Source organism: Anarhichas minor, unplaced genomic scaffold (genome assembly GCF_050575085.1).
Source record: "Anarhichas minor isolate MPS153535 unplaced genomic scaffold, ASM5057508v1 ptg000071l, whole genome shotgun sequence".
NCBI classification, from domain to species: Eukaryota; Metazoa; Chordata; class Actinopteri; order Perciformes; family Anarhichadidae; genus Anarhichas; species Anarhichas minor.
Window position 1 is genome coordinate 2082951 of NW_027466517.1, and position 269058 is coordinate 2352008.

The 269058-nt window shown below is 42.9% G+C and overlaps 2 protein-coding genes across 3 annotated transcripts; one reads left to right on the forward strand and one right to left on the reverse strand.

Moving 5' to 3' along the window:
- Nucleotides 1–875: 875 nt before the first annotated feature.
- On the forward strand, nt 876–9550 carry tm2d1 (TM2 domain containing 1). The gene is made up of 7 exons (XM_076079233.1): nt 876–1037; nt 1915–1988; nt 2693–2801; nt 3064–3155; nt 5044–5117; nt 7624–7749; nt 9167–9550. Exons 1-6 carry the CDS (start codon nt 904–906, stop codon nt 7732–7734), a joined length of 594 nt encoding a protein of 197 aa, XP_075935348.1. The 5' UTR covers nt 876–903; the 3' UTR covers nt 7735–7749; nt 9167–9550.
- A 28619-nt stretch (nt 9551–38169) lies between these two features.
- nfia (nuclear factor I/A) lies at nt 38170–193653 on the reverse strand. 2 transcript variants are annotated; one of them, XM_076079310.1, is made up of 11 exons: nt 193333–193653; nt 134506–135034; nt 133223–133225; nt 65360–65425; nt 63989–64063; nt 53144–53261; nt 51111–51238; nt 46995–47171; nt 41526–41704; nt 39539–39701; nt 38170–38285 (listed from the first exon to the last, which is right to left on the reverse strand). In XM_076079310.1, the coding sequence occupies exons 1-11, from the start codon at nt 193426–193428 to the stop codon at nt 38170–38172; spliced, it is 1650 nt and encodes a 549-aa protein (XP_075935425.1). In that variant the 5' UTR covers nt 193429–193653. The 2 variants fall into 2 exon arrangements, with proteins under 2 accessions (XP_075935425.1, XP_075935424.1); XM_076079309.1 differs by lacking the exon at nt 193333–193653 and adding an exon at nt 144497–145239.
- Between the last annotated feature and the right edge of the window lie 75405 nt (nt 193654–269058).

Here is a 269058-nt window from a genome sequence, read left to right on the forward strand (position 1 = left end):
GCTTATCTTTTATGATGCGGTACTATGCTAATCCATAGTATAATATATAAAGTAACTAAAATCGTTCCACATTGATGAACTATAACATTAAAATACTCTGAAATGCTTTATTTAGCAATAAAACAGAATCATATAATATAATAATAAAGGAACCACTCACCATTTACTTTCGATAGGCTACATTAAAACATTGTACTGATAATACTAATGTACTTTTATTTAAATGTTTTTGATTCAAGATGTTTCCTTGTAATAGAGTATTTTTAGACTAGTATTCCTACCTTAACTTAAGTAGAAGATATTAGTTGTTTTGCATATTTTGTTACAATTCATGTATTATATTTTCTATATTGTTTTTGCATTATGTTGCCACTCTACAGCTGTTGTAAACGCAGCATTTTTGTTTAAATTCACGTTTTTCATAGTTCAATGAAGTTGCTTGAAAAAATAAATGTACCCACTCGTGTGGCGCATTCATGTCCTCTGTAATTTAACAAATCAAATCAAATCACCGTTATTTGTCAGGTACACACTCAAACACAGTATAATGTGTCGTGACATTATTTTGTGCCTTGTTCCAGAGAGCAACTAACAATAGACCATATGTATGATAGAATACTGTAGAATAAAAAACATCTATATAAACATTGTATATATATATATATCCTAAGTAAATTAATAAATTAAGTAATAAATGCACGGAAATGGCAATAGCAATGTCTTGTTAGACATGGAAAATAAAAAATAGTCAATAACATGCTCATATAAATAACAGTCGTAAAAAGATGATCTTAAAATGTTCTTCGTCGTTAGAACCTTATTTGACACTGAGCATCGCAGACATCTGTACTACCATTTCCACCATAGTCTTGAACGCACCACAGTGTCACGTGACAGTTAAACATGGCGTCCTCCCGGAGACGGCTGGTTTGTTTACGCTCCGGGATTTGGAGCTTGTTATTTTACTGTGTTTACTCTCATTTAAAGCTCGTTCTGGCGGAGGAGGTGGACAGCTGCGACAACCTAAGACTCGGACAATATCCTTTAATGACTGTGTGGTTACGTAACTCTGATTTAACGGAAGATTAATCGCCGTATAGCGGTCGCTAACGTTAGCCGCAGCTGGCTTAGCCTTGTTGACAACACCTAGGTTAGCTAATTCAGCAGATAAAACGTTACCACATGAATATTAGTACCGCTGTATAAAATATTGTTGCTGTTTTGTATTATTCACTTTTTCATTGTCGGATAGTAACTTACTATAACGAAAGTAAGCTGTATGTAGTCAGTTATAATATATTCAGTTTAAGATGTACTAACTACGTACAGCTTCTTTACACATAAAACAAATTGCCCCTCATCCAGCTGCAAGTAAGAAAAAACTAATTAAAACGCTCAAGGAAAAGAAATGATAAAGTAATGTAATATATAATAGAGCTCATATTGAAACGGGCTTTATAAAGTGCTTTGCAATTCAGAATGGAATCAAAAGATATTTAACAGCTAAACAATGGCTAAATGTCAATTAAAAATAAAATACATCCCCCAAATCGTTTAAAACTAAGTTCATAAATGCACATTTGAATGACATTTAGCACAAAGCTGTGTGGACTTCAACATATTAAGAAACAGTGCAAAGCAACCTAAACACTCAATGTTTACTCTCAACTTATATTCAACCATTTCCCCTGCAGATGTTTCTGGTAAACTGTGTGTAGGCCTGGTCTGAAGTCTAGCAGCTGCTCATACCGTACGGTGTATCACACATGGTTCTGTTTCTACATCTGGCCCCTGCTGTTGATGTTCTCCACCATGATTGCATGTCACACGCTGCACCTCCTGTTGGTTTCATTCTGTTGTGTCGATGACGTTGAGTCAGTCAGCAGCTGTTTGGGTCTCCTTCACTCTCCTCATGTATCTCTGCAACGACCCGAAGATCGACGAAGCCACTCAGGAGCCGGAGAACTGCAGGGACATGACGGCCTGGGGTGAGTGAGTCACATGACCTGACAGACTCCGTTGTCCGCTGATGTCACATCCATCAAAGTCTTTTCAGTCCCACGGGATAAAGTGGATAAGTCCACGAGTAGTGACACTCTTCTGTGTCAGATGTGTTTTGTGTTTCCAACACCCTGTCCGTAGCATCTCGTGACCTTTGACCTCCATGGTTTGAAATCCCACTGGAACTTTTAGAGGAGGCAAAGCAAGTTTAACAACAGTTGACCCTTCGCTTAGCGAAAAAGTACATATAATATATATATCTATATATTTTTTTTTATTCTCATTACTGTTTACTGTTCATTCACTTTATCTGACACACCAAATTTAATTTTATCCCTATATTTTAACTTCTGCAGATTCTCATTTTTACTTGCATGTTTTTTCTGTTTTTGTACATATTTACTGAGCTTTGTCGGACGGAGTCTTATGTTCATTATCCAGTGACTGCTTGTCTGTAATTGTTGTGCATATGACAATAAACAACTGGAAAGTTGATGCAAAATAAGACATAACAAAGTCATTAAGACCAGATATACACAAGGCATTATGAGAAGACGAGAGTAAAATAGAATACAAGATGAACATAAACCAAACTAGGATACCGTCTAAACGGGAATAAACTCATGACAGGGAATATTGATGGAAATCTGACATATTCAATAGTTCACAATATGTGTGTGTGTGTTTACAGTGGAGTGCCTTCCAGCTCCGAACATCAGCTGTCGGCTCTCCAACGGGACGGAGTTCAGGTTCAGTGGTGAGGAGGTGGGCTTCAACAAAACCACCCCCTGCAGGAACGTGTGAGTGCACACACACACAAACACACACACACACACACAAACACACCAGCAGATTCCTGTGGAGAGGATAAACTGTTGGCTGCAGGGTTGAATTAACCAGTTTTATTTTTTTTGTAACTTCATTGTGGAGCATTTTTAAGTGTTTTGACAAATGCAACAACACGCAAAAATCATGCTCACTATGATCATTTTGACTGTCTATTATAATCGTAATAGTCATTATCGATCACTCTGAAAATAATAATTGTGTCTTTTCTCCCAGGAGCGGTTATTCCTACAAAGTAGCTGTGGCTTTGTCTCTGTTCCTGGGCTGGCTGGGGGCAGATCGCTTCTACCTGGGATACCCTGCTCTAGGTACACACACACACACACACACACACACACACACACACACACACACAGAGTCGCGCAACGCCTCGATGTTAAACGTAATTTTTCAAAGCTGAGAGCAGCAAAAACTAAACTCCATTCAGCTTCATTTTATCAGAATGCAGTTTATTGCCAAGTAGGTTTTTACACACAAAGAATTTGCCTCAATATTTTAGTTTTATGACAATAAACATGGTAAGAAAAGGAACAAAGGATAGAAATTTACAATCAAAAATATGTAAATAATGGTGCAGGCAGAATCTGAGAGGGAGAAAACTCTAAACCTGGACAGACAGTCCCGACAGAGGGAGGAGAGGAACTATGGTTTTATGTAATGCGAGTGAACAGACAAACGTAGTCATGTTCAAACTCTCCACTTAAAGTCTAATTGGAGGACGTAAAATTATCTGCTGAGAGCTAAAACTGGAGGCTTCGTAACAAGAAGTTTGGGGTTTTCACGGTCATTTCAGTACGGTCAGAGTTTTCTAGGAGCCATCTAGTGGACGTTAGAGGACCTGCAGCTGAATACACTCCAGCTTCAGGAAGTCTAAATGTGCTGATAAAAAGATCTGGTTGGGGTTCCTCTTTAACAGTTTTCACATTTGTGTGTGTTTTTTAATTTTCTCCAGCCTGAATTCAAAATTGAATTCAATGAGTCTTTGTTTGTCACTGATCTACACACTATAGACCATAATAACCCGGAGAATAACAAGGACGAGTTATTATCAGCAGACTGAGTCCTTCTTTTAATGAGACACCTGCAGTAAGATAAAGGGCTGAAAGGCTGTGTGTGTGTGTGTGTGTGTGTGTGTGTGTGTGTGTGTGTGTGTGTGTGTGTGTGTGTGTGTGTGTGTGTGTGTGTGTGTGTGTGTGTGTGTGTGTGTGTGTGTGTGTGTGTGTGTGTGTGTGTGTGTGTGTGTGTGGGGGTGTGTGGGTGGGCTGTCAGGTGTTGGATGGAGGACAGCTGCACCGACGAACACCTGCCATGATTTGGCACAGGTCGGCCCTGGCAGAGCCGAGCCGAGCAGAGCCAAGTCAGATTGATATTTCTATAAATACGAATAATTTCTCAGGCGGGTTTTGTTAAAGAGCTCCACAGAGCAGACTGATATACCTGGAGAATACGATTCAACAGTGCACTGTTGTGATGGCGCCCTCCTACAGGCTGCAGAGTTCATTACAGCCACTATATAAACGAGCTAAAGTTTGTAATCATGTGTTCATTGAAATCTAGAAGGGTTCATCCTCTGAGGAGCAGGACCTTTTTATGTTAAGTGGAACTTTTGTCTCGAACCTAAAATCTCCGCTAACATTTGAGATTTATTAATTCAAGAGCACAAATTGTTTATTAGTTATTGATCACACCTGCCAGGCTCCAAACATTCTGAATTTTACATCATTTTTACATTTTACTTATATTAGATAGAATACACTGTAAGTAAACACAACATGTCGGGCTGAAACTAATGATTATTTTCACTGTTGATGAATTGGCGATTGTTTCGTGGGTGAATCAGTGAATTGTCTGTCTTGTTTTGGTCAGACCACCAGTCCAAAACCCAAAGATAGTCAATTTACTGTGATTATAAAAACAGACAAAAGCAGAAAATCATTTATGATAATAAAAAAAAAAAAAAATTGCTTTAAAACAATCAGTTAATTATCAGAATAAATTCTCTGTTAATAGACGGATTGCTTCAGCCCCAATGACCTGCAACGAGGTCCTCAGCATTGAACCCGGGACATTGCAGATGTACGGTAGCATCTTTACCACTCGGCTCATTCTAAATGAGCCATGAAACCTGTTAAACTCACAGAGCCGTCGTTTCCTTTATTCATACAAGCTGACTCACTCACTCGTCGTCTCTCTCAGGACTCTTGAAGTTCTGCACTGTCGGCTTCTGTGGAATCGGTACGCTGATCGATTTCATACTGATCGCCATGCAGGTGAGTCACAACCCAGTCGGGTACTGGTGGACACCCAGACTACAGACACACACAATGGTCATGTCATCAAATGTCCCATTTCTCTGGTTTCTTGCTAAAGAAATGTTTCCACCAATAGCTGAGGAGCTTTGAATTTATATTATCTCTTGATTATTTTAGCAGTTAACTTATTCATTATATGGTCTACAAATATTTTATAAACATTGTAGAAACTAACACCCTAGTTACAATAACCCTTAAAGGAAAGAGGCAGAATAATAACAGAATTATGCATTATGATTTTATTTTTTTTCAAAGTACTTTCAAGTCCGAGTTTTTTCGGACAAAAGAGTATTTTGTTAAAGTACTAAAATAAACTTTCACGTTCAAGATTTATCCATCGTCAACATTTGTAAATTATTTTCTTTCACAAAATAATGAATAAACAATTGCTTTTTGTCTATTTAAAAACCAACATATATATATATATACACAGTATACAGTTGTGTGAAAAAGTGTTTGCCCCCTTCCTGATTTCTTATTTACACTTAAATGTTTCAGATCATCAAACAAATTTAAATATTAGACAAAGATAACACAAGTAAACACAAAATGCAGTTTTTAAATGAAGGTTTTTATTATTAAGGGGGGGAAAAAATCCAAACCTACATGGCCCTGTGTGAAAAAGTGATTGCCCCCCCTTGTTAAAACATAAATTGACTGTGGTTTATCACATCTTTGGAAAGCTGAGTTCAATTTCTCTAGCCACACCCAGGCCTGATTACTGCCACACCTGTTCTCACTCAAGAAATCACTTAAATAGGACCTGCCTGACAAAGTGAGGTAGACCAAAAGATCCTCAAAAGCTAGACAAGCTCACTATCTGTGCTCAGTGTGTGACTGTATGTGAAACGTTCCACTGCTGTGCAACAGGAATAAAATGTTTCAGCACGTTTCAGCAAAAATGTCTGACATGCTTTGACTGTCTTCATGACAGTCAGAGCATGTGAATGCAGCTCTACTGTTCATCAATATAATGCTGTAACTCTGAGGTGATGATGGTTACCCAGCGATCAAAGAATAAAGACACTTTACGCACAATTTAGGTGTATTTTCCCTTTAACTCACAAGATGCAGCATGTTTTATACTTAATGTGAATATAATTCATACTTTGTTGGCATCTTATTCTGAAAACCGGATGTTCGTCTGAAGAAACCGGATGTTGTCTCACGTTAACTTTCCGCTAACTTTCTAACTCCTTCGCTCGCTCCTGATCTGTGCCGTTTGAATGCGTTTACGGTGAATTTCAGCATATAGGTGCACTAAAGTGTAAGTGTCTGCTGAGTTGACCACGGAGATCTGAGTGTCTGCTGACTTTACCGCAGCGATGTCCAGTAGTCTCCATTTCTCCACCGCTGCCAGTGAGCAACGGACTTTCAAAATAAATAAAAAATAAAAAAATGCGTTAACGCGCTATAAAATAATTGTCGCCGTTAATTAATGAATGCGTTAACGCGATAATAATATATAATGTATATAATGTATATATATATATATACGTATGTGTATATATATATACACACGTATGTGTATATATATATACGTATGTATATATATATACGTATGTGTGTATATATATATATACGTATGTGTGTATATATATGTATATACGTATATACGTATGCATATATATATACGTATGTATGTATGTATATATATATATACATATATGACTTGAGCTGCGTGTCTCATCCTCACACACACACCGACACACTCGGCTTCTTGTCTCATGTCCACTTTAAAGAGCGACACCCGTGATGAAGAGTTCTTAGTTTCTCGGAGGATCCATTTCAGCGGACGAGCCTCATATTTTTAGCGGCCAACCGCCTGGTGGGAAGGCTGATGAATAAACAGGAGTCGGGGGCCGCCTCGTTATTATTTACGTCCATCCTTCCTGCAGCGCCACGTCCCTCTGTGGGCCGCAGGATGAATGATGCTTCTAGAAGTTCCCTAATGGACTCTGAGAGGACGGAGACAGACGGATGAAGAGGGGGGGAAACGGGAGGTGAAGGGACCAATCACTCCTTCCTGTTCAAACGTTTTAGATAATAGAGGCCGGAGATCCATCACGAGGAGGTGCGACGGGGGTCCAACAATGGATGGATGGACGGATTAAACACCATGCGAGGGGTCAGCCGTGTTCCACGGATCAGGGATTTTAAACTTAAGTGAAATGGTGATTAATTTAGTCCGAAACACACATGTCCTTAAAATATATCATTTATTTCATCTTTTGGGGAACAAATCACGTAATTTATCGAACAGGAGAAACGTTTGGGGACTTCTAATTTACAAAAACAAAATAGACATTATTTACAACATTAACAAAAGGCAGATTTGTACACACACACACACACACACACACACACACATGGCTGTAGGTTCTTCCACTCTGCATGCTGATATTATTTCCCACCTGCATCTGAAACATCACCCGTCTCTTGTGTTTCGTGTGTCCTCCTGCAGATCGTGGGTCCCGCTGACGGATCGAACTACATCGTGGATTATTACGGCGCCCGGCTGACCCGCCTGTCCATCACCAACCAGACCTACAGGAAGCCACACCTGTCCCTGTGAACACACACCGATGCTGTGAGTTGACGGAAGAACCGAGAGTTCAGCCTTGAATAGAATGGAACTTCTGCTTCTCTCATGAGTCCGTTGTCCACACACAAACTTCGAGTCGCTTCTGCCAGCTCGTCTTTCTCCATTTAGTTTGCCTTTCAGACTGTTTCATTTCATTATAAATGCCATTTCTATTTATTTTAGACAGAAAAGGGTTGAGCAGGTTTCTAACTATCCACAAAGAACGGCCAGTGGTCTATTAATGAATGGAGCAAGTCACTGCATTTTCCACAACACCGTCCTGCAAATATTTCAGAATAACAGCCTTGCGTTAACAATGAAGGGATTCTGTCCACAGAAAGACCCTAGAGGGCTTTTATTTTGAAACAGATTATTTATTTAACGGTTTGTGTTACTGTGTTAACAGTAAAACATTCAGGTGACTTCACAATACAGATACACCGTTATTGTAAGGTGTGAATTAACACTCACGTTGACAAGCGCTTTACCACAAACCTACTGTTTATTTCAGAAACCTAAATAAAAATAGCTTAAAAAAAAATATAAAATGCAGTACAGGTAGAAAAACTGTCGGCTCCCAGAGCCTCAAATGCATCAAGAGCAAAATGTAGAGAAACACGTCATTTTACAACCAACGCTTGATTCCGAAAGAAGAAGCTGAACTTCACAGTTCAAGGTCACGCACACACACACACACACACACACACACACACACAGCCCTCTCATAGGGCCGAGTGGTTAAATATCAGTTTAAAGTCAACATGAGGAAGGTTTCTCAGGGAATAAAGAAGTGACACAGGATGGAACAGAATCCACTTCGTCTAATTTGGATCCACAAGTTTGTCAGAATGTGTGCAGCCAGAGTACAGTGGTGGAAAGTAACAGTAACTAGTACATTTACTTGAGTATTTCCATTTAAACTGCTCCACTACATCACAGAGTGACGTATGTATCTGAGAGCTGTAGTCACTTCACAGATAACAGTTTTACACAGAAAACACTAAAATGGTATATTGTGGAGAATTGAACTACAAAACATATATAAACTTTTACTTTTAACGGAGTATTTTTTACAGCGTAATATTGCTACTTTCACTTTAGTAAAAGACATTAATACTTCTTCCATCAGTGTCTTGTACAGGATGTTAGATATGTGCACAAATAAGATGTCTGATGAACTACTTTGAACACTATTAATTCGGTTATAGTCTGTTCATCTGTGCGCATTAATTCTGAATACAATATTAAAATGAATTACGAGTATACACTTTAAACATTTTTTATATCCCATGAAACCTGCCGGGTCATTAGTCTAAATAGTTTGATACTGACATTGCCTTTTTATGATAAAAAAAAAAAACAAGAATATAGATTTCTCTGTTAGTATGATGAAGATATGACTTTGTGTCTTTTTTCTCTTCAGGTACGTCATGTAAATACACGACAGAGGATCTACTCATCTTTATCGACGCGCTGACCCTGACATTGAAAAATGAACAGTTTAAGGATCAAAGTTCTTCAAACCAGCATCAACCGACTGACCAGAAGGCATTTACTCTGCTGTGTCAGCATGTTTTTTAGCTCGTTAACTCATAAACTGTAAACCTTCACATCTCGTCACTTTAGGTCACATCTTCGCATCTGTCCAGCTGGTCAGTTTTCTGTTTTATTCAATAGGATTTTGTCGTAGCATATTGTATTATTATTATTATTATTATTGTGACGTTTCGCTGCTGTTTCATCTTTAAGTTATGATGCTTTTCCACGACAACAGACTTTGTAAATAAAAAGTTTCTTTTTGTGTTAATCTACGTTTGACTGTTTTTATTAAACATCGCCACCGTGTTTGGATTTGATGTTTGCTTTGTTTAACAGGGTTTTTTGTTATTCTATATTTTAGTCATGTGACTGGACCTCTGCTTTGTTCTATTGTTGTATTTGGTTGTTTCTTATTTGTCTTTATAAATGTTTGTATGAGGAGGATACAAACTGGAAACTCTCAAAACCATAGATATAATTCCTCTGGTAACTTCAAGTGACGCAGCTCTGAAGTGAAAGACCACTATAAACGATGCTTAAAAAGGAAAACATTTTGCACAAACAGCACCATAAACAATAAAGTTTGTGATAATAAATCTCTCATAACTTCTGCCTCATGTTATGACACAAATCATGAAATGAAAAATGCTGCTTTTTCCTTTGTTCTTGATAGATAGCTTATTTTGGAATTTTTTTTTAACATTGTTATTAATTAACCGTTCAAATACAGCCCACGTTTGCAGTGTATTTACATACTTCCATATTCTGTTATTTAATACTGCTATAATCTACTTGTTTTTACTCCCCTACATTTAGTTGATAACTACTTTGATCAACTAATAAGTATTAATCTATAAATGAGACTTTATTGAACCCTGGACGGGGATTCAGAAACCACCCATCACCCACCAATTCTTCGTAGCATAGATTCAACAAGGTGTTGGAAACATTCCTCACAGATTTTGGTCCATATTGACACGATGGCATCACGCAGAAGCTGCAGATGTGTTGGCTGCACATCCATGATGCTAATCTCCCGTTCCACCACATCCCAAAGGTGCTCTATTGGATTGAGATGTGGTGACTGTGGAGGCCATTGGAGTACAGTGAACTCATTGTCATGTTCAAGAAACCAGTTTGAGATGATTTGAGCTTTGTGACATGCTGCATCATCCTGCTGGAAGTAGCCATCAGAAGTTGGTTACACTGGTCATAAAGTGATGGACATGCTCAGCAACAATACTCAGGTGGGCCGTGGCGTTTAAACGATGCTCGATTGGTACTAAGGGGCCCAAAGTGTGCCAAGAAAATATCCCCCACACCATTACACCACCACCAGCAGCCTGAACACACAAGGCAGGATGGATCCATGCTTTCATGTTGTTTACGTCAAATTCTGACCCTACCATCTGAATGTCGCAGCTGAAATCGAGACTCATCAGACCAGGCAACATTTTTCCAATCTTCTATTGTCACATTTTGGTGAGCCTGTGTGAATTGTAGCCTCAGTTCCCTGTTCTTAGCTGACAGGAGTGGCACCCGGTGTGGTCTTCTGCTGCTGTAGCCCATCTGCTTCAAGGTTCCACGTGTTGTGCGTTCAGAGATGGTATTCTGCATACCTTGGTTGTAACGAGTGGTTATTTGAGTTACTGTTGCCTTTCTATCATCTCCAACCACTCTGCCCATTCTCCTCTGACCTCTGACATCAACAAGGCATTTTCGTCCACACAACTGCCGCTCACTGGATATTTTCTCTTTTTCGGACGATTCTCTGTAAACCCTAGAGATGGCTGTGCGTGAAAATCACAGATCAGCAGTTTTTGAAATACTCAGACCAGCCCCCACCAACAACCATGCCACGTTCAAAGTCACTTAAGTCCCCTTTCTTCCCCATTCTGATGCTCGCTTTGAACTTCAGCAAGTCGTCTTCACCACGTCTAGATGCCTAAATGCATTGAGTTGCTGCCATGTGATTGGCTGATTAGCTATTTGTGTTAACAAGCAATTGAACAGGTGTGCCTAATAAAGTGGCTGGTGAGTGAATATCAAGTAATAAGAATGAGCTCCAGCTGTAACATTAAAGTATTAATGCATCAATGATTATTCTGAAATGGGCCATTCTGCATAGTGATACTTTTACTTTTGGTACTCAATTGATGCTATTACTTGTGTACTTAAAGATTTTTTATATGATATTCAGAGCATTAATGTAGCAACAAACAACTATTGTCAACAAACAACGGTGTCAGCACTGTTGCCGTTGTTTGCACTGTTAGCGCCGTTAGCTTCTAGCTGCTAGCCGCCGACTCAGCCATTGCCACGTCGAGAGGAAAAACGATATGCTCTGAATATCGAATTTAGCACCTTTATGTGAGACTTCAGCACAAGAATTTGACTTGTAAAAGTATTTCTACACTGCGGTATTACTACTTTAACTTGAGTATATTATCTGAGTATTTCACACCACTGCCAGTTTATGCCTCCTTCGTTTTTCATGCGATTACAGACTAGAGAAAACACATTAATATTATATTCCATTTCTGCCAATAGATCTTTCTGAATGCTACACACTCTTCCTTTGATGTGTGCATAATACGTGAGGCAAACTGGCTTTAGGTCACACCACTGCTGCTGAACCAGAGCCATGTTACACCAGCACATTAATCAGTGCTTACTTCCTCAGTCTGACGTTAACGAGACAGAAAAACTGTTTCAACTTCAGCAGCAACACTTTCTTTTGTTTAATCATCATTCAGAAACACACACAAGCCAGATACTTTGTGCATGTGTAGGTGTGTGTGTATGTGTATGTGTGTGTGTGTGTGTGTGTGTTGGCAGCCATGTGGCTTTCATCAAAATTCAATTATCATACTGTACCACGCTTCAGAGGACGCACACACACACACACCTACACACACAGGTCCAGCAGAATGCAGAAACAGGGAGTGTCTTAATAGTTTCAGTATGGTTCTTCTCACTGCCATCCGTTGTGTGTGTGAGTGTGTGTGTGTTACAGCTTGTTATGATGTATATCGTCCGAGGTCAAAGGTGGAATACAACACACCCAACACACACACACACACACACGGTTGTCTCTCAAGTTGTTTTCTTTTTTAAATTGATCGACATCCTCCTCTATCCGTTCATTTATTACTTTCAGTCTTTTTTCCATCAAACATCCTTGAAAGTTCATGTTTGTGTTTTCTGTACCAAAGAAGATCAGGCACATCAGACCCGAGTGGTGTGCAGTACTGCGATGCAGGATTAGTGGGTAACCGAGGTGTGTTAAGCCTAAAAGTGAGCTCAGCAGTATGTGGTATTGCTGCTAAAAGTTCAGTTTCAAAACGTGCACTAATCAAAAGAAGTGAAAAGATGTCTTCAGAGTCCAACCTGTTATCTAAAAACTGTTCTGACTTTGTGTTTAAACCAGGCGACAACCTCCGGTTCTGCAGAGTGAAGCCAATACTGAAGTGTCTTAAAACATGCATTCTCTCTACTGACCAGCAGGGGGCGACTCCTCTGGTTGTATAGAAGTCTATGAGGAAATGACTCTACTTCTCTCTTGATTTATTACCTCAGTAAACATTGTAAACATGAGTTTATGGTCTCGATCTCTAGTTTCAAGTCTTCGTCAATACAGCATGATGTTCATTTAGTAAATGATGGTCCATTTAGAGTCAAACAGACCATAAAGCAGGGTATGCTTTAGGGCGGGTCGCTACCAGAGACATATACAGCGTCTCTATGTCACTCCTCCACATTCCAAATATGATAACTTCCGTTCATTGGTTGCAAAAAAAACAACACGACGGCGGCCGTAATCCAAGATGCCGACGGCAAAATCGTCAAACTCAAGGCTTCAAAACATCAGTCCACAAACCAATAGGTGACGTCACGATGAACAAGTCCACTTCTTATATACAGTCTATGGTTTGTACAGCGAAGTTGTGGTTTTTACTCAGCAGCAGCCTAGTGGACATTAGAGGAATCGCAGCTCAACACACTCCAGCTGAGGAGGTTGGTTGGCCGATTGGTTCAAATACCATCAGACTTTCGTGATTAATATTTGTGTTTTTGTTTTTTCTTAAATGTCCTTGTGTTTTTTCATGTCCCTGCATGTGTGAGACAAAACATTTGAATAATAATCAACCCGGTTTATATTCTGGGTGGTTGATAGGGGGCTAAACACACACACACACACACACACACACGGTGTCGGCATGGGAAACACAGAAGGCATGAAATTACAGTTGCGTCGGTCGGAACGGAGCGCAGGAGGAAAGTTTACAGATAAGGCGGAGGCTTCACGCAAACCCTCATCACACTGTGTGTCTGTGTGTGTGTACAGAGCATGTTTGTGTGTGTGTTAGAGGGGGTCTACTAAATAAAGAAATCCCAGAGCGCTGGTCTTTCCCTCACTCTATAATCCCTGTGTGCTCTGTGTGTGTATATGTGTGTGTGTGTGTGTGTGTGTGTCTGTGTGTGTTAATTTGGACAGTCAGGCCTGGTGTGTCACCAGATAAGTCAGTTCAATATTCACACTCGGTCTGTCACTGGGTGGCACTCACAGCTCAGCTGCACAGTGTGTGTGTGTGTGTGTGCGTGTGTTTTCACACATTATTTAAATAAATACTTGAAAATAAAATTGTTTTCTCGACTCAAAAAGTGAAAAGAAGCAAATGTCAACACGGCTCCTCGTCTCAAGAATCAATGTGGTGATATTATATTTTATTAAAATGAAATGTGTACTGTGACTGAAGTTACAATGCAGGTTTGTGTATTTGATTTTAATTACATTTTTACATGTGTGACCTCAGTTTGATTTTGTGATTAACGCCAACGAGACAGAAGGAAAGACACAAAAGAAAAAAAGAATAAAAAAAGAAAGACACAAAAGAAAGAAACAGGAAGAAATAACGACAAAAGAAAGATTGGAGTATCTATTAGGACACCCTGAAACAAAATACTGAAGCATTTGTCTGAGAAATAAAATATAGAACTCAAGGAGGAAATACAAGCTCAGATATACCGCAAGACAAACGGCACGCCTCCTTATTCCCTATGCGGTTTCACTAAAATGCTACCAGTAGTGCGAGACGTCACACGACCCAAAGTGACCGGAGGGACGTAAAGAAGACCCTCTCGCACACTTACAGGAAGTTGGAGAGTAGTCCTGTAAATCATGGTGAGTATCGGAGGAGAGGCGCAGAAGAGAGATTAAAGGATGTGGAGGGGAGAGAGAGTCGAGAGGACATGAGATAATAAGAGAGGAGGGGATGAGAGGAAGAGGAGGAGGAGGGTAAGTTTCCTCCCCAGGGGAGACGTCGACCTGTCAGAGTAAATGTCTCCTCTGCAGGGAGATAAAATCATATTCAAAAGATCCCGACCAGCTCTTCTGTTTGAAGAACCTTGAAGGAGACGAAGGAGGAGGGTTATAGCTCTTCATCAGTAAACTCCTCCTGGCAGATTCTCATCTCTGAACATGCTGTAATCAGAGTACTGAGAGGTATTTCTATACTTAAGTACCAGAATACAACTCAAGTATTATAAGCACAAAGTACAGAGTATAGAGAGTACACAAAGTATACGCTAAATCGTTATTTGGATGTTTTTGAATTCTGCAAGTTTATTTAGAATTTTCCAACATTTGTTTTCAGGATTAAAGTAGTTTTGGGGGAAAGAAAATCATGGCCGAACTAAGTTGTTCCATTGTATACATGATTCTGTTAGTTTTGGTTTCACATTGCAATGAGGCGAGCGCACTAAAGAGCTCTACATGACATACCTACGTTCTGTTGTCGTCAACTACGTGAGCTACGTCTGTCTATACTTGACAATGATCGGTTTAAAGTGTCGGAATGTTGTCCAACCAGGCGGCAACTTCTGTTTCTGCTGAGTGAAGCCGATGCGGAAGTGTATTAAAACGTGCATTCTCTATACTGACCAGCAGGGGGCGACTCCTCTGGTGGCAAAAAGAAGTCTGGTTGTATAGAAGTCTATGAGAAAATGACTCTACTTCTCTCATGATTTATTACCTCATTGTACAATTGTACATTGTAAACATGAGTTTTATGGTCTCAATCTCTAGTTTCAAGTCTTCTTCGTTTAGTAAATGATGGTTCATTTAGAGTCAAACAGACCATAAAGCAGGGTATGCTTTAGGGCGGGGCTTACTGTGATTGACAGGTCACTGCCACTACCAGAGACTTATACTGCGTCTCTACGTCAACATGGCAACGGCCGTAATCCATGATGGCGACAGCAAAATCGAGGCTTTAAAACGGCAGTCCACAAACCAATGGTTGCCACAATGATTATATGCAGTCTATGGTTTCCACAGGCAGCACCTCAGACACACCACACCACATTTAAAAAAAGATTTTAAAATGTTCCAGTAAGTCTCAGACAGCAATCAGTCTGAAACAGGTTTTCAGGTTTTCTGATGCTTCACACCAATCCCTCTAGCTGAATTAATATAGAATATTCCAGAATAACAGTTTCACCATGAAAAACAGGACAGACCAGCAGAGAGTTTTAGACCAACGCTTCCACATGGTTTTATAAGTCTGACAAAAAGAGTGCACATGAATGTGACTGCTGCTCTGCTATCAAGTTTTAGTTTTGAACCAACAGAGTTTGGACCCTCGCATTTATTCCGTTTTGTATGTCAAGCAATGTTTCCTGTGTGTCTTGTCTGGGTTTTTTAATGGCGGCTGCAAACACAAGTTCACGCATTGATCAACCACCAACACACACACACACACTTACACACCTGCTGGAAGCCTGCCCCCATTGGCTGAGCCCGGAGGTGGGTGTGGTATTGATCATAAACACCAGCGGCAATTATATGACTTCACACTGAGCCTGGAGCTCATCACTATTCACTGTGGAGAACACACACACAGACACACACACACACACACACACACGCACCGCAGTCACTCTTTGATTAATGCTAATTTGTGTGTGTGGACGTGGAGCGCCTTAATCCTCCTCTCTAATTGGTCTTTCATTATGGCTGAGGGAAAATCAGGAGGGCGTGTCCGTGGCCCTTCGTTAAGGTGGTGTCACCGCTGTTACCGCGGCTCAATGTGAATGGATGAGGCGACCGGAAGGACGCAGCAACCGTTGAGACAAACGGACGAAACTTTAATTCATTAAAAGCTGGATGTTAAAGTCCAAAGAACACCAAGCTGGAAGTTTTTGGCCACAGGTGGGGAGCAGAAACAAGTTGTGAACAAAACACTGACATATCATCACCTTTTAGTTCAACATGATCATTCATTAGAGGTAATGTTTGTGTCCACCTGATGAATGTATGTCCAATATTCTCTCTCTTTTAGCTCTGGTTTTGGTCTCCACCAATGCTAAATGCTCCACTATGTTCCCCAGCTAGTCTCTAACTGAGCATGGTGTCTTTTCACTTGCCTGGGAACCAGGCGAAGAGCAAATGTTTTATTTGTGTCTGGTCCCCATTCACTTTGGCCTGCGACATGTATCCATCCTTCACATTATTGTTTACTTTATCCGTTGGTGAAAATGTATTTTCAATGACTTTTTATTAAGTTTGATGGACTTTACAAATCAAATTCTTTTGTCTTGATATCACACGGCAAAAAAAAGCGACCTAATTTCTTTTCGATTTTTCTGAGCTTTCACACTGTGAATAAAGACGTCTGAACCAAGACAGCAAACCCTTCGACGTAGACAAAGGCAGCATAGGCCAGATCTTCTGAACTTACCTTTCACAATAAAAGCCCTAGATATATAATATTTGCAGGCGACTATTTCCCATTTTGTCTTGATTCTGAAAGAAGCTGCTGTTGATGAAACACTGACAAAGTTTTGAAATAACCTGATATAAATGGCTGCCTGAAGTTATAAAACAGTATTAGTTTTACATTAGATTTTTTAGTTTTAACCAGTTAAAGTCAGTTAAACAAAAGCTGATGATGCTGTACATTCTCCTTGAAGCTCAGTTACGCTCTGCCTGTATATTCCTGCCTGCTGTGTGCGTCTTTCCTCTAAACCTCCCTCCTCTATCATTTCCACGGCTCACAGCACCGCCTGCAGCCATGTGTCCGTCAGGCGAGTCCTCACCTGGGGCCAGTGGTTTCCCAGCAGCACCAGCTCCCTCATTAACCCTGCCCACACTATCCCGTCTGCTCATTATTCACTGGCTGCTGGTGATGCTGGTGTTTACAGTGCAGACGCCTCCACTCGGTGCTTTAAACGGTCCTGTGCAGAATCAGTGACATCTTTTATATAACCTCTCGAAATGAAACAGGTTTTGATTCATGAAAACACACCATTTTATTACCAACATGTCTTTTCTGTTTATTGTTGTTTCTTTGTCACTTTTTGGAATTTCATTTCTATTTTATTTTTGTATTTTGTAATTGTCTTATCTTATTTCATTGCAGTCCTTTAAATGATTCATAGCAACAAGCTGCTACTTGTGTTCTACCAAACGCATGCTAACTATTTTAGATATAAATCACATTAACAAGAACTAATAAAGCTGTGGAGAAATTCCTTAGCCCACTCTGAGAGCTCCAACCCTCTACCCCATTTCCTGTACTGAAGACTACCTTGACTTATATTTATTAAGTTGCATTTAATATTTCAATACACTCTGATTTCATCAGTATTAATAAATACAATTTTACTGCCATTGCCAACATCTTTACTTGTTATTCTCATAAAGAAGTGGATAGTAGCTGTGACGTCACCCACTGGTTTGTTGAGTGTTGTTTTAGTGCCTTGAGTTTGGCATTTTGGTCGTAGCCATCTTGGTTTTTGGATGTCGTCATCTTAGTTTTTTGCAACCAGAAGTGACAGGAGAGGGTGGAGCCAAGTACAACCCAACGCTGAATAAAAATTTTCAACAAGCAAAATGTTACAAAGAACTATCATGAACTGAAAACACACTGCGAAAGGGTTAAAGTTGTATAGACAAAAACAGAAACAACTCTTAGACCAGACAACGCCGTGGAAGTCGCCTGTCAATCACGGAAGTAACCATATCCTGACAGTAACACACACTTAGTTGACCCAGTTGACCCAGAACTATATCTCATTTTTCCAGAGTAAACCCCTTTCTCAGCATCTGTACTGCAGGAACCTGATTCCAGTTTTGGTTTCTGATGCTGGACTTTCTAAAATGTGGCTCAGAAATTTATTTACAAACTAAATAAATTGAGTTTGCAGTTCTGAACATCACAGATTAGACAAACAAAAGTCCCATCAATGCTACAACCTGCAACTTCCACTCAGACTGTAAGCAAGAGCTGGTTGATAATACAAGTGTAACAGAGTTAAAAATGTACTTTATTGTTTCTTATTTCCAATTTGTAATATTTGAATTTTGTTTGTCAATTTACGATCCTGTTGAGTATGTGTGAATACTCAACATTTTTATTTAGCGTTGTTTTATTTTGTTAATGTTTCCTGCGGAAGCGGCGTCTCACCTCTTCTGGACACTAACCTCCCGTAGTCCCGTCTTCCCCTCACAATGGTGTTTCGTATGGTTGAGGGAGCGCATGTACAGAGAGAGAGTGAGACCAGGAAGCAACTTATGTGTGTTATGTTATCTTCTGCAGCTGATAAATGCTAGAAAAGCATCCTCTTGAGTCGTCTCCTTCAATGCCCTATCAAAGTCTGTTACACAAGCATGTTTATTATATTGAATTTGAACGATTGTGGAAGCATGTAGACGTAAAATAAAAGGTAAACAGAGAGGACGGCACAGGTGTGTCATTCAATATACACAGAACCATTATGGATTAAAGATGGAACAAAAAACCACATGAAATCAGAGGATATTTATTTATTCATCAAATATTTAATTGTGTCATTGAAGCTGTTTTGACAAAAACGAGTTAATAGATTATTTGAAATGATCTCTCATCTTGTGAGGAAAGAGCCTGGCCGTTCAAATCAGGGACTAAAAAGCATAAAATAAATACCCACAATTGCACATCTTATCTTTTGACGTTGTCATGGTAACGTGATATGTTGCAGCAAAGTGCTGTCCCATTCGTATTTACACCATTTCAAGCCCTCACAGTCTCTAACACTCAACCATTTAATTAACAGGTGACGTCAGTAAATCCCTGAGGGTTAGGGTTTGAGGCTTTAGGGGGGACATTAGGACTGGGCCCTCCTCTTCAGACTTTTCTCTGCTCTCCACTTCCTGTCGTCCCTACATCCACCCAACAAGGAAGTGAGCTCAGGTGTGGCTTGTTGTGACAAAAGGGCGGGGCTAAAACACATCATCCACCTGCCTGATTCTTCATCAAAGATCCTAAATTATCCCACATTACTGCTAAATAATTCAAAGGAGTTTTGATGGTGTTGAGTGACTGTTGAGGCAGAGCTCATCTGTTTAAACTCAGCAGCATGAATCCATTTATTAATAGTTGTGTTGCCCCATGCAGTTGCTCTTGTGGCCCATTGCTGTAAACGTCATCTCCATTTCCTCTCATCTGTTCCATCTTCTTTCCTCCATCATTGCATTCATTTGCTCGGTCGATGGACCTGAATAAGGAAGCAGCTGCTGAGGAAAGCCTCATTATAAACGGGATCGGTCATGCATACATGAAGCCTGGTTTTTGGTATGGGCACAGGTTTGTGTTTTTTTGTGTGCGCGCTGGAGATTTAACAAGTTACCCAGTCACCATAGTTGATAACTCGTCCACAACAGAGGACACAAATGGCTTAAAGTCGTATTTTAAAGGAGAAATCCACTGAAAACACTTTGAGTATCAAGGAAGAGTTTTTATGGATACTCTATGCTTTTCCTTTAATAATTCCATTACCATTATTATCATCATTATTTGAGTTTTAGTGCTTTTACTATAATTCTGCAACTGCCACGTCACAGCCTTGCAGTTCAACTTTTTTGAGTTCATACACTTCAATTTGAACTGACATTTTGACTGCTCTCTGTGCTTACACTTCAACTGCTTTAGCTTAGATATCAACTGATATTTCAGCCTCCTTTAGAATGGTCCATTTAGCACTTAAAGGTATATTGACATCATACCTGCAAGATCACCACGGTTTCGATGTCCATACAATATAGCACAGACATGAAAAAAGTGATTATTTATTATCACTCAAAACTTCCTGTTTCAGTTTTAATATAAAACTGCTTTAAAAATGCCAAATCATGCTACAATTTTACAACTTTTAAATTGTCACTTTTCAAAAGCAGATTTCAATGTGAGAAAACCAGCAGTAATTTGCCATTTTTTGTTTTTTTGAATCATCATTAATATTATCATTATTATTATTACATCCTGCCTGCAGAGTTACAGGGTGTGGTTTTGTCTCAAGTTCAGGTTCACAGTCTGACCTGCTGACCTTTAGCAGTTTGCTGTGGGGGGCATATCAGGTCACGCTGTGTGTTAATGTATGTGTGTGTGTGTTGTGGAAAGGCGATGCCTGGTGTTGGCGGCTGGCTGAATTATTCACGCTCCTCTGCGGTCGTCTCCCTCCCTGAAACCTGAGAGGAGAAGGTGAGGCGGGCTCCCACCCTCCACCGAGCACACGGGGGAGAATCTGAGCTCAGCCGACAAACAACACAACACACGCCGGCTGTGGGGGAGGAGGGTGGAAGACAGAGAGATGTGGAAACTCACCGGGAGAGACGAGAAGATGTCTGTGGTTTTGCTTCTTTAAACACTTTGACGGTCACACACAGAGTTACACTGATATATCGGTCTATCAATACAGGCTGCCTTCAGTCAGCCGTATGTCCATCATGGAAGAACAATGTAGATCTGTCTGTGAGTTAATGAATCCTTCAGTCAGGCTGTAAACACACAGCTGCAGAAGCTTGTCCTGTCTGTGGACTCATCCAGTGAACAAATTGTTTCCTGATGTAGATTATTGTCATGCAGTGTTTACTGTCACGTAAAATAGTGAACTGCTGTATGGCAGCACTTAAGTGAAATTAAAGAGCTGTTCCAGCATTTTGTTAACATCATAATATAGTCCTCCGAGAGACATAAAAGGCGGAAAAACATCAATTTGAGGAGGGTCTAAACAACCAAACTAAGAGTCTCCAGTCATGCTAGCAGCTCTGTGAAGCTGCACTTGCTTTGAGCTAAATGCTAACATCAGCATGCTAACATGCTCACAATGACAAAGCTAACATGCTAATGTTTTGCAGGTATAATGTTCACCTAGTTCACCATCTTAGTTTTGCGTGTTAGAGTGCTAACAATTTGTAGTTAGCAGTAAACACAAAGTACAGCTGAGGCTGATGCGAATGTCAACAGTTCTGCAGGTATATTCGGTCATAAATCAAAGTATTGGACACATTACAGTGTTGACGTGATCAAAATGTCAACCTCCTGGTGGAGCTAGAGGAAAAGTCGGTTGGTCACCAACGTCATAAGGATTCATTGTCTGGGCTACATGGGTATCTGTATCGAATTCGGTACCAACCCAACTAATGGTTGCTGAGATATTTCAGTCTGGACCAAAGAGGTGGACCAACCGACCAACATTGTCATCCCTGGAGCCACGATGCTGGCGTGGCCAAAAGCATGAGTTCCTCTGATGAAGAGGACAAAAATATTGTTGAACGGGTTGATGAATTGATATGTTTTCAGTCTGGTTAACCAGGATTAATGGCCGCATTTACGGCGACAACCAGCACCAGATCATCTCTGTCCAAAGAGCAGAGACAGCCCATCAAATGCAGCTCAGATCATTTAGCAGGTTTAGGCTAGTTTTTGGCAAGCTGGAGGCTGACCCTGGTCCAGAATGAGATATCTACAAACACTATTGCAGTAGTAAATTATTAACCTTTCTAGAAATACACAACAAATATCAAAATGTAATTGGGAAATTATGATGTAAATTGTTTTTCCAGAAACGTATCTCTGAACATTGAAAACGAACTAACTCGTTTATCCCTGGTTTTCTCTCCTTCAGCCACAAGAGACATCCCAGAAATCCTTGAGCTGTGAAACAGTGTTACTGGTATTCAATACCACACACGCACACACACACATTTTCTGTGTGCATGAGGATGGCTGACATCAGCAGATCTGGCCGGATTAGAGCGAGAGTGTTTCTGTTACGACGCAGATCAAACACAGATTGAACACTGGAAACAGCCAGGGACAGAGGTCTAACTCTGCCTGGATTTTGGGGAACATCACACACCAACAGTCTTGGAGCTCCACGGAGAGGTGGGTGGGATTAAATCAGCCAAGGTATCAAGGTGCAACAATCCTGGGAAAGCATCGCTCGAAACGTATTGTGGTTAAATTAATTTCCCTGGGTATCTGCAGTGTAACTTCAATATCTTTTAACGTTTACTTGCACATTTCATGCACTTGTACTCAGTATATTCAAATGAATCTTATACCTGATGAATGAACTAGAACATTGGAATTACTCCATCCCATGATTAAGGACTGTGTCTTTAAATACAAACTTAGAATTCATTGACGTAGAATCTAAACAAAAGCTACCACATAAGATCAAAACCTATCAGGGTAATCTGTGGAAACAAGACTCAACTCAAGCATGACAGCTTTTTTTCCAAACTATAGATAATCTCAAAGTAAAATTCTGCCACAACAGGCCTCTCTTCTTCGTTCTTGAAATGTTAAATTCTGGACATAACGGCGCTGGACGACACATATAAATACACACATGAACACAAGGGAAAGACAGCCAGAGAGACGGTCGATAGAGCATTAGCATCTTTATTTTTTTTGTCGTTGTTGCATAGGAAATGCACATCTTGCTTCCAGTAAATTGAGTCTGCGTGGACATGGAGTCACTAATGGGGCCGAGAGTGATGGGCCAACACTTCACCAGGTCAACAGAAAACAACAGTCGGAAAGGGAAGAACAAAAAACAGAACAACAAAGTGACAGAAGAACTGACAGTCGGAGAAGTCAGTGCAAACCCACAGCTTCAGAACACACAGAGGAAAAACAACAATGGCATCGGACACAACTAATGGAAACTAGTTAACATTGAACAAAAGTGTAACACCAGATCGTGGACCGGTGCGACGTCGGCGTCGGCGGCAGCAGAAAACACCGCCCTGTCCCATAAAAGAGTTGTAGAGGCACAAGGTTTAAGTCCGTTGTGGGTGAGGATGAGGGTGAGCTCGATGGTCAGGTCGATGGAGATGGAGGAACCGATCCGGTTGTGGTCAGGATGATGTGTGTCGTCGGGTTCTGTGGTGATTTGGGCAGTGAGAAGGGGGGGATGATGGAATGCGTCGTGAATGTGTGACTCAGACTGTAGCGGGACGGGATGCGCCTCGGTGCCCCCCTCGGGGGGTAAAGATAAAGATAAAGCTCTCCTTCCTTCGAGATTGTCGTGGGTTAGCTACAGTTAGCATCGCCTCCAGAGGCCTGGACGAAAAGCAACGAGAAAATGCTAATCGACCCGATTGATTATCCGTATTTGCGATCGGCTTGAATATTCAGAACATCGACAGGCTGGAAATGTGAATGTGGGCAGTTCTGGGCCTTCGGTACAAAAAACGAATCCCTGGTTAGTTTTCAGCTGGATATTTGAACACAGCGACGGAAATGATGCTAAGAATTCTACTCTATCCTGAAGGACCAAAGTTTTTGCGTGTTTTAGTCCGTCTACTACAGATCATGTTTACTGCCAACAGTTTTCAAAGCATGCTGCTTTGTTTTATACTTTTAGATACAGTTTATTCAGTCAAATCATTTTCAATTATTTTCTTGGAATATATACATATCTTGGAATTTCTGTACTGACATTGTTTCTTTGAGCTATTGGCTAATGATCTGAGCTAATACTTATTGGCCTGCGTGATTTTTCAGCTGGGCTATTTGAGGACTTTGAAGAAACAACTCTCAGTTAAAGGGGTGTGAAGAAACTTAGATGTCCTATCAGAATTAGTGGAGAAAACACGGCGCCTATAAAAGAAAGATTTGGACAATGCAGAACACTACAGCATGCTCTGGAAAATCTTCAGCAGTAATGTAAAGCAGAACCACTTGCAACATCAGTGGCATTGTCCTTTAGCAAAACAATCTGGTCATCAACAAAGTTTGTCATCCCAAAAGTTTTCTGCCCTAAAAGAGATGCACAAGTCGAAGAAACTGTTTAGTTTCAAAGAGCCGAGCCGCATCGACAGGCTGCGAGTCGAACACAGAGAGAGGAGCCACTGGAGGTGAGCTAGACAAGCTGATCGACCCCAGCTGGCCTGGGACTGGGAAGAGGAAAGGGGGGGCAGAGAGTGAGAGAGAGAGGGGGGAGTCTCCCAGGTGCCGGCTACCTCTTTCTCTTTCTGGACCTTTCTCATCCTGGAGGAGCGAGCGGCTCGTTTGAAGTCCAGCCGAGGGAGACGCAGCGGAGGCTCGATGAGGAGGGAGGGGGATTCTGTCCCGGATAGTGCTGAGCGCTGCAAAAAAAAGGCAGAGGCCATCGATTCGGTCTCCTGCAGGAAACTGCCTGGGGAGGAGGAGAAGAAGGAGGAGGACTCACCCAGAGCCCTTGCAGAGATTTCTCAGCCTGCTGGTCAATGGACGCGAGGGGTAAGGGAGGAGGGGTTGAAGGAGGCCAGACCAGCCGGGTGTTTGCTGATGTTGAAAGTTAGCTGGAGATTGTCGGATTTCAAAAACAAAAACCCCGCGAGGCAGCGGCAGTCCGCCGATCGCCCCGGGGCAGTCATCATGGTGGCACACCCATCAGATCGATGGCAATAAACCGACACACGGTAGAAAACCGCGGAGGTGTTTGGTGGTGGTTTCATGTCGGGGATGAAAGAGTCCCATGTGTGAGGATGGACAGATGAAGGAGGTGAGCAGAAAAAGGTTTGAGGCATACAGGGAGAGGCAAGAAAAAAAAATAAAGAGAGAGGAACCAAGAACAGTAACATAACAATCTGGTTTTTGTAACTTTTTTTTTTGTCATCGTAACAGTTTACTAGGCGATTATGGAAGAGCATGCAGTTATATCTTATGATTATTGTACATTAGCTATAATCAGAGGGGCCTGACAGACAGCAAAGGCTACTGGTGGTCAGAAATTTCAACAGTTACAAACAATTATCGTATTCAGTATTCAGAAGAGCATTATAATACAGGTTTTCACAGGCACTACATTTGCTCTTTTTCAATATATCATGTAATATGCTGGTTTGCTTTTATTTTTCATTTATTTTTCCGATTTTGTCGTCTGACTCGTTCGGTCCGTGGAAGCTGGGATCTGGAAAACGGAAGGACGGATCGTAAAAGAAGGCAGAGGCCGAAGTGTTTCACAAAGTTAGATACCAAAGTCCTCGTGAGCGGGCGCGCAAGAGCGCACGTGAGCCACGTGCATGTGTGGATGTCTTGTTTCGAAGTCAGTTCTCATGCAGATTAGACTGCTATGCTTTGATACGTTGTCGGGGAAGCATGATGGTGGTAAGTTTTCCCAGCTCGCCTCCTCGTCACTGGCTTGATTCAACACTTAGCACCGTGTGATGGTTTTGCAATAGGATAAATAAATATCTTTGCAAAGGAGCAGCGACACCGTAATTCATTACAGTTGAGCGCTGGAGAGCAGCTTCAGTGTTACCTGCCTCCCCGTCCAATGACTTTCCTTCATCTCTCTAAAGTGGTGCCATTTATACTCATCTCCACGGCTCGTCGTGCTGAAGGATGTCTTCCTTCTGCCCCGCCGTTGCCGAAGACAACAACAGGTTTCGACTTGGGTTTCGAGTGAATAAAAAGCAGCTGGAGGGCGGATTTCAGGTGTCACTGAAGCTCTCCCCTGGTTTCTTGAACGAGTATAGGCTACTGTACGTTCAGCATTGCCATAATTCACATCCTCGGGTCTCTAAAGTGATTCAAAGTACATGGGCGGATGAAAACTACTCTGGTCTAAAGCCTGAAGAATTCTGCCCCTCTTCACGTTCAAGCCGTTCAAATTCGATTACTTCCCGACCCCATTCCAAAAAACGGCAGACTCGCACAGCGGACCGGTCTGATGGATCTGTCTCTCCGGTGGTGGTGCAGGGGGGGGGGGGGGGGGGGGTAATCTCAGCCCCGGGAGAATTTGGACAAACGTGAAGAACAACAAAGGCGTTAGCATTAAAAAGCTGCGCCTTCGTTCAACCCTGTTTCCTGGTGGAGCGGCAGAATTCCTCAAAGGCAAAATCCCCAAAAAATCAACTCTTGGCGGGAAGGGGGGTGGCGGAGGGGAGGGGAATGCAAGTGCTCTTCTCCTGGAGTTTTTTTTTAAGACAGCCTTTGACTTTCCAGCTCTCGCTCATATTGCTGGTTGGGCAAGCTTTGGAGTTCGCTATAGATTCAGGGTGAGCGGAGCAAGTTGCCGCATTCATCGGGCCGTTATGAGAGTGTCTGACCCCGCTGGTGAGTTAGCAATATGCCGCATGTTGGTGGAGCTGGTTGTCGGGCACTCTCTAAGCCTTGGCTTTGAATTGTGTGCCTGCCGTTAGTTTGGTGGAGGAGGTGAGCACGGTGTATAGTCGGCTTCACATTCAGCCTCCACCTTACCACCACCACCACCCAGTGAGCTGGAAGTTGTTGCTCATTTTGCATTCTTCCACTATTCATATCTATCTACACACTACACACCTGAAACTCATCTCACCTCCAGTCACAAAACCAAAACAAACACGTGTCCACTTAAATGTCCCCTTCCTGAAAAAAAAGAAAGCCTTCTGCTTGTTCCAAACATTCAAACCCAGGATGCATTTTATGGTTTCACCATTTCATCAAATGCCAACATTTTAGAATCATTGAACAATATTTTATACACATTTCCCCAAAATTCCATACAGTTTTTGGTATCCTTGGACTTGCCGCCAGATTTTTGTGGGTTTGAAAAAAAGTTTTGAAAACTCATGTTGGCCAGACAACATGAGTTTGAAAGGATGGAGACAGCTTGTCTACACTGGACGTGTCTCAGTCGTTCAGTCTCCAGGCTGGAACACGTTTCTCAGGGCAACATGCACGAGGGTAGTTCACAGACGTTTGTTTCGCTGTTTCTTTTATACTTGTATGATTTTTCTTTTCTGTTTAGAACCCATAGACCCACAAGATGTTCTCGAGTATCTTTAGAGAACCTTAATCTACGTCAGATATGCTTCAGTTTTACTCAATACAGCTGTTTACCCCCTGCGTAGCGCCTCACGTTTCTGGAACTGCAATCTTAGGAACTGCAAGTCTTAATTTCCCCCAACTTGCCTGTGCAGCTACACTGATTGCATATTGGGTTGTGTGAAAAAAAAACAGTTGATTAATCAATACGTTGCTCTACAGAACTATTTTGATAATGGTTTTAAGTGATTTATTTAAAGCAAAAAAATATTCTGGTCTTTTTCTAGGATAGTAGAGTGAACATCTTTGGATGTCTTGCTTTGGCACCATCTGGGAGCTTACGATCAGTATTTTCTGCTATTAAAGACGTTCTAAAGACCAAATGATTGAACGATAATGGAGAATGATCAATCGACAAGGAAACAATTATTGGTCGCGGCCCTGGTTGTGAAGATGGACAGTAGAACACATCCAGTGTAGACCTTGATGGGCGCCTAAAGGAACTGCTGCTACGCCAGTTTAGACGAGGTACGAGCGTCACCTCAAGATATGTATTGAGGTAAGAGTCAATATATCTTGTTGTGATAAAAGCTGTAAAACTGGAGGGGAATGCAGGAAATGAGCAGAAACTCTGTTCGCACCGTAAGTCCTGGTCGTCCCGGTGACTTACCATTCCTCGGCCGATTATCTGCTGCATGAATATGATGCAGTGATGGAGCAGCAGTGGATGTGCGGATGGACGGAGATCAGAGTGGACCTCCAGGCTGAGGGAGGGCTGGAGGAGGAGAAGGAGGAGGTGGAGGAGGAAGAGGAGGAGGAGGTGATCTTGTGGGCCAGTGAAGAAAGAAACAGATGGAAAAGAAAAAGAATCATGTTGCATAATCAAGCTGTTTATTTTCCTGCATGGAATGGTGAACACAAAAAAAGATGCCTAGATGCATTTATAGTAGGGGCATCCTTTGGCTGGCTATGTCATTGTCTCCTGCCTAAAACTAAATTTTTAAAAAATGCATAAAAAAACGCTTGCTTTTCTTTACCAATTTTCCTCAGAATTACCTAGATGTAGCTTCATCAACACTGATGCAACAAATAACCTTCAAAACATACAGCATACTGTAACATCCATTTACAATGGTCTTATCACCACAGCGCCCTGTACTTCTTAAGTACAGGGATATGCTATATACCATCAACAGAGGAAATGTTCTTAAATACATACAAAAAGGAAAGCAAAAATGAAGAAAAAAATAAAGAAAAATAAGGAAACAGGAAAGTTTTCAACTTAAATCCAGTTCCCGGAAAACAAACCAAACCAGTTCTAGTAATGTGGCCTCGATACAAACAATCAGAAAATTCACAACACTAGTTTTTCCTCATTTTATCAATGTTACAAAAGTCCTGCATTATAAAATAGGGCAGCTTTAAAATCAGTGTAATTAATAAAACTATACAACATACAAACACGTCTCCCAGTCGGGCCGAGTGGCCCTGCTGCTCTGCCCTCCCGTCCGTTAAGAGCTAACTCTTCACTGCGTCTCTTCGCTGCTGTACCAGAACTAAATTACACACACAACACAAGAACAAAAAAAACACACTGCCCAAACTATTGCTTTTATATTCTTTTTCATTTTTTCTTTCTTTAAAAAGGGTGCAATTTTGTCGTTATCTTACACACAACACAGCCAAAAGTCGCTGATTAGATGCTAGGCTGTTTCACAAGGTTTTTGTGACACTTAAAAAAAAAATGTCCGTGCAATTTTTTTTTAAATTCCCTTTGCTCTTTTTAAGCCCTGGAAGCTGTATATATTTTTTTTCTTAATACTTTTTCACTATTGTCATTTATTTCATATTTAGTGCAGATAATTAAGGAAGTAATGCCCAACTCATGGCTAAAGGGTAGGCAAGAACACAGACGAAACAAACATGTCACACTAGGAGGAAACACAACCCACACAAGTGGAACTACTAAACCATCACAGCCGACGGCATCACGGCGCTGTCCGTTACATTTGATAGACGGACTGAACACAGAACAGGTAAACGATTTATTCACTAAAACCTCTGCTGAACAGGGCGGGGCGTGGTTAAAATGTTGGACGTCATCGAAAATGTTTATTTTAATAAACTGTTTTCTGCGCGATGGAGAAGAAGTTGGACTTGTTTTAAGGCTTGCTTGTGACCAAAGAAATAATAATAATAAAAAAAAACATTTCGGAAAGAGAGACCCAAATGTAATATTGCGGCCGTCTGGAAGATTATCAAAACAGGAAGGAAGGAAGTGGAATTCCCCGAGCGATGGCGGCTCAGCTTTGCTGGAGCGTTGGTGCGGGGCTGGCTTCACAATTTTTAGGGACCGACCACGGAGCTTGATGCCAGTCGCGTGCACGCTAACTTTGGTTGAAAGTAAAGAGAAAGAAAAAACTAAACTAAATAAACAATGTCCAAAAAAAAGGAAGTCTAAGTGAGTGCAAGCAGGTATTGCATATTTTATGTCCTCATTGTTCATTTCTGGGAACAAAAAGTAGAAGAACCAACCAACCAAAAATTAAAAAAGGAAGACGTGAAAATGAAAATTGTTGCTGTTCGGAGAAAAGAAAAATCATCCCATCAGACAAAGGATAGGATGAAAGGGATGGGTGGGGGTTAACTTGTTTAACTGAACAAATCAAAGCAGTTACAAGCTCCGTCTGGTCTATCAAGATACTGGCATCACAACATTTTGTGAAATGAGTACAATGTCTTCAACTGCCAACAACAGGAAACATGAGAAAATATGTTTTCATATCAATCCATATCCTGTTTTTTGTGTCATCACTGCACATTTATAATTTAAATTAAAGTTAAAAAGTTTGCAGACAACAAACTCTTTGTATTTGCTTAAAACTCTTTAAAACTGTTAGAGACCAGGTAATAAACTAAACCATTAGCTAACCCGAAACAAACTGTTTAAGCTGCTAAACTCAACAGTTAGCTAACTTAAATAAATGATTTTACCTGCTAAACTAAACCATTATCTAACTGGGAGCAAACTTGTTAGGGACTAGAGACGATTCAATCTTATTTTTGTCCCCAAAATTTAACTAAAACTGAGTTTCACAGCATTTTGCAAAGTCTGCAGGAAAGAATACTACAATTGCTATTACTCGTGTTCGTTTTTTACACTGAATGTAACGTACATGAGGCCACTACCACCGTGGCCATGTGACCACGCCCACTCCCAACTCCCCTGTCCCAAATGTCACCCCCTCTCATCTGGTCACCCTTCTCCCACCTCAAACCCGTTTTAGCTGCTAGACTATTAGCATTAGCAGCTAAGTATTAGCTAACCTGAATGGAATCTTTTCAGCTGCTACACCTGACCATTAGCTAACACTAGTGTTTTTGCAGCTAACTATTAGCTAACCTGAAAGACAACTTTTCAGCTGCTACACCTGACCATTAGCTAACAGCTGAAAAAGTCATGGTAACCTCACGTTGTTTTTGCATGAGACAAATATCATCTTCACATTAGTCCTGTTAACATTACATAACCTTTGACTTGGTGCTCATTTCACAAAATGTCTCTGTGTTGCCGTCCGTTAGCTAGTACCTGAACATGATTGACCTGATTGTAGCTGGTGAGCTGGTGTAGTTTTCACCTGTGAGGTCTCCGCTCAGCGCTGCAGGTAGAGGGGGCAGAAAGCAGTGCAGCAAAGGCCTGAGACCTCTTAAAACTGAGAGATTACCAGCCAGTAATTATGCTAATCAAAGCGTTCCTCTTCGGCTTTAACGTCAATTGCTCCAACTACCAACAAAACCGCAGGTGTGAAGGGTGAATTAAGAAGGAAAAAACCCGACAAAACAATACTCTCCACATTGGATCTTGTGCAACCTCTCAGGACTGGACCGTAGCTCAAGGCACATTGATGAGGAACAATTGTTTTCGTGCAATTTGATAACATACGGATGAAAGAGAGAACGTCTTGGAACTGAAAAGCAGAATTGATCTGTTGCTGAAGGAAAAATTAAGGAAGAAGGGAGGGGAGGAAGTAGAAAAAAAAGAATGGAAAGATGCCGATAAGCGAAGAGAGCTGGTTGTTTGTGAAGGAGAGCGATAGAAAAGGCCTCGACGGGGCCAAACTAATAGACGGCTGCTGGCAAGTGCCTGATGTTGGATTTACAATATAGTGTCTTTATCTCACTAACTACATCATCTATGGAAAAATTCGTCACTAACACTAGAACATGCAGATTTTTTTGTTCTTTTTTTAAACTTTTTTCACTTAAATTCACTTTTGTTCGACGCTGGATGGTCGTAAGAGTGTGTGCGTGTGTGTGTGTGTGTATATATATTTATATATATAGTATAGGAAAGGAAAAAAAACTGAAGTTCAATAAAATGGTAAGTTGCATGTGAAGCGCTCGGCTGTCTATTTGTGGACGAAAGCTTCCAGAGAGTTACCCTCTGCTCCGCCTCTTTATCGCTAAACCACACCCCCTGATTACACACTCATGGCCTATTGGCCAACTGCAGGAATAAGTGCTTTTGATTGGACGGGACCTCTAGGAGACCCAGCCAATCAGCGGGTAACACCCGTTAACGATTATCTCGCAGAAACCGGAGAAAACGTGATTACGTTTCAGCTTAAATTCACTCGTTATATCTTCTCCTGATTTCGCCTCATGAGAAATTAAAATATATTTTTTTTGTTTGTTTTTTAAAAAGTAAAACGATGTGCTCATTAAAATAAGTTAATCGCTTAGCGTTTTTTTCTTTCAAACAAAATGAAAAGCAGACTTAAGCTGCAAGAAATGCTTTAAAAAAGTGATTGCTTAAAATTATATTTCTTTAAAGGGATTCTTGTTCTACCATGCTAACAGCTTTACAAGATGAACAAACAACAAATAATAAACAATAATGTGAATACAGCTCCCCTTATTTCTCACAAGGCTATGGTTTCTAGTACAATGCTGTGTTGTTGTCTTTTGTACCCCAATATTTTAGAGTCCCAGAGGTGTGAGCGGACTAGGAAGAAAAATATAGTTTATATATACTTTTCATCAACTGTTTTCAACGAGCTATCTTACAAAGATATTTAACTATCCAACAGCTAGTCAACAAAATTGCACTTTCCTCATGATCAATATTCCACTGGTAAAGTTTTAGTCACTCGTCTTTCTCTCTCCTGTCTGCCTGCTGCGTATTGGACACCAGAGCCTTCTGCCCACCCTTTGCATGCTTCACCCAGACTGGTGGATGGATAGAGGAGGAAGAGGAGGGGACCAGCTGAAATGACGGCCTAGGAGAGAAATATCAATGAGCCATGAAGCCAAAGCCTCCCAGATAAACCAGCTCGGATCCACCAGCGTCTGGTCGCAACACTTCACATGAACAAAACCCCCGCTTCCCCGCACGTTTACCAACCCACCTCCACCCGAACGCCCCCCATTATAACCCCCAGCCCCTTCTATGTGTAGTTCATGTTATTACTGTGAAACAGGCAGGGCGTTGGTTTGTGCCCGCACCACCTCCCCATCAGGCCGGCTCTTTCCATTAAGCACTGGTCCATGTCCTTGGAAAGAGCCTCGTCGACTTCCGCCCTCCCTGACGTGCCACCAACCAGGGGGCATGGTCAAGTGGGGGGAGGGCGGAGTCCAACCCAGGAGGTGTGTGAGGGCTTAGGCAGCGGGGAGGGGGGTTGGGGGTATTAACTGGTGGTATCTGAACCAGGTAACACTTCCCCTCTCCCCCAACCACGGCAAAGCCCGTCCTGGGCACCACCCAGGGAACCACCAAGATAGAGGTTCGGATGAGGGGTGGACAGCATTGCACCGTCGTAAGTCCACTGGATGCACACTCTGCTGAGGATGACGGGAGGGTGGGTATGATGTAGTTTCTCCAGAGGGGAAGCTCGGTAAAACAGCCTTGCGGCGTTCCCAAAAACTGGTCTGGCTTGGGGGTTTTGGGTGGGGGGGCGGGGTCTGGCACTAGAAATGGACATGGGCATACGAACCATACGTCTACAGGGAAGTCTGTGGCGTACGGTTTACAGAGCGGGCGTTTTAACACCGGGGTTGGGGAGCTTTTGATCCGTTGTAGCCATGCTGATGCTGCCGAGTATGGCGCTGGTGGGGGTGGAGTCAGGCGCAGTCAGGAGGAGGGCTGTAGGGGCGGGGCAAGAAAGGACTCTCTGTCTCGGCTGGCATCAAAGGTCAAGGGTCAAGGAGGAGGCTGCAGCGATCTGTCATACAGGTGGGTGGAGGGGGAGGGGGGCCTCTGGAGTCCTTATCCCAGGTACCACTGTGGAGGGAGACAGAAAAACATGTTTACACAGAGTCTCATGGAGTCAGAACCACAGCGATCAGGATCACCCCACATTCACAGGAGGGGGAGCAATTAAATAACTCCATGCATTGTTTTTGCCAACTGACATCCAAACCATTAAATTGCTGCACTGGGAACTGGCATCATTTAGCTAACAATCAAATGTGGACAGGAAAAAAGAAAAGACAAAGATATTGATATGTTAATATTGGGCTTCTTCTTGTTTCCAGAATGAGATAACAACGAACTATTGTCATAGAGTTTGCTCCGAATATTCATATTCCCTGGAGGATGAATCCTTAAGTCTTCAAACTGAACACATTTTATGTTTATTGGCAGTGTGATTGAAAACAAAGCCAATCAAGGCTGTGCAAATTCAAGTGAAGACATGTCCGAGCAAGTTATAAATTCACTTTATTCTTTTTGAGTGAAATATCCTCTTCTACAATTAAAAAATGTAAGTCGATCCAGACTTGCAGACATTTGGGGATCGCAAAATAAAAGTCAACGCATCAAACTGCTACTTTGACTTGAGTGTCTGTTGCTACTTGTGACTGGAAAAGAGAAAAGTGTACTCCTTTATTCTTTTGCAAAAAAGTATTTCATCTTCAAATGTCTGCACATGGTTCGAATTTAGTTTTTTAGATTTTACATGTGGAAGTTCAGGACGGGACGATTTCCAGAAAATGTCCCGGTTCCACTCCTGCTCTCCAGAGGATGAGCCTATTGGATTTTAAGGACCAAATTACTTTTCCTCTAGCGCCACCCTCAGGACAAACGTTACGTGGATAGCTCAACAACTGAAAGAATCTGTTGTTTGTCCTCCCTCTAAAGGACATTAACAGGACACGTTTTCTCGTGATGAATCTCAGGTTAGGGTCGGTCACAGATTCTGTTTTTTTGTTCGGGACCTCAAACACAACACTGGTTCTCCTGCCGGCAGTTGGGAGTTTATGACACTTTTTATCTCCACAGTATCACCAAACTGTGTGTGTGTGTGTGTGTGTGTGTGTGTGTGTGTGTAATCCATCTCTGATAGGCCAGTATCGATCGCCAAAGGTGCATCGTTCATGTTTCATGAATCTCCCCCTCCTCCTCTTCCTCACTGCCCCCGCCGAGTTCAAGTTCATCCCCGCCTTACATCATGTCTGGTTGCCAGGGACAACCAGACGGCCCGGGACGTGACTACAATCGCCAAGGCAACCGCATCGCCCTCCACCCCCCTACTCCTCCTACCCACCTCCTCTCCCACTCTCCTCCCTCCTCTTACTCCTCCCTTTTCTTCCCTCGCATTCATCCTCTCTCGATCGCATTCTCCTCCCCGTCCCGCTCTGCACTTCTTCCCAGACACACACACACATACACACCTCTTCACACTCTTTAAAAAATGATGCACAATTTATAAAATGTGTTTTTGAATTTTAACGTAAGAGGAAAGTTTAAATAAAACACATAAAGGGAAGTAGTTATTGTGTGTGTGCTGCAGGGTTTCTCTGCACTCCCGACTCGTAATTCTATTGCCGTGTGTGTGTGTGTGCAGTAGTGATAGAGGAGAAGACTGGAAGGTTAGTTTTTAATCAATACAACTTGCTGACGCTGGGACTTTTCTACCTCGCTGGCTCGCGCCCCCCCCACCACACAGTGTCTCCCAGTGTCTCTCGCCCTCTCGCTCGCTCCCTGCACTGCAGCTCCTCCCTCCCTCTGTCCTGAGAAGACTCAGAGAAGATGAAACTCTCACAGGCCAGACAGTGTGTGTGTGTGTATGTGTGTGGAGTAATGTTACCACACAGCGGGCTGATGCTGACAGCTGTGATTCAGACTGTAGATACTCATCACAAGAGGAGAGAGAGAGAGAGATAGAGAGAGAAGAGTTAGAGGTAAGAGAAAGACGGAGAACAAAAGTAGAGAGGATCAGTCCGTTGTTTTTCCATGTTTTTCTCATTGTCAACAAATCAAACTAACAACGCGTCGGCCCATCTCTCAAAACTTTCTGACTTCCTGTCTCATGCTCCACGCCGCATGGTTCCCCACTGAAGCTGGTCGCTGTTGCTTTTTTATCAAACAAACAGGTAGAATTAGTGCATTTGTTGGGGAATATTTTGAGCGGCGGATTCATCCACATTTGGTGCTGTAGTGAGTAGGTAAGGCAGCAGGACGGTGTGTGCAGGATTGAGTGAAAGTAAACTACAGTGTGTGAGTTCTGGTGATGCTCATTGATATGTTTTTAATGGAGCTCTATGACTCAGAGGAAGAAGATACATCATATTCTGATACACACACAAAACTTTTTAGTCGGAACATTTACTGATTTTGGTAGATAATTATCAAAATCTGTCCCCCCCCCCCCAAAAAACCCCCCACAAACATTTGTTTTTGGTCAGAATCTCCTGAGAATAGAAGCCATCTTTATACTCCATGAACCTCTCCCTATCTCTATCTCTGATAGTATTCCTATGTCTCTCGCCCAGTCCTGTCTCGTCCTGAGTCAGCACTTCACACACACTCTAACACACACACACACAGACACACGCACACACACAAACACACTGTGTGGGTGAGTCATGAGGTGGGTGTGGTGCTTTTACTGCATGTATCTGTGTGTGTGTGAGCTTCACCTTGAAGACTGTGTGCAAATAGGACACGGAGACAGATGATGACTACACGCACACACACACACACACACACACACACACACCACACAGATGGGAAAGCACCCTCACTGCAAACGTCTGCTGCTCCGATGTAACATAACCGCACTCACACACACACTTATTGATCAGGTCATGGCTAGCTGTTGTAGAGTAGTGTGTAAAATGCGTGTGTGTGTGAGGTGCGTGTTGGTTGGCACGACGAAGGTGCCAACTCCCTCCCTCCGTCTCCGTGGGTGACCGCCACCATCTCCCGCGGCAACCACCACGCTGACCCGTGTGGGCACGATGCCTACTCTCACACAATGCCAGTGCCATCTGCCCCCCGCTCCCCCCAAAATAACCTATACACACACACACACACACACACACACAGGAATGCACAGACTGTCCAGTTGGTCACCATGGCGATAAGAGGAGGGAGTGTTTACGGTACTATCCCATGGCTCTCTCTCTCTAACAGAGGCCTAATGTCGACCGCCCAGGGTGACTTTTGTTCCTGCTTCTATGTGTGTGTGTGTCATTATGTTGATTTTATGTGTGAGTGTATGTACGTGTGTGTGTGTGTGTCCTGCTCTGAGGTCACACTCTTTAATGCAGCAGGGCTCCCCCTGTCAATCTACTTACTGCCTTTTATACCCATGAACCAAAGCACACACATTTGCAGTTCTATACTTGTGAGGACCTTTATTAACATAATACTTCCCTTATAGTCATAAAACCTCAAACAACCCTTTGTAGAAGTGACGACCAGACAAATTGTCCTCACTTTCCCAAAAGGTCCTTAATTCCCCAAAATTGTCCTCACTTTTTGAAAATGTCCTAAATTTCAATAGAATAAAACGTCACGTTTTCTAGAATGTAGTCAATTTCTCACTTTCTCAACATATCCTTCTCTATCCAACCATTGCTCTCTAACAATGTCAACATTTGACGTTCATCATTGACCTACAATTCATGTATATTCTTAAAAAGAAAAAAACATTTTCTGTAAATACAGGATCTGAGAAAAGCCTTGATTAGTGGAGGACCCAGAGACGACAGATGACAGCGACGTCTCAGAGAGACAGAAGAAGAATAAATAACAGGAGTCTGTTTCCAGCAGCAGTGACAAACACCTGGCTCATGTCTACAGGAGTGTGTGTATGTGCGTGTGTGCGTTGGCCTGTGACAGAGTCAATAAATCGACAGCCTCGTTCACTGCGGGCCACCACACACGCACACACACACACACACACACACACACACACACACACACACACACACACACACACACACACACACACACACACACACACACACACACACACTAAAGCAATCAAACATGTCCCGATTGTCAACAGAGGACTCCCAACTCACTGTCCTCTCACTATACTGTGTGTGTGTGTGTGTGTGTGTGTGTGTGTGTGTGTGTGTGTGTGTGTGTGTGTGTGTGTGTGTGAGAGATGAGTTAAGTCAAGGCTACCCAATCGTTACACTCTTCATAAATCAGCTGGCCAACACACCCTGACGTCCTGCACACACACACACACACACACACACACACACACACACACACACACACTCACATAGCATTGTATTAAATGTGGATGTTGCGTTCACTGACCACCTGCTCCGTAGTAAACGTTACAGGCCTAACGCAAAGTGCTGTTTTCTTTTCCCAATCTTTACTTTACAAGCACTCATACCCGAGGCAACGCAAAAAACCCTGCTCTCTGATTGGCTGTTGCCGTGTTAAAGTCACATATACGTGCACACCTCAAATGTAGTTTAACTGCTGTTTTAAAATCAGAGCCCAAGGGGAGTGTTTAACTGCGGGTAACCATAGCAACATATGTTTATCCACATACTTTTGGCCATTTAGGGTTAGTTAGCCCCAATAAAATGTGCGTGTTACCTGTGGTTGCTGAGGGATGTTAAAGCCGGGATCTCTGGGTCCGACGCTGATGAACCGCTGGGCCGGAGATGAAGTGGGGGTGGAGTAGGCTGCACGACACACACACACACACACACACACACACACACACACACACAGTTCAGTTTATTAAGCTCAAGCTGGGTGTTGCGTTTAGGTGTGGACTCGGGTCTCACGATTCTGATTACGTCAGACTTGACAAGATCTAAAAGGTCTTGATTATCTCACTAAGATGTACAGACTGTGTCGACTCAGAAGTAAACAAGTGATTGTAACTGTGTTGAAGGAATAACACTTAGTTTGAAAGTAATAGAAACACATTACATTTGGCAAAGGGTACAAAATGACTTGCTTAGGACTTGAAACACAAAGTCCGGGACTTCATAGCCAAGACTAACTTTAAATTTGTCCTTTTTTATTTTTTGGAATTAAAGCAGCAGTCAGAAGCTCCTCTTGTTCTCTGTCTTCTGCAGACTCAGATGTTTCAGATGGATATTAATGTAATCACAAATTAATGTAATTCACAAAGACACACTTTGAATGTGACAGACTTTGACTGACTGACTATTAGCAATTTACCTAATTTGCTATGAATTCTGGGTAAATGTAGGCTTTTTTCAAACTGAAAAAAAACACGGCTGACCAAGCCACCGCTGCTCATGAAAAACATGTGTCGTTACCATGGAAACATAGCTCTTAGTCCTTAACCTGGCTAACTTTTTTAGGATTCAAATAAATCAGTCATTGTACTTCTGAAACCGTCCACCTTTCAATAGACTAGGCAGGAACTAAATGAACACCTCTTTGTGGATCCGGCCCCAGGCCATGTTTAGCCTAGCTTAGCACAAAGACTTCCAACAACTCTGATAAACAAAACTGTCGTAGGTAGTTGACGGATTAATAAACTTTTGAAAGCCTTTTGGGGAATTATTAAGCAGATGTAGGTCAGAGTGATGACAAAGATTTATTTCCCGTTATAATTTAAGCACATTTGGACTCCGCTCACACAACCCAAAACAAAAGCAATAAATATATATATGTGTTGATGAGCGTGAGGAGGATTAAACAGCTTTGGCACAAGCCGAGTGTGTTTTTGCCAAACGACAGTAAATCGACACTAAACCCTGAAGTGAAATATAATCCAAGCACAAAACGAGTCACCTCTTGCAGAATATGAATCATTTCTTTTGATTTTGAAGTCAATATTAGATTAATAATTAAAATATTGGGATGTTTATTCTATATTTTCTCGTCTTTGTTGCAGAGGCGGACAGTTTGTAGAATTGTTTGTACAAAGTTGTGCTAAAACATAATTTGCACTCACTGGGCGAGGTGGGCGAGTTGCCCCCGCCCTCAGAGGAGGTGGAGGGCGGCTTGGCGTCGACGGGCAGCGGGACGGGACGGGCCATCGGGGGAGGCGGAGGGGGAGGCAGCATGGGCGTCGGCAGGAAAGGGTTGTGGACCTTTCCTTGGGAGCTACCGTTAGGCTGAAGGAGGCGGGGTTAAAAAAAACAAGAAGAAAAAAACATTCAATACAAGTAGATGCACGATGTTCTGTGCAGTTAACAACATCAACAGGTCGGTCACACGGCTAACCTGTAACAGCTCAAACTCCCTGCTGCCCTCTGAGCGGGTGTGTGAGTGTGTGTGTGTCAGCAGTTTTCCTGGCTGGTCATAAAGAATTCTGCTGCCGCTCGCATTTTATCCTGCTAATCTATAAGCATAATACCACAGTACCTCGCTTCACCTCTCTGCCTCCTTCTGTCTCTCTATATCTCTCTCTCTCTATATATATATATATATATATATATATATATATATATATATATATATATATATATATATATATATGTATATGCTGTGTCTTTATCTACACACATGCTTCTAGGTCTGTGAGTGTGTTCACATTGACATTACCATCCTACATGTGTGCACTTGTGTTCTTAAAGAAACCTGGACCCTCGTCGATAGAAACCAGGATACTGCGGCATAGAAAGGCCTGACCTTTGTCCAGGGGTCGAAGTCCATTGACCCAAGTATTGTTTCTTTCCGTGAAAATTTGAGGTACTTTTTGTATTTTCCTTTTTACAACACTTTCTATGTCTACTCAACTACATTTATCAGACAGCTTTAGTTACTTAACAAAATTAAAACGATAGGATGTTTTGTTATGAATTTAACTACGCAGCAGTATCGAGATGTATAGCTGAAACGATTGATTAATCAATTAGACTATTGACATAAAATAATTAATTGGCAACTATTTTGAGGGTTTAAGTCATTTTTTATTTAGATGTATTGGTTCCAGCTTCACATATGTGAAAATGTGCAGCTTTTCCTTTTAATGATGTTAACAATAGTAATATATTAGTAATAATGGTAACAATAGTAATATATTAGTAATAATGGTAACAATAGTAATATATTAGTAATAATGGTAACAATAGTAATATATTAGTAATAATGGTGAGATGTGGACTGTTGGTTGGGCTAAACAAACATTGTGAAGGTGTCACTTTGGGCTCTGGGTAACTGTGAAACAAACCAAACAATCAATCGATTAACGGAGGAAATAATCAGCAGATTGATCCATACTGAAAATAATCAATATGTAATAATCAAAATGAGCTCCACCTTAAACATCTACAGTAAAATCCTGCTTTTACATGAAGGCATGAGTAATAATAATCTTATTATATAATACATAATAGTGTAACGGTCATAGGGGACAGTTTTCTACTTTTGATATTTAATTACATTTTCCTAATTATACTAAAATACTTTCACTGAAGTAACATTTTCAATGCAGGACTTTTACTTGTAACAGAGTACTTTTTACAGTGCGGCATTAGTACCTTTACTGAAGAAAAGGATCTGAATACTTCAAAAGATTGGATGATTTAAAAAAAACAACTAAGGGTGTGTTAAACGTCAGATCAAGAATGTTTTATACCATGTTTTTTACAACTTTCACTTTTGTGATACACGTTTTTACTACATCTGCAAGAAGAAGAAAACAGATATGTGTGTGTGTGTGTGTGTGTGTGTGTGGTAGGGGGGGTGGAGGGTGTATTGATTCGGTGTCTAGACACAGATATATCAACTATCTCACTGCAGACACAAGGCCACACACACACACACACACACACCACACACACACACTGCAGTGTTTTCTGCTCCAGCCCTGCAAACACTGATCCCACCTTTGCAGAGGCTGGAAAACCCAGCTCAGATGTTTCCTTGTGTTGTATTTCTGTGAGTGTGTGTGTGAGTGTGTGTGTGTGTGCGTGTGTGTGTGGGTGTGTGCTTACGTTGAGGAAGCCCACCTGTCCGGCCTGCTGGGAGGAGTCAGGACAGACCAGCTGGACGAACTCCTTGAGTGTCTCCTGCGGGTGATACCTGATGGCCGGGTGGGAGAAGTAGGAGCCGGGCTGCTGCAGGATGGGGGAGGAGGAGAAGTGGAGGCTGGAGGGGGGAGCGTGGGGGCTCGCTGTGGGGCGAGGGGAGGCAGGGGAAGGAGGAGAGAGAGAGAGAGAGGAAATTATCAGGAGAGTTGGGGGAGCGCGGTAGAGAGTTGTTTGAGGGACGGTGGGGAGAGAGAGAGAGAGAGAAGGGGGAGTAAAAAGAGGGACATTTAAAGTTGATTAAAGGGGGCGTGGCTTCACATGCAAATACTTGATGACGGACACACACAGCAGAGCAGAAGAAACAAAGACAACAGACCATAATACACCTCTCACACCCAGCTGTCACTCAAAAGGAGTGTGTGTGTGTGTATATGTGTGTGTGGAGGTCAATGAACATTATTTATGTCTCTTCTCCTCTTTTGATTCCTTCTCCTTATTTTTCTTCTTCCACTCATCTCCTCTGTTGTTTTCTCCTCTTCCCATCTCCTGTCCTCTCCACTTCTCTTCTTTTCTCACTATCCTCTCCCTTCCTCTCTTGTTTCCTCTCCTCATCTCCTTCTTTCTTTCTTCTCTTCCATCCCTTCCCTTTTCATTTCCTCTTTCTCTCCTTTCCCCTCATTTCATCTTCTCTTCCCCTCACTTCACCCTCTGCTGTACGGTTGCCTACTCTTCCCTTTCCTCCTTCTTCCACTCCTCTAGCCTCCTCGTCCTCATCTGCTCCTCCTCTCCTTTCCAATCCTGTTTCCTCTCCTCTATTCCTCCCTCTTTTCTCCTCTCCTTTCCTTCTTTCCGCCTTTCCCTCTTCTTTTCTCAACTACTCTTTTTTCACCTCCTCTTCTTTCCTTTGCTCTTTCCACCTTTTCTCCTCCTTTCGTCTTTCCTCCTTCCTCCTCTTATCTCATCTCCTCCCTTGTCTAGTCCTCTCTTCTTTCCTCCTCTTTTTCTTTCTTCCATTCCTCCGTCTCCTCTTCATTTTTGTAAATTGCTTCCTTATTCTTTAATTTCCTCATTTCCTCCATCTTCTTCTCCTCTAGTCACCTCTTCTCTCCTTTCTTTCCTCCTTTCCACCTTTTTGTTCTCCTCTCCACTCCTGATCTTTTCTATGCCCTTTCCCTTTTTTCTCCTCTCTTCTCTTGTGTTTTCCTTTCCTCCTTCCTCCTCTTATCTCATTTAATCTCTTTTTATCCTCTTCTCTTTTGTTTCCTCCTGTTATCTTTCCTAATCTCTTTTCATTTCGTAATTTCCTCCATCCTTTCTCTCTCTCTTATCCCCTCACCTCCTCTTCCTCTCCCTTTTATATCTTGTTTTCTACCCTTCTTTCCTTTCCTCCTTTCCTCCCTTCTCCCCCTCTCTCCTCTCCTCTCTAATCTAATTAGGGCTCTAATTGGTCTAATATTCTCTGATTGCTCGTTAGTGGACGATGCCTCGTTAAGGACTGTGATGTATAGAGAGGAGGAAAAGAGAGAGAGAGAGACAGAGATTGAGAGACTTTAAAAATCATAAAGAAAGAGAGAGAAAGAGAGAGAGACTTTAGAAATAAAAGAGGCAGAGGAAGAGAGAGAGCGAGGGATGGAGGAAAGGAGAGTTAAAGCTGCTGCACTAATTCACTTAAAGTCTGCTGTGATTTATCACTCTGACAATACACACTGACCGAGTGTGTGTGTGTGTGTGTCTGAGAGTGCGTGTGTGCGTACGATGCGGCCAATGTATTTACAGTAATCATTGGATGGATGGCTTTCTCAGCCCTCTCTCTCTCTCTCTTGTACACACAAACATACACACACACACACACACACACACACACACACACACACACACACACACACACACACACACACACACACACGAGAAAGGGACAATCTGTGTGTACATCAATAGGAGTGATCTCACTCAGTGTGCAGGTATGTACATCCACCTGTGTGTGTGTGTGTGTGTGTGTGTGTGTGTGTGTGTGTGTGTGTGTCTGTCTGTCTGTCTGTCTGTCTGTCTGTTCAGGAATGGTCTAGTGACATTTCACTCATTTCAGGTGAGGGAGTGAGGAAATCTGCACAGGAAGGAAATAACATCATCACAGACACAGACACAGACACACACACACACACACACACACACACATACACACACACACACACACACACACATTTTATTCTTCATTAAATACTATTTCACATTTCGGGAAACAACAGCACTTCTCTGCAGCATCTCTGATGATTGCCTGGCAACCTCACGGCGACAACGTGACCCAAAGGAAGAGACCCAGTTGTCCGTCAAATAGTTCCAGCGCATACACTACGAACTGTTTGTGATGCAACATCTTGAGGTGTTGGTAGATGTGTTTTTGAACTCGGCGAGAGCCACGCTAGCTGTTTTCTCCCTGCTTCCAGTCTTTATGCTAAGCTAGGCTCTATTTAATGCACATACAGTAGTGTCTTGGGTCTGCAAAAAAAAAAAGACTTCTTCTGTTTTGTAACGATATTGAATTATACAGTTTCCGCCTGGTTTGAGGCATACTGAGGCCTTACATTCTGTAATCAACCGAGTGAAGGTCCCATAGCGCCCTCTAGAGATGCTATTCTCAACCACGGGAACAGTTCCCTCTGGTGGGCTTCAGAGGGCCATCTAGTTGGCCGTGGGGGTCCTGCCAAATGGTAAGATTACATTTTATAAAATAGTTTCTGTTTTGGTAATTTACAGAGCTAGTTATTGTTACATTTTGATGTGCTCACTAGTTCACATATATACTAAAATAAATCTAATTAAAATGCATAATTTCAACGACCAGTTATGTTGGAATTTCACCATGCCAACCACGACACATCACCAGGTAGTGACAAACTACTAACTACGTTAGCTAACCAACAGTGACATCAAATAAAATAAAATGTTTTTTTCTCATTTATTTGGATCTTTTTAAACAATCAGAAGTGGGCCTTGAGGTACAAAGGTGGAGAAGGCCCACTCTAGAGGGAACAGTGTCTGTTACATCCACAATGTGAGAGCGCTGGGCTGATCACCAGTGGTGGAGCTAAATATGTAGAGTTCTCTCTACACAGTTCTCTCTTGCACAGAGGCAAAATTGATTTTGATCGTCTCATCTATCAAAGACTGCAAACAAGAGGATTTTCCAAAATGTATGAGTCTTCCTTTAACAAGGCAACAACGGTGTGTGTGTGTGTGTGTGTGTGTGTGTGTGTGTGTGTGTGTGTGTGTGTGTGTGTGTGGTATTGAAGACCGGAGGCCCCGCTTGTCGAACACAGAAGAAAGGGCCGGGATTAGTTCCACTTTGCAAATTGCCTCGCTTCACTGCCTCAGACACCCTCCTCCTCCTCCTCCTCCTCCTCCTCCTCCTCCTCCACACCACCCTCTGTCTCCTCCTCTGCCAACTTTTCCTTGAAGAAGATATTTGCCATCAAGAGGTGGACTGATAAATGATAAGAGGGAATCCTTCAATTGCACGGCAGGCGAGGAAGAGGAGGAGGATGAAGGATTGAGGAAAAGAGGATGGTTAGATCTTAAGAGAGAGGAGGAGGAAGAAATGGGGAGGGAAAGATCTGACCACAGACTGGGAGGGGGAGGAAGAGGACAGAGGTGAGGGGGGAAGGTTGAGAAGAAGGAAGAGGTAGACAGTCAGCTGAGGTAGGATAAAGAGGAACAAGAGGGGGAAGATGGGAGCCGGAGGGATGAGGAGGAAGGATGAAGGGATAAGGAGGGTAAGGTTTGGTCAAAGAAGGAAAAGGAGGAGGAGAGAGGTAAGGAGGAAGGGGGGAAGTTATGCCGAACCAAGGAGCCGAGATGTAGATGAAGAAGGATGAGGACCGGAGGAAGAGGAGGAGGAGGAGGAGATAACTCATCACTGGCAGGAGAGAAAAAGAAGAAAGGAGAAGAGAAAATAAGGAGGAGAGACCTTAAGAAGAAAGAGGAGGAGGAGGAGGATCCCTGGAAGAGCGTGCAGAAGAGGTATCAGGAGGATGGACTGAATCCAGATCTAGAACTCGCAGCGTCACAGATGAGGATTAATTACGGCTGTTTTTTTTACAGAAACAGGAAGTTGACAGAAGTGTGCAGCCCTGCGGGAGTTCAGCTGCTCCCATCAGCTCACTAATCACTTCCAATCCTCTAATCTGCCTCAACATGAGCAGGATCTTCCTCCCACAGAACCGCTGGAAAACATTCAGAAAAAAAGAAAGAAAAAAGGCCAAACTGACACGAACCATCAGAATGTGTTGGAATTACATCTGGTCCCTTTTGACCATGAGAACTTTTACAAGAACTTTAACGGGATCTCAACAAGAGGAACCAGGTACACATTTTCCCCATCAGGTCTTGTAGAGTCCCCCTTGTATTGCTGCAGGTCTCAGGTCTGTTTGTTGTGTGTTTAATACACAAGTGGGTCCAAGGTGAAGAGAAAAAGGTGCTCCTGATCAGGTTTTAACTGGATCGGGCCCACTTTTCTTGAAAATGAATATGTGCATGTGCAAGTTGTAAGTACAGATAGGTTAGTTCTGGACCTGTCAAGACCTGTAGTTATTCACTGTCCCCTAGTCCAGTCGACGACAAGTTTTACATGGTCACATGATAGGTCATGATGTATTAAATAGAATGAAACCAGGAAACAGCCTCAGACACCCTGATGGATGCGAGATAACGGAAAACATTTTGGTAAATGAGATGTAATGCGAGTTGTTTTAATTCAGATCATTTTGTTCATTTTTCATCTGAATCTCAACTTTCATGTCCGCTGAATATTCTCTACACTACCTTGTGTGTCGTATGTTGATGTTTGACCTCTGAATAGAAAAAGGAAACTGCACTTGGTTAGTTGCTGATCAATCTGTACGTTTCGATATTATTTACTGAGAAAATGATTTAAAATCTCATCTCAGTTTACATGCTGTAAGAAGGACATTCATTCAGTGAGTGTCCACTTATGAAGCATGAAAAACTGATGACTGGATTTAATATTTAAACAGGAGTAATCTGCAGATTACAAACACACACACACAGATTTGCAGACAGGAAGTGTGTTTCTGTGTCGTGGGATACTTTCATCAATCGGAGGAGAGGAAATCAGCGTTAAGAAGAGGAAAAAGGGGAGTAGAGGAGTGGGCGGGGCTTGATGGTAGGTTGGGTTAGGTGACTTGTAACAAACACAAACACACACACACACACACACACAAAACCCTGCCTGAAGCCTACAGGTGGTAAAAAACATCTCTGCTGTACCTCTTCCTGACAAAACCCAGAGCTACTGACAGGAGAGGAAGGGAGGGAGGGAGGGAGGGGTGAGGAGTTGAGTGTGTGGGAGGGGGAGGTGAGGGGGAGGAGGAGGTGCTGCTGGTGGTTGGTTGGGGTTTGACTGGTTGAGGACCTCACCTCGAGGCCCGGTAATGACAGGCCGGTGGTGGTGGTGGTGGTGGTGTGTGAAAGCCGTTCGGGGGGAAGAGGAGGAAGAAGAAGAGGAGGAGGTGGAGGCGCCGCTCGGGGGATGCACGGCGCTGCAGAAACCAGACTTCTCTGACTTCTTCAGAGCGCCAGCAGGCGACGGCATCCCTGCCAAGAACCATGATGAGGAGGATGAGGAGCGGGTCAGAGGCACCGTGTTCTGTCTTTATTTTAACATTTTAGTTTCTTTTTTAATGCACCTCCAATGGTGGAGAGGAGATGGGGGGGAGGTGTGTGTGTGTGTGTGTGTGTGGGGGGGGGGGGGGGGGGGGGTAGATCGAGGCACGGGGCTACAGGGTGTCACAAGGAGTAACAGGTGCACTGACTTTGATTTGTTTTTTTCATTATCGCTGTACACTAAACTTATTTATTTAGATTTGTTGTCAAAAACTATACCAGAAGATGCAATAACATAAAAAAGTAATAATAAATGCAGGATTACGAATCAGAAAAAGCCAGAATATAATATAATAAAACTAACAAAATTACAGTTCAAGAAAGTAAAAAATTTAAAACACAAACATAATATTTTTGTCTGAAAACTGCCCCAATAAAAATATAGCTATTGAAATAAAATAAGAATACAAAATAAAATATAATGGCATAATAAAATGAATCATCAATAATATCTTTCATGATACAAATAAAATAGATCATAGTTGACCTTCAGCAAAAATCTATCACCAAATATTAATAATCAATTAATTGACAAATTTAAGACTTAAAATATGATAATAAGTCAAAATACTTTTTTAAAAACCTGAGAATGTTTAGGGAAACTGTTGCCATGTTAAGTTACAAAAAAATCATTCAACCATTCATCCAAGAAGAAATAGTTCCATCAGTAACTGTCTCCACTGTGTGACGGGGAAACAGACGCTGGACGACCTGCATGCATCGTTGTTTGTGGTGCACCTGAAGGGGGGCGGGGCTTATAGTGATGGACGAAGGTGCAGCAGGAGGAGGAAGAGGAGAGTGGGGAAGGCTGTGTGTGTGTGTGTGTGTGTGTGTGTGTGTGTTGTGTGAGCGATGAACAGTTGAAGAGGTTTTGTCAGGTGGAAACGAGGCAGTCTGCTCAGCACTTTCTCCTTCCTCACCCTGTTTACACCTCTATCTATCTGTCTGTCTGTCTATCTATCTATCAATCTTTTTCCTCCTCTCATCTTTCCTCCTCTTCCTGTAAGCTCTCTCACCCGTCCCTCCTCTTCCTCGTCTCTTCTCTGCTGTATCAAATAAGATATGACTTGTAACACACACACACACATTCACACACATTTGCGGGTGCACATGGAGAGGGAATTGTGTTTCGCCAAATGTTCCACTAACTGTGAATTACACACACATACATATACCTTTATACACATACACACACACACACACACACACACACACACACACACACACACACACGCACAGTGTTAAAGTCCATCCAGAAGATTTGTATTCCTTCACAGACATCAACCAATAATAAATAAACAGCCATGATGATGTCATCAGCATGCTGCCAGGTGGGCGGGGTCAGGGTGAGCCTCAAGACCGAAAACAAGGAATGGAGGTGAGGAGTCAAGAAAGGAAAGAATAAAAGGAAATGGGAGGTGGACACAGGACAAGTAAGTAGAGGAGTTGGGAGGAAAGAGGATAAGAGGAGGATGGAGTGGAGGAGAATAGAGAGGATATGAGAGGGGACGAGATGAGACTAAAAGGAGGAAAGGAAGAGAGGAAGGAAGGAAGCAAGGTGGGAGAACAGGAGAGGACGGGGGGACAAGATGAGAAGAGAAGGGAGGGAAGGATGAAAGAAAAAACAGGAGGAGGAGACTAGAGAGGATAAAGAAGAGAGGAGGAGACGAGAGAGGCAAGGAGAGAAAAATAACAAGAGAAGAGGAGACAAGATAGGAGAGGAGAAAGAGATGAGGAAAGGAAGAGCGAAGGAGAGAAAGAGAAGAGATGATGTAAGGAAGAGGAGAGGAGAAGAGAGGAGGAAACGAGAGAGGTGGAAACAGGATGAGGATGAGAGGGTAAGGAAGGAGAAAGAATAGGAAAGGGAGGAAGGTCCTTGGAAGGAGAGGATGAGGAGAAACAGGGGGAGGAAGAAGAAAAGAGAGTCTGGAAACAATGGGTGAAGGAGGAGGAGGAGGAGGAGCAGTGGAGTCCACCAGACGAAACCAGACACGTCACGACACCAAACGACAAACCAAGAAACCACCAAGGTATCTAGCCATCAAGAGGAGGTGGAGAGGAGGAGGTGGAGGAAGGGTAGGTGACGGTTTCACAGACACGAACAGAGAAAAGTAAAAGGCGTGTTCACAGTCTTTACCTTGTCGGGAGATGAATGAGCTAGCTAGAGAGCCGCGCAGCTTATATCCAGCTTTCCAACGCAAGACGGAGGAAAGAAAGAAAAGGAAGCAACAGAGGAAAGAAAAAAGAAAAGCAGCATGAATATACTGAGAGAGAGGGGGGGGAGAGAGAGAGAGAGGTGGAGGTAGCACCTCAACAATTTAGTATTTATATAAGTGTGTGTCCCAGGTCATAGTACATACTCATACACACACACACACACACATCCCAGTGCTGTATCGTGTTTAGATACCTTTAGCCTGTTAACTGCTAAAACCATTATAGTGTGTGTGTGTGTGTGTGTGTGTGTGTGTGTGTGTGTGTGTGTGTGTGTGTGTGTGTGTGTGTGTGTGTGCTGTTAATGAATGTACAGTAGGACTCCATCACATTGTGATCAGATCAGTCAGACCGCATCTGTGCAGTTCGGACAAAGCCTAACTCTCCCGCTTCCCGTCTGTGTTCGTTAGACCGTCCGGAATGCCCTGTATTCACTGTAGCTAGCCACGCGTCAGCTAGCCACGTAGCTAGCCACACGTTGGCTAGTTTACTACAGCGGGATGAGCCCCAAATAAACAAATATTGCTGTGGTTTTACTTGCACTAAAATTCTAAAAGGGATGCCGAAATAACAAAAACATGATGTAATGTTGTAAGATATCTGAATTCATGCTTTGACAGGTCCGTCCGCAAGGCAAAAAGCAAACAACTTTTAAAATGCTTGTTTTCTGAATGGAGTTTGGATCGATCGGAGCTAGGCTATGCTAACATCGTAGCTGCCATGTCAACACTCAAAATAACATCATGTAGGCATAAATACGGCAGCGAAGTTTATTGTTGTTTGCCATAGACAGTCTATGGTTTATACACAAACATGTATCCACATTGTCTCTGTACACATATGAGATACTGTTGTAGAGCTGTGCGGACAGACTGTGGTCTCAATCTCTAGTTTCAAGTCTTCTTCAATACAGCATGATGTTCATTTAGTAGTCAAATAGACCATAAAGCAGGGTACGCTTTAGGGCAAGCTTACTGTGATTCGGCATCTCTACTTCACTCCTCCGCATTCCAAATATGGTAACTTTTGGCTGCGAATCAAACACCATGGCGAATGGTGGCCGTATTCCGAAATTGCCTAACTCGAGGCTTCAAAACGGCGGTCCACAAACCAATGGGTGACGTCACGTTGACTAGGTCTACTTCTTATATACTGTCTGTAACAGGGTCCCCCTGGCCAGCTGGCCTGATTTACACACTGAGATCTGATCACAATCCAGATAACAAGAACAAATATTAAAGAGTCAACTCATAGGACCAGATGTCATTATTCCCGTGACCTGCGTGGAGGAGATGGGGTCTTTATAAGTCTTTATGAGTGTCTGTAGTCAGGTATAAAGACACAATTACCAGCACACATACTCTATGTACACACACGCACCTCTGAGTCCTTAACATGAACATACACACACACTCTCAGAAACATACAATACTTGCATGTCCCCTACATCCTCTCTCTCTCTCTCTCTCTTTCACACTGTTACATGAAAGTGCCGATTCCAAAGCTGCTTTGGAATCGGCAGGTTAAAGTTGGGATGTGTATGAGGTACATGTGTATGGTGGAGGTGAAAGGGCTGGGGGGGGGGGGGGGGGGGGGTGTAAAGAGGCTTAGGGTTATTCGAGGATGTGGTTGCTCTGGCGACGGGGGGTATCCTACCTGGCTCCACATCGTGCCAGCTGCTGGCCTGGCTGCCGCTGCCCGGAGATCGACCCTGACTGGGGTAGTAGGACTCCTCGCCTGGACTGTCCACGTCCTCCTCCATACACTTTATCCTCTTGGCAGAGCTGGACACACACACACACAGAGGACAGACAGAGCAGCATTGTTAACCCCTGTATTGTTGGTCTGATAATTCTTCCTTTGGTCAGTGGACATGGTATTAGGGACAATAACAACCTTGTCCACAAGAAGAAGGCCTTGCGGTGAGAAAGAGAAATGTTGAAACTCTCGTCTCTGCTGCTGCTTCTCATTGAGCTCAAACAGTTTATGGACAAATTAGATTTTATGGACAGGAAACTCTCAGCAAAGTCAGACCTTTAATTGACTTTAACTTGCATAATGTCTTGCTTCCAGCTCAGATGTAGCTTAAGGAAATTAGGTCAGCTGCTTTAAAATCTTCTTTTAATCAATAAATCATGTAGAAACGTCTTTCAACATCTTTCAATCATCCTATAAATAATCATATCTATAGTTTATCTACCTACCTACGATCTACCTAACTCCCTACCTACTTAACTCCCTACTTACCAACCTACCTATCTACATAACTTCTTACCGGCCTACATACCTTCCTACCTACCTACCTTCCTACGTTTCCTCCATACCTAACCACCCTACCTACCTACCTACTTACCTACCAAAACTACCTTCCTACCTATCTACCAACCTAACTTCCTACCTACCTTACTTCCTACCTACCTACCTACCTACTTACTTACCTACCTAACTTCCTATCTACCTACCTACCCCGGTGTTTGAAGGTGTTTGAACACAGCGAGCAGCAGAAGCTGTGTGTGACTCCGTGCTCTGCATCATTACTGTATGAATGATTGTAAACAGCATCTTAATAAGGTTAAAACACCCCAGAGTGAACACGTCCTTTAATGAGTCCTGCTGCACGCTTCAGTTACCTTCACTGTGTTGTTGTTTTTTCAGGTTTTTACGTGTCGGAGTGGAGTGGACTTACATCAGCTACACGGCCGCTCATTAACACACACACATGCCAAAGGCCTCTCTTTCACCAGATGGGACTGTTTAACAGGAGTGTTAAGACATTTAAGTGTGTGTGTGTGTGTGTGTGTGTGTGACCTGTATGTACACAGTGAGATGTATGAATGAAGAGCCTTTGACATTAGTGTAGACTTAAATATTACCATATGGAGTGGCTCCACTGCCTCGCAGCGCTGTGTGTGTGTGTGTGTGGGAGGTCTCTGGAGAGATGTGTGGAGTCAAAGAGGAAAGAGAGAAAGAGGGAGTGTAAAAAGACAGGAGGACACACACTATAATCTGAGTCAGTGGTTCGTTGTTATACGTGTGTGTGTGTGTGTGTGTGTGTGTGCGTGCTGCAGGGCAGGTATCTCAGCAGACAGACAGACGACTCTTGCGACCGCATCGATTTAAAAGAAGAGGTCAGGGCAAACCCTGCAAGCATATGTGTGTGTGTGTGTGTGTGTAGTTAAGCTTTGTGAAGGCTAAACATGAAACTGTATTTCTGAGGACACAAAGCTCTTCAACACATGCGTGTGTGTGTGTGTTGTACACATGTACTGTATGTACATTAATATGTATGATTGAATGTTTGTTTGTTGGGATTCATAATAATGTGTTTCTTAAATTCCCCATGAAGATGTACCACAGAGTAAAAATACTCCACTACAAGTAAAAGTCCTGCATTCAAAATATAAAAGTTACAATGTACTCAAAGTACCTAAATCAAAAGTATTCATAGTGCATTCAAAGTACAATGTTTATCTCTGAAGTGGATCAAAGTTTAAAGTAACATAAACGGTGTGTAAAAGATGTATTCAGATACATTCCACCACTGCCTTTACATCAGTAAGGTGTTGTGTCTCAGTATGTTCCTGTTTTACTTTCTTCTCATAGATGTCTGTCAGAGGTGTAAAAGAAGTCTTAAGATACAGTAAATAAGAACGGTGAACTTGAGATCTAGGGCGCGTTTGCGTTTGTACCTGGAGGAGGAGGTGCTCGGCAGCGGTCTCCTCATGGCTCCTGGACTCATGTTGTAGTAAGACGAGCTGTCCAGGTCGGCCAGTGAGAAATTTGGACCGGTACCGGCTGCGATAGGTGCTGGAAGAGAGAACAAGAGAGAGAGAGAGAGAGAGAGCATTACTACATTTTGAGGTATTTCACATCTAATGTATGATCCCTCTAGTTGTTCTGGGTCTGCTTGGGGGGCCCACCCAGCTCCCCAGAAAGCCTCTAAAGGGAGGTGTCCCGATCCTGAACAACCTTCTCCTGTCTCTAAAAACACAGAGACACCCGACCAGACCGCTCATGACCACAGGTGAAGGTTGCGTCATAGATAAACAGGTAAACTCCCCTTTTCACCATGACAGTATAGTTACCACTACATGATCTCATGTTCCATCCACCACACATAAACCTCATGGACAAGACCCTGAACTACATCTTCACTTCCCAAAATCAAAGGAAGGAATCCATGATTGTTTGACGACTTTTGGAGTTTAAGCAACCTCGGGGGAGTTTACATTCCACAGTTGAAAATCTTCCCTCAATGGCTGTTATTTTGACTGATTTGACTCATTTTAGACTTCAAACTGGACTAGCTTTGGGGCCAAATGAATGAATAAATAAACAAACAAATAAACCAGAACGGTATTCGTGGGGATGCGGGGAAGGCTCGGAAGCAGCAGTTAAGACCTTTCGTGACGAATAAACAAAAATACACTGCTGTGAATATTTTGCATCAAAACTAGCCATACCAGCAATATGGAAACAGTTTTCAATGAAAGGTCCGAATGGATTCGTGCAGACAGAAGACCAACAACCAGGATCCTATTGTCTGAGGTCAACTGTTGTATAGCCTGAAGCTACTGTAAGATATTTTAGATTTTCCTTTTAGTGAAATGCTCCGAGTGAATTTGAGTTCCTTCTGGTAAACAGTTACACAGAGTGTATGTCTAGGGCTTTTATTGTGAAAGGTAAGAACAAAAGGATTGGATCTGGTCTGCGCTGCGCTTCCTTTGCCAAAGTTGATAGGAGTAAAAAAGTTTGCCATCTTGGCTCAGACTACGGAGCCTCCATGTGATGTTGTACACTACAGTGTACGTATTGAATATGTATGTTAAGCACAACCTGATTGGTTGATTTTGTGATGCAAAATCTTAGAAAAATCGCTCCGGAAAAATCCTTTATTAAAATCAAAAAAATATATTGATGTCAAATTCGAGCCAAAGTAAGTTGGGGAACCGCCGGGCCCCGTGATGAGTTCATGGGTCTGTCATTTTATAAAACACAAAGAGAGTGTGATTTGAGGCGGTATAGTCTCAGACAAAAGTCATTTTAGTCTACAAGCTGTAGAAAGAAAGTTGAAAGAACTTTGAAATAAAACTAAATACTATGTTTGAAAGAAAATAGAACTGAACAGCTATCGCGATGAATAAAACACGAATCAGTAATCAAACTTCTTGGGTGAAAACATGTCGACATCATCATTCCCACCGAACAAACAACACGATGAGAAACCAATAGCCTCCTGTCTTTTATTTGCTGCATCGCCTCCCTGTGCTGTGTGTTAATACCACACTTAATATGACCAATATTAGCACGGGGCTCTAATGGTGGCATCATGTAATCGTTGTATATGAGAGCAGTTCGCGCAGGACATTAGCATCCATAAACAAAAACAAACCGCGCTTCTCTTCCTCTCGTCTTTCCTTTCCCTCTCTGATCTGTCCATCTTCTGCCGTTTACCCTCCTCCGCATATCTCTCTCTCTCTCTCTCTCTTCCTCTGCTTCTCTCCGGGGAGGGCAGCCTTTGCACAAAGGCCTGTGAGGGCTTTCACTATTAAAGGAGTGAGGGAGCGAGGGGCGAGAGAGAGTGGGAGAGTGAGGGAGGGAGAGAGAGAGAGAGAGAGTCGGCTCTTTGTTGTCAAACGCTTCAATTTGAAAATCCTGCTGAACAAAGGCAGCAATCAGCTTCAAACCCGGACATCCGTCTAGCCCCTCGCCTCCAGCCCCCCCCCCCCCTCTTCCATCCCTCCTCTTCATCGCTTTATTGACGGAGAGCATGATGGCGTGATGGGATGAAAGGAAGAGGAGGAGGAGGAGGACTGACAGGACCTGGTGGGTAGTTTTATGCTGAGCTCAGCAACGTGAGCTCGCTCTATCTATCTATCACTCTCTATCACTCTCTCTCTCTGCCCTGCAGAGATAGAACTGGCCTGAGAGAGCTGCACGCGTGCACGCACACACACGCACACACACACGCACACACGCGCACACGCACTTGGCCATACACTTTCCTCAAGGTCTAGCATGGAGTACTTCATGTGCAACTCAGTACAACCAATGTAAAACTATGCAAATTAAGTAACAAGTGCTGTGTGTTTCAGCATATATTGTAGATCAGTATGTTTACCACTGCTCAGGAGAATTTGCTATTAGCAGCTCCATGGATGTACATGTAATGCCATATAAGTCAATTATAAATAAACAACAAAAAAAAACGCCCCAAAAATATGGCAATAAACTGATAAATAAATTGAAATATAAATATATAATTAGTCCTATATAGTTCAATGAATTTTTATTAAAAAAAGCTAGTCCCCTAGCGGTGGGGGACTGAGGCGGCGGGGTAAATTAGCTAGCCAGTTCTCGTCTCGTTATGGTCTGATGAACAGTAAATTCATCAAATTCAAATCCACATTTAGCTATTGTTTTCCAAGCCAAATCACTCTATGATGCACAGGTTGGCAGGAAAGAGTCACATTCTGGAGCCATTTGCCTCCAGGAGGAGAACTCTGAGACTGCAATTCTGTTGCTTTACCTATTCCTGTACCTGTACTTGTATCTTTTACCTGTACCTGTACCTTTAACTGTACTTGTATCTTTACTTGTACCCGTCCCTTTACCCGTAACTGTACTTGTACCTGCACCTGTACACTTAACTGTACCTGTACCTGTACTTGTACTTGTACCTACACAAACGCAGACCCTTGCATTTAATTGCTTTCAATTTTCTTTTCATATCATTTCTGTAATGATCACTGCAGCCTGTATGGGGCACTACCACGACTTTAAACTGTTAGTCTTGGCTGATTAATAACTTTACTCATTAATACAGCTCCTCTGCTTGTTTAGTTTTCTGTCGTTTGATGCTCAAACCTGGCTGTTTGCCAGCTGAAGCTTGATTTCAACTTTAATGTGTTAATAATGTTTTTAGGTAATTTACTGTATCATCTCGTTATTACCTCATGTCAGCCAACACTTTTACATTATAATCTTATAATTAGTAAATTATTCACTGATTTTATAACTTTCTTATGGTGCTGTGTTTTTTATTCTAATGTTTTATTGTCCATGTATAGCCAGTTGTAACAGTTTTATTGGTAGTATTATTAGCATTATTATTGTGATTGTGCCATTTGTGCCGGAGTGCCCATATGGCGTTGGCACACCACCAGGTTTTGTGGGTGTGTTTGTGTGTGTGTGTGTGTTGCCAGGGGCGACGGAGGGCAGGAGGAAGGAGGGATGGATGAGTTTCAACCGTGCAGGCCTCCAGCTTTATTCATCTTTTCATCCCTGCATCGCAGTGTGTGTGTGTGTGTGTGTGTTGGGTGGGAATGCCTCCAGATGAAGGTACTGGAAGGTGCCAAGTGGGTCATCTGCCTTCTTATCTCTTTGTGTGTGTATGTGTGTGTGTGTGTGTGTGTGTTCTCTGTAGATGTGTGTGTGTTCGGTGTGTGAGCAGCAGGAGTGTTATGCCATCATATCAACTTAATCCCCAAATCCTTACGTCTAATATCAGCTCTCCTGACACACTTGGAGGAAAGTGTGTGTGTGTGTGTGTGTGTGTGTGAAATTTGTGTCGGTGCCAAGGTGCACCCTGGCACTCTAGACATGCATCTGTGTGTGAGTGTGTGTGTGTGTGTGTTTGTGAAGCCGATTGAGCTTGTTACTATAGTGTCTATAAACATCCAAGTGGTTCAGAGACACACAGAGAGAGACCTGCAGCTCTCAGTTAGAATTAAGAAGTATAGCTGATGTATATGTATGTACAGAAGGCTATGTATATATTCTGTAGACAGAATATATTTGCAAACCTGATATTGTTCATTGGTTTTAACCTGACAAAACATTCACCTGTATGTCCATTGCTCGTGTTTTTCTCTTAATGAATTGTGTTTGACACACAGGGTTATCGCAGTCCTGCTGTAACCACCTGCTGCATACCTTCAGTTTTACAGTTCAGTGGATTAATCACTTGGTCTGTAATACATCACAAAACAATAAAAAATAAACTGTCCATCACAGCCTCTTGGAGCCCAGGGGGACGTCATTAAATGTCTATTTTTGTTCAATCAACAGTCCGAAAATCTTAAATAATCTTAAAACAGAGAAGAGCTCCGAAATTGTCACTTTTGAGACCCCCAGGGGGCTCAAAAGTCCCAGGTTCACTGATTGTCAGTGTGTTTTGATAGTTTGATCTGGAGCGTAAAGTACATTCCCCTTGATTGGTCATCGGAAAATGTAAAGGGAGACTGGAAATGTGGCAGAGAAAGAGAGGTACGACAAGCAGTAAAAGACCCCCAAAGCTGGAACCGAAACAGGGACAACGCGATTACGTGGCGTTCGCTGTATCCACGCGGCCAACAAGGCACTCCACCAAAGTTTTAAAGTACAATATCAACAAGGGCAAAGACCCGCATTGGTGCCTACAGTCGTGGCTTTATGTGAAAAAAAAATAAACCTTTATTCATTTCGTTTATAATAGCTCACATGGTACACGTTGGTCTTCTGGTGAATAATGAGGCTGCCACGTGCTGTGTGCTCTGTATTTGAACATCACACAAAGTGATGGAAAAATATCCACCCCCCCCCCCCCCCCGGGTCTCCAAACTTTGGACGAATCAAACAAAATTTTCCAACAGGAAGTGTCAACATGAGTTTCATTAAACAATTTTCCCCTCAACCTCAACCACGAGGTAATTCTTGTAAAATAAATCACTTAAACTGTGAGTGTCGCTCTGGACGGCATAAAGTCACTCGCGGCAGAGAGGAGAGGAAGTGGTTGGATATAGTTTGAGAGTGACAGAGGAGGTTTTGGGGGAACACCAGTAAAAGCAGAGGGTAAATGACAGAAAGAGACAGAGTGAGAGAGAGGGGGGGGGGGGGGGGGGGGGGGGGGGGGGTTGAGGAGAAGTCAGAATCCAGTCTGCAGAAATATACTGAACCGCTACGCTAACCTATACTCTCTCTCTCTCTCTCTCTCTCTCTCTCTCTCTCTCTCTCTCTCTCTCATCCTCTCCCACCCCCCTCTTTGTGTGCTGCTTTAATAGGATATTGATCGACAGAGAGAGATTCGATTGGCCTGCCAGTGAATTGTGTAATGGCTGCACAACGCCAAGGTCACCCGCCGTGTGTGTGTGTGTGTGTTTGTGTGGGTGTGCTGTGTTCAATACCCCCTCCTCCACCCTCCCCTCCACCCCCCCGGCCGACCACATCTCATCTTCTGGTAAGCTATAGGCCTCAGTCACCCCTGCAGACCCCAGTGTGTATGTGTGTGTGTGTGTATGTGTGTGTTCATTCCCTCTATAGAACAGCCAACATGTGTAGCACAAGTGTAGCCGGTACAGTAGGCGTTACACCAGACACACACATATTCATTCAGTGTTTGCATGTCGATGCCGATGAGTTGGAGCACTGTATGTGTTACTGGTTGAATTAGACACATGTAGGACAGAAGCGCTAATGAACAGCTTGTATACTGGTGACGCACGGGGCAGCCATCTTTGATTTTGGGTTTCGGGTTGGTGGGGTTCGTCCGACTATTCGGGGAATTCTGACTTCAGGCAACGCTCCAGTTGAACTTTCCGAATGGTAAACTCAAATATTGCGAGTTCCCACTTCAAATGTAAAGGCACCATCAGGTCCTTTATCAGAGTATCAGAACAAATACCAAGTATTGTATGAGTAATGTTCGACAAAATGTTGCTCAAGTAAAAGCAACAATATGCAGAATGGCTCTGTTGTAGTTCGTCAATGAGTAGCCAATTTCAGATACTTTGTCTAGAGCTGGGTTTATTAGTAGAATAGAGTATATAGAGTAGGCCTAGAAGTAGAATAGAGTAGAAGTAAAGTAGCATGAGATGGAACTACTTAAGGAAAGAACAGGTGTGTACTTCTGTACTTCCTGTAAATATACTTAATAATGTTCCACCGCTGCAGTTAGTACTATGTTACCTCGCACGGCAGCTGGATTCTCAGGTTGTCACGAGATCACGCAAGAACCACGGGATCACAAATCACGACAAAAATAGGCTTCAAGTGATGCGTTTGTGGTAAGCCAGAACGCGGACCAATCAGGGTCCTGAGAGGAGCTACTGGCAGCTGTGGGCGGGGCTTAGGTGTGTTTCACCTTAGGTGTGAGAGGCGACTATTGGTTCAAGACAACGACGGCGGTTAGCATAGATACTACGAACCATCTGGGTCAGGTTATGAAATGTACAGTTGAAAGTATGATGACTTTCTGGTTTCTGAAGTATTTTGCGCCACTGTAAAATCCCATATGTTTACTTTATGGCCATAAATTTGGATTATTTTAACTCTGTTATCAGGTTTTTGGCAATGCCAGTCTGTCTGTCCGCCACTTTGTTCAAGACTGAAATATCTCAACAACTATGGGATGGATGGTGATGAAGTGTGAGTCAGACGTTCATGCTCCTGAACTGATCTACAATCTGCTATAAAACCTATTTAATTCAACTTTAGCTTGTTTGTGTTTTTCTTTAGCTTTATGCTGAAGCTCATGTGTCATGGGATTTAAACAGGTTTACAGTTGAAGTGTTGCTGAATAAATGATCAGGTCTTTCTGTTGGCTGTGTGAGTGTCTGAGTGTGTTTCCAGACACATTTTTCATCGTCTATATTTATCATTAATTGTTATAAATGAATAGTGAAGAGTTAATGTTGTTGACTCACATATATGAACACACACACACACACTATGCAGGTACATTAGCTGGTCACACACACACACACACACACACACACACACACACACACACACACACACACACACACACACACACACACACACACACACACAGGACTCTCCTGCACTCTAATCTATAAGTGATTCTTCCAGAGCCGCATCGCTGCAAATCTGCTGACCAACACAATACACACACACGCACACTAGAGAAAGGGTGTGTGCATCTGTGAATACATTTGTGTCCGCCTGAATGCATCTATGTGTGTGTGTGAGTATACGAATATAACCATAAAGTGTGTGTGTGCATGTTGCACCAACATGAAACCAGCTCAGCTCTGCAGCCACAGAGAGATTTCCTACTTTTTATTTTGCTTGCATTATATTGAATAGGAAACTCATTTTACATTTAAAGTACAATGACTAAGTTTTTGGTCGCTGTTAGTATTCCCTCTGTTCATACTGGCTGTAAAAAGACAACATTTACTCCACAGCTATAAAAATATGACAGCAGGGGCGTAAATATAGGCAGTGTATTGCATTGGGGCCCGTGGGGTGGGGGACTCTAACAACGTGATGGACAGAGAACGGCCTCTTGCTAGTGATTTAGATTACCTCCTCAGAAATATGCCTGTGGTAAAAAAAAAGAAGTATATATATTATGAAAAGTTCCCCGAAAAGGCAGCCTTATCTCATGTTTATTTTATTTTTGGGGTAAAATATTTAGCCCCACTCTACATGAACTATACAAGTATAAATAAACTATAAAAACAGCTATTCAATCAAATTTAAAAAAATCTTATTTTCTTTATTATTATTATTATGAGTTATTCTGTCATACACAGATATGCAATGATGGTTGCTGAGTAATACATGTTGTTTGATGTTGTCCAATGTCAAGTCTTTATTTGATCATGCTAGTTTAGGCGCAAAAACCTGTCAAGACTGACAAGCATCTACGAGCCGAGCGAGCAGTCATACCTTTCAAACTAAAAGCAGAAGTAAGTAACTGGCACCAGTGATTAGCCTGCACCGGGGCGCGTCCTGACTATTTCACACCACTGTATCATAGCGTGTGACACTGAAAGAGTAAAAAGAAACATAACTGTTCAGGAGAGTCACTATAAATCTACTGCTCAGTAATAATACTGAGTGGGTCCTACAGGAGGACCATGAAGTACAGACAGGTACTGTAGAGGTATTTCATTCCAAAACTGCAGCTCCGCACCTCAGTCTAAGACTCATGTGACTGTTCTTTGGTGAAATGTTTGAGGTGTTTCAATGTTATTGCTCAGTACAGACACTCATCTGTTTTGATTGTAGACAGAAAATCCTCTCGGGAACAGATTGAGGACTGAAAGCAAGCAGAAGTTAATGTGACTTCCAGGTTTGGTTCCAGAAGTGAGGAAACCTTATTCCAAATCCCAACTTTAACAACTAAACATGCAGCCTTGGAACTCAACAGTTTGTTGTGTGGCTCACTTAATATCTTTAGATAAGGAGATCTAAGATCGGCTATCTCCGTTTATTTAATATTTCTGTTTTTAGCAGCCTTTAACACAAAACATTTCCCATAAGTCCCCGGACCAGTCCACAGTCTGTGATAGTGGCAGGAGAGAGAGTACTAAATGATGTTCATTTTTTTAGACAGCAGAGATTACAACTAAAAAAGTAAAAATGAAACCAAGTTAAAATGGCCTAAGAAACCGCTGGTAAGTTTTCATGGGAGTTGTAGTTTTTTCTGTGCTCACAAACGAATCGTTGTTTAACTTGATTAAAAACACAAAGGTTCAAATTGATAAAGTCCAGAGCTCTAGTGGAGCTGATTTATCTGAGAATAACATGTAACTGTAATATAACAGCAGGATTTTAGGTGGAGCTCGTTTTTTATATGGAGGAGTAGAAGTAGAAAGTGGCCTGAAAAAGAAAATACACGAGCAAAGTACAAGCAAAGAGTATCAATAAATGTTCTCCGGTACCTTAAGTTTGGACGCCACAGCAGACCTAGACAGGGCACCAGGAACGCACACACACACACACACACACCTATGGCAGGATGTGTGTGTGTGATTAAGTGACTATGTGAGATTTTGCATGCGCAGTGGCGTGCATCTGATCAGGCTGGGATCAGTGTGTGTGTGTGTGTGTGTGTGTGATCGATGGCTCTTTGATCAGGGGTCTCTGTGTGTGCTGACAGGCACTTTACATCGGCCTATTGTTAGCGGTGGGCGATCGACAGTCTCATATAGATCCCACTGCGCTCTCTGTCACTCTCTCTCTCTCGATCTCTCTCTCCTGCATGTCGGCACTTTTAAAGGTCACGTTCGTCCCTCATTCTCTCTCTCTCCTGTCCTTTCTGTCTGTCGCACGTCCATCTAACCCCCACTGTCTCTGTCTCCTTCACTCTGCAGTCTCTTGATCGCCCCTCCCATATTTCCTCTTCATTAAATTACTTCAGAGAGAGAGAAAGCTCACAGCTGAGTGATGACACAAACAATCATAATGTGTTGAATATTATCCCCCGAAAAGTTTGGAATTAGGTGATAAAGATGCAAAAGATCCCCCTGAATGCAACAAACGGTGATCCACACCTGCTTTACAGGAAAATGTCTATCTACGTCCTCTAGACGTTTAGCAGTGTAATCATCAAAGGAGCCTGTGGTTGGGATAGCAGAGTCACCTGCAGGCTGCCTACACCTGAACAACCTTTACAAGCATCATTATCTACAGAAAGAAAGCCATCTCTAAGCACTTGTACCGTAGCACAGAACATCCTCTCAGTTGTTTTCTCCCAGTTGTGGATGGTATCGAGCTCTCGCTCCAACGCGGTTTCAATGCAGAAATCAATGTAATGTAGGCTACTGTAACCGTATTTCACTTCCTACAGTTATTTCATCAGTCGGATGATAAATGTCATGCTGAAAAACTCAAAAAAAGAAATAAACTTGACTACCCTTTTTTATCAACTTTTTTGTGTGGCTACCAGAGTCCAGGTAGGATTGGAGAGTAGAGTTACATAACGGTGGGAATTCATGACTCATTCATAATTTATTGAAGATACTTTTCTGAAAAAGTGAAAATATTTTTTCGTCACAACCGCCCTCTCCTGCCTGTATCACATTCCCATGGGATGTAGGTTTTTGGACATTTAATTTAATTCAACTTTGGCCACAAAACCTGGCAGAAAATCAGGGTAATGTGCAACCAATACAGAATGAGCATATTATTCTATATGAAGTTATCTTATTTTACTTTGTTTTGTTTTATTTTAGTTTGTAGTCATTTTAATCCAAGGCTGGGAGCGTTTCTGCTGTGGGAGTTAGCGGGTAACAACTCTACCAAACACAGTTGCTATGGTGATCTGCCAGTAAATATAACTTGGACCGCTAATTTATAAACACGTTTAAACTGCTGACCTGTTAACAGAACACCAGCCAGCCAATCAGAACCCAGAATCGTGCGTGGCCAATAAATACACTTAACTACAAGTGGAGTTTGTTCTGTGTGAGAGCAGATCATTTTACAGCGTTCCCGCATGACTGATAAACATTTTATTGTTTTTGCATTCCTACTTCTTCAGTGACGTGTTCACTTTACAGCGGAAAAATCAAACATTTCTGTGCTGTACTCTTTTCCAGAGTATTCTTCACGACTGTGTGTGTGCATGTGTGTTTTTTTATTGTGTGTGTTCATTTAGCTGAGCAGCGTCTGGTTCAGTCTGGAGGAATTACATTAGATCCACTATCGATGACAGATCTGCAATCCAATCACTGCTCTGCCTCGCTCCATCAGAGAGAGAGAGAGAGAGAGAGAGAGAGAGAGAGAGAGAGAGAGAAACTTACTCTGAGAGACTCGTACAAGTTCGGCCACCGTGAAGACGCCGGGCGTCACGAAGCTGTCCTGAAAACCCAGATGACCTGAGAGAGAGAGAGAGAGAGAGAGGAGGGAGAGAGAGAGAGAGCGAGAGAGAGAGAGAGCATTCAATATTACATATTCAATTATTATATTGATTATTATATTCATGACTATTGGTATATTAGTATTAGCATTAGTAGCAGGAGTTAGTAGTATTAGTATTAGTATTAGTAGCAGGAGTAGTAGTAGTAATGGTAGCAGAGGTAGTACCATTAGTAAGTTGAGGTTGTGGCAGTAGCAGTAGCAGTAGTACCAGTAATTGTTGTAGAATCAATAGCACCAGTAGCACTAGTAGCCTATGAGTAGCATTAATAGTAGTAGTGCAGTAATAAAAGTTGTAGTAGTAACTTCAGCAATAGCAATAATAGTACAGTAATAGTAGTTGTAGTACTAACAGCAGCATGAATAGTTGTAGTAGCAGTAATAATACTTGAAGCAGTAGCATTAATAGTAGTACTACTGCAATAACAGTTGTAGTATTAACAGTAGCAGTAGCATTAATAGTTGTAGTAGCAGTTGTAACAGTAGTATCCTATCATTCAAATGAGTGGTAATAATAAATGCAGTTATAGTAGTAGTGTTAGTATTAGTAGTAGCCTATGAGTAGCATTACTGGTAGTAGTAGCCTCATGTAATAGTCCTAGTAGTAGCAGTAGAAGTAATAGTTGTAGAATCAGTGGTAACAGTAGTACTATCCTATCATTAGAATGAGTAGTAATAATACAAGTTGTTATAGTAGTCCTATCAGTAGTAGTAGCAGCCTGTGAGTAGCATTAATAGTGGTAGTAGCAGTAGCAATAGCTGTAGCTGTAAGAGTAGCAGGCGTAACACTGGTGGTAGTAGTGTCAGTAATAACAGTAGTAGTGGAACCTTCTGTTTTCCAACAAGGATAATCACTACCAGCTGCAAGTATTTCCGTGTGTGTGTGTGTGTACTGGCAAGTAGCTGAACCTCTGGGTCAAGGTCTAACACACACACACACACACACACACACACACACACACACACACACAGACAGACAAACCAGAGAGGATATCCTCTACACACACACACACACACACACACACACACACACACACACATACAGTACGCTGACATCCAGCTACACACACGCACAAAAACTTGACACACTTGATTCAGTGTGTGCGTGTGTGTGTGACAGACAGATAAAACCACAGCCTCACTTTGTCTGACCACAAGGGTCAAACACGGGTCACCCTGACTGTGTGTGAGAAAGTATATACAGTACAACATGTATAAGAGCTTAGGTGTGTGTGTGTGTGTGAACGAGGTCTCACCGTTCTCTGGCTGCTCCTTGATATCTGAATCACTGGCCTGGTTGGGGCTTTCTGATTGGCCGGTTTCTGGAGGGAAAAAACAGATGAGGACTGATGAGGACAAGTCCAACTACAAAATGTTAAGTACACACACAAATACACACACACAAGCTCACAACGGTGCTGTCTCCTGATTGGATGGTTAGTTCGCTGAACCATCCAATGTTTTCCTATGGTGACCTGAACATCTCATGATCCGTTGGATGAATCTTAAACTTTTTAGAGATGTCTGTGATTGTTTCTGCTGTGAGTCTCATCTCTCCTTGATCGCGAGATTACTTGATTGAATAAAGGTTGTACTTAAACCACTGAGGTGTGTGTGTGGGTATTGATCTCGATACCACAACACTTGGGTTTCACCTCACACACACACACCAGACCGACTGGCAGACTCTACCTGCTGCAGCAGACAGGTGACTGTTCATTCACATTATTTACTGAAGTACAATAACAGCACCACAGAGTCAGCAAGAGCCCTGAATTCAAAATGAACTTCGGTGAAAGTATAAAGCAGTGAAATAAGTACTGTAAATAAGTAGCAGAAGTAAAAGTACTCCTTATATTACCTTTTCTTCAAGTAAAAAATATTTAAGTATAATCAGGAAAATGTACTTGAAGTAGAAATAACATGCGGAAAAATGTTGCTTGTATATATATATATAATTATGTAATTTTTGATTATATGAATATTAATTATACATTCTATTGTAAAATCATTTAAAATCTTGAGGTTTGGACCGGAAGACTGCGGTAAAGTGCCATGAATTTGTACTTAAGAAAGGTGCTTGAGTAAATGTATTCAGTGTAAGACAACGAGACAAACGGGGGGACAGAAAGACAGATGGGACCGAAAGCGAAGCGTCACTCTGCAGAGGATTATGGAACGTGTTCAACATCCTCCAACAGAGAAACTGTTTGCTGCTTTCTGAACGCAGCCCGTCTCTCTCCTCTTCTCTGTATCTGCCTCTGTTTTTATTTATTTTTTCCCAGCATGCTCTCTGCTCCGATGCAGCTCCGCTCCTGCAAATGATTTAGCGACTTCAGGAGCATCGATCGGCCGCGCTGCAGATAAAATAGTCGGGGGGGAGAAATATTACCCATCACCCCTACCCCCCCCTCCCGGAGCCGCCCGCCGCAGGGGCTATGACTCAGGACCGGACTGAGACAGATGGAGTCGAGTCAGGTTCGGTTTTATTACAACGCCCAGTGCGGTGAAACTTTTTAATTATGATGGAGTGGAATCACCGAACAGCAAATGTGATTCAACTCCAAGAACTTGATCTCACATCAACACAAACGGTCAGAATTTTGGGAACAATCTGTCTTGAAAATTAAGTATTTCACTTTAAACTTGATATAAGTTCCACACAGAGCTGAAACATCACCATAAACCATACATATTAATATATTATGTTTACCATACAATAAGATATTGAGCTAGGTTAATCGGTGTTAATGCATCTTTGTGTTTGTTTGAAAAACAAGCAAACAGAAAAAGGCAGCAAAAAGCAGAAAAGGCCTCGACGCTGAAAAACATGATGTGGTCTTCCTGGATGTTATGCTTGGTTGGACTGCCAGCTCATTAGTTACAATGACGGAAGCAGCCATATAAAATATCCATATGAAGATAATTCATATTTAAGACTTTGATCACATTTAAACTTCACGCTAGGTTCCTAAATTCTACTTTCACTAAAACGTCATCAACGCATGGTTTTATTGCTCAATTCAATTTCTAAAAACTTTTTGCAGTGAGGCAGCCCTCCTCTACATACAGACACACACACACAGAGACAAAGTGCAGCATTTATCAGCCTTGTTTTGCATGCTGTTCACTGTGTCTGTTTGCTTCAGCAGCCTAAAACAAAGAGCATCAGGGCTGAAACCACGGCAACCAAGGGGGAGGAGGGGGCCCGAGGGGTGCTGCCGATGGGTGTGTGTTGGAGGGCACTTTCACACACTGCTCCCCTAGCCCGTCAACCCCCGCCCCCCCCCCCCATTCAGCCGCCCCGCCGCCCCCCATCCAGGTTAATTAAATATGCTAATGAGGCGTGGGAGCAGACCGGACCGTCTGCATCCACCCCCCCCCCCCCCACCCCCCCACACACACACACACTGAGGGGAGGGGGTCCAAAAGCAGACAGCAAAGTAAAAGCCCTCTGTACACACGGAGAGACACGCCGCTGAGATGATGGAGAAGCAGCCCAGTGAGCCCAGTGAGACCATGTGAGACCAGTGAGCCCAGTGAGACCAGTGAGCCCAGTGAGACCAGTGAGCCCAGTGAGACCATGTGAGACCAGTGAGACCAGTGAGCCCAGTGAGACCAGTGAGCCCAGTGAGCCCAGTGAGACCAGTGAGCCCAGTGAGCCCAGTGAGACCAGACTGGGAATGGACTCGGTCTCTCTCTGTCTCGGTCAGAGGCTCCAGATTAAAAGTTAAAGAAGTTGCTGCGGCCTTCTGCTTTCATTTTAAAGGGTTGTCTACTCCTCTCCTCTCTGTTCAGTTATTTATCGTATTTTTCAGAAAACCCGCTTTCTCCAACACAGGCATCAAAATAAAAGCCCCTGCTTGAAGAAGCTGTTGTCATCAATGCTTGTATTTTAAAAAGGTGTCACTGGCTGGGCACCTTTTCCATCCGTCTCCTCTTCTCTATTTCCTCTTCTCTTTCCTTTTATCTCCATCACACACTTAAAGATAAAAGTCTCGGTTTAGAAACACAAAAGTTGTTGATATCCATGCTATTATTTTGAAAAGTGCTTAAAACCAAGCTGTATTTTTGCGCATTTGGTTCCTTTCATATTTTCTTTCTTTTATTTATGTTTCCCTTTCTCACTATTTCTCACAGCTTCAAAATAAAAGCTTATATCTTAGTCAACCATGCTTTTCCTGCCTCTCTCTTTCTCGCCATAAAAACATGCCCATGCTTTTACTTTCAAAAATGTTTTTGTACTCTCTCTCTCTCTTTCTCTCAGTCTCCAGGCTCCAAAGTAAAAGCCTCCATTTAGGAACAAAAGCCGCTGGCATGCGCGCTTTTATTTTCAACAAGTGGTGTTGACTGAGTTGTTCCCCTCTGACTCTCTTCTCCTCTTTTCTCCTCTTCCTCTCCAGGGCTTCAGCTATAGACTGAGTGTAGTGGACCGTGGAAATAAACAAAACAACACAACACAATACAGACACACACACACACACACTTTCTCTAAAATCTGAACTAAACACTTTTGTCCCTGCATTTGTTCGGCCCTCGTTCCACCTTCTGCTGTCATCTCCCATGTGATCTGTACAGCACACACACACACGCACACATTATAGAGCACGTAGAAGAAAACAATGAACCAAGAAAAGAGAGAGAGAGAGAGAGAGAGGGCAGAGGTCTTTCCCTCTCTCTCTGTGGGAAAGTCAAACTCTGTGGCCCTGGAGGTCGCTCGCCCGGCCCTTCTCTCTCTCTCTCTGACATGAAATGCCTCTTTCCAAGGAAAGGCGGGGGGGGGGGGGGGGGGGGGGGGGGGGGCTACTGGAAGATTCCCAGAAAGGCAGAAAAGAGAGATAACGCTGTTTGAACCTGAATTACAGAAATGACACATTTAAACTAATGTTTACATTTTTTGGGTTCCTTCTAAAGTAAAACATTGAGTAAAAAGTAAAATATTTGCCTGGAAATGGAAGTACTCAAGGAATATATAAGTACATGAAAACTGCAAAATAACTTCACACTTTAAATACAATAAATGCACCATAAGTGACATTCAACCACTGAACTACAGCAAAGAAAGATGGTGAATATGTTCTTAAACCTGCACACGCTTACTCTCACCATAAAGAACACAGTATTACTGGTGGAATAAAGTCATCATGAACTACATTTAAAAAGTTTGGAGCCGCTTTTGAAGAAACCACCGCATCCATTTCCTGCAACTCCGACCCAACATGGCCGCCAGAATGAGCCAGAAAATCTCACGGATACTTGATTATTTTTTCTTCTTCTATTAAATCTCAAGCATTTATTTTAAAACCTCTCTCTCTCTCTCTCTCTCTCTCTCTGGGCGAGTCAGACTGCGGTTGCATTGTCGTCTCTTGGCAGAGCGACGTGCAGCAAAGACAGAGGAGAGAAAGAAAAAAAAACAAGACAACAAAAAAAGAAACAGTGATCTGTTTTTGCCGGCCAAGATGGTTTTCCTTTTCTTTCTTTTTTTTCTCTGAGTGTGTGTTTGGCTGAGAGAGAGGCTGACCGTTGACTCGGGCGAGAGACATGCCAAAGATACAGAGAGAGAGAGAGAGAGAGAGAGAGAGAGAGAGAGAGAGAGAGAGACTATGAGCTGCTACAAGCACATGTCAAACTTCCTGTAAGGACATGAGATGTAGATGTTTTTTTTTTTTTTACTGGAAGTCTTTCGCAGGAGCCGTTTGATCAGAAGTGACAACTCGGGCGAGAGAGTTTCCCGCCCGCCTGGGTGAAAAAAAGAAGAAGAAAAAGACCCTGGTCCTCTGTATCGATCCGAGCCCTGATTTAGCTTTTAATGAAATGAGATGTATGAATTCATTTTTTTATAAAGGCCACAAATCAGCTGCCTCCTCTTTAGTCTCACACACAGAATAAGTTAATGTAGATTGAAGCCCCGCCCACCACAGAAAGCATCCGCAGGATTGGAGGATGATGTCTTTGATTGACAGGTCTTTAAAACAACATCAGCATTTCCTGATGCTGTTTAAGATATGTCTACAGGAAGAGACAGACCTTTATTTTGTGAATGACTTTATTACTGAATGGCCCTTTAAATACTGTTATTATGACGAGGCGCTGACAAATTACACCATAAAGGTACCCGAGCAAGTAAATATATTAAAATAATATTGTAATTTCAATTTGAAAAATCAGTTTTTTAGCATGCGTAGAAGAAAGCATGCTTGGTTGAAGCACCTGGGCAGCACTGAGGGATCAACTCCTGTTAGATTTACAGAACACTGCTTCAAAAGCCAACCTTATTGTTGAGATATGACGTCTTTCAATCATCTAAATAGCATTAATTATTTTCATTTATTCGAGTCTGTGTGTGAAGTCATTGTTGGAAACGATGAGTTGAAATAAAACCCACAGGACATGAATCTCATCCCTTCAAGTTGAATTATTTATTACAGCCTTAATGATCCGCTCACTTTTGTTCTTATTTGTGTCTCGACACATTTCACGCTTACTGCTCATGTACAGCGAGCAGTGTTTTTCATGCTTTACATTATGTAATAATGTATATAACTTTCCTTTTTTCTGCTGTGTCGCTAAAATCTCACTGCGTGGTATGAAATTAAAAAGTCATACACCCGTGCATTCATCTAACGAGCACAGATTTGTTGATTAAATATGCTGTTTTAAATTAAAACCATGATAAATTAAACAGCATTTCAAAGTTTATATTATTAATAATTTCTCTCTTGGTCCGAAGAATGGATTTGTTGGGTCAGTAGGAGCCCCTTTATTTTACACACACACAAACACACATAAGCACACACACATGCATTCAAAACATTTGAATAGCAGAAAATAAAATATGAAATGTGAAAAATAAAGCCGATGATGTTTCTCTAAGACAGAGGCAGCAGCAGAAGGGGGTGCGTTTCTTTCATGTTTCTAGGCAGCGCCGGGGGATCGAGACCCCGGCTTGGAATCACGAACTCTGGCACGTCTGCATGGCCGGGTCCAGAGCCAACCACACACACACACACACACACACACACACACACACACACACACACACACACTTTCTTTTCACCCCTGATGCGCCTCGCCAAAATAAACGCCACGTTTTCCTTATTGCCGAATTACAACAGACGCACAAAAAAAAATCTCTTTTTCTTCATGTTGAAAAGTTTTTCTTTTTCAATATTTTGGAAAATTGAAAACTGGTCACCCTTGGCCTCCATTTTGACGCTGCCCACCAGCCGCCATTTTGTAGAATTCCCTTAATATTCGCCACGTGACCTTAACAACACACTCAAAAACACAACTAAAATCAACACATACGCCGTCATGGACGCATCGAACGCCGCCGCCAGCCGCCTCAAAACACTCGATATGCGTTGGTGTGTTTCATTGTTTTATTTGTGTCCCGTTAATTATATAATAAAAGTGCACAAACAGACGCGGCAGACAAGGCTTTGTGTCGGCCAGACGCCGCGGCCAAGACGCCGCTGCCAATAAGACGCTGCCATTTCAAGAAGACGGCCAATCTCTCTCTCTCTCTCCCTCTCTTCTTCTCTATTTGTAGTTTATGTCTCTCTCTCCGACGGTGTTTAAAAAAGGAGAGAAAGAAAGAGAGAGAATCCCGTTAGCCGTCTCCATTGTTGGACGCCCAACCAGCCGCCGCTGCCAAGGAGCCGCTGCCAACTGCAACATACACTCACACAAGAACACACACGGGCACGTATACACACACACACACACATACAGACACAAACACACACTGATTTCTTCACAATTTTGATCACAAACACACACTTTTCAGTCGGCACTCGCCTCATGCCCGGGCTTGTGTGTGTGTGTGTGTGTGGTAGCCGTCTCTCTCTCTTTCCAGCCTGGCAGCCATCTTAAAGCGTTGGCAACCATTTTGCAGCTTCTGTCTATTTTCTTTGAGCGGCTGCCATTCGCCACCTTCTGCCAGAACAAAAGAGGGCCGCTGCCATTACCAGCCATCCGCCACACACACACACACGCACACACACACAAACTGAAACACACGCAGAGACACAACAAGCACTCCAAAACCCCTCCAAAAACCTCCCAGGAACCTTCCAAAACCGGTTTAGAATCCGCAGCTAATCAGTTGGGGTCTGTGAACTCTGCGGGGTTCTCCAGTGATTCCAACTGGAAAGCAGCCAGTCAACTGGTATAAAAATATAAATGTGTTTTGACCTCTGACCTCTGGCTGCTGATTATCATCTAAACGGGATGAAACGGCAGCGCACACTTTCAAAGGAGCCATTGATTTGTCTTTTTACTTCTCTCCTCAAAGAGCCCAAATGTTGTGCTCCACTCTGTTCCTGCTGGTGAAAATAAAAAAACTGAGATAAGATAATTCTGGAGGAAGAGACGGATGATATTTCTGTCATCATAATATTTATAAAAATATAGATAATTTAAAAGGCTCCGAACTGAGTCTCTACCGGCCACCGTCATACCAACAGTGTTCATGTAAAGTGGGATTCCTTTCATTTGTTTGCTGTAAAATACACCCGTCACTCTGCAGGACTCTTGTTTTTTTGCCTTTGGCAGGAAGACAAAAGAAGAAGAAGAAAATGTCCCCTGATTGAAAACTAACTCACTAAAAAAGAAAGAAAGAAAGGAAATGAAAAAAACACTAAAACTGCAAAGAATAATTAATGAATCCCAAAACTAAAATCATATATAGGAAAAGAAGTAAAAATGTCATTTTAAAGAGAAGTGCTGAGCCCAAACAGATACACAAACACACAAAGAAGACGTCAGTGTGATGTGGCTGAACACGAGCAATAAAACAGGCGACACATAAAATACAGCCTTTACAATGTGGCAAAAACAAAAGTTGACTATCACAGAAAACATTAAGATAAACTATAACACGACCAAACACACCGGAGTGTTCAAACTCAAGTCCTGCTGCTTATTCATTTCCTCATGAAAAGAAACGATTAGATTATCATTCTAAAAACAAACATTTTCATATCTCTTGACTGTTGCAATACTTATCTTATATTTTTTACTGTTAAAAAAGGGCAATAAAGCTGATTCTAGTTCTGTCGACCCCAAACAAAGATCATCACAAAAGGAACTAAGAAGAGCGTGCAGCTGCATCTTCTTCAAGCAACATACCCATTAAAAAAGAATCATATTTCATTCATGTTGAATCTGAATAACTTTTTCACTCAGAGATGCTCGCTGCTCCGAGAGCTGTCACTCGCTAATTAGTCAGGACTCAGTTCATAGTTAGATAACAATCTCATTAATATAAAATTAATAGATAGATATTTCGTTTGTACTGAAACGTTAAATGCCCCAAACTAAATTCACATTCAAGTGATATATTAAAGACCCCCGCTGGACCAGGGGGAAATGCTTTGTATTAATAGACTCAGACTCTCACAATGCCTTGGAGCTACATCGGTGTTTTGGCAGCTGCTGAGGTTACACCTGTTCAGATATTACTGTTTTAATACTGCAGTGAAATCTGTGTTTGCGGGGGTTTATTGATCTGCAGAAGAAAAAATAAACTTATAATAAAATATTTAAATATTTACATTTTTGCAGACGTTTGTGTGTGTGTGTGTGTGTGTGTGTGTGTGTGTGTGCGTGTGTGTGTGTGTGTGGTCTGTGGTTACATCTGGACTTTGGGCAAATTGAAATAGCGTGTGCCTTTTTGGTGGGCGGGGTCGGATTGATGAATTGCTGTATTGATCGGAGCGCTGCCTCACTTACCATAATTATAGCTCTCTAATGGATGATGGTACACACACACACACACACACACACATACATACACGTACACACACACACACACAGTTGATATCACACACTGAAGAAGATAAGTGTCCTTGTTATCATAATTCTTATTTTGGGTTCCTGTTCCTCCTTCTTCCTCACTTCCTCTGCACCTTCTCTCTTGTTCCCTTTCTTTGTTTCTTCCGTCCTCCCTCTCTTCCCTCCTCCCTTACATCCTCTCCCTCACTTCCTTTGATCCTACTTTCCTCCCTTCACTTCTCCATCCCACCCTTTGTCCCTTCTGCCCCTCACATCCTCCCTCCTCTGTATCTTCCTCCCATCCTCTACCCTTGCTTCCTCTACTCCCTCATTCATCCCTTTCTCTTGCTCCCTATTTAGATGAGTCCTTCTGTCCTACAGCACATTCTTCCAGCCCTTCCTACCATCATTCCTCCCTTACAGCATCCATCGCTTCCTTCTTTCCTCCTTTCCCCCGTTCCTCTCGTACTTCTTTACTTTCACCGTTGTTCCCTTCATCCCTAATCTCTAATATTTTCACTCCACCCTTCCATCTTCCCTCCTTTGTCTCCTCCTTTTCCTCCTGTCTCCTTTTTATCCTCACTTTTCCATCTCTTCATCCCATTTCCTTATCCTCACTTTTGTCCTTCATCACTTTCTTTCTTCCTTCTTTCATCCTTTAGTGCATTTCTCCCTATTTTGATCCTTCCTCCTTTCCTACTTCTGTTCTTCTTTCCATCCCTCCCTCCCATCCTTCCTCCCTCACAGCTTCCCTCCTCCATCTCTTCCTTCCTTCCCCTCTTCCTCACTTCTTTCTTTCCTCCCTTCCTCTGTCCCTCATTCCCTTTCTTTGTTCCTTACTCCCTCCCTACACTACATCCTCCCTCTTCCACTCTTCCTTCTGTCATATCTTCTCCTCTTTCTTCCTTTGTGTTTACCTTTCGTCTTTCCTCTCTCAAACCCTTTTTCTCTCTCTCTTTCTTTCTTAAATCCCCCCTCCTTTATTTCCACCGTCCATCTCCCTTTCTCACTTCCTTTGTTTCTTCTTCCATTCTTCCTCTCTCCCTCTAACCCTTTTCTTCCTTCCTCCCTTACATCATCTCTTCCCCATCTCTACCTTCCTTTTTTTGTCCATCCTCCCTTCCTCTGTTCTTTCTTTCCTCACTTCCTTCCCCCCTCTTTTGTGCCTCTATTGCCCCACCCGTCCTCTGTCTCTTCCTCTTTTTCGTTGCTTTCCTTCCCTCCTCCGTCTCCTCCTTCCTACCTCTATTACATCCTCCCTCCCTCTTCTCTTACTTCCTCATCTGCAGGTTGATCAATACTGATAAATTATTGATAATTCAGAAGCTGCTGAGACCGATGACTTTCCAATCTCATGTTCCAAAAAACCCCCCACATCCAATCAAAACCCACTCTCAACCGACTACCATCCAATCAGAGTCCAGTCCTGCCTGACCAACGTCCAATCAGATTTCAGTCCTAACAAACCACACATTTCATTACTTTTTATCTGTATGGAGGGACGAGAGAGGGAGGAGAGAAAGAGAAGATTGGAGGAGGATGTGAGGAGGGACAGAGGATGAGGAGAGGAGAAGATGAAGAGGATGGAGCAATGGACGAAGGAGTCTCTCTCTCTGATTGGCTGGTTTTAGTGTTTTTGGAAACTTTATCATCATTTTCTCTCACTCTCTCCCCCATGTTTTCCTCCCCTTTTTTCTTTCCTCTCCCCCCTTTTTCTCTCTCAGGAACGGATGTCTGGCTAAGATAACGCACACACACACAAACACTCTCACTCACACATCACACACACACACACACACACACACACACACACACACACACACACACACACACACACACACACTGCAGTGCTTTATCTGTAGTGATTTCACCATAATCTGCTATAGACTCTACTGCCATTAATCACATTGTGTGTGTGTGTGTGTGTGTGTGTGTGTGTGTGTACAGTTTGTCCATCCTTCAACTGTATGGATTACCCAGAGTGCAGCAAAAAGAGAGAGAGCAGAAAGTACAGAGGAAGAAGACCAGTATTTCTTTCACACATACGCACACACACACGCACACACACACACACACACACACACACAGGGCAGGAGGGGCGTCGTGCCAGCCTCGATGCCAGGCTCAGGGTTGCCGTGGTGACGGTAGGGGCCATAGTGGGTGGGGTGGGGGAGGTCACAGCACCCCAAAAAAATCTCAGAACAAGAACTGAAGCTGTGACTGAATTCACTCGTTCATTATTCATTATTATATATAAAGACGTTAACTCTTAAATGAATTTTCTATCAAATAAGCCGTAATCTACCATAAACAACTCTTCTGCAGGCAATGAGGACGTATTGCGACTCCTCTCGTGTGTTGAACTCGCCAAAGCCAATTGATTGTGTGAGTTTGCAAAATGTTGAACCTTGTTTGTTTACATCCACCGTTTTATTTGTGGAAAGAAAAATGTAATAATTAAATGAAGTAATTAAATACGTTGTCATTGAAAATAGCGAAGCTGAGATAAAATAGTTTTCTAATCCACTTTGACACACGTGTGCTTCAAACATTCAGACAGTGGAGGTGTCTGCTTCCCTGCAGCTTTCCAAGCTATACCTACGAAAGTGAATGAGCTGTTATAGGTAGATATCCCACAATCATGAATCAGGAAGTAAAATGACAGGAAAAAAACACACAGGCCGAACAAAGGGGAGGGGCATGGGTCAGACAAGAAACGTTCTTTCACCCAGGAGGCCGTGGTTCGTGTCCCGGGTGAAACGAGACGTCAACGATGATATATTTGCCACGTGACGTCCGAAGTTAAGTAAAGCCACATCCCTAGTTATTCCAACCCAGAGCACAATCTTTAAAGCTAACCAAGTATTTGTGTTGCTTAAACCTAACCGAGTAGTTTCCTGTGAAGACGGAAGTTTATTGTGAAAAGACTGTATGCGTGTAACGAGTGGAAATTGACAGGTGTTGCCGGACTTTGTTAGGAAAGTGCACGAAAAATGAAGAGTAACGATTTAGTATCGCCATAGAAACTGATGAAAAACATTGCGTTTTACAAAAGAGATCATTTCAGTGTCAATAGGGAAATAGGGAGGGATTACAAATGTCACCTGAGTGTCTTATTCAATCAACATCACTAAAGGGTTGAGCCACTCAAATCTCACTCGTATGGTTTTTCTTCCCTCAGGTGGAAACGGTGTAGTCTGGTAGTTTTGGTTGGTCTCGTCCCCCTTTAGTCTGTGCTGCTCAAAACAGTATTTGCAGACACACTGCGCCACTGACGTTCCTCTGGATGATCAACAGAACCTCATCTCCAGAATCAGTGAAAAAAGGTTATCAGGAGCAACTAAAGAGGTTTTTCTTTAAAAGGAAAAACAAAAGTTTCCTTGACGAAAAATGAGATATTTGTTTGTGTGTGAGTTTCTGGTCAAATGGTCTCTTTAATGCTCTGCAAGTCACATACTGCGTATTGTTTTAATGTGATGTTACTGGAGGAGTAGATGTTGCCAAGACAACAACACATTTGGGATCCAAGTAAAACAATAAATCTGAGCATAAACCTTTTCCTACCGAAGAGCGCTGAACATTCTGATAGTTCAATAAACAACCGATTTCACTAAATTATGACTTTTTACAGTGTGCAGGGCCAGTCAACACACATACACTCACACACACACACACACACACACACACACACACACACACACACACACACACACACACACACACACACACACACACACACACACACACACACACACACACACACATCAAACAAAGATATTGGCAAGCAGACACACACACACACACACTCTGATCCAGGCGGTGTGACCAGGTGGCTTGTGGGTAAAGGCTCTGGCATGTCGCCACACACACACACAGATGGTTACCAACCCTCACTGCCGTCTACCTTGCTCCCCCCCCCCTCTCTACAATATGCTCGTGCACGAGTCCACGTGCACGCTGCCAAACAGCATATGCCCTGCCGAATGGGTCATTGGGCACACACACACACACACACACACACACAGTGTGGCCGGTGTTTTTGTTTATGATTGTGTCTGGGTGTGAAATGACTCGTTGATAGATTGAGCGGTAATATGAATATTAATCAAAGACCAATCAATCATTTAAGTCATGAAATCCGCCATGTTTGTTAGGCGTTATTATTGCATTGAGATATTTGAATCTATGATTTAATGATCAGCTGATTTGTTACGTATCATTAATTGAACCCTTGATGACTTTTTGGATGTCGGTCCGAGTGGACGAGCAGTTGAAAGAATCACTTTAAACATCTTAAGTAAAAGATAGAAATCTAAACTGGAATAAAAAAAATAAAAAAGGAGACCTCTTAATATGGATCCAATAATAATAATAATAATCGCTTCATTGTTTTATTTGGTTTTATTTGACCGAACTCTAAGGTGACGTCTTCAAATGTCCTGTTTTGTCCAAGCAACGTTCCAAAAAAAAGATATTCAGTATATGATCATGGAAAACGAGAAAGAAGAAGAGAAGCTGGAGAGAGAGAGAACCGACTCATCACTTAATCAAGTCATTATTACAGAGCTAAGAAGCAGCTGAACTTCATTTTCATGACTTGTTTGAGCAGCAAAACAGGCCACACGACAGAACTACGCCACGAGTACCAAGTTCGACACAAAGTTGACCTACCAAGTACAGCTTCTTACCAGACACCATGATAAGTGTTATAAATAAACGTTTTACTGGTTTTTTATGACATAATGGAAACATTATAAAATGTCCCACAAGGTGTCTGTTTCTAATTGACGTGATGTATATAAAATACATACAATGGTCAGATCATAATCTACAGATTAATCAATAACAACAATAATCATAAAAGGGAGAAACCCCGCCACTGTTCCTGTATCAGTAGAACATTTCAACACACAGGAAACTACTGTGCAGTCCTCCGTCACTGCGTGTCTGTGTGTGTCTGAACATATGGAGGATCGAGGCTTCGCTACACAGCTGTCTAACCCCCTACACATACACACACACACACACACACACACAAATGTATGAGCTAGTGGGTAATAAACGTAGCTGCTACATGACAACAAACCACAGAACATGAGGCACACACACACACACTATGCTCCGCAGTGTCATACGATGGTTTCAAACAGTGAAAATGAATCAAGAATCAGATGATTCTGCAGGCTTCTACGGAACATCAGAGGTGGAGCCTTAAAATTGATGTTGGATGTCTTCTAACCAACTATCCCAAAAACTGAAGTGAAACCTCGCCCAGTAAGACAAGCAGCCAAACCTTGGTCCCACCAAAAGAGGTGGTCTCTGTCCGGATCAGAACCGAACCAAGGGTTTGGTTTGTTTCTAGTGTGGGAACATGTTTTTGATGGTTTTGATAATTTAAGTTTTTTTCTTAAAATACTTTGAATTTAAATTACTGTGAGGAACTTTTAACTGCATGAAACCAGCATTATTAAAGGCGCTAAATACGATATTCAAAGCATTAATATAGCAGCAAACAACTATTATCTATGTAAAGATATAGTGGAGTACTGCCTGAGCAGATAATGAAGTCGATCTCGCTCTGTGTGTGTGTTGTAATCTTTGCTTCTCTATGCTTTGTTTACACTGTTAGCCGCAAGCCACCGGCTCAGCCGCCGATCTCGTATATTGCACCTTTAATACTGATGCCTCTATCTGACCTACCTACAAACCAGACCAGGACTGGCGGTAAACGATACCGCCCCCTCCCAACGAACCCAAAATTTTGTGACAATGTTCCTTTACTACATAATTATGATCATCTTTTTGCTCTGACATGTTGCGGAGAAAGACGCTTTCTTATGGAGATTTAAAGTGGCTGGAGGTGAGTGTGTGTGTCGGGGGGGGGGAATCCCTGAAAACATTTCCTCCTGTTACAAAACCCAGAGAAGCCCTTCGCCGGCCCACAATGCATCACTACGCACCGCAGAAACAACAGCACTGCTGGGGGAGAGAGAGACAGAGGGGAGTAGGGGGGTCCAGACAGAGAGAGGCAGAGGTCAAGCTGTCTGTGAGGAGGTGGGAGAGGGGGAAGGAGGGGGGAGGAGGAGGTGACCCGGGGCTCTTCACAGCCTGAATAGAAGCTCCCGCGGGGCTCTCAGTGTTTGGACGTTCGCTTTTGTCCAAAATACTTGTTCCTCTTTTCTGCTTCTATGGACGTAATCTGCTCCACACTTCTCCTCCGGACAGCAGCAGGAGGAGGAGGAGGACATAGATTTGAAGAGGAGGAAGGAGAGGTATGGCAGGATCAGGGGAGGAAGAGGTAAAGCGAGAGAGCGAGTAAGGGCAGAGCAGAAAAGGGAGGAGGGAGGGTGAAAGAGGAGGAGGAGAGGGTGATGTGAAAAAAAGGAAAAGCGGAAAGAACAGGTTAGAGGAGTCAAAAAAAAGGATTATAAACAGGAAACAGAAGAGAAGAAGATTAAGAGAGAGTAGAGGGGAGAATCCTGGGTGGGTTTGAAGATGAAGAGGAAAAGAGGAGGAAAGGAAGATGAAGCGCAAAAGGAGGAAGACGTGTGTCAGCAGGGGAGGAAAAAGAGGAGGGAAATGAGGAGAAGGAAGTAGGAGGTGCAGGAGATGTAGGAGATTAGAGAAGGAAGACTTGAGCGAGAACTAACAGGGAAGAAGAAGTGTGGAAGGGGTAAGACGAAGAGGAGGAGGAGGAGTGAGCAAGAAAGACAAAGCAGAAAGAGGAAGAGTGAGGAAGGGAAGAAGAGACAGGAAGAACAGGAGGAGATGGAGGGTGAATGAAGAGAAAGAGGAGAAGAGGAAACATATATTGTGGTTTGTGGGGATTCATAAAGGTTTTGTTTTAAAACAAATATTGACTTTTATATTACACACACACACGTACTCACTAGAGCATCAAATGTGGATTCATCCGCCGTAGAAAAAAGGTCCCCAAATAATGCACTTTCGGGAAGTTACTGAGCCTTTTAAAAAAAAAATATGAAACTGTATATTTGAGTTTTTATAGATTTGACATCTTCAGTAGGAAGCTGGAGAGCCACAGATACGAGCCGACAGACTTTTATCATATGAAAGATAAAAATAACTAACAATACTTGGAATAAACAAACGTTTCGTTAGAGCACACGAGATGGTGATGGACTTCTGGCCTTTTTACAGAATCTACTGGCGTATTCGCTTTAAACCTCCGCATCAGAACTCCCAGAATGCTCCGCTGCAACAGCAGACGGGGGGGGGGGGGATCATTGACGAACACATTTCCTGCTTTTTATTCTTTCCTCTGGAAACAGGAAGCGAGCAGTAAATGCCCTGTGATACCTGACTAAAGTTTCTCTCTCTCTCTCTCTCTCTCTCTCTCACCAGGAAAAAAAACAACCTCCAATTAAGACAAATCTGTCCTCCCTGACACTTCCTCCCCCACCACCACCACCCTCACCCTCACCCTCTCCCATCATGCCTTTTCTGTTTCTGTTAAATCCTCAGCAGCTCCCGCCTCTCTCCAGTCTGCAGCCTCGGGGCCGGCCGGGCCTTTCGACAAAATAAATAAATAAACACACACAAAGAAAGAAATAAACAGAGAGAGCAGCGGTGAAAACCAGCAGCGGTGAAAACCAGCAGCGTCTCTGCGGTTTTAATTTGGCATTGTCTTCCTCTGAGGCAACGAGATGAAGAAAATGCGAGAAAATAACCTAAAAACACACACAAACACACACACACACACACACACACACACACACACACACACACATCAGCAGACCTCCCCCATCTTCGCTCCCACCTCCTCCTCCTCCTGCGCTGCAAACAAACAAGAGGAGCAATCGCATTCGGGCGCAAACGAGTGGAACCACATCAAACACAGATGCTAATCCTTTCTGGATCCGCAGCGCGTCCTCCTTACTATTAATAGTGCTGGAAGGAGGAAAGAACATTACGCCTCTAATTCACTTTATTGTGTCGACGCATCAGCGAGACGTCGGCGGCGAGGCCCCTCTCGCTACATCAGAAACGATGTCAAACCCTGCCTGGTTTACTGATCTCCTGTTTGTGAAGCGGATCGGAGCGTGGCTTCTTCAACCCCTCCAGCCCCCTCCCGGAGGTTTGAATCAGAAATAGTCAGCTGTCAATAGTCGGATAAACTGCAGTTACCATGATGCATCGGTCTGGTTCAGCACAGCAACTGCCAAGGCAGGGTTGGCTCAAGGACTTGTGCCCCCCCGACTACTCGCACACGGACACTTAAGGTCAAGTACATGAAGCGTGCTTGAACATCAGATCGCAGTTAAATCCACAGGGCCTGAGCGTATAAAGGAGGAGGTCGTTGTGGCGACGGAGGAGCGCGGGCGAACGAGTGTCAGCAGCGGGTCGGCAGGGTGGATGCTGGGAAAGAGTCGGCTTCTATGATTGGATGTTGAGGAGCGAGCCGGTGGTGGTGAGGCGCGAATGAAACGCTTTGCTTCATTAAAATCAAAAGGAATCAACAACGTGAACAGCTGTTTGTTTATTTCTTCTTTTTCTCGGGGACACAGACTGTGCATCAACACTGACCAGATCAGCTGTACACACACACACACACACACACACACACACACACACACACACACACACACACACACACACACACACACACACACACACACACACACACACACACACACACACACACACACACACACACACCTCAGAAGCAGCCTCACAAAGCGTCCTGGTGGTGTTTAAGGTACCGACCTGCAACAGTTCCCTCCCTAGTTTGAGTCCTACCAGGGAACTTAGCCGCGTTCCAAATCACACACTTTTTCTTTTTACTTTTACTACGTACTGCAGATGCCCTTACAAAGTACGTACTGTTGCATGCAGTATGCATTCAAATGGGACGTACTACTTCCTCATAGCACCTTGAACTTTTGAACTTTCTGACTTGTAAAACATCCACGTCTTAATCACAACTAGGAAACTCTGATATATGTAAACTGCACTTACGTTACAGACAGGGAAATGATGCTAATCATGATCATAACACAGATTATTTTGCATCGACTGGCTACAGTACAATACGTTCATCTTAAAGTGGAATTGTTCAATCCATTGTGATATTGTAATCAAGCTGAAGTGGTCTCAGGATGTTATAATATATGTATATATACATATATATATATATACAGTATATAGAAAATGTAACCTGACTCTACATGTGTTTCTGGTTTAGTCGGAGAATCTGAGTTCTTAATGGTGCTTTACGGAGCTCTCATTACTGAGGCATGCTGGGAATGAAAGAACAGCAAGAGGAGGAGGAGGAGGAGGAGGAGGAGAGGAAAAAGATGCCTCGAAGTCTTTGCCGGCCTCGAGAGCTCTCTGTGATACTGTGTTAAGGCTGCACGCACACACACACACACACGCACACGCACACAAACACACATACACGTGCACACGCACTGCTGCTGGGAGGAGAGGTCAAAGGTCAAACTGGGTGGGTGGAGTAGAATGGATACTATTTGAAATTGAAAGGAATAATGATTGCTGTGTGTGTATGATTCACTACATCCCCTTTTCTTTTTCTTCCTACAAATCTGAATGAAGCCGTCAACGTGTTCAGCAAAGAGCTTCTAATAATATAATGGTAAATGATAATTCAGAGATACAGCGGGTCCTGGCGTTAAACGGTATCCATAGGAACAAACAGCATCAGGTCGGGTACCGCAGCGCTCTCCAGATGATCTGGGAGCCAAGAGGTGAAACGTCAAGAGGTCACGGCAGCTCCGCGAGGGATCTCGATAAAGGATGATGAAGAGGAGGAGGAAGGAAAGAGTAAGAATGATTACAAGAAGAGAAAGGAGGAGAAGAAAAAGGCCAATGGATGAAAAACGAGGGGATTGAAGATGAAGAAAAGAAACGGAATGATAAACTGGGGTTTTTGTCGACTAATTAAATCAAGACTTTTGTGATATGTAAAGTGTTATTGAGAAATAAAAGTGAAATGTTTACGATTTTCTTTAAACCAATTTGTTGTCAATTACAAATAGACTAAAATACAACTTTTCAAGATGAAGAAGACTAAATATGACCTAAACTGGCGTGGACTTTGATCTCAAGATCAACTCTAAAAAAAACACAAGAACGAAAAAAGATGAAGAGGAGAGTGACGAGGATGAGGAGGAGGAGGACATCTCAATTCCACTCACGTTTCCCCCGTTTGACAAGTTAAATAAAGTTGCATACAGATCACTGCAAAAAGGAGGAGGAGGAAGAACAAAGAGCGGGAAGAGGAAGAGGCAGATGATGAGGAGGATGAAGATGCGGGGTCCTACAGTGTGACTTCAATCCCATTTTGCAGCGGATGAAGAAAAAGAAAATCAATCGTAATGGCTTTGCGGCGGGCGAACCTTCAGTTGGAATTAGAGGCAGCAAACAGAAAATCAGAGACGACCCCCAACCCCCCCCCCCCCTTACCGCAATGCATTGTTTTCCTCCCTCCATCCTTGCTAACCATCAGCTGATCTGTGATATCGTTTTTATACTTTGAGCTTGTTTTGTGAGTGTTTTTTACTTTATTATTTTAAAATAAAGGCAAGGAAATGAGGTAAGGATGGAGGAGAGGAGGTATGCAAAGGAGGGAGGAGATGAGGGAAAGAAGCAGAGAAGAAGAAGAAAAGAAAGGTAAAGAGAACGTAAAGGAGGTCGAGAGGAGAGGAGGTCAGGAGGTCAGGAAACAAGGTAAGGAAAATGGGTAAGGAGGGAGGAAGGTAGAGGACAGGGGAGGAGAAGAGTTAAGGAGGGAGGAGAGGAGGTAAGGAAAGAAGAAGAGAGGAGAAGAAAGGTAAAGGAGGTCGAGAGGAGAGGAAACAAAGAAAGAAGGTAAGGAAAGGAGAGGAGGAAGGAAAGGAGGCAAGGTGAAATGGATACAAGAGAGAAGAGGAGGATAAAGAAGAAGAGCAGAGTTTAAGAGAAAGGGGGAGATGAGAAAATGTACTAAGAGGAATAGAAAGGAGAGGACAGGTGGAGAAAGAGAAGGAGATTGAGGAGAGGATGTTTTGAGTAGAAACAGATGAGGGAGCCGGTGGGGGGAGTTTGAATTAGAGCCAGGAAAGAACATTAACCCCACACACACACACACACACACACACACACACACACACACACACACACATGCATCGAACATGAATACAATAAATATTTCCTGCAGGCGGAAGTTTTTGCTGCATTCAGATTCACTTTTACAATAAAAGTCACGTCTAAATTATAATATATTATAATATAAAACCAGCAGGATCTTGTGGATGTTTAATTGAGAGACTGCAGATGAAGATGAGCTTTAATCTCACATCAAACGGTAACATTTATGTTTAATACTGCACATGATCCCGCACAAATAAAACATATCAAAATAAATGATCAAGAAACGAACAACTTTCATTATTTAACCTTATTTCTTGCACAGCATTAAAAAAAATAAACATGCTAAAATATGATTTTTTTATAGAGTAGAATGAATCATTTATTGTCAGTGGATAAAAACAACAACTGGAATATTTATGACAGTGTCACTGTTACTACGAGCGGACTGCACAACGCTACACACAGCGTTACCACGGCAACACACACACGTATCATCTGTTGCACACATTCCCTGCAACAAGATCCCCCCTGTGTGTGTGTGTGTGTGTGTGATGAGATCATGGCTGACATGGCTTAACCCCTTCTGAGGTGGAGAGAACTCGACGACCTGAGAGAGACGAGAGAGTCCTTAATGTCTTTAAGTCGTCCGTCAGGTGTAATGAGGCTGACTTTGTTAGGTGTGTGTGTGTGTGTGTGTGTGTGTGTGTGTGTGTGTGTGTTGCACGCGTTAAGGCTAACGAGTGTGTTCGTTAAAAAGACCCTCTAGCAGGGTGGAGCCGGAGGGTGGAGCTTATGTCTCAGGTCACATTCGGGCTTACCTGGACATGGGACCATGTAAGTGTTGAGACATGTGGACATCTTGTAAATACCATGAGAGAGACTCAGAGGTTTGACGTTATTGAGTTATAAGGGCGCCACTAACGGTCCCGTGGTGGCCATCACGTTGAATAGCTTTCAGCGTCCATAAATCCGGTGTTTCGGCTCAACCAGTGACCAAGTTTACTGGTGACTCTCACGCCCAATTCATCCGCGGCTGCCTGTAGTTGCTCGTAGCGACTATATTAACTGAAACACCTGTTGCTCTGAAACGGTCGAGGTCCTGTCTGAATTGTGTAGAGCTCGAGTCCGCTGGTGGAGTGTTGATTGTGACGAGCCGACATGAAACAACGCGACATTTAGATAACGCTAAATGTTTAGATGGTAACTCATGTGATTCAGCTACTTTTGACCCCTTGTCACAGGTTTGTCCACATCTCATTCTTTCATTCAGAGATTCTAAGAGGCCTATTATTATTATTTCTTATAAACTTTTAAAAAATAAATGTAAAACTCACTTTTATCTCATGTCTTTTTCTTAACTGATTATTGATATATCTATTTTAATAATTTTATCTTGCTTATTTCTTGATATGAATTACTTTTATCATGTTTGTTTTCTAGCTGAAAATATTATATTTATATTATCATATCTTTTTTAATAGGCCGGAGCGACTGTTTTAAATCATCGATTGGAGCTTTTTAACGCAGGAGCGCAAACATGTACGACAGGGAGGGGAAAAGTCCTGTCTGTTGGGGTGGACGGGGTGAGGCGGGGGGGGGGGGGGGGGGGGAGGCTAAATGCTGTGAGGGTTTTGGGGCCTCTCCTCTGGGAACAGAACATTCCTGCCTTATCCTCTTTTACCTCCTGATTCACTGGAACAGAGAAGCCAGTAGACATGATGAGATTAACTCCCCCCCCACCTCACCCTCCTCTCTCTCTCTCGCTCTCTCTCTCCCTGTCACTGTATTCTGGACAGTCTCTCGCTCCTCTCCTCTGTGCATTCGTAACGAAACAAGACAATTCGCTGTAAGCTGCACGGCTGAAAACACACACAATCAGAGGTGAAAACCATTTGTACTTACAGCGTACACATCTATATTACGCTACATACCATATTTATATTAGTTCAGAAACAGTCATGCCACTCACCACTTTCTCTTCTCCAACAGAAATAACCGTTTCCACTCACTAACTATGTTCAATCGCTTCGACTTTGCCGTTTTTCCGATCGCCATTAAGCCACAAAAATCAACACTTCCTGCACAGATGTTTCACATTAAAAGCCTTCCAGTAAATGAAAGGGCAAATATCTCCTTTTAACTGTTAGCTTTTAATGTGAAATACTGTGAAATGTGAAATAAGTGTTGAATTTAACACATTAATTTAATAGTAAAACTAACTATTTGTCTTAAATTAAAGAACTGTAACTACTTCCGTTTCATACTGTACATTTCTACTCCAATGTGATAGTGAGCGAAACCAGGTCCGTCTCTTTAAAGGTCAAAGGTCGCTGGTTGGGAGGTTCCTCCCTGCTGACTGAGGAGATTGCCTCAAAGTCGAGAGTTTCAACAGTGGAGCACAGTTTCATCATCAGGTCAGAGGTCAGGAATAAAACAGAAAGCGATTTCCAATAATAATATGATAATTACAAGTTGATTTCATGACGGACAGTTTAGTGTAGCTGTGATTACTCACATGCCCTCACCTTAATACTGTTTCATCTTTCAAGTAAAGTACCTCAAGTAAAGAGGAGGTAAAGTTTTATTCTTCTTCAGAAGTGTGAGAACAATATTTGTGGCAAAGTTTCATTAGATCAGATTCAACTTTTGCAACCATTGCAAAAAAATGCAATACTAATACATTTTTAAAATGTAATACTGAAACCAAAGAGTACATTGAGTATTCATGTGAGAGAAAGTGGGGGTTTGCCCTGCATTTTGCGATTTTTAGTCAGTAAAGAGAAACGGAGATTCTCAAACACCCCCGCATGGCTCCCGTTGGACTATCCCACATCTAAAATGGTCTCACACTTGTAAATCGGCCGATCACAGGCCTTACCAGTGTCACATAGACACACATTATGAGCCAGTTATTGTTATGAATGACAGATATGACACATCATAACTGCTCAAAATTATTCAAAATGGTATCAAACTGATTTATTAGGATTATTGAACACTCAGTGATAAGAAAAGTGAATATATAGTTAATATTTCGTTATATAGTATATACAATTAGAATACGGCAATGCAACTGCTGCTTCCAAAAATGAGAATTTTGCATGCCTTTGCTTGGTTTATGCTGGCCTGCTTTACTAAATCAAAGTCAAATCAGTTTAGAGACTGTAAAACCTGTTGTGCTATGACTTTGGCTATGCCATTAACATTTTTAGGCCTTATTTCAAGTAATATTTTAGACACAAGTGCTTTTTTTCAGGCGAAACTGCAACTTTTTCAATTTGAGCTGTGCCATATGTGAAAATATGTTATTAACCAGTAACATATACACAATATTTACACATATCAGCACATCTTCCAAGTGTTACCTGTATTATACAATCAAAAAATTATTAAAATAGACCTTGTAGTTGCAGAAATACACTCTCTTTAGTATGGGTATGCAATTTTCGACCAGAGGCCTAAAAATAGGGCCAGTCTTAAAGAGTGTCCTCCATCTTTAGTGGTTATCAATACATTTAAATAAATCCCAGCGGCTGTGCTTTCTTACGATGACTTGGTTTTACTACATTTAAACAGTGGCGGGCCGTCAGGGCCTGCAAGGCCTTCTCTGCTGGCCTAAACAGAATCACAAAGCTATATCTATTTTATAATTTAATAATTTTTCTTAAATACACTACATGTATTATAATTTATAAAAATATTTTTCCCATTATCTTATTTTCTCATTGCACAGCTACTGTCTTCCTACTGAAACACATCACGTGGTGCATCTCAGCCAATCAAATATGGGCATTCTGACTGAGTGAGATGCACCATGACACAGGGGGCTGAGACGAGGAAAGAGACTGCAGAGCAGTACGTACAATGCTCAAGTTGTGGAAGTAAAAATCATAAGACGATCTCTTTGGGCTGACTTGTCATTAAGGAGTGATGGTGGGTCCCACAGCCAGACCAGCTGAGAACCACTGTTCTCCATGAGCGCAGAAAACATTATATTTTCCTGAATATAAGCTTCTGCATTTTCCAGCTGCTCTAGTACTATTCAAACGTATTGCAAGTCTCGTACCGAACGTTACGTACATTTAATACGTACATAGTTACAGCCTTAGAAACTGATAATATCTGTGGTGCCATCATGTGGTTATAAGGTGGATTTCAGCTGCAGGACAGCAGTGAAGGCCTAGGTGTAAAATGCACAGCCCGCCACTGCATTTAAATGAGGAGACTATAGTCTGGCTGTATTCACTGACTGAACTTCCTCCTCCTCCTCCTCATCTTTCCACATTTGAACGGGCGACAACATGAGCGGCGGTGAAAAGGTGAAGTAAGGTAAAGGCCTCTACAGCGAGGTCTCTCATTGGCCGAGCCTCTCTGGACCCACTGGAGGACATCGGGGTCATCTCTGCATTCCCGATAGAAGATCTCGTCTCCTTCTGTTATTTAAATTTTTTTCTGTGTGTGCTTTCAGACTCCCTCCCTCCTGTCCTCTCCTCCCCCCGTCCTCTGATTCTTGTCAGATGATCTGTTAGCCTCCCCTGTTGCTCCTGTTGTTCCTGCTGCCGTCTTCGTCCTCGGTGCTAATACGCCGCGGCGCGCCACTAATGACCCGCAAAAACACAATAACAAACGCCTGCTTCTCATATGCATATTTAATGCAGACAGCTGAACAAATTACATATTTATGGATTATAAGATCAGGAGAGGGAAGGAGAAGGGGGGGCCCCGATGCTATTAGCGATGCAGACAGGTACGAGGGTCCCATCTGCAATGGCATCTGTACAGCAGGAGGGGCCCCGGGGCCCGGCGGGGCGGGGAGGCGCCTGTTACCACCAGTACTGGAGTACTTCATTGTTAACAGGACGAACTACACAACAAGTACAAAAGCTGACTTCCTTGAGCGTTCAGAATGGAGCTACAGGCCTGCGCTGCTCACCACAGCGCCACACCATATCCTTTGTTTCTGCACCATTTCACTGAGAGCAACAAGTTTCTAATTGCAAATGTCTACCAATGAAAGGTTTGGTACGTTTGAAACACAGTAAGGCCTGTGTTATGCCTGGACGTTGGGGTGAAACCAAACTGGGTTACAACACCAGCCGCAAAGAGTCTGACCTTACAGACTTCTGGACTCAAAGGATGCATTCCTGGGAAGTCTGGAAGCATGCAGGACTGTGGAAATCCACAACTCGTCAAGGCCACAAGGGGCCTCGTGCGCTACTTCCTGTGGACCTCTGGAGAGTCCCCTCGAGGGCGCTAAATTCGCCTGAATGATTGGTAGTAATATAGATATAGATCAAGTCAAGGAAAGGAACAAACATGTGTTCACCTCCAATTCGAGGATTCTCAGTTGGATATATAGGAAGCACAGCCTCCACAAAAAATAAAAACACTCTCGGAAACAGGAACTTGTGCTCACATCGCACGTCATTCTTTGGTGGACCAGCGCCCTCACAGACTTGAAATGAGGACGGGAAAGATGGAGTCCATGGGTGTGTGTGTGTCGTTGGAAGTCAACATCTCCAACGACGTGTAAAGTTTTAGCAGCTGTTGAGAAGCTCCACTCTGGTGGGATGAATCTCATTTGCAAAATCACTGTGAGGCTAACTCACCCCATAACATCCCCAACTACCCACCTCAGTAACCAAACCCATAACAACCCAAGATGTTCTTAACTACACAGTGAAACAGGCGTGTTCCTCAGACAGAGAGACGGGGTGTTCAGTATTCAGAGTGGATTACTGCCTGCGTCTCCCTGAGCTGCCGGCCCAATAAAACATTCACACATCCCCCCCCCCCCCCCTCCCTCGTTTTTTATATTAATTAAGATTTCAATTAAAGAGCCGGGGCCCCGAGACTTAACCCTTGTAAATTAGCGGGTAAAAGCCGACGTCATGGGGGATCATTAAAGTGCTGTGAATCAGTCAGGACCTCTGGTTGGCCCAGACGGACCCGCTCCTCCCAGATGGATGGGAACTGTGCGCTTTGTCATTTTGATGTGATTTTCTGAGTTTGAGTTCAGATCACTCCCACGCCTGGAAGAGGCAGTTATGCGTCTCCTGTAACTCAATTTATTTCAGTCTGTCTTTGCCTCCCGACTGCTCTAAATACCTTCCTCAAAGTTTCTGTATCTGCTTTACAAGCAAATATGTCTGTGGTCACACTACGAGTGACAAAAGCAGCAGAAAGGCCCAGCGTGGCCGGCTACATTGTCAGTGTTGCTCAAAACCTCGTTCACGTAGTTATGTGTTGCTCCCAGTGTGAACACAGCAGAAGTAAACTTACTCAAGTAGTACACTTACAATTGAGTATTTCCATTTGATGCTACTATGCTCTTGCAGGAAAATATTGTACTTTTTACAAGTTACTTTTCAGATTAAACGTATATAAAATACAACATACTTTTGTCAATCTAAATACTAAATAAGATATTAAGCAGTAAATTAGACCCCCCACCCTCCTCCACCAGCCTACATATAAAAGGATCACTGTTAACATTTCACATACAAATATAAACTCTGAGAGGAGCCATGTGTCATAATTAAAACTATTACTATGCGATACTTTATGGTGACGATTACTTTTACTCAAGTGACATTTTTGAATGCCACTGCATGTTTCTAGCATCAGTTTCTCAAGTGAAACCACAAACCTGTGTAATTATGTAATTGGGGCGTACCCCGATCAACTTACGTCGTCAAATAAAACTCAAACAAAGACGTTTCTACTGTACACTTAATCTTTAGTAAAGGATCTGAATGCTTCTTGGTGCATTACTCCCTACGGCATTAATGCAGCAATCCTTCGTGGTCTGAGTCCTTCACCTCTATCGGATGCGATGGAGGTGACCCAGTGGTCCCCCGTCCTGTCTGACCTCTGTGTTCTCCCTGTTAATAACCGAGGTTATCGCCACCGTCATCTTGTCAATTTTCAAGAGTAAACGAGCAGAAAAAAAGAGACTTTCAACGCTTTGTGAACAGGAACATCTGCTCTGCCTTGTAAAGTACTCAGGGCAGCGCGGAGGGAGGGGCAGCGGGTGGTGGTGGAGAGGGAGAGGGAAGGGGAGGGCAGTGGACGGAGAGTGACTCGTTTTGGAGCGCTAACAACCTTAGCAGGGATAAGGTGGCTGATCCTCCAATGCTAGGCTCTTTATTGTTGGAGGGGATTTGGAGCTGCTTTTTCCTGTCTGGTTGTGGAGGGGGTGGGGGTGGGGGGTGAATAGGAGGGGGGAGGGTTTTGGAGGGTTGGGGGTCTGAGAATGTTTCCGTCTTACAACAAAGTTTCTCAAACTGAAGCCAGGGTTAGAAGCTGGCACAGAGCGAGTCACTTAGAGTATTTGATTTTACTCAATATAAACTAAGAAAAACTATGAGAACAAAAAGTAAATTCCAGGAGGTTCCCATAAACCCAACTCAAGGTCCACTTACGAGCTGTTTTGGTTGTTTTGAAATGAGATGTAACAGTTCTGGTGGGAATACATGCACATTTGTGGAAATTATTTTACAATATTTAATTTTTTATTTGATGTCTAAATGTCCTCGTGGTAGACCTCTGTCATTATTAATAAAAAATAAAATGTGTTAAATTATTATTATTATTATTTATCTTTGTGTATACTCTATGGTAGATAGTAGTCATGGCTCAGTTTTATTGTGAAATACAAACTACTATAAGTTCTTGATTTGTTCATTCTTATCTTTCGAGTATCTCTAATAAGTACAACAAATGCCACATCATTTGTATATTTTTCCCACGTTTTGATGGAAATCCCAGTCTGTTAAATACTTGTATATCAGGGAACATGTTTGATCACAGGCATTTGTCTGTGACTTTAATTATGCGTCGTTGTTTGAATGTTAGCAGTTTCTAAACGTTAGACAGCTGGAGTGAAGCACAGAAGCATCTGCTGCAGCGAGATCTTCGGCCATAAAGTGAGCGCTACACTTTTTAAAATATCAGCACAAAATGCAGCCGACAGAAGCGAGATTTGACGACACAGCCTAACTCAAAAAAATGGGCAAAGAGGTGTATCGTCGGTGAAACGGCTACACCCTTCATTATGCATAACTTTAAGCCTTAATGTAATTTAAACAGGAGTCATGAACGGGCTATAGAGACTAAAACATTTGTTGTTGTTGCAGGCTGTACATGTTTATTTCTGCTGTAACGTTGGGCATTTTAACACCGGGGTCTATGGGGACTGACTCGCTTTTGGAGCCATTAGAGGAACTGCAGTTTTTGGCACTTAAGCATTGGCTTCATTTGCAGCACCAGAGGTTGCCGCTTGGTTTGGAGGCAACAGGTGGACAAAGCACAGGCCTGAAAGCTTCACCAGCAGGAAGAAGAGAAAGTGGGAAGAGGAGGAAACCACAGCTGATGTTTCGACACGTGGCGACTGCATGTTGTGTGTCTCTTTCCCAAACACAGAAGTCTGTGACGGTTTTGGTGGGTGGTGGGTCTCTAACTCAAACCATACCAGCCTCCGCCGCAATCCCTCAGTATGATGTGGAGTCAGAACATCTGAGACGCTGAACATGCTGCTTCTGGTTTGTGTTGTGTTTGTACTGGAGGTCTTCACAGGTCCAAAAATATGGGACGTGGCCCCATAAAAAACCAAACCAAAACCCATCTTGAATAGATCACTTCTTCTTTTTTTTTAAGTAGTGGGAGACCTGATCCAAAAGAGAACCGGGGACAGTTGATCTTTGAGTCTAAAACAGACCTGATGATAATTAGACCTGGTCCAAAATGTGGTGAGGTCCGCCACAAAACCACAGCTGCTCCTGTGATCAGATCCGCTGTGGTATCAGGACTGTTATTTCCATTATTGATTAATCTTTGGTTAAATTTTGAGGCAATTGATTCATCTTTTAGTCCATAAAACATCATGAAATAGTGACAATAATGAATTTTCTCATACTTGTGCTCTCAAAAGCCCAAGGAGACATCTTCTAATTACTTGTTATGTCCAACCAACAGTCCAAAACCCCAAAAATATTCAGTTTACTGTTAATACAAGAAAAACAAGAAAAGACAAGAAAACACTCCTCAGATTGGACACTAGAACTAGAGAATATTTGGTGTTTTTCTCTGCTAAATGACATGAAATGATTATCAGAATTAATAATGTAAAATGATTTCACAATTAAGTGAGTAATTGATTGAGCTCAGCATTACAGCAACAGAACAGTACCCGACCTGATTTTTGTACTGGACCCATCGAGGTCGAGCTTGTGCTGTTCACAGAACAGACGAAAGAAGAGTGGAGCGTTGTGGTATCGGCCACAGGGTCAACGTAAAAAAAAATGTAGTGAAGCGTTCAGCACGAGAAGGCGTGGAGGAGGAGGAGGAGGAGGAGGAGGAGGAGGAGGAGGTGATGTAGCTGAGTATATGTGCAGGACACGTACAGCCTCGGCACAGTAAAATTCATGATCATAAAGTGCAGGCCCCTTGAATAAGTCAATGGAATAATCTGCTGCATCATGAGATAAGAGGCTGGATGAAAGAGACGGGGGGAGAGAGAGGGGGAGAGGGAGAGAGAGATACAGTGAGAGAGAGAGAGAGAGAGAGAGAGAGAGAGAGTCGGGGTGGGTCCGGGCTCATTAAGATTCTTGCGGTGCAGTGACTCAGCCCATTTTGGTAATGGAGAGCCCCGGCCACCTAAAGATGGAAATGGCCATTTCTCAACCCCTCCCCCCTCCCCTTACACACACACATTTTATATATAAATTATCCCAAGCACTTATAAGTGGGGAAGGCGGGCGGAGGAACACCGCAAGGTCATTCTCAAATCTTTTGGACGGGCCGGGACCGGGAGAGGAGTTTTAATGTGAGTGCAGCGCGAGGACAGCGAGCAAACTTCTCTCCCCCTCTCCCCAGACGGCACTCCCACATTTTTTATCTACGCAGCAGTACAGACGCACCACGGACAGTCAGTGGTTGGATTTGTGCTCGGAGACATGTTTAAAACCCCCCAAAAAAACTTTTACTGTCTTTAATTTTACTAAGTTTCAGATGTAGCATACAACAATCCCTTTTAATAAATCCAGAAATCCACGTTTTCCTCCGTGAATTGACGACAGCTCGATTAAAAATGGAGACTGATAAACAGAAATCTTCCACGTCGGTTAAAACGTTTTTGACGACAAAAAAACAGGAATAATATCCAAGAAGGTGAAGACAAAATTGTGATCACTTCTATGTTGCAAAGCAACGTTACGCTTTTGTATACCGATACTTTACATGACAGAATATAAGATAAATGATCTGAAACCGCATGTGAAACTGGACTACCTGATGAAATCAAACTCATTTTATATCTTCAAAAAAATAATATTACAATATATAAAAAATTGTTGTGAAGGGTGTCTGATTTCATGTCTTCTTTATTTCACACTATTAATACAGCATACATCTACATATAGAGAGCTGATAAACCGCATGTCGTCTTCCAGTTTTACCACTCTCACCACTACAACACAATTTGGAATACCATTCAGACGGTTTGCCCCCGTGTGTGTGTGTGTGTGTGTGTGTGTGTGTGTGTCATGTGAGGACAGTACTGTGAGTACATGAACAGGTTGACCGGGGAACAGATCAGAGACTCTGAGCAGGATCAGCTCAAGTCCAATTCCAAGCTCTGAGACGGGATTTGAACCTACACTTCACCAGCTGGAGGATCCTCAGGTACCCTCCCACCACCACCACCAAAGTATGAGAAAATATGTGGGGATGGGAAGCTGCTTCTTAGTGCAATAAAACACTCAATGTATTCTGGGTAGCATAGGAAATCCAGAAATAGAAGAAAAAGCTGAATTTTAAAGTATCTAAGGTGAAGCAGGATCCACTCCAGAAACTCACCTGTGAGGGGGTTTCACCATCACATGACACCGCGGTTAAAGGGTTGCGTGGAGGACGCGGCGGGGCTCAGGTGAGATCAGCTGACTGGGCATAAAAACAACCGGGCGGTAATGAATGACAGACGGAAACCTCGCGGCAGATTGTCGGCCAAAGAGGATTTTGTAAACTTGCGTCTTCTGATTAGAACCCAGAGTTGAGGACGTGACCCCCCCCACCCCCGCCCGAGGCCAACGCTCCCGACCTCATGTGACATCGGCTGACTGAATCCCAACACCGACAGGTAAAAAGAGAGAGAGGAAGGAAGTGATGTCACACACCTGTCTCTTATCCCCGTTAAGCTGTTTTCACTGGTAGGTTTTAAGGACGCAGCTTGTCATTTCTTTTTATAGTCGAGGTCAGTGAGCAGCAGACAGCAGACCTCTTATTAAAGCATCTTCAGATACATTTTTGATATTAATATCTAAAGCGGTACAATCTGACTTTAAGATTGGAGTTCGGGACATGGAGTCGCAAAATTATTAAAGATATATATTTTTTGGCAAATTCATGCTTTTGTTCTTGAGAAGCACCGGAGAGTTTTACCTCTTTGACAGTATAAAAACTGCAAAAAGGCCAAAAGCTTTGGAAGTATTGATCTAAAGAGTTTACCAAAGCTGTAAATTATGTTTTGACTGATCTGAAAGCAGAATAAAACAATCAAAATGGGACGTACGAGAGTTTAAAGTCGACATTACATTACAGGAGCATTTTAAACGTGTCTTTCAACTTTGTCTCTAGTATAAGATTTGAGTTCTTCAGCTTCTTTAAGTCCTGCTTTTTTACAACCCAACTCAATCGGCAGAAGCGGCCGTGCAGCTGGAACCGTTTCCTCTCTCTCTCTCCGTTCGAGGAAACTCCCTGAGCACCTCCTGCAGGAGGAGGTGCAGCGAGCAGAGCGGCATCCCCTCCGTGTTTCCACTGCTGCAGGACGCTCAGGTTAACGGCTCTAAATCAGACGGGATTGCTGGATTACTCGTGGATTTCCTTCCTAATCGCGTCGGAGTGATCCCCCTCGGGCCCTGCCGCGTTTCCTCTCCAAACAGAAACACGAGGAGGGAGAGAACACGGCGGACTCCTGCAGCCTCTGGGTCACACCAGTAAAACAACGAGGAACAAAGAGAGCTGTGGCAGCCTTTTTTCTGTTCCTACAGCTGCTTGTTTGCTCCGTCACCGTGACTTCAGATGTGCCAGCTGAACCGCACAGGGGAGCTTTTCCTCCCTGTCTTTGTGGAAGGCAATGAGAGCAAAGACGCATTGTCACTGCCACAAGTAACACGTTGACTTCTAGATAACTAGACTGGATAACAAAAGACGTAGCTTATCTTTGTTTAATGAAAGTTGTGGTTAAAAGAAACTAGTGTTACCGGCAAAACCAAAGGGTACCAAACCATCCACACTGACCTCCTAAAGTAAGGGGGTTTTGTCGTTTTCACGCTACTTCTGCTTTCACTTTTCAGTAATGACGTTCAGTAAAAACAGTGCACGGCCACAAGTATTTAACCACATCTGTAATTTTTATGACCCTGGCTGAATTTTTGTTTCAAAAAGGCGTCCCAGTTTGTCAAATACAAAGGAAATGCAAAGGATGACCTGGTAGCAAAACCACACAAGTTCTTAAAAGTTTAACTTCAGGGAAAGTCAAAGGTCACGAGGGAGCAGAAGAGACATCCCCGACATATTATCGTCATCCAACAGTCACAGAGCAACAAGATCGTTCTGTTTGTGTCCACCTGATGAATGTACTCTCTCTCTTTTAGCTCTGTTTTTGGTCTCCACCAGCTCCAATGGGCAATATCTGTCTCTTTAACTGCTAAATGCTCCACTGTGTTCACCATCAAAAACTAAGAGATAGAAGAGGCTTAAAAAAAAGCTCACTTCTATGAGGGTCATGAAATCATTGGATCCATGATGGGTCTTATGTTGGTATTTTTCTTTGTGGTAGCAGTGTAAAGACTAATTCAGTCAGCAGGTTAATCCCTGACCAGGTTTCCTCACTAAGACCGGTTCCCCACATGAACACGTTCCTTTCAAGGATCAGACGAGCAGGGGGACTCCCACTTGGCACCGACCGCCAACATCCGACTTTCCGAGAAAAACGTCCAGGCGACAAACAAACATCCCGAGACGAGTGGAGTGGCAGACGGACTAACGTAATCGATTTACTGTTTGATGGCAGGTTTAGTTCTGGTGGGACCGACCGGGCTGTGATTGGTCGTCTGTAGAAAGTCCAATTAAAAATCTGTTATGTCATGTCTTTTTGTAACATAGTGCCGATGAGTTAAATGCACTTTCTTCCTCATAAAACAAGAGCTACCTTCACTTTACTTTCAGTACTTTAAATTGTGCCGTATCATTACGTTTACATGGTACGTTCAGGCTTTTATTCTGCTCCATGTCAGCATTTTAACTTTTCATTTCTCCTTTACTGTTTAATTATGAGTTAATTATCATTTAGCATTATCAATATCTGTTACTTAAATGTGATGCATGTGAGGATACAGGCAAACAAACGTGCTCAGATGCTAGCAAGGCTATCTTGCGAGCCTGAATTTATTATAGTTTCCCTATAATAATTGTTTGTGATCGATCAAAATGAAATCTATTTTTGCTGGGCTTCTGAAGGGAAACAGTTTAAGAACTGTTTTTTGTTCTTTATTAAGTTAAAATTTCATATAAATTCCATAAAATAAATGTGATTTTATCTCATTTTCACAGTTCATCTTTTTTGTGATCACTGTATTCAGAAAAAACGTAAAAATATTTAGCAGCATCTTTTCTTCTTCTGCTGTTATTTGTTGTTATTTAGAGAAGAAACCAGATCGTGCAGCCGAGCGACAGGCGGGTCGCCGCTGTCCGTCACCTCAGCTGACCTCGTTCATTCGGGGGAGGCGGGTTACAGATCACTGTCACAACACACTCTCTCTCTCTCCCCCTCTAGGCTGCTCTTTCACGTGCTCTCTCGCCCGCTCTCTGGTTCATGTGACCCAATAACTAGTATATGTGTGTGTGCGTGTGTATGTGTGTGTGTTTAGCAGAGCCACGACTATGTGGGACACTAGCAGTCGCAATCCAGATAGCGAGCGAGATAACAAACAACTCTTTCCCAAACATATCGATCCGCAAACAGAGGGAGAACCTGGTGGCAGCATCAACACACACACAACCCCCCCCCCCCCCCATCTCCCCCTCCCTTTATCTCTTCTTCTTTTTTTCTTTTCTTTACTTCCTGTCCGTGAACGCTGCAGAGCGCCTCGCGGGCTCACAAGGATGTTATCGATCGGTTCGAAAAGCTTGGCCTCACTCGCTGCACGACAGGCGGCCTGGGACATGTTGCATCCCACTTTGAGCTCGGCCAATCCTCTATCCTCGCCCCCATCACACACACACACACACACACACACACACACACACACACAGGGCCGTTAGCTCCATTTGCCATGCATCCTGGCAGAGCCTCGTCGGCGCTTTAATATCTATCTTAAGAGTTGACAATCTTTCGGGGCAATTAAAGCAATCGATACGGTCCTGAGAGAGAGGAGAGAGCAGCCTCTTATCCCCAGTAATAGCTCTCACTAAATAATGAATACAGCCCAGACCACCAGCACACGCACACACACACACACACACACACACACAGACCTTGGTATCAGACACTGCAGGTTTTCAGACAAATGCTGACACCTCGCCCTCCGTTTAAAGAGACGAAGACAAACTGGAACGCCGCCACTCCGTTTCTAATGATTCGTGTTTTAAATACAGCGCATTGGAAGAGGAAGAGCTAACTTCAAACTAAATCAGTGAGATAGGAAGGAGAATTAATTCATAGTGGAGTAAGTTGTGATTGTCTGTGTTCGACGTTCCTGAAGTGAAAGTCGAACCATCAAAGCAAAAGATGAACTGCGTCAGGAAATATCTGGGTCTTTGAGAAGGAAACACAAATGACAAGCCTGTGGACTAAACTAAAGGAGAGAACTACAAGTCCCAGGGTGCATTTCACTGACAAACATCCATTCAGAGAGCTTCAAATTTCGTTCTGTGAAACTAACAACGAGCCGAAGCCAAAGATCAATGTGAAACGTGTTTCAAATCATTGTCTGATTCTGGATCAGTTTGGGCTTAAGTTCAGTAACCATGGCCCAGCAAACAACGGCAGCTGAGGCTCATGGGTATGGTTGTTCTTTACCAAACTGAGACACCAAAACAACGGCTGAAACATAAACCTGTAAAATCCAACAACTTATTTTTAATAACTTTATTTTTAGCAGCCGTTAACACACACAGGTCCGATCCTCGCAGCCATCTGACCAAGTGGCCTTTGTGTGTGTGTGTGTGTGTGTGTGTGAGGTGTCACAGACCCCTAGTGGGAGGGAGGGATCGTCACAGAGGTCTCTGGCTAAGGACAATCAGTCAATAGTGTCTCATTAACCTGCTTTGCCCTCTGCCTGGTAATAAGGCTGCTGGTGTGCACGCTGCAATCAAATCAAAAAGTGTGTGTGTGTGTGTGTGTGTGTGTGTGTTGGCCCCGCTTGCATGTGATTGGATGATGACAGCAAACAGCGGTTGGCTTCCAGCAGCGGAAACGACGATTGGCTGGAAGTCAGGAAGTCGAGACGGAAGGAAACACACACCGCTCAACTAACACACACACACACACACACACACACACACACACACACGCTTTAAAATGAAAGCCTGAAAATGAGTTGTAACCGACTTAAACATGCACATGTTTAAGCATTTATATACTTCCTATAATGTCTCATCACGTTTGTGCTTCTACCCTGGAGTGGAATAACAGTATAAAATTCTGCTAAAATGTAAAAGTGCCAAACGTATGTGGACATTACATAACAGATATAATTGAGCATATAAATTCATTCTCGACCTTAGAAATAGCAGTTTGACAAAACAATCTTGATCGATAAGTTCACTTACAAGCCTTAGCCTGGAGACTTCAACTGCCTCTCATGGAGTTTACAGACGCACAAACAACATGTGTCCACATACTTTTTTCTCTCTCTCTCTCTCTCTCTCTCTCTCTCTCTCTCTCTCTCTCTCTCTCTCTCTCTCTCTCTCTCTCTCTCTCTCGTCTGCTCCTATGCCGGCTGAGATGGCCGCCGGCCCGAGGCCTCCCCGTCCCCCTCCAGTCGAGCCAACTGGAGCCCGACTGGAGCAGCGGCGATCTTTTCCAGCACTCGCCTTTGTTGTCGTTCTCCGGGCCAAGGCTGCCCGCTGGAGCGAGCGAGCGAGGCTATGAGCAACAGACTTAGCCCTCGCTCTGGCCTCACACACACACACACACACACACACACACACACGCACACACACGCACACACACACACACACACACACACACACACACACGCACACACACGCACGCACACTGAGCCCTCCTCGTACGAAAATGAAAATTGAAAAATAAAAAATAACCAAAGCGCTGCAGGGTTTTTTGTCCTTCCTGGTTTAAATCCCTGTTTAACCCTGAGACGTCATGTGACACATGTTTTGACCCTCAACACACCCTCAACGCAGCGGATTTACTCCCCACCCCCTCTGCCAGTTGATCCTGACCCTGAGTTTGACCTGTCTGACCTTTGACCTCTGTGTGTTTAAGTGGAACTAAAGCACTAAAGTGAAAATGACTTTCTTCCTGCGAGGCCGTTTTCCTCCCCAGCAGCCAGCAGATGTCAGCCCACAGGTAATGATGATTTTTTGTTTTACTTTTTTGAGCCACCTTTTCTGATAAATAAAGCCCATGTGGTTATGAGATATTTATATCATAACTATATACATACTACTGTATGTGTGTATGTTTGAAATATTATAATTGTTTGTAATTCACAAAGTATCTGGTTAATTCATTTAGATGTTTTTATCTGTATTTTCTTCAGCTGCCCATCTCAAATTGTTTTAATAAATTCTACATTTAAAGACTTTAAATTGTTAATGTTAATGTTTTTCACGTCCTGCTGCCTCAAATACTCACTAGAGCACCAAACGTGGATTAAGCTGCCGCTGAAAATAGTCCCCAACAAATGCACTATTTCCTCTTGTTTGTTTGATGAATGACCAGCTGATTTATGAAGTTTGGTTGGAGGGTCCAAGGTTTAGACTGTAATCAGTGGAGGTTGGTTGTGGAGGGTGTGTGTGTGTGTGTGTGTGTGTGTGTGTGTGTGTGTGTGTGTGTGTGTGTGTGTGTGTGTGTGTGTGTTAGTGCTGATTGGGGGGTTTGGACAGATTGGGGTCGGGGGTGTTACCCTGCTGCAGAGCATTATGGGACTGAATTCTATGCTGGACGGCAGAGAGCTTATCAACAGGCTGCTGCTATTTTTAACTTCACAAACCAGAAGCATTACACTGCGCACGGGCACACACACACACACACACACACACACACACACACACACACACACACACACATCCATACACCACAGGGCCGGTTAGCGGCTTCAGCTCCAGTTTAACAGCAGATCCTTAAAATTCTCACAGAATGAATGAATAGAGGTTATCTGCAAAACACCCCCCCCCCCCCAAAAAAAAGTAAGCCAGATTCATAGAGGCTAAAGGTCATATGGAGCGCTCTACATGCAGACTATGGTGGTGGCTGGAGGGGTCGACTGGTCAGACTGGGATTAATCTGGACACTAAACAGACACAGGCTCGCAAATTCCTCCCAGTCTGCTGTTTAATCTCGGAGATAAAACGTTACTGCATGCATCTCTCCATCTCCTCCTCCTCTCTCCTGGGTTCCCTGAAGATTATTCAGTTATCTGTTTTCGGTCTGAACCAGAGTGGAAAACTTGACTTTGTTTGGCTCATTCGGGTTCACGCTGACCAGAGACAAGAACATCAGCCCTTGTAAATCAGTCACATGACTCCCGCATGTCTGGTTGCAAACTGAGGGCCTTTTCATACCAATATGTATAGTCTTTAGGTCATAATCAGAGTTCTAAAATATTCATCAAAAACTGCACCATCGCTGCTGAATTGTTCCAGAACTGATCAAAGTCCAACCTCCACCTTCACTGCACAGCACCAGACTCTGGATCTCTCGCTCTAAAAGGACTTTTTCTTTCAAGCAATGCTCTGTGGGACTGTCCTGAAGCTTGTTTCTGGACACAGCCTTTGGACTTTGCACCAGAGTTGTTGTCAAATATGTTTGGGGAAAGTCAAGTCACCAGTCAGTCAAAACAAGTGCCATTCTTCTCAAAGCAAGTCTTGAAGCAAGTGTCAAGGTCTTGACTAAGTCGAGCCTTCATAAGGGGAACTTAAAGTTACCAGTTGAACATATTCCTTTCAAATCTGTTGTTGTTCTTCTACAAATGTAAGACCTTTCAATGCACTGACTAGCTAAGATAAGATAAGGTAGAACTTTATCTATCCAGAGGGAAATTGTTGTGCAGCAGTTCCGGTACAAAGTAGGAAAGAGTCAAAGTCAATTCAGGTCCTCGTCAATCCTCACATCCGTATTTTTGTGTCAAGTCTACAGCTGTGGTTTGTACTGATAATTCAACCAGAAGTCTTTCATCTGGCCTGATCTGACCAGAATGGGGGCACTACTGCAGAAACCCTAGACAACACACCGACGGCTCGTAAAGTATCTCTACAAAGATGATTGGAACTCTATCTAAGACGAATAAGGAAAAGTCTGAATCTGAGCACCAGTCCAGGCCCTTTTGTTTACACCCACATTGTGTTTTTGGGTTGTTACCTGTAGGCAGTTGTGCTCTTGATAAACTGCAGCCCAGAGTCCACTGGAGTCCACTGCAGAGTTCAGACAAAGAGTTCAGACAAAGAGTTCAGAACGTGTCTGTGAAAATCGGGGAAGGTTTGGAGTTTTTTTTTGAATGTCCAGGAGGAACGTACGGTACTGATCTGAAGTGTAAGTACAGTATCTGTGTTTCTTTTTCCACCAGTTCTTTTTCTTTCCAGACGAAGCAGACAGGCCTCACAGAGGGGAGAGGGGGGGAGGTCTTGGTGGGGTGGGGGCGCTGTGGGCGATGGGATTGGGGGGTGGGGGGTGTTGTAATGTTGAAGCAGCGGTGGGCTGATCTCCTGTGATCTCCTTCCTGTGTGGCTGTCAGGCCTGTGGCGGAGGCTTACATCTTCCCCCGGCTTTGCCCTCCTGCTCCCCAAAACTACCCTCGGTCCCCCCCCCCCCCCCCCCCCAACCCCCGCACAGGACTTCATGTTCCTCCCCTTTGACCCCCCCCCCCTGCACCCCTCCAATCCCACCCCGCCTTGCCTCGTTATGCCCCAGAGGACCGCTGCTGCTTCGTTTAGGCTGGAGGAATGAAGAAAAAGAGGAGGGAAAAAAGGCAGAAAGGGGAGAGAACAGAAGCCCGGCGGCTACAAAGACAGTCAGTCAAGACAGACAGAAAGTCAGACAGACGGGCAGAAAGTCAAGCAGTCAGTCTGTCAACCAGACAGACAGATATAGCACAGTTGCAGAAATGATCCAGCTGTACAGACGCTGCACAATGGGACGATCATTTTCCACATCACCCCAACAAAGACGGTATTATGTTGCTCTGATACTTTCTACTCCCTCTCTCCCTCGTCCCCCCTCCTCCTCCTCTCTCTGCTCTCTTCCTACAAGTATGTGAGATAAGCAGTGGGGGGGGGGGGGGGGGAGATTAAGCCCCAAACGCCACAGACATGCTTATTTGGCCGCTGGAATCGAGTATGACGAATTCAGATTGCTGCGATAATGACGATGAGTGACGATGAGTGACGATGAGTGACGATGAGTGACGGGGGCATCGCTGCGGATCAGGTCAGTTCTGATCAGAGTTTCAGTTAAAGGAAGGAGGACGGGAAGCAAGGAGCGGTAAGACTGAGAAGGAGAGAAAGACGGAGGGAGGGAAATTGGGGAGAAGGGAGGAGTGGAAAGTAGAAGCGATGGCGTCATGTCCCCATGGACGTTGATAAGGACGGCCACATAATGATCAGCAAGTTGTAAAAGACTCAAACACAAAGATGGTACATGGCGGTAACACTCCATTGTTTGGGACAATCCACAACTTTAGCTTGACCAAATACATCAAAACTAGTCCTTGATGGGACAGTGTGTCCCCACAGGCACATAAAAAGTACCCAAAGAATGGAAACAATTCCCTAAAAAAATAAAATGAGGGTCAGATGTTAAAGATTCCTAACATTCTTAAAGGGGTCATGGAAATTACTCCTTGATTGGACAGAAAAGAGTCACCGATGGGGCAGACATTTTTACTTAATGGAAGAGAAATCAGTACCCAGTTAAACCAACCAGCTGTCCATAAAGAGCCAGAGAAACCTCCATGGGACGCAACAAATCTGCAAGTTGATGGAAACAAGTACCCAGAGGAACAGCACAGAATCCCTTAACAGGACAGATCAGAGACCCCACTGGGACGGAAACAAGTTACTGATAGGACGGGGATCACTTCTAAATGGGGCTGAAACACACCTCCAAAGAGTGGAAATAAAAGTTCCAGAGATTGAAAGGATTGAGTTTTCGAATGAAAACGTGTTCCCAATGGAGACGGACATAGTCCCTGACAGGAACCGATACAAGTTATTACTGATGGTTTGAGAGGGATGCAAAGAGTTCAGTTCTAAAAGGGACAAGAAATCGGTTCCTAACAGAATGGAAATGAGTCTCATAAGGAGACAAAGAAAGAGCCCACAACAAGTGACGAGACAGAAGAAGAAGTAAAACAAAGAATGAAACGTTTAAAGACTAAATTGTTGAGGAAGTAGAAGCTGTAGGAGGTGAGGGGTCAGTTTAGGTGAGAGGTGTGATGGGGCGGTGTGGTATGTAGGTCGCTCAGTCAGGCCCTGCTGGCACACTGACCTCCATCTTCAACTCCCAGCATGCCTCGTTTCTATCGATACCAACATTTCCCCCTCAGGGCTTGTGTCCATGAGAGTGTGTGTGTGTGTGTGTGTGTGTGTGTGTGTGTGTGTGTGTGTGTGTGTGTGTATATGGTGGGTTACAGGGTTGATCCACAAACTCACAAACTCACACACACACACAACAAAACAAACAATGTCGGTGAACTGCAAACACGCAAAGCTCAGCATCACTGTTGATACTGTCAACCACAATCTAAAGATCACTGGCTCTTCAGGAGCTACTTTTCAAAGGGAATTATCAGTCTGAGATGTTTGAAGTATGAAATCTATAATTCATTACACTGGACATCTGTTTCCTTGATGGCAATATTAGAACTCAGGAAATTAAATTTACAGTAATATTTGGTTTTTGAAAACTGTGAAAGTTTAACTGAACGATAGTCTTATGGATGTATTACTTGAGATTTGCAGTACCTTTTACTAACTGAAAGCCAAATACATACATAGAGCTGGTAGGGCTGCCCCCTCTTAGTGGGTTAGTTGACCAATTAGTCGTTTTGGTCTCAGTCGACTAATATTTCTCTCGTCGATAAGGCTTTTTATGCTTTTTTAAATGCTGAATTACTTATTTCCAAGAAATGAAGGAATACATCTCTGGTATACATACGATTTTAAGTGTTGCTTTTTGGTTTCATGATTCTTTGTGGAGATAATCAGAGCAGATCGAATGAGGGTTGAGTATGAATCTCTTTGGTTGAGGACAGCCCCAATAGCTAGTTTAAGACAGAAGCTGAAATGTTTCATCTTCGTCTGATGACCAATAATCTCTGCTGTTTTATTCAGGTGTTTAGCGTACTGATCAAAAGTTAGCAGCTAAAACTTCTTCTTGTTTCTATTCTGCATTCACGACATCATCATTCACTAATTTGCATATATTTGTACCCTACCGAACCCCACCATAACACAAACCCAGAAACTAAAAGTTTGTTCTTGAATGAAAATAGATATTTTCACAAACCACGCCGACATTTTACAGGCCAGACGTCGACAGACCTTGAGACTCACCTATTTATTGGTTCTCACGCTGCGGCCGTCACGCTGATTTATTTTGAATTTATTTTGTCATCAAGCCGTCGGCCTGGGTTCACATCACCACCTGTCCCACCTTACCAACACCATTAACTTATTCACTTCTCTCCGAGAATGAATGGAGGCAAACTGTTCTCCAAATTAATTACAGAGCCGGGGTGAGACGGGGGAGGGGGGGGGGGGGACTGGGACAGGACTGAGAAAATACCACAGAAAAAGAAAGTGGTGGTGGGTAGGGGGGGTTCTTCGTTATTTGGCCCGCTGACTCGGGGCTCAATTGTGCTGCTGGGAAACGAAGGCACAAAAGAAACAGGGGGAGTCCACTTAATCCTGGCGGGGGGGCGGTCACTCTGGAGCAGGGAAACACCGGCGCACTCATTTATCTGTTGCGGTGTTTCATTAGGACGCCACTAACTGCCGCTGGGCCTTTTGTCTTACTAATCCTTGCAATCAAACATGCGTGCAGGGGGACGAAGCAGGGAACGGGACGGGGTGTGTGTGTGTGTGTGTGTGTGTGTGTGTGGGGGGGGGGGGGGTTATTACTTTGAACTGCAGGTTTTTATGGAGAAATCAAATGCCCGGCCACCTAGTGCAACCTTTTATCACACCGCAATACAGAGGACAAAGGAGCTGAAACGCTTCGAGGGGAAGGAGGGGGTGAATATTTGCTCAAGAGACACTTAAACAAGCAGCTGGAGAAGAAAAAACAGGGACTTTCCAGAATTAATCTTTTTTTAAAGATAAGTTAAATAGAGACAGGAGGCGAGCCCCGCGAGAACGACACGGACGGACAGAAAGACGGACGCAAAGACAAACAAAACAAAGCGAGAGACGATCTGCCCGAGTTCTCATCTGATTTAAGAGGAAAAGAAAAAGAATGAAGTGGAGGCAGCAGCGGGCCTCTCTGGCTTGCTGGAAGCTTAGCGGTTGTTATCCCAGCGACTGGAGATAAAAAAAATAAAAAAAGCTGCCTCCCAGAGTCGGTGGGAGAGTGAGGGCCGCGGCTTCAGAGAGAGAGAGGGGGGGGGGGGGGGGGGGAGAGAGAGAGAGAGAGAGAGAGAGAGAGAGAGAGAGAGAGAGAGAGAGAGAGAGAATGAACAGATCCCCAAAGCATTTCCTGGTGCAGAGCAGAGGTTCGCTAGCCGCCGTGGCTGGCGGCTCCGCTCACATAAAGCACAGAGGCTCCTTAATGCATCAGTTGTGGGGGAGAATCGGACCGCGGCATTGCATGGAGGTCGCAGGAGGGCACGCCTCTCGAGGACGGACGTTTTTCTTTTTTTCCTCCTCCTCTTACTCGTCTCTCTAAACATTTCAGCAGCTTATTTGTTTATCCTCCATCTTTCTTACTGCCACCCTTTCTCCCCTTCTTTCTTATTTGTTCCTGCAGAGATGGAGGATGGTGAGTTCCTCTGGTTGTCATAAAGTCGTAGAGTAAAGAAATCACACAGGGATTAATTGGTGCTGAGGAAGAAGCTTCTGGTGTGTGTAGCAGTGATGGACCTGGAACCCCCTAAAAATATCACTCCTCCTCCCTCAGGACTCTCTTTCTCACTGGTCTGTTTCTCCCCCCAGCAGTGATTTGTAGCAGAATCTTAAAAAAACGTGCAAGATTACATTTCTGCACAGTGGAAGGATTATGTTGCAGGAGTTTGACTTTGAGTTTGTGAACTCTGGGATTTCTGCTAGAATTTGTAATTCAAGTTTTGTGGGTTAAACAAGACAAGGTTGTAATGATGTTCTGGGATTGGACTTGATTAGACCACTGGTCAGCTGGTTTCTTTATTACAGACTGGTTTATTAACAATTTGAAACTTTTTTTTGATCGTTTTTATAGAATACATTTGGATGGTTTTTGAGGTAGTAGTCAACTAGGTAGCTGGTTGAGTCAGGCTGATCGAGGCACACTCTGTCCTGGCTCCAATGATATGTCTGTCAGAGTTGCCTTTGTTTGAGGAGAGCAGACTTGAGTTATAATTTTGCTCAGTTTAACACAGATCCAAAATGTTGTTCCTAAATCCAAAAGGACAAGTAAGAAAAAAAATTGGCGCAAAACTGACATGCATAAATACATTTTCACGAATAACGGCCCCGATCCTAAAGGGACTTGAGAACAGTCAGAACCATGGACTGTATGTAAGAAGTAGACGTATAGACGTCACCCTTTGGTTTGTGAACTGCCGTTTTGAAGCCTCGGGTTTGGCGTTTTGGCCGTCACCATCTTGGATTTTGGTTTCACAATCTTGGTCTTTTGGAGCAAGTGAACAGAAGTTACCATATTTGGACAGCGGAGGAGGGATGTAGAGACGCCGTATACGGCTTTGGTAGCAACATGTCAATCAAGAGGTAGCCCCGCCCTAAAGCATACCCTGCTTTATGGTCTATTTGACTCTAAATGGACCATCATTTACTAAATTAACATCATGCTGTATTGAAGAAGACTTGACACTAGAGATTGAGACCATAAACTCATGTTTACAATGTTTACTGAGGTAATAAATCAAGTGAGAAGTAATTTTCTCATAGACTTCTGATGCTCAACCGACTGACGATAATGTAGGTTCAGAAACATCAGAGACAACTGTTGCAAACACAAATCATGTCCGCTTGGATCCACTTGGTTATTCGATGTGTTTACAGTACAAAAGAATATTATTTGGACCCAGCTCGAGTCTTGGTTACGTGGACCTCCAGTTAGCATCCAGACCTGTGCACCAGAATCAGCCCTACACTCGTACAGTACTTGTGGTGCACGATTCGTCACACTTCTGGTAACGAGTCCTGCAGCCAGGTGACCGGGCCGCTGTTGGGCCGGGTAAGGCAGCACCGTGCTGCAGGAGAACAGGATAGCAGTCGGTCACGTCTCAGCAGCTCTCTCAGCCCCGCTGCTCCCTCGGGTCGGGCCTGTGTACATTCTGCCGAGTCACCGCTCCTCTGGGGAGCAGTGGGGGAAAGCTGGGCTCAGCTTTAGCCGCTCATCCATCTAACCAGCCGGCCAGTGTTCTGCAGGGGGGTGGTTATGGGTAGATTTCTCCCCGTCCCCCGCTGCTGGCTCGGCATGGCTCTGCGGAGGCTCCGGCTACTCTCCGGAAGAATCCGCTTCGGCCTGTCCAGCTGTTGATTAAGACTGCAGGGCTGGCCACGTGGCCGCTGCCCCAAACACAGAGGGAGAGACGCAGGGTGCAGGGCCCCGCTCCACGCCTCCTTAATAATGGAAGCCGTGTATTAGCCCTGACAGTATCATTTATGGGCGAGCTGCACGCGGCGGCGGGCCAGCCGTGGGATGCTATCGTTTAAAAGCAATATGGAGTGGAATTATTTATGAGGGCACTGTGTGCACACATACACACACACACATGGACACCTCCCTTCCTCTCTGCAATGCAATGCACCATGAAGGGCAGCGATGGACCAGAGTTCGGCGTTACGAGTGTGTGTGCGCACTAATTCAGATGCTTCATACTGTATCGTGCGAGCGCCTCTGGAATGTCAACAAGCGCTACAGCGTGAGCCTACGGTCTCTCTCTCTCTCTCTCTCTGCACTCAGACCTGGTCAGCAGGGACTGCAGCACCAAAACACCGAAACACACCATGGGCGAGACGAACCCGGGCCAATGAGAGAACACCATTACGTCAACCTCGTTTGTTTCGTGTCATCTCACGACGAGATGCCGAGGGAAGGACTGGAAAAGCGGAAGCTCTCCGTTCGCTGCAGAGTGAAACATTGAACAGCAATAAAAACTGTAACATAATAACGATTTTCTCTGACAATGCAAGTTCTGTTTTGCGACTTCCAGTTTGCATGTTTTGCATTGAAAAGCCTTCCATCTCAAAGCGGCACAATCCCTCCTTTTCCCTGGTAGGGTTTTGTATTTGAAACATCTGCAGGAAATTTGGAGTTTAACTGTAACAAAAAAAATAAAATAAAATATAATAAAATAAAACTGAAAAGCGCATGGAATTAAAACAGTATCAGTGTCAAACAAAGACAGTGTTTTGAGCAGAGAGGTGACATGACTCTTTTTTTGTTCATGTTATTTAAGAATTCACAGTAAGTGTGGTTCATCGCTGCTTGTCTGAATTTCTCTGACTTACTTCCGATCAGTTCATGGTGCGATCGCAGCAATAAAAGCGTTGGTTTCACAGCAGAGTCTTGTCTGTGGGCCACTGAGGGTCATCGTGGGTAATGTAGTATTTAGAGCCAGTTTATGCACCGAACTACACATAATACATCAAAATGCTACAGTGAGTTCAGGGACACGTAAGGACTACATGTAGAGTCAGGAGATAACGGCTTGTGTTGTTGTCTTTGCGCGTCCTCTGGGTGGGCTGATGTGGTGTGGACACCCAGCGGAGGCCAGATAATTAAAGAGCAGATGTGAAGACACTGAGCCGCTGCTTTCACCTGAACACAGCCAGGTCGACCTCTTCGCCGGCATCAGCCACACCTGGCTCTCACACACACACACACACACACACACACACACACACACACACACACACACACACACACACACACAAGAGATGGAAGATGAAGAACAGGAGAAAGACAGACAAGGACAACGAGAGGGGAAGAGGAAGAAGACAACAGATAGGGGAATGAAGAGGAAAGGAAAAGGGGAAGAAGTAAAGGAGGAGCAGGAGGAAGAGGACAATCGCAAGTAAACGAGAGGTGCAAGATGTAAGAAGAGGAGAAAGGGGAGAGAAAGGAAGAGGTGGAGGACAGGAGAAAAGAGGAAGAGAGGGAGCAGAGGAAGAAAAAGATGAGGAAAGAGAGGAGGAAGAGTAGACACACACCCAGTAACAGTAAAAGTAATGTCAGAGGTTACTGAGTGCATGTGTAACCACGTATATGTGCACTTGGAAACATGTGCTCAGCGTGTGTGTGTGTGTGTGTGTGTGTGTTTTGTCACGTATGCCTCTAAAGTTTCACAGCCCAGCAGGAGAGGCTGCAGCCGGAGGGTCTCACTTCATACGGCGCCAGCACTATCAGACACACACATGCGCGCACACACACACACACACACACACGTATGCACATTTACAGATAATAGGATACTGACATCAGCGTGTGTGTGATTAGACCTGATGAATGAAGCATGGCTATCTTAACATTTCACAAAGACCTGGCATCGCCTCATAATGAAGCCGTCTGTGTGTGTGTGTGTGTGTGTGTGTGTGTTAGGTCTGTAACTGCATGGTTCAACTCTTCATAATGACTGAACGCAGACGGCCTGAAAGAAACACACAACAACACAAACACACGCGGTACTCGTGTTATTTCCACAGAAACGCCGACTGGTTCTCCACCAATCACAGCCCGTTCTGTGGAAACAAACTAAGAACCACTGTTGCTGTAAGCTGAAGAGACTCCACCTGGACAAACCAAACTTCATTTTGCCCCCAGAGTAAGCTTCTCAGGCTGACTCTGAACCTGTAATGTCTGCTCATGTCAGAGTAGAAGTGTGTGTGCGTTGCTTTAAATACGGACTGCTGAGGACCGCAATAATGAAGCTGAAGAAGACTGCGGGGACAATTAAAGCCAGGTTACACACACAGATGTCCAATGCTAAACACACACACAATGATTAGCGGCTCTCAGACAAACGTGTTTTTTTTGCCGTTTTTTAAATTGAAAGCCCGAAGTGCTTATGGAGTCGCAATCACTTTGGTTCCTTTTCCTCAATCAATAGTGACAAAAACTGAAAAAAACGTAATCAGCTCAGAGCTGCCCATCACCACTGGACCTCCGTGTGTGTGTGACGACGAGGATGACAGCCGTTAACACATCAGACTAATTACAGGTGAGAACGAGTGGAGAGGCAGACAGAGAGGGAGGGAGGGAGGGAGGTGAGGTACATCCAGTCCTCTTCGATCTGAGCTGGAAGAAAAACACTAAACCTGGTATCTGTAAAACGCTAACTTCATACAAAATGGAAACTTTGTTTGTGTATTTATCTTTGTCTTTGCAAGGACTAGAAACAGTGTTCTTTAGGAGCTGAAGTGGCCCGACAGTTATTTTACTATAATATAAGTGTGGACAAGTTTCTCTCAGTCAAACATGGAATCAAGTATTTCAGATTTATCTTTGGAAATTCAGACTCAGCCAATCTCTGATTTGTCCTATGCTTGGTCACGGAGTAACGATAAAGTTGGGTGTCATCTGCATCATTTTGACGGTTGGTTTTATTGTTGTGAACATTTTGGGCTAAGGGAGGCTGTGAAAAATACGCCTTCTCCCTTTCCACAAGGCCTTGTTCCCTAACATAAACAGTGTTTTGCATCTGTTATTAATATCAGTTCAATGTTTCAGTTTTTTTATGCATTATCAGTTAAGGTGTATAAATGGCACAATCTTCTTCCGTTTTATTTATGGGTTCGTAGGATTTTTGTTGTTCTGCCTCAGATGTTTCGGTAGATCAGCTGCTCAACAGCTCAATCAAGGGGAGGGGTTTACCCGAAATATGTTGTCTCATCAGGGAGGGGCTGGGTACCATTTGGTAGATAGGTATGCTTGTTCTGCAGTAAATTACATTCTGTACTGTGCTCGTATATGTCCATAGATGAATTGTAATCAGCAGTAACTTACAGATCTTGTATTAATTGTATGTTAATTATTCTGTGTGACTTTGGATGTTTGGTCGCTTTAGTTCATCCTTTACTTGCTTACTTTGATTTAGTATTGCTGAATTTCCCGGGTGTGTATTTTACCCTTTGTTTCAGTAAACTTTTTGTTCATAAACGTAACTTTTTTTGCACTACTCTTGCTTATCAACCTGGTTCTTCAACATCCCTTTTTAAAGTTTTCCAGTGCCAAATCACTTCATCTGCCCTGTATATGGGGTGTCGGCACAACAGACGCATGTAAAAGTTCAATAAAAGAGGCCCAAGGATGGAGCCTTGGGGAACTCCACATAACATGTTGATTCACTTGGATCCATAGCTGTCGACTGAAAGACAATACTTCCTGTCCTGGAGATAGGACTTGAGACTAGGACTGCAACAAACAATTATTTCTATTATCGGTTATTAGTTTGGTCTGTAAAATGTTTTTGTGTAAATCGTCTATGTCAGTTTCCCGGAGCTCAAGGAAACATCTCCAAATGTCCTGTTTTGTTTGATCAACAGTTCAAAGCCCAAAGATATTCAATTTACAAAGAAAAGCAGCAGATGGAGCTTAAACCTACACATTCTTGGCAATCGTGCTTGAAAAGTAAATGAGACGATTCATTTTCCCATCAATCGACAACTCGATTAAGCTCGCTTGAAACACTTGAGGATTATGTGTGAAAGTCAAACCCAGTTTTGCACTCTGTTCAGAAGTATTATAAGGTCTACTGTGTGGAAGGCAGCACCAATACCTTGATACTTCGAGTTTTAATTGGAATGCAGACCTTTTACAAGTATTTTAAGTTGTGGTATAAATGTTTTTTGCATTTTTTAAAGTCTTTATATCAGTCATTGCTTACAGTTCATTCCTATACAAATCTGCCTACATATACTGAGAGATAATCTTTTAGTAAATTGTAAAATGTTCCTCTCAGTCGGCTCTCAGAGGATTTCTGACAGTCCATTTATTTCGTGGCGACGTCCTGCAGCTGCACCCACCAGGCCTGCTGAGGACGGAGGGAGTGAACGCATCACATGCCGCGCTGCTTACTCTCCCCAGTACAAACAACACACACACACACACACACACACACACACACACACACACACACACACACACAACAACAACAGACAACAATGCATGCAGAAAGAAAAAGACTGTGTCCGCTCTCCAGATGGGCCCTGAGCCCTAACAGGCCCTGCCAGCAACAGCTTGCACCGTGTGTGTTGAAAACAAAGATGACGGATTAAATATCATGTGGCGAGGTGGAGCGAGGGAGGGACGCAGTGGGAGAGAGAGAGAGAGAGAGTGGGGGAGATGATTGGCCATTATTAGGGATAATGGAGAACTTGGAGGAAGATCCGCTCTGTTGTTGTCAGGCTGTTAGCGATGAAGAATGGCTCCACTCCCTCCTCATCCTCCCCTCTTACACCACAATCAGCAATTTACCTTCTTTGTAATGTATTATGGCATGAATTATACAGCGTGCATTAGCATATTATATAATGTTGTGAGTGCAATGATTATCACGGTCTGCTAACTCGCAGTGTACAACACCAGAGTGTGACCAACAGTTAGCTCCATCTGCATCGATCTACATGCTGTTTGAGCCACAACGTGCTGCAAGACTCACCCAGCCAAACGAGCCACCAGCCAAACTCTGTGCATTATTTACAGTATTTAAAATTTAAAAAACTGTTTCTTACTTCTATATTTAACTGGCCATATTTTCTGTCATCTAATTTATTTAGCTTTTTAGCATAAAAGCAGTCAAATATGGTGTAAAAAATACAAGAAATCAGCCATTAAAAATAATGTAACGTGTGCGTTTTTCTGACATTCACATCATTATAAACCCCCCAAAGTTCCCCCAAATATTAGAGGACATGATCTCAACTGGAGTTAGGATAAAATTCTGATGCGAGATGCAATAATCCAGAATGACCCTTTCTGTAAAAAACACCCTCAGGTCACGACCCCCGTGCACCTGGTCTACCTCCGTGCCTCTCGCTCCTCTCCTCTCTCTGACTGAGCGAGCATTCCTCCACACTCGGTGCGCTCAGCTCTCATGATGCTTATTGGGCCAAATTAACTTATTTACAACAAGGCAATCTGTAACGAAAAAACTGCATTGCATCCCCGGCGAGCGGAACGATGGAGACGGAGGGACAAAAATCAATCAGGTTTCAGAAGCGGGGGGGGGGGGGCCTTCGAAGGGTTTTACAAAGATGACAACACTCACACACATTCAACCTGGCCTGCTCCTCTAAAGGTGGCGTGCATCACTGATGAGCTGAAGGCAGGTCGAGTCAGAACGTCACCGTGAGGCTGACGCAATGTTTTGTCTGATTATTGAGAGGCGAACAACATACAGGGGTCAAAGGTCAGTGATGCAAGATTTCTTCCATCCTCACAGGAAAAATATCAACCTTGACACTAGTTTGAAAAACTGAGGTATTGATTCTCAACTAAATAAGTTGAATCAACGCTTTTCCTCCCAAAATGTCATTTCCTGCCCTGTCTGTGGTTAAGACAATAAAAGCACTTTGTGAAGTTAAACGTCGTCTCAAATCACTTTTTTCTGTATCAAACCAGCCGTGACCTTACCTGAGATTTAGTTCTATACATTTCCAGGATTTTACAGAAAAATTAAGAGTTAAAAGTTAAGATAAGAATTATTGCAACAATATTGATACTGCAATATCAATTTGACGTAAAACACTGTGAAACAAATCCTCATTGTTTGACTCATGTCTCATGTCCAGTTCATCTCTCCATACATCTCCCCAGGGATGTGTGTGTGAGTGTGTGTACGAGTGTGTACACAGATCAATGCTGTGACTGTTCTGATAACTGAACACATGAATTCATATTGCGCGTCTGTTCTCATTGATCGGCTGCCGGTGACGACGCTGCTGCAGTATGAATGAACACACACACACACACACACACACACACACACACACACACACACACACACACACAAAACCAGAACACCTTTGTTAAATGTAGTAATCAATATGGAATCAATCAGTGAGTCGAACTAAATGTCGTCCCCGTCTCGTCTCGTCGTCCCTCTTCTGTTGGATCAGAGAGGAAACTGCGGACGGAGGAGGGGGGAGTCGTACCACCTTAAGACGACTGAGTGTGATTTAAGTGCAGGGTGAGAAGGGGGGGGGGGGCTTTAATAGAGCCTGAAGCTAATTGCTCCGGTGGCATCTTAAAGCTCGTCTCCCCCAAAAGCCCTTGGAGCCTGGAAACTGCTGCTAACAGAAGAGCTGCTGACACAGGAGGAGAGAGAGGGGAGAAGAGGGGAGGAAGGGGGAGAGAAGGGGAGAGGAGGAGAGGTGAGGAGAGTAGAGAGGAGAGTAGGGAGGGGAGGAGGAGAGGAGAGGACATGAAGATGAGAGAGGGAAAGAGAGGGGATAGGGAATGAAGGGAGGGGAAGACATATTGGAAGAGTGAATAGGAGAGAAGAGGAAAAAGAGAAGGAAGGAAAGATGAGAGGAAATGAGAATAGAAGAGAAAAGGAGGTGCAGGATATTAACAGTAGAAGAAGGGGAGCTGGAGTTTCTCTTCGCGCACCAGAAAACAAACTGAGGCCGCCGCTGTGAGTTATTCCTCAGGTCAGGAGTGAGCAGCCACACAAATTACCCCCCCCCCCACTCCTCCTCCTCCTCCTCTTCCTCCATCCCTCCTTCTGCAGTGAGAGGTGAGGAGGAGGAGGCTACAGGGGTAATAATACACCCCTAAGCCTGTCACTTCGGCTCAGCCCGGCGCAGGACCAACCCACAAAATAACGAAATATCAATTTCTCTCCCTTGGACTCCCTCCTCCTCCTCATCCTCCTCCTCCTCATCCTCCTCCCACTCCTCCAGGAGGAGGGAGGGAGGGAGTTAGAAAGTTGAGAAGGGAAAAGAACAGAGTTGAGAATATGAGAGAATCAACCCGTCCTCCTCTTAACATTAAATCAAGCACCCCAAAAAAGTTTTGATCTGAGCGCGTGCGGAGGCATCTTATCCGTCATGGACAAAGCAGCGGCAGAGAGAGCGGAGGCCACCGCCCTGCCTCTGCGGAGGAAGCCTCGGCGAGGCTCGGCGGCGTCTGAGGCGGGGAACGTTATACATATACATAAAACATAAAGAGAGCTGCAGTCCGGAGGATCCTGAACGCCTCATTACTCAAATGGAGAGCAACAAGGAAAAGTGTACAAGGTTAAAGTCATACGTTTGTTTTTGTTTTGTTCGTGCATTTTGAGCCGCAAGCGTCATGTGGACGCTCGTGGATGCAGAAACTAGAAATTGTGTCCAACCTGATACTCAATATTTCCATTTTTGTGCAGGAGGAGACTACACTCCAATCTCGCGACAATGGATACCTGGTCTAGTTTTTGCTCGCACCTCCAAAAATGTCTTCTGGCTGCTGATCCAGAATCTGTTGTAATCTCGGTATTCTAGCTGTTGTTTTTGTGACCACGGTGAAAGTATCCTCATTCGACCGGTTCGTACGATGTCTTACGAAAAAGTTGCTCCTCATTTTTTGTGCATTTTTCCCACGAAAGTCCAGCCACACGCTCGTTACACGCAGACAGTTTTTTTTAAAAGAAACTTCTGTCTTCGCAGGAAACAAATCAGTTTCGGCAACAAAGCTACTCGGTTAGATTTAGATTTAGGAAAAGATCGTCGTTTGGGTTAAAATAACAGTGTGTGATTTAGCGGTCTTTCCATGTCCTCATTCATGATTCTGAGGATAACATAAGAAAAAAATGTCATGGGATATCTACGAAATTACGGCTCACTAATTTCCCAAGTTTAATGACTAAGAAATTACATTTCTTTCAGCCTTCATCTGTCAAGATTTCTTTCACGTGAGCAGGTTTCCAGACTCCCTGTCTGCAGCATTTATTAAAAGGCGTGCATCAGACAGCTGTGAACTGTACATGAGCTTTTCAAACATCAGTGTGTGTGTGTGTGGGCAGAGGGAGCCATGGCGATGACCTTGAGGCCGGTCGGGAGCTGCGGTCACGGCTCGTGTGTGTGTGTCTATCTGTGTCATGTCGAGGCAGGGGTTGTGACAGCTCGCCAACCCAAAACCCCGGCGCTCCGACATCTGGCTCACATCTCCAGGAGCTCTTGCAACCTGGAAACCCTCTCCCAGCCCCCCAGCACCCACCCCTGCCACCTCCACCGACCCTCCGCTCACCTTCCAGCAGAACCGGCGCGTTTGTTTGTTTGTTTTTGATCCTAAATCCGCTGTGAAACCTCAACGGGAGGATTAAATCGAAAAGGGAAACAAAATGCCTTATTTGTTTTTTTTTGTTTTTTTGGGGGGGGGGGGTTTGCCACGTATATTCACACACCATCCACATCCTCACAGATCCTCACCCGCAGGATGTTTCCGCAAATCACTCAGCGCTGCAGGTAAACAGCTTCACCGAGAAAACAAACATCGTTCACACGCTGCCGCCGAGACGAGTTTTAATTGGTGAGGAGAAAGGCGAGTGGTTCGACAGCACAGATCGCTTTTATCTGCACCACGGAGGCTTTCTGGATTAAGTCTCTCTTCGGTCTGGTGGCCATTGTTTCAGAGAGGGGAAGAGGAGGGGGGGGGGGCAGCAACAAGTTATGCAGATGAGATGTTAATTAGGCGGAAAGTGAATGAAGTCTGGACCAGAACAAACCAGCCTGGAGGAAGACAGAGTGTGGGAATGAGGAGGCAGCTGCACTCCTCTTCTTCTCTTTATCTCCTTTATTCCCTCCTTCTCTCCTTTCCTAATTCCTTCCTGTCTTTCTCACCTCCCTCCTTCAGACTTCCTCTCACTTTTCTCCTTCCTCGCCTCCATCCCACGTTCCTAACACCGTCCCTTCATCCGTTCACTAGGCTTTACTTTCTTACTAGCTTGTTCCCTACTTCTCCCGCTGCTGTAATGAAGACGAGGAAGAAGAGAGATGACCCCCCCCCCCCCCCCCCCTCGCTCGGCGATGGAGGGAGCAGAAGGAGAGCGGAGAGGCTGAGCAGCGATTGACATGCTAATGAGGCAAAGACGAGGAGGCGACGGGATGTTGTTGTTGTTTTTTCTAATTTCTTGTTTGTTCCGAGTCGGAGGGGTGAGAGGTGAGGGAGGGGGTTTAAGAGCGTATCTTTAAGGATGGGGGGGAGATGAAGGAGCTCTCCTTGTTCTGGGCCACACAATAGAGGAGGCCCGAGGATGAAGGAGGGAAGAGGATGAGGCGGCTTGGGAACCTCCCAGGGGCTGCTGGGAAAAGCAAACAGCCGACCAATAGCTGATGGGCTGATGTCACACACACACACTCGGATTATCTCTAGCCAGATTATCATAAAAAAAAATAGATCACGATAAAGAAAACCTCCTGAAACACAAGATCGTATTGCGCTACCCATAAGCCTCAGTGGCCGCTGCGATGGTGAGGGCACTGAATGCCACCACATGGCTTGCTGAATTGCTCCAAAATTGATCAAAATGAGTTGATTCAAATGTCTAAAAACTGAATCTGGAGCTCTCTGATTGGATGTTTCGTTGTGGATTTCTTGGCAGCAGCCATAGATAAGAGAAAATTGGTAAACATGACTTTTCTTCAAACACTTAAGAGCCGATCTGCTCCTATGTTCTTCTCGCACAATGTTAGCGATGACTCAACCGAGAGAGTCCATCATGGACAGTCACCTGACTTCACCTAGAGGTCAAACAAACACTGGACGATGATTTTGTAAGCGTTCAGAGTTTCTAGATGAGAATAGAAATCTGCTCCGTCGCATGACGGAGGTATCCTAAGCGTCCAGTCAGCAGCTCCCCCCCCTCTATCTGTCCTCCTGTCTGTCCGTCCTGCGGCGCTCGCGTAAATTCTTCATTGTTTATTAGCTGTCACTTCCTAAATAGTACTTGCTGCGTCTTGCATACAGGCCCCCGAACGCCCCCCCCCCCCCCCCCCCCCCCCGGGAGGGAGGTGTGACGTTACAGAAAACAGGAGGGACGGGAGGCAACACAGAGCCGCGGATTCACCTACGGGATGACATTCAAAATCCTTCAAAATGCGTATTTTATTCCACATTAATCCACTTTATGGTGTACAATTTGTGATGCGTGAATTAAAGTATTACGAACAACACTGCAACTTAGTCCTGCGTGCTTTAGTGGATCTGTGTATTTGTCTTATTGAGATTAAGGTGAAACTGAATCTGATAATTTATACACCCATAACAAAGTCAATGTTATTTACAAGTGAATACACATTTGTGTATTTTAGGGGATTTTATGTGCAAGTTACGGTACATTGTAAGCATTAAACTGAGAACTTTAAGGTAGACTTCATTTAAATTTGCTGAGATTAAAGGACAAGTCAAATATATATACAACATTTCCCCATAAAAGAAGTTTATGGGTCAGTTCTGCATTAAATACTGTGAATCATACGACTGCATGATATCAGTCGGGTATATCGGTGTAGGATGTTAGCTGCAGCTAATTAAGCGCTTCATAAACCAAAAACAAACTCATTGAGCTTCTCCTCCACAGTGTTTACAGCTCGGAGACGCTCTGATGTTTCTATCAGCTACAGTCTGAACGCTCATGTGCAGCTCACAGCTGCCTGTGGTTTGGTTCCAAGACAGATTTTTGTTCCTGGTCCGTGTTAGTGCTGTGTTTCCAGCGACAGTCTGACTGACTGTCCCACTGCTGGATTCTCTGAGTGTTTCCTGCTGCAGTGCCCTTGAGCATGGAGCTGACAGCTTTTTTAGAGTTCAGCTGTGACGGCAAAACGAACGCTGGTTGGATGTGTTCTGATTTTTTTCAGATGTATAGTGACCCAGTGTTTGTAAAAAGGATTTCTTTTTTAGATCACATGTTTTCGAAATCACTCCTGAGTCGCTAGACACTTTGACAGAGTCGTTTGTGTCGCTAGTCACCTGAGTTGCTAATCACGTGAGTCATTTGTGTCGCTAGTCACCTGAGTTGCTAGTCACCTGAGTTGCTAATCACGTGAGTCATTTGTGTCGCTAGTCACCTGAGTTGCTAGTCACATGATCCGTTAGTCAGTCGTTTGTCAGTCAAGTTAACATCAAAAAAGCTCTTTTCCTTAACCTAACTACATAGGTTTGTTGAACTCCCTATGAAGACAGATGTTCACTCTGAAAAGACACTATGCATGTAACAAGCGAATATCAACACGCCGTCTCCGCCCCGTCTAAAACTGACACTAGAGAGGTACGTAGAGCTCAATAACTTTGACACTAATCAGCACTGACCCGTCTGCGGTATTTGACGCACTGTGGTGAGAATGTGCCGTCTAACCACAGATTCATGCCAGTCGCTCCAAAAGGCGAAGGGCAAATCACGGAGGACTTGTTGAGGCTGAAACAGTATTACATAGACACTGATATCAAATATTTTCAAGAGACACCCAACATATATCCGACCGGTGAGAGAGACGGGAGAGCAAGTTGAGTCCTGCAGCTGAAAGAGAGCGAGAGAGCCCACAGTAAAAGAGCATGTCAGTACATTTTAGAGGACACAGCCTTGCCGAGTGTCCGTTTTAGAACTAAAGCGTTTTGACGGTATTAGCTTATAACCCCCCCCCTCTCTCTCTCTCTCTCCCTGCACCCTTGAAAGCCTGCGGTGACCCAGGGATGTGTAAAACGGGGCGGCCAAATGAATTGCTCAGGCACTCGAGCTCTCCGAGCCATTACAGCGAGGAGCGGCCCTACCTGTGTTGAGTCAGCAGTCCCGCTCACTCTATCCGTCTAATGGACAGCGCAGGAATTTAATTAGCAAGAAGCCGCAGAGCGGGTTATGGAGAGGGGAGGGAGGGAGAGAATATATGTGCAGAGAGAGAGAGAGAGTGTGTCCTGTGTGTGTGTGTGTGTGGGGCCATCGAGCGGTCGACCCCTGCTGTCATCCTTTGGAAACCCCGTCCGTCAGCGGGGACAATCTATGCTCTTATCATCAGAGTCCTGTTTGTTTGTCCTACAGGGAAAGAGGGGGAGAGAGAGAAAGAGCGAGAGAGAGAGAGAAGGGGGGAGAGAGGACTGCCTTGCTCCAAGGCACTGTGGTGCAGGAGTGAGAGGTCAGCAGGGTCAAACAGCTGATGAGGTGTGTGATTGATTCAGTTTTCTCTCTGCGATGACACCAGCAACAGGCGGGGGGGGGGCGACCTCCGAGCAAGGCACTAAAGCTGCGTTTTCAAACCGACAACCTCGGTGCAGACTCCTTCATTAAAGTGAAACCAACTGTCTTTGCCAATAACAGGACAAATTCACTTTCAATAAGTGCAGAACTAAAGTCCTTTAGCAGGTTTTCGATGTTCATGCTGCTCTTGTAGTGTTACACAATAGCGTCATTAGCCAAGTATCAATCATATTATAATTCGAATTGCAGAGTCAAACTTCGCAAGCTGAACAGAACAGAATCTGCGGCTGAGTTTAAAGCAAAAAAAAACGTATGACTCCTCATCCCATCCTCTCCTCTCCTCTCCTCTCCTCCTCCCCTGTCACCATTCAGAGCTGCGTCTCCTCACACAGCGGCTCTACTGTAATTAAGATTGTGCTGCGATTCAAGGGAAGAGGAGCGAAAATGGTGAGCGAGTAAAGAAAGAAAAAACAATAAAGGAGTTGTCTGGGTTTCTTTTTTTTTTTTAAAGTGCGGGAGACCCCGGGGGTGGGGTGAGGAGGGTGAGGGAGGGGGTAGGTTTTTACCAATTAGCTCGGTCACCGGGGCCCACGTTCCCAGACACTTTCGCAGCTTAATCAAGTGGAGCTTTTGTCTCGTCTCTGAAAACACTTTTCTGCTTTAAGTGCGTGAATGAGACGGAGGGCCCCCGCCAGGGGCTGCCTGCGGAGGAGTCGGACGCACCGATCACACACCGCTAACGAGCTGGCGACCTGGACGAGCTCACACACACACACACACACACACACACACACACACACACACACACACACACACACACACACACACATAGAGGCAACAGCGGCTCACAAAAAGTGTGGAATCCATTACTGAGGAACAGGACACAACATCACACTGTCTGCATTGTAACAGCACGTCACAGCACAGATGAGCTCTCTACTTTAGACTCTGATAAAAGACAGTTGCCCAGTTGCATTGTGGGAAACGTAGGATCCAGTATTTTGGGGAATTTGACCATGTGATGTCCGTTTTGTTTTTGACTCTAAAAAAGGTGAAACTTAAAGCATCTCGACTTTTGGCGCTATAACAGCAGTTTGACTAAATAAACTGACTGGTTTTGAGTTGGAATCGGAGGAATTCTTTCAATGTACAGCAGCTTAAAGAGTGCACAGAGCTCAGTTAGATAAATAGATCTGGTTAACTGCAACACACACACACACACACACACACACACACGCGTCACGGATCAGCTCTGAATTATGATTTTTAGAAGTGTTTCCTTCCCGACCGCAGCAGCAGCGTCCGCGGCGGCTCCGTTGGGATAAACAGCGAGGGCTGCCAGCGCCTTGTGGCTTGGCACGGCGAGCCGACACAGCCTCATTATCCCCGCTCTCGCTTTTATTCACCACCGCCGCCACCAACCAACCCCAACCCCATCGGCTCGCAGACGCAGCGACCGAGGGCAGCGCTGGAGAGAAACAGTTCAATAATTCAGTTATCAGCTCCCCAACCTCCACCTCCACTAATCCTTCACTTGTCAATAATTCAAAATGAACATCTGACGGTGTCGACTGCGCGCACACACACACACACACTCACAGAAAACAACAAAAACAAAAGAAAAGGCGTCCTGATTCCACAGAATGAGCTCTTTGTGTGCTTCACCTCCTGGACTCGGGCCAAAGAGTTGGACAGTTTTTCCTCAAATATGCAAAGAGCTCTCTCTCCCTCTTTCTCTCTCTCTCTCTCTCTCTCTCTCTCTCTCTCTCTCTCTCTCTCTCTCTCTCTCTCTCTCTCTCTCTCGGACATAGCTGTCCTCTTCTCCTTCACCCTCCCGTCGTGTCCCTTCACCTACATCTACTTTCTGCTCAATTCTAATCCCCGAAAACAAAGATATTTTGTTAACGTTTCTTTGTGTTTGGGTGTGCGAGGCTATCTGGTTGTTCAGGTCTCACGCAGAGCGCCTCCTCCTCCTCTCCTGCCAAGTCGTTCCCCTCAAAAAGAAAAAACCCGCTGAATATTCACAGTGTAATTAATCAAGTGATCATTCTCATCAGATTCTAACTAATGAGCCACTTTTGTTAAAGACAAAAGGACACATCTTCTCCTTATCACGGATCCGTCACATCTCCTCCATAAGCCAGATGTCACACTCGTTTTAAAATACATTAAGGAACATTTAGGCATTCATAATGGGGGGGGGGGGGGGGGGGGGGTTCTTTTCATTGGGGGGGGGGGGGGGGGGGGGGTCTTTTAATGCTAAAAAGTTATGTAAACAAAACATAAGTGATTATTACTTTAAATCAGGGAATTGTCTCATGATTCATAGTTAGTTGACCAAGCTCAGCTCACCTGTGAATTATGGGATGTCCGTTCATTAAGTAACAAAAACATCAAAATATCAAAATATATTACTTTTTTTTGTTCTGTTTAAAAACCGTTGACCTTTACGTCTGATACTCCGGCCATCAGGGGGCGCCATCACTTCAGGGAAGACTTCTTTGACTTTTGTTTTGATGCTAACAGACCGCCGATGAATCAACACAGCGTTCGGAACGATCTCGCCAAACTAGAAAAAAAGCAGAACAACAGCAACATGGCGTCATCGCTCCGACCTTATTTCTTCTCTTCTTCTTCTTCTTCTTCTTCTTCTTCTATTTTTCAGCAGCCATACGGCACTCTGGAGCGTCTCTCCTTCCACCATCTGTGGAGACTTTCCCTGCAGACACTCGCAGCTGTCCTGGTTCATGTCGGCGTTCTCTTCACACAGCAGCGTCCCGACGGCTTCACACACAATGGGAGTGTGTGTATGTGTGTGTGTGAGAGAGAGACAGGGTTTGTGGTTTTTTTTTGGCACAGAACTCTCTCACTAAGCCTTTCAAGATGGACGAACGGACAGATACACGCACGGATTCAGTAAGAAGGAATCAGATGTGTCTCCTGTACAAAGGTCAGAAGAGTTCAAGAGGTCAAAAGTAGTTTTCTGCTGTATGAGAGTATAAAACAAATACTACTAACACTCGTCAGTACTTATAAAGAGCAACTTAATTGATTTGCTGCTGAGATCAAAAACAGAATCTGTGCAGCAGACGTGCAGATGTCCTGACTTCTAGTCCCAAAACACTGGATCCTACATTTCCCATAATGCAACTGGATATTAACACAGACACACGCTTTCCGTTGGTGGCCTCCAAGTCCATCGACAACCCTGATGACATCATTATGACATCATCAGGGTGTACGTGAACTAACCACTAACAGCCTTATTGATGTGTAAACCTGGTGTAACGGCCCTTTAACTGCCCTGTTAATTATTACAACTTTTACTGCTGAAACCTAGTTGCCTCTTCATTTAATTACAAAATAGATCGCATCTTTGTCCAGTTTTTTCTGCCTTCAGGCGACACAGAAATGAAAAATCACAGCTTGTTGTTTTTTTCAGTTTTGTCTCTGAAGCTTCAGCGCGAACAAAAAAGCACCGAGCAGGAGCCAGACACCATTTTGTTGGCACGGCTGGCACACAGTCTGGCCTGCTGTGGGGGCTCTGGTGAGGGTCTGTGTAGCTAAGGATCCCCCCGCCATCATCAGGGTGGTGAGGGGGGGGGGGGGGGGGGGGGGGTCCTTAGCTTCACAGAGCCAGCACATTTCACCGCTACCTACATCCCTACAGGACGACCTCCGCAAAAAAAGACCTTAAGATCACTGTGTGTGCGTCGGAGGAGGAGAAGAAGAAGAAGAAGAAGGAGAAAGAATGAAAAAAAGATGCAAAGGAAGGGAAAGGACAAATACAAGAAGAGAAGAAGAAAATGAGAAACAATGATGAAGAGAAAAGAAGAAATCAAATCAGAAAATACAGGACTGAAGAAGAAATATTAGAAATGTGGGAACATTGTGGAGAAAGGAGAGCAAAGAGAAGATAAATAGAGGTGTAAAAAAAGCTCATAGTTTGTTCTCCTCCACTCTTCTTCCTCCCTTCTGCTTCTCCTCTTTCACTTGACTCCTTTAATTTTACCTCCCATTAACGGGCAATGATGCAGAATTAATGGTCTTCGCCAATCCACTGCTAAGATCTGACCTTCAGGTCTGATCAGGTCCGGTAGGGTCCAGTTGTAATGCAGCAGTGATCATGGCTCATCATCATCATCATCATCACCATCATCATCATCACAAGAGAATAAATCAATATGTTGATGACATCTCTACTGCTGTTCTTTTCCACTGTGGCAGCTGGTATATTTGTGGAGCATCCACATGCTGCTGTCGTGTTACTGTTCGCTCTGATCTGATCCAACTGTCCTCCAGTCTCTTATTTTGAAAAATGTATTTATACAGGATGGGTCCTGGCAGGTTTTTACTTGGATGTAATATCTACAGTCTTCATCACACAGTCGAGGAGAGTTAAACGTACCCCCCCCTCCCCGAGACGAAAAAAAAAAAACCCGGTGTTTATTTCTATGAAAGTCCAAGATCAAGTTCAGACGCCATTACTCAACACAGAGGTACAGTGTGTGTGTGTGTGCTATGTTTGTTTGTGTTGTGTTCGGGATCAGTCGGCTCTGGCAGCCTCTTCAGCGAGAGCAGAAATATGTTCCAAGCTGGAATATTTGCAGTGGGGAAATCCGCCGAAAGCTCGGCGTTGACAATACACTCTAAACCGGATTACCTGACTTCACCGCGCCGCACGTCGAGGGATCAGCTGATATCTGCCTCACTGAGGGGGGGAGGGGGGAGGAGGAGGACACCAACCTGAACGCTCTGAACTGCTCCTTCATTTCACCCAAAACCGTTTTATTTCTTCTGCTCAAGCTTTAAATTGAAGTGATTTTTTTTTTTTTATATCAGTAAGTCCACATGTCTTCAACACACAATCTATTTATATTTTATTATAATTACATTTGAATATGATCGGATAGAGGAGACATGTTGGTGGGATTTAGCTCTGTCAGAAAACGTATTGATCGTGTAAAATATGTTTTTGGTCCTGAGTTTTGGAGGAGGATTTAACAGTTCCACTGAGCTTTTTTGAACCAAAACCAGCTCGTTGTCGTTGCTTCTCGTAACTTAATTTGTTTTATTTGTTTCCCCACGCTGTAGAAAAACAGGTTTGTTTCTTCTTCTGCGTTCCGTCTGTGGTCGACCTGCTGACAGAGTGCCGACCATGTGTTCCTCTTTATGAATGAGCCCCAAAGCTCATTGACCATGAATGGTACAATGTGTGTGTGTGTGTGTGTGTGTGTGGTGGGTCGGGGGTGTTTCCGTGGTCACAGTGTGTACCACAACACAAGTATGTGGGGTTGTTTTTACGCCTTAAATGGCTCCACATGATGACAACTGGAGCAGCGGCAGGAGAAGAAGAAGAAGAAGAAGAAGAAGAAGAAGAATAGGAATAGAAGGAAACGTACGAGAACCACACACGCGCACGCAAGTCGCCATCTTTGACTTTTCTCTGGTAGCGACAGGAATCTTCATCAGACCTGCTGAGAGCTGATTTTGTCTTTAAACGTCACATTTAAAGGGACAGTTTGCGTTTTCTGCTCTCTGTTACAGTTTGATCTGGATATCAGCTGCACAAAAACAAAGACACAAAAAACTGTCCAGTGAACAGTTATTAATTCTGCCCCACAATGTTTGCACTGAATAACACAAACCAAAAGATGATATTCACGTTACATCACTCTGATACATCATTGTCGCGCTCGCGCTGGAGGATACGGGCGGAGCGGTGGATCAAACCCCCCGAGCTGCACCGACAGTTTTGAAGAGGTTTTGCTTCACAACATTTCACTGATTTATGGAGCTCCAAATTAAAAGCTGCCGTTTTCATATTCAGTCATTCTGCCTCCCTGTTTCGTTTTTTTGCTGGTTCAACTTTCCTTTCTTTGACTTTTAGATTTCCACGCGCACTACATCATTCTGCACATGACGATCAAGATGCACAGTTTCCACTTAAAATCTTTTGAGTCTTAAATCCCGACATATTTTTTATCTAGCGAGCTCCTGAACGCAGCACGCCTCCAGCTTGGGGAAACAACAGAGAAGTAAAAGCAGTGAGTCCTGCTGCATTTTGTCCTACAATACTAAACATTAAACAGATACATAAAGGACACAACAGACCTTGTTGTGAGCAGATTCATTGAGGAACTATTTTCTTTCCGCCATAGTTCCTTCATGAAACTGCTCATTTGGTATCGCGAGAATGTGAAATAAAGCTCTGAGAGTCTTAACGTGTTTTGAATTGACGGAAACGTCAAAGATGGAGGAGCAGAGGTTTGTGTGTTGCATGTGCATGAGTGACTGTGTTCAGGTGAGTGTGTGCGGGAAGTCGTGTGTGTAGTTTAGGGGTCGGCTGGTCAGAGCTCCGGCAATTAGTTCAGAGACGAAGCTCCAAATCTCTTTAAGAGCTTAGGAGGACGGAGGGAAGTGGGTCAGACGTCTTTACACAAACACACACACACACACACGTGACGCACGCTTGCTGTTTGCGTGGTATCAACCCTGCAGGTCGTGTAAGGTGAACTGGAAACCTTCACATTCTGTAGGTTGGACCCTGGTTATGTCACCTGACACATGATATCCTCCAATTGTGCTGCCGGAGAAGCTTTCTGAAGGACCACGTGAGGCGAGATGAAGTCACACAAACACTTCTACGTCCTACATCTAGTACGCACCAGTAGATGGACACCAAAAGTAATAATGGGTTAGGTTATTAAATCCTAATATACAGTATCAAGGCAGTTTAGCTGTACAACAGAAGTGACGGTGTTGAAACGTAGCCACGGACTCTACTTCAGTTTTAAAGTGCTTCTCTAGACTTTTCTTTTCATTTGGTTCTACTTCTCAATATCATGCTCAATATTACTTTTCTGTTATACTTTCCATTCGGCACTGGTGTTAGTATCACTTTCTATACACTTTGTATTTTTTTCTCTTGTATTTAATCTTTGTTGTTGCATTTCATTTTTTCTATTTTAGTTGAATTGATTTATTAACCGTCATAAACTACTAAATAGAAGCCGTATAGAGACATGTAGAATATCAGCAGATTAATACTACGGTACAAGTGAAGGACCTGAATGCGGCTGCACCTCTAAAAAACAAAGCGGCTGGACGAAAGAAAGAGAGAGAGAAAGGTATAGAAGACACTGAGGAGTATCTTGAAGAGAAGATTGTTGGCTACACCTCCTCTCCCCAAAAGTCTTCCCCCTCTCAAGCTGAATGCTAAATCATCTTAAAGTAATCTTTAAAGTAAAAATGAATGATTCTGCGTCTGAAGGAAGACGTCAGCGGACTGAAACCACCTCTGTGAAGTGATCCACCGCGGAGCCACTGACTTTAATGCAAAACTCATTCTATCAAACTTTTATGATTCCATCTCTCTAATTATCTTTAATTGACTTTACTGCGCACATAAATATTATCTCGTTAGTAATAAACGTTAACGTCTTTATTTCAGGCTGTGATGGTTCTTAATCACAAGGCGCAGAGCGGACGAAGTGCTGCCGTCGACCTTTTCCCACCTTTTGTTCGAGAGCGGGGCTGCACACCACCAACTAGCCAGCCCCCCCCCCCGTGTGTGTTGTTAATGGGGGGGGGGGGGGGTATCCTAGAGGTTAAACGGCTTGATGATAGGGGTCATCAGACCCCTATCACGGCCTCCACGGTTTGACCTCCGACCTTTCGGCACGTGTTGAGCGTTCCTGCAGTGGCAACACCCGCTGCTGCTGCCGCCGAGGGTGAGCTCGTAAATCAGTGACGGGAGCGGGAGGAGGGTGACTTTTGACCCCCAACTTGTTCCTGAGACCGGATCAATCGCTGTCAGATCTGGTCTTTAACATACAACTGATCCACTTTCACACCTAGATCAAAGCTGCACCCCTCGTCATTGTCATTTATGATTCATTCATTCATCATTTAGGAAGCTCAAACCACAGAATGATTTGTTACTTAATGGCTTAAAGTGTCAACTGAGTAAAAGAACTTTCACTTTTCAACCAAATGACCTTTTGTCCCCAAATGACCAAATCCGGCGGAGGACTTGGACCCCAGAGACCAGGGTTCACATCCTGCCTAGATTTACACAATAAAAGCATCTGGTTAAGGATCAGGAAAGATGACTTTTGGTTGAATATGGTTAAAAACACATCCTTTCTGTGCAACATTTAACCAGGACGTCATCTTTCCCTCAACTTTTAATGAGAGCTGCGAGAGTCTAACCACGACCATAAAAATGTCATTCATGCAGAAAGAAATTAAATAAAATATGCAAATATGTTGCAGATACACTCAGTATTCAGTAATTTTGCGACTTAAATATGTTCTTTTAAAAAAAAGTTCCCTTGGTAAATGAACCAATCTGATTTTTTCAGTTCAGATCAAACACCAATACTTTGGGTATCGGCTAATACAGAATATCAATCCAATAGCAGTGTTTCTTTAATGAGCTGTGTGGAAGTGACTGGGATCATTATTTTATGTGTCAGATTTGTTTTCCTAACTTTGTACAATGAAATGTAACAAATAAATACATAGATATAAATGCACTGAATTGTTAAGGTATCCGATAGCAGATCGGCCCGTTGTTGCTGATACCTGATTCGACTATTTGAGTCAGTATCTGTCCGATATCCGATATCAGTATCAGTGCATCTCTAGTTGAAAACTGTAGCCACTCCGGTCTGAAACGAGAGCAACAGGAGAACTATAAGGAAAACCAACACCTACTGTACGAGTACGACAAGAAGAAAAAAATACAATTGGAGAATAAAAAGTGTGATAGGCAGGACAAGTCAGAGTCAAAACGGCAAGATAATAGAAAAGAAATGTCCTAAAACGGGACTTCAGCCAACAGAATCTCTTCAAGTGAAAACAGAAACACTGACAAACTGCGAACACCAACCAGCTCAACTACCAAGCTGAAACCAACTTCAGCCCTTACGTCTTTTGAGGTTTGTTAACCGTCCCGCTGCTGAACACTCACAGGATTAAATAATAAATGGTTGGTGGTGCGCTGCGGTTTCCGCTGGCAACACCGTTGGTCCTCAGCCCCCCTCCATCCCGAGCGATGCGGGCATGAATTTAATTACCGACTCTTTGACGTCCTGACAGGCCACGCCTCCGGTCCTGCCAGCCCTCTGAGGTCAGTCCGAGCTTCACGTGGCTTTTAATCAACGCCGCCGCTCCAGAGGAGCTCCGCTGCCTTAAATAAGAGGCAGGAAGAAACCCGATCCTTCTTCGCCCAGACTAGGGGGGGAGGAAGAGGTGTGGGTGGGCATCCAGTTTTGCTCGTCTCCCTCTCAAGAGACTAAGTCCTGAACACTCAAAAAGGCTTCAACATTCTGGAATCAAATATAAAACCTAAATTTAGCAAAAGACAAAACCAAAACCAACATATTCTCAAGACTTGCCACCACAAATGCCCTGTGACAAGCAGCCAAACCCCAGTTTATTCAACCTCACTGAGGGTTTCTCACTCTGTGCCAAGATCCAGAGCTTTTCCGACCGAGCGTCCACCCTCGAAATAAAACCGCGAACACGGCGACTGCAGCAGCAGCAGCAACGTTTTCCTCTTGGACTGAAGGGAGCTCAGTGTGAACCTGCACACAGCTGATCGCTGCGACCGCACAGTGATAACACACACGGGGGGGGGCATAAGTCTGTGAGAGGGAAATGATTGGAGTTATGGTTCAGAGATCTTTCCAGAACGCAAACGAGTGTTTGTGACTGCCGACGGGTCCCGGATGAAACTTCACTGCTTTTTCTGACATTAAAAATGTTCCCATGAATGTCCTCTTAAAAAAACTAATCTTTTAGATTTTCTTTTTCCAGTTGGGTCTGCATTTGAACCCCACCAAAAAGATTTCCTCAGCAGAAAGAAATCAACTTGTTTCCGGCAGAAATTGACAAACAAAAAAAGGAACATTGGGGCATTTTGAGGCAGTTCTGCAGCTTTCAGTCATATCGCATGATCTTCCTCAGCGGCTGGAGTTTATTAATTTAATCATCACACTTCAAATTTCCTGAGCACTTTAAAGACTTCTAGTCCACTTTTGCTTAAACGTCTGCTCCTGCTGATGACCATGGGATGTGATCGAAAGGTCCAGAAGCAGCTGCTAAATGGACCTTGAGGGGATTTGATTCCAACGTCAAGAATTAACTTTGAAATTCAATAAAAACGCAATTGACTTCAGAAAATACTTGAAACCTTTATTGGAACTAGGTTGAAATATTTGATATTAATATTAATGAATGAATTAATAAATAATTAATTATTGAATACGATTTTTTCTCAGAAAATAAAACTTTGGGGACTTGATTACAGACGGAAAATGCTAAGTAGAACATATTGAATTATCAGTTTTCCCAGTGAAGGAATCTGATAGTGGATCTTGTGGATTATTTTACACCGACGCCGTCCTCCTTTTCTCAAGAAAACTCCAAATCCCCAAACAAACTCAGGAGCTCGGTGCCAAGCACTTATACAGTCTGCCAAACGCCTCCTCTGCATGCTCGCTGCTGCACGCACAAATACTCCAACCAGCCAAATCATTTTCCCGTGGAATCAGTGGCAAATCGGGGGAAAACGTGCTGAGCAATCACTCCAAAGATAATTGTTTTTTAAACATGGAAGGTGTGCCAGCTTCACCCAGAAAACACAGCGACCTGCTACCGCTCTCAGGGGGCCCGCCGGGGTGACGGGGTTCTGGCACAGACCTTTTCTTGTTTCCTCAGACTTCTGCTTTACTGACCGCTGATGAAATTACGCCTGTCTGCAGCTGATAACACGCTCGCTGGGAGAGGGAGCTGGATTCTTCATCCTCAAACTACCAGATAAACAAGTGTCATCGACACACTGATGAGTGTGTATCTGAACCCTAAAAAAGAATAGATCTGGAGAATTTCTGGAGAAAACTTGTTTTTCAGCAGAAACTTTTTCAGCTACTTTTCAAAAAATATCTTGAAACAAGCATTTAGAAGAAGTTCTGAAGCTTTCAATCAACTCACATGTTCTTCCTCAGCAGATGGGAGTTTTTTTCTGAGCACTTTAAAAGACTTCTAGTCCACCTTCGCTTAAAAGTCCAGTCATTCATTGTCTGCACCCACTGATGACCATGTGAGACGACTGAAAGGTCCAGAAACAGCTACTAAATGGACCTCAAGGTGAGATTGTTTGCCAAAAGATTCCGACGTCAAGAAGGAACTTTGATGTTCAAGACAAAAAAAATATGATTTTAGAAAACACGCATCTGTAGCCATATAACCGCAACATCTTTGGTTGAATTCCGGCCTCATGACCTTTGTTACACGCCATACCCTTTATCTCTATCTGTTTCCTGTCTGCCTCCACGCTATTGTCCATCTACAAAAGGCTCCCCAAAAAAATTATCTGAAAAAGACAATAATACCCGATGAGTTTAAATCTGACATTTAAATCCCTCCAAGAAAACAGTCCAACGTTCTTTGGAATGATTAAGCTGCTTGACCTATTGTCCAAAGTTAGAGTACATCTGCTTGGACCGGTAGCTAACGTAACCCGTCGATGGAAGTAGATAATGTGGCAGATTTGTAGACGGATTACAAGCCACAATCAAACTGGAAACTAGAAACAGTAAGTGTAAAACAGGAAAGCATGTAGCTAACATTGACTACTGCTTTCAGTCAGGGATCTGTCTAACGCTCTGAATGTTCCGTCAACGAATATCACAACTAAATGCTCGATTTTTGGCCGAGGATTCCTGTCACCAGTCGATAAGTTCCAGAGTATCGGTGCTATTTGTTTGAAGTAATGTGACACTTTTCAGCCACGCATCACAGAATGCCACAACAAACAGGACTGTGGAGCGTCAGATGTTGCGAAAGACCAAACAAAGAGCTGCAGCTTCAGCAGCTCGGCGACACAACACACACACACACACACACACACAAAGAAGAAGAAGAGAACTTACCTGCGTGCACGAAGTAGGCCAGGTAGAGATCCAGCTCCTTGACGGAAACTCCAATGTGATGCGGCTGCACGCACAGGATGTGGTTCGAACACTGCGGAGACTTTACCAGCCTCTCCCCGTCAGTGCTTTCGAGGGGAATCCCTTTGAATAAAATCACCATGACCAGGTCCAGCCTCCACACTTTGTCCGCCTGGCGCAGGCAGTCGATCCGCCTCATCTTGCCCTTCTGGTCGGGGTTGGACAGCACGCAGCACGGCGGCTTCTTCCCCGTCACCGTCAGCACAAAGTCCTCCCGGAACTCAGGCCGGATGTCCTTGCGCAGCTTGGCCAGGAGGCGCGACGCCCACTTCTGCTTAACCTCGGGTTTCTCGCCGAGCAGCTCGTCCTTCACGGCGCGCTCCTCCTCCTTGGACATGCGCTTCTCGTGCTTCTTGAAGTACTTCCTCTTGCGGGCCTGCAGGTTGAACCATGTGTAGGCGAAGGCCCGGACGTGGGGCAGCAGGGCTTCGATGAAAGGATGGAATTCATCCTGAGGGACAGAGAGGAGAGTTGTGGTGAGACGGGGAGGGAGCAACAAGTTAATGCAAAAGTAGATTTAAGAATGGAAAAATGATAACAGTATCATATGTATATATATATACATATATATATATATGTATGTACTGTGTATCATGTTGCTCCATCTCTTCATTGAAGCTGTTAAACAGACTGATTCAGCTAAACCACAGACTGTATATAAGAAGTGGACGCAATCGTGACGTCACCCATCGGTTTGTGGACTGACGTTTTGATGGTTTAAGTTCGTCAATTTCGCCGTCGCCATCTTGGATTACAGCCGTCGCAATGTTGTTTTTTTCTGCAACCGATAAACAGAAGTGACCATATTTGGAATGCGGAGGAGTGACATAGAGACGACGTATACGGTTCAGGTAGCGGCAGCGACCTGTCAATCACAGTAAGCCCCGCCCTAAAGCATACCCTGCTTTATGGTCTGTTTGACTCTAAATGGACCGTAATTTACTAAATGAACATCATGCTGTATTGAAGAAGACTTGAAACTGGAGATTGAGACCATAAACTCATGTTTACAATGTTTACTGAGGGAATAAATCAAGAGAGAAGTAGAGTCATTTTCTCATAGACTTCTATACAATCAGAGGAGTCGCCCCCTGCTGGACTTTAGAGAGGATGCATGTTTTAAGACACTTCCACTTTGGCTTCACTCGGCAGAACTGGAGGTTGCCATCTGAGCCGAACGTATCCGGTATCTTTGGATCTCCACTAGATCTGGAAATAGGTTTCTGAGTTTGAACAAAGTTTGGCTGCACAGTACAGTTTGTAATGATTAAAAAACTAGTAGTGAAAAGTAAATTGTAAAAACTGGACACTTAGTAATTACTAACTTGTTTTTAAAGATGCCAGTGTAGCTAGATCAGGATTTGTTTTTCCTAACATGGGGTTTTGTATCATGAACAGAGAAAAGAACACATTTCTACACTACAGAGAAACGCCCGGAGAACTCCCCAAAGGGATACTATTTTAAAACTTTTACAGCTTCTAGATCAGCGGGAGAAGAACAGAAAGGAGAAAAGAAGGTAAGAGGGAAAGAAAGATAAAAAAGGAAGGAAGGAAAGATGGAAATAGGAAAGAAAGTAGAAAGTATAAAAGGAAGGAAGAGAAAAGGGAAGCGGGGAAAGACGGAACATAGAAGACAAGATGGAACACAGAAAGGCAGGATGGAATAGGTGGAAAAAGAGAAGAGTAGAAAGCACAGAGGCAATAAGAGAGAAGAGGAAACCAAAGGAAGGAAGGAAGGAAACTAGAAGCAGTGAAGAAAAGAAAGAGAAAATAAAGAAGGAAAAGAATGGACATCGAAAGGAGGGTAGAGAAGAAGTAGAAAGCACAGAGGAAGGACACAAAGAAGGAAAGTAGGAAAGGAAGGAAGGCAATAAGAAGCGATGAAGGAAGGAAAGGGGGAACAAAGGAGAAGAAGTAGAAAACGCAGATGACACATAGAAGGAAACTAGGAAAGGAAGGAAAAAAGAACAGAAACAAAAGAGGAGAGTCAGTAAGTGAGTAAAGACGAAGGACAGAATGAAAAGCATGGTGAATAGAAGGAGTTCAGAAAGGAAGAGAGGAAACAATGACGGAGAGAAGGAAAACAGCAGATACAAAAGGAGAGAAGATACGAAAAAAAGAAAGAGATAAAGTGTTTTCTGGAGTTGTTTTATTTCAGGCTGCAGCAGAGAGTCTCTCCGAGACTCTTCGCTGTCAGTTCAGCCTCTTTCTTGGCTCCCAGGCAGGAATGTGGGTCTTTGGGGGTCTGTGTGGGGTTCTGTGTGGGGGTCTGCCAGCCCCCGAATAAACACAGCGACCGACCAGAATCACACAAACCAAACAGCCGAGCAACAGGCCAGCGGCAGCCGAGCGGGAGGGAAGCTGCCGCAGAACGCAAACACTGGCGCTCTGGGTCGCACCGCGCGGAGGATTATAGCGGCATTAAAGGTGCATTATGTGGCTTTTGGGCTGATGAGGGCTGTGTAGTTATTACCAGGTGGGAATGTGGTTAGACGGCATGTCGTGGATTAGACCCAATTTGGGGTTGGTTACACCTGCCCCCCTCCCACAACCACCACAAAACCAGGCTTATCCCGAGCAGGAAATGAACACATTAGGCTGAAAGAGAAAAGTGTCACAACACGGAGACGGGAGGCTGAATGAAGCGTAGACGGGAGGCACAGAAACAAACACATCCACAGATCTTAAAAAGGCTAAAGGAGGAGGAGTTAGAGGCGGAGAGAGGAGAAGAGCTTCCTGTTAAAATGTTATTACAGCTTGTTGAGGCGATTTTTATAAAAAGCACAAGGTCTCCGTAAACTCGGAGGCCGGCGAGGTGAGCAGCTGCGCTGTGAAAACCTCAAATATTTAACGTATTAATGTGCCACATCACAACACAATTAGCCTCAAATCTAGTCTGAGAAGCAGGTTTTTACTAAAACGAGGAAACCTTCAGACGGTGTTTTGTTCTTGAAAGGCGTCACGGCACTACGATTAGGAAAAACCTAGAAACGTGGTGAAGTGGGGAACGAGCCACACTATCTCTGGATCTGAGTATTACTAGTGAAGACAACATACCCCATACCTATATGACACTTTTTCAGATTCCTCATTTTGAGAAATTTTTACATTTTCCAACGAAAAACCAAAGCAGCTTTACAATTGTGTCTCAATGAAATATAGTTTAAAGGTAAAGTTTTTTAGGGTAAAACTATGACTTTAAGGAGGAATACATGATAAAAGAATGAATCAACAAGCCTATGTGTTTTAGCATGATGACTTTTGACAGTCAGAAAAGTATGGAGGTTCAAAACATCTGTCCACAATCTTGTTTGAAGACAAATGGCACTGCAGATCATGTGACCATTGGTCCCTCAATGAATGGGCTCCACCAGCGAATAATAAAAACATTAGAAGTTGAGCAAGTCTCAAGTCTCTGAAACTGATTTTCATAGCATATTAAAATAAGTGGGAATGAATGGCTGCCAAATCTAGATGAATGTTTCTGTAATTCTTTGGCTCTGCAGGTAAAATGAGTCCATGAGATTTGGAGTGGCCCTATAAATATTCTTTTGTTTTGTCCTCAGGGTTTTTTAACGGCAACAAAGAAGAAGAGGAGAAGCTGAACACAGACGGACAGAAAACATCTTCACGGAACATTTCTTATTTGGATAAAAAACCCTCAGAGGGTTACTGAGCAGGACCGGGTGGAGGGGGGAGGAGGCAGGGAGGCTGGAGACCCCCCCCCCCCCCCTACTGAGCCACGTATTGAAAAAAAAAACACTTTGACTATTCATAGATCAAAGACGCTCACACACATCTTGATACGTGCAAATGCCTCCGACTGGGGTGGCATGTGGATACTACATTATGAACTGAGCACACACACACACACACACACACACACTGCTTATTCACTTATTACTCACTTAAAGTTGAAAATGGAAAGATACAGACAAAAAAACCTCTTGAAACAAGTTGATTTTTGTTTGGAAGCAGGTTGAAATATATTGTTTCCCTTCTCTCAATGATACACATTTTTTAGGAGGATTTTATAAGAATTTTTTTGTAACTACTTTCAAGGAATGGGTGTCTGCTCAACAATCAAGAACAATGAGAGTTAATGGTGAGCTGCTTTGCTTTAGCAACAACTTGAAATATTCCAACTGAACAGGCAGATTTTCTTTGTTCCTCATTTTGTGAAGAGCATTTCGATGTCTTTTCAACATAAATCAAATTGTTTCAAGACTTTTCTACAACTGAACGTCATTCTTCTTGATTCTAGAGCAACAGTTCGTCTTATTCAACATACCAATGAACAAATCTGAAAAATTCTTGGAACGAGTTGATTTGTGTGGGAATTGTTCCACCACACAGGCAGATTTGTTTTGGTCCCTTGATGTAAGAAAACCAAGACGTTAAGGACTCAATAGAGATGGAAGTGACTTGATAAGAAGGAGGTGTGTTCTCAATTCAACGACGGGCGAGTTAAAGGTGCGGATAAGTTTGGAGCTAACGGATAGAGTCAAAATAAACTCCAGTGTGTGTGTGTTCCTGGTGATGAAGGAACACCGATGGCTCACTGGTGTGTTTTTAATGGAGGTCAATGGCACAGAGGAAGAAGCTACATCAGGCTGTGATACAGTCTGAATATGAGATTTGTTGGGATCCCTCACACATTTTGATGATCGTTTAAAAACAGCCTCTCATATTTATTTCGAGGTTGTGGTTTAGATCTTTTTTTCAATATAAGAAAAAGGGGGGGGGGGTGTATCTACAGGCTGTGCATTAGAGCACCAGCTGCATCGGTTCTCTTTTATATATATATAACATTGTTCAACCCCCCACACCTTGTCAAGGGGTCTGAATACAGCACATTGTTTCTTCTTGGAGACTGTCCAGGCGAACGGGTTTTGTCTCCAAAAGCGCCTCCAGCCGCTCTGCAGCCAGACCTGCCAGCCCTCTTTCTGAGCTCTGAGATTCTCACTCCAGGACGGGTTGGGAACGCCGCCTTTTTTTGTTATTTGCGGTTTTCCTGAGACGTGTTTCTGTTTGTGCGCATCCTCTGGCAGTTATTAGGACGACGAGCGGCTGCCGGACAGATGATGTGTTCAACCTCCACACACACACACACACACACACACACATTCCACAGTGGATCTGCAGCTCGGCGGCTCTGGATGTTCGCTGCAGCCACATACCAACATTCCTCGCAGCCCAGTGCAGCGTTTCAGCTTCCTGAGCCACTCACACACCGGGGCCTCCGCCGCCGCCGCTTCACACTCTCAAACCAAATCCCACTTAACGAGTCACTTGGTCTCATATTCAGCCTTAAAAAACGTGCTTTTCTGCCGGCGGGGTGAGATAATCCCTCTTGTTGTCAGCCTCCCCTCCACTCAGGAATCTTTTCTGAAATGTGTCTCGAAACAGAATAATCCTGTTTCTGCATCTGTATCAAGAAGAATACTGATACAAGCTGATTTATATGGAAACATGAGATGGTGTAAAGCTAGTGGCTGGTTTTTTTAGGGCCTGTTTAATAAAAAATATAAATGTTATAGCGGTTCCGGTTTTCGCTTTTTTTGTACCTTTCCTAATTTCCGATTTAGAAAACAAAAGAAAATTTGACCTTTTTTAGTCAGTTAATGAATCTCGTTCTCTGTGCAGCTTCTGTTCTTACAGGAATAAGGAAAAACAAAACAAAGCAGAATCAAAAGAGTTATTAATAAAAGACAATTTGTATTGGAAATGTGAGATTATCTCAATCCAAGGACTGTGCTTATTTTAGGACAATAAAACATTTTAGGACGAGGATTTTGGGAGAATTTGTGCACCGCAAACAATATCCATCGTCACACGCCTCATATTTGAGCTTAAAAAACCTGCTTCTGACTCTTAAAATGAGTAAATATTCAACCTTTCTGGTCTAATAATCAGAAGCTGGTGCTCTAGTCTTCAATTGAAGACAGAACAAAGCAGATCTCTGCAGTAAAAATCAAGGAAATGACCCTTTAAAGGAAAGAAATATTGATTGATTTGCGTTGGAAACAAAGTTTTGTTAACCCACGGGCGTTTTTTCGGCTTGTTTAAAGATTTTCCAGCTTCTGTAACTGCTGTTTTTCACTGTGTTTCCACTTGAGCTCCGCATTTCTTCATGAACAAGTCATTTCTTTTCACATACTGCCTCCAAAAAAAAAAAAACGTTCTGTTTCTGTTTTTCCAAACAAGCTCAAACTCTGTCAGTTGGTGTGAGATAATCTCTCTCGTGCACTTTTTCTCTCGTTTCTGGAATTTATTTTCTCTCTGTAAATTTGTCAGCAGTACAACGTTTAATTGGAGCCGGTATTCTTAAAAAAAACTAGTCTCATCTCATCTGATAGTTCTTCTGTAGGAGCATCGCTGATTGAAAAGGCTGCTTCTAGACGTGGCGAGGAGGGATTAGAAGCAGACGCGCGACGCGGCTCCCCGGGGTTCTTTCTGCGCCTCCTTCAGGGGTCTCCTTCTTTCTTTCCCCTCGGAGGAAATCTCCGTTTGTAAACCCGCGAGGGGGAGAGTCTGGGAGCTGGTGGCCGAGGTTTATATGCTGCCCCCCCCCCACACACCTCTGCACCTTGGTGCAGATGTAATGGGCTCCGAAACAACAGGCCTGTGACAACAACCCCCCTGAATGAATCATTTAAGGGGGGGAGCAATAATGGTAATCCTCCCTGCCTCCCCCGTCTATTGACACCCACACCGGCACACTGGGGGAATTATCGGCGTGTCGCTCGGGCTCAGCGGCTTTGCCGGCGAGGCCTCGCCACTAACGGCCGGCAGCAGCCTCGACCGCACAAACGTCTACGCACAGACGCCAGACAAGTCCCCTGACATCTGGGAGCCAATCAGAGCCTAAAGAATATGTCAAAGAAGTGAAGGACTGGAAGATCCATTTTTGGACTTTAACGGAGGTCATGGTCATGTTTGCAGGAAATGCAGCATGGAACCATGAAACCTTCCTACATCCTACACGATACCTTTCTTGGTTTTACTGCTGGTGGACCGTTTGTTTCAGTGACTCCTCTGACTCCTGGTTTATGTTTTTTTATACATATATACTGTATATATATATATATCCCAACATGTTTTTTTGTAGTATTCTAACTCCTGCTTCTGTGACCACAAAAATAATATAAAGAGAACAATTAAAATGCCAAAAAATGAAGCCAACTAAAAAGCTAGCTTGAGAAAACGTATTCGAAGTCTGCTAGAAATCAAACATCCAGATTTCGTCAGCGCCGCAAAATTCTGAAGCGCCATGCGCAAAAAATGTGTCATAACGGCACAAAAATCACCAAAAGTACCACGGGCCAGGATTAATAGGAGCATCTTTAAAGTGTTAATTTACAATTAAAAGGGCTTCGTTTGAGGGCGCCCCCCGCTGGTTGGCTGAGGGCCAAAATGCAGACGCTTACATCACTGGCATTTAATGCATCTGATTTTATTTAGTGTTCTTTGAATCCGGCAGCTCAGCAGGAAATCCTCCAACGTTTACATCCCAAACTGTTTTTTTTGTTTTTTATCAATCAGGAAACACCAGTTCAAGTTTACCTGAAAGTGTTTTTCAAATAAATCAGCAGTTTTAACCAACATTAACTTAAATATACATATATTTACATTAAATTTGAAATGTGAAATTAAAATAGGGTGTTTGGTCCAGGCTGGTTGGATTGTATCAGGATGGACAAAAGGCGTCAGTGAGCAGCTCGTTACGCACACAACCACACAAGCTGCTGTTCAATGTCGGAAAATAATCAAAAATATCTGATGAATTAAAACAAAAATTAACTAAATGCAACCATTAAACAAAAAGAAAAAACATCTGCTCGATAAGACTTTTTCAAAAGACCAAACCAGTAAAAAAAAACATCTGTTTAAACCTCTGAAACACTTTTTTTTCCAAACCCTCCACTGAGCAGGATTTATAAAAGCGACTCTGTCTGCTGATTATTGGTTTTACTGCCCGATAATCTGATTAAACCTTAAAGCTCCTAAATGTTTCCTGCAGTTTCAGATCGTCTTCGAACGCGTCTCAACACAGACCGAACCTCCAACCAGAAAATCAAGATGACAAATCTGTTCATTTTTTTTTTTGTGCCAAATTTTGGATTCAACAAAGCTGCAGCAAAAAAATCAGAAGAGTCAGGAAAAAAAGATGACGAACCGAGACGTTTAAAACAGCCAACACCAACTAAATGTTCCACAGCGGATGAAACTGCATGATCTCCTTCCACTGTGTCCCTGGATCGATAAATCCACTCATTTAGAAATTGTTAAGAGTTAAATATCAATGAATGATCTTCTTTCTGGATCATAAAGAAGGAATAACGGTTTGGTTATAAATAATTAAAATATGACATCTAATTTAATTTCCAAGCCAATCCTGGCAATGAAATGCATTTTAAATAATTGGTGGATTCATTTAAAAGAAATGTGTGTGTCAGATGCTGAAATAAAAAATATATATATTTAAATATAAATCAGTGTGATTCAATGTGTTTTACGATTTAAATCTATTTGTGTCGATGCGCTGGGGTTAATTCAGGAGATTAAGACGATAATTCCTACAAGAGGAAGCCAAAATCTGCAGCCAGAATCTCCATGAGGTCACACCCAAAAAAAGCTCTTAAATCCCCTTTTTCTAACCTCTGACCCCAAACACAACACTGCGGCAGAGCAAAAAACATTTTTTTAAAGAGATAAAATTAGGTCAAATTTAAGTTACTAACGGATAAATATGCAAAGAGGTTTTATTTAAATTCAGGGATTTTGGGTCTGTAAATAAATCCCAAATCATTTAGTCACCAGTTCCGTCATCTGTGTAGGTGTGGAATGACATTTTCTGCTTGCTGCAGGTCTGCTGCTGTGTCACCTCAGGTCACCTCTGACACAAACATTTTGGGTGTTTGTTTTTTCTGCAGAGACACATATCTGAGTCAGGCCTGCAGGTTCCTGCGTGAGGCCTGGACAGCAGCACAAAGGAAGCAAACTATAATTAAATCCACTTAGATTTTTTTAACAGAACAGGATCAAACCTTCAGGGTTCAATACCAGCAGCCGAAGATAAGAAGAAGAAAATGGGGGGGGGGGGGGGGGACTGAAACTCCTGCAAAGCCTTCATGCTCCCTATCTGTACATTGATCCTGCTCACATTCTGCAAATATGAAACCTCCTTCAACAGAAACATGTCATGTAAACTACCACAGCCGTAAAAAAAGAGAAAAAATTATTCAAAAATGTTCCATCATGTCTCACTTAAACTGAACTGAAGTCAGTGTGTCTAAAAGTGTCTCTGTGGAGCCACAGTTGGAAAGTTTTGGGGCAGAAGAGAACAGAAATAACCTGCGAGTTCACCCGTCCACATTATTGTGCGCAAGTATATAGCATTCAAACTTTACGGTAAAAAAAAGGAGGAAAAACGTCCTGCACAAACAACCGACATCCACGTGAAACTCTACGCCGGAGCTCCGGTCAGGGCTGAGCCGGGAAAGCGGGAGCCAAAGAGCTGGGGGGGGGGGCTTTTAAGTCAGTCGAGCAGCCGGGGACAAAGTGTCTGCTTAGCCCGCAGAAAACCGAAACAACCAGCGTCTCGAACAACCACAGAAACAACTGCGCGGTGTGTGTTATATATTTATATATATATATAACTCATGTTAACGAAAGGAACTTTCGTTAACATGAGTCCGCCATGTGCTGCGGCGCGGAGGAAGACGAGCGCGAGAGGCGAAAGAGAGCGAGCGAGTTGCAGCGCGTCCGCGGACTCTATAGAACCGTCTATAGAGTCCATACGGTCCTCGGTGTACAGTAAGCGGGCTATAAGAGAGCTCGCGGAAAGCTCGAGCTGCAAAAGAAACACCGTTAAGATAATTTAAAAAAAAAGTTTGAAGAGCACACTCACCTGTGTTAAACATAGCGGAGAATACATATCTGTCGGATCTAATCTTAGATCTGGAAGAGGTGTGTGTGTTTGTTTGTGTGTGTGGGGGTGGGGGGTGTTACTGTAACTCCAGCCTGTGTGTATGTGTGTGTGTTTGCGCGTGAGTGTGCGCAGTGATGTGTAACGTGAAAAAAGGAAAGAACAGAAAAAAAAGGAGTGAGAGTGTGTGTGTGTGAGAGAGAGAGAGAGAGGGGGAAATAGAGCCCTCCTTTTGCCCCCTTCGCTTTCACATTTCCAACCAGAGCTGAACTTTGACCTCCGCCTCGGGTTACATGTACTGTCCGGACCTGTTAGAGGCCCTCCGCCGGGGAGCGCACAACTTTCAGCCCAGACACGAAGAACATCTCCGGCAACAAGATGAAAAAGTCCCGTTAGAAAAGCCGAAAATTTCCACACAAATAAGAAAAAAAAAGAAAAGTCACAGGGAAGCCCTGTGTGGTGTCGGAGCCGGGGGGTTGCGAGGCAAGAGCGGCCGGTAGTGGTGGTGGTGGTGGACGATGTAAATCTCCAAAACGTCCCGAAACTGCATTTCAAACCGCGGGAGATCCGCGGCGACCGGCGGACCTCGGCAACATGTCTATCCGTCCTGCAGCGCGCTGTGGCCGGCGTGCGGCGGTGCGGCTCCTCGGTGCTCGGGACTGGAGGGGCGCGGTGCAGCAGCAGCAGCAGCGGAGTCCCGGGAAAAGAGAACTGACCAGGAAGAAAGAAAGAGGCAAAACGGGATCCCTGAGCTGCCAGACGGCCGCCTCGCCTCTAAAACAACCGACAGCTGCTTTCCGTTAATTTATCTCCAACAGGAGGAGACGGTAAAGAATAGAGAGAGAGAGAGAGAGAGAGAGAGAGAGAGAGAGAGAGAGAGAGAGAGAGAGAGAGAGCGAGAGAGAGAGAGAGAGAGAGAGAGAGAGTCGGTGTGTTGTCCCGGACGGAGAGCGGAGCGCCACCTCCTCGCCGCTCCTCATGCCTTTTCTGCTGCTCCGAGCTCCGGGACCTTTACTCGCTGCTCCGCCGCCCGGACTGCGTCGGTGTGTGTTTTTGCGTGCGTGCGTGCGTGCGGCCGCGGGACAGTGCGCACGGACCCCTGCAGAGCTTCAAGTGATCACACACTGCTTATCGATCAGAAAGAAACGCCATCGATCCCGCTCACGCAGTTTCACAAACAGGATCCGGTGGTTATGCTGCCGCTGCTGCGCGCGCGTGTGTGTGTGTGTGTGTGTGTGTGTGTGTGTGTGTGTGTGCTCCGGGATCCCGCCGCTCTGGAGAACGTTGAGATGAAACTGATCAGTTTGATCGGTATTGATTAGAAAACACGAGGTGGAAATTTCTCTGCAGCTCTGACGGAATGTTCGCCGTGTTTCTAAATAAACAACTTAACGGGGTCCAGTGGGCAGCGGAAGCAACAACACACGAAGTTCATATGTTAAGGAGGGATAAATGGAATTAATCACAGCGGAGAGCCCGTCTTGCGGCTCCGCCAAAGTCCCGCGTGCTTCCGCGCAACTTTGGATCGTAACTCCCCGGTTGACCGCCTCTCCTCCCCCTGCGCTTAATCAAGTCCAAGTCCAGCCTGCGGCTCTGCGGCTCCGCTCCCTCTCAGCCTCCACTCTCACTCACTCCACAGGCTTCCTTTTTTTTTTCTTCCTGTCCCGATGTGCGCGCGAGACATAAAACAAGCTCTAATATTTCGTGCGCAAAAGGCAACTTTTAAACCACCGGAAACCACCGAACGTCTCTCCGCATGAGTTACAACAGCCGCTTCAGAGCGAAGTCAATGTGAAGCCGACAGTCGGAGGAGGAGATCCGTGAGATCTATAGAGATCCGACAGGATCCACTCAGTGCGGGGAGACTCTTTCAATTACATGACTTTGACTCGATTTAAAGCCTCCAACAGATACAGCTATTATTGTTTATTAATATTATTATTAATTATTTTCAGAAATCACATTTACATAACACACTTATATAATTGTAAGACACGTGAGATTTAGTTACAACGGCGACCGTGGCTTACTGGGTAGAGAGGGTTGTCCGTCACCGGTTCGATCCTCGGCTGCACCGTGTCGTGTCCCTGAGCAAGACACTGAACCCCTAACTGCGATGGGTTAAACGCAGAGAATAATTTCCCCACTGTGGGACTAATAAAGGAATGTTTCTTCTTCTTCTTATATAACTCCACCGCACGTGACCCCCTGACCTCTGATGGATATTCAATTGTATTATTTTTTCTATTTATGCTTTATTACATTACATTTTATTGCTACTATATATATATATAGTATATAATCTGCTGTTTTATTTGGACATACTGGTTTTGATGCTGATTTTTTTCTCGTTTTGCAATCTTTTCTATGTTCGGTGTGAAGTTTTTGTCATTTTCAACCATGCTTTTTTTTTTTTAATATCGTCTTGAATGACAATAAAATTGAAGTTGAGTCCTGCACAAAAAGCCAAAATTAAAACAAAAGAAAAAAGTATTTCCATCTGTTGACTGGAGCAAAAGCTGTTAAAATACACAAGTAGAAAGGTGGAAGTTCTGCACTTTGGATGTCAATAAAGACTGAAATATCAGGGCGTACTGAAGCGTGAAAAGTACTCATTCAGCAGTTTGAGGCCCCGCTCAGAGATGAAACCAAACAGTATTACAATGAGATGTAGGTGTACTTCAGTAGCTGCCAGATACATGGAGAAGTATAAATACGGTGTATTTGTGTGATCACAGTGAGGCTCCTCTGGTCTCTACAGGTGTTGAAACTCCCGATGAACCGAGCTGGTGGAGCCAGTTTAACAGCGCCCCCTACACACAACATCCACACAGCTTGTACAGTAAAACATGCAGAAAGAAGTACTTCAACCGAAACACATCAATGAATGAACATTTGGAGCTTTCACAAGATAGTGATAAAATGTTGAAAAATCCCAAATTACATGTTGCTGGATTGAGCATGGGAGCTTTTAAATGACACAAAAAGCCACCTTTAAAGGATCCTAAAGTCTCACCTGATGCATGTAAAAGCCTTTACGGGGACATAAGAGGAACGTTGGTCCGTAGACAAGTTACCATCAAAACCCGACGAGGCCTCACACACTCTGCGGGTCCCTATAGGACCGTTAAAAGACGATACAAGAGGAGCTCAAACTCCACAAACAGAAGCATAAATCACCTCCGAGAACCGCAGATAAGCTGTGAAACTCCAGACGGAGATATTGTCTCAGTATTTCAGACTAGAGACACCGCAAGAGGTAAAAACACCACAATGAAGTTCCGGTTACGCTCACGCACGTCCCGTCACACAGAAGGACCGCAACAATATGGGACATAAAGTACCACAATCATTAGAAACTCACCACAGCATATGGAAGAATATCAGAAGAGATTCAACTACCATTACTGACACACTTTGAGTACTTTACTCAAATACTCAAATGTCATATTGATATTTTGGGAGATAAAAATGTAATAAAGTCAAATAAACTGACTAATAGGTGCAGTTGACACCTTGTAAATCCCTGAAATGGAACATGAGTTGAATAAGGTCACTGTAAACAGACAGAACCGACATGCAACCCTACAGAGAATATTAGGAATATTGGAAGAGGTAAGAACATGGACTACTCAGACACACAGGGATATTATGAGTTTATTATTTCGAAATTATAGGTGATAAAAGTGCAATAAAGGGACTAATAAGTAAAGTGGTGCCTTTAAAAATCCCTACAGGATTATTGTAAGTAACTTAAAGTTGTAATTTAAGAGAGAAGAAGGGAAATAACAGACATGATCAATAATTGGACCACAAAAAATATATTAATAATAATGTCGAAAGAAAGACAACAAACTCCTTAATTAACTAGCACCAAATACACTGTAGGAATATTACAGTATCACATTTTATTGAATTATAAGTGTTATTAAAGTGTTGTTAAGTATTATATGGATATCATTGTGATATAAAGCACAATTAAATCTACCTGTGTGTTTATCAAAGCCATCACATAAGAGATAAGATATCATATAACACAATAAAGTCACCATAAACTTAATGACACGCGCACATTTCTAGGACCGCACAGACTCGCTGTATAGCGTCACTTTAGGGCACGTGAACCTCTGCGCCGCCTCCAACTGCGGCAGAGCCAATCAGGAGCGGCGACGCCAGAGCTACCGCCGCTTACCGCTCCACGATTGGACAGAACCGAGGGATTTGAACGCCAGAGTCGCGTCTGATTGGACGGTGAATTAAGGTAAAACAGGGAAAAAAGAGGAATACGTGCACACGAGAACACGCTTGTTCACTGCATTCCATTTACGGCCACAACATCTGGTACTACCAACAATAATTACAATAATAGTAATAATAATATTACAATTAATAATAATGATAATAGAGGAAGAGACAGACATGGTGTTATGGAGGTATTGTAGAGTTATACTCTAGTTATAATACCGTTATAAAGACTATACTTGCGTACCATTGCAAATATAAGAGGTGCAGGTGAGAAACCTTCACTCGGGATGCTTCATGTCCGGCAGCAGAGTCAGTCTCTGAGGAGCTCTATTGGAAAAATAATCCATAGAGAAAATAGTGTGACTGCAGTCTTGGCACGGCACGGCCCACCGGCTTCTCTCTGTCTGTTTGTTTGGTTTGGTTCGGCTCGGCTCGAGTCGCAGCAGACTTTACAAAAGTTGCATTACTTCAGTCGTTTTTAAAACGTGTTTGTTTGTTTTTCTCCGCAGTTGCTCCTCCCCCCCCTCTCTCCTCCTCCTCCTCTCCTCCCTGTCCCGCTGGATCCACATAACCCGGTTCAGCTCGGTGTGACCCCGGTGCAGCATGCAGCGCTCGTAGATCAGCCCGGCTCCGTGCAGCGGGGAGCCGCTACAGCCCCCGCGGCGCTGCGTGCATCCCGCTGCGGGCGGCGGGGAGCGCTCCCTCCCGGCCGAGACGCGGAGTCGGTGCGCTGGCCGCGGCTGCTGCTGCTGCTGATTTAGAAGGGCCGCTGCACAAGGCTCCGTTCCTCGCATGAAGTGTTGATGAGAGCCGCGCTGTGATGACCGTGCCTGCGGGTGTGAAGGGGGGAGGAAACCAAACTGCTGTCGGTGCAGATATTCGGGGGAAGCGGAGGCTCTGCAGCGGACCCGACCGGCGGAGGTTTCACGTGCAGATCAGCAGCTGCAGCAGCGCGAGCACCTGAACTCTGCTGCTGTTACCTGCTGACAGCTGAGAGTTTCACTGAACAGAGCATTCATTCCAAGATTCCACATGATTTCTTTCATTTCCAATATATAGCTTAATGTTAACAAACTCTTAATGTGAAAAAGAAAATTCGAAATGAACGTGACAGCTTCGAATGCAGCAGTTAAACCTCACCACGAAGGCCATTTAGTAGCTGGAGCATTCGACTTCCTCAGCAGATGGAGTTTCTGCTATTTACACTTTGTTAAGGACTTGTCATCCATGAAACTCCTCTACTGATGAAGTCCGTGAGATACGTCCCGCATCCAGTCTACGTGGAGGTGTGCAGTTTGGAAGCAATGGCTGTTTTTACCATACACTAATGGTGCGTTCACACCAAGCGCGGCGCGAATTATTCGCGCGAGTAGATTACACACAGTCTATGCACAGACTGGAGTGATGCGAATTTGCGATGGCGAGGCGCGATTGACGCGAATTCGCCAAATCGCCCAAAACGCGTGAGTTGAAATTTTTCAACTTCGGCGAAAAAATGGCGTGACACTGTGGCGCGATAGCCTATCAGCGTTGAGATGTTTCTCCTGTCATCACTGACGTCTTGCAGTTGTTGAATCAGGAAATACTGTAGCCGTCTGTGTTCACCCAGAGCTCTACTCATATCAATAGAGACCGGACCAAACTATGTGTATAAATGTGTGTGTGTAAACCATATGGTACAAACAATGAATAGACGCTGCCGTATTTACGTCTAGGTGACGTTATTGTAAGTGTTGATGGAGCTGCTACAATGTTAGCATAGCCTAGCACCGATCGATCCGAACTCCATTGAGAAGACAAGTACAAATCGGCATCATTACGTAGTTATCTCGGAGTCACTTTTTGTCGGTTTATTGCCGTTAAATCACAGCCAAATCAGTTTATTTTGTGTTCATACAGCTCGATAAAATCCACGGAGCTCCTCATGGACAATGTTATGAACCCAGACATGACGGCGTTTAGTTTCCCGGGATATCTGTGACTTCCACAACACGTACCAAGCAGAAATATAGGTTATTTTTTCCATGGTTAATGGCGGGCAGTTGAACGGCTTTCAGGGCGATAAGCCCCGCCCCCTCTCCGGCGTGTCCAGCGCGATTCACGCGAATGAACACAAATAGTCCCTGGCGAGACCGGCGGCGCGAATGACGTGAATACGTTTGGTGTGAACACGGCATAAGGCTCTAATTAAAGGCAATATCCTGTTGCATTATGGGAAATGTAGGTTTTTGGAGTTTGACCCACAACGAAGGACTTAAAAGTCAAAATATGGACCCCAGATTTGATGGAGAGGCATCGATAAATCCCCAAAGTAGCTCTTTCATAATATTTGGTGCAGAGAAGTTCATGAGCCAGGTAGCAGACCTCTATTTCCTTCAGTTGGAGAAACAACCAAGCCAATCAGAGGCCGGAATAAGAAAAGGGGGGCGTTGTGTTCCTGTGCAGAAAAAATGGCCACGACAAACAGCAACATGGGGACGAGAAGGACGTATAGAAAATAGAACCTTCTATTAAATTTGGTCTCAGTCTAAATAGATATTTTGGTCAGCAAAACTTTCTGGCCTTAGAAGTGTCTCCACATAAAACCCTTTAATTATTCTTCATTTCAAATCCTCATTAAAGTGAATTTACGAGACGGGGCCCTTGGCGTCCCCAAAGCCGGAGTTTGTCTTGTGAAGCACCTGTTTGTTAGCGGCTCTTTCTAAATAAATCTGTGTCGACCTCAGCTGACCTCTCTCTCTCTCTCTCTCTCTCTCTCTCTCTCTCTCTCTCTCTCTCTCTCTCTCTCTCTCTCTCTCTCTCTGCTGCAGGTCTCTCAGTCCTCCAGGCGCTGAGCCGCGAGTCGTCCGAGGTTAATGAACAGAAGCTTTTATGTTAATAGAAGGACGGCCGGCGTGATTTAACAAGACAATCCGCAGATTTACTTTTTCGCTCAAACACATCCGAGGCCCGTGGGCTCCCCGGTTATTAGCCGGCTAAACAACGGCTCGCAGACGAAGGTCAAGACAAAGAGAAGGTAATTAGATTACGGCAATTAAATTGGGTTTTCAATATGATCAATAATCTTAATGTGTGATCATGGATTACTCTCTCTGTGGGGGGAGGCTAATTCGCACTGAGAATAATTGTTTTCTGGCTTTCTGTTTTTTTTAGCTCTAGTGAAAACAAGGTTCATCATATCACATGACGGCTGCGTTCACACTCAAAATTGAAAATGTGATTTTATCGCTCAGATCTATATTTTTAGTGACATGTGAACAGAACAAACAATCTGCTGGAATCTGACCTTTATTAATTCAGATTTGTATTACTTTTGTGCGTGCTTCTGAATCTGAATAAGTAGAATTTTTGTCTGTGTGTCCAGATTTCTGCAGATATTTTCCTCTACTTTAATTACATCTGACTTTTCAGTATAATGTGTTTGTTTGATTAAATAAAAAACCCAAAGTGGCAGTAAAGAAGCCTGAGGCGCCATCTAGAGCCGACAGACGGACACTACAACACAGGAACATATTCTGCACCATGATAAAGAGTCCAGCTGATCATCAACATGTCAATATATGAAGGGGACTGTATGTAAAAAACTAAATTGTTATTTAAATAAATAGAAAAAAATAAAATAAATGTATTACATATTTTGAGAGAGGTGCATGATTAACGTGAATGCTGTGTTTATTACTTCATATCACAGTCAAATTGCTTACTGTGATCAATTCATATTTTTTCTTACATCTGGAAATGAGAAATAACTGCAAGATAAACTTAAGAAAAATGTAATAAAATTGATTATTCTCAATGAGCAGAAGGAGAAAAAATAATAACAATAAAAAACTCTAATTAAAACAACAATGTTTGTTGAATAAAAGGCGTGTGGATGTGCAGATGCATTTAGGTGAGTCTAAATTTGTTCTTAGTATTCACTTTTTTTCTGCAATTATTTATAAATATCAATATTATTTATTGGTATGAAGACAAATAAAATGTTTGAAACAAATCAAATGTAATCCAAAAATATTTCGACACAACCTGGAATGGATGCAGTTTTACTGATTATGTTTATACATTTCATTTTACTATAGTAATAATAATAATAATATAAATGACAATAATAATAATACGAGAATATTACTATCAATGAAATATCTAAAAAGAAGAATGAATCATTTAGAATTTAAATAAATATTTGAACACATGTTGAATTCCATCAGAGGCAGAAGTGAAGGGATTATTTTGGAGAAAATGACCCACAGCAGCATGTCATCTATAATCCACCCTGTCAATCACTCGTTCATTCATAGCTTCACACTCATTGACTGAGACGACGTGCTCCCTCGCCCCCCAAAAAACGGGGCAAGACAACAAAGAGCTTCCAGAGAGTCAAACCGCCCGGCGACAGAGATTTTTGTTCCTCGCTTCTTTAAAGGCTTGTTTGAGGGTTTAGACTTAGTTTAATATCAAGTTAAAGGTAGAATTATGTTTATGGGCACACACACACACACACACACACACACACGGTCCTCTTCCCCCAGGTGCAGCCTCTTCACACACACCCGGCTGAGTTCACACTGCAGCTCAAACTCTCCTTCAGCTTCATTAAGATCAGCAGAAGCTTAACAAAGTCAGACCCTCGCCATCAGCATCACACCACGTCAGCCGTCACCATGACAACGGATCATCGCAGATCGTCACAATGGAAAAGTAAGAAGTAAAAATAAACCTTGAAGTCTTGATGGACGCTACTGAGTCAAGTTTAAACACAGTACAGTATGTTCTTTTCTTCTTCTTCTTTACAAACTAAGCTTTGATCAAACCCACTGAACTTTACTCTACAATCTACTGGAAATCACAAAGTTTCTATAGGTGACGTACAATCAGTCGGAATTCTGGGGGAATGTGTCTAAAATGATGCGTCAGTGCTGGGTTTGAAAGAATATAATATAACATTTTGGGGAGAAATCCTCCTTCACTGGCTGGTTGAAAGCAGGTCTTTCACTTTAGCCAAATGCAGGAACCAATGCAGACAGGTAAGAGAGTTCATTTGAATGTAGATGTACAACAAACAAACAAACACATCTCTGGTTATTGTGGATAATCCCCTGAACACACCGGGGCAGCTTTCATTGGGACTATTTATTTGGTAGCTCCAGTGATCATCCAGCATAGCCAGAGCTCATTTTTGAAAGGAATGAGGTGTCAGAAGGCACAGAGTCTCCAAACCTTGCCAAATAAAACCAAAACAACCTTCAAAATAAAATATGTTCAATTTAAATGAACTCACACTTTTAAATCTGCATCTGCAAATCATACTATTATCACAAGCACATCAGATAGATAGATGGTATAACTATGTTTATAGAGGTAGTGTCATCAGAGCAAGGTTAGAGAAGAAGAAGAAGGAAGAGGAAAGGATAGGAAAGGAAGAAGAAGAAGAAAGAAAGGAGGATGGATCGAAAGAAGGAGAAAAAGAAGAAGAGGAAAAAGAAGAGCTGAGATTGGAGTGGAGTCAGAACATCAGAGCGAGTTCAGGTTATTATGGGAGATATGAGTTACATCCCACAACACTTACAAGCAGCCGACCAATCAGACGTGAGCAGAAACTCAAAAACTCGACATGGACGTCACCATGGAGACGGGTTGATGTCGGCGGCGGCTTGGGCTAAAAAATACTGCAGGACCACAAAGTGTGTGTGTGTGTGATGGGGGGATGGGGGCTCCACCTGCTCCCACTGAGCTGATGCCAGGCTGGAGATCAGCCAACAGCACCAGGCCTGAAACCAAGCCTCCGCCAAGCTCGCACAACAAGAGAGAGAGGGGGGAGTGGGGAAAAAAGGGAAAGACAGGAAAACGGAGTGATGAGGAGGTCAGAGAACCAGGAGAGAAAAGGGGAGGAATAAGACTGTAAAACCAGGAAGAGAAAGAAGTGATGAGGGAACATTTAACAGGAAGAGGAGTAAAGTCTGAAAACCAGGAGGACTGAGAGGAAGAAGGAAAAGTAGAGCCATGTGGATACAGAATAAGACTGTAAAACAAAAACAAAAAGAGAAGAAAGATAGAACAAGAGACAGGGAAAGGATTAATAAGATAAAGGTAAAGAAAGGGAGGAATATGTCTGGAAATTAAGGGAGTGAAGAAGAGAGGAACATGGTGGCAGAATGATGCCAAAAACAGGAGAACAGAGAGAAAAGATGAAGGAATTCACGTAAGAAAACAGAGCAGCCTAGAGAAAGAATAAAGGCATGAAAAACAGATCGGAACTGAGATAAAAGAAGAATAAAAAAGATAGAAAAAAGAGGTATGAGGGGTGCAATCATTTCAGAAAACCAAGTAAAAGAAAGGAGTTGCTGACAGATCTATAGCTTTGTTTCTGTGGCACATTATCTGTCTGATAAACCAGTTAGAAACTGAACAAAGTGGAACATCTAGCAGCTCGACTGACTCTAAAAAAGTTTGATATGATTTTTTCTTAACAGATACTCCTCCCTGTCAACGCGAGAATAAAAATGTATTTATTTATAATATAGATTTAAAACCGCACCCCGGTGCTACTAATTAGCAGTACGACATGTTAGCGGTTAGCTTCTGCACGCTAGGCTCTGAACTAATTCGCTTTGAGCGCAGATTTCTGTGAGCCGTCTGTTGCAGGAAGCTGCTGGTCTGACTATTTACAAGTGTCATTATTGAAGAGATATCTCCATCCTTTCAGGTAGCTACTAACGGCCAGTAATAAAGCAGGAATACAGCTTATTATTTGGGGGTGGGGGGTCAGAATTTGGCAGCAGCAGTCGGGTCCGGGGTGAGTGTTAAAGACACAGGTGCATGCTGGGTTTTCACGTCACACCGACACACACACACACACACTAGAGTGTTCTCCTCTCAGCTCAGCTCTCTCGCTGTTTTTTGGCAGTTTTTTTGGGAGGCACCAATAACATCATCACTCGGACGATGAACTCGCCTCGCTCGGATGATGTGAAACTCGTCTTCAATACTCTTGACGGTGCTCAGTTTATGTGTGTGTGTGTGTGTGATGGGTTCATGTGGCTACAACAGAAGAAGAGGAGGATGAAACAGGAAGGCAGTTGTGTGGTGAGAGGGAGGCAGGAGGAACAGATGGCCTGGCAGAGCAATGGGGAGAGGCCGGAACCCCCCCACGCCCCCCTCTGACCGACTTTCATTGATGAGCCAGTGTGTGTGTGTGCGTGTTTGCAGCACGTGTTACAGACACATATGCCATCGCACGCTACCATCGAGAACGGCACCACCCCGACTATCTCAAGTTTACGCACAAAGATTCAGAAAAATCAAGGCCGCTGCCACCACCCAGTATCCGAGCACACGAACCTGTGCTCCCACCGGCACATTGGACGCGCTCATACAAAAACAAACAAACAGCGGCAAGACAAGTGGAACGTTTTTTTTTTGCTGATTCTCTAACTCTCCTCCAGCTGGTCGGATGTGTTCTGATAGTGTCATTTGTTTCTTTTGTCATGATCACTTTGATTTATTTTTTTCCTGAGAGTCTGTGTGTAAAGTATGCATCTGGAGTCATGACGTGGTTAGCCTAGCTTAGCTTAGTGTACTACATTCCTGTTTTGTCTTTCATTACAGTTTCGTCTTTCTGCAATTTCTAAACCCCTGATTATCTTAATATATATTTATCGCCGCCTTTCAGTCCGATTTGTTAGTCTGTTGTTGATATATAAATATGGTAACTTCTGTTCATTGGTTGCAAAAAAAACAACATGGCGATGGCCGTAATCCAAGATGGCGACATCGCAGAACTCGAGACTTCATAACGGCAGTCCACAAACCAGTGGGTCACGATGACTACGTCCACTTCTTATACACAGTCTATGATTTTATCCCCTTTATTTAACTTATGCTAAGCTAGGCTAAGCACATCCGAAACACACCGGTAGCAGATGCCAGTGTTTCGGGGGGATACATTTTGGACGAGTGAGATGTGCATAGCACGTTTGCACACCGATTTTTTTTTACTTCATTAATTAATAGTATGTGATGGACTAATCGTTTTGAATCATAGTAGTTAGCAGATAAATCAAGAACAGTGACATTACAGTTGCAGTCCTAAAGGTTGGTCAGCAAAGACTCTTCAGGCCTCTCGGTGCCGAATATTAACACCCTCGTTCTTACCCGGACAAACGGATAAAACCGAAAGTATTTAACGCAGCAGTTTTTTTTTTAAAGGAACCGATCCGAAGGTGCAGCCAGTGAACGCAGCATCGTCTCCGTCCTGACCGAGAGGAGGGTCAAGGTAAGAGAGACTGCTGGGAGGGACGCAGGAACGAGTCGAGTCAGCGGTTCATCAGCGTATGGATGGCCCGTCTCCTCCTCTCACCTCCGGCCTCCCTCAGAGAGAGAGAGAGAGAGACTGGTGTGTGTGCGTGTGTGTGTGTGTGTGGTATCAAAATTCTCCGTGTGCTCAGTTTATGGATCCGGCCGAGGAGAAAAGTTTCACATCATACAAGCTAACGAAAATATCTGTTAAGCGCTGAAGGGAAAGCAGCCCGGGGTCAGAGGTCGACCCTGACGAGAGACAAGCTCCTCACATTTTTCTTCTTCTTCTTCGTCCTCTTCTTGTTCTCTGTCTTACAAATCTAAACCAGGCTCACACACACATATATATTAATGCCTTCGCTCTTCCCTCGGCAGCAGATTGCCCACGCACACCAGGTTTCACCAGGACCCAAACCTGACTGGAGGCCCCCCCCCCCCCAAAATAAAATAAAAAATACTCTGCCTTCTTTGAGAGGAAGAAGCAGGAAGCCTGCGGGCGAAGATGGTGGGGAACGTAGGCAAGCTGTCAGCAGGGCCGGGCATATGCTGGACCCCCCCCTACAAACTCCTCCACCCAAAACCCCCCCTACACCTCCTTCTGTCTCGTCTATGCCAGGAAACCAGTCTGCAGACCAGTAAACCAGTCCACCTACAGTAGTTTGGAGGGTGTAATATATGTTTGTAATTGTACTTATTCACGTATTTTTGAACCCCAGTACTACATGTGAGACCGTTGAGTGCTTGAGAGGATTTTGTACTATATTACTGTATTCATACTGTTAATCAGTTGGCATTAAATGTCTGGTCATCTTGTTTACTTGTGTATTTCATCAGGTTTTTTTTTTTTTTTTTCGCCAAAATTCTTTTCAACTTATACAAAGAGGACACAACAGAGGATTGAGACAAAAAAACGTTTAGTTAAAGACAGGAGGACAATATATATCTTTAAGATTTTTTCTGATTTAAAATCTTTTTTTTCCTTGTACATACATTTAACATTTAAGAACTTCTTTTGTTGCGTAGAGAAGATTCTTTTGTAGAAAAACGTGTTAATATTTCTCAAAGTAAGATATTTACAAAGAACTGTTCTAGTGTAAGACTTTGAATGTATCTTATGGGCACCAGGATTTAAGCTACTACTTATTCTACTTTTCATCTTTTAGCTTCTTAATGTACGAAATGTTTGCATTCTGAAGCTGTTGTGTGTTCAGTGGTATATTGTATTTGCCCCTGTCCTCCAGAACTTGAACAGAACAATGTGCCGCTGTGGGAGAGTTTAACGTTTTCCTCTTCGGATAAACACGCAGTGTTTGTTTCTGCTGAAAATAGGATGTAGAAGTTATTTAATACTTCTTTTTAATCATGTTTTCTGATTTTTTGTTGTCGCTGCTGGTCTGTTGTATCCACCTGGACATGTATTCGTGTTGCTCCACTGTGGTTTATTATGGTCTGTCTTTGCTCATTTGAACTGTATGTTTTACTCTGCCACATCAGGGTAAAATAAAGATCAAATAATATATTTTTAAGAACAAATTTAAAAGCCTCAGCTTTGTCTCGATAACGTCACGCTCTGTACTTTGACATCAGATCGGCCACTACTTACAGGTTACATAAGGCTTTTATTATTTTACTGTAAAGAACAAAAATAAAAAATAAATATCACAAGCTGAACTGCATGACTTTTATTTGATCTACAATTGAGTAAAGCTTTCCTCCAAATTGAAGAAAAATGTAAAAACCTTTATGTGATAAAATATGTAAATATTGTGAGCATAAATGTGTTCACAGAGCAGAAACAAGTACAGAAGAAATATAATGTAATATCACATCTAATATGAAACACAATGTTGTTTAATGTGATGCGGTCTGATGGAAGGAGCGTGCTCAACAGACTGACAGACGGCTGCTTTAATCGCCTCGTTGTGTTTGTAATGGAGTGAATTCACCTGAACACAACAGTGGAAGGTAACAAGGCAGGCACCATACACACACACACACACACACACACACACACACACACACACATACACACACACACACACACACACAAACAGATGTGCAGTCTCCCCCCCAAACACAATATGAAAACAACAGAGGAGACCTGCCAGCTGTTCACATAAAAACAGGGAGTCCGCACACCCAGCTGGAGACACACACACACACATACACACAGGAACTGGCAGGTGCGATGGCAGGATGGGAACCAATGGGATCGCTGCATTAATTACAGCCAGGGGATGATTGATCAGGAGCTCGTCAGACTCTTCGTTAAGAGACGTCACAGAGCTGCACCCCGATTGGACAGCCGATGAGCCAATCAGGATGATGCACACAAAAATAAAATGTTTCTCAAAACATTTTATACCAAAATAATAAGAAAAAGATTCGTCAAATAGTTTATGATTTTATCTGAAACAGGTTAAAAGCCTCTCTGTCTAAATCTGAATTGTCCTTAAAGTCCCACAATGCCAAGCTGTGGTCCCGGGACCTCTTGGGGTCCTCAAGGAGATTACAGGGGTCCAACAGCCGAATCAAAGAAAGATTCATTTTTCTTTTAAGTCAGGAAAATAAATATATTTAAACAACAGCTACAAACTCAGATCCTACAAACAAACTGATGAAAGATTGTGGTCTGATGTGGTCCGATGTGGTCTGGTGTGTACATGCTGTCGGACACCATGGTGTATCTATGAGATTAAATCTGATCAGCTGTGTGTTCTGTTCTTGTTGTGCTTTGAATCTGAACCTACAGGAAATTCATCACTCTAGAATCACTAATCCCTCAAAATATGATTCATATTTTGTACTATTTTAAGCATGAATTAACCTTATTTGGGTGTGGCCTATAATTCATGCCTTATTTAATAATTTAATATAAATTTGCTATAACTTGAAATAGTTTATATGTTTTCAGATTTTTGTAGTTCTTCATTTAGTTTTGTCTGTTCGAGTTAAACTTTTACCTCATTTCTTTTGACCAGGTTACTGTAAAAACAAAGAGACTATATAGACAAACTGATGTGCTATTTGACAACATAGAGCGATGGCGATGTGGTTGGCGTCCGTTGGTTTGAGGCCGCGGCTGCAGCCAGCTTCACGTCCGCTGTGCCCCCCCCCCCCCCCCCCCCCCCCCCGCTCTAATGCCTTTTTAATTGAACGCTGCCACCGACCTGTCGTCTCATCTCACGCTGTATTTCTGTATCCAGAGATGTGAGGGGGAGGAGCTCCGGCAGTGGGCCTTTTGTGGCCCTCGGCGGCGGTCGGGGGCCCCCCCCGTCTCCCGCCGTGTGACTAACGCGGGGCGACAGCGCCAAGGCGGCGGCGGCCGATTGCCAGGGAGCCTCGCACCGGATCTGCTCGGCTCCGGGCCGCCTTTGTGCGCCCGCCCGCCCCGCTATCTTCCCACAACATGCGCTGCTGTCGGGGGGCCCGAGCGGAGCCAAATCTGCTTCTTTTTTTTTTCAAGGAGAGAGAAAGCTCCCCACAAATCCTCTTGATGCGCTCCCGCTGTCCCCTTTAATGTCTTCATTTACCATAGCCAGTGGGCCTTGTAGTGGTTTGAAGTGGGAGGGGTGGGGTTGGGGTGGGAGGGGTGGGGTTGGGGTGGGGGGGTGGGGTGGGAACCGATGACTAATTCATACGGGCATTGTGTTTGAACTTGCACGGCTGAGAAATTCATGGGTATTCGCGTGCTGTGGTTCCGCGGAGGCCAATGCGAAGCCTGTCGGCTGCTGACTGGAGATATTCACGCGCGCTGTTAAAGCGGTTTTGTGGAATTAACAAGCAGCTGACATGAAATACACAACTCACATTCCTTCTCATCAGGCATGGATAAAAACGATGAACGTCTCCGTGTCAAGGATTGCTTTTACTCAAATGGTTTGAATTAAAAAAACAAAACACTGAGAAAACACTGAGAATGCAGAGGAACACATGTTAGAGATGAGACATTTTCAAGGATCAAATCACAAATGAGCAAACGGGACGGGACAAAGGCTCGCAGTGCATCTGTGCACAGTGTAATGTCTCCCTCTGCTGGCGGATGGATGGTAACACATTCATCTGACTTCAATACGAAACAGAGTGACATCTGAGAGCCAGAGAGGTTCAAACAGAAGTCATCCAGCCTCTCCTACTCCTTCACAAGGTTAAAGGAGGATGAGGATGCTGCCACTCTTCCTTCAGTCCTAACCCAAATAAAATGCCACATATAGATGATGATGATGATGATTTAACCGGGGGAAAGTCTCCAGTTCATCCAAGACTAACTCTTGTTAGTCTACGACAACATGAACCAGGGTTTTTTTTTTTACTGCAGGAACTCTGGGCACCAAAATAACTCCTGCCTACCTTCAACTTCCTCTTACAAAACCACCTCCTCATACCTCATTGACCGCCTCCTACACTACTTCAGACCAACTTAACCACCTTATCCTACAAGGCAGAACATTTCCAGGAAGTGAAAAGACATGAGAATGATGTCTAAAGACAAGGCGGGGTTATTAGCTTAAGTTGAAGCACTGAGAGGGTTGGAAGCGTCTGAATTATAATTGTGACATACTTGTATTTTACCTGACAATTTCTGTCTTTTCAGGAGTATTTTGAGACTGTTACTTCTACTTCTACTTAAGTAAAGAAGTACTTGTTCCACCACTGAGCGTAATTATAATAAATAATAGAGCGTAGATGATAAAAGTAATTGAAGTCTCAATTGTTCAGTTATCCTGAAGAGGTTCAACAAATAAATGCCATCTTTTAAAAAGCAGCCTTCATTGAAAACATTCAGTGTGTTCAGGCTGTGTGTGTGTGTGTGTGCGTGTGATGAGTGTACTCAGAGGTGTGTGACCTGAGTGTGGAGGAGAGTGATGAACGCGGCGGCGGGGAGGGGGGGGAGGACAGCGAGGACGATGAAGGATGCTGCGGGAGGAAGTGGGACGCAGGGACGCCATCACTCACCGACCCCGGGCAACCCCCTCACCCCCCCCCCCCCCCCCCCCCCACCCCCTCTCCTCCATATGTGGACCGGAGTGAAGATATGGATCTGGGTTTGTGGATGATGCATGTACTGGGGGAAACACCCGGGCACACATCCAAACGTGTTTGTCATGAAATCTGGATCAGTCCATTCACCTGTCACTCGTGGACTTCAGCAGCTTCTCATTCATTTATGAACACAGTTTTAACCTCCAAAGTCCACCTGAACAACTTCCTACAACTCCTCCTACCACCTTAAAAGCCCCTCTACAACACAGCGTATCAAATGTACCATGTCTTAGCTTCCCAATGATGACTTTAGTGACCGATTCCCCACTTCCTCAGACCACCTTAACTCCCTCCTAAACCATCTTGACCACCTAATTAATCCATAACAGTCCCCCTTAACAACTTTGGATACTTCCTCCCACACTTACATTTCCAATGACAACCCTAACAACCTCCCCAGTCTTCCTTAATTACCGCCCACATTTCTTCCGTATACCTTAACTCCCCTCTAAATCTTCTCGGATCATTGGAACCACCACAGACCACCTTAATCTTGTTATGCATCTTCTTACAACACCTTGACTTTTACTCACTCCACTCTAGTCCACCGTAACTTCCTGCAACTCTACGATACCAGCACACACGAAAACAATGTCTAAGGACAAAGCTGGATTACCAGATCCCCCCCAACAGCTCCAAAGTTACTGTGTGTCTACCGGTTTACTTTAAATTTACATATACACAAAGTTTACTACACCTCCAACGATACCTCCTACACTTCCTCAGACCACCTTAACTCTGTCTAACACCTCCTCAGCTACATCTTACAACAAAGAAGACTTGAAACTAGAGATTGAGACCAATGTTTACTGAGGTAATGAATCAAGAGAGAAGTAGAGTCATTTTCTCATAGACTTCTATACAACCAGAGGAGTCGCCCCCTGCTGGTCAGTAGAGAGAATGCAGCTTTAAGGTGCTCTTGTTTTATGTAAACATATATATTCTTTGAAGTGTATTTGGAAAAAACAACACAGGGCACCATTGACTCCCTCTTATCTTGTCGGACCTCCTACACCGCGATAGGATGCTAGAGACCACCTTAGTCATGTTGTGCACCATCATTGACAGCCTTCTACTCCACCTTAAACCATTCATAAACCATAACAGTTCAACCTATGCTTCCTTGCCTACCTCCTACATAGCATTAGGTCACCCACAGTCCACCTTAACTCCTTGAGACGACACAACAAACCACCATCTTAACGTCATCTTAAACCTCCTCTTACCACCGTCACATCAATGTAACCCCTTCCGAATAACACTTAGTCCACCTTAACAACCTTCTACTCCACCATAGTTAAATGATACCTAAACATCTTATACTTCCGACCACTTCAACTCTATCCAAACACCACAAACCACTCCAATACCACCTTAACGTCCCCTGACACCCTCCAGACCTCCTTAATTAACACACCTCAGCTGCACTTCCAGCTCAGCTTCTTGTCCTGGTTGTCCCAGTCTCTTCTTCTCCTCTTTCTCCTCAGTCCATCCTCTCTTCCCCCCCTCCCTCCCTCCCCTCCTCCCTCCCCTGGACTGTGTCCGGCTGTGATTGTCGGCTGTGCAGCAGTAAATGGATGTGCCCTCTTGAGCGAACGGGTCAGCACTTATTTCCGCAGAGCTTAATGAGAAGCACATGGCTGTCCTTTCCCTCTTTGGGCAGCGCCTCCTCCTCCTCTTCCTCCTTGCGCTCCCCTCAGGTCCATCCAGTCAGCCGAGACCGTAGGGGAGGCTTAATCCCTGGGAGGGAAATAAAGGAGTGGATTGACTCCCAAAGGAGGGTGAAGACTCACTCAAAAATAAGAAAGAACAGGATAATGTCATAAGATATAACAGAAGAAACCAGAATAGTCCACCATAAACACCTCCTTTACCTCCTTGTATCATTTCAGTTCCCTTATATACAGCTGCGCAACCTCCTTATACCACCTTCAGATATCTCACTGGAACACCTTACCTCTCAACTACACCTGTTATTCCACCATAACCACTTCCTAAACCACTTAAATACCGGCTATTCCCTTTATACCATTTCTTTCTTCAAGTATACAACACAAATCACCCCCCCATGCAACCCTACTGTTCTCCAGTGCACCATCTTAACCCCATCATATATCTCTTCATACTACCTTAATTCCCTCTCATACTTCAACTGAATGCGTTTTCTCTCAACCAAACCTCTTCATTCTACCTTAACCTCAACCAAACCTCTTCATTCTACCTTAACCGCTACCTAAACATAATAGCCCCGCTTTAAAAACCCTTCTTTGCTGTCAGAGTTTTCCCCACATACTACCTTAACTCCCTGCCCTCTCTCTTCATACAACCATAACCCTTTTTCACGTTATCTATGGAAATATCACCTCCAGCACATTCTTATACCCCTAATTCCACCTTAACCACTTCCTAAAGTACCATTGTTCACTTTAAAAACCTGTTACACCTCCTCGTCCCAACTACGCCTCTGTAAATCCCCATAACCACTATTTTTCTTTTTACAAATCAGAGGCACTTGTGTTTCACTTTTTATGCCATTTTCTACTTGTGCTCCGCTTCCTCTCAGTCGATTTATCATGTAAAAACATTTGGTGGTTCCAGTTCAGAAAAACTACAAAATCAAGATCCAAGTTTATATAAACGGACATTGAACTGGTCATTTGATTCGTACAAAAGACAATTAGTTGTTAAGGTGACCACACGTCAGTGGGGCCGTAAAGTGTTGCCACAACTCCCCGAGTAGAGAGCGGACGCAGCTCTGGAGACCAATGGCTGGCTAGTTCATGTACAAAGGGGAAAACACAGAGAAACTGTGAGGGCAATAACAGAAAGTAGCAAAAGTCCCGATGAGTTCTGGATCCGCAAGGGGAACATTTGTTTCCGTGTCCACCTTTTGTCAGTCAGTCATTCTCACGGAAGTGAGATGACCAAGACTGAACTGTACGAGTGTTTATCTCAGAGTCTGACTGAGATGTTGAAGATGTTTGGTGCCATGTTAACATGACAGAAGAAGAAGTTTGTCTGTCTGTGTGTGTGTGTGTGTGTGTGTGTGTGTGCGTCCAGCTGCAGACGGACCGAGGCCCTGGGAATAGGTGCACCATGAATATTCATATCGGAGCCTCTGGATGGAACAGCTGCCAGAGAGAGAAACAGGCTGCTGGGAGACGATCGATCGCAACACACACACACACACACACACACACACACACACACACACACACACACACACACACACACACACACACACACACACACACACACTGCTGGTGGAGGTGGAATCTGTCTGTTTGTCCGCTTCAGGTTACCGCTGGAGACACACAACAACAAGGCGCCGCCGTCGCCGACATGTGGCGTCGACGCGGTGGGGTCAACCCGCCGTCAACTCGTTTTTACTACAGGAGTGAGATTGACACCTGCAGACATAGCTGCTGTGTTGTGTATGCTGGACAAAGATGAGGTTTACGTGTGTTCAGCTGCAGTCCCCCCCCCAAACTTCCACTGCTGTGATAAACCTCGGTATTGAAGTGAATGGGAAAAACATGAATTTCGTCACTCCGGTTTTTGCTTTTACACATTGCCTGAAACACCACTTTACTTTTCACGCTTTATATTAATTCTTATAATGTATTTTTGTTCCTGTTTAAGAGGTTTTTCCTCTTCTTTTTGAAATCGATAGATTGTCTGTTTGACCCTTAGACAATCTATCCCTTCTTTCATGTCATGGAAGAAGTATTCAGATCCTTATATGTAGTAATACCACAGTGTACAAATAAATGCTGTGCATTCAGAATCTTACTTTAAGTACAAAAGTATTATGATCAAAATATAAAGTACCAAAAGTGAAAGAACTCATTGTGCAGAATGATCCATTACAAAATAATAAATGTAATAATATTGGATTATAGTTATTGAAATTACTTTTATCAGTGGGGTATAGGCTCAATCACCATTGTCTTACCACGCACGGCGATAGTGACTTAACAGTTATTTATTTAAATGAAAGTCTTTGAGATTGCCCCTTAATACCCTCGAGTAACTCGGACCAGAAGAGATTCAATGGGACAGTCAGGTTCAGGCCAGTTAGGTTCCTCATGGACAACATCACATACGTGAGCGAGAACAAGTTCCCCGAGGTTCTGCTCCTTCAAGATTAAGTTGGGGCAGATTTAGAGAACATTAGCGAGAACATGTTATTGTGTCTTTCTTACATATATCTCACATAAAAAAGCTGCTTGCTGGTTGATTATTTTGATTGACGACCACTTTTAATAAGTTTAAGGTTTGTGTGTGTGATGTTGGCTAAATGATATGTCTGTATCTTCACGTTCTTCACAATCAAATATTGTCTTGCTGCTCAAATAATCAATCGATCATGTGATTAGTGGATCTTTTATGAATGTTCTTGGGCAGCCACTCGGACAGAACAAGAAATTTGAACTTGTTTTCTCTGTTTTTCCAGATTAGTTAAAAATAAAAATAATTGCTTGTTCCAGAATCACCAGCCTGAATGAAACAGACCTCTAGTAAATAGTTATGCAATTTAACAATACATTTGTACTTTGTTAGAGTGATCTCTGCTCGGTATCTTGTCATTAATAGATTACACAAAATGCATTAAAAGTCCAGCTTATACAATATTTTTTCCCAGGGTTCCCTGGCTGATGTGATGTTCCCTCTTGTCTCTGTCGGAACTTAAAAGGAGAATCAGATGTCATTTCCTGTTTGGTTCGAGCTCTTCTTTCCTGTTGGGGGAATATTCTCCAGCAGGCCCCGGAGGCAGTTTCCAAAACTCTGTTCTTCAGGGTTAAATCAAGTTCCCTCCAAACTTTTCCCCCTAAATATTACGATTATACCACTGTACTCGTCCGCTACAGCGCGGGAAGGGGAGGGCGTCCAGATGTTTCGGCAACAAGCAACAAGCTGTGTGCTCCTCAGGAGAGCCGACCCTCACGTGTCACTCAGCTGTTTCTGATTCACGCACCTACGACGAAACCTGCATCTCCGATCTGTGCACGATTCACTAGGTGTACTTCTAATCATGTGAAGTTACATTCATGTGGTGATGCAGTTAAGACTGATTTGTACAGTTGATTTTTACAATATTACCCAAAAAACGTGTATTTATGAAATCTTTTGCATTTTTGGGGAAACAAGAAAAATTGTTTTTTAATACATATATATATATATTTTTTTCACTACAAACAGGAAGTAGGGCTGACATGTTTGAAATCTAGAGCTAACACGATACCAGAATTTCGGTTTGCGATACCAAAGCGATATGATATAAATAATACATTTGACGATAAATCCCAACTCACAGTTCACAGACAAAGTTGTCTAAATAAAATCTAGAATATAGTAGTGTCCTACACATGGGTGCATATTATTTTTTTTAATTCTTGTTCATATGATAACGTCAACAAACCCAATTTTCACGGAGTCACAAAGTCATTATTTCATAATCAGAAGTAAACTGTGTTTCATTATTTTGTGATGACCTGAATATTTCCTCGTGAAGACAGAAGAATTATCATTTATAAAGTACATATTGTCTCATTATTTCATCATCTCTACATAATTACAAGCTGTCAAAAATGATCTGATGACAAGAAAATAAATCAATATGTTTTAAATATTATTACCGTTTGTCTGAATATTCAGGACGGAACGTCTGAGTGAAAAGTTATGCAAATTATATCTAATTATTTTGTGATCTCAACAAATATAACTGTGTTCTTGTGATTGGGTTGTGATTATATCGTGATCGGAAGAAAACTTCAGCCTTCAGTTTGATCGAGATATGAGTGCAGATTTTTGAGTGCAATTTGATTTCTGTCTCATTCGGAGCGACAAAGGGTCATCTGTGTGCTGCCACCGATCCAACTTCCTTGACCTCTGAGCTTTAACGTTCCCGCATCTCCTCCTGCTGCCTCCCAGAGTGCGAAAAAGGAAAAAGATTAAGCTCTGTGTCAGATCTGTTTATTTCATTTTTCCGTGGTACGCCTCCGTTTTCTTCACAGTGTCCCAGTTATCGGTGCGACATGAGCCAAATGTGTTTGGGGAAACTCATGTGTGTCGTGGAAGTGAAGCAGAGAGGGGAACAGATGGGCTAAATTAATTAGCCCATGTATGTTTAAGTAGAAAGGTATTTATTTGCGTGAGTGGCCGAGGGCCTGGAATTAAACAGGGGAGGAAAAGGGGGAAAACAGGGACAGGGGAGTACTTCCTTTTTAGCGAATCTCCAGGAAAAGCGACGTTTTCACAAGCTTGCAGCGATCGGATTGCAACGGAGAGTGGTTTCAGGGAATTATAAATAAATCAGAGTCAAACAGGCGATCTGGTCTGAGGAGGAGAGCTCTTTGTTTACAGCCGACTCTGGAGACCTGAAACGGACCCTCCAAATAAATAAATACCACCGCTACAGGAAGTTCAGCCGCTTCCCCTCAGGCCCAGTTTAGTTTTATTAGCTACAGTCCTGCAGAGATACCAAACAATGAGACCTGCTCCCCAACCTCCTCCTCTTCCTCTTTAAGCATGTATGCTGCTCTCTCACTTCAGCTGCATTTGTACAGGAAGCACAGGAACTAAAAATCATACAAGGAACTTCTTTAAAAAGATGAATTCTTATATATAATCTATGAGCAAAATGACCACACTTTCAAATTGAGAGACGTTCATTTGTGACCCAATATACGCAATTATCCATAAAAGATTACAGACTGATTCATCTACAAGTAAACTGGCGCAAGTTTTATTGCTATGTTTTGTGACGGCCACGTTAGCCAGGTCTCCTGTCTCCCTGACTTTGTTGACCCGTTGCTGCGTTTCTTTGCACGTTACTCACTGTTGACTGTTGATCAGCGTAATACCATGAAACCAAAGAGCAGGATGTAAATTGCATCCTTGTGCACGATATACAAACAGAACAAGGATCCAGGACATTCCTCAGGAGAGCCACAACGTACCTTTGAATCAGCCTCAAATAGAGAGGAAGTTGCCAAAAACAAACCATTCTGCACAAAATAATGGGATACTAAAAAGCTTGGCTGGAACTTTGTAAGGACGGACTTCATTTTCAACACGGCCCTACCAGCTCATCCCATGAGTGTGCCACAGGGAAGTGTAAATGGGCCATTGTTGTTCTGTGTGTATATACTGTATATAAATTTATAGTGCAAAATCTGTTTGTTTGCAGATGATACCGTTTTTTACGCTTCAGTTAAAACCAGACGGCAACCTCTGGTTCTGCCAAGTGAAGCCGATGCGGAAGTGTCTTTAAACTTGCATTCTCTCTACTGACCATCAGGGGGCGACTCCTCTGGTTGTATAGAAGTCTATGAGAAAATGACTCTACTTCTCTCTTAAACTCTGACGGCCCGCCCACGGGCTTTTGGCGTGTTAAGTGTACACTTGTGTTATGTATACAACTGCTATGTATAGGTAGGTACTGATGCGACATATCTTTGGAAAGCTAAGATTCTTGTGATTCGATTTATGCAAACCCTTTCAAGATACAATCACAACAGCAGGTACAATCAACGCCTCAGTCAGACCACCAACCAACAAACAAACAATATGAAGCATCATAGTATTCCACCCCTCGATAATATTCCGACAAAAACGGTCTTGTTACATTGGTAAAGGTCCAGACGATCCAATCCAGTAAAATATTTAGTCCAAAACACATTATTAAGTCCATAAATACCCGCGGACTGCTGTTGCATCATTTCAAATTAGCCGGCAGATATGCCAAATTATTTATGTATTTTCCAACGTAACTCCAGTTCGCATGTAAACATTGCCGGTATCTGGGTCTCAAAATGACGGCTGCACTCTGACCTTTCGAATGACACGTCATTTAACCTATTAGGAGCTTCCATGTCCTGTCTACAGCCTACAATAGCCAACGAGAATCTGCGTTGAAGGAAAGTGCCTGCCCCTCTTCTTTCGTGTAAAGCTAGAGCCAATTGCAACCGATCATTCGGATGACTGACGCTTCGTATAGCCAATGAAATTTCGAAAATAACGATATACAGCTTCAGGGGGTAGATTTAGAGGCAGAACGCGGAAGTCACCTGCGTACCCCTGCTTAAAATGCAAAGTGTGGTTTTTGAGAGTTTTGGAGACTTTAGGAAAGTGAATAATAGCGAAATAACTTATAGATTACTGTATTTCGACATAAATAAGCTTTAGATTGAATTATGAATACACATTTTTACACAGCCTAGGTATGTAACCATGGGTCTCCAAATGGTTTTTTTTGGAAAGCTCCTAGACATACCCTTAGAAAAACGTGTAAAATATTTATTTTCTGTGGTATTGTTATCAAATTTGAACTTGGACTAGGTAAGGCTTCATGCTGTGGTCCCATTGTGTTTTCCAGCTAATAAGTCCCATCTGCAGGCATCTGTTTGCAAAAAAATATCCAGGTGGAAATAAAAACCTTCTACTTCAGTGTGTTCAAACTTCTATTACGTAATGCCAGTAGCACTTACATTGATTCTGACTGTTGGGGAAAAACTTCAGAGTGTTACCTTTGAAAAGAGACCAAAACCATGCAAGTACAGGGTTGCAGGGTGTGTTTTAGGGCGGGCTTACTGTGATTGACAGGTCGCTGCAGCTACCAGAGCCGTATACAGAGTCTCCACGTCACTCCTCCACAATCCAAATATGGTAACTTCTGTTCATTGGTTGCGAAACAACAACATGGCAACGGTCGTAATTCAAGATGCCGACGGCAAAATCACCAAACTCAAGGCTTCATAATGGCGTGACGTCCACTCCTTATATACAGTCTATGGTTAAAACATTGTAAGGAATGTTAGCGGGCTCTAACAGAGAGCTATTTAAACAACCATAAACCCTCAAAAAATTTAATCTATGCTATTTGATGTCTCGGAAACTACGTTTGCCGGACACTCCGTTTAAAAATTAGCAACAGGATAAATATCTACCAGCAGGGTTTTCCCACTTACAGACGGAGAGGAGACACTGGATTCTCGTCTACGGTGGATATCAAGATTAAAACGGAATTATAAGATGTTTTAGGGTACAATAGAAAGAGCAGAGACAGGAAAGCGCTCATGACGTTCAATGCCTTTCCGGTAACTCACTTTGATCCCAACACTACAGCATTGCGACAGATTAAGTACATGAATGATCGACACAGACCGATAGCAAACACACACATAAAATAAAAGAATAGATTTTAGTTCCTTCAAAATTAGATATCTCTTTAAATATATTTTTCTGTGCAAGCAAGCGTTGAACTCGCATGCATGCATTCTTTAGGCTTCGTTAATAATTGAGGCGACAGGCCAGAGGCGGGTTTTGCAGTGTGGAGGTGGTGGAGGGGGCAGTTGGACAGGTGTGTTCAGGGTGAGGAAGGGGCAAGGGGAGAAGGAGGAGGGGGGCCTGGAGAACAACAGCTTGCTCTCAGCAGGGGTCCCAGGGAAGGAGCAGGTGAGGAAGGTATCCATTGCAATGCTCTTACACCGTCTACCCGACACCGGTTCAGAGAGGGGAGGGTAGAGGAGGACAGGGGGGACGAAAAAAAAAAAAGCCTGTAGCTGATATCAGAATAAATATCTGCTCATATTTAACAAGAAAAGGAAGTCAGTCATAACTGCAAAAAACTTCTCACAGTGACATTTGGTTCTACTTTTTGGGGGAAGGAACACGGCAATCCAAAGCTACGTCAACTCAGGCCACCTGCAGTACAGATCCAAGATCAGTGTGCTCCTTTTTCTCAGATTTTAAATCTTCATCTTAACCTCACTGCATAGAACTCGTTGGAATACCTTTAATAATAAGAAAACATGAGGTCAGGCATGCTGTAGCCAGCAGGTGAGAAGTAACTACAGTACACTTGTCTTCTCAATGGGACTTTTGTCTTTAGATCATGATGATTAACCGTCAAGACTGTACACTCCAGATTGGCTCTTGCTCGCTTTGGGATGCCATCAGCCAGACCACATGTCGAGGTGGCCTGGCTCGCATTGAGTTCAGATCTTCGAGAGATGCCAACAGCATGTGGGCACAATCTGAACAATTCATCAAAACGTATCAAAACGTCTCCATCATCTTCCCCTCCACATGGGAGTTCCTCTTGCAGAGGAGAGCAAAGGAAAGAGAGGAAAAACCGAGTCCTGTTAAGTTACTGCTAAAGTCCTGATATTCAAAATAAAACCTACAAAATAACTAAGGACTTTCATTCTTAAGAATTTATAAGAAAACGTGTTTGTCACCGAATTAGCAGAGCTTTGTCTGCGGCTATTCTTCAATAAAACAAATCGACTTATATTGCAGCCAAAATAACTTTTTGCTGCTTACTTTTATGGACTTTTATTGTGTAGAATGAGATGCGTTAGAGAGAGAGGGCTGAGGTGTAGGGAAGGTTAACCCCAATGATGTCAGCTGCACAGATGAGGTAAACCCCCTCAGTAAGGCTGACACTGAGCCAGAGGTTAAAGGTCAAGGGATCCGGATCCGCCCGGTCTGTTTGGAGAGAGTCCCTCAGCAGCCGTCGTCACCCATCACTCACGGATCAATACGCCTGACGGGATTTATTTAATCAAGTTGTGTATGTTTTTCTCTGTGGCAGAGATAATAATCATGAAGCTCAAATGTCCGACCGAACGAACATCCACAAAGTCACACTGTTATAAACTCTCAAAGGACTATTTTCTGCACATACTGTACATCATCCTCCGGCAAATAACAAATCAAGAATGAATTGAATAAAACTCCTTTCATGATAATCCATAAAAATATTCAAACTACTATTTCCAATGTCAACAATGAACCTTAAGTCTTCTAATGTCTTTCTCTTCTTATGATGCATAATTTTGTTCAGTAGAGCTGGGTATCTAATCTCAATACTTTTAGATCTTTAAATACTAAAAGTAACAAAAGTTGGCATCAAATGTCGTGTCAGATGTTGACGTATAGTTTCATCAGATAGTTCCACTATAAATTAAAAAAGAAAAATGTGCCAGTTTTAGATCATTTTATCAAGACAAACTTCTCGTAATGCTGCTTATTTACAATATTTAAGAACTTTTTAAACAGGGGGTATTGTAGAAACACAAGTTGATATTTTTGAATTACACTATTCTCACTTTACCTGATTATTTTGATTCCATGTACTCTAGTGTAGTTGACATTTGTTTTATTCTATTCTTATTTAAATTGTATATACCGGTTGTAATTCATTTATTTATCTGTATTCCATAACGGATTATCTTAGACAAGAAGATATTTACCATTTAAACATTTCTTTTTTTTTTTTTAAATGTAACATGGCTACTCCATGATTGCCCTACAGAGAGGTCAAAGGTCACAGTGGACCGGCACTCTTCCTGTGGCAGAATGATATAAAAAGTAAGGACATTGTTTGGACCCTCTGAAACCGAAGCCCCAGCTGACCTGCTGGTTCTGGTGCCAGGACTGAGCTGTGTTTGTGATCTCCAGCTGGGTTTCTGCCTCGTCTGATTCCTCCTCATTTCACTGGATTAATTAAATCCGCTGCTCGCTGATCCCATTTCATTGTCCTCCGGCCTCTCTAACAGACCTCTCCATTCACCCCCAAAATGGGTCTTTAATAGGGCGGGCTCGAGTCGAAAAACAAACTCCGGGGCTGAGAGTGTGTGCGGGAGCTGAAACGTGTCCGGGGTCAGAGGGGGCGAAGGACAGTTTGGTGGATCTATACCGCTGAAACCCACGTTGTATAATGTCAGTTTGTTATTCTATGTTCACCAGAACGCTGCTTTCTTAGCTTCAACTAATCCTTCAAATCTGAAGTCATAATTTTAAATATATTTTAGCTTAAGGATAAACCCATTGAGATGAACCATCTCATTTTGAAGAGGGTCCTTGGTGGTTTGTAGGTTTTCATTATTGTTTTGTTTTTGCAAAAACAGCAGAGCATTTTGGGAATTTGCATCATAAGGAATGTAAACAGCAGCATTGAAACAATCCTCTGGGCAGATAATGTGGTCAACATTCCACTTCAAAGAAACACTTTCCATCAACTTGAACTATGTTTGAGAAGCTCGCATCATTGACGTGAACAGGGTGCGCTCCTCTAGCCTGAAGGGAGTCTTGCGCTCTGTCCTGCGGTCCGCCATTGAAGCGCAGCTTGATCCGGGATGCCGAGATGGACCCAGGTCTTTGTAAAGACGTGGGCACAACAGTCATCGACCTGCCGCCGCTGGGTTCTGGTTAGCTTAGCTTCCTTCTCGGCTCTCCTCCCTCTCCTCCCGGGGCGGCGGACTCAGCCTTCAGTGGGCTTTGGTTCGGCAGATCTGGCTGGATGGTTGACGGTGATCGCCTCAAGGTCCGCTCCGCATAAATTGATCCAATCCCCACGCTTCCTTCTCTGATGTTGAGGAGTGTATTCTGTCATATGCCATAAGTGCTCCAGTAATAAAAAAAAAAAATACAACTAATTAAGACAAAAATGTAGCAGATTCATTGGAGCTACCGGCCGCAGCATCTACATGCACCACATGTATTGGAAGTCAGTAGACCGGATGACCACCAGAGATGGTTTCGAAAACCTGGGTTTTCAGCGTCAAAACTCTCTAAACAAGACTCGTAAAACACTCTTCAGAGCACCTTAAAAGGTTCTCAGTGGAAACATGTTTGTGTTGTGGTTTCATTCGAGCCTGAAGAATCCCGAGCGGGGTTCCCGTTGAGGAACGTTGTTGTTCAGAGTGTGGAGGGCGAGGCCTCTGCAGGCCTGCAGGGGCCACGCTGGGATACCTAATCTGCTTCATTAATGCTCCCAGTCGACCATCAGCACCGAGCTCCCACAGTCCTCTCTGGTTTCAGTGCGTCCTGTCCGAGGCTCACCTGCAGCTGTACCTGCTCGATCGCTGAACTGCATCGGCAACGGGGTCACACTGGAAAACACTGCAGAGACGAGAGCCTCAGCTTCTCCCCGTTTCACTGATACAGGCTTTTAAAAGCACTGGACAGCTCTCAGATATTTTTCACATTTATACATATTTTATTGTAAATGTATATTTACAATAAAATATATATGTATGTATATGATTATTTGCAGTACTTATTTATTTTCTCTAAATAATATTATTATAATAATAATATAATATATAAAGTGAAAACCTAATTCAGGTGCATTTCCTTTATATATTTTTGCTGATATTCGGGAGATACATTTTAAAATGTACTCCTTAATAATTGTGACGGTTTCACTCTAAATAAACGTTACATTTGTTTTTCTTAATGTCTGAGTGGAAATATTTCAAGTTGACTTCGACCACTATAAAATTACAACAGTAAGAACTCATTGCTGTCCAATGAACAGCTCAAAATGTTAACTTTTCGGGTTTTTTAAGATGAGAAAATGCATTCTTTAATAAGCCCAGTTGGTTTTGAAAAGGATTTATTCACAAATCTCCTAAACTATAACGCTTTACAATAATCATTCAACTTGGAAATACGTGGTCTTCACAGGACAGCGAGGAGACACGAAATACAACCAGAGTAATTAAGTAATCAAAGTCGAGCGAACAATGTGATTTATCAATGCGAATGTATCAAAAACGCACAGTCCGTAGCCGAAATGTAATACCCTTGAGTTGATCCGTTAATGGCTGCAGGTTCTGTTAGCGGATCGTTTCACGTCCACAGAGCAAAGCCTCTCCCCGCTGCTCCGCCGAAACCCAGAATCGGCCCGTGAAAGCCCCTCAGCACGGAGAGTCAGGAAGGGAAGATGGAAACGATTAGGAACGTGCAGATGTACGGCTGATTAGCAGAGAGGACGGATCCAGTTCGGGAAAGCAGATCTGCGGCTTCAACTTCTGCGGGGCCACACTGGAGCTGGACGGAAGCCCGAGTGTGTGTTAGTGTGTGTGTGATCAGTTCAATTCTTCTGACTTTCTGACATTGATGGAGGAAGTTTCAAGTCAACTACTTGAGCACAAATACTAATACCACTGTTTAAACTGTTCCACTGTGCTCTGAGGCATCTCCGTGGTCTAAAAATGCAGCCGCGCATGCACGAAAAAGAAGAAACTTGTTTTTTGTTGCAATCCAGAGTTGCTAACAATCCCTTCATCTATGGTCTTCATGCTATCAGGCGAGTTTCCACCCAATTGTCTGTGTGTCCATTTTGAGGCTAAATCTAACTTTTAGTAAAGTACGCTCCATTTGTACCACCAGTACATTCTTTTAAGTAACACTGTACTTCTGCTTGATTCAGTATTTCAGTTTTTCCCCCACAAACACACAGAAACTGTATGTACTGTAGAAAACATGTAACGGGCCATGTGGCATCCCCCCCCCCCCTGTGGCGGATTAAGCAGGGAGCCAGCTGCAATGCTGGGGGGTGGGTGGGGAGGGGGGGGGGGGGGGGGGGGGGGGGCGGACATGCTGCCATCGGCCTCTCCAAGGTGACCCCTGGCAAAAGCTGGCATCACATCTGTAGCCGAGGCCCGGCCCGTTCTGACCGCCATCAGGGCAGCACCAGGCTCCTCTGTGCCCCGGCTGCCCTCCACGCCGTCCCGGCTGGCAGGCGGGAGAGAGAGGGGGCCTCCCGCTGCACGGAGAGGCAGGGAGGGAGAGTCGGGTGGGCAGCAACCCCATCACCGGATATTAGACGACTCTGCAAAACCTACGACGATGATCAATGCCAATGTTTTTAAAAGGATTTCTTTCTGCAATATGCTGCGGTAAATAAACTACGGTTAGGCAACTAAAAAACCTTAGGGTTCAGGTGTGGTATTTGAAACTATGGGGCCCTTTCACACCTACTTTCTTTTGGTCCAAAATTTCAGACTTTTCAGTTTGAACTAAAACCACAATTACAGGAAACCTCCCACGGACCAACAGCCTGACTACATTAAATGGTCTCTGTCAAACTAAACCATTGTTTCAGTTCGGTTCTAGTGTGACAACATAATCTTTGATGGTTTGGACTTTTCAAACCAGTTACAGGAAGTTCCGGCAGACAGGGAAAAAAACGAAACAAAAGAAAATGAGCCGCTGGTAGAGAGAAGGAGATGCAGCTCATGTAGGTGATGAAGAGGGGGACATAGGTGTGACATGTAGAGTTCTTTAGTCCACTCGCATCATTGCAATATGAAACTGAAACAGGATCAAATGTATACAACCTTCCAACCTTGGTTCGGACCGTCGAAGAAGGCCTTAAAAACACCTGGTTAAGGTTCAGGAAGTTGCTGTAATTTAAGTTCATATCGATGTTGGTATGGCTGTTGATTATGCAAAAAATTGAATTAAGGTAATTAACTTTCTAATTGTCTGGAAAATCTCGTCTTTAACTCCTGGTTGCAGTGAGGGTGGGTGCTCCTGGTAAATAAAGTTACATCACATTTCCATATTGACCAAATGATTAGAACAGCTCACTGAAAAGGTGTTTTCAGTGAGGAAAACTATTTCTGTTGGTAAAGAAGTGTACAGATACTGAACATCGCTGTTTATCAGGTACAACATGAACCCCCCCCGGAACCCTCTCAAGGACCGCTGGAGGTCCTGGGACCCCGTGTTGCGCCCCACAAGAATAAAAGGAACGGAGAGGACATACTCCCCTGTGAGTGGGTGTTTCCTGTGTGTGGACGAGGTCTCCCTTGATGCCCCTACCAGCTGTTTGTACTTGGCTCCCCCGGGGGGAGGCGGGGGCAGGGGCTGTGGGGCACAACACGGCGACAGGCTCGGTGGGGTCGGCGGGCGCCCCGGACCGGACAGCCGTAAGTAATGGGGACCGGCACGCACACAGGCACCGCTCTGAATCAACTTAATTAGATGAGGAAGGGGGGGACCGGGTGTGTGTGTGTGTGTGTGGGGGGGGGGGGGGGGTCTGGCCACGGGACAAACCTGAGTGTTTGTACACACACTGATAAAGAGGTGATCACTCCACATTACTGCTAATGAATGAGTCCTTGGAGGTAGATGCTGACAAACACTCCATCACATCCTTTTTCTTTTCTTGGACGCTGTTAAACGGCTCTCTGATGTCCAAACATATGGTGCCACCGTGCCACCGTTTCAGCAGCTTACTCCTCTAAAAATACTTTCATGCTAATTAATCTGTCTTCGCATTGGAGATTAAATGCGTAGCTGGGGGATCTTCAATTAATAACTGCACGGATCACTACTTTCCTGCACTTCCGAAACTTTACACTCCGTGTGCCAGTGAGCTTGCGAGGAAGACGAGCGGTGAGATGATGCTGCTGATGAGGAGATAAAGATCTTTTTTCTAGAATGTTTTCAATAGTGGTGGAGCTTAAAAATCCTGGTCTGACTTTCCCGCCTCTCTTTATGCAGATATTAATAAAGTGAGGGAAGAAAAGAGTTTGCTTTTACAACTGTCAGTCTGTGCGCGGGAAAACCTCGGTAAACACAAATGTATTATATTAATCTGGAACATAACTCACTCCTGTTGAAATGTTTATATGTAAACGTCTAAAAACAGTCAACTTTAAATCGGTGTAAATTACTCTATTGGTTTAGTTTGTGTTTTGGGATCTTTCTTTGAGACAAAGTTGCTCTTAACAGGTAAAAAAATTTTTTTACAGTGTGGTATTACTACTTTTACTTGTAACACAGTATTCTTACAGTGTGGTATCAGTAACAGAGTATTGATGTTCCTGGTCTGCATGCTGGTGGACTCTTCTGAGTCACATGACCCCACAGTGAGTCCATGTCCCCGCCGGACACCGCGAGGTGCCACACCGACCGCTGCTCTCTAATCACACTGATGCTGATGTGCAAACATCTGGCAGCGTCACATAATCCCTCCAGCCTCTAATCAGGATTAACTAAGTAGCACTCTTGATTTTATCTCCATTTGTCTAATTGTTTAATCACGCAGATTGTTATTAAAGCATTAATAGGTTATCACTGCTCACAGAGGCATCATGGTTCAGCTTCTGTGGAAAGTTGGGGGGGGGGGGGGGGGGGGAATTGATGTGATTAAAGGGACATTTCACAGCGTCCCACAGCTGGCGCGATGTCGCTGTGATAGGAAATAATTAATTAGGACGAAGCCGTATCTGTATGTATGTAATGTTCACATGTTCTCTCTCTTCCACCCCCCCCCCCCCCCCCCCCACACACACACACACACACACCCGAAACAAAAAGAGGGCCTGAATGCATTTCATCACACATAAAGTTCAGACTAAGGCGTGTCATATCTGATGTCTGTGTTTCTGACGTGTTCTGCAAAATATCTTGAGTATTTTTGGGATATTTTGCCTGCATCAGGACACAGCATGAGGTTGGTTAGTTCCACCTGTTGACAGTCCTGCTGGCCACAGGTTCTTTCTTTGTTTCTGATTTGGTGACTCCCTTAACAGCTTCGTTTTAGTTACTCCCTCATATTTTTGATCAGCTGACAGATTGCCGCGACATGACCTGACCGTAGACTGTATATAAGAAGTGGCTGTAGTCATCGTGATATCACCCATAGGTTTGGGAACGTTTTGAAGCCTCGAGTTGGGCGATTTGGCCATCGCCATCTTGGATTATGGCCATGTTTGCAGCCAATGAACAGAAGTTACCATCATTTGACTGTGGAGAAGTGACTTAGAGATGCTGTATACAGCTCTGGTATCGGCCTGTCAATCACAAGGTAGCCCCGCCCTAAAGCATACCCTGCTTTATGGTCTATCTGACTCTAAATGGACCATAATTTACTAAATGAACATCATGCTGCATTGAAGAAGACTTGAAACTAGAGATTGAGACCATAAACTCATATTTACTGAGGTAATAAATAAAGAGAGAAGTAGTCATTTTCTCATAGACTTCTATACAACCAGAGGAGTCGCCCCCTGCTGGTCAGTAGAGAGAATGCAAGTGGAATGCGGAGGTTGCCGCCTGGTCCTGACTAGGGTTGCAAAATTCAAGTATTCAAGGGTGGAAACTTTCCATGGGAGTTAATGGGAATAAAAGGATATAACAGGGTTAATCGATCAGGCTGTATTTGCTGATAAAAAAATATTTTACCATCATTAGGAGGACGTACTTGTTAACCTTTCTAATAGTTTAAAAATCAAGAATTTATTTAAATAGGGTTGTATTAAATGAAAAGGACTGGGGCTGCTCGAGGGTTAACATTAGCTTTTAGGGTTACGGTTAGGTTCAGGGGCTCGGAAATGCATCCTAAACGACGGTCCTCACAAATATCGAAGTACTAACAATATGTGTGTGTGTAGGGGGGGAAAGGGCAAGTCATCTGACTGCATGTCTGCAGAAACTCCTCGGTGGTTTCCACACCAGAGCACCGATGGCTGTGTGACAGAACAGGTGATATTCACGCAGAAACACACGCACACACAAAAAAAAAATGGCAAAAATCCACTTCTGCCAATCGAGTAAACAGCAAACACCCGGAGCTGCTGCCTCCCTTTAAATGAAGACTGACACCTTCGCTGGCAGCCAAACACCAAATGGCTGCAGACCAAGAACTGTGTGGCACACAGGATAAGATGCACAACACACAGCTCCCAAATACCAGATGGCGTTTCTGGATTCTGTTTCCATTTTATTTATTTCTGTAAAACCACAGACCCAGCAATCAACGACACTCACACTGCAACTGCAGACGCCGTCTCTTATATAAAATATTGAGTTTTTGCCTCTTATACAGACAAACATCTGATCAGACACGTTTAAGATAGATGTGGTGTGTATTCAAAGTTATTAGGGTTCCAGGATTAAAACCTCTGCCGGACTCACAGCTGGACTCGGCTCTGATTGGCTCCCAGTGGTGGAGGAAGTACTCTGATCTTTTACTGAAGTAAAAGTAGTAAAACCACCGTGTAAAAATACTCGGTTACAAGCAAAAGACCTGGATTCAAAATCGTACTTAAGTCAAAGTACAAGTAACAACCATCCAAATATTCCTAAAGTAACAAAAGTAAAAGTATTCTTTATGCAGATTTATGGATGCATTAATGTGTATATTCATTTAATGTTGCAGCTGGAGCTCATTTGAATTACTTTGTATACTGCTGGGTAGTTTAATCTATAAGGATATTTTAGAATCTATTAGTTGATTTATATCTTTTATGTTAATGATTTGAATATGAAAAGTAAGCAAAGCTGTCAGATAATTGTAGTACAAAGTAGAATATTTGTCCTGGAGATGTAGTGGACCTCAACTCTGTGTACTTGAGTACTTAGTCACATTCCACCTGTGTTGGCTGTTTTCTCTGACAGACGCCTGATATTCATTCCATCAGGCCAGTTTGCAGCAGCTGAACTGGAAAGCTTCCACAAGGCAGGTGGAGCTCCTTTTGAATTAGAGAAGCTGCTTCAGTACCGGAGCCTGGTGCCCAAGCCGAGAATGCCAAACGTCTGATAAACCGCACAGCTCGGGATTCTTTAGAGAACATGAAGGAAAATTCAGTTCTTTAACGACCAACGCGTATTTTTGTCCATCGCTGGTTATGTTAAATACACGGAGAGAAAAATTGGACACAACTTAAAAACGAGCCACCAGATGGGTTACAAACAACTTTAAACAGGTGAAATGATGGGTACCTACGCTTGACACCATCCCATTGAGTATTTCTAAAGAGTATTACGATTTAATAAATGTTTTTACAAGCTATAACACACTGCAATTTAGCCAAATGTAGCACAAAAGGACAATTTTAAAGTATTTATTAATGTATTTGTCAACAACTATATCTGTAACTGCTGTATAAACGGATAATAACAGCTGGACTATATATTTTCATACATTTCAGCAGTAATGATATAAATTGATCAAATATGAGGCTTGTATCTGTTACTGTGTTACTGTGAGGAGCTTTTAACTGGTTATAAAAACAGTCTCAATGCAATACTGATGCCTCTAAATGACCCACATTAGTAGGCGGCACCATCACAGAGACGATTGTCTATTTCTATATAGTTATTGTTAATATTTTCCACCGGGCGGAGCAGACACCGCAGCAGTTTAGGTTTAGCTTTACATATAGAAAAATGGCGAAACAACAAAAATGATTGGCCGAGATGTATAGGCTTGTGGCTTCGCTGTTGTTTCAGAACCACGGACAGCGATCTTTGTTGCGCGTCAAGTATGTGTCTCTATGTGTGGCGCTGTCCAAAGTACGCAAATGCAAGATTGATAGTTGGACAGACCACATCACTTAGTTCTGCGCTTCCGACCCTAATTCGGTTCCCCCTCCCATCGCAGCAATCCAGAGACAGAAGGGACATGACGGGAAAGTGAAGGGACGGTCGACTTGAGAGAGAGAGAGAGAGACAAAGAGAGAGAGAGAGACAGACAGAGAGACAGAGAGACAGATGCAAGGCACAAACAGCTGTTTTTATGCGCCTATATTTAGGCTCTGCTAGAGCTACGTTCTTTTGTGGGTGTTCTGATTGAACAGATGTTAGCTCCATTACCTGCACCAACTTTAGCTTTGCTGCCGGGCCGAATGAAGCTAACGAGGGCGCTAGGCGTTAGCTTCGAAGCCTGGTGCCCTCTGCTCCTGGTGTCGAGTTTGAATGTGTTTCATATTTTTTCTTTTCAATAAGGAAAGTAGGTGCAAGAATGTTCTCAAGGTTACAAAATGTATTTCTTCAGTGCGTTTTTTATTGGGCATCATCTCCATGTTTACGCACGTAGTGTCGAAGAGATTGGACCTGAAGCGTTTGCTTACCCTCGTGAGACACAGCTAAAATGTGAGCCGTACGTCTGCATAGATTACATTGACATACATTGTCTGGTTGCATGACAGCCAGTCATGGCTTGTATTCATTCAAACATTACAGCAATGGTGGTCACCCGGGCGGAGTTCTGCATTCTGCTAATGTTTAAGGTATAGTATAACAAAACCTGCCTCAGTGTTTCTATGCAAGTACAGAGAGAGACAGAGAGAGCGAGAGCGAGAGAGAGAGAGAGCATATGTAGAAACCAGCAGCGTCTGTTTGATACTGAGCCTCAACTGGCAAAGAGCCACAACACAGAGCAGAGTGAAACAATGCTCACTTTGTTTAACACAGATCCTTTAGGTTCACAGAGGGGGGGGGGGGGGGGGGGGCACTCTGTCCATACACCTGTCCACCAAACACATGTGATCGTATCTACTAACTAGTATTGTGTGTGTATCAAAGCCTCCTTTAGGAAATCACTGGGCTTTTTTTATCTTTAATTAAACTAAATATATTTGAATATTTGAGGTGTTTTTAAAGATCTTCAGCGGGAACCAATGGGCTTGGAACTGAGAGCCACAAACAGGAAGTCAGACCGTATTGAGGCACGGACTGGTCTAAAAAATGGGATTTGTTAACAATAAGAAAAGTATAAAACATCACCTCTCTTATCCTCCAACAGTTTGTGGATATCGGGGATATTAGCATCATCACCATCATCATCATCACTGTCCTATTGTTTCTCCTCCCAGCAGGACATCCACCACAACACACACACACACAAAACAACAACCGACCGGCCTGAAGAAGAAGCAGCTGTCTTGGCTGGTAGCCATGTTTCTCCAGGGAGGAACAGACATGGAGCAGGAGGTAGAGGAGGAGGACAAAGAGGGGGTGATGAAGAGGAGGGAGGAGGAGATATGGGGAGGGTATTGCTGGGAGAATTCCCTAACTTACTGAAATAGAAAATATTCTATGGCAAGTAAACTTAGTATGAAGTCTTAATACTGAACTGGAAATCAAGTTTGCACTCAGCGGGTCAGTCAAGGAATTTAATGTCAGCCGTAACTATCTTACTTGTCTTAAAGGTAAAGTGTCCTCAGGAGTTTTTGTCCCTTTTATAGTCCTTGCACTTGGTTTACTAACCACAAATAAAAGCTCATTCACCCAGGAGACCGCTGTTTGTGCCCCGCGTGAAACCAGAAGCCAACGTTGTTCTATTTGTGGCGTAACCTCCGCACTAAAATAACTCCACGTCCGTAGTTATATTTTAACCCAAACCTTTTTCTACAACTAACAAAAGTACTTTTGTTGCCCAGTGAGGAAGGACATTTATTTTGAAAAATCTGCACGTTTTGAGTGGAAACTGACGTGTGTTGCTTGACTTTCGTGGTAAACCATACGAAAAACCTTTCGTAAAGACCGTTGTGTGAGGATAAGTTGACGTATGTGTGTGCCATGTTGACGTAACATGTACGCAGGTTAACAAGTAGCCTGTGTATGTGATTTAGTTTTTTATTTCTCATCTATGATTTTGTGTTTGTTATATGAACACTAATACATTTTAGCGATGGCCATTTGATCTTATGCAAGTCTTTTCTTCTCATTAATATCAATATTACTTTCAATGTAGTGAGGGATTGATTGCTTGGGATGGTTGGGGAGCTGTTGCATAACAATTCAATAAAATAGTATTTGAATAAAAAAGTATTATGACTGAACATCAAAGTGGTTAACACTTGGTTTCTGGGTAAAGGTTAGAGTTCGGTTCATGTTTAGATCAGGGGCTCGAAAATGCATCATGTCAACGGGGGTCCTCGTAAGAATAGAAAAGCAACAACGTGTGTGTGTGTGTACTGGAGCCTTCCAACAACTTGAATCAATCGATCTCGTCGTGTCTCATTTGGAATAATAATACACCTGAATTAATGATGCAGCAGAGTGTGTGTGTGTGTGTGTGTTACAGAGAGAGAGTATCTTGTATCCGTGTTCGCCTCGGTTGGGTCGAGTTGATGGCGAGGCGTCAGCAGCAGGTCAGAGGCCAGAGAGGCAGATGATCCTCTGGATACAGTAACATGCTCACACACCTTTAGCTCTGCTTGTTTACATCAATGAAGTCTTTGTTTTTCTTTTTCTGGCGAGTCAAAATGTCTATTAAAACCTGAAAAATGAGCGATCATTCCGATTCTTATCTGATATCTTTACATGATATATTTTTAGATTCTCTCAGTGATGTGGCTACCATTGATTGGTCACTGAGGTCAATCCTCTGTGGCTTTGTTAAAATAATATTCTATGGGAAATTAGGGGTTGAAGAGTTTACATTTTCCAATTAAGATGAACTAATACAATGTGGATATTTTATAGGTTGATTTTAGTCACTGAATATATTCATATTTTCAAAGTCATAATTGAACACCTTATAAACTATTAACACTCACATAAATTCACTGATAAAAAGTAAATAACCTAATCTCCCATCAACATGACGATGCCTCCATGACGATGCCTCCATGACACACAGCCAGCTCCGTCAACAAATGCTTTTTCACAGTTTGGTGTGGAAGAGCTCGACTGGTTCGGCACGGAGCCCTGACCTCAACCCCCATCCGACACCTTTGGGATGAACCTGAATCGCAGACCGTGAGCCAGACCTCATCGCCCCAACATCAGTGATGCTCCTAGTGTCTGAATGGGAGCAAATCCACCGCGGCAACTTCATGACGTTACACCGTCACACATGGCTCCATCGGTCACCTTAGATTGTTCTTCAGACCGGTGATTTAGATAACTGAAAATCACAATGCTACGAAACTAAGACTGTAGGAAATAAAATGTCAGAGTCGTCCTTTACGGCTGAGGCCTCCTCCCCGGGTCGGCCGGGTTTCCCCCTGCAGTTCGCCTTGGGCTCAGCTTTCCCTCGCTAAGTCCAGCAGCACAGCAGCGGATATTACAGCCCCGAGCCTCGGCTCACTTATTGGACCGAAGAGCGAGAAATAAAGAAGCTGCAGGGTGGAGCGCTCTCTGCTCTCTCTCCGGTATTACAGGGAGAAAACAGAGCACCTGGGTCAAGTCCTCCTGCTTGTACACACACTCTAGACTTCTGTCCAATCCTGAGAACCTCTCTGACAGATTCAATGGAGAAAGTAAAAGCTGTCTGGTTCAAACATATACTCAGCCCACAAGGACAGCGGGTAGTTTCATTTGACCTGAGATTAACATCTTTTGTTTATTAACATACCATGAAGAACTTTAACTACACAGGAAAGGGAAGGAACAGTGAGAGAAAGGAGACAGAAAGAAAGAATGGAAAAAAGAGGGAAAGGAAAGATGAAAGGAAAGACAAATAAAGATAAAGAGGGAAAGGAAAAGATTAAAGGAAGGAAAGAAAGGTAAAGACTAAATAGAAGATAAAAAGGAAAGCAAAGCAAAATAAGAGAAAAGAAAAGGAAGAGGTAAAGTAGGGAAAGGAAACAAAAGATACAATGAAGGGAAAGGATAGATACAAGTAGAGGAAAGAGGAAGAGAAGGAAAATAGAATGGAGTGACAAAGGGACAGGAAGGAAAGGAGCCATGAAGGGAAAGGAAGGAGGGAAGACAAAGGGAAGAAAAGAAGGACAGAAAGGAAAGATAAAAGGTAATGAGACATGAAAGAGGAAAAAAGACTGAAGAAAATAAAGTTTATAAAAAGAAAAGAAGGGAAAATGAACAGCAGGTAAAGATAAAAGGCCAGGAAATGTGTCAGGAAAGGAAACAAAAGGAAGGGGAAAAGAGAAGAGAAGGAAAAGAAATGAATGACAAAAAGGGTCAGATTGAAAGGAACCATGAAGGCAAAGGAAGGAGGAAAGAAGGAGAGGAAAGATGGCAGGAAAGGTAAAAGGTGAGTGGAGGAGTGAGTCATGTCTGTCAGTCGGCGGACAGCCTGAGACACAACAGGGGACTCGAGGACTCAATGTGTCCTCACACTTTTCCACGCCACGGGAGGACGAGACTGCCAGGACGAACACACAGACAGACAGACAGACAGACAGACAGAGAGAGAACCGTGGACTCAGGAAGTTCAAGCAGACAATTCTAATCCCCCAATTTCCTCCTCTCTAATCATCTCTGCCGCTCGTGGCCGTCTCCAAAATTGGAAACATCTTCTCCACAATATGACACTCCCTCTGAAACACACACACACACACACACACACACACACACACACACACACACGCACACACACATACATAACCTTCAGGTGCCGTCTCAGTGTGGACGCAGTGGTGCTGAAAAGGTAAAATTAGTGTGAAAACGTGACTCATTTCCATCAGCTGATTAAACTATGAGTCACAGCAAGGTCGGGTCGCTTCACTTTAAAGGACAGTTTTGCTCATTCTCTCAGATGAGAATATCCCCTCAAAGCTTGTGTCAGAGAGGACGGCTCTGGAAGTCTGAATGGTCTTTTCATGCTTTTATTTTGTAGAAAGTCCTCTTAACAATTATTTAGTTTTGCGCGTGGAGAACAAAACGCTGCAACCGGACCAGTTGAATAAGAACGGAAGAAATGAGCAGTCATTGGTGAAAGAAACAGGAAGCTTAGCATCAAAAGTGTTCAGATTTATACAGCTTCCTGTTTCGCTGTTTTCACAATAATGCAGCATCAAACCAGCTGGAAGGAACAGGCAACATGTTGCTTTAGCAAAGCTCTTCTTGAAACCGAAAGTCTAGGGTCCAAAGAAAAATGTGCTGACTCGATATTTTGATCGAGGGTCACCGACGCTTTTCTGGACTGGAAAACAAAATTCAAATTCCAAGTTCTAAAACTATTTTAAATTGAAATAAAACATCTGGTGTCTATACTGTTTTTTATCTTTAAGGAAAAAAGACAAATATTAATATAACAGCCTATTCCAAAGTTTTTCACCGGTGTTGTGCGAGCAGGAAATGTTGAGCTTAGCTTAGCACAACGAGCTCCATCAGAAGAGATACATTTCCCATCTTTGTGGAACGAGTGAAATAGAAATAAAAAAGAGGAGTAATTGTGGTTTTTGCAGCAATTGGCAATGTTTGTCTCTGAAGTTGGGACACTTTTCGTTCCTGGTTCTCTGCAGAAATTAGGGCCAAGTTCCGAGTTAATTCTTCTGATAAAAATGACTTCTTATTACTGATGTATTTTTATTATACAATACTTGGTGTTGGCTGAAGAAAGACAATTAAATACATTGTTCAGCCATGACTACACTGAATACTGTGCTTGAACGCATCCTGTGTAGACACTAGCAGAGCACTGAGGCTGCTGCTCTGCTGGTACCGTTTGGGACAGGAATGAACAACTTTTAACTTATTTTCCTCTTTTGCACTGTGAACAATACAAATTATGATTTTCTACTTTTAGGTTGCCGCCTCACACTTTTAAGTTAATCTTCAGTCTCCCCTGCTGATTTCTGCCCTGCCGTCTTTCCCCCTCGGGTTTTCCTCCTGCGAGCTCATTAATGTTTCGTGTCCGTCAAGACTCTCGGGAGCAGTCCTGGCCCCTCCTCCGAGAGTCCGGCTAATGAACCGGACCTCACACAGCCGCCGCCTCCTCCACACGTCTACAACAGTTCAGGCGGGAAGACTCAGATACAAGGAGGGCAACCAGGAACGCTGTGATCATTAGAACGTTCAGGCGAGTCCAAGGTTTATCTTGAGATTTCATGCGGACAAACACGGAACCTTTCTGACGCTATAACAACACATCCGATTTCTGTCAACTAAAAGATTCATCAGCTAGTATTGACTGTTAGATATAATGGATCAGCAGGTGACTCTTTCCGAATACTGAACAAACAAAAGCTGCAACCAACAACTCTGCAACACACTCCAGCTTTGGTTCCCACTTGAAATGTTGAGTCCTCCAGACTAAACAACATTAGCTTCAACTGCGTGTGAGAGAGAGAAGGATGGTGGTGCTGATTAAAAGACAGGTACACAACTGAAAAGGAACAGAGGCCTCTGACTCTTTACTGACCCACACACCCATCCACACATTCCTCCAACCTGGCAGGTAAATATGAAGGCGAACAATAACGGTAAAAGTGACGAGCTGTGTGTGAAGGCAGCGTAAACACACCTTCTTCGTCTCCACGGATATAAAACGTCCCACACGTGGTGTGTACCTTGGAGTCGTTGAGGGGTTTCATTAAGACTGAACAGAAAGGAGACTTCTAAAAACTAATAAAGACAGTTATTATTAATATTATTTTAATGTGCAAACACACTGGACAGATATGTACATAGCAAGAGGGAGAATGTGTGTGTTTAGGGGTGGGCTCTCACTGATAAATGGATTACGGGGCCATCACTAGTGGTGCAGAAATCCCATTAACCCCTGTGGTGAACGAATGCAATGCCCCCCCCCCACACACACAGACTTGTGTGTGTCTGTGTAAAACAAGAGTCCTCAGGTATTAAAGTGAACTTAAAATACAGCCGATTTTGTCTTCCGTTTGTCTCAGAGGAGCATCCACATACATCATATCCACATACATCATATCCACGTACATCATATCCACATACATCATATCCACGTACATCATATCCACGTACATCATATCCACGTACATCATATCCACGTACATCATATCCACATACAGCACATCATATCCACGTACATCATATCCACGTACATCATATCCACGTACATCATATCCACGTACATCATATCCACATACAGCACATCATATCCACGTACATCATATCCACGTACATCATATCCACGTACATCATATCCACGTACATCATATCCACGTACATCATATCCACGTACATCATATCCACGTACATCATATCCACGTACATCATATCCACATACATCATATCCACATACATCATATCCACGTACATCATATCCACGTACATCATATCCACATACATCATATCCACGTACATCATATCCACATACAGCACATCATATCCACGTACATCATATCCACGTACATCATATCCACGTACAGCACATCATATCCACGTACATCATATCCACGTACATCATATCCACGTACATCATATCCACGTACATCATATCCACGTACATCATATCCACGTACATCATATCCACATACATCATATCCACGTACATCATATCCACGTACATCATATCCACGTACATCATATCCACGTACATCATATCCACGTACATCATATCCACGTACATCATATCCACGTACATCATATCCACGTACATCATATCCACGTACATCATATCCACATACATCATATCCACATACATCATATCCACATACATCATATCCACGTACATCATATCCACGTACATCATATCCACGTACATCATATCCACATACATCATATGCCAATTCAGATGCCAAGTATATTTTTGAAATATAAAATAAAAAACAATTAGAATTTTACGAGGCACAAATTATTATTATTTATTATAGTGTCGTTGACCGTTTCTAATGGCGTCTCCTGGGCCCTCTAACTTCACACTGTGGCATTAATTGTTAATATTAATAAGATCTGATTACACTGGAGTGTGTTTACTGTAGCTCGGCTGCAGACGGCTCGGCGGCACGTTTCACATTTTACTGGAAGCCTGAAAATGCGGGTGCAAGATATACACAAACTGGCAGCGGTTCAACTGTGATTATTAATGCGTTTCATTTGAATATAATTGTACTGGATGTGCAGCGATGCAGAGAGGCAGGAAAGCGAAGAGGCATTAACTGTAAATGTTAAGACGTGTCAGTGTGAACTGAACGGACTGATAATGAAATGTTAAAAACAAAAACAGACTGATGAAATGCAGAAAATAAAGAAATTAAGAAAGATATTAAGAAAATGCGTATATATCAGAGAAATATACAAATTTAAATGTGGATCACATGGGTGCAATAAAACACGCATTACTGTATATATATATATATATATATATTAGAAGCAAATTATGGAAAATAACAGCATGGAGAAACAATGCGAATAGTGTGAAAATTAAAATGCCGGATATATTAAAGACTGACACACTTTATATTTTTTATGATATTAATGCAAAATATTATTCTTCATGGTTTTAAATGCAGTGAGCCTGGATTTCAAAACCGCTTCTATTTGGCACCATTAATATCAATATTAATATATCACTCGAAGAAAACAAATTAAATCAGCAAACAGCAGTTTTCATTGCAGTTATTGGAATTAAAAAAAAACATTTAAATATAAATGAGATTAAAAAGCTAAAATCCATTAAAACTCTAAATCTAAAAACGAGCCGACAGAAATCATTACAGCTGCGCTTTTCCCGACTTTAAGCAGATAATCCTCTTTGTGCTTTCAGCCACTTTAACCTTCTCTGCTGCTTCAGACCGTGATGGTGAAGCCCGGACGGATTTATGTCCGACTAATTGCCCCGCTATGATCATTTAGCAGAGGAGCGGCAGTGACGTCTCAATAGAATTATGAAACTGTTTGTTCATGACTGATTCATCGTTTGATTTTTAAAGGAGAGAGGAGAAGAGTTCTTTAATTATTATTTACTTTGAGATCATTTTATTGCACAGATCCCTGTTTTTTAGTCAGTAAGGAAAAGATTTTAGAAGATTTTAGATTTTCCATGTAATAAATATGAAATTCATATTTCCTGAATTCTTTTTTTAATGTTAAAGTAATTTTTGATGCAGCAGTACAACAGTATATTTGTATATAATATTCAGAAAGATTTAAAAATCTAAGAAGTACAAATAACCGGAACAATAAAAGTCGAACTATTTAACTGACACCCTGAGAGAAGTTTTCAATTTAAATAATAAATAAAGATAGCTAATACCTTTTTAAACACAACAAATATAAATGTATGGTTTATAGCGCTTTCAGAACTCAAAAACAGAGATTTTTTAAAGTTCAGATCTGTGATGTGTTTAATTCTGCAGCCGGAAAATCATCGCTTCTGCAGTTTAATTTCATTTACATCCTATGTGAGAGACATTACGTCAACAACAACAATTCAGTCCCAAAAGACACACTGTTTCCACGGTGACACCTTAAATTATAATTATTTGGGGCTCAAATTCACTAAAACAAAAAGTCACATCATTACTGTCAAAGTTTTCTCAACCAAAAAAAATAGTTGACCTGCAAACAACACAATGGAAAATAAAGATTTCTGCACATAACCGATTGATCACCATCAGATATTAATGATCTTTCATGAAGGGATAAAAATCACAAAACAAACAAAATAAAATTCTCCTGCAGCCGAGCCGGCTCAGGCCACACTCAGGCCTCCTGTCTCTACACACACACACACACACACAGCTGTGGACAAAACTCTTGCACCCACCAACCGAGCCACCACACACCCACACACACACTCCTCGGACCCTAAGCAACAGCGGCCGGCAGAGTAAAAAAACCTCCCATCAACATCCACGGGCTGCCCGCCGCCGTCCTGCTGGTGCTGACGGTGATGGGCTGCACGGAGAAAGTGTGTTCTGTGTGTGTGTTTAGGGGACGGGAACTGAGGGGGGGTTGGTGGTTTTGATTTGACTGAGAGGAATTCACAAAGTTCACGGTCCTGTTACGGAGAGGATAAAGCCGCCTTTGTCTCTTCGGCAACACAAACTCTTTTCTTTTAAATCAAGGCTGGAGGAGGAGAGGAACCTGCAGCACCAAAACTAAACCGCGGCATCAGTCCGTGGTCAGAAAGTGTTAAATGTAACGGGGACGGTAATAATGAGCTGTCCTCTAACGAACTCTTTTGGCACTTGGAGCCCTTTCATCTCTCCGCCTCATTTGGAACGAGCCGGCCACAATAGACTATTGTGAACCATCAAAAAAACCTCTCCCTCCACCCCCTCCTCGTCTCTCAGCGGAGTCACCAAAACTGCCCCTCAACCCCCGTCTGTCTGCCAGCTTCTCTCCCTGGTCGGACCCCCCCCCCTCCCCTGCCCCTTCATTCTCCACAGCAGCGACGGGGGTGTCAAAGGTCGGCCGGCCTCGCTGACCACAACAAGCTGCTTAATGTGGCCCCGGCACTTCAGCCGGGGCATCCCGGGACCACCACCGCTGAGACGGGCGTGAGTGTGAGGGAGTTAGGGGGGGGGTTTCCCTGGTGCGATTGTAATTGCTACGGCGGAGGAGATGTGTCGGAGCTCCGGAGCCGAGCGACAGCATTTACTCGGAGACCAAATAAAAAAATGTTAAATACAGAAGTTTCCTCGTTTAATTAGATGGAGCGAGAGCAAAGGATGACGCGAGTAGGCTCGGCAGAAGAAGGACAGAACGAACCCCCCCCCCCTCCCCTCCGCCGCCACGCCGGTCCGCGGCACCCGTCCGCTAACGGGACGAGACAAGAGAGGGGAGCACAGCGAGGGGGGGAGGTTGGAGCGACGGAGAAACGGGGACGCCGACAGATAAAAAACTATCCGAGCGGGTCACAAAAATCAATAAAACACAAAGCTGCTGCTGTGTGGTGAGGCGTTTCTGAGAGCCACAAGAAGAAAGAGGAAGAGGAGGAGAGAATGTTCCTCTTTTAGTTGAAGAAAAGAGGAGGAAGGGGAAGAAAGCGAAGAAGAAAGAAAAAAGAAAATGTTGTGCCAACTTACCATCCACCAGGTCCTGGCCGAGATGTCGTAGCAGAGCTGCCATTTGATGGAGCCTTCCGTGGTTTTCCCTGCCATTACGCTGTCAGCAAGCTTCATCTGATGCGAGCGCGCTCACTGGAGATAAGACATCTAATTGAGAAAATATTTGCACTGGCATGTTGGGCAACATGTAGCCTGCTCCATACCATATGGAATCATGGGTAAAAAAAAAGAAAAAAAAAAAGCTCCTTGACAATGAACCAATCTCATTCAGACCCCGTGGCAAGGTGAGCGGCAGTCATCTGCTCACAGATGGAAAACACACACCCCCTCACACACACACTGAGACACAGCACACACACACACACACACACACACAGCGGAGCAGAATGATGAGCCTTTTTTCCGCATCGCAGTACGCCTCGGGTCGCTTCTCCCTTCTTTTTTTTTCCTCCTCTGGTATAATTAGGGCTTGTTCTTCATTATCATCGTCACCAGGAGCAGAAGAAGAAGAAGAAGAAGAAGAAGAAGAAGAAGAAGAAGAGGAAGAGGCAGCCCAGGCTAAACTGAACTGACTCCAAACAACTTCTACTGCTTGTTGTTATGGTCACTTTAATGGGACGGAGGCAGGTAGAGAGAGAGAGAGAGAGAGAGAGAGAGAGAGAGAGAGAGAGAGAGAGGGCTGAAGCTCCACAGGGCGATCAGTCCTCTGGACACATGGAAGTGCTTACTACACTATCATGCTATGTTTTGTTTTGGGTTTCCATATCACCCCCCCCCCCCCCCCCCTTCTCCCTGAATCCCCCCATCCCTCCTCCAGCTGAAAAACTTGTGTGTTATGGCATAAATACCTCCCGACTGAAGGATCCGGTGGAAGTTGGGAGAGAGTGAATGCCGTCCATGAAGGGGTGGACTGACGCTGGCCGCCGGACGCTGCCCGCCTAAAAAGCACCACACACACACAGCTCCATCAGTAAGTCTGCTTTTCAAACCTCACTCACAGTTTACATTAGTGTCTCGAGAAGAAGAACAAGAAGAAGAAATGGTGGTATAAGTAAAAGTAGCAATAACAAACTTCTTCTTTAAAAGTAAAAGTGCATACAGGTAAATAAAAGTACTCCCGTTAGTGTTCCATAATGATACAGGACTAACCTGCTGCTGGAGATGGAGCTGGTTTAACCACTTTGTTGGGTAGTTGCTGAGTAACTTGTGACCGTAAATGTAGTGGAGAAAAATGAAAATATGTATTTATATAATAGATTAGGGCTTCATGGGTCAGTTATACGTCATTAATAAGGAGAGTACATCCCAAAGTACTTTTTGAAGGATAAATCTATGTTTTATTTTATTAGATAGTCAGACAAGCAAAATCTTACAGATGCTTTTTTTGAAAAGTATTTTTTGAAGTGATTTGTTGCATTTTATTACAGTCAGATGCCATTTAAAAAAAATCATCATGTTGTTTGTACTCCACATTAAGTAACCATGGTCTCGGGTCAGTTAATCTAAATCTCAAATATTGTTCCAGATGTTCCGCTACCTCTTTCCAAACAGTAAGTGGTCAAATGTGCATTAACTATATATATATAGCTTAAAAAGAAAACAAGTGTTTTTTTAATGGCTTTCTGATCTTTAAAGCATTAGTTAATAATTTAATATTCATTAATAATATTGTATCTCTTTATATCGTAACTAAAACGTATTATACAATATTTCCTCCTGAAATGTATTGAAGTATAAGTACAAAGTAGCATAACATTAGTAAAGTACAAGTACCTAGAACTGTACTTAATTATCAGACTTGAGTAAATGTAGGTATAACAAGCCACTCCTGATATCTGAGAGTTAAAACTAGAATTATAATTTTTTTGCATATGAATTGTTTGGAAATGTAATTTATTTGAGCACTTTTTGATTCACATCATCATTTAACCCCTTTAACCCTCCCATTTTTACAATGACACCTCAGTGTGCATATTGGGAAAAGGTGTATAAAATAACGCGCATCTAGAAAATCTTCATTAAATGTATGTCTTGGGTTTAAATTTTATTTTAATCCAAATATGTGTATTCATTTTTGGAATGTTAGGACTATAAGTAGGTCATAAAGTGAAGGAAAAAATGTTTTGTTTAATGTTACAAAGGAGACTAAAGGGTAAACAGCAGGGTTACATAGGTCAAAACATGTCTTTACTGTATTATTCATAATGTTTATATTTGTATACTATTACTGTCCAGTGAAAAATACCTTCAAAATGTAAACAAAATCCACCTAGTTTTCAATTCACCCACCATAGAAATATCTTTAACAGGATCAACCACCCTATAATATTTGATGTGCAATATGGCCTTCTGCATATCTCTTCCTTTGAAATTGATTCTGAAAATGCGGTTAAAATGTAGATGAAATAAAAAAAATCCAGCCTGTGAATGCAGCACTGTTTTACAGCCAACCACTGGATGTTTTAGATTTGAGAGGCTTTCACAAGATAATTTGTGGTTGGAAGTTTTTCATCTCAAACAGAAGCACGAGATCATTTTAAAACCAACAATGGAATGACATGAGTTTGTTTTTTTCTCTCCCCCCAGACCAGATAAAAGCAGCGGGGCTCATCCAAAGCAGCAGCATCCCATCATGTCGCACATCAACAAACATGTGCTTTAACCTGTAAGATAATTTCACTGTCTGTTGTGCTGAAGTTTGGGGGGGGGGGGGGGTGAAGGGGTAATAAAGGGGCTGGGGGGGGGGGTCTGTGAAGCTCAAGTTCCTAATCAGAGGGGGAATACCTGGACCAGAGCAGAGCCGCCATCAAAACAGTTCTCCCATTGTGGCGGCCAAACAGAGGAATGCGATTCAGCCGGAGATATGGAGGGACGTTCGGTTTGTCGGGGGGGGGGGGGGGGGGGGGGGTAAGGTACACCAGGCCAGGAGGTGAGGAACGGGGGGAGGGTGGGGGTTTGGAGTAAGCACGTGATCAACTGGAGAACCATTTCAGCCAATGGACAGCAGTGATGCCAGACCACGTAAAAGGTGTTCAACTCTCAACAATTTTAGCAACTGAAAAAAAGTTAAAGGTTTTAGATGCTAAAGTGAAGACAAACTAAACAGTTTAAATCACTAAAATAAACCATTAGATTAACTGAACCATTTTATTATGATAAAATAAAAACATTAGCTAACTTGAACTTTTATCGTTACTTTAACTTTAACATTTATTGTCTTAAAACAATTTAATTCAGGTTAGCTATCAGCTTTCATCAAAACAGTTGTTTTATAGGTGAACTTAACAGTGTACCGTTTTTGCAGCTAGTATAAAATATGAGCTAATTATGAACAGTTTTCAATGCTATATTCAAATATTAGCAACTTAGATTGGCTACTAAATTAACTGTTGAGCTGAGCATCTAAGCTGCTAAAACTGACCGTTACCTAACTTGAACGTAACTACTTCAACTGCCGAAGTAAATCGACACTAGTGTAACTAGCTGATTAACTGAAGCCAACACAAACTAAACTCTTTGAAAGAGTACAATGTGTATGATGTGCCAGACATTTTCATGGCATTTGTATTCAGTAGTAGGCCTACTGCTAGCATCGCTGCTTGCAGGTGGCATTTTACAAGTTGTTTTTTCTCATCTACTCTTGTTCGCCATTCGGGACAGGGGCATACATTTTATTTTGGGGTGGGTAACGGGGCTGGCGCCCCTGCCACCAAGCCTCAAAGCAGATGTCTGGTTGAATTTCAGAAATACCAGTTACACACACTTTTACATTTGTGTAACTGCTCTGGGCTGGGTTCTTAATGTAAACAGAGGAACAATATATTTAGTTATGCACCTTTTGAATCAGAATCAAATCGCTTCAGGAAGGTCAAGAGGACTTGTCAATACCTCAATTGTCCATGTACGTTATGATAGTTTGTTTATAAGCCCAAAGTGGAAGAAACTAGAAAACAATTGCACGCTGGCCTTGTCCTCCCCACTGTCAGGAGACTACTTAGACAGGACTAGAGCATGGGACAGCTCTGGGAGAGGGACGGACTTTCCGTTAACGGTCAGGTCGAATTCAGCCAGAGCAAACCCCAGCACCGGAGACTGCCTTGACGTTCAGCAAACTTTGTGCGCTTCACTAGCCGCTGTGACTCCCGGCGATGAGGTTTTTTGCTGGCTGCTAAACTACAGCTCCGTCCCCCGGACCAGCTGCATGCTTTCTTCCGGGTGAAGCATTACCCGGTGGCGGGGAGGATAAAACAAAACACGAGACATTCCCTCGTCTCTGCCAAACCGGACCCAAGCCAATAAACAAACTATGAAAGCGTACATGGACCGCACATCTCCCGCTTAGTGGCAGTAGTCAGTTATCACAAAGACGACTAACGTAAACTATAGGCCACACGTGAAGATTGTAAGATAGCAGTGTTATTTGACCGACTCTCAGAGTCTTAGCAGTCTGGTCAAAATGATGTGTTCTTGCCCTGTTATTTAGTTGGCTTATTTTCTTTTACAACTTTTGACTGTATTGAGATTGTATGGACCCAGTAGGAGAGGTGAAATGACTACACAGTGCACCTTTAAACTATCAAAAGAAGGAACTTTTTTTCGATGACAAATGAGCTGTTTGCTGACTGAACTTCTAAACTCAGCTGCTCAAACAAACAGTTAGCTAGAAAAGTTTCATCAGCTATAATAAAATATCTTCTGAAGTGAAATGGTTTTTGCTGCAAAGATGAAATATTAGATGCCTTGTTTGGCACCTAAAATTTATTGTTAAACTTTTAGCTTCTAAAATAAACCTCTAGTTAATGTTAGCTTAAATGTAACTTTTAATTGCTGAAGTTGTGTTTCATCATTAGTTAACGTGAATATGACTGCTGCTAAAGTGAAGCCGTTGCCAACGCAAACTGTAGTGTGACGTTAAACACCCTAAAGAGCTGCAGTATGATCATGGTCATACTGTGTGTGCACATTTGAACTGTTTAGACTCATTGTGACATTTCATCAGATAAATCACAGATTTAGAAATCATGTATTCATCAATAGTTTTTCCATTTTAAAACAGAGAACATGTATGTCAGCTTTACCTGCATGTACTTAAAATTCATGCATTTACGAAAACAAACAAATAAAAGCTTGACGAATGAGATGCTGTATATGTGTTTTTTATGCTGGTGTATAAAGTAGAGCTTTGCGTGAATGTGATGCTGTGTCTGAAAATCTGTCATTCCTACATGATTGAGGGAATGTTTAGGAATTTTCCACATGTAGAACTATTTTTTATTACATTTGACAGTTGTGTCACAATATCTGTCATCCTTTCAGAGGAGACAAATGTTGGGTAGTGTGGAGTTTAAATACCAAAGTGTCAATATTTAGGTTTATCTTAGCAAAATGTCTGAAGACCTTTCAGTGCGTAGACTTCATGTGTAAATCAAATGTTATATACGTTACTAATTACAACTGCGGGCGTGTTATATCCCTACATGTATAAACTGTGTACTGAATACAGTGAGAATGTTGTTCCCAATGCTGGTCATTCATTCAGCTCCCAGTAGGAGGCAGTGTTGTGTTTCTGGGTTGTATTTACAATTTTAAGTTGAAGAGGAACGTTGACTGAAATCAGTACAGATGTTTGATTCTACGAGAGGTTTCTGCTCACCTACTCACTGGCTGTAGACGTCTCTTCCTGCTGTCGTGTGCAGTGGTTCTGTGTTCCTGTTGCAAAAATAATAATAAAAAACAACAAAATCAGTGTGGCTCATTTGTCTTTGTACAAATAACTTGAATTCAATACTTTGTGTTCCAGGTGCAGATCAGATGAAGTTAATATTCATTTACATGGGATACAGACCAGGGTCTCACAAAACACACTTGTGAGATGTGAGAGATTGATGGGGGGCCTAAAGCTCTTTTTTACCCCGTGGCCCTGCAGAAGATTTATCCGGCCTTGAACGTCAGTTTTCAAATATCCGCATATTTTTCATAGCAGGGAAAAGTCTTGAGACGGAGAGGCTGACATGCTCCATGTTGATAAAGCTTTGAAAAATCAATTACATACTAATTACTATCAAATGCTGGAATAGTGTGTAACAATAAATGTAAGTCCTCAGAGATCATCGTCTGTCTGGCTTTTTTTTCATATATAGATAGTTTGGTGGATCATCATAGCGGCAAATTATTGTTGAACAACGTGTGTAGCATTAACAAGAAGCTTGTAAAAACCTCTTATGCGGACCAAACGGAGACACGGACTCCCGGCAGCATGTTGATGCTTCAGTCAGGATCCTGTCAGCAGAACGAGCCTCAACACGTTTCTCCAATTTATCCCCAAAATCCAATAAGTTACCCAAATATGTGCATTTCACTTCCTTCCTCTCACTAAACCAGAAGAGAGAGAGAGAGAGAGAGAGAGAGAGAGAGAGAGAGAGAGAGAGAGAGAGAGAGAGAGAGAATGGGGAAAAAGAAGACTTGATTGTCAACATCTGTTTTCCCTTTCCTCCCCTCTTTGTGGAGCTCAGCGGCGCCCCTGGGCGTCACAGCAGCAGCAGCAGCAGCACCCTGCCACCCAGCACTGCATCCACCCACCCTCCCATCCATCCATCCATCCATCCATCCATCCATCCATCCGCCCGCCGCCTGGCTGGCTGGTTGTCCCGCTGAAGCTCAGTGAAGCCAAAGTGTCCATATGAAGACACATTAACAGGGATGGTTTGCCAGCTGTCCTTCCACTACCACAGCCACCACATCAGCCATATTAAATGACCTGTTTTTCTCCTCCTACACACTCCGTCCAAAAGACCTTGTTCGTGCCGTCTCCCGTTGTTCTTCCCCTCATTTTATACGTTTAGCTCTGCAGCATCTGCACTTACGGAACATTACAGGATTTGGAGCACGGGGCATTTGACAAAAGCCAGCAAGCCGGAGCTCCAAACAAGAGTGTTTGTTTTCATGCGTTTCTTTCCCCCACTCGCCCTGATTGCTGTCAGATGCCTTTGTGTTCCAGGTGGTTGAGACTGCTGAGGGAGAACCACACGGAGAAATAAATACCACACAGCCTCCTTTATTTCTGCTGCTGTCGACGTACATATTGCACTCAGTATGAAGTGTAAATGGGCCAAATGGCTTTGAAATCCAAATTTGATTTCTCTCTCTCGGGGCTGGGACCATCTGATATATTGTAAGAAGAGCCATTTAACCTGTCCGATGGGTTCTCTCGATTTACTGTCAGAATATTTCCAGAGAAAACAGGCTGCACGGAAGCGTTCACGCTAGAGGTTCGCAACTCGACCCGAGCCCCACAGAGCACAAGGCTATCAACACTTTTAGGCCAAAATCCGTCAGATATACACTGGAGAAGGTATGAACCCATTTGTTGATGCAGACCAGTCAAGTTCTTCCACACCAAACTGGGATAAACATTTCTTTATGGAGCTGGCTTTGTGTACTAAGGGTATTATTATGGGGACAAACGCAAACTGTTGATACAAAGTTGAAAGACCGCTGCTAACCTGTATCAGTGGTTCTCAACCTGGGGGGGCCAGGACCCTGACAAGGGGACACCAGATCATGACCTGGAAAAATAGGCGACGCCTCAACTAAATTAGGTTGGTTTTTCTTTTTTCTGTGAAACCCTGGACACGTTTACCTTTCTTTCCAATCTTTTCTTATTTCCTGAAACCGTAACTACTTTGAAGACGAATGCTCCGATTACCCTGAACGCAGCACGAGGACCGTAATAAGGACCTGCTGGACACGTGCTCCGACAATTAGAGACACACACAGATCATCCAGGCATCTGGTTCACTGAGCAGAAGAAACAAATCAGTGCAATAATGACTTCATTGTTCTCCAGCAGAGACTGTGAAGAGGAAGAACATGTCTGCTGCAGACGCTCAGCTGAATAATCAATTAAACGATGAGTTGTCAAACGTTAAATATTGTCTAAATACGAGCAGTTGTGTCTCTCTGATCCGGGCCGTCACACTACATGACACGCTCCTCAACCATGACACGGCAGAAAAAAGAAGTGGAACAAGAGGAGGTTTGTTTAGTTTCTCCTCCCAGTTTTTTAAAGTCTGTTTGTAACCCGTTTCACATCATGGAGTTAGTTCCACCAGTCAGTTAACAGCTAACAGAGCCTGACGCATCCGTACTGTTGCTATGGTTACCTGCATTTTAGTTTACTTTGAGCTCTAATTAAGAACAAAGGTCAAACTGTTGAGCTGAACTGTGATTGAGGTTAATCTATATACACTGTATGGCTTTATGTTTTCAACAGACCCCTGACTGAAGAAGAAACCAGAGGTCCTTGAGGAGGTGTAATGGGTCCTGGAAGAGGTCTAATTGGCCCTTTAGGTGCTTCCAGGATTCCTTAAAAATGTTTCCAATGTCCTGGAGTGGGTTCCTGGGATCCTTGAGGACGTTTCATGGGTTCGAGAGGAGCTTTCCTAAGGATCCTTAAGAGGGTTCATTGGACTCTGGTAGAGGTTTTAGCTATCATTGAAAGGGAACCAGGGATCTTTGAAGAGGCCCAATGAGCCATAGAGGAGGTTCCTGGAGTTTTTGAGAAGGTACAGTACCAGAGGTCCCGAAAAGGAGACTCATTTTGTCCTTGAGGGGTTCTAGGGTCCATGGGAATGTACAAGAGGCCCTTGCGTGATCATTGAAGTGTTCCAAGGATTCTTAAGGAGCCTCCTCGATAAGGTACCTGGAGGCGGGGATTGGGTTTCAGGGTTCTTGAGAAGATACCAGAGGTCCAGTGGAAACTGAAATTGTCATTTAGGAAGTTCCAGAGCTCATTGTAAGAGTTTTGATGAGTCCTTGACGAGATTCTTGGAGTCATTGCGGAGGTTCATGGGGTCCTGGGAGAGGTTTTAGTAGTCAGGAGTCCATGACGGGTTCCAGGCTCCCTAAGAATATACAAGAGACCAGTTGCAGGAAAAAGAAGCGGCATAAAACCTAATGTTTACAAAGTCATTCATTTAAGAAAAATGTAACTCTTTAGTTCAACATCAGTGAAGTTGAGGTAACAAAAGGGGCAACAGGGCCTTAAAAGTTAGGTCTTTCACTTAACTAGAATAAAAACTAATGAAAGTAAAAACTATCAAATCCAATCCTTAAACCAAAAGTACAAAAAACAGCACCACCTGTTCCTCGTTTTCTAACATCCTACATCATCCCTGAGAGGTTCCTGGAGTCTTCGAGGAGGTTTGATGGATCTTTAAGGAAGTACCAGAGGTCCTTGAGGAGCCTTAAATTGTACTTGAGGATGCTCCAGCTGTCCTTTGAGGGTTCCGGCGTCCTCACGAAGGGATCAGATCAGGGAATCTTTAAAGAGAATCCTGGAGTCGTAGAGGGGGTCCCAAGGTCTTTGAGGAGAAACCAGAGGTCCAGTGGAGACTTAAATTGTCATTGAGGAAGTTCCAGGGGTGCTTGTAAGGGTTTTGAGGGGTGCTTGAAGAGGTTCCTAGAGCACTTGAGGGTCTTTCAAGGTCAGGAAACAAAATGCACAGCATCACTGTTGCTATAGTTACCTGCAGTTTATTACCTTAAGCACTGATTTAGAACAATTGACTAGAACCATGCGATACTGACACCTGACAGCCAATCAGAGAGCAGGATTTCCCCCTGGGCTCTGAGCTGGAATGAATTCAGTACCACTCCAATAGGAGCTCTGACTGACGACCAAGTGGACGACAGAGACTCTGTGGAATAAAGTGAACCACTGAGGTCAATATATTCTGCAGGAGAGTCTCCATACAGCAGAGCTGACACCTTCACTGTACAACCAGCTGCTGCACTACAGCATCTATACACTCCGACAGTGTGTGTGTGTTGTCCAGACATATTGAATGGTGAATGTAGAGGCAGCCACAGCGCCCAGAGGGCTGGCAGACAACATGGACCAGAGTGTGTGTGTGTGTGTGTGTGTGTGTGTGTGTGTGTGTAGGGTTTTGAACGTCAGCCACGAGCACCATCTGCCTCTCTTGTCACTCAGAGCCAAGATGTTCGGTCAAACTGCATGCCGGTGAGTTTGGACGTGGTTGTGAAGCTTGGCTCGCTGTCTTCGGAGGATTTAAAAAAAAATAATAATAATTCTTATCCACAAACACACTAAGAAACAATTATCATCAAACTGCAATACAGTCTGAGTGTGTCCAATAGCAGAGAGACTTACGAAACACTTCACTGTTTGAACAATCCTAAATGGATCTTATAACCACTATTTTGTTTTTTGACCACATAAATTTGACATATACTCGTGTATAAATGTGACATATTCGGTTTCAAATCTTTGCATTAAAGACAAAAAATGTGCATTTTGGGCTTTGTTTATAGCAAAGATAGATAAGAAAAGTGATTTTGTGTTTTGTATTTAGCGACTGTGGCTGTAAGGACTTTAAGCACACCTCATTTAATAGAAATAGTTCTCAGACTTCTTGTGCTTGAAATAAAAAGTCCATACAGGAGGTAGACATAACACATTGAAACATATTGCAAAATAATAAATGCAAAACAACCACAAAATACAGCATCGAAATGTTAAAATCTACATTACGCAGCCTAAAGGATCAGTGTGTTTTAGACACTTAACTACAAATCATGTAGACTTATTACAATATTTACTCAACAGTTTTAGATGAAGAAGCTTTTTGGATGTTTTGTTCCTATTATTCCAGACAACCACTGGTTTCCCTTCACTCCAAGATTCCTAATCCATCGCAGTTTGTATTGCTTGTTAACAAAGTCATACGTTAAAGGATAGTTTAAGAATAATCTTATATTGTGTGAGGACGAAAAGAATCTAGTGGGAAAATTAGAATGAAATTTCTAAAAACATGGCTGCATGGCTTGCACAATGATTGTTTTTTTTGTATAGTACACTGTGTATATATATATATATATATATATATATATATATATATATATATATATATATATATATGGCAGTAAGTGGACTTAAAGATGCATACCAGTGCTATAATGCTTTATCTCAGCATTTAATTCTGCGAGGCTTTATGCGTTCAAACGGGGTCACTGCAGCTTTCTAGAACCCATAACCTGACATTTATTTGGTGGATATGGTTGAAACAGTATGTCGTTGAATCTATATTTTTCCTCAGTGCCGCTGAAAACCGAGAAACTTTCTAATTTATACAACATTTCAGAAGCTTTAACTGAGGTCATGGTCAAGAAATCCTGTGAATCTTGTCCATCCCTCTGTTTATCCCCACCGGAGGAACAAATGTCACAGGCCACCTGACAAAGATGTTTAATAACAGACAAACACCTCCGTGTTTCCAGATTAATGAGGAGTTTCAAGCGTGTCCTCTTCAGTTTTATTTCCCTCAGATGACTCTACATGGCGCCCTTGAAGGCTATTTATACCCCGCAACCTTTAGCCGTGTCTTAATGGATTATCAGAAGGCACTCATCAATTCTGCCGGGTGAGGGCTGACGGTCACATTGGCACCGAACATTAAAGTTTTGGACTGATTTGCTCGGCGCTTTTTCCTGATAAAAAAAGAAAAAAGAAGAAAAACACAAAGAGGCGATGCGGTTCCCTCTAAAGAAAAGAAAAAAAGGCCCTGAAGACACTAGAACGGCAGCCAAATGACGGCGAGGCAGACGACCGATGCCAAAAGCGCCGTGGTCCTTCCCCTAAAACAAGATATTGTGCATTTTGTGTTGGCATTGGAGCGGACAGGCCGGGGCTGGTAGCCAGAGAGACCCCGGCTGTGCTGATGTCCATCTTGGCACATCACCGCCGATCAGGAAGAGTGGCGTTTGAGTGGCAGCCAAGCCTGTCATCCTCATGTCCTGTGACAGCCAGGAACCCCACCCCCACACAAAAACAATCAAACCTCCATTTTCCAGACCAACAGGGTTCCAATGGTATCAATGCCAAACAGCACCACTCACTAACAGGGACACCAGGCCTATAGAGTTAGGAGGGACCAGGCCTGAAAATGGCAGCCAAACACCATTCATGACTTCAGTTACACGAGTCAGTTTTCGTTTGATTGACCAGCATAGCAAACTTTGCGGCAACAAAATTGTGACTGAAAAACCCATTATATCGTGTTTACGTCAAATATCTTATATTTCTTGAGTATCATCAAGAATATAATCTAATTTGAGGTTATTCGTCACTGCAGGAATGTGACAGAAAAAATAAATAACTGGTTTAACATTAGGTTTTATTTTAATTGATTTTATTGACAGTTAAATCAATTATTTAAATATTAAAACTACTTAATAAATTATTAAAATGTTTTCCCATCTACATAGATATCCATACATGACTCAAACAACAACCGGCCTGGAGGACTCATAGATTTTGTCCTAGTAAAAGAAAAATAATTTAAATACATGAAAATTGGTGATTGGTGATGTGACACTTGTGAACAAATCTGTCTGTATGAGTGGATATTGCATGAAGCTCCATGCTAATCAGAACACAGCATAGAAATGACCCTAACCCTAACATAACATATATTTTACATCCCACAATTTAATAAAGTTACAAAAATAACTTCACAAGCCCCCGTGGCTAAAGCTTCTTTTTCATTTTGCGTAATATTCAAAGACATTATTAGTGAGACATTAGCAATGACCTCCGTTTCTGTTGGTAAAATAAAACTTGTCACTATGTTTGAACACTGCAAAAAGGTAAAAATATCAACATGCTGTGGGTGAATTTTTGCATCTACTGCATGTTGCACACCCTTGAGAAAGATGCAGCACTGGTGTGCTTTGTAATGACACACAGAGAGCATGAGACATCAATTAAAAAGCGCCCTTCAAATCAATATTGATTGATTTTTTTTTTAGGTTCTTACACTCTCAGACCGAAGCAGCCTCTCTGGCTGGCAGCTCCTCTCGTCCTGGCAGCTCTACAGGGTTTCTCCAGCCATCAGCCAGGGAGCTTCAGCCAACAACACAACAAACACTTCGCCATAGTTTCTCTATGCAAAACGGAGGGTTCACCTGCGGGAAAAAAAAGAAAAGAAAGTGACTTCTAGAAATCTTCCAAAGACACCCAAACGTTTGAGGGTGTCACCAGTGAAACACAGCACATGAAACCATGCTTCTGTAGTAGGATTGGACTGATTCAGTCTTCACCTGTTAGCTCACTGATACAGTTCTGCAGGATCACAACCTGAGGCTGTTTATCATCGCAGTGTTGAGTGTAACATGAACGGAACAGCTCAAACAACCAGCATTATATACCCGACCAGTAATTAACTGAGGTGGATTAAACCATTAGTGTGGGGGGCCCTCATCATATAAATACATCTACAACAGACAATTTGGGAAAAATAAATATAGAATTGACACCATTTTCTATCACAAATCAACAAAGAATTACGGGACCAAACTTTTTCTTCACCACCACTTTCAGGTGATTGTCTTTGTGTCAAAAACAAACATGTGCTCAACCCCTGCTTTTAAACATGATGGAAAATGAAGTTTGAATAGCTGGTAGAGCCTTCTCAGGCCCTTTAGCCCAACGAGCAGAGAGAGGGGAACAAAGTAAGAGTACCACTAACAACTGTATTTATTCATACAGCGTGACATAAAACACTGAGAGGTGAAGAACTTCCATCGTACCATTACTACATTTTACAAGTACTAATTTACTTCCTTGAAGTAGCTGAGTAAGCTGAAGTTCGTGTGCTACCATTAAAAGTTTTGTCTCTTCCAAAATAAATTGTAACCAAAACACAAAGCCCAAATAATGTGTTACCTCAACCTACCTTTCATTCCATTGCCTCAACCCAACTCTAAATTATTTCTGCGGTGCTCACACTGAATTTGACCACAAATTACACGCCACCACGTCACGTAATGCTCTGTTAAGAGGTCACGGTCATTTCACGCATTTCTGTGGGATAACATGTTACATTTATATTTACAGCAAGTACATTTAGTCCCTCCGACACAACACAACTATTCATATTTTGGGGTTTGTTGCCAAAATCTAACGGTACATAGTTTTTTTTAAGCCCAACCATGAGGTATTGCTAAACCTAATTAAGTGGTTTTGTTGCTTAAACCTAACTTGAGTTTAGTAACGTAATGTCCTGAAAAATAAGTCACACAAAAAACCATATATTTACACACCCACCGATCTCATGTGGAGTGTTTCTCTGGGCTAGCTAGTGAATGTGACCTTGGGTGGGTTCGTAAATCCAATCTGATGTGTTTAACTAAAATGTGAGTGCCATCCTTCAAAGAAACAGGAGCATTATTTCCATATGAATTAAGAAACAGGAGTTAAAATGGATGCAGAAAAACCTTCCCGTCATACATTTTCCTAGTTAAATTGCAAAATAGCGCTTCAAGAGCTTGTCGACAGGGAGGATGGCTGTGAAATGATGAGACTATAACAAGTGTCTGTGAAAATAGGAAAACAATTATCATTCAAATTTTGTCATCTCACAGGTTACCACCTCAGTCATCAAATTAACGCTGAAATATTTTTTGCAAGCTTTTCTGTCAACCAGCAATATTCCAATGCAAAGGAGATTTATACCGTAGCTTCTCAGAGGGAATCACTGAATGGCTGCAAGTATCTGGTTTTTTTGGGGTCAATGCCAAAATCTTTAAATTGTGGGAAAGCATCTGCATCTCTGTAAACTTGTGGTTTTCCATGATTTAAATGGTGTTGTGCAGACCATTTGTATGAAACATTTTTCTCTTCAGGGAAACCGTTATAGTTGGTCTGTGAATCTGCACAAGAATGTCTTATTCACCATCATCTGTATCAAGTGCTGGAGACGGGGACGCCGGCCACTTTCTATCTCCTGTAATGAGGAGGGCCAATCATTTAAAATGGTGGGGGGGAGGGGCTTGGGTGAAAGCTGGATCTAAGATGTCCCCTTCTTCGTATAATGCCCCCTTTGTTGTGACTGCAGATTAGAGACTGGAACTAAAGTTAACAAAATACCTGCTTTCCCCTGAGTGAGCTGCCTGAAAGCTCACTTTTTTTCCTCCTTCCCTTTTGAAATGTTCCTCCCAAGGCAGCCTTAATGGCCGGCTCGAGCCAGGTGGCTTTCATCTGTTGATTTGGTAGAAGCCGGCGGCTTGCACTCCACCACCCGAATTAGCCTGTCCATCTTGACCACAATACTGCCAAAGCTTCTTTGATATACGATCGGCTGCCTGTGTGATTAGGAATTTGTGAATTGTATAAAATAAACTCAGGTTTGAAACCTCCTACTTTTTTCCCAAATCCGTGTTAGTCTTCCACAACCTTTCTGCCATCACATGTTTGAATCAGCACAATCCTAATCCTCAATTAAGCACCTGTTTTTGCTCAAATTCCATTCTATTATTTTGTATGCCATTTGAAAGATAGCCAGCCATCAACATCACACAAAAGATGAAGACCACGAGCTTCAGTACTGTTCAGGTGTCTTTGGTCGACATGGTGGAGCGGAGAGCCAATAACTTATTCCATTAGCACACTAACTTGCAAACTGTATAGCCGACATACATATGAACGTTGACCATATGATATACCGAGTAGTAGGGCTAACGTAACTTTTCATTTCCTTCTACTGAACCGCCACGGTACAGGGGTCACGGTTTGCAAAATGTAAATTCCGTTATGCAGAACATAAGTTCATAAGTGCAAGTTCTGCCAGCCAGTTCCGTTAGCTGCACACTTAGCAACATGTCCTGAGGTTACTAACCCTAGTGCAACTCAAACAGTGGATTATTTAATACGTTGGTAGTGTTCCCTGGCTATTAGCTCCCACTAAATTAGGTCTATAAAATCCCAGGTAGCATGCATTAATAGTTTTCTATATCATTGATCAGTATAGCGATTACTTACATATGTAATGCGGTGGGACTCCTTACCATGACGTTGCTTCGGCAGAATTTGTACAAGACTATCTTACTATCGAGCTACATGAAACTTCATTCTTGTCATTCAGGTTTGCCAGCAACTTACCTTCAACCCAAACTCTCATGGCTGGAACCGTGTTTCTGCAATTTTTCACCAGTCCAGCACACCTGTGGTTAATGACTCAATCAGACCTAACCTGCTGCCTTCCTTTCTGGCTGCTCCCTATCACCAATTAGTGTGGGTGTATGAAGAACTCACTGTTATTATTGTCATGTGATCAGTCTTGTGCGTCCGTGAGTGTGCACCTCTGTGTCTGTCCAGGACGAGTTTCGCATTCTGCTGCAGCAAACTGTTTCATATTTTAGATGCCTAATTATGGCTGCATGTTGAGGACCTCTCCTGGTTGCAGTGACTCACACCTTCTTAAAATACCTTTCATTGTCTTTTTTATACTGCCCAAGACTGACTGCTGACTCACTCCCCACCCTTAACCAGACTGAGTGCATCTCAAAACACCAGCTACTACTTGTGTGAATAAAATAAAAGTTTGCTAATTTGTATTGTTTTGGAGCTAACTACCAGTAAAAACTCTGCTGAGTACATTACCGCAACACAGCCGCTGCTAAGAGGGCAGACAGCTTGGTGAGTTTAATTGCGGTTCTGGCACGTGTCTCATATGATGACTTCGAGGCGATTGCCTGCATATACGCAGCTTGTTTTTGAGTTTAAATTGAGTGTGTTTTACAACGGCTTACATGCTATGCTATTGTTGACTAGTTGGGGGGGGGGGGGGGGGTTAGCCAATTGTGAGTTATATTCATTCAGTCACACAATACAGCACTAAACTGGCCTATCCTTCCAAAGTCCTAAACCCAGGACTGTCATATTTAAATCGTATCCTGGATAGCTAGCGGACCAAAGAAAGACATTTCAATCATTAAGGCAGTAATACAATTTGCAATAGGAATGCAGAAAAAAACAATTCTCTGGATATCTCCTTTCTATCTCCCAAAACTTGCTGCACAGAAGTGTGCGAAAATGTTTTCACTGTATGAGGAAATCATCTTTAAAATTAAGAAATTCAGCAGATTGCCGTGAGCTCGCGTCCCGCTCAGAAGAGCTGGTCCTTCCAGATTTAGACTGCTCCCTGCCAATGAATGAAGACATTAATTGAAAATGGTCACTATAGGAGATCCCAACATGAGGTTGAGGGCTGTGCCAGCCAGATAAAGTGCTGAAAGAAAAATGAGACGCTGGGAGGAAAAAATGGAGGAGAGGAGGTGTACAGAAGGGAGGGAGGAGGAGAGGGACACAAAGGACAAGGTGGGGATTGAAGGTGATCTCTCTCTCTCTTTCTCTGCATCTTTCTCTGAATTTCAGGTCAGCACATGTGATTTCTATAGGATGATGGCATTAATCATATACAGTATGCTCATATCTTATGGTAAGAAGGAACTAAGTAAATTGAAGTATAATTCTAAGGCACTTGTACGTCAGAGGGAATTATTGTACTTTTTACTGCACCTCATGTATAGATAGTTAGAGTTTTAAAAGCCTGTAATGATCCTGTAAAATACAATGTATTGTTATAAAGTGAATTAAACCACCTGGCAGTAAATACAATGTGTACAATGAGGACTTTCCACCATGAGACCAGTGTTCATGTCCCAAAGTGTTTCTGCGTTACTGTGAAGTTACAGTCGTGACGTTTCCCTAAACCTTTAAGTGGTTTTGTTGCCTAAACCTAACATTCATTTTGTTGCATCTAACGTTAAATTGTTTCTATAGAGCCACATCATTTTAACACATTACGTGCCACCATCCTGCAGTGAGCCATTAAAAGGTCATGCTTATTTCATGTATTTATGTGAGATCACATTGCTGAAATAAGGTCTGTGGTTAACACAAGCTCAAGAAATTTACCAGACATGAAATACGTTCCCACTTGTGAATTTTAAAAAAGGTGGTTGCTAACAGGTGGCTGAATGAGACTACTAAAAGTGCATTAAAAGAACAGTAGGCTACATTAGCAGTTAATTTAACAGACTGTATTTGTAACATCAATGACAGTAAACCGTGCTTCACTTTTGTCAACTCGATTTGATATTGAACAAAACCCTGGTTTACTTCTCGGGTTTGGAAAAGATAGTGGTCACGGTTAAAAAATGCAAACTGTAACTGTTACGATTGTGACGTCTTTTTTGTGGACTCTGCCTCTCCGTTCCCTCAAAGGTCATCACTGTGTATGCAGTCAACAAATTAAATGTATGTGTCAAGGTTTATCAAAGAAGAACACAGAACTTCCTCTGCAATAGTAATTCCACTGCAATGAGACTATTTAACCCTGAAATTCAGCTCTCGTTAATGGCGGTATTACTCTGTTTTTTTGGTCTATTGTCTTCTTACAGCTATTTTTCTTGTTTTCTTCTTCTTTTTTAGTACTTTGCTTGAGATATTTTTTAATGGCGTGAGGAAAACTGTATGTAAATGTCCCCCTTGCTCTCTTTATTTAGCAAGAGCATACATTGTCTGTAAATCTGTCTGCCGCCCTCCTCCAGCGGCAGTACATTTCTGCTTGTATCTTCCTGTCTCACCTCCAGCAGCGTATACATTTAAATCCAACTGAAACACATTGTTATCCATGTTTTTTTGTTTTTCATGTAACAAGCTGGAACGTGCCACAACACTTTCCTTCCACTCCACGAGAGGCCATGATTCATGATAATGTCTCTGCCCTCAAACCCTGTTTTTTTTTTAAAAACTCGACCTGCGCTCTGACCGTCTCGTGCGGTTGACACGGCTGACTGCAGGCTGTGATCCGTGAACGCCACCAGGCCCGTCCGTTTATTTCTCAGGGAAACAATGCAGCTCGCCGGCCTCCCCTCCCCTCCTGCTTTAGCTGCTGTTTAGCATAATTAATGTGATCGGCCCTCAGCGAGGCTCACTGAGCTTGAGCCTCCTGCCACTGGGAATCACATCGCCGCGCTAACCAGTTTAATGCCGGAGTGGCCGAGCAGCTCGCTGCTCATGTGGAGGAACACTGTGGAGAGACATCAACATCTGAACGCATTATCAGCTTCATGCTGCTTTGCAGAGCAGTGAAACTGTAAAATGAATACAAATTTGAATTTTAATAGCGATGCATACACAACATGCCCTAAATGTCCTGCTCCAACAGCCTCCTCTCTTCTGGTTCCAGTGTTTCCACCAGATGTTGCTGCATAGATTTGACCGCATCAGACACAAGAGCATTAGGGAGGTCTAATTCTGATGGAAGGAAGTCAGGTGACATCGTATAAAGAGTCACAATGTCAGTGTAGGGAGGATTTTGGGTTGGAAGGTTGGGTAACTTACATTTCTACGTTAGCATGCAACCACACCATGTACTGCGTAACTTACTATAAATTTTAACAAAATCATGATCTTTCCTGACCTTAACCAAGTAGGTTTGTTACCAAGACATAATCATGAGTGTAAAACCACAGTTTCATAAGGGTAAATAGAGCGGTCACATTTTTGTATATCTATACCACGATAATGTCGTGATGATATGCATGAATGTAGAAACTGAAGCGGTTTGTCACAAAGGAAAATGTTTTCATTCGTCTTGTAACCTGTAAGGAGGACATTTTGCAGTAAATCTGGATTCTTCCACAGCTGGAGAGTTCTGATGGAGAGTCTGTTGGAGTTATAAATATAAACTCAGTGGAAACAGGACGGCAGGATGACCTCGGAGCTGGAGCCAAACCTCCTCCTCCTCTCAGCAGCACATCCAAAATCTAAACACCTACACATCCACACTCTGTATGTTGTGGTTTTAGTTTTTCCACCATGCATTATTGTCAAGGTTTTTTTAATTGGAGGGACATCAGATTGTCGTCTTTGTGGGAAGACAGCGCAGTGGAAACATATGTTGACCAACCCCCCAGCAGATGTCCGACTCCAGGCTCCAACATGCCACTTCTGCTGCTGCTGCGATTCCAACCTCAGCCGCCGTCTCCTGGGTTCACAACAGACAGAACGGAGACTTTTCAAGTCTGAATCCACTCTCGCTCCTCGTTTTGTTTCTTTAATGAGATATAAGCCTTTTCTCGCAAATGCAGATGTGTGCTGTATTCCGAAATACTGGTAGTCATATTGAAAGCATCCTTGACTTTAAGAGATCCCTAAGTTGTTCCAAACAGGGTAGAATACTGAAATACGACTATTTTACTTTTGAGATGTAGTGTAAGAAAATAAAATGTTTGAAAGAACTTAGAAACAAGAAAACGAATAAGACTTGAAAACTTAATTTGATGATATGAGATGGCTAATTTTGCTTTGTTCCTGTATTTGGTAACTTGGGTCAGTGATGCGGCCCGTCTACAAAGAACAAAAAAAAAAGTTTTGTATGTTTTTAATAAACTTTTTGGTCAAACACTATCTTTACAGCGACACACATCCAGACAATGGTGGTATGTCTAAAGATATGTATTTTCTTAAATCACTAAATAAAGTTTCTACACTAGAGATGAATAGGGTGCTGGAGGAATGAGTCCTAATAACCTGGTAAGGAGTAATTATTTTTGCACATCCTTCGTCTAAAGGTCAATGTTTTTTTTTGTATGTGTTAGATGCTTGTAATAAGGTCTGTGGTTAACACAAAACCCAGTCTCACGACAGTTCGTGAAATAGTGACAAAATTGAATCTATCGATTTGTGTACATTGACACAAATTTTCAGATATTTCCGTGTCACTCGGCACAACTTTTTTACATGTTGACTTTAAAATGAGTCAGTTAACTGAGGTTTAGGCAACAAAAGGAACAATAGGTTTTGGAAAAACGATCATATTCAAAGGCGTTTATGCTCAACGTGCTGTTTGTTGCAGTATTCTCTGAAAGGCCAGGAGGCGTACCAAAAAAAATGGCTGGCAAAATATTTACTCAACGTTGATTATTAGGACCTCCTGTTTACCCGGTTTAAAAGGGCCTTTACTGGCCCTAAATGTGAATACATTTAGTCCTACAAATATGTAAAAATTAGTGCTGGACAATTTAACGCGTTATTATCGCGTTAACGCATTCATTAATTAACGCCGACAATTATTTTATAGCGTGTTAACGCATTTTTTTATTTTGAAAGTCTGTTGCTCACTGGCAGCGGTGGAGGAATGGAGACTACTGGACATCGCTGCGGTAAAGTCAGCAGACACTCAGATCTCCGTGGTCAACTCAGCAGACACTTACACTTTAGTGCACCTATATGCTGAAATTCACCGTAAACGCATTCAAACGGCACAGATCAGGAGCGAGCGAAGGAGTTAGCAGAAAGATTAACGTGAGACAACATCCGGTTTCTTCAGACGAACATCCGGTTTTCAGAATAAGATGCCAACAAAGTATGAATTATATTCACATTAAGTATAAAACATGCTGCATCTCGCGAGTTAAAGGGAAAATACACCTAAATTGTGGGTAAAGTGTCTTTATTCTTTGATCGCTGGGTAACCATCATCACCTCAGAGTTACAGCATTATATTGATGAACAGTAGAGCTGCATTCACATGCTCTGACTGTCATGAAGACAGACATTTTTGCTGAAACGTGCTGAAACATTTTATTACTGTTGCACAGCAGTGGAACGTTTCACATACAGTCACACACTGAGCACAGATAGTGAAGAGATAGAACTGCTACTGTGTAAAGGGAATACTGCTGTTAAAAAGCACCTGATTTGTTTAAAGTGTTTGCAAACCAAATGTTATTGACCTTTTGTTCATATAGCAGTACTTTTAAAATAAAAGTGCGCAATACACTACTTTTGAATTCATTATTGAACTTTGCCATAACAATGCGATTAATCGCGATTAAATATTTTAATCGTTGCCCAGCACTAGTAAAAATGTATCTTTTGACGAGGCTGGATGGTTTGAGTCTCTTGATGATGGATCAGCAGGGAGGGTGTACTTGAGCATTTAAAAATGAATTGGTGGACATGTTTATAGTCCGTGAACAATTTGTGACGGTCACATCTGAAAACCTCCAAGCCCTCTCTGAGGTCGTTTTTTCCTGTTCAATATTATCGCACTACTTCCTCCTTTTCTCTGGATGGACACAAGACGTAGTCCCATAAAATAACTTAAACTTGACTGATGCTCTCAGTCTTTCTTCGGAGAGCAGTCTTCCTTAACAATACCATAGAAAGATTTAACATAATGTGAAAATTGTGCAGAAATGTCCAATATCAAAGTTCTGTCTGCCGATAAACGTTAATGACAAAAGTTTCTCTTTCTATCAAAATAATTAGTTCGACACCACAAAAGGATTCTGTTTACAAATGTCTGCAACAGGCTTCTGATGAGCCAAAAAATAAAGCTTTTACTAATGTTTAGAAATGAAACAGAATTTACACCGAAATTACACAAATTCCTACAGAAATTTTCTTTTGGCAGACTCGATTGTTCAAAGGAAAGAAAAATGGGAGTGAAACTAGAGCAAAGCTTTTACTTCAGAAGGAAAGCGATTAAAAAGAAGAGTGTTGCAGGAGGAACATGCAGTGACCTGTTGCCATCTGCAGCCCGCTGGCCCGCTCTTGGCATGGAGTCCGTCAGCCTTCCCCCGTTCCCAGTGAGCGCAGATTAACAGACAAGCCGAGCAGTCTGGCAGCCGCTGACGCCCCCCGAGAGAGAGCATTATCCCGCCCCGATACCACCGCTGCTCCAACAAAACAGCTTTTTTCACACCCAGAGGAAGGAAGGTCCTAATAATACCGCACAGCTAAGAGGACGACCATCTCCACCCGCGTCAGCCCCCCGCCAGAGAGCTGGGGACACGTCCATCCCCTCTAACAAGGCCCATTCTAGCCCCTCATCTTTATCTCTCCTCTCCTGCTGCTCACGAGCTTGTCCCCTCTCCAGCGTTATAAAGCCCTCAACACGGAGACACCTTCAACTAGAGCGACGATAATAAGGAGGTGGATGCAGCTCAAAGTGAGGAGGGAGGCTGAGGGTCAGTGGCCTGAAAACAGAGCTTGGCCCGGTCCGGGACGCCTGGCCGACTCCTCGTTCCCTCAGGTCAGAGGGTACAGAGGGGCGGTGGAGGCCGATCAGGAGCTGGCTGGGAGGGGTCTTTATTACAGCCTGGCTGCGCTCCTCTTCTGGCTCCAGTACTGAAATCTGATCCTGTAACTGTTCTGAATCAGCCAGCTTTTTTTTTTTTTTTACCTCCGTTTCAACATTAAATTAAGCTATAAGGCCATGTTTTTAATACTCAAAGCAAAGTTGGTGTCGGAGGGGAAAATTAAATCAATCTGTTCAATTAAATCAGCAATTTGTGTGATCAAATTAACAACCATTCATTCAGTTACTTCTTTGAGCGCTCAGTATGCTTTCCCCCCCTACAATTAAGAATTTCTGTCCTGGGAGTCATGGGATGAATGATTTATGTGAACATATTTTTATAATCCGATAATATTTTCGTCATTCTAATTCAGACAGACCATCTTTTGATTAAACTTCCCACATTAAATTGTGATGCTGCCCCTTGCAAACCGTCACATCATTGGGAGGAAAACCGAAAATATGTCGAGTGTGAATGTTAAACAATTCCTGGCTGCGGGCTGATGTGCGGACCTGCCCTAAAATATTTAAATTGAATCTGGAACAGAGCCACGGGTGCTTGTTTTATTTGTTTAAATGGGTGTCTGCCCCACAGGTTTCTGAGAGTCCCCCATCCTCCGCGGCTTCAGGTCAAATATTTTCCAAAGATGTTAAACCGATTTAATCGGGCCATATTTGAGCACTTAAACACGGCGGTTCTCGGTGAAATCCTGCCCGCGGGGTCGACTGCGCACGCAGTTGTCATTAGTCATCGCCTGTGACTAGCACCACCTGCTCACTGGGGACTACAATATGGAGGTCCTCTGTGATTAGCACCCCATGCTAACTGCTGTGACAGAGGGGGGGCGTCCTGCCAGGCGACAGGACTGATTAGCATAGATTAATAGTAGCTAATATCATCAGGGACCTTCCGCCGCTAGAGAACACACACTCATTAATAAGTGCTTTTGATTACCGTCATTAGCCCGAGTTTGTCCTCTTCTAAACAGTTCGGTTTGTTTCCATCCCTGTGACAGAAAATGTCCCCCGAGCAGCACGGAGAGAAAAACACCTCGCATGTGCTTTACAACAATCAGTTACTGAGAGGTCGACTCTTAATTTAGATAGATAGATAGATAGATAGATAGATAGATAGATAGATAGATAGATAGATAGATAGATAGATACGTTATTTATCCATCCCCAGGGGGAAATTAGTTTGTAGCAGCAGCAATTTCCAGAGTAAAATATAACTTATGGAATGCACAATATATACAGTACAATAAAATAACAAAGCAGATATTGAATTTGAAGGAATAGATTAATAAAAAATAAGATAAATAGAATAAAAAATAGAAATGCACAGTATGTACCATGAATAGAGTGGTATTAACTAGTAACTAAACAACCTGGACAGTAGAGCAAGGATCACCAACCGTGTAGCGTTGTTGTAGTCATGTGAAGGACATCATTTGATGTTTAAGGAGAACATTCACATGATTATTTTCATCCAGACCTCAGAGATGATCTGCTCTTTTCATCTGCTGAAGTCAGAATCAACTTTATTGGCCAAATATTTGAACACCTACAAGGAATATGCCTCCGGTTTGTCATATCTCTTACTGTATGTACATCTAACTGTAAAGCAAGGTCTGTCTGTAACCATGTCTATGTTTAATTGCTCCCGTAGCTGTGCCTACGGTGTATAGATAGATACTGAATTGTAAGTCGCTTTGACTGTAATGTAATGACATCGTCTGTTATTGTTGCTGCCAACTTCTCTTTTTTGAAAAGACTGGGCCTCACAGACCCAGATCAGTAACAGGTGCCAGCCGGATCTCTCTAAGACAACGAGAAAAAACTCCCCATGAACCTTTACACCAACCTGATGGACATGTGAAGAAACCTCGGGAAAGACAATTCAAAGAGAGATCCCCTCTCCTTGGATGGTTGTGTTTGCGCACATTTTTTTTCTTTTCCTGAGAGTGGAGTTCTGGATCTGGGCATTAGAAGTCTTTGTACCACTTCTCTTGCTTTTTGATGGCTCTCGAGATCTTCCAGTTGGAACCTCATGGAGCCCTTGAACTTCTCCCTCTCCTGTTCCTGCAGAGTCTGCTTGAGGCTTTCTGTGGCCTGAACAAGTGATGACTTGCCCTCCTGCCACTTTATGCGATGGCTCTCCAACTGCTGCTCATTCTTCTCCCGAGCAGCCACAGGGGTGTTGTGTTGAGGCTGTGGTTTTCTCAGTGTCCTCAAGGAGGTCTTTTGCTGAAAGAGGAGATGCTCAGTCTCCAGCAGGTATTTTGCCTTTTTCAGGGCTGCTGCGACTGGGACATTCCTGATCTGCGCTCTCTGTTTCTCCAGCAGGGCTCGATGGGAAGCCTGGGATCTTTACATTAAACTACCTTTTAGAGATATTAATATATATTTTCATATATTCATTGCTTATTAAAACAGAGCAATTTATCCATAGAGACAGCCCCGAGCAACAAAATACTGTTGAATACCTTCTCATCTTCTTCACCTGACTGGTTCCACCTTCTCCTTCTTAATATATTGGACCATTGTGTCTGTTTTCTTGGCAGAGACATTTCTTGAGACATGCTCTTAAACTCTGCTATGTCTTTCAGCTGCACCCTTAGGTAATGAGTGGTGGTCTCCAGGTTGTATATGACCACTGCACCGGAGTCCTTTTCAGCAAGATCCTCGACTGCCTCCATTTCATTTAGCTTGGACCTCTTTCTCTGCCTTCATCTGCTCCAATTTGATTTCCATGTCCTCGGCTGCTCGAGATCTTTCTGAGCTTCCCGCAGCATCAGGCAGATCTTTCCCAGCTGGGCTTTCAAGCCACATATCTCCCTCTGCATAAGATCTCGTGGCTCAAACTTTTTTCCTCGTTCTGTTCTCGGAGCTGATCGAGGAAGTTGGCCAGCGAATCCTCTTGGATTTGGACTCTGCCCTGAGTTATACTTTGGGTGAGCCTCGCCATTCTGAATGTGACCACGGGCCACGGCAAGGCCCGGATTTGGTTTACAATTTTAGTATACTGACCCTTTAATACTGGCTCAAACCAACTAAAAGCCCACAGATCCTCTATTGGTACAGGTGGCGGTTAATGACGGACTGAGACAGGATTCCCCCAGGATTACAAAGTTTATTACATTAAATACTTTAAACAGCGTATTAAAAACACAGGAAATCTATTCCATCTAATATATCTAAGACAGTAAAAGGTATGTGTCCAATATACTTCATGCCACAAATTACAGTAAAAGAAAGGAGTGCTACAGGACGAATGGTCGTAGCCGCAGACAGAGAGGAGAAAGTAATACTGGGGTAATACTGGGACAGAGTACTCACTACGCTCCGGTGCCCCACACACACACAGCAAAGCAGAAGGGTAAAGAAACAAGTCGTGGAGGGAGTGCAAAGAAAACTACCACCAAACACACGATTATGGGGGTGTGAAGCACAGGTGACCAAACCCTCCACCGTCTGGGCGGCCACGCTTCCAACCGGTCCTACAGCACTCGGAGAGACAGACGGAAAACACACAATGCTAGTGCCGCATGGCAGCTACTAAAGTATTACGAACAACTTCTTGGGGGAAGCAATGAGCGCCACGAGGGCAACAAAATGAACTAGCACTAGCAAAGATTAAACAGGAACAAACAGAACAAAAACAAAACAGAATAAAACAAAACAAAACAGCATCTCCTGCCAGATCAACGTGCAACCCCCATCCGGAAAGCGAGGGTCGCTATTGAGCCGGACCAAAGCACCGCACGCAACGGGCACAACCTGTATTCTATTCCGATATTCTTTTTTTTTTGTAAACATGCCTACAATACACCAAACCATTTGGAAAATGTTACTTATTCAATAACATATCAAAAACCAACCACATTACTGTAGTAAATACCTTTAATTAAACCAAAAGACACAGCGCTATGACGTCCATCTCAGCCGAGAACGAAGAAATGTGGGGCTGAGTGCTTCCCAAGTCATATCATGGAGACGAGCAAAGCCTGAGCGCTGGCCACTGTTTGCTTTTTTCGGAGCGTTCTCGGATGCAGCCATAGACCGTATAAAAATAGTGGACGTAGTCATCGTGGCGTCACCCATTGGTTTGTGGATTGCCGTTTTGAAGCCTCATATTTGGCGATTTCGCCGTCGCCATCTTGGAATACACCAGTCACCATCTTGGCTTTTTTTTTGCATCCGATGAACATAAGTTACCATATTTGGAATGCGGAGGAGTGACGTGGAGACGCCGTATACTGCTCTGGTAGCGGTGACCTGTGTGTTTACAATGTTTACTGAGGGAATACATCAAGTGAGAAGTAGGGTCATTTTCTCATGGACTTCTATACAATCAGACTTCTTTTTGCAACCAGAGGAGTCGCCTCTTGATGGTCAGTGGAGATAATGCAAGTTTCAAGACACTTCTGAATTGGCTTCAGAACTCGAGGTTGCCGCCTGGATGCAAACCAGACCCTATTTGCATAGCCCCACCCCTATCATAACTCATGAACAGTTTGTTGTAGACACTTGAGGGAGCCATCATTGCACTCAGCAGAGTTCCTGTTTCACTGTTCCTTTCCACGTAGATCGGAGTGCCGCCAGTGCCACTGGCTCGTAGGTGTCAGGGCCCCCCTCATCGCTGCTTGCAGCTTTAATTTTTATATGATTTTTATATAAAAGGAACATGAAATGATAATGAACATAAACAACAAGGCAAATTCCTTGTATGTGAAAACCTGCCTGGCAATTAACCTCATTCTGAGTCTGATTCTGCTACAGTAATAGCAGAAGCCAGTCACACTGTTTTGGTGGCATAACGTGATGTAACACACTTCCTGATTTAGTCTAAAAACTAAAATCATTGTTAGATTTAGTCACATTTGTTAGTTTTTGTCTAGTTTAGTTCTCATTTTAGTGAACCAATCATTTTTTTCTGTGCATTTGTCATTTTGTGAGTCCATCTAAAGTCCATCTGAACTCAAAATGACTGGATTCAAATGCTCCCGTTGAAATTTAGCAACAATTAAATAAAATGAAATATAATATAATGACAGTTGTAGATTATTTATCTATGGCCACTGTCCACAGGACCTTTTAGGTATTATTTAACAAATAATATCAAAGATGTTTTTTTACTTAAGTAAACGGTCTGAATACTTCTTTCACCACTAAACACCAGTTTGTCATTTAAATGAAATCTTCTCGCGAAAATGATCCAAATTTAAGTTTCCTCAAATCTTAGGGCCACATGCCATGGTATCCAATTTATATCAATGAACCTTCACATTTGCGTTTTATTTTTTGCCTCCACCACACACTACAGTGTTTCTTTGGCTCAGATGTGAACTCGTCTGACAGCCTCTAGGTTTTGAGGCGAACCTCTGTGGCTCTCAGAGATCCAGAGCAGCACAGTCTTTGTTCTCTCCGCCCCCTGTTGCTCATATAAGTTGACAGCTGCTGGGTAATAAGTGTTTAAATTAGATAATTAACGAGCGCTGTCAAACAAGCACAGTCAGCTCTATTAGGGGCTGAGAGTCGTCCCTCCTCCTCCTGGTAACAGTGAGCACACACAGTGGTGGAGAATGTTAAATACAGTTAAAGTACTAATACCACATAGTGAAAAAACTCCACTACAAGTCAAAGTTCTGCTTTCAAAACCTAAGTAAAAGTACGTAATTATTGTCAGCTAAATGTACTTAAAGTAAATGTACTCATTGACATTGTTCATGTCAGTGTTATTGTAATATTGCTATTATAAAGGATCTGGATTAATATTACTGCTGCATTAATGTGTATGCTGTATTTTACTGCTGCAGATGTTTTTAACTCCTTGATATCCTGTTGGTTAGTTTAATAAGATCCTCATATGTTTGTATATGATGCATTTTCTAGCTGATCCAAGAGGTTTTTTAAGTAAGAGGATTTTCTCAACACATAAAGGAAAACTTCATCCTTCAGTTTATTACAAATATTCAACATCAACTGCAGGAAGGGGGCTGAAACACTGCAATGTGCAAGTAACAAAAGCTGTCTGATACTCAAGTAATGTACCTTGAATTTGTACTTAAGCGGTCCATGAGTTAATATATTTTGTCCCAAACCACAACTTCTGAACATGTAAAGAACATCCAAACACTATTTCGGTGACCAAAAATACATGGAAAGTATCATTTCAATATATGTAAACATATTTTAGCTTAAACCATTGAAGCAGAGTGTATGCTGAACGTACAAACAGTACCACTACTAGCACAAAATGGTAAGGTAAAAAAATGACTTTTGTTGTACTAGATTCACCGTATGTCCTCTTATTTTTCTCTCATCACCGACATCTTGTGTGGTTTGCGTTCTCACAGTAGCAGCGGGGCAGCAGAGATGGTACAGAGGCTCCTGAGGGGCCCCCGTGGCCCCCCTGCTGGGAGCGACTTGGACCGGGACAACGCCTTTGGTCATGCTTCCAAATGTTTCCATTGATGGGACGAGAAACATGTTGGGCGGCGTTCCCAAAAGAGGATCTTCCCAAACGCAGCCGCAGCCAAAACTCAATCAGGCCTGGACTCGTGGTGAGCGGCGTCGGGTTTTGTTGGCAGCGGAACGTCTCGTGTTTGAGAGGGATTCGGTCGCGTCAGTATGAGCATGAATTATTGAAGGATTAGTAATGATGATGATGATGCTGGCCAAGCGTGTGTATTCACTTGGCCAGCATTTCCTCCTCCTGGCTGTGGACAGCAGATGCTTCGGTCCAGCTCGTATGATTTTTCTGATAATAATAAAGTGGTGACATCATTGATACAGCTGGACAAACTGGTATTGATTTATTTGACTCTACATCTTCAGACTTAACTACACCTCCAGATTTTATTCGAACCATCTCTCCCAGTCAGCTCCATTTTGTTTACTGGCATCAGTGGTTACGTCTAAAACCAGATATTATATATCTTATTATTAGTGCTGGGTAACGATTACAATTTTTAATCGCGATTAATCGCATGATTTTTTTGCGATTAATCGCATTGTTATGGCAAAGTTCAATAATGAATTCAAAAGTAGTGTATTGCGCACTTTTATTTTAAAAGTACTGCTATATGAACAAAAGGTCAATATGGTTTGCAAACACTTTAAAGTTTAAACAAATAAGGTTCTTTTTAACAGCAGTATTCCCTTTACACAGTAGCAGTTATATTTCTTGCACTATCTGTGCTAAGTGTGCTGACTTTATTTGAAACGTCATATAACGACCCGTTATTCAGGGTGAATACTAATATGCTGGTCAGGGTTAAACTTGAGTTGAGCAACTAAGACTTCCAATAACATCTGGAGAGAAGTTTAGTTGGTTCCAAGCTGACATGAATCCTTCTCTCGTTACTACAAACTGATAAGTGTCAGCGCAAACTTTACGTTACATTAACGTTAGCTCAACATTTTATAAATGTCGGCGTGCTAGCCTTCGTGTTTTCGCTGTGTTTCCAGCTATTTTGTTGCTCCGTTTTCGTCTAATTTTGTGAGATCATAAACAACTTTAGCCTATAAATATGAAAAACTTTAAACGTTAACTAACATTACTGGGAAACACAACTGTACGGAAAATCTAGAAGCTTTTTAACAGTGCATTTGAGTTTATTTTTTATTTGTTGTAATTATTTCGCCAATATCTTTGTTTTCAAGGGTTATAAAATGGTCAAATATTTCGTCCATATGTTCGTAGTTTTTATTGATAACATAAACATGCTGTGAATTTTACCCACTTTGCAGCTCGCTCCCTCTTTGCTGGTTTTTCATCACTCTGGAGGGACGGCTTGCCTCCCTGCTGACGGACGCACAGCAGAGAAGCCATATGGACAGAGGCACTGGGAGCAGTGAAGGGGAAGGAAGCCTCAGCCAGTTGACATGAAACAGCATGAGGAGGAGGGTTAAAGGGTATTTCGGAGGTAAGACAGATATGTGGTTGATGTCTGATGGATAGAATACACTTTGCTGATGATCAATAAACTCTGTTGACTCTACAGCCAAGTTGGCAGCTCTGTGAGGCTGTTTATTATCTTAGCTTTGCACGTTAGCATGCTAACATTAGCTAATTGGTAGTAAAAACAAAGTACAGCTGCAGCTGATGGGAATGGCATTAGTTCTGCAGGTATAAGGAGTTAAACCAAATTATTGGACACATTCAAATGTTGATCTTATGATTCATCCTGAAGAGAACATGAATGTGTGAACCTCATTTTATGGGTATCCTTCCGCCATTTTTTTTAGATACTTTAGTCTGGACCAACTGATCCCTAGAGCCGAGCCCAAAGCACAGAGAGACATTTGAGTTTTTGACTTACAGCCACTGTGTGCAGCCTCACAAAGTCTTATCGTCACAGTGAGGTTGCCAGGTTTGGTACCATCGTCTGTACAGGGATCAAAACATGAGCTCTTCGACCGAATCTGGCAACCTGCGCCGTACAGCCGGAGGCACTGGGGAGAAGTACTTGATGGATGGATACACTGTGGTGCGTCAAGAAACAGTTCCAGCACGCAACTCTGTTTTACGGAGCTCACCGTTTCCCCGTCTCCACTCTTTATGCTAAGCTACGCTAACCACGACCTCACTCCAGCTTTGCACTTAACACACAGACTCAAAATGTCTTCTACATTTTTGTGTTTTGCATGTCTAAGTCTAATGCATCTGTTTGTGTCTCATTTAGACTCCCAACTTTGATGTTGGGAGTCGGGAATCCGTCATTAAACCCAACTGTCCCCAGCAACTTTAAAGGTGACTTTTCACATTTTTGTTCCCTGCTGAAAGTCATTAGCTATCGCCGGCCACATTCAAATCCCTTTGATACAAAGTGAGGTATCAGATTTTGTCCCCTGCCGTCCTCGGAGAGTCTGTTGTCAGAGGTCAGAGTCACGGCTGGGCTGAAGTGTCACACTCTCACTGTCTCAGTCAGACATGAACAATATGAGTGACTGATGTGTCTGTTATGGGAGGACAGTGATGGCGAGATGAAAGCAGATAGCACAATGTCTTTCTTTTTTGATACTGCAGACAGCTCCCAGTCACTGCTGATGTTCTCCAGCAGGTTTGAGTGAATGGGAGGTGCTGGGAAGATGGCTGACCCTCGGCCTGGAGAGAGGGGATGCTGTGTGTGCACACACACGCCAGCCCGATCTCCCAGTAGGTTTCCATTTGTGAATGATAGAAAAAATACAACCAACAAAATGAATTTCAGCTGTCTGGTTGGCAGCTGTGAGCCACTGGCATTTGGCACTGAATATATATACTGAGTGTGTGTGTGTGTGCATTTAACTATGTCCACGATGATGGAAACAAAATCTGTCCGTTTTGTAGCTCTTGCTGTCAAAACACATTGTCTTATTGAATCACTGATTGTACAGAGAGAGGATATACAGTTGTGTGAAAAAGTGTTTGCCCCCTTCCTGATTTCTTATTTTTTTGCATGTTTGTCACACTTAAATGTTTCAGATCATCAAACAAATTTAAATATTAGACAAAGATAACACAAGTAAACACAAAATGCAGTTTTTAAATGAAGGTTTTTATTATTAAGGGGGGGAAAAAATCCAAACCTACATGGCCCTGTGTGAAAAAGTGATTGCCCCCTAAACCTAATAACTGGTTGGGCCACCCTTAGCAGCAACAACTGCAATCAAGCGTTTGCGATAACTGGCAATGAGTCTTTTACAGCGCTGTAGAGGAATTTTGGCCCACTCATCTTTGCAGAATTGTTGTAATTCAGCCACATTGGAGGGTTTTCGAGCATGAACCGCCTTTTTAAGGTCATGCCACAGCATCTCAATCGGATTCAGGTCGGGACTTTGACTAGGCCACTCCAAAGTCTTCATTTTGTTTTTCTTAAGCCATTCAGAGGTGGACTTGCTGGTGTGTTTTGGATCATTGTCCTGCTGCAGAACCCAAGTGCGCTTCAGCTTGAGGTCACGAACAGATGGCCGGACATTCTCCTTCAGGATTTTTTGGTAGACAGCAGAATTCATGGTTCCATTTACCACAGCAAGTCTTCCAGGTCCTGAAGCAGCAAAACAGCCCCAGACCATCACACTACCACCACCATATTTTACTGTTGGTATGATGTTCCTATTCTGAAATGCCGTGTTACTTTTACGCCAGATGTAATGGGACATACACCTTCCAAAAAGTTCAACTTTTGTCTCGTCAGTCCACAGAGTATTTTCCCAAAAGTCTTGGGGATCATCAAGATGTTTTCTGGCAAAACTGAGACGAGCCTTTATGTTCTTTTTGCTCAGCAGTGGTTTTCGTCTTGGAACTCTGCCATGCATGCCATTTTTGCCCAGTCTCTTTCTTATGGTGGAGTCATGAACACTGACCTTAATTGAGGCAAGTGAGGCCTGCAGTTCTTTGGATGTTGTTCTGGGGTCTTTTGTGACCTCTTGGATGAGTCGTCGCTGCGCTCTTGGGGTAATTTTGGTCGGCCGGCCACTCCTGGGAAGGTTCACCACTGTTCCATGTTTTCGCCATTTGTGGATAATGGCTCTCACTGTGGTTCGCTGGAGTCCCAAAGCTTTAGAAATGGCTTTGTAAACTTTTCCAGACTGATAGATCTCAATTACTTTGTTTCTCATTTGTTCCTGAATTTCTTTGGATCGCAGCATGATGTCTAGCTTTTGAGGATCTTTTGGTCTACCTCACTTTGTCAGGCAGGTCCTATTTAAGTGATTTCTTGATTGAGAACAGGTGTGGCAGTAATCAGGCCTGGGTGTGGCTAGAGAAATTGAACTCAGCTTTCCAAAGATGTGATAAACCACAGTTAATTTATGTTTTAACAGGGGGGGGGCAATTACTTTTTCACACAGGGCCATGTAGGTTTGGATTTTTTTTCCCCTTAATAATGAAAACCTTCATTTAAAAACTGCATTTTGTGTTTACTTGTGTTATCTTTGTCTAATATTTAAATTTGTTTGATGATCTGAAACATTTAAGTGTGACAAACATGCAAAAAAATAAGAAATCAGGAAGGGGCAAACACTTTTTCACACAACTGTATGTACGTTTCTTTTTAAGCTCAGTGTATGTGCTAACATGCTAAACTCTTGCAGAATTAACTAAAAAAGATTTTTACTAAATATATTATGAGGGATGATTTCCTTTATATTTTTTTTAATGCACCCATTTGCCTACACAGGATGGTCTCATCCAGCATTTAAAACTTTACCTAGGAAAAATAACGACGTAATTTGTAAATATCCCACAAAATATTTCTTTATGTAGCAGAAGCCCACACAGGACGGAGGTCAAAAACCACCGATCCTTTACCCAGGAGACCGCTGTTCGATCCCCATGTGAAGATAATGTTTTATTTGTCACATAACTTCAGTAATGGCACTTTTGTAGTTATTTTAACCCAAATGCCAATTTGTTTCCTAAACTATTTCACGATCTCTTCATAAACTTAAGTAGTTTTGTTGCCTAAACCTAAGTTATTTTCTGTTAAGACAGAAGTTTATTTTAAGACTGTATGCATGTAACGAGCACAAATTGATTTGTGTTGCCGGACTTTTGTGGGAAAATACACAAAAAAATGATGAGCTCTTCGTAAGATCCAAAACATCAGCTCATGGAAGTAAAGTGAATGTTGTGCATCCATTATCCTAAAGTGCTCTTGCTTACTTACTACATGGGACTTCAACTATTGGGCATTAAAATATATGAGCAAACAGAAACTTTAAAAATATATGTAATAGAATTCTGTTCAATAATGTTCATTTGCATTAAAAATACTCAACACATGTTCATTTGTCCGTACGTGTCCATATGTTCCCCATTTGTATGTCTGTAGCGGCTTTTGCATGCTATCCGCCTCACCAGCAGATCAATAAAAAATGGTGAATGAATAAATGAAAGGTGTTTGGGGCCATTTAAGCCGAGTTGCCCATTCAACTGAGAACAGTAACCAGGCTCCCTTCATGTATGTATAATAGATGTGTTGGTTCTCTGAGAGGCCCCAGGTGAGAACAGTCAGCTCCCCTTGCCTCACCGCAACACTCTGCAGGTTTGAGATCCTCACACCAACATGGTACCTGCCGTTGCTCCTCTGTTGGACCGCGGACACACTCCAATGTTACAAAATCTTCTCTAGTTCCGGTGAAGATACAATTTAAAGCTACAGGGTTCTTTTTAAGTTTGTGTCAACAAATGTTTTCTACAAGTGTTGTGCACCATTTTTGCACACATTTCCAAAATCAGCTTAAATTTAGAGCTTATGCCGTGTTCACACCAAACGCGGCGCGAATTATTCGCCCAAGTAGATTACATACAAAGTCTATACAGACGCGATGAGACTGGAGTGACGTGAATTTGCGATGCCGTGGCGCGAATGGCGCAAATTTGCATCAATCGCGCGAGTTGAAGCCTATCAGCGTTGAGATGCTCCTCCTTGTCATCAGTGACGTCCTGCCGTTGTTGAATTAGGAAACAAATACAGTAGCCGTCTGTGTTCACCCAGAGCTCTACGATACCTCATATCAGTAGAGACCGGACCAAACAATGTGTATAAACCATATGGTACAAACAATGAAAAAGAAGCTGCTGTATTTATGCCGAGATGACGTTATTTTGAGTGTTGATGGAGCTGCTACAATGTTTAGCATAGAATAGCACCGATCGATCCAAGCTCCATTGACAAAACAAGTATTTAAAAGTTTTTTGCTTGTCGTCTCGCAGAGAACTAACAAGAATTCAGACTATTTACAAATCGGCATCATTACTTAGTTATTTCGGCATCCCTTTTTGTCCATTTAGTTTGGGTTCATACAGCTGTAGTAAACCAGCCGACGTGTGGCATGCTACACACGGTGAATACAGCTCGATGAAATCCACGGAGCTCCTCCAGATGATGTTATAAACCCGGACAAGAAGGCGTTTAGTTTCCTGTGATATCTGGGACTTCCACAACACGTACTAAGCAGAAATACTTATGTAGGTCATATAGAGGCTTCAGTGTTAAATTGACTGTTTCATAACCAGTTAAAAGTTCCTCACAGTAACTTTAAACATCACTCTTTTTACAGCATTTGATAAACAGTGATAGTCATGAGAAGAGACAACAATGACGTCAACTGAAACGTACGGTTTTTGATTTCTCTTGCAGGTTCTTACGGAACTCTTATCTTTCTGCGCGTGTATACGAGTCCCTCATTAATTTAAATGCATACCTGCAAACTCATGACAGGTGAAAAAGGTGACAAGCCCGAAACCCTGTCGATGGGGGGGGGGGGGGCATGCTCCGAGAATTTTATTTAAACGTTAATGAGTGACCGCGTGAACTGAACCGGAACACGGGGGGGCTGCATGTTTCATCACGTTACTTCCTCCTAAATCGCGGTAATGACAAACGTGAATGTAGCGAGGCCTTAAGGGGGGGGGGAATTAAAGGGGACCAACAACGCCACCTGGGGACTTACACCCCGGGAAATATAAACTTAAACGACCCCAATATATTACTTGAGAATTCACACAGATTCACTAGCGGTATTTAACGTATTTATTAAAGAATTCAATGAAAGTCACTAAAACGACTAAGACATGCAGAACAAAAGGAAAAACAGCCAAAACATGCAAAGGAAAAGCAAAACAAGAAAAAGAGGCAAAACAATCAGACAAAATGGAGGCGGCAAAACAGCAGCAGGTGAACCTACAAATGATAAACAGAGATTAAAAGGGCACACCATGCTGCAAAATAATACAAATTAAAATTGTGACTACTTACCACCTCAAACCAGGGGTAAGTAGTCAGACGGCAACAAGAGGAGGAATATGTGTGACACTCACCACCAGAGCAGGGGCCAAGAAGGAGTGAGGCCAGGACCACAGGTGCTTTATAAATGCTGGCACTAATTGGGGGGGGGGGGGGGGGGGGAGGAGCCTAGCCTGAGGGCTGCGTTCACAACACACTTCTCTGAGGAGCGTTCCCCACTACATTAACAGTCGATAAAGTTGTGCATGCAGTGGACGTTAACTTAACCCAAAGTGTAAATCAAAGTGTTATGAAAGAGATATACTCAAGTAAAGTACAAGTAGGATGTTCCAGTAGCGCACAGAAGTCATAAAGAGGCGGTCGAGTTGGATGTTTACATCCTGACTTGTAAAGTTAAATAATTGTTGTCATGTTTTCAAATGTTGTTGGGCAAAGTGTCTCATAACAGAACAGATCTATTGAACAATGAAAGCCAAACTGGCTACTATTGTAGATTATAATGATGTTATGCTCGCTGTAATTAATCACACAGCATTTTGAGGGTCATCATGTGCTTTACTTGGGTTTATTTGATCTCACGTGCATGTAGTAGTGCAGAGTTGTGGAAACCATCATCTCCTCTTTTAGTGGATTTGTTGGTCAACTCCCAAACCACCAACATAAAAGCTCATTTGTGTTGCATTTTTTCCCTAAACACTGATCAGTTCAGTGGTTTCGCGAAGGTTTATGTATGTGTGTTCCAATAACCATACCTCCATTCTATTAATATGCCAGAAAGATATCTAGTATGTCCTAATACATAGAATATCAAATACAGTTTGCCACAAATACCAGGATGTACTGCGTCTGGTTGCATTTTGCAGTATGCAAACAACTGGTGATGTCTGAGATGCCATATTTAATTCTGAGGAGAAAACATTGACTGGACAGATTGTTTAGTATCTCCAATTCTGTGGTCCTGTGGGTTTAACTTCAAAGGAGTCAGATCCAAATATCTCAATCCAGCTTCAAGTCTTTGACCCAACCACTGCTTCAGCAATAGACTCCAATTCCACGTATTGATCACCTCTCCATTGTTTGCAGTTTTGTCTTTGTCATTGCCTCAACATGCTATTATTGGCATTCAGATATTGACAACTTTACTTTGATTCATTTGTGTTCCTGATAGCACAACAGTGTTCCTTTGCTCTTCCTCCTGAACTTATAATGAGCCGTGACAAATAACTTTACAAGGGATTACGTAGTTAAGATAATTGATTGATCCAGTCATTGACCTGGTGCACACCCTGAGGCCAAAACGCCTTGAAGTAGATAAGCAGATTATTTCATTAGAACCCATTGAAGATCCAAACGTACTAGTCACCACAACCTCATTAGGAATATTTCATTTGACTGTATGTCTTTAGTTCGTTAGAGTTAGAAACCCTCCTGACCCCCTCCACCTTTAATATTTGAATTCCCAGATGAAACACGATGCAAAGTCATCAAACTGCCAGAAATGCTGTTGGAGGAAAGTAAATGATGCAAAAGCCACAATGTGCACAAGACTCACGAGACATTCTGTTTCTGTATTAGCCGGGGATAGGGTTCGAGTTACACTTTATTTTGGACGTTGACACCACAGGCAAGAAGAAGAAAAAACAAATGAAGGATGAGGGAGGGATCCCTCTTTCAGGACGGACAGGCAGGCATCAGATGTTGTGTGGACACTCCTGGATCTCCAAACTGAACTTGAGTATTTTGCTCCTTTTGTTTTGTGGCGTGAAATAAAACTAACTCTACATTTAGTTTTGTTATAGGGAGCCAGGAGCAAACGGCTCAGTTCATTAAGCTGAGGGGGAGAACGACGGACAAACATTCAGCAACCGTAGCTGGAATTAAGACATTAGTCCTTTTGTAATATCTCCATTTGACCATCTTGTACTAAAGGTTACAGTTACATTAGCTCTCATCCTATATAAAGCCTTTACTAATGGGACAACCAGTAGAGAGGACAATACACTTCTGATGTGTTATTGTTGCTGTCACACAGATGACAGTTGTGACTGTCACCTATTTTCTTTTATTTATTTAAACCCACAATAAGACATCCATGTAAATGATTTCTATGTGAATTTGTGTATATTCTGCTGTGTCAATTTGTCAATCTTCTAAGTCTGCATTCTTGTGTTAACATTATTGATAACGGATTTCTCTTTTCATCATACTGTGTATATATATATGTATATATGTATATATAATCCCTCTGAGCAGGGATTCTAGGCACGGGAGCAGCAGGGGGGAGGGGGGGGGGGGACAGCTGGTGACGCAAACAGGAAGTCCTCTGCAGCGTAGGCCGTCTCATTTCGGAGACCGCTCGGTCCGGCCTTCGCGGTCCTCAAAGGACGCGGCCGATGTGGACCTCGAAGGCTGGGTCCTCCGAAGGATGCAGCTGTTGGATTGGGACACAGCTGTTGTAAAGCATTTGGTAAAGGTTTATACGTTAAGTGTAAACATTTCATCTCTGCGGTGATAGAAGAGAGTGGCACCAACGTTTCCCACACAACATATTTGCTAATGCAGACTAAATATATACAAGCATCATTTTAGGGTATCTCGTTGAATCTGGCCTTCGCAGTATTTTGTTTTCTGAACTGGTTTGTAAGTCATTTTTAATTGAATTATGAAGTGAGATTTTTCACCTGAAGATCAGCCTCTGGTCAGCTGATTTGTTTTGATTTAATCTTTTCTTGTAATGGACCTCCACAGTGTTCCTCCTCTGTCGTACGTTCAGTCTGCGGAGCCACAAACGTGTCCACTGCAATCCTCTCCAGCTTATTACAAACTAGAATTAGTATTCTAATTCCATGTATGAATGGAGATCTGTGTTTCCGTGTGTGTGTGTTTTCAGGCCTATAGCAGCGCGGACTCATCAAACATGTCACATGTTGTTGTCGGACTGCGAGCTGATCTCAGACCAGCGTCTCGTGACCTCCTCTGCATTCACATGGAAGCTGTTCTGAACTGATTTCACATCAGTCCAGCAGGTTTCTGCAGGATCCAGTTGATCCAGCTCCTCGGGGCTGATTAGTGACCTAAATGAAACACATGAAACCAGAACCAACTGCTGGTTACGACCCGCTGCAATAAATCAGACGGATTTTGTATCAAATTTAACTCTCGAACGAAACAGGAGAGCTCTGGCATCACACGTGCATGCTGCATGTGTGATGAGGGTTTTTCTTACTGCTGTGTGTGTGTCCTTGCTGTCATCTGAGGCTTCACCAGCAGGAGGAGCTCTGCTCATAATGCTGCAGGGCAACACACACACACACACACACACACACACACACACACACACACACACACACCTTACAGTGTCCTGTACACACAAGTACGGATACGTGTTGTCCCTTTGTGGTTTGATGCAGGACCTGAATTTTTCATAACATGTGAAACTTTTTTTTCTTCTTTTTACTCAATGAACATGTAACAACAAACAACCAGGGGATCTGATCATCTAAGCACGCATGAATCATACATAAAAAATTTACAAATATTTCTTTTATTTAATGGTGTTAGTGAACAAGAGTTAGATAAAACATGCAACAGAAAATAAAATGCCACCAATCGGAACGGAACAGGAATGCAGTTATAAGATCATGAATAAGATATCATAAAGACTTAATAACACTTTAAAATAGAGTTGACTAAAACCATGACAAATAAACAAGACCAAACTATAATCATATTTGGGATTTGCAGAGAAACCAATTATGTAATTTTAGCTTCCAGACAACAGGAGCAGCTGCAGAAAAGCTCCGGTTTATACAGAAAATCTGAGTTTTACTTTCTTGTTCTCAGACACGAAAGAATGACAGTTCATGATTCCAGTACCTTGAATTTATGAATGTATTTTTGCAGCTCCGAAGTCAGATGAATAGATTAGTATTCATGTTGCTTTTTCAGAAGATTAGCATTCATAAATCCTTGCAGGCTAATGCTTGTGTGAGTGTAACAAGTTATCACTTTTTAACCTGTTTCCAATGCAAATCATCTCGTTTGAAGTTTTCAAAAATCAAGTTTCTTTTTGTTGTGATTCTACGACAGCGAGATGCTTTCCTCTTGGTTTTTTTTCAAAATATATTTCTAGAGAATTCTTAAAACAAGTTAATTTGTGTATTGAAAAGAACAAATTCCCACTGTTTTTGAGAATAAAGTGATTCTATAAAAGATGATTTGGTACTTTATTTGCTGCATTTTCTGATGCTTTTACATTTCTTAAAGATATTTTCTCTTAGTTCTCTTGCTGCAATAAAGCGAGGTTTTAGGAATCTAATATAGACAGAAATAACTTGATTTGAACTTTATATATCCGCTGAAGTACTGTAAATACAAAACAAATCTCTGTGCTTTCTTCTTTTTAATTTATATCTTATTTGTCTGAGATTTTAAAGGTTAAATGAGAATGAACAACAAAGAAAATCCCTCCTCAGCTCGGGGTCATGGAGATGCTGTGTTTCTGATGAACAGTCCACCAGTAATTGATTAAATTAACAACTACATTAACATAATCAAGTGTTTTTATATTTTCCTCTGTGGGCGAGCGAGGCCCAGAGCTAATCCCCCCCCCCCCCCCCCCCCCCCCCGCCCCCTCTCTCTCTCTCTCTCTCTCTCTCTCTCTCTCTCTCTCTGTTCTCTATCCATCCATCCACCCTCTCTGTCCGTCAGTCAGGCCGTCCGCCCTGTCAGTCTCCATCAGTCTCCGTGGCGACGGGATGCTGGTGGTAACCCGCGGTGATGGGAGGCCACTCTAATATGTAAAGCAGGCCGTCTGGACGCGGGCCGAGCTGTCAGGCGTCCCGGCTGCCTGTAGCTGCGAGGGAGGCCGCCCGCTCGGGTCAACCCAAATCTATGCTAATTTGACATTTCCAAACTAATTTGCATATGTACACATCAAAGTTATTTTTTTTCCTTCCTGTGATCTCCTCTTTCTTTTTTTCTTTTTTAACCTCCTTCTGCTGTTTCACTCACACACACACACGTGTAAATACAAAGCAATGGAACTCAGGTTTATTAGTGAACAATATATTCCACTTGATGGTTAACATCACATTGCTGCTGCTTTTAAACGCTCCACCTGCTGTTTGACTACAACATGTCATCGTCGCTAGTGAAACTGCACATTTAGGAAACTCCGCTACATTTATTTCAAAGCTATAGTTACTTTGCAGATTAAGATCAACTAAAATCAACTATTAGATTATAATGTAATAGAAATGAGCTCCACCTTTACCCGTTGCATTAAAGTGACGAACAAATTAATGCATCAATAATTATAATCTAATCTATAATATATATTATTCTTAATCAGGCCAATCTGCATAATGAGTACTTTTACTTTTGTTCATTATACAAAGTATATTTTCATGCTGATACTTTTCTACTTTTACTTAAGTAAGATTTTGAATGCAGGACTTTTACTTGTAACAGTATTTCTAATCTGTGGTATTACTACCTTTACTTTATTAACAGATGGGAGTACTTCTTCCACCACTGTTTGCAACCATTCGATTACAAAACTAGAGACCATCTTGTGATGGGATCAAAGCAGCCGTGACGCCAGATCAGACCAGGGCTGTGGTCTGGAGCCCTTGTTTGGACCACGCTTATCTTCTAACTTGGCTTTCACTAGGATCTCAACTACACACATGTAAAGTTTCGTGACTGCGTCTTTCACAGTTTAGATATCGCGATGACAGATTCTGTCCACACACAGACGGACAGACAGACACATAAATACCTATCACAGTACTCATTACCTCCTCTGTAGTTCCCGCCACAGCACGTGTCTTCAGGACTACATGTTGCCGTGATGACTCACACACAAGGTGAAAACATTACCGGCGTCGCTGTCGCAGCTGGTAACAATTAAGAGTGAAGAATTAGCCAGTTAATGTAGAAAATTCGCATCTACAAAACAATAGGTTAAGTACAAGTGTGGTTCACTCTAAATAAGATTTTAGCTCAAAAGAACAGAAATTAAAAAGCAGAAAAATCAAAAATAATAATAACTAATTTCTATGGCGCCTTTCAAAACCAAGTTACAATGTTTATGAATTACAATGTCCTTCACAAAGACTTCACGCACAGAAATGCAATAAAAACTCAGGTTTTAAGAAGTGGTCCAACACAGAGGGATGAAACACGATGGAAAACAACATTAAAAACTATTTTTTTAAATGCATTATGTTATATTGTGATAAATATGATATTATAATATAATATGGGTTTTAAAAGCTTTTTAAATTGTGGCACTGTCTCAGCTCATCTGACATTGAAGGGGGGTTTGCTCCGCAGCATTGGAGCTAAAACAGTCAAAGGTCCCTTCTTTAAGCCAGGACTGTGGAACTTTTAACGGGACTTGATTTTCTGATCTTAGGGGTCTCAGAGCATAAAGAGTTAGTAGTTCTGAGATGTAAAGCGGAGCCAAACCCATGTTGGGATTTAAAAGTGACCAATAGAATCTCAAAGTGAATTCTGTAACGAATGGAGAGCCAGTGTAACTCGGCCAGGACTGTAGGGATGTGTTCCCTAAATGTTGAGCGTTTGTGAGTCCTGCTGCTGCAACCTGCACCAACTGTAGACGGGCAACTGCTGCATCTTTTAGCCAAGTAAATAATGAATTACAGTAGTCTAGGTAGAAGGAAATGAGGGTATGGATGAGTTTTTCATCTATGTTTTTGGAAAGCACAGGTTTGAATTTGGCAATATTTCTGATTATCAGAGAGCAGGATTAGAACAAGAGCCTTTATGTGCTGATTGAAGTTGAGGTAATCATCAAAAAGCTTCAATCAAACAAAAATCCATTGATTTTAAATTATACACTTCTAATAATGTTAATGTCTGACTTAAAAAGACACACACACATACACCACAGAGTTTACTGATGTGTATAAACTGTAGTAAAATGTATTTCCTACAAACATCTGTTGGTCCTTATTTTGGGGGTTGCTTTGCAGTCTAGGCAGTTGCTGCCAATGCTGAAATAGCAACTCTGCAGTATTTTCTAAATAATAAATCAATCTTTCACCATCTGACAGTATGTGTGCACACATCTGCATTTGTTGAAGAGCCAATAGGAACACCCTCTCTCTGAAATGTCCTGTGATTGGGCTAGATTTGCTGAGGCCTGAAAACAGAGCTGAAAAATGCTAAAAAGTCTATCACAGACGTTTTTCGCACCTTTCCCAGCTTTAAAGGTCCTATGTATGTGATTCAGAGCACTAACATAGCAGCAAACAACTATAGCTATGCTCAGCTACCTGAGCAGACATTGCCAGCACTGTTGCTGTTGTTAGCAGCATTAGCTGATAGCCGCCTACTCAGCCGTCACCATGTTGAGAGCTGGGTGAAGGAAATCGATATGCTCTGAGTTTCTTATAGAGTTTCTTATTAAGTAAAAGATCCGAGGACTTCTTCCACTGCTAGTTGGCAATACAACATCAGAATCAGCTTTATTGGCCAATATGGTACACCTGCAATGAATTTGACACGTGTACTGTTGTACATTCACAAATCAGTTATGTTATACTTTCTGTATTCATTTAACACATTTTTTTTTTTTTTTAAAGGTCATTTTAATTTGTTGTCAAAGACAGCACATATCTGCTCATTTTAAAGAGTAATTGCAATTTTGATTGTTATTTATCTTAAAAAGTGGTTTGTTGGAAATCTGCTCTTTTAGAAAACACCAGAATTTTCCTTTATGTAACTGCACGCCTCTCCTCACAATAAAACGCTGAGTGATTCGAATATGACCTGAAAACATCCTGATAATGTTTTCCTTTAACCTCTGCAGTGATGTGGTGCGCTACAGCAGACAGCGCCGCATAATGAGCAGGGGGCTTCCTGCGCTCTAATCCCGTCGCGCTCGTGTTCGACCACCGTATGAGCCGCGGCTCCGATTACAAACACAATCACAGCTCCGCCGCCGTGTCTTGTTTGACATTCAGAGGTTTGTTTGGCTGCACGGCACCTCGGGGCTACCAGCACACCACAGTAATTATGTTAGCACTCATTAAGATCAGACACACGGCGTGGACGGTGGAGCACTCAGTGAAACCAGCACCAAACCTCACTCTGTAATCTATTGTTTCTGTGGAGTCAGTGGGGTTAGTCACGGGCAGTGCTGGACGATCTTTTACTTGAGTCAAACTAGCAATACTACAACTTGGAAAAACTTTGTTAAAACTCTGTGGTCTGTATGTGTTAAACTGAGCAGATTGAGCCTAATTCAACCCCTGAGTTGAATCATTTGACGTATGCTTAAAGGTTCATAACATCTGATTAATTGTCAGAACGGTCAATGATATTTGGCTGTTGGACAATTTCAGATTTTGGGTCGTCTGTCTCGCAGTTTTGAGCGGTTCAACCATCTAAGTTTCTCTGTTGTTTTAGTCTAATCAGTGTGAAACACTCAAACATGTTACTGAGGTTTTCTGTGCAGATACGTAAGATAAATGAGTATATCTCACAGTAATGGACAAAAACATTTGATCTGCCTTTGGTTTTTAGAGGCAGCACGATTGCATACTAATCCAATGGAACGGTATGAGTGGCAAAAAGAGGCAAATGCACAAGTTAAAATTGAAAATGTCAAAAATTGACCAAAAAGAGGAAAAAAGAAAAAGGAACCAGGGGAAGTTATAAGAAAGAACTGGATAAACGCGCAAGCACGAAACACAAAAATGGTCGCTGTGCGTGTTTCTTGCTAGCTAAAAGCTAACTGGTACATGAGAATCAACACAGAATGCAAAAACGCTTCATTAAGGCTAGCTTTGAAGATCATTGGTCATCATCCGATCACACCGAGATGCGTCCCTAGAAAAGTGTCGCCCGCAAAACCATGGTTTCCCTGTTGTACGGCGTGACTGGTGTGCGCTCCTCTCTCGCGCCGAGCGGCTCCTTTCTTGCGTTTTTTAGACACGCATAAAAATTTAAATATTCTCAACTTTTCAGCATGAAGCGCAGAGTCCCATCACTCGTCAATGTCACACTTGGCCCGGGCAGCCTATCAAATCGAGCAAGAGGCGGATTTCACTACTTTACCACTGCCTTCCTGTTGTGATGCCGGTAGATGTGGTAGGAACAGACATTGATATGTGCGATTTTTAATTATGATAAACTATATCATTTTTATCCTTCTTATTCTACAGCAAGAGCTCCATGTCTACATTGAATCCTTTTCCCCCCGTGATTTACATTTCATCGCCTGGTTGCTCCACAGGCTCATCAGATGATTGGCGCGACTCGCTTTTCCAAAGGGCGTTTTTGAAACGGCCCCGCCTGTTATTGGGGCCTTAGTGCTGTCAAAGATTCGTGGTCGCTGACGTGAATGCTAACAAAATAATCCTTGCTTTATGTAGTTAAAATAAGGCAAGTGCTACATGGAGGAGTACACAACCATGTGTCCAACTAATATTGTTCAGCTTTTCCGAAAAGCTGATGAAAAAAGTTTTGGTGGTGTTTGTGTCCAATATTTCAGCCCTGCAAACGGATTGTTTCTTGTACCCATATATATATATATATATATACTGTATTTATTTATGTGTATTTATACATATATATATATATATATATATATATATAAATACACATAAATGGTGTAAATAATGTTTGCTCTTCAACATGAACCCACGCTGGTGAATTAACAATAACGAGACAGAACCACAGAATCACTGGGGATGTAAATGTGTCGCCGAGCAGCTGCTGTGTTTTACCGGCCAAACTGTCATCATGCGATGTTTTCACACCTTAAAGATCCTGTTTGAGCACACACACAAACACACACATGCTGGCACGGCGCTGCTGTTAGCGGCTGCAGAGTGTCTGGGGAGAGGCGGTGGACGGACGGGTCACCCGGCTCCGTTTGGCAGCTCGGCTCCGGCCTTGGCTCGCTTCGCCACCGCCGTCTGCATACACTCGTAGCGCTGGCAGGTCACACTCAAACTACCGACCCCCACCACCACCACTCTCTCTGGCTGCAGATTACACACCTACATGCTGGACGGGAGGTGAGGGGGTGATGGAGGGGGGAAGGGAACCCCCCCCCCAACACACACACAGCCCTGATGTCAGCTGGCTGTGAAAGGCGTAGGGCCGCTCGCTGTGATTAAGCACCAACTGGGCTCGGGCCAGCGGACTGGAGCCCCGCCATGCAGCCCCATCCTGCTCCTCCACCAGCCAACATCCTCCTCCTTCATCTCCTCCTCCTTCACTCCGAGGACATGTCCACACTCAGCTGGCTGAATCTGGAAACAAATCTTCTCTTCTCCAGTTTGGCCTCACATCCACACTAAAGCGTTTCACACCCAAGAACAGAGTCTATGCTTCGACGGGGAGGAGAGTGGGTGACGGACCTTCAGTTAGTTAGCTCGAAATCAGTGTAGATACACAATACATAGCCTGACTTTGACAGAGGGACTTCTTCACATTCTGTTTATTAATGTTGGTATTTTTGCAGAATGTTTGACTAACCTATAATTCTGGCGAGATCGGACACATTGCACCTTTAACCGTGTGGTGCTGCAGTCTTTTTTTTAATCATTGGAAGTGTTTCAGAAATGTTACAGGTCCAACCTTGCCAGGTTGCGGTTGAGACATGTACTTCTACATAGAAGTCCGGACAGCAGTTTTAACATTTTTTTTACTTTTCTTCATATTTTTTAAACACAACTCAAGTCTGAATCTAATATCAGGTTAATATAAAGGTTACATAGAGTGAGAGATCATATAACGTTTTTGTTTTGTCTCACTAAGATCACTGTGTAGTTAATTATGACCTCTTATGCACAACGAGAATAATATCAGATTAAAAACGCTGGGAAAGAGACAATTTTTAAGTTAAAATGGAAAAGAAATTCCACCATGCAGGGCGGGAAAAAATGTATTTAAAAACATGCTCCACAGTTACAATCAAACCAGCAGTGTAAGATTTTCATGAAGTCCTCCATGCTTGGGTAACAGGGTCTTTCTAGTTTTGTAGGTTTATTGGCTTTACTCTCCACGTTGGCAGCATGGACGGAATGATGAACATCCAGCAAAAACATTTTGCATACAGAATGTCGGAAAATAAACTGATGAGAATTGTTAGATAAGAGGAGACGCTCAAGATGGTCATTTACAGCTCCACTTATTTCCGCTCCTGACAAAAAGCATCACTTTAACAGACAGATGAAACCAGCAATGTCACTTGGGTTGGAGACGCAGTGATGCAGTGTGTGTGTGTGTGTGTGTGTGTGTGTGTGTGTGTGTGTGTGTGTGTATGTTGCGTCCTGCAGAGACCGGGTTCTGTTTAGGAATGAGAAGTGCGTCTCTCTTTGAGTTGGACTTCTGTCGGCCTCTGATGAAAGTGGATGTTTGTCCCCGTTGACCAGCTCCTCTTCTCTCATCAGGCTCCGTCCAACCAAAAACACCAAATCCAACCAAACCTACAACAGAACAACCGCTCTAGCCTTCTCGCAAAATGAATGAAAAGTGTTGAAAACATTTGGTCTCCTCCTGTCCCCATGTGCTATTTCCTTTTGTTGTTTCTACCTTTGTTCCTGTTTTATAGACAGTCTGCCAGAACGTCCTGTAACTGATCTGAAAATCTGAACCATCCAAAAAACTGTGTCCATGCTAGAACTGAACCCGGACCATGGTTCAGTTTGAGACCGCCAAGGTTCAGCCGTTTGGTCTGGACCGTGTCCAGAGGAGGTTTCACCACTATCATCTTGGTATAGATCAAACCAAATAAGGAAGGTGTGAGGGGCCTAAGATTAATTAGCATGGTAACAGTTTCCATCCACCTCCGTCTCTTGTAGTCAATGAATCCTCCAAAAACAATGTCACCGTTATTTCCCTCAAAAACAACACAGACCCAGGCCAGACACTACTTCTGTCAGACAAACAGGAGGTTTGCAGTTGAAAAAACAACAAAAGTTGTCATGTTTCTTGTAAGGATAGTCTCCTAATAATAATATTCCTATAATACCATGCTAGTCTATATGCAGATGTCTCTCAGTCAGTCCTCTAATTGTCCCACTTCATACTGTGACTGACTGCACATGCTGAAGTCATTCGTTTGCACATCCTCTTCGTTTTAAACACTGTGTAGCTCTTTTCATTTTAAAGCAGATATTATATTATTTTACATGTTTTTTACTATAGATATAGATTGTATGTTAATGTTTTTTCATTTCTCTTACTTTGTTCATTATGGCTCTTATGTACCAAGACACTAAGGGGAATTTCTTGTATTTAAGATAAGATAAGATGAGCCTTTATTGATCCCCAGAAGGATAATGATAATAATAATAATTATTATTATAAAAGGTATATACAACTAGAAAGAATAGAAGTAAGAAAATTAACTATATGAGAGCAATTAAAGACAAATTAAGACACATGACAACCTAATAAACCTGAAGTCTACACACAACCCAATATTTCAGGAACGATTGTGGTTTGGCTAAAATATGTTGGACGCCACTTGGTCATGATTCGGTCCCCCCCCCCCCCCCCCCCCCAGACCTCCTCTCTATGCCTCGATATCGCCTCATTGTCATTCTAAAACTACATCTTCCTTTGCGGAAACATTTGCTGAAACCACGAATGCTTTTGGTTTTCTAAAAGTCTCCTTAATACTCATGCAGATATTCTGATCAAGCATCAGCTGAGGCTCAGGGCTTCCTTCTGACAACCACAGCCATTGATCTAATATTCAGTCAACATAGGATCAATCAAAATGCATCAAATCAGATCAGAGGTGAACCACAGAAGTTACACATGAGAGCAGAAACATTGTGGACTTTAGTCCAGCTCCAAAGATAGAAAACACACACACACACATACTCGGGACTCTGGCTGATGATGCATGAAGTCCGGACTGCAGCCAACTCCTCTCCAGCCTCGACGGGCTAATCGGAAGCTACTGCTCGCCTGCTGCTTCACTGAGCGTGCTCCGTGGGATGCACGCCATCAAGCCCGGTCGCTCCGCCTCGCCCAGCCTGTAGCCTCTAGTCCATCCATCCATCCATCCATCCGTCCGTCCAGGCCGGGTTTAGCCTCGGCTCATGCCGCCTCCAAACACGCATGATGGCAGGGTTTCAGCGGGACCCCCGGGGACAGATGGAGAGCACGGAGATGCCACGTCAGAAGGAGTTTGGGCTGATATTGACGTGAGACGGATGATGGAATCATTCCGAGAAGGGGATACAAGGTGAAGGCTTTTCAATACAAATAGTTTGGCTCCTGAGCGTTTTCCAAATGGCCCATCATTTAGTTGATACCAGCATGCACTGAACTTGGGACCTTTGGGGCCCCTAAGGGTTTTGGGGGCTCAGATCCACACCCATTATAGCCGCTAAATGAACTCAGTGGACAGCAGACTCTGTCAAGGGGCTCCGTCTTTCTGAGATTAATCTAGTCTACAGTCTTCAAATCCACAGAGACCGAGGTTGTAGCAAACCAGCAGTCCAGCTTTGATCATGTAGACATTTAACTACTTTCTGTTCCGTCTGTGGTTCCCACATGCACACCGGTACAGACACCCGTAAGAGAATCTATTATGACGAGCACGTGTCTTCATTTTTCATCTGATTGTGGTTTTAATGATCTTTGTGAGATGTAAACAAAACAGTGATCCACCATTTTTGTTACACTTCCAGGCAGCTGTTACCATGTGTGATGTGGCTTGTTATGATTGGGGGTCACTGCCCAGGCGAGACACAAACCGGTCAAAATGAATAAAGTAAATACTGCATTTTGGCATGGTTTTTTGACATTTTAAGATTGAGACTTTCGTCAGCATAGTAAGTAATTAGTTTATTTTGTGTTCAATGATATATCCAGTCAGATAGTTTCAAAGCAGAGTCCCTATATTCTTGTCACTTTTTAAAGAGTTGTTATGCAGTTAAGGGCAAAACCAGTTCTGAAACATTTCACTTTTGTCTGAAATTTGAGACTGATCAAATCTCTAAATGTCCTTTTCACAAAATCTGTTTTTGCTTCTTCTTCTTCAGTTTTTAACAAAAATAAAATGGTTAATGAATAAACCAGCTGTGTCATATAGTCTCTGCTTGTATTCCTCTGCTTTCATGTGTTTTTTATGTCCCGTGTTTAACGTCACATTGCTATGAATTGTGGGTAATTCTCTTAGGCTAAGTTTGCAGAAATGCAGACATAAATGTTCATAAAGGGCTCAAATGTCTGCGAGAGAGGCCTCAAACACTCGATGATTTGACAGTGGGACGGCTCTAAACACTCAAAGTCTGTGACTCCGTGAGTGAGGAGATTGGGATTGGGCCTGTGAGAATGTTGGTCAGTATTGTGCTTTAGAGTATGAGTATATGTATATGTCCGGGGAGCAGTGCATACCAATGCAGACCCGGTACAAATTGAACTTGCAAATAAAATTGGTACAAAAGATTTGTTCATCCAGCCTTGGAACATATAGTGACTCAAGTAACCTGCATGGGTTGCTTAAATTATTATGTTTTTTTTTTTTAAAGATGTGTTTTGGGTTTCAGGAATATTTACAGGAAGTAATGTCAGGTCTTTGACTTTCTGTCATGGCAGCACTTTTGTTTGTTTTAGCAGCAATTTGTAAACGTGTCCGTTTACATTTGTGGTGAAGTGGAAAAAAAGAAGCAAAAACCACCAGTAAATGTATTGAAAGACGTAAAGATGGCAGAAAAATCCGTCTCTGATTGCGCCAGTTTCTTAGATGATCATCTCATCAGATTTTTAGGATGAATAGCTGCAAATTTAGATGATTATAAAATGTTAGCAACAACTAAGAAGTTTAAGTCTTCAAGGACAGGAATGTTGGTGTTTATTCTCCAATCTGAGCGCTGACTTTAACTGCGGTCCTGCACAGTGAAAATGTAATGATTGTGCAGCGGGATGCCTTTAGGGTCCGCAGTGATATTAGACCCAGAGTTTTTGGCGTCTCAGTGGGTCTCAGCAGGTCTCTCAAGGGCCTTCAGCTACAGGACGCTATCAAAACCCTAAAACCGCTTTGATATCATGTGTGTGTTTGGTTGTGTCCCCAGGTTATCCTGCCATGTGTCTTCTGCGTGTTTGCGATACTGAGACCAGACCGCCGAGGGCCCCTCGGAGGCCCCTGAAGCTCGCTGTTAGCTCTCCGTCTCTCACTAACGGCCCCCGTACACACATATTAATCAGATCAATGGACTCCATCATCCTCGCTAGGTTGATGACGGGAGTTGTGTGTGTGCGTGTGTTTGTGTGGGGTTGGTGGATTGATGATGTACGAGGAAAAGGTCAGAGGTCATCGCTCGGTAACAGGAGGAGGACGACGAGGAGAGGCCGGCTGTCCTCGCGGCAGTGAACGCGCCGTCGAGCCGCTTCCTCATTTCATGTGGAAAAACCAACTAATTACGTGGAAATATGATAATGTATAATGCTGGGGGAGCCGCCCAGCCCCACTCATTACCCAGACTCCCCTGCTCCTTCCCTCCCTCTTCCCCTCTCTCTTTCTCTCTCTTCTGGTATTTCTCCCAGGGAGTCTCGCCCTTTCACGACTGGCGAAACATTAGCGGCCAGTCCGTCTTGTTTTGCATCAAAGCGACGCCTTATTTGCATAATCTGAGGATGAGCTCCGCCCTCCTCATTGCTGCCGGGGGAAGGTCAGACCCCCATCCAACATCCCCCCGTCTTCCTCAGGAGGTGATACAACCCCCCCCCCCCACACACACACATACACACACAACACATCCCCCTTCTTTTCTCTCATTGTCTCGTCCATTCAGTCGTCTAATTCCTGCTTCAATCCGGCCTCACCTGATACTGCTGGTCAGGCTTCAGGCATGTGTGTTTGCGTGTGTGTGATCCCCCACTCCCCCCAAATATCACTCCATCCTTTCCAGGGGAGGGGGGCGGGGACTGAAGGAGGAGGGCGTCACTCAGTCAGTCAGTGATTGTGACCTATTAAAGCTGACAGCTTCCCAGTGTGACTGTACCTTCACTGGTCCCCAGTATGACTCTTTAATGGGACTAATGGTCTCGACTAACAGACACTTGCACACCGTCAGCCTGTCTCTACACACACCAGTCGTCCCTGTACAAGTCTTATGTATGAAGTGTAGTTGTTATGACCTGTCTAATTTACAAAGCTACAGACGTAAACTGCACCAGTGTTTGTAGTAGTTTGCCTTGTGCTCCAGCAGAGGGCGCTCTTCAAATTCACTGTCATTCCCACTCACTACTTGACCTTTTGACCTTTTAGTAAACTAATCTAGTCACTAACAAAACAAGTTACATGTTAGTTAGAATTTTGTTGAATTTGACTTTTTTGAAAAGGTGACCGCTCTAAACAGCACGTACTACCTATCAGGGATGCAACTAACAGTTATTTTAATTATCGATTAGTCTGCGGATTACTTACTCCATGTATTGATCAATGTTGTCAATAAATGTCATCGAAGTCTTCCACGAGTTGAAAGAGACGTCTTCAAGTGTCTTGTTTTGTCTGACCATCGGTCCAAAAGCCAAAGATATATATTCAGTTTACTGTGATATAGAACAGAGTAAAGCAGAATATAACGTTTGGAGGAAGTAGTATTTTTGCTTGATTGATTATCAAAATAGCCTCTCTGTTTCACCTCCACTTTGTAGTAAGTGTCATCATGTACTCTATCTTGCAGCCAGTATAAAATAAATCAATGTACTTTATTGTTTTGTACCAACCAAAAAATTGTTTGGTCAAGCAGCAACTTTGGAGCTCCACTGCCAGTTAACGAGAAGTTAAGAATTTAAATGTTCAAGGTGGAACAGTCATTTGAGTCACAGCAAAAAATTTCAAACATTTGCTGGTTCCAGCTTTGAGGATTTGCTGCTTGTCTTTGTCACATAATATGGTAAACTGAATATCTTTGGGTTTCACAAGACATACATGAGATATTGAAGAAGGCTCTGTCAAATTGAGGTCAACAGTTTTGGCTATTCTATTGATATTTTATAGGCATAATGACTAATAATCACTGAATTGCTAAAATACAGTATTTGTCAGATTAATAAAATCTTCCAAAGCTTAATATCCTTTTAATATGACTCATTAAAGATACTTTTTACCATTCAAACTGCTTTGAAACATCCATTTGCAATCTAAACTGCGAAGATAACCATTATCGATCTCTTCCAATGTAAGTTCATATGAAGAACATTGGAATGACCTCGTAGCTGCAGCACTAATTGACCCTTCGCTAAGCCCCCGTCCCCCGCTGCTACTCATTCAGGCTGTCAGAGCTACGTTAGCATGGAGCCCACACTGTCACTAACTGCACTCCCTGATTATCGAACTTTTGGAAAAACAGAAAAGCAATTTCAAAGAGAAGCAGACAGAATGGTTTACAATATGTGTCGGCAGGATATATCCAGGATATCAAGCTGATTCAGCAGTGTAAACAGGTTAAAAAGATAAAGATAGAAGCTAAAGCTACAGATCACAGTGTAAAAGTGAACCACCACATCACCTGTAGATCCAGACACAAAACAATTAGGGAACACTGTTCCTGTAAAGCCAGGTAAGTCTTTATTAAAAAGCAAAATACCTTCAGTAGCTAGCATAGCATAGAAGTGCTACATGAGTTAATGAGGTGCTAACAAACTCTGATAATGTTAACTCCACAGGTTTTTACGTATCAACATATTAGAAACGTATATGTCCTTCCAACTTCTCCGGGTAACGGGTATCACTATTACACAATGTTTAACCATGACGAGCTCCAAATCCACTAAACCAGCCTGATCATGAAGAGCTGGCCCAGGCTACGCTATGATTGGCCACTCTGCATTCGAGGTGCGGGAATCAGCAAAAGGTGGTAAATGGACTTGTACTTGTATAGCTCTTTTCGAGTCTTCCGACCACTCAAAGCATGTTAACACTACATGTCATCATTCATCCATTCACACCCATCAGGACTCTAACTAACATTGACACCCACACATGCACTGAAGGCACAGACTTTGGGAGCAATTTGGGCAATATGTGTCTTGCACAAGCACACATCAACATAGACTGGAGGGATCAAACTGCCAATCTTCTGATTGGAAGACGACCCTATACCTCTGAGCCACAGCACCGTGTTTATTGGTTCTGTGTTGCATCACTCATTAAACTGGCAGCTGCAGAGATGACCCTGGTTACTATGTCACAGGAGAAGACAGGTGGGTGATGATGCGGTCAGATAATCAGGTTCTGATCATACTTCAGCTTTGTGTTAATGACGTGAAACACTGTTATTGGTGATGTCGTCTAATTGTGTTTCAGCTCTGCTCTCGCACGTGGAGGCAGTAATGATGGAGGAATATATTCAGTGATTCTCTGTGAATCTCTTAATAAAGATGTCCTCCTCTCGCTGGCTGTTTGAGGGGAAGTGTGTGTGTGTGCTCTGGATCTTCGTGGGCCGGTGCCACCGAGCTGAACGGGTGCCACGAGGCTGGCAGCAGCCTGCCGCTCTGATGCCGCTGCCAACACGGAGCCGCTGGAGAGGCTTCAGTGGACGTTGCCGCTTTAATCTCTCACTTTATTCGTGGCTCTGCAGAATCTCTCAGCTTCCACTGGAAGGGTACCTGATAATTACTGAGCTGCCTTTTTCAAAGCAGCGCGGACCGAACCTCACTTTCTCGGCCAACAGACTTGTCAGAAGGGGTCGGACGCCAGCAGAGCGAAGGCCTGCAGTCTCCAGCTCCACCACTGCGAATTCAACACCCAGAAAATCCGGCGCCCCGTCGACGCGAGGACAAAGTGTTCTCCAAGTTCGTGGCCAGCAAAGTCCAAAAGAGGATTCCTCCTCCTGTTTTCTTTCCTGCCTCCGCTCATCAGCGCAGACTCTTCCAGGATTTAATTATGGGTCAGCGAGGAAGGGAAATTAATTTCAGGCGGTGGAGGAGTCACGGCGTCGGGCTGACAGGGGGCCCCCCGGGGGGGGGAACGAGGAGGAGGTGGGCAGGGGGCCAAACGCTGTGGCAGAGTCTAAAGTCACCACGCAAAGGGTAGCAGTCAGAAGTGATCAGAGAGCGCCGGACCGTCGGCTGGAAGTCAGTCAGAGCTGCAGAGACGTTTCTGGCGCCGAAGCCACCGAGTCAACCTAAATCCGGTGTGACAGACGCGCCTCAACTTCGGCAGAACTTTCTTTATCTGACCTCTCTCTGCCGAGGTAGCAGCACAGAGATGTGGAGGTTTTCTTTTTTGTTTAATTTTGTAATTTCTTATGATTTTTAATAGTTTCTACAATACGGTTTGCATGGAGTCACAGTGAAGCCATTTTAGTCCTTTTCAAGTATAGAATGTATGTTCTTGAATGTATATATTGTATATTCTGGAGGCTCTGTGGAAACATTTTTACATTTTGGGGACAATAAAATCTATATATCTGTATAAAACAAGTGTTTGCATATGATTTTACAGGGAATCAAAAGATTAGCAAACAGTGTGCAAAACACAAATTGTCTTTTTTGAAAAGGGAAGGTTCCTAACTGAGTGAAATGACCTGGAAGTGGTAGCCATGATAAGAGCTGGATGAGTTCCCTAAATGTGAAGGAAAAGTGCTTCAATGCTTCGTTTCTTGCCGCCATAGGGTGCACTGGAAAACCTTTCTAAAAAGCAGCAGCAACATTTAAAGCGACGCACATCAATAACATCCGCCTTAGTATAATTGTGTAAGAAAAATATTTTCTATATTTTGGTTAAAGTTCTTCCAATTACATCCTGACGGCAATCAATGAATCAAATGCTCTGACAACAAAAGAGAAAAGAACTGCAGTATCCGTGGCTGTCCCAGGACTGTAATAAGCCCCTCCCATCATTTCAAATGCAATGATTGGACCGACTACCTGCCGGTCTACCTCCTGTGCCTATTCTGTTCGTGCACTCGTCGCTCGTCGTAGGAACTTTACACAAGCTGCTAGCTAAACAGCTGTGAGTACTAACATTAGCCATGTTGGTTGTTTATGTTCGAAATGATAATTTAGGGGGAGTGGCTTCGGAGGGAGTGGCTTCGGAGGGAGGGCTGAAGGGACGGGCTGTCAGTGTTGCTGCTTTGGCAACTTTCTTGCTAGACTTAGCAACTTTTGGAGCTGGTAATGATAGCTACTTTCATTGAAAAAAAGTTTGCAACACTGGGCTGGATTTTTCAGTTGGATACATTTTTTCTTACCTCTAGGAACCTCTTGCTAGCTTCTCAGTGTCATCTACAGTTAAGGTGCGTTCACACCGCGTTAATCGCGTCGTTCGCGCCGCGTTCACTTGCCGTGGACCATTTGTCGTCGTTCACGTGAAACGCCCCATTGGCGCCAAATGCGCCGGAGAGGGGGCTTATCGCCCTGGAAGCCGTTCGACAGTTGCAGTCTATGTTGCATCACCAATTTATTTCCGCCATCAACCATGGAAAAAATAACCTTTATTTCTGCTTAGCACTTGTTGTGGAAGTATCCCGGGAAACTAAACGCCATCTTGTCTGGGTTCATAACATAGTCCGGAGGAGCTCCATGGATTTTACCGAGGTGTATTCACTGTGTCTAGCAAGCCACACGTCGCTGTTTACTACAGCTGTATGGACACAAAATAGATTTTGCTGTGATTAAACTGCAATAAGCGGACAAAAAAGGGATGCCGAAATAACTACATACTGATGCCGATTTGTAAAAAGTTTGAATTCATGTTTTGTTAGTTCTCTCCTCAAGACGACAAGTAAATCACTTTTAAAAATGCTTGTTTTCTCAATGGAGCTCGGAACGATCGGTGCTATTTTAAGCTAACATTGTAGCAGTTCCAACAACACTCAAAATAACTTAATCTCGGCGTAAATACGGCAGCGTCTTTTTCATTGTTTGTACCATTAGGTTTATACACATACATTTATACACATAGTTTGGTCCGGTATATTGATATGAGGTATCGTTGAGCTCTGGGTGAACACAGACAGCCACATTATTTGTTTCCTGATTCAACAACGGCAGGACGTCACTGATGACAGGGGGAGCATCTCAACGCTGATAGGCAATCGCGCCGCAGCGTCACGCCATTTTTCCGCCGGAGTTGAAGAATTTCAACTCACGTGTTTGGGGTGTTTGGCAAATTCGTGTCAATCCAGTCTCGTCACGTCTGTGCATAGACTTTGTTTGTAATCTACTCGCGCAAATAATTCGTGCCACGTTTGGTGTGAACGCACCTTTAGGCTGCAAAGTGACAGACAACAAAAGGCTGTGTGCAAATAGAGTACGAGATGATTCATGCTTTCTTAAAGCAGTTTCAATGGGGTCAGTGTTTGTTCTACTATTCGGACAGCAAGCGTTTAAAACCGTGAAGTGGAAAGGATTTAATAGTGTGGATGAGTACCGGGCTGGAGGAAAGAAGCGGGGGGGTTAATTTAAAAGGACGTGTCACTGATTCTACGTTAATTATCCGTTTGTCTTCACTCAGCCGAGATCAGAGGCGTAACTGACTGCAACAGTTGGATTGAGGCAGAAAACGAGGAAACAAACACCGCTCTGCTGACGTGACAAAGAGTGACAGCTCTATGACTTCGTCCAATCAGCTGAGAGAGACGGACATATTTTTGGGCAGCACATTCCTACAGTTATTACGTCGTTATTTACCTCAGAATGTGTGGTGGAAGGAGTATTTAGATCCTTTACTGAAGTAAAAGTACTAATACCAGATTGAATACTCCACCACAAGTTAAAGACCTGCATAAGTGTTTTAATATTATATATGATGTTTCTGGATTAATATTACTGCTGCATTAATGTTGGATTTTTGTGCTGTAGATGTTTTTAACTCTTTTATATACTGTTGACTGGTTTAATCTACAGCAATGCATCGTATTCTATCAGATCATCATATGTTTGTGGCGTCCTGTCTCATATCTCATACCTCATATCTCTACAAAGAGAAACAGCTGTTTTCAGCTTTGTGACGATGCATTTTCCTCCTGATGCAAGAGATGTTTTAAAGAGTATTTAGCTTAAGGAGAAGGAGGGTTTTCTCAGTTGATAAAAAAACACTTTGTCTTTCTCTTTTATCAAAAACATTCAACATCAACACATCTGGAGATACGTGGTTTCCACTGGACAGGAAGTGGATGAAAAGCTGTCATTTGAAAAGTAACAATATTTCTTCTCTGAGGTGTAGCAGGTAAAAGTATAAAGTTGCATAAAATTGAAATGCTCACGTAATGTACAAGTACCTTGAATTTGCACAGTACTTGAATATTTGCACTTCTTTATATTCCACCAAGACAGAACAGCCTGATCAGTGTTGTTCCATCCAGCAGATTTGCTTTCCTCCTGGATGGATTTCCCAGCGATCATCAGACCCTCCATGGACAACATGTGTTGGAACACTCTGAATGCTGCCAGCACACTGGTCAGAGGAAACAAAAATACTCTCCACAGAGCAGCAGAAGGGAAAACGTTCTAATCAAACGACATACCAGTTTTCTCAAAAAAGATTGTCAGGAAACTTTGTGACCCCTGACCTTTCCTCTAATGCAACCATCAGGACAGAATTCACCAGAAATATCTAAATCTAACTTGGCGTTTACCCTCTGATAAAAAAGGCACCTTTTTATTGAGGATGTTAAGACCGTGCTTAGATGTTTTCTTTTTGTTTGTTCTGAATAATCAGAATTAGTTTCTTCTTTTATTGCTGGTTCTTCCATTGAACAGGATTGTTTTTGCTACGTCTGCAAAAGCTATCCACTCGTGTGTGTGTGTGTGTGTCTGCGTGTGTGTGAGTGTGTTGGCTAAGAAAGGTGAAACGGGTCACCTCTGCTCTGTTTCTTTCACTCACTTGAGCTGCAGCTTAGTGGAGGGGGTGACCTGTGCTTGTGTGTTTTACAACAGCAACAACAGCATTGTGACAAAAACAAGAGGTCTCCTGGTTTAAGTCCATGGGGGTTTCACGCACCAACAACATGGAGTTAATGGAAGCTGCATTTTTTTAATCTCTTCTAATGAAGCTAGGCTGGCAGTTTCCCCTTGTACTGCTTCCAGATTTTGTGCTGAGCAGTGGTGGAATGTAACTAAGTACATTTACTCAAGTAGAAATGTGAGGTACGACACACCACCTCAAGCTCAACCTGGACAAAACCGAGCTACTGTTCCTCCCGAGGAAGGGTTGTACACACCGAGACCTGTCCATCACCATTGACGATACCGTGGTGACGCCAACTCGGACTGCGAGGAACCTGGGTGTGACCCTGGATGACCAACTGTCGTTCTCAGCAAACATTGCATCGGTTACACGCTCCTGCAGATTCCTGCTCTACAACATCAGGAGGATTCGCCCCTTCCTCACTGATGAGACGGCGCAGGTGCTAATCCAGGCTCTTGTCATCTCCCGCCTGGACTACTGCAACTCTCTACTTGCCGGAGCCCCGGCGTCGGTCATCAGACCGCTGGAGCTTGTCCAGAAAGCTGCAGCTCGCCTGATGTTCAATCACCCCAAGTTCTCCCACACAACTTCCCTTCTCCGTTCTCTACACTGGCTACCTTTAAGAGCACGCATCCAGTTTAAGACTCTGGTGCTAGCCTACAGGGCAGTGAAAGGAACAGCTCCTTCCTATCTCCAGGCCATGGTCAAGCCCTAAACCCCCGCCCGACCACTCCGCTCTGCTGCCTCGGGGCGATTGGTTGCCCCGTCGCTCAGAGGTCCCTACGGCCGATCGACCCGGTCGCGGCTGTTTTCTGTCCTGGCCCCTCAGTGGTGGAATGATCTCCCCACTGACGTCAGGACAGTGGAGTCCTGCCCATCTTTCATCAGGCTGAAAACTCACCTCTTCAAGAAGGCCTACCCTGAGCCTTCCACTTAGCATTTATTATATTCATACTAGTTTGTTGCACTTATTGTATTCGTATTAGTTTGTGGCACTTATTGCATTTGTTTGTTTCTGCACTGTACTTTGGCTCTGGTTTATGCTCTTAGATGCTTGTTTGAAGAAAGGAGATGCACTTATGACTTCTGGTGACTAGTAGTTCTCTTGAAAACCGATGTTGAATACACTTATTGTAAGTCGCTTTGGATAAAAGCGTCTGCTAAATGACCGTAATGTAATGTAATGTCCTTTTACTTGACCTGAGTCTTTTTCTTTTCATGCCTCTTTAAGATTCAACTCGACCAATCTGTAAATGTAATATTGAACCTTTTACTCATATACCTTTGTCTCACAGCTTTTGTTACTTTGCAGATTATTAATACAAAATATATCTTGACAGAAATTATGATGTATCATTGTAGATCTTCCCCCACTTATTGTCATTGAGTCAGATCAGAAAAAACTTTGTTTTTTATCCCTCGGGAAACTGTTGTGCAGAAGTAAAGAGTAAAGTGTGCAAATAATACAAAATATAAACAATAAAGATTATCAATAAGGTGCAAAAACTAAATACACACACTGCCAGAAATGTGAACAGGTTAACAGTAAGGTGGTAACCTGAGGTGGAAATATGTCGGATGAAAATATGAGAGTGACATCCGGGTTGAAGAACATGTCTTTTTAAAGCTCAGTTCTGTCAACTTCAACTCATGGGATCTCTTGTTTTTTATTTCAGTGAATCTGATCACACAGTCCCTTTTTGCTATCGTGTTTACACAATGGTACAACGGCAAACGGGAACTTCTCAATCACATGAGGTCATCAGGTAGTTCTGGTCCGATGGGGTCCGGCTCTGTGATGTAGGTCGAAAACAAGAGCAAACGGTGGATTTTCACATGTATCTGCGTCACAGAGAAAGAAACAAAGCCAGACAGTGAGGCTGGGGGCTGTAAAAATAAAAGTCCTGGAAACCTCTCAGCACATTTCCTGTCTGCTCTCTCTCTCTCTCTCTCTCTCTCTCTGGTTTTTGGCTTGAGGACAGGCTGAGGAAACTCGCTCGCCCTTTGTTCTCCCTATCTCACACTTTACCCCCTCCCTCTCTCTCTCTCTCTCTCTCTCTCTCTCTATTTCTCTGTGTTGTTGGATGCCAGACGTCTTGGGGTGACGGCGAGCTGTGGAATAGAGGGGAGGGGGTGCTGGCAAAGCGTGAAGTGTGTGTGACAGCATTCCTCTTCCTCTGAGCGTGTGCAGGAGGTGAAGAAGACGAACAGAGAAGCTCCAACAACTTGGAGGTAGGTGCCAACCAGCTTTCACACTTATGGCTGTTGCTCTCTCATGCCTCGACACAGAAAAAAACCACAAACTAGAGGAAAAATAGGGGATTTTCTTCCTTTCATTCTCTTATGGCTTCTTCTGTAAAACACTCGTAAAACACACACGTTCATGCGAAGTGTGCTCCTCCAGTTTGACAGGCTGAGGATGTGATTAGAGCAGCAGGAGTTCAGCGGAAACTTTCTCCGCAGTGTTTTGTTGCAGTTCTGTAGGGAGACCTGTGGACCTGCATGTCCTCACTATGATAAACCCATGGTATGGACAGATAAACTCTCTTTATGGAAAGTCACTGTAAGGATAGATAAAGTCATTGTGTGGACAGATAAAGTCACTGTACTGATGAATAAAGTCACTGTAAGGATAGATAAAGTCACTGTGTGGACAGATAAAGTCACTGTACTGATGAATAAAGTCACTGTACTGATGAATAAAGTCACTGTGTGGACAGATAAAATTCCTGAACAGACAAATGAAGTCACAGTACTGACAAATAAAGTCACTGTACGGACAAATAAAGTCACTGTACGGACAAATAAAATCACTGTACGGACAAATAAAATAACTGCAGACAGATAAAGTCACTGTACGGACAGATAAAGTCACTGTACGGACAAATAAAGTCCCTGTACGGGCAGATAAAGTCACTGTGCGGACAGATAAAGTCACTGTACGGACAGATAAAGTCACTGTACGGACAAATAAAGTCACTGTGCGGAGAGATAAAGTCACTGTACAGACAGATAAAATCACTGCAGACAGATAAAGTCACTGTACGGACAAATAAAGTCACTGTGCGGAGAGATAAAGTCACTGTACAGACAGATAAAGTCACTGCAGACGGATAAAGTCACTGTACGGACAAATAAAGTCACTGTGCGGAGAGATAAAGTCACTGTACAGACAGATAAAATCACTGCAGACAGATAAAATCACTGTATGGACAAATAAAGTCACTGTACGGAGAGATAAAGTCACTGCAGACAAATAAAGTCAGTGTATAGACAGATAAAATCACTGCAGACAGATAAAGTCACTGTACAGACAGATAAAGTCACTGCAGACAGATAAAGTCACTGTACGGACAAATAAAGTCACTGTACAGACAGATAAAGTCACTGCAGACGGATAAAGTCACTGTAAGGACAAATAAAGTCACTGTGCGGAGAGATAAAGTCACTGTACAGACAGATAAAATCACTGCAGACAGATAAAATCACTGTACAGAGAGATAAAATCACTGCAGACAAATAAAGTCAGTGTATAGACAGATAAAATCACTGCAGACAGATAAAGTCACTGTGCGGACAGATAAAATCACTGCAGACAGATAAAGTCACTGTACGGACAGATAAAATCACTGCAGACAGATAAAGTCATTGTACGGAGAGATAAAATCACTGTACAGACAGATAAAATCACTGCAGACAGATAAAGTCACTGTACGGACAAATAAAATCACTGTACGGACAGATAAAATCACTGTATGGACAGATAAAATCACTGTACAGACAGATAAAATCACTGTACGGACAAATAAAGTCACTGTGCGGAGAGATAAAGTCACTGTGCGGAGAGATAAAGTCACTGTACAGACAGATAAAATCACTGCAGACAGATAAAGTCACTGTACGGACAAATAAAATCACTGTGCGGAGAGATAAAGTCACTGTACGGACAGATAAAGTCACTGTACAGACAGATAAAATCACTGCAGACAGATAAAGTCACTGTACGGACAAATAAAATCACTGTGCGGAGAGATAAAGTCACTGTACGGACAGATAAAGTCACTGTACGGACAAATAAAATCACTGTACGGACAAATAAAATAACTGCAGACAGATAAAGTCACTGTACGGACAAATAAAATCACTGTACGGACAAATAAAATAACTGCAGACAGATAAAGTCACTGTACGGACAAATAAAGTCACTGTACGGACAAATAAAGTCCCTGTACGGGCAGATAAAGTCACTGTGCGGACAGATAAAGTCCCTGTACGGGCAGATAAAGTCCCTGTACGGGCAGATAAAGTCACTGTACGGACAGATAAAGTCACTGTACGGACAAATAAAGTCACTGTGCGGAGAGATAAAGTCACTGTACAGACAGATAAAATCACTGCAGACAGATAAAGTCACTGTACGGACAAATAAAGTCACTGTGCGGAGAGATAAAGTCACTGTACAGACAGATAAAGTCACTGCAGACAGATAAAGTCACTGTACGGACAAATAAAGTCACTGTACAGACAGATAAAGTCACTGCAGACGGATAAAGTCACTGTACGGACAAATAAAGTCACTGTGCGGAGAGATAAAGTCACTGTACAGACAGATAAAATCACTGCAGACAGATAAAATCACTGTATGGACAAATAAAGTCACTGTACGGACAGATAAAATCACTGCAGACAAATAAAGTCAGTGTATAGACAGATAAAATCACTGCAGACAGATAAAATCACTGTACAGACAGATAAAATCACTGCAGACAGATAAAGTCACTGTACGGACAAATAAAATCACTGTACGGACAGATAAAATCACTGTATGGACAGATAAAATCACTGTACAGACAGATAAAATCACTGTACGGACAAATAAAGTCACTGTGCGGAGAGATAAAGTCACTGTGCGGAGAGATAAAGTCACTGTACAGACAGATAAAATCACTGCAGACAGATAAAGTCACTGTACGGACAAATAAAATCACTGTGCGGAGAGATAAAGTCACTGTACGGACAGATAAAGTCACTGTACAGACAGATAAAATCACTGCAGACAGATAAAGTCACTGTACGGACAAATAAAATCACTGTGCGGAGAGATAAAGTCACTGTACGGACAGATAAAGTCACTGTACGGACAAATAAAATCACTGTACGGACAAATAAAATAACTGCAGACAGATAAAGTCACTGTACGGACAAATAAAATCACTGTACGGACAAATAAAATAACTGCAGACAGATAAAGTCACTGTACGGACAAATAAAGTCACTGTACGGACAAATAAAGTCCCTGTACGGGCAGATAAAGTCACTGTGCGGACAGATAAAGTCCCTGTACGGGCAGATAAAGTCCCTGTACGGGCAGATAAAGTCACTGTACGGACAGATAAAGTCACTGTACGGACAAATAAAGTCACTGTGCGGAGAGATAAAGTCACTGTACAGACAGATAAAATCACTGCAGACAGATAAAGTCACTGTACGGACAAATAAAGTCACTGTGCGGAGAGATAAAGTCACTGTACAGACAGATAAAGTCACTGCAGACAGATAAAGTCACTGTACGGACAAATAAAGTCACTGTACAGACAGATAAAGTCACTGCAGACGGATAAAGTCACTGTACGGACAAATAAAGTCACTGTGCGGAGAGATAAAGTCACTGTACAGACAGATAAAATCACTGCAGACAGATAAAATCACTGTATGGACAAATAAAGTCACTGTACGGACAGATAAAATCACTGCAGACAAATAAAGTCAGTGTATAGACAGATAAAATCACTGCAGACAGATAAAGTCACTGTGCGGACAGATAAAATCACTGCAGACAGATAAAGTCACTGTACGGACAGATAAAATCACTGCAGACAGATAAAGTCATTGTACGGAGAGATAAAATCACTGTACAGACAGATAAAATCACTGCAGACAGATAAAGTCACTGTACGGACAAATAAAATCACTGTACGGACAGATAAAATCACTGCAGACAGATAAAGTCATTGTACGGAGAGATAAAATCACTGTACAGACAGATAAAATCACTGCAGACAGATAAAGTCACTGTACGGACAAATAAAATCACTGTACGGACAGATAAAATCACTGTATGGACAGATAAAGTCACTGTGCGAACAGATAAAGTCACTCTACGGACAAATAAAGTCACTGTGCGGAGAGATAAAGTCACTGTACAGACAGATAAAATCACTGTACAGACAAATAAAGTCACTGTGCGGAGAGATAAAGTCACTGTACGGACAGATAAAGTCACTGTACGGACAAATAAAATCACTGTACGGACAAATACAATAACTGCAGACAGATAAAGTCACTGTGCGGACAGATAAAGTCACTCTACGGACAAATAAAGTCACTGTGTGGAGAGATAAAGTCACTGTACAGACAGATAAAATCACTGTACGGACAAATAAAGTCACTGTGCGGAGAGATAAAGTCACTGTGCGGAGAGATAAAGTCACTGTACAGACAGATAAAATCACTGCAGACAGATAAAGTCACTGTACGGACAAATAAAATCACTGTACAGACAGATAAAATCACTGCAGACAGATAAAGTCACTGTACGGACAAATAAAATCACTGTGCGGAGAGATAAAGTCACTGTACGGACAGATAAAGTCACTGTACGGACAAATAAAATCACTGTACGGACAAATACAATAACTGCAGACAGATAAAGTCACTGTACGGACAAATAAAGTCACTGTACGGACAAATAAAGTCCCTGTACGGGCAGATAAAGTCACTGTACGGACAGATAAAGTCACTGTACGGACAAATAAAGTCACTGTGCGGAGAGATAAAGTCACTGTACAGACAGATAAAATCACTGCAGACAGATAAAGTCACTGTACGGACAAATAAAGTCACTGTGCGGAGAGATAAAGTCACTGTACAGACAGATAAAGTCACTGCAGACAGATAAAGTCACTGTACGGACAAATAAAGTCACTGTACAGACAGATAAAGTCACTGCAGACGGATAAAGTCACTGTACGGACAAATAAAGTCACTGTGCGGAGAGATAAAGTCACTGTACAGACAGATAAAATCACTGCAGACAGATAAAATCACTGTATGGACAAATAAAGTCACTGTACGGACAGATAAAATCACTGCAGACAAATAAAGTCAGTGTATAGACAGATAAAATCACTGCAGACAGATAAAGTCACTGTGCGGACAGATAAAATCACTGCAGACAGATAAAGTCACTGTACGGACAGATAAAATCACTGCAGACAGATAAAGTCATTGTACGGAGAGATAAAATCACTGTACAGACAGATAAAATCACTGCAGACAGATAAAGTCACTGTACGGACAAATAAAATCACTGTACGGACAGATAAAATCACTGCAGACAGATAAAGTCATTGTACGGAGAGATAAAATCACTGTACAGACAGATAAAATCACTGCAGACAGATAAAGTCACTGTACGGACAAATAAAATCACTGTACGGACAGATAAAATCACTGTATGGACAGATAAAGTCACTGTGCGAACAGATAAAGTCACTCTACGGACAAATAAAGTCACTGTGCGGAGAGATAAAGTCACTGTACAGACAGATAAAATCACTGTACAGACAAATAAAGTCACTGTGCGGAGAGATAAAGTCACTGTACGGACAGATAAAGTCACTGTACGGACAAATAAAATCACTGTACGGACAAATACAATAACTGCAGACAGATAAAGTCACTGTGCGGACAGATAAAGTCACTCTACGGACAAATAAAGTCACTGTGTGGAGAGATAAAGTCACTGTACAGACAGATAAAATCACTGTACGGACAAATAAAGTCACTGTGCGGAGAGATAAAGTCACTGTGCGGAGAGATAAAGTCACTGTACAGACAGATAAAATCACTGCAGACAGATAAAGTCACTGTACGGACAAATAAAATCACTGTACAGACAGATAAAATCACTGCAGACAGATAAAGTCACTGTACGGACAAATAAAATCACTGTGCGGAGAGATAAAGTCACTGTACGGACAGATAAAGTCACTGTACGGACAAATAAAATCACTGTACGGACAAATACAATAACTGCAGACAGATAAAGTCACTGTACGGACAAATAAAGTCACTGTACGGACAAATAAAGTCCCTGTATGGGCAGATAAAGTCACTGTGCGGACAGATAAAGTCACTCTTATGGACAGATAAAGTCACTGTACGGACAAATAAAGTCACTGTGCGGAGAGATAAAGTCACTGTACAGACAGATAAAATCACTGCAGACAGATAAAGTCACTGTACGGACAAATAAAATAACTGTACGGACAAATAAAGTCACTGTGCGGAGAGATAAAGTCACTGTACAGACAGATAAAGTCACTGCAGACAGATAAAATCACTGTATGGACAAATAAAGTCACTGTACGGACAGATAAAATCACTGCAGACAAATAAAGTCAGTGTATAGACAGATAAAATCACTGCAGACAGATAAAGTCACTGTGCGGACAGATAAAATCACTGCAGACAGATAAAGTCACTGTACGGACAGATAAAATCACTGCAGACAGATAAAGTCATTGTACGGAGAGATAAAATCACTGTACAGACAGATAAAATCACTGCAGACAGATAAAGTCACTGTACGGACAAATAAAATCACTGTACGGACAGATAAAGTCACTGTGCGAACAGATAAAGTCACTCTACGGACAAATAAAGTCACTGTGCGGAGAGATAAAGTCACTGTACAGACAGATAAAATCACTGTACAGACAAATAAAGTCACTGTGCGGAGAGATAAAGTCACTGTACGGACAGATAAAGTCACTGTACGGACAAATAAAATCACTGTACGGACAAATACAATAACTGCAGACAGATAAAGTCACTGTGCGGACAGATAAAGTCACTCTACGGACAAATAAAGTCACTGTGTGGAGAGATAAAGTCACTGTACAGACAGATAAAATCACTGTACGGACAAATAAAGTCACTGTGCGGAGAGATAAAGTCACTGTGCGGAGAGATAAAGTCACTGTACAGACAAATAAAATCACTGTGCGGAGAGATAAAGTCACTGTACGGACAGATAAAGTCACTGTACAGACAGATAAAATCACTGCAGACAGATAAAGTCACTGTACGGACAAATAAAATCACTGTGCGGAGAGATAAAGTCACTGTACGGACAAATAAAATCACTGTACGGACAAATACAATAACTGCAGACAGATAAAGTCACTGTACGGACAAATAAAGTCACTGTACGGACAAATAAAGTCCCTGTACGGACAAATAAAGTCACTGTACGGACAAATAAAGTCACTGTGCGGAGAGATAAAGTCACTGTACAGACAGATAAAATCACTGCAGACAGATAAAGTCACTGTACGGACAAATAAAATAACTGTACGGACAGATAAAGTCACTGTGCGGACAGATAAAATCACTGTACGGACAAATAAAATCACTGTGCGGAGAGATAAAGTCACTGTACAGACAGATAAAATCACTGCAGACAGATAAAGTCACTGCACGGACAAATAAAGTCACTGTGCGGAGAGATAAAGTCACTGTACAGACAGATAAAATCACTGCAGACAGATAAAATCACTGTATGGACAAATAAAGTCACTGTACGGACAGATAAAATCACTGTACGGACAAATAAAATCACTGTGCGGAGAGATAAAGTCACTGTACAGACAGATAAAATCACTGCAGACAGATAAAGTCACTGCACGGACAAATAAAGTCACTGTGCGGAGAGATAAAGTCACTGTACAGACAGATAAAATCACTGCAGACAGATAAAGTCACTGTACAGACAGATAAAGTCACTGCAGACAGATAAAGTCACTGTACGGACAAATAAAGTCACTGTACAGACAGATAAAGTCACTGCAGACGGATAAAGTCACTGTACGGACAAATAAAGTCACTGTGCGGAGAGATAAAGTCACTGTACAGACAGATAAAATCACTGCAGACAGATAAAATCACTGTATGGACAAATAAAGTCACTGTGCGGACAGATAAAATCACTGCAGACAGATAAAGTCACTGTACAGACAGATAAAATCACTGCAGACAGATAAAGTCACTGTACGGACAAATAAAATCACTGTACGGACAGATAAAATCACTGTATGGACAGATAAAGTCACTGTGCGGACAGATAAAGTCACTGTGCGGAGAGATAAAATCACTGCAGACAGATAAAATCACTGTACAGACAGATAAAATCACTGCAGACAGATAAAGTCACTGTACGGACAAATAAAGTCACTGTGCGGAGAGATAAAGTCACTGTACAGACAGATAAAATCACTGCAGACAGATAAAGTCACTGTACGGACAAATAAAATCACTGTACGGACAGATAAAGTCACTGTACGGACAAATAAAGTCACTGTGCGGAGAGATAAAGTCACTGTACGGACAGATAAAGTCACTGTACGGACAAATAAAATCACTGCAGACAGATAAAGTCACTGTACAGACAGATAAAATCACTGCAGACAGATAAAGTCACTGTACGGACAAATAAAATCACTGTGCGGAGAGATAAAGTCACTGTACGGACAGATAAAGTCACTGTACGGACAAATAAAATCACTGTACGGACAAATACAATAACTGCAGACAGATAAAGTCACTGTACGGACAAATAAAGTCACTGTACGGACAAATAAAGTCCCTGTATGGGCAGATAAAGTCACTGTGCGGACAGATAAAGTCACTGTGCGGAGAGATAAAGTCACTGTACAGACAGATAAAATCACTGCAGACAGATAAAGTCACTGTGCGGAGAGATAAAGTCACTGTACAGACAGATAAAATCACTGCAGACAGATAAAGTCACTGTGCGGAGAGATAAAGTCACTATACAGACAGATAAAATCACTGCAGACAGATAAAGTCACTGTACGGACAAATAAAGTCACTGTGGGGAGAGATAAAGTCACTGTACAGACAGATAAAGTCACTGCAGACAGATAAAGTCACTGTACGGACAAATAAAGTCACTGTGCAGAGAGATAAAGTCACTGTACAGACAGATAAAATCACTGCAGACAGATAAAGTCACTGTACAGACAAATAAAATCACTGTGTGGACAAATAAAGTCACTGCAGACAGATAAAGTCACTGTAAGGACAAATAAAGTCACCTACTGACAGATAAAGTCACTGTATAGAGAGAAGTACAGTATGGACAGATGAACTCATGGAAAGATTAACCCACTGGACAGATAAACTCACTCTATGAAAAGACAAACTCACTGAATGGACAGATATCTCACTATTTGGACGCCCACTGTATGGGGGTGGCGGTGGCTCATTGGGTAGAGCGGGTCCTCCTTTAAACAAGGTTGGGGAATTAGATCCCAACCCTGACTGTCTGATGTCAAACTGTCCTTGAGCGAGACACTGAACCCTACATTGCTTTTCGGGTGCTTTATAGCAGCCCACTGCTTCGAAAATATGACCTGTATGTATATGTAATAAATATCTAATAATAATAATACGCACAAACCGATGAACTCACAAATAGACAGATGAACATACAACCACATAAACATTTGTACAAGCAGATGAACACACATACAGACATGAACTCATGAATAAGCAGATAAAAACAAATATCCAGATGAACTCAAGAATATACTCCTGTAAACAGATAAACTCATTGTACACATTAAACAGAACAGTATGGTTTAAAATAGAAAGATTAGTTTGCGATAAAACACAATTATAGCAAGTTTAGTTAACTTTATTGGCCCAGACCAGCCAATAGAAATATTTTTTAAAAGCAAGCTGATGGTCAAGATCGTAGTAGATATACGTATATTGTGGCTGTTGTTGTTAATGTAGCTATAGTAGCAGTAATTCCAGAAATACCAGAGGCAATTTGTAAAGTTGCAGTAGCAGCAGCAACTGTATAGCAATAGCTGTTTTGGCTTTAGAAGTTTTTGTTCTGTCTTTTTATGTGCTGTTGTAATTGTTATAGTTTAAGTATCCCTTTTTTAGTGAAGAGTCTTGTGCTGCTTCGCAGTTTAAAAGCATGAAAATCTGGATTTGAAACTAAATACTCGGTATGTTTGGAATGCAAGTAATCCAATTTTAAGGTTTTTAAAGTTGGGCACAGCTAGAACCTGTCAGCATCCATGTTCAAAGGCCCGTGTGGGTCTGACGGTGGTCGGATCTGAAGTTAATTATCATGTTTCATTCAGAACCGTGTCAGTTCTCCTCAGACAGTATGTTTCCCATTCAGCAGCAGTGAGTCACTTCCAGCCGTCGCTGCAGCTGGCGGATCATTTAACAGACGTCCTGCCTCAGCAACAAGTTCTGCTGTTCGGATCCGACGCTCAATCACTTCTGCGGAGACGGACACCAATCCGGCTGTGCAGGTTGAGATTGGGAAGTGAGTTTCTCTTGGAGAGACAGCAGGGATGTAAGTAGAGAAATGTCTTTGTTTTAATCTGTTTTAAGAACTTCTCTTGACTCTTTATTCTACAAAGGCTTTGTCCATTGTGCTAGGCTACGACCAAACGTACTGTCACAAACTAAACAACCTAAACTGGGTGTTAAACAACACCCGAACTGTGCAAGAATCTAACTCCCATGCTAGCAGCTCAGTGAGCCTGTACTTGCCTAAATGCTAAGAGGAAAAGACAGGTTCACAAAAATCAAAGGGATTTATCCTCCGGGGATCATAACTGTACACAATTGCATGGCAATTCGTCAACCACGCTTTTTGAACTATCTGGGTCTTAAGTTCTAGTTCATGCCAGTAAATCTACTGTTTAAAATAAAAACATCAAAAACACGGGTGTCGGAAACAAACCCAATGCTTTACATAATTAGAAAGAAGAAATTAATCTCACCAATCTCATGTTTTGATCAAAACCAAAAACGTGTCTCTCAATACTGTCGTCTTTGGCTCTGAATGCGGAGGAGTGACATAGAGACACCGTATACGGCTCTGGTAGCAGCAGTGACCTGTCAATCACAGTAAGCCCCGCCCTAAAGCATACCCTGCTTTATGGTCTGTTTGACTCTAAATGGACCATAATTTACTAAATGAACATCATGCTGTATTGAAGAAGACTTGAAACTAGAGATTGAGACCATAAACTCATGTTTACAAAGTTTACTGAGGTAATAAATCAAGAGAGAAGTAGAGTCATTTTCTCATAGACTTCTATACAATCAGAGGAGTCGCCCCCTGATGGTCAGTAGAGATAATGCAAGTTTAAGACACTTCAGAATCGGTTCATTCGGAGGTTGCCGCCTTGTTCAAACTGCAGGCAAATCCGATTTGTTTGTCGAATGAGATCTTTACAGACGGCCCAAACTATTATTTGCAAGTGATCAGACGCTTGGCGTCAAATAGTTGTTGAGGTAAACGTCTAGACCAATATGGTGGACCGACCAACCAACTAACAAACGTAGATCATAACATTAGAATGATTTATTTGTTTCACTGAAGGGTCCTTAGGGAGGGTTTCATAGTCGCCTACTTTATAGCTGAAAATTATAATTCTGCAATAGTTATGAAGACATTTAATAAAATACCTTAAAAAATGCTTTCCATTGTAGAGTCCTGTTGTATATCAGCAGCCATCCATTCTTTCAATTGGTAGATCAGCGGTTAGATCCCCAGCCCCTCCAGTCCACAATGAGGGCACCTTGCATGGTAGCATGTGTATGAATTGTGTGAACGGGTGAATGATGACATGAAGTGTAAAGCTGTCGGAAGACTAGAGAGGCACGATAAAAATAGTAGTCGGTTTGCTATTTACCTGAGCGGACCCAGCTCCAGATACACTGCGCATATGCCATACCCCAAAAGGTCCAGATTGAGAAAATCTCCTTGTGCAAAGGTCCGGAACATTACAATAATATCTAACTTGCGCTTTTTAGCACCATATATATATATTCAAGAAGCCTTGTAGTAGTAACAACGTCTCTGTGTAGTCAACAACTGCCAAATCAAAAAGAAAGTGCAGGTTAAAATAGAAGCGCTCCGCCAAAATGTATAAATGTATAATTCTCAATTATCCATCAGTTATACGTCCGGTTCTGGATAGGACAGCGGTCCACCTATTAGTGACCCCTGCTCTATATGACCTACATGAGTAAACAAGACCACAAGTGATAAGCTTGACTACTTCTATATAAATTTCCTTAATGCTTGTCATCGGTGCCACCGGGTCGGATTCTGCGAGAAATCCTCTGGGGCCGACCAGCCCACCCTGGACAGACCCAGATCCGGCTCCGCTGCTGCCTTCGACCTGCAGCAGCAGGTCCTCCACCGGCCAGGGGCAGAGCTTTGCTTCGCTGCTCCACCTGACCCCGCTAAAAGCCAACATTGACACCACACTACTGGAAACCCAGGTCGTATTGCTGGGCCCGCTGGAGGGATATGAGGCACGGGAAAACCAGAACCAGGACTGTGTGGGGCCGTCTGTCAGACCCTGCTGCAGTAAAATGAAATGTTTTCAAAAGGGACCCTGGGGCTCGGAAACACAACTGCTTTTATCGCTAAAATCAACCCAAAATGAATGTACCTCGTAGTAGCTTCAAGTACCTGAGTAAGTGTACATTTACGTTACAGTTACATTAACTTACAAGTTACATTTAAACACTACATACAGTTTATAGAATATCTCAATTATTCGGGCAAAAAAAGAAACACCACAGTGAAAGACATGCATAGAGGTACAGGTACTGGTTTGAATCCCAAATCCAAGGCAAAACTGAGTCCTCAACAGCACGTTCACAAAGTTCCACAGAGCTGCAGTCACACACACACACACACACACACACACACACACACATACACACACACATCCAGCTGAAAACCTCAAACTAATGAAGTGACGCTCATCTGGCTGGATGGGAAGTGACACGCCGGCTCCAGTTGGTGCCCTGCTTTGATCCTGAAAACACCCCCTGCCTCCCCCTTGCCCTCCCCCCCCCGCTCCACCCCGGTCCCATGCCATTTCCAGCACCTCTGCGGGTCACACAGATTAACCCCTTGTTTCCTGCAGTGGGCCTTAGTTTTGAAGTGAAATGGAGGGTGAAAGCGTTTTCTCGCTGGGAGTGTGAAGCAGCACACGGGGGGTGAAGAAGCCGGGCTGGACAGCTGCATGCTGGGATTTTTTTCTTTATGGGTTTGAAGGACTGAGATAGCTTTTTGGTGTTGGCTATGGGGACTCAGAGCTGCAGCTCATCCTTTTTTAGCAAGAAAGAGTTTTAAGGGGTAGATGGTGATGTCAGAGAAGGTTCGGAGCTGTTCAGGAGTTTAAGTTGTAAGTATCACCGGATTCAGTGTTGAGGGGAGAACTGTGAGTGTTGGAAGAGGTCAAGGGTCAGGTTTACAGCTGTGTTTCTCAGCTTTTCAATGGATCAAATTCTAAAATTGGAATTGCCTCATGTTTTAACTTCAAGCTCCACAAAACAATAGTTGTTTTTTTTATATTAAAAGTGACTAAAATATGTGAAGTGAAAGGGGGGGGAAGTGTTTCTCTGCAGCTCTACGGAGCATTTCAACTCCTACTTTTATTTTGTCCTTTTTATTTCCTGTCTGGTTGAGTCTCAGCATTTTCATCGAACAAGCTCTGATGACACTACCAACTAAAAAGAGAACGACTATTTGTCATAAGTTCATCAGGTGTGTCGATCATGCTTCCCTGTTTCTGCTGGGTGTATCTGTAGGCAGCTGTTTGCTAACAAAACTACTTTAAAAGGTGATGAAACGTCAGTGTTTTCTGTCTCCAAGTGGAGTGAAGTTCTGAACACACTATGCCTAATCGATGTTCTAACAACACATATGGTCAAACGTTCAGATAAAAGAGAAAAAAGAGAAAATAATTGCAGCGTTTAAGTCTCCGATAACCTTTCAGATTCATGGATCTGTTACTGAAATTGGAAATCACTGTCTCATTGGTTTCTGAAAACACACAACGCAGCATTCTGAGCTTCCAGTAAACTGGCTAAATTCATAATTATACAATTGTCCCCCCATTTTGGCAGCACAAAGCTAAAACTGAGAATTGCTTTCCAGAGTGGATAAATGCAAAATGTATTGCTGGGGTACAGATGAATCAGAAGA

Coding starts and splice junctions, on each gene's coding strand:
- tm2d1 (XM_076079233.1), top strand. CDS start 904: ATGGCGTCCTCCCGGAGACGGCTGGTTTGTTTACGCTCCGGGATTTGG. Junction 1,989..2,692: donor CAGGGACATGACGGCCTGGG/GTGAGTGAGTCA, acceptor GTGTGTTTACAG/TGGAGTGCCTTCCAGCTCCG. Junction 3,156..5,043: donor CCTGGGATACCCTGCTCTAG/GTACACACACAC, acceptor CGTCTCTCTCAG/GACTCTTGAAGTTCTGCACT.
- nfia (XM_076079310.1), bottom strand. CDS start 193,428: ATGAAGCTTGCTGACAGCGTAATGGCAGGGAAAACCACGGAAGGCTCC. Junction 47,172..51,110: donor CTGGCACGATGTGGAGCCAG/GTAGGATACCCC, acceptor GGTTCTTGGCAG/GGATGCCGTCGCCTGCTGGC. Junction 39,702..41,525: donor GACAGGTGGGCTTCCTCAAC/GTAAGCACACAC, acceptor CGCCTCCTTCAG/CCTAACGGTAGCTCCCAAGG.